Raw genomic sequence first — 288,358 nt, 5'->3', positions numbered from 1 at the left:
GACTATGTTTCCATGGTGTATGACTATGTTTCCATGCTGTATGACTATGTTTCCATGGTGTATGACTGTGTTTCCATGCTGTATGACTGTGTTTCCATGCTGTATGACTGTGTTTCCATGCTGTATGGCTATGTTTCCATGGTGTATGACTATGTTTCCATGGTGTATGACTGTGTTTCCATGCTGTATGACTGTGTTTCCATGCTGTATGACTATGTTTCCATGCTGTATGACTGTGTTTCCATGCTGTATGGCTATGTTTCCATGGTGTATGACTATTTTTCCATGGTGTATGACTATGTTTCCATGCTGTATGACTATGTTTCCATGGTGTATGACTGTGTTTCCATGGTGTACGACTGTGTTTCCATGCTGTACGACTGTGTTTCCATGCTGTATGACTATGTTTCCATGGTGTATGACTATGTTTCCATGCTGTATGACTATGTTTCCATGGTGTATGACTATGTTTCCATGGTGTATGACTATGTTTCCATGGTGTATGACTATGTTTCCATGGTGTATGACTATGTTTCCATGCTGTATGACTATGTTTCCATGCTGTATGACTGTGTTTCCATGGTGTATGACTGTGTTTCCATGCTGTATGACTATGTTTCCATGGTGTATGACTATGTTTCCATGCTGTATGACTATGTTTCCATGGTGTATGACTGTGTTTCCATGCTGTATGACTGTGTTTCCATGCTGTATGACTATGTTTCCATGGTGTATGACTATGTTTCCATGCTGTATGACTATGTTTCCATGGTGTATGACTATGTTTCCATGGTGTATGACTATGTTTCCATGCTGTATGACTATGTTTCCATGCTGTATGACTATGTTTCCATGCTGTATGACTGTGTTTCCATGGTGTATGACTGTGTTTCCATGGAGTATGACTGTGTTTCCATGCTGTATGACTGTGTTTCCATGGTGTATGACTATGTTTCCATGGTGTATGGCTATGTGTCCATGGTGTATGGCTATGTGTCCATGCTGTATGACTATGTTTCCATGCTGTATGACTATATTTCCATGCTGTATGACTATGTTTCCATGCTGTGTGACTATGTTTCCGTGCTCTATGACTATGTTTCCGTTCTGTATGACTATGTTTCCATGCTGTATGACTATGTTTCCATGGTGTATGACTATGTTTCCATGGTGTATGACTATGTTTCCATGGTGTATGACTATGTTTCCATGGTGTATGACTATGTTTCCATGCTGTATACCTATGTTTCCATGCTGTATGACTATGTTTCCATGGTGTATGACTGTGTTTCCATGCTGTATGACTGTGTTTCCATGCTGTATGACTGTGTTTCCATGCTGTATGGCTATGTTTCCATGGTGTATGACTATGTTTCCATGGTGTATGACTATGTTTCCATGCTGTATGACTATGTTTCCATGGTGTATGGCTATGTTTCCATGGTGTATGACTATGTTTCCATGGTGTATGACTGTGTTTCCATGCTGTATGACTATGTTTCCATGCTGTATGACTATGTTTCCATGGTGTATGGCTATGTTTCCATGGTGTATGACTATGTTTCCATGGTGTATGACTATGTTTCCATGCTGTATGACTATGTTTCCATGGTGTATGATTGTGTTTCCATGCTGTATGACTGTGTTTCCATGCTGTATGGCTGTGTTTCCATGGTGTATGACTATGTTTCCATGCTGTATGACTATGTTTCCATGCTGTATGACTATGTTTCCCTGCTGTATACCTATGTTTCCATGCTGTATGACTATGTTTCCATGGTGTATGACTATGTTTCCATGCTGTATGACTATGTTTCCATGCTGTATGACTATGTTTCCATGGTGTATGACTATGTTTCCATGCTGTATGACGATGTTTCCATGGTGTATGACTATGTTTCCATGGTGTATGACTGTGTTTCCATGGTGTATGACTGTGTTTCCATGCTGTATGACTGTGTTTGCATGGTGTATGACTATGTTTCCATGCTGTATGACTGTGTTTCCATGGTGTATGGCTATGTTTCCATGGTGTATGTCTATGTTTCCATGGTGTATGACTATGTTTCCATGCTGTATGACTATGTTTCCATGGTGTATGGCTATGTTTCCATGGTGTATGACTGTGTTTCCATGCTGTATGACTATGTTTCCATGCTGTATGACTATGTTTCCATGGTGTATGGCTATGTTTCCATGGTGTATGACTATGTTTCCATGGTGTATGACTATGTTTCCATGCTGTATGACTATGTTTCCATGGTGTATGACTGTGTTTCCATGCTCTATGACTGTGTTTCCATGCTGTATGACTGTGTTTCCATGCTGTATGGCTATGTTTCCATGGTGTATGACTATGTTTCCATGGTGTATGACTATGTTTCCATGCTGTATGACTATGTTTCCATGCTGTATACCTATGTTTCCATGCTGTATGACTATGTTTCCATGCTGTATGACTATGTTTCCATGGTGTATGACTATGTTTCCATGGTGTATGACTATGTTTCCATGATGTATGACTATGTTTCCGTGCTGTATGACTATGTTTCCATGCTGTATGACTATGTTTCCATGGTGTATGACTATGTTTCCATGCTGTATGACTATGTTTCCATGCTGTATACCTATGTTTCCATGCTGTATGGCTATGTTTCCATGCTGTATGACTATGTTTCCATGGTGTATGACTATGTTTCCATGGTGTATGACTATGTTTCAATGGTGTATGACTATGTTTCCATGGTGTATGACTGTGTTTCCATGGTGTATGACTGTGTTTCCATGCTGTATGACTGTGTTTCCATCGTGTATGACTATGTTTCCATGCTGTATGACTGTGTTTACATGCTGTATGGCTATGTTTCCATGGTGTATGACTATGTTTCCATGGTGTATGACTATGTTTCCATGCTGTATGACTATGTTTCCATGGTGTATGGCTATGTTTCCATGGTGTATGACTCTGTTTCCATGGTGTATGACTGTGTTTCCATGCTGTATGACTATGTTTCCATGCTGTATGACTGTGTTTCCATGGTGTATGGCTATGTTTCCATGGTGTATGACTATGTTTCCATGGTGTATGACTATGTTTCCATGCTGTATGACTATGTTTCCATGCTGTATACCTATGTTTCCATGCTGTATGACTATGTTTCCATGCTGTATGACTATGTTTCCATGGTGTATGACTATGTTTCCATGGTGTATGACTATGTTTCCATGCTGTATGACTATGTTTCCATGCTGTATACCTATGTTTCCATGCTGTATGACTATGTTTCCATGCTGTATGACTATGTTTCCATGGTGTATGACTATGTTTCCATGGTGTATGACTATGTTTCCATGGTGTATGACTGTGTTTCCATGGTGTATGACTGTGTTTCCATGCTGTATGACTGTGTTTCCATGGTGTATGACTATGTTTCCATGGTGTATGACTGTGTTTCCATGGTGTATGACTGTGTTTCCATGCTGTATGACTGTGTTTCCATGCTGTATGACTATGTTTCCATGGTGTATGGCTATGTTTCCATGGTGTATGACTATGTTTCCATGGTGTATGACTATGTTTCCATGCTGTATGACTATGTTTCCATGGTGTATGACTGTGTTTCCATGCTTTACGACTGTGTTTCCATGCTGTATGGCTATGTTTCCATGGTGTATGAAGATGTTTCCATGGTGTATGACTATGTTTCCATGCTGTATGACTATGTTTCCATGCTGTATACCTATGTTTCCATGCTGTATGACTATGTTTCCATGGTGTATGACTATGTTTCAATGGTGTATGACTATGTTTCCATGGTGTATGACTATGTTTCCATGGTGTATGACTGTGTTTCCATGGTGTATGACTGTGTTTCCATGCTGTATGACTGTGTTTCCATGCTGTATGACTATGTTTCCATGGTGTATGACTATGTTTCCATGCTGTATGACTATGTTTCCATGGTGTATGGCTATGTTTCCATGCTGTATGACTATGTTTCCATGCTGTATGACTATGTTTCCATGCTGTGTGACTATGTTTCTGTGCTCTATGACTATGTTTCCGTTCTGTATGACTATGTTTCCATGCTGTATGACTATGTTTCCATGGTGTATGACTATGTTTCCATGGTGTATGACTATGTTTCCATGGTGTATGACTATGTTTCCATGGTGTATGACTATGTTTCCATGCTGTATACCTATGTTTCCATGGTGTATACCTATGTTTCCATGGTGTATGACTATGTTTCCATGGTGTATGACTATGTTTCCATGGTGTATGACTATGTTTCCATGCTGTATGACTATGTTTCCATGCTGTATGACTATGTTTCCGTTCTGTATGACTATGTTTCCATGCTGTATGACTATGTTTCCATGGTGTATGACTATGTTTCCATGGTGTATGACTATGTTTCCGTGCTCTATGACTATGTTTCCGTTCTGTATGACTATGTTTCCATGCTGTATGACTGTGTTTCCATGGTGTATGACTGTGTTTCCATGGTGTATGACTGTGTTTCCATGCTGTATGACTGTTTTTCCATGCTGTATGACTATGTTTCCATGCTGTATGACTGTGTTTCCATGCTGTATGGCTATGTTTCCATGGTGTATGACTATGTTTCCATGGTGTATGACTATGTTTCCAGGCTGTATGACTATGTTTCCATGGTGTATGACTGTGTTTCCATGGTGTATGACTGTGTTTCCATGCTGTATGACTGTGTTTCCATGCTGTATGACTATGTTTCCATGGTGTATGACTATGTTTCCATGCTGTATGACTATGTTTCCATGGTGTACGACTATGTTTCCATGCTGTATGACCGTGTTTCCATGGTGTATGACTATATTTCCATGGTGTGTGACTATGTTTCCATGCTGTATGACTGTGTTTCCATGGTGTATGACTATGTTTCCATGCTGTATGACTGTGTTTCCATGGTGTATGACTATGTTTCCATGCTGTATGACTATGTTTCCATGCTGTATGACTATGTTTCCATGCTGTATGGCTATGTTTCCATGCTGTATGACTATGTTTCCATGGTGTATGACTATGTTTCCATGCTGTATGACTGTGTTTCCATGCTGTATGACTATGTTTCCATGGTGTATGACTATGTTTCCATGCTGTATGACTATGTTTCCATGGTGTATGACTATGTCTCCATGCTGTATGACCGTGTTTCCATGGTGTATGACTGTGTTTCCATGGTGAGTGAGTATGTTTCCATGGTGTATGACTATGTTTCCATGGTGTATGACTATGTTTCCATGCTGTATGACCGTGTTTCCATGGTGAGTGAGTATGTTTCCATGGTGTATGACTATGTTTCCATGGTGTATGACTATGTTTCCATGCTGTATGACCGTGTTTCCATGCTGTATGACTATGTTTCCATGGTGTATGACTATGTTTCCATGCTGTATGACTATGTTTCCATGGTGTATGACTATGTTTCCATGCTGTATGACCGTGTTTCCATGGTGTATGACTGTGTTTCCATGGTGAGTGAGTATGTTTCCATGGTGTATGACTATGTTTCCATGCTGTATGACTATGTTTCCATGGTGTATGACTATGTTTCCATGCTGTATGACTATGTTTCCATGGTGTATGACTATGTTTCCATGCTGTATGACTATGTTTCCATGCTGTATGACTGTGTTTCCATGGTGTATGACTATGTTTCCATGGTGTATGACTGTGTTTCCATGCTGTATGACTATGTTTCCATGCTGTATGACTATGTTTCCATGCTGTATGACTATGTTTCCATGGTGTATGACTGTGTTTCCATGGTGAGTGAGTATGTTTCCATGGTGTATGACTATGTTTCCATGGTGTATGACTATGTTTCCATGGTGTATGACTGTGTTTCCATGCTGTATGACTATGTTTCCATGCTGTATGACTATGTTTCCATGGTGTATGACTATGTTTCCATGGTGTATGACTATGTTTCCATGCTGTATGACTATGTTTCCATGTTGTATGACTATGTTTCCATGTTGTATGACTATGTTTCCATGGTGTATGACTATGTTTCCATGGTGTATGACTATGTTTCCATGCTGTATGACTATGTTTCCATGGTGTACGACTATGTTTCCATGCTGTATGACCGTGTTTCCATGGTGTATGACTATATTTCCATGGTGTATGACTATGTTTCCATGCTGTATGACTGTGTTTCCATGGTGTATGACTATGTTTCCATGCTGTATGACTATGTTTCCATGCTGTATGACTATGTTTCCATGCTGTATGACTATGTTTCAATGGTGTATGACTATGTTTCCATGCTGTATGACCGTGTTTCCATGGTGTATGACTATGTTTCCATGGTGTATGACTATGTTTCCATGCTGTATGACTGTGTTTCCATGCTGTATGACTATGTTTCCATGCTGTATGACTATGTTTCCATGGTGTATGACTATGTTTCCATGGTGTATGACTATGTTTCCATGGTGTATGACTATGTTTCAATGGTGTATGACTATGTTTCCATGGTGTATGACTGTGTTTCCATGGTGTATGACTGTGTTTTCATGCTGTATGACTGTGTTTCCATGGTGTATGACTATGTTTCCATGCTGTATGACTGTGTTTCCATGCTGTATGGCTATGTTTCCATGGTGTATGACTATGTTTCCATGGTGTATGACTATGTTTCCATGCTGTATGACTATGTTTCCATGGTGTATGGCTATGTTTCCATGGTGTATGACTATGTTTCCATGGTGTATGGCTATGTTTCCATGGTGTATGACTATGTTTCCATGGTGTATGACTATGTTTCCATGCTGTATGACTATGTTTCCATGGTGTATGACTGTGTTTCCATGCTGTATGACTGTGTTTCCATGCTGTATGACTGTGTTTCCATGCTGTATGGCTATGTTTCCATGGTGTATGACTATGTTTCCATGGTGTATGACTGTGTTTCCATGCTGTATGACTGTGTTTCCATGCTGTATGACTATGTTTCCATGCTGTATGACTGTGTTTCCATGCTGTATGGCTATGTTTCCATGGTGTATGACTATTTTTCCATGGTGTATGACTATGTTTCCATGCTGTATGACTATGTTTCCATGGTGTATGACTGTGTTTCCATGGTGTACGACTGTGTTTCCATGCTGTACGACTGTGTTTCCATGCTGTATGACTATGTTTCCATGGTGTATGACTATGTTTCCATGCTGTATGACTATGTTTCCATGGTGTATGACTATGTTTCCATGGTGTATGACTATGTTTCCATGGTGTATGACTATGTTTCCATGGTGTATGACTATGTTTCCATGCTGTATGACTATGTTTCCATGCTGTATGACTGTGTTTCCATGGTGTATGACTGTGTTTCCATGCTGTATGACTATGTTTCCATGGTGTATGACTATGTTTCCATGCTGTATGACTATGTTTCCATGGTGTATGACTGTGTTTCCATGCTGTATGACTGTGTTTCCATGCTGTATGACTATGTTTCCATGGTGTATGACTATGTTTCCATGCTGTATGACTATGTTTCCATGGTGTATGACTATGTTTCCATGGTGTATGACTATGTTTCCATGCTGTATGACTATGTTTCCATGCTGTATGACTATGTTTCCATGCTGTATGACTGTGTTTCCATGGTGTATGACTGTGTTTCCATGGAGTATGACTGTGTTTCCATGCTGTATGACTGTGTTTCCATGGTGTATGACTATGTTTCCATGGTGTATGGCTATGTGTCCATGGTGTATGGCTATGTGTCCATGCTGTATGACTATGTTTCCATGCTGTATGACTATATTTCCATGCTGTATGACTATGTTTCCATGCTGTGTGACTATGTTTCCGTGCTCTATGACTATGTTTCCGTTCTGTATGACTATGTTTCCATGCTGTATGACTATGTTTCCATGGTGTATGACTATGTTTCCATGGTGTATGACTATGTTTCCATGGTGTATGACTATGTTTCCATGGTGTATGACTATGTTTCCATGCTGTATACCTATGTTTCCATGCTGTATGACTATGTTTCCATGGTGTATGACTGTGTTTCCATGCTGTATGACTGTGTTTCCATGCTGTATGACTGTGTTTCCATGCTGTATGGCTATGTTTCCATGGTGTATGACTATGTTTCCATGGTGTATGACTATGTTTCCATGCTGTATGACTATGTTTCCATGGTGTATGGCTATGTTTCCATGGTGTATGACTATGTTTCCATGGTGTATGACTGTGTTTCCATGCTGTATGACTATGTTTCCATGCTGTATGACTATGTTTCCATGGTGTATGGCTATGTTTCCATGGTGTATGACTATGTTTCCATGGTGTATGACTATGTTTCCATGCTGTATGACTATGTTTCCATGGTGTATGATTGTGTTTCCATGCTGTATGACTGTGTTTCCATGCTGTATGGCTGTGTTTCCATGGTGTATGACTATGTTTCCATGCTGTATGACTATGTTTCCATGCTGTATGACTATGTTTCCCTGCTGTATACCTATGTTTCCATGCTGTATGACTATGTTTCCATGGTGTATGACTATGTTTCCATGCTGTATGACTATGTTTCCATGCTGTATGACTATGTTTCCATGGTGTATGACTATGTTTCCATGCTGTATGACGATGTTTCCATGGTGTATGACTATGTTTCCATGGTGTATGACTGTGTTTCCATGGTGTATGACTGTGTTTCCATGCTGTATGACTGTGTTTGCATGGTGTATGACTATGTTTCCATGCTGTATGACTGTGTTTCCATGGTGTATGGCTATGTTTCCATGGTGTATGTCTATGTTTCCATGGTGTATGACTATGTTTCCATGCTGTATGACTATGTTTCCATGGTGTATGGCTATGTTTCCATGGTGTATGACTGTGTTTCCATGCTGTATGACTATGTTTCCATGCTGTATGACTATGTTTCCATGGTGTATGGCTATGTTTCCATGGTGTATGACTATGTTTCCATGGTGTATGACTATGTTTCCATGCTGTATGACTATGTTTCCATGGTGTATGACTGTGTTTCCATGCTCTATGACTGTGTTTCCATGCTGTATGACTGTGTTTCCATGCTGTATGGCTATGTTTCCATGGTGTATGACTATGTTTCCATGGTGTATGACTATGTTTCCATGCTGTATGACTATGTTTCCATGCTGTATACCTATGTTTCCATGCTGTATGACTATGTTTCCATGCTGTATGACTATGTTTCCATGGTGTATGACTATGTTTCCATGGTGTATGACTATGTTTCCATGATGTATGACTATGTTTCCGTGCTGTATGACTATGTTTCCATGCTGTATGACTATGTTTCCATGGTGTATGACTATGTTTCCATGCTGTATGACTATGTTTCCATGCTGTATACCTATGTTTCCATGCTGTATGGCTATGTTTCCATGCTGTATGACTATGTTTCCATGGTGTATGACTATGTTTCCATGGTGTATGACTATGTTTCAATGGTGTATGACTATGTTTCCATGGTGTATGACTGTGTTTCCATGGTGTATGACTGTGTTTCCATGCTGTATGACTGTGTTTCCATCGTGTATGACTATGTTTCCATGCTGTATGACTGTGTTTACATGCTGTATGGCTATGTTTCCATGGTGTATGACTATGTTTCCATGGTGTATGACTATGTTTCCATGCTGTATGACTATGTTTCCATGGTGTATGGCTATGTTTCCATGGTGTATGACTCTGTTTCCATGGTGTATGACTGTGTTTCCATGCTGTATGACTATGTTTCCATGCTGTATGACTGTGTTTCCATGGTGTATGGCTATGTTTCCATGGTGTATGACTATGTTTCCATGGTGTATGACTATGTTTCCATGCTGTATGACTATGTTTCCATGCTGTATACCTATGTTTCCATGCTGTATGACTATGTTTCCATGCTGTATGACTATGTTTCCATGGTGTATGACTATGTTTCCATGGTGTATGACTATGTTTCCATGCTGTATGACTATGTTTCCATGCTGTATACCTATGTTTCCATGCTGTATGACTATGTTTCCATGCTGTATGACTATGTTTCCATGGTGTATGACTATGTTTCCATGGTGTATGACTATGTTTCCATGGTGTATGACTGTGTTTCCATGGTGTATGACTGTGTTTCCATGCTGTATGACTGTGTTTCCATGGTGTATGACTATGTTTCCATGGTGTATGACTGTGTTTCCATGGTGTATGACTGTGTTTCCATGCTGTATGACTGTGTTTCCATGCTGTATGACTATGTTTCCATGGTGTATGGCTATGTTTCCATGGTGTATGACTATGTTTCCATGGTGTATGACTATGTTTCCATGCTGTATGACTATGTTTCCATGGTGTATGACTGTGTTTCCATGCTTTACGACTGTGTTTCCATGCTGTATGGCTATGTTTCCATGGTGTATGAAGATGTTTCCATGGTGTATGACTATGTTTCCATGCTGTATGACTATGTTTCCATGCTGTATACCTATGTTTCCATGCTGTATGACTATGTTTCCATGGTGTATGACTATGTTTCAATGGTGTATGACTATGTTTCCATGGTGTATGACTATGTTTCCATGGTGTATGACTGTGTTTCCATGGTGTATGACTGTGTTTCCATGCTGTATGACTGTGTTTCCATGCTGTATGACTATGTTTCCATGGTGTATGACTATGTTTCCATGCTGTATGACTATGTTTCCATGGTGTATGGCTATGTTTCCATGCTGTATGACTATGTTTCCATGCTGTATGACTATGTTTCCATGCTGTGTGACTATGTTTCTGTGCTCTATGACTATGTTTCCGTTCTGTATGACTATGTTTCCATGCTGTATGACTATGTTTCCATGGTGTATGACTATGTTTCCATGGTGTATGACTATGTTTCCATGGTGTATGACTATGTTTCCATGGTGTATGACTATGTTTCCATGCTGTATACCTATGTTTCCATGGTGTATACCTATGTTTCCATGGTGTATGACTATGTTTCCATGGTGTATGACTATGTTTCCATGGTGTATGACTATGTTTCCATGCTGTATGACTATGTTTCCATGCTGTATGACTATGTTTCCGTTCTGTATGACTATGTTTCCATGCTGTATGACTATGTTTCCATGGTGTATGACTATGTTTCCATGGTGTATGACTATGTTTCCGTGCTCTATGACTATGTTTCCGTTCTGTATGACTATGTTTCCATGCTGTATGACTGTGTTTCCATGGTGTATGACTGTGTTTCCATGGTGTATGACTGTGTTTCCATGCTGTATGACTGTTTTTCCATGCTGTATGACTATGTTTCCATGCTGTATGACTGTGTTTCCATGCTGTATGGCTATGTTTCCATGGTGTATGACTATGTTTCCATGGTGTATGACTATGTTTCCAGGCTGTATGACTATGTTTCCATGGTGTATGACTGTGTTTCCATGGTGTATGACTGTGTTTCCATGCTGTATGACTGTGTTTCCATGCTGTATGACTATGTTTCCATGGTGTATGACTATGTTTCCATGCTGTATGACTATGTTTCCATGGTGTACGACTATGTTTCCATGCTGTATGACCGTGTTTCCATGGTGTATGACTATATTTCCATGGTGTGTGACTATGTTTCCATGCTGTATGACTGTGTTTCCATGGTGTATGACTATGTTTCCATGCTGTATGACTATGTTTCCATGCTGTATGACTATGTTTCCATGCTGTATGGCTATGTTTCCATGCTGTATGACTATGTTTCCATGGTGTATGACTATGTTTCCATGCTGTATGACTGTGTTTCCATGCTGTATGACTATGTTTCCATGGTGTATGACTATGTTTCCATGCTGTATGACTATGTTTCCATGCTGTATGACTATGTTTCCATGCTGTATGACCGTGTTTCCATGGTGTATGACTATATTTCCATGGTGTATGACTATGTTTCCATGCTGTATGACTGTGTTTCCATGGTGTATGACTATGTTTCCATGGTGTATGACTATGTTTCCATGCTGTATGACTATGTTTCCATGCTGTATGACTATGTTTCCATGGTGTATGACTATGTTTCCATGCTGTATGACTATGTTTCCATGGTGTATGGCTATGTTTCCATGCTGTATGACTATGTTTCCATGCTGTGTGACTATGTTTCCATGCTGTGTGACTATGTTTCCATGCTGTATGACTGTGTTTCCATGCTGTATGGCTATGTTTCCATGGTGTATGACTATGTTTCCATGGTGTATGACTATGTTTCCATGGTGTATGACGATGTTTCCATGCTGTATACCTATGTTTCCATGGTGTATGACTGTGTTTCCATGCTGTATGACTGTGTTTCCATGCTGTATGACTATGTTTCCATGCTGTATGACTATGTTTCCATGCTGTATGACTATGTTTCCATGGTGTATGACTATGTTTCCATGCTGTATGACCGTGTTTCCATGGTGTATGACTATATTTCCATGGTGTATGACTATGTTTCCATGCTGTATGACTATGTTTCCATGGTGTATGACTATGTTTCCATGGTGTATGACTATGTTTCCATGCTGTATGACTATGTTTCCATGCTGTATGACTATGTTTCCATGGTGTATGACTATGTTTCCATGCTGTATGACTGTGTTTCCATGCTGTATGACTATGTTTCCATGGTGTATGACTATGTTTCCATGCTGTATGACTATGTTTCCATGCTGTATGACCGTGTTTCCATGGTGTATGACTATATTTCCATGGTGTATGACTATGTTTCCATGCTGTATGACTGTGTTTCCATGGTGTATGACTATGTTTCCATGGTGTATGACTATGTTTCCATGCTGTATGACTATGTTTCCATGGTGTATGACTATGTTTCCATGCTGTATGACTATGTTTCCATGGTGTATGGCTATGTTTCCATGCTGTATGACTATGTTTCCATGCTGTATGACTATGTTTCCATGCTGTGTGACTATGTTTCCGTGCTCTATGACTATGTTTCCGTTCTGTATGACTATGTTTCCATGCTGTATGACTATGTTTCCATGGTGTATGACTATGTTTCCATGGTGTATGACTATGTTTCCATGGTGTATGACTATGTTTCCATGTTGTATGACTATGTTTCCATGGTGTATGACGATGTTTCCATGCTGTATACCTATGTTTCCATGCTGTATGACTATGTTTCCATGCTGTATGACTATGTTTCCATGGTGTATGGCTATGTTTCCATGGTGTATGACTATGTTTCCATGGTGTATGACTGTGTTTCCATGCTGTATGACTATGTTTCCATGGTGTATGACTATGTTTCCATGGTGTATGACTGTGTTTCCATGCTGTATGACTATGTTTCCATGCTGTATGACTATGTTTCCATGCTGTATGACTATGTTTCCATGGTGTATGACTGTGTTTCCATGGTGAGTGAGTATGTTTCCATGGTGTATGACTATGTTTCCATGGTGTATGACTATGTTTCCATGGTGTATGACTGTGTTTCCATGCTGTATGACTATGTTTCCATGCTGTATGACTATGTTTCCATGGTGTATGACTATGTTTCCATGGTGTATGACTATGTTTCCATGGTGTATGACTATGTTTCCATGTTGTATGACTATGTTTCCATGTTGTATGACTATGTTTCCATGGTGTATGACTATGTTTCCATGGTGTATGACTATGTTTCCATGCTGTATGACTATGTTTCCATGGTGTACGACTATGTTTCCATGCTGTATGACCGTGTTTCCATGGTGTATGACTATATTTCCATGGTGTATGACTATGTTTCCATGCTGTATGACTGTGTTTCCATGGTGTATGACTATGTTTCCATGCTGTATGACTATGTTTCCATGCTGTATGACTATGTTTCCATGCTGTATGACTATGTTTCCATGCTGTATGACTATGTTTCCATGGTGTATGACTATGTTTCCATGCTGCATGACTGTGTTTCCATGCTGTATGACTATGTTTCCATGGTGTATGACTATGTTTCCATGGTGTATGACTATGTTTCCATGCTGTATGACTATGTTTCCATGCTGTATGACCGTGTTTCCATGGTGTATGACTATATTTCCATGGTGTATGACTATGTTTCCATGCTGTATGACTGTGTTTCCATGGTGTATGACTATGTTTCCATGGTGTATGACTATGTTTCCATGCTGTATGACTATGTTTCCATGCTGTATGACTATGTTTCCATGCTGTATGACTATGTTTCCATGGTGTATGACTATGTTTCCATGCTGTATGACTATGTTTCCATGGTGTATGGCTATGTTTCCATGCTGTATGACTATGTTTCCATGCTGTGTGACTATGTTTCCATGCTGTGTGACTATGTTTCCATGCTGTATGACTGTGTTTCCATGCTGTATGGCTATGTTTCCATGGTGTATGACTATGTTTCCATGGTGTATGACTATGTTTCCATGGTGTATGACGATGTTTCCATGCTGTATACCTATGTTTCCATGGTGTATGACTGTGTTTCCATGCTGTATGACTGTGTTTCCATGCTGTATGACTATGTTTCCATGGTGTATGACTATGTTTCCATGCTGTATGACTATGTTTCCATGGTGTATGACTATGTTTCCATGCTGTATGACCGTGTTTCCATGGTGTATGACTATATTTCCATGGTGTATGACTATGTTTCCATGCTGTATGACTGTGTTTCCATGGTGTATGACTATGTTTCCATGGTGTATGACTATGTTTCCATGCTGTATGACTATGTTTCCATGCTGTATGACTATGTTTCCATGCTGTATGACTATGTTTCCATGCTGTATGACTATGTTTCCATGCTGTATGACTGTGTTTCCATGCTGTATGACAATGTTTCCATGGTGCATGACTATGTTTCCATGCTGTATGACTATGTTTCCATGGTGTATGACTATGTTTCCATGCTGTATGACCGTGTTTCCATGGTGTATGACTATATTTCCATGGTGTATGACTATGTTTCCATGCTGTATGACTATGTTTCCATGGTGTATGACTATGTTTCCATGCTGTATGACTATGTTTCCATGGTGTATGACTATGTTTCCATGCTGTATGACTATGTTTCCATGGTGTATGGCTATGTTTCCATGCTGTATGACTATGTTTCCATGCTGTATGACTATGTTTCCATGCTGTGTGACTATGTTTCCGTGCTCTATGACTATGTTTCCGTTCTGTATGTCTATGTTTCCATGCTGTATGACTATGTTTCCATGGTGTATGACTATGTTTCCATGGTGTATGACTATGTTTCCATGTTGTATGACTATGTTTCCATGGTGTATGACGATGTTTCCATGCTGTATACCTATGTTTCCATGCTGTATGACTATGTTTCCATGCTGTATGACTATGTTTCCATGGTGTATGGCTATGTTTCCATGGTGTATGACTATGTTTCCATGGTGTATGACTGTGTTTCCATGCTGTATGACTATGTTTCCATGGTGTATGACTATGTTTCCATGGTGTATGACTGTGTTTCCATGCTGTATGACTATGTTTCCATGCTGTATGACTATGTTTCCATGGTGTATGACTGTGTTTCCATGGTGTATGACTATGTTTCCATGGTGTATGACTATGTTTCCATGGTGTATGACTGTGTTTCCATGCTGTATGACTATGTTTCCATGCTGTATGACTATGTGTCCATGGTGTATGACTGTGTTTCCATGCTGTATGACTATGTTTCCATGCTGTATGACTATGTTTCCATGCTGTATGACTATGTTTCCATGGTGTATGACTGTGTTTCCATGGTGAGTGAGTATGTTTCCATGGTGTATGACTATGTTTCCATGGTGTATGACTATGTTTCCATGGTGTATGACTGTGTTTCCATGCTGTATGACTATGTTTCCATGCTGTATGACTATGTTTCCATGGTGTATGACTATGTTTCCATGGTGTATGACTATGTTTCCATGTTGTATGACTATGTTTCCATGTTGTATGACTATGTTTCCATGGTGTATGACTATGTTTCCATGGTGTATGACTATGTTTCCATGCTGTATGACTATGTTTCCATGGTGTATGACGATGTTTCCATGCTGTATACCTATGTTTCCATGCTGTATGACTATGTTTCCATGCTGTATGACTATGTTTCCATGGTGTATGGCTATATTTCCATGGTGTATGACTATGTTTCCATTGTGTATGACTGTGTTTCCATGCTGTATGACTATGTTTCCATGCTGTATGACTATGTTTCCATGCTGTATGACTATGTTTCCATGGTGTATGACTATGTTTCCATGGTGTATGACGATGTTTCCATGCTGTATACCTATGTTTCCATGCTGTATGACTCTGTTTCCATGCTGTATGACTATGTTTCCATGGTGTATCGCTATGTTTCCATGGTGTATGACTATGTTTCCATGGTGTATGACTGTGTTTCCATGCTGTATGACTCTGTTTCCGTGCTGTATGACTATGTTTCCATGGTGTATGGCTATGTTTCCATGGTGTATGACTATGTTTCCATGCTGTATGACTATGTTTCCATGGTGTATGGCTATGTTTCCATGGTGTATGGCTGTGTTTCCATGCTGTATGACTGTGTTTCCATGCTGTATGACTATGTTTCCATGGTGTATGACTATGTTTCCATGGTGTATGACTATGTTTCCATGCTGTATACCTATGTTTCCATGCTGTATGACTATGTTTCCATGCTGTATGACTATGTTTCCATGGTGTATGACTATGTTTCCATGGTGTATGGCTATGTTTCCATGCTGTATGACTATGTTTCCATGCTGTATGACTATGTTTCCATGCTGTATGACTATGTGTCCATGGTGTATGACTATGTTTCCATGGTGTATGACTATGTTTCCATGCTGTATGACTGTGTTTCCATGCTGTATGACTATGTGTCCATGGTGTATGACTATGTTTCCATGGTGTATGGCTATGTTTCCATGGTGTATGACTATGTTTCCATGGTGTATGACTGTGTTTCCATGCTGTATGACTATGTTTCCATGGTGTATGACTATGTTTCCATGGTGTATGACTGTGTTTCCATGCTGTATGACTATGTTTCCATGCTGTATGACTATGTTTCCATGGTGTATGACTGTGTTTCCATGGTGTATGACTATGTTTCCATGGTGTATGACTATGTTTCCATGGTGTATGACTGTGTTTCCATGCTGTATGACTATGTTTCCATGCTGTATGACTATGTGTCCATGGTGTATGACTGTGTTTCCATGCTGTATGACTATGTTTCCATGCTGTATGACTATGTTTCCATGCTGTATGACTATGTTTCCATGGTGTATGACTGTGTTTCCATGGTGAGTGAGTATGTTTCCATGGTGTATGACTATGTTTCCATGGTGTATGACTATGTTTCCATGGTGTATGACTGTGTTTCCATGCTGTATGACTATGTTTCCATGCTGTATGACTATGTTTCCATGGTGTATGACTATGTTTCCATGGTGTATGACTATGTTTCCATGTTGTATGACTATGTTTCCATGTTGTATGACTATGTTTCCATGGTGTATGACTATGTTTCCATGGTGTATGACTATGTTTCCATGCTGTATGACTATGTTTCCATGGTGTATGACGATGTTTCCATGCTGTATACCTATGTTTCCATGCTGTATGACTATGTTTCCATGCTGTATGACTATGTTTCCATGGTGTATGGCTATATTTCCATGGTGTATGACTATGTTTCCATTGTGTATGACTGTGTTTCCATGCTGTATGACTATGTTTCCATGCTGTATGACTATGTTTCCATGCTGTATGACTATGTTTCCATGGTGTATGACTATGTTTCCATGGTGTATGACGATGTTTCCATGCTGTATACCTATGTTTCCATGCTGTATGACTCTGTTTCCATGCTGTATGACTATGTTTCCATGGTGTATCGCTATGTTTCCATGGTGTATGACTATGTTTCCATGGTGTATGACTGTGTTTCCATGCTGTATGACTCTGTTTCCGTGCTGTATGACTATGTTTCCATGGTGTATGGCTATGTTTCCATGGTGTATGACTATGTTTCCATGCTGTATGACTATGTTTCCATGGTGTATGGCTATGTTTCCATGGTGTATGGCTGTGTTTCCATGCTGTATGACTGTGTTTCCATGCTGTATGACTATGTTTCCATGGTGTATGACTATGTTTCCATGGTGTATGACTATGTTTCCATGCTGTATACCTATGTTTCCATGCTGTATGACTATGTTTCCATGCTGTATGACTATGTTTCCATGGTGTATGACTATGTTTCCATGGTGTATGGCTATGTTTCCATGCTGTATGACTATGTTTCCATGCTGTATGACTATGTTTCCATGCTGTATGACTATGTGTCCATGGTGTATGACTATGTTTCCATGGTGTATGACTATGTTTCCATGCTGTATGACTGTGTTTCCATGCTGTATGACTATGTGTCCATGGTGTATGACTATGTTTCCATGGTGTATGACTATGTTTCCATGGTGTATGACGATGTTTCCATGCTGTATACCTATGTTTCCATGCTGTATGACTATGTTTCCATGCTGTATGACTATGTTTCCATGGTGTATCGCTATGTTTCCATGGTGTATGACTATGTTTCCATGGTGTATGACTGTGTTTCCATGCTGTATGACTATGTTTCCATGCTGTATGACTATGTTTCCATGGTGTATGGCTATGTTTCCATGGTGTATGACTATGTTTCCATGCTGTATGACTATGTTTCCATGGTGTATGGCTATGTTTCCATGGTGTATGACTGTGTTTCCATTCTGTATGACTGTGTTTCCATGCTGTATGACTATGTTTCCATGGTGTATGACTATGTTTCCATGGTGTATGACTATGTTTCCATGCTGTATACCTATGTTTCCATGCTGTATGACTATGTTTCCATGCTGTATGACTATGTTTCCATGGTGTATGACTATGTTTCCATGGTGTATGGCTATGTTTCCATGGTGTATGACTATGTTTCCATGCTGTATGACTATGTTTCCATGCTGTATGACTATGTGTTCATGGTGTATGACTATGTTTCCATGGTGTATGACTATGTTTCCATGCTGTATGACTGTGTTTCCATGCTGTATGACTATGTGTCCATGGTGTATGACTATGTTTCCATGGTGTATGACTATGTTTCCATGGTGTATGGCTATGTTTCCATGGTGTATGACTATGTTTCCATGCTGTATGACTATGTTTCCATGGTGTATGACTGTGTTTCCATGCTGTATGACTGTGTTTCCATGCTGTATGACTGTGTTTCCATGCTGTATGGCTATGTTTCCATGGTGTATGACTATGTTTCCATGCTGTATGACTATGTTTCCATGGTGTATGACTATGTTTCCATGCTGTATGACTGTGTTTCCATGCTGTATAACTATGTTTCCATGCTGTATGACTATGTTTCCATGGTGTATGACTATGTTTCCATGGTGTATGACTGTGTTTCCATGGTGTATGGCTATGTTTCCATGGAGTATGACTATGTTTCCATGCTGTATGACTATGTTTCCATGGTGTATGACTGCGTTTCCATGGTGTATGACTATGTTTCCATGCTGTGTGACTGTGTTTACATGCTGTATGACTGTGTTTCCATGCTGTATGACTATGTGTCCATGCTGTATGACTATGTTTCCATGGTGTATGACTATATTTCCATGGTGTATGACTGCGTTTCCATGGTGTATGACTATGTTTCCATGCTGTATGACTGTGTTTCCATGGTGTATGACTGTGTTTCCATGCTGTATGACTGTGTTTCCCTGCTGTATGACTATGTTTCCATGCTGTATGACTGTGTTTCCATGCTGTATGGCTATGTTTCCATGGTGTATGACTATGTTTCCATGGTGTATGACTATGTTTCCATGCTGTATGACTATGTTTCCATGGTGTATGACTGTGTTTCCATGGTGTATGACTGTGTTTCCATGCTGTATGACTATGTTTCCATGGTGTATGACTATGTTTCCATGCTGTATGACTATGTTTCCATGCTGTATGACTATGTTTCCATGGTGTATAACTATGTTTCCATGCTGTATGACTATGTTTCCATGCTGTATGACTATGTTTCCATGCTGTATGACTGTGTTTCCATGCTGTATGACTATGTTTCCATGCTGTATAACTATGTTTCCACGGTTTATAACTATGTTTCCATGCTGTATGACTATGTTTCCATGGTGTATGACTATGTTTCCATGGTGTATGACTCTGTTTCCATGCTGTATGACTATGTTTCCATGCTGTATAACTATGTTTCCATGGTTTATAACTATGTTTCCATGCTGTATGACTATGTTTCCATGCTGTATGACTATGTTTCCATGCTGTATGACTATGTTTCCATGGTTTATAACTATGTTTCCATGCTGTATGACTATGTTTCCATGCTGTATGACTATGTTTCCATGCTGTATGACTATGTTTCCATGCTGTATGACTATGTTTCCATGGTTTATAACTATGTTTCCATGGTTTATAACTATGTTTCCATGGTGTATGACTATGTTTCCATGGTGTATGACTATGTTTCCATGCTGTATGACTATGTTTCCATGCTGTATGACTATGTTTCCATGGTGTATGGCTATGTTTCCATGGTGTATGACTATGTTTCCATGCTGTATGACTATGTTTCCATGGTGTATGGCTATGTTTCCATGGTGTATGACTGTGTTTCCATTCTTTATGACTGTGTTTCCATGCTGTATGACTATGTTTCCATGGTGTATGACTATGTTTCCATGGTGTATGACTATGTTTCCATGCTGTATACCTATGTTTCCATGCTGTATGACTATGTTTCCATGCTGTATGACTATGTTTCCATGGTGTATGACTATGTTTCCATGGTGTATGGCTATGTTTCCATGGTGTATGACTATGTTTCCATGCTGTATGACTATGTTTCCATGCTGTATGACTATGTGTTCATGGTGTATGACTATGTTTCCATGGTGTATGACTATGTTTCCATGCTGTATGACTGTGTTTCCATGCTGTATGACTATGTGTCCATGGTGTATGACTATGTTTCCATGGTGTATGACTATGTTTCCATGGTGTATGGCTATGTTTCCATGGTGTATGACTATGTTTCCATGCTGTATGACTATGTTTCCATGGTGTATGACTGTGTTTCCATGCTGTATGACTGTGTTTCCATGCTGTATGACTGTGTTTCCATGCTGTATGGCTATGTTTCCATGGTGTATCACTATGTTTCCATGCTGTATGACTATGTTTCCATGGTGTATGACTATGTTTCCATGCTGTATGACTGTGTTTCCATGCTGTATAACTATGTTTCCATGCTGTATGACTATGTTTCCATGGTGTATGACTATGTTTCCATGGTGTATGACTGTGTTTCCATGGTGTATGGCTATGTTTCCATGGAGTATGACTATGTTTCCATGCTGTATGACTATGTTTCCATGGTGTATGACTGCGTTTCCATGGTGTATGACTATGTTTCCATGCTGTGTGACTGTGTTTACATGCTGTATGACTGTGTTTCCATGCTGTATGACTATGTGTCCATGCTGTATGACTATGTTTCCATGGTGTATGACTATATTTCCATGGTGTATGACTGCGTTTCCATGGTGTATGACTATGTTTCCATGCTGTATGACTGTGTTTCCATGGTGTATGACTGTGTTTCCATGCTGTATGACTGTGTTTCCCTGCTGTATGACTATGTTTCCATGCTGTATGACTGTGTTTCCATGCTGTATGGCTATGTTTCCATGGTGTATGACTATGTTTCCATGGTGTATGACTATGTTTCCATGCTGTATGACTATGTTTCCATGGTGTATGACTGTGTTTCCATGGTGTATGACTGTGTTTCCATGCTTTATGACTGTGTTTCCATGCTGTATGACTATGTTTCCATGGTGTATGACTATGTTTCCATGCTGTATGACTATGTTTCAATGGTGTATGACTATGTTTCCATGGTGTATGACTATGTTTCCATGCTGTATGACCGTGTTTCCATGGTGTATGACTATGTTTCCATGGTGTATGACTATGTTTCCATGGTGTATGACTATGTTTCCATGGTGTATGACTGTGTTTCCATGGTGTATGACTATGTTTCCATGGTGTATGACTATGTTTCCATGCTGTATACCTATGTTTCCTTGGTGTATGACTATGTTTCCATGCTGTATGACTATGTTTCCATGCTGTATGACTATGTTTCCATGCTGTATGACTATGTTTCCATGGTGTATAACTATGTTTCCATGCTGTATGACTATGTTTCCATGCTGTATGACTATGTTTCCATGCTGTATGACTGTGTTTCCATGCTGTATGACTATGTTTCCATGCTGTATAACTATGTTTCCATGGTTTATAACTATGTTTCCATGCTGTATGACTATGTTTCCATGGTGTATGACTATGTTTCCATGGTGTATGACTCTGTTTCCATGCTGTATGACTATGTTTCCATGCTGTATAACTATGTTTCCATGGTTTATAACTATGTTTCCATGCTGTATGTCAATGTTTCCATGCTGTATGACTATGTTTCCATGCTGTATGACTATGTTTCCATGGTTTATAACTATGTTTCCATGCTGTATGACTATGTTTCCATGCTGTATGACTATGTTTCCATGCTGTATGACTATGTTTCCATGCTGTATGACTATGTTTCCATGGTTTATAACTATGTTTCCATGGTTTATAACTATGTTTCCATGGTGTATGACTATGTTTCCATGGTGTATGACTATGTTTCCATGCTGTATGACTATGTTTCCATGCTGTATAACTATGTTTCCATGGTTTATAACTATGTTTCCATGGTGTATGACTATGTTTCCATGGTGTATGACTATGTTTCCATGCTGTATGACTATGTTTCCATGCTGTATGACTATGTTTCCATGGTGTATGACTATGTTTCCATGCTGTATGACTATGTTTCCGTGCTGTATGACTATGTTTCCATGGTGTATAACTATGTTTCCATGGTGTATGACTATGTTTCCGTGCTGTATGACTATGTTTCCATGCTGTATGACTATGTTTCCATGGTGTATAACTATGTAAACTTGTGACACAATAATATGTTCATGCCGGTGATAGTACTTCAGCGAACACCCTTCCCACCCCCTCCACTGGTCGGAGGATGTGTTTACAGCATGATTACTTTACAAAGGCAGTTGTGGAGATATTCAAATAAGAAAGTCGACAGGAAGTGATCAAGACAGCCCTTCCTAAAAAGGGACGTAAGCTCAAAACGTCGATTCTCCTGCTCTTCGGATGCTGCCTGACCTGCTGTGCTTTTCCAGCACCACTCTCTAGAAGCTGTATAATGTATTATACTGAAAAGAAAATGCTGGAAATCCCAGCCAGTTGGGCAGCATTGATGGGCAGAGCAAGCTCCCATTTCGGGTCTTGATGACTCTTCTTCAGAACATCTGCTGTAATTTGATTCTCTATTTAATATGGTCCAGGCATTATGCACAAAACAGAGACAGGATGCTGTCAGTTTTACTTCGCTTAATTTAATTGTATTAAAATCACAGCTTCAAAAAAAATTCAAAAGGCGTAAAGATAGATCAGGATCTGACAGCGCTGGGGGGTCGAGGGGGGAAGACCCAGAGGTTAATCTTGGAAAAATGAAACATCATTAGCCTATCACTTCTCTGATATTGCTTACTCTGAATTGTTCTGCAAGGCTCAGAACATCAGGGCCCCCTTGGCATCACAGGAAGATGGGTGATTGTGACTGAGATGATAGTCTATTCCTTTCGGGCTGATGTAAGACTGTGCTTGAATAAGTAGTTGGACAGTAACGGATCTGACAGGACTCATAGCACCTTAAGAACACAGAGCAATTAGAAGCATCGTAAAATGTTTGGACCACGTTAAACCCCTTCACTAAGGTACTGATATTTCTGAGCTTGATTAGATAAGTATGTGCCCCTCTTGCAAGAAGGACCAGGAGTCATCACACCTTGCATTGCTACATGGTCAGTTAGTCAAGTTCTAACCCCCACCACTTTACAAAGATCAGAATGTTACAGGTTCTTTGTAACCCTCCCTTCCCCATGGAGTTTGGACAACTAGATCCTGTGAGCTCGTTGGCACCCAATGGTCAAGTCTATTCACATTCCACAAAGGTTGCTGCCCTGGAGGAGATGTGGCACCCGTATTTGATCCTCACAAGGACAGTCCTCACAGGGGCAGGATACAGCTGAAGGGAAGATAGGTGAGACAGGCTAGGAACTGGGGTGGGGTTGGGGGGGGTGTGGGTGGAGGCGGAAGGTGAGGAGTTGTTAGGGGCTGGGATGAAGAAAAGATGGGCAGGATATCATAGAATCCCTACAGAGTGGAAGCAGGCAATTTGGCCCATCAAGTCCACCCTGAACCTCCGAAAAGCGTCCCACCCAGCCACACTGTAGCCCCACATTTCTGAGGGCTAACCTTCATATCCCTAGCCACTAGGGGCTGATCCACCCTGACCTGCACATCTTTGTGACTGTGGGTGGAAACTGGAGCACCCGGAGGAAACCCACGCAGACACGGGGAGAACGTACAAACTCCACACAGAGAGTCGCCCGACAGTGGAATTGAACCCGGGTCTCTGGCGCTGTGAGACAGCAGTGCTGACCACTGAGTTATCGATGTGATAAAGCTAGGAGCATGGGTGAGGAGGGGAGGGCAGTAAGAATGCTGTTTGGTTGATTAGAAAAGAAGAAACAAAGGTATAAGTGGGATTGTGGGGGTGGCTTGTTTGAGTTCTGAGGTTTTTCACTGACATTTAATATTGTTGGAAAATAAATCTCCATGTCAGGGACTGATAGCCAGTTTTCAAATGTTGACATATCCAGGACAGCTCCTTTAAAAGGTCTGGATCATGGGATCTCTGGTACTGAGTGGACAATCCTGAAATTAAAAAATCGAAGATGCTGGAAGTGGGCAATAAATTTGACAGCATCCGTGGAGATCGAAATGGAGGTAACATTTCAGATTGTGACCTTTCATCAGCGTTCTGGTGATCTGAAATATTATCTGTGTTTTTCTGTCCACAGATGCAGTGCAATCTGCTGTGTATTTCCTGCACTTTTAGTTTTTATTTCCAAATCTCCAGGATCTGCCGTATTTTGTTTTTGTGTAAAGACTTATCCCGATGCTGTTTCAAGGTGGAAATACTGATAGCCAACAAGAAAGGAAAGCGTCCTTCTACTTTTCCCAGTTCTCAAGGCAGTCTCACCACTCCAAGCTTTTGGGGTTTCCATCCCTCACCCTCAACCAACCCCAAAACAAACAGCCAAATTTGTTTCAGATACCATTCCCCGCATTTTGTTACATAGGCTTTGCATTGAAACATCTCATCACAGACAACTGCGTCCCTTGGTGGAATGAGATGAATTCATAGCTCTTCCCTTCCAGAGAGAATGGCACAAGTTCAGGCCATATAAGACCCATTCTGTTCCTGCAGGACTAAATCCAAGTTAAGGTCACGGTGAAACCAAGCGACCCTTTGCCAGCATGCTCAAAGTCTTCCATTTGGACAAGAGGAGGAGGATTACCAAGACACGCATTATAGACCTGTGAAGTTCACATCAGACTTCCCCTGTAAGGAGGTTGGCTGGCTGACCCCAGTGCTGGTTCTGTGTACATTCGAGCTGATTGCTTGCAGAGGTCCCTCAGTTCCTTAACCTCCTGCAGAACCTGCTTGGCTTGGTTCCAGTTGGACAGAGCCTCAGTGAGTAGCCACTCAGTGTCATTCAGAGTGACCTGCCCCTCGGGGGAGTCTCTGTTCTGCCTTTTCCGGTTCCCATAGCTACCAGCCTCCAGTAACAGCTGCTGGCTTCTCTCCAGTTTCAGTACAATGAGTTCCCTGACCCGGCCTAGTGTCTCCCATTCTATATTGCTCGACTGAGTCACAAAACCTTTCTGGAATGCAGACTTGTTCGTCGATCCCGCTCGTGACAGAATTTCCTCTGATGCACACTTGTTTAGCTCTGCAAAGGGTAGTTGTTTTGGAATGTCCGGTGAGGAGCTCCCCTCCCGATCTAGAGAGGTCGCGGATTCCCTCTGCCAGCTGTCTCCTCTCTTCTGCAATCTGCCCACCCTGGAGGAGCAATCCTTCTCTGTCACCGTGTTTCCCTTCTCTGAGGTTTTAGTGGAGCTTTCATAGTTCAGTTTGTGCTGGCTGGTACCCAGACGGTTGGTACAGAAACCATCTGCACAAGTCCCGCGGTGATCCAGGGCTGGATCCTCCTCCTGAATCAGATCGAGAGTCAGCATGCCATCAGATGTGGAGGTAGAAGCCTGTGGATACCAGACAAACACTTCACAAATCTCGTTTAGGTCAAACACAACATAAATTTTGAATATTCTCTCAATCTCTCAAACTGTCAGTGAAATTGTTCTTGTTGGGGTGCAGATTTCCCCAGAACCTCACCTTAAGTGCCCAGATCATGAATATTTGCAACCACAGAGGGCATTGCTGCTTGATCCTGGCATTGCCAACATGCAAACAAACTGATTAGAAAATGGATACAGGCCGTGCGGCCAGTCAGTCAGTTTTAGTGTTTATCCTTTGCAAATACAGTATCCTAATCCCAGCTGTACCTATTTACCTTTCACTGTACTTCCCACTCTTCTTAGGTGTGGCTGATTTCCACCCGGTTAATGATCATGTGAAAGAACCACAGCTGATCTTTCCAGAGGTCCAGAGTAGGAGAGCTGGGGGGTTAGTAGCAATGTCACTGGCCTGGTATTTCAGAGACCCAGGCTAATGCTGTGGGGATGTAGGTTTGAATCCCACCAGAGTGAATGATGGAATTTAAATTCAGTTAGTAAATGCTGGGATTGAGGACTAACCCCAGTGACAGTGACCATGAAAGTACCATTGAGTATTGTTAAAACCCATCTTGGTTCTCTCGTATCCTTTAAGGAAGGTAAACCACTGACCTTACCTGGTATGCACTACATGTAATTTCAGAACCACTGCCCTGTGAGACAGTCCCAACAAGCCGCCCCGTTCAAGGACATGTCGGAACAATGATGGCCCTAGCTGTCATTCCATATATAAAAAATAAAGAAACGTTACAATGCTCCAGCCATTGGACTGTTAGTGGAAGCAGCTGCTCTGTTCCTCAACCCACTGAACATGGGATAGTTCCCAAATTTACTGTTCTATTCTGTGCCCAACCAATCAATTCCAGTCCCTCTCACAGGCTGTGGAGGCTTTAAAGTGGGAGCTGATGTTGCCTCTTGAGATGGTCACTATTCATTTGCTGTTTCGGGGTGAAACAGATCTCCCTCTTGTGCTAAGATCAGCTCACCATCAGGAACCATCTGTACCTGAGATCAAATTCAGGCAATATTACAGACTGAATGTCACCCTGGACAAGTGTTCCACCCTCTAACTTCTTCAAGGATTGTAGAGATAATGTTGCGGTGCACTTGTTTGTCCAAACATGTGTAACTGAAAGGGAGCCAGTTTATGAAGAAACTGTGTGGGTCTTTCATATTTCTCCACAGCAACAGAGCTCAAAGGGAGTATTGGCCACAACTCACTGAGATTCTAGGATTGAAGTCCTGACCTAATTCCTTTAGCTGTGAAACCTCCCTAGACCTCAAACAATGTTGGAGCCCGCTCGGCTCAAGGCTTACCAGGGTAGAAATCTCCAATATTGTTCCAGCTGTAGACCAACATTGACCTACCCAATAGTTCTGTAACTGCACTCTGATAAGTGGTGGCCTACACTAAGTGTAGGAAAACAATGGAATGTGACTTCTCCCTTCAAGAAAGGCAAAAGACAGGACACAGGAAAAGATCTGCCAGGTAATTTCACATCTTTTAGAGGGAAAAATGCTGGATTTGTTTTCCTCATGGGGATGGGTGCCACTGGCTGGGTCAGCATTTACTTCCTGCTCATAATAACTCTTCAGAAAGTGGGGAGGTGCCTTCTCGAATAGCTGCACTCTATTTACTGTAGGGAAACCTACAATGCCCTTAGGGAGGCAATTCCAGGATTTAACCCAGCAATACTGCAGCAACATCAAGTCAGGATGATGAGTGGCTTGGAGGGGACCTTACAGGCTACCATCTTCTTCAAAATGGAAGTGCTCATGGAATTAGATGCACCGTCTAAGGAGCAGCGGTGAATTGTAAAGTGTACTCACCACTGCTACTGAGCATCCAGTAGAGGAGGGACTGGAGGGTATAGTCCCAATCAAAAGGATTAAGCTTTGTCTGGATGGAAGTTGTGACATGGAGGCCCCAATGTTGCACTGGGATGGACAAAGTCAGAAGTCACATGACACCAGATTGTAGTCCGACAGGTTTATTTGAAGACACAAGTTTTCGGAGCGCTGCTCCTTTGTCAGGTGAAGTGACGTCATTTGACGAAGGCGGTGTGTTCCAAAACCTCGTGCTTTCAGATAAACCTATTGGACTCTAACCAGGTGTCCTGTGACCTCTGACTGAGTGGAAGTGATTGTGGAGTTTGTAAGGCGCTGTCACAGAACCTTTGGTGAAGTGATGCAGTGTGTTTTGCACATGGTACATGTTGCTTGGTCCTGAAGAGTACTGTCGGAGCTGCAGTCATCCAAACATCACACTCTCCATTGGTGTTTTATAGACAGTGGCTGGTGAGTTCTCACTACAAGGTTCCAAGCTACACCCTGCTTTTATAGCCATTGTATTTGTGAGGCTGGCCCAGTTCAGTTTCTTTTCAATGGTAACTCCAGGATGTTCACAATTGGGTGTAGGAGGAGGGCCTCTCAGTGATGATAATGTAGTTATATGTCAAGGAGCCATGACTAGATTTTCAGTTGGAGATGGTTACTGTCTAACACTTGTATGATACAGATGATACTTGTCTCTTGTCAGGAGTATCATAATACAGCATTCCTTCTCTAGTCTGGTTCTACCAATACCAAATCGAATTGCAGAATTTGGAGTAGCAGTAGGCCATCCAGCCCTTTGAGCCCACTCCACCATTCATTATACTCATGGGTGATCATTCAATTCAGTTCCCTGCTCCCAACTTCTCCATTTATACTTGGTCCTTTCAGTCCCAAGAGCTATATCTACACCTTTCTTGGCCTGAATAATTTCCTGTAGCAGAGAATTCCATCGGCTTACCAGTCTCTGCCTGAAGAAATTTATCCTAAAAGGCCGAGCTGTTATCCTTAGTTTATGCCCCTTTTGTTTGGGACTCCCTGGTCATTGAAAACATCCTTCCTGCGTCTACCCTGTCTAATCCGTGAGAATTTCACAGATATCTGTGAGGGCCCCCCACATTTTTCTAAGCTTCAGTGAATATGTGTCTAATAGATCCAGTGTCTCCCCACATGTCAGTTTTGCCAATCCAGCAATCAGTTTAGTAAATCTTTTTTGTACTGCCACAATCACCAAAACATCCCCCTCATATAAGAAGACCTAAACGACACACAATACTCTGGGTGTTGTTGGTTTTATCAATACTGTATACAGTTGAAGCAAGACATTTCAGCTCCTTTACCCCCTAATCCTTTTGCTATGATGGTCAGTAAACCATTTGCCTCTTCACTGCCTGTTGTACCTCAATGTTTATTCTCAGCCACTGGTGCACAAGGACATCCAGAAGGTGTTCGACCACCCTCTTCCCCAATTTATCACCATTCAGATAATAATCTGTCTGCCTGTTTTTTGTCATCAAAATAGATAACCTCACATTTATCCACATTATACTGCACCTTCCACCTATTTCCTCACTGACTAAACATGTCCAAACCGCACTGAAATTTCTCTGCTTTCTTACCACAACATACCCTTCCACCCAGCTTTGTGTCATCTGCAAATTTGGAGATATTACATTTGTTCCCTCATCTAAATCGTTAATATATATTGTGAATATCTGGGGTCAAGGTACTGCAGTACCCCAGTAATCACTCCCTGCAAATCAGAAAAGAGCACGTTTATTCCTAATCCCTATTTTCCTGTTTGCCAACCAGGCTCTATTCCTGATGAAGGGCTTTTGCCTGAAACGTCGATTTTCCTGCTCCTTGGATGCTGCCTGACCAGCACCACTCGAATCCAGACTCGGGTTTCCAGCATCTGCAGTCCTCGTTTTTTTACCTCGCAAATTCCTTCGGTGGGACCTGATCAAAAGCCTTCTGAAACTCCAAGTGAACGACATCTACTGGCTCCCCCTTATCCAGTCTACTGGTTACCTCAAAACCTTCCAGAAGATTAGTCAAGCACAGCTTCTCCTTCCCATTAGTTTCCACAATAACATTTCACGGCTAACTTCTTTCAGTTCCTCCTCCCTGTTAGACACTGTGGTCCCAGACGTGTTTTGCAATGTTGGTTGTGTCCTCCTTTGTGAAGGCAGAACTAAAGTATTTATTTTAATTGCTCATGTTTGAACCGAGGCTGGAATGAGATCAGGAGCTGAGTGGCCCCAGTGGGACCTAAACTGAGCGTCATTGAGCAGGTTGTCGCTCAACAAGTGCTACTTAACAGCACCTATTGATGACACCTTTCATATTCACTTTTACTGATGTTCAAGTGTGGACCAATAGGGTGTTAATTGGCTGAGATGGATTTGTCCTGATGTTTATGCACAGGACATAATCGGGACAATTTTCCACATTGTTGGGTAGATTATTATTAAAGAGGATATAGCAGAGAGCTTAGAAAATATCAATGTAATTGGAAAGAGTCAGCATGGCTCTGTGAAAGGGAAACTGTGCTGATTAATTTGTTCAAGTTCTTTGAGGAAGCAATGAGCAATATGATTTAAGGATCATGTGTGGATGTGTTGTACTTAGATTTCCAGAAGGGATTTGAAAGCTGCCAGAACAAAACTCAGAACTCATGGTAAAGGTTAATGATACACAGGGTAATGTAATAGTGTGGACAAAAAGTCACCAGAGTTTTACCAGACCATAGGGCTGCTCTCTCATTAGAGAGTGGTGGTTTAACCTGAGGGTCACCACACCTCAGGCAAGGTGAAAGGTAGAGAAGTAACCGCAGCTGGTGCAGTTATTGGAGCCATGATGTTGGCATCACTCTGTATCACAAACCAGCCATCCAGCCAACTGAACTAATTAACGGGAAATAGAGTAACGGAATAGAAGAAATAACAGGAATATGGGTCACTTTCAGTTGGGCAATAAGTATCAAATGGTGTGCTTCAGAAATTGGTGCTGGGACCTCAATTATTTACAACTGAGATCAGTTACTCAGAGTCATAGAGATGTACAGTGTGGAAACAGACCCTTCGGTCCAACCCGTCCATGCCGACCAGATATCCCAACCCAATCTAGTCCCACCTGCCAGCACCCAACCCATATCCCTCCAAACCCTTCCTATTCATATACCCATCCAGATGCCTTTTAAATGTTGTAATTGTACCAGCCTCCACCACATCCTCTGGCAGCTCATTCCATACACGTACCACCCTCTGGGTGAAAATGTTGCCCCTTAGGTCTCTTTTATATCTTTCCCCTCTCACTCTAATCCTATGCCCCTCTAGTTCTGGACTCCCCGACCCCAGGGAAAAGACTTTGCCTATTTATCCTATCCGTGCCCTCATAATTTTGTAAACCTCTATAAGCTCACCCCTCAGCCTCCGACACTCCAGGGAAAACAGCCCCAGCCTGTTCAGCCTCTCCCTGTAGCTCAGATCCTCCAACCCTGGCAACATCCTTGTAATTCTTTTCTGAACCCTTTCAAGCTTCACAACATCTTTCCGATAGGAAGGAGACCAGAATTGCAGGCAATATTCCAGCAGTGGCCTAACCAATGTCCTGTACAGCCGCAACATGACCTCCCAATTCCTGTAGTCAGTACTCTAACATTTGCTGATGATGTAATATCAGTTCGGGAAACAAGTTGTAAGGAGAATATAAGGAGTCTGCTAAGAGATATAGACAGGTTGAGGGGGCAAAGAAATTGACAAGCAGAGTATAACGTGGGGAAAAGTGAACATGCCCATTTTGAGAAAAAGAACAGGAAATCAGCAGTTATTTCAATTTGAAGGTAGATGAGGGATCTCGCTGTTCTAGTACATGAATCACAAAGTTAGTTTTCAGGTACAACAAGTGATTGAGAAGGAAATTGGACTGTTGTAGTTTATTGCAAGGGGAATAGAATATAAATATCTTGCTTCAGTTGTACAGGACATTGGTGAAACCACATCTGCTGTGCTGTGTACATTGATGGTCTCCATAATACCATAAGATCAAAGAGCAGAATGAGGTCACTCGGCCTACCGAGACTGCTCTTCTATTTGAATACTTGCCTGATATGTTTCTCAACCCAATACACCAGCCTTATTTAGTAAAGAATATAATGCCATTAGAAGCAGTTCAGAGGGGGTTTCACAAACTGATACTTGAAACGGTGGGTGCGGGCTGTTTCGCCATTGAGGAATGTCTGGGCTGGCTGCACCTTTATCTGTTGGGAGCTGAGGAGAGTGAGAGTTGATCTTATTGAAAACGATGACATTCTGAGGGCGCTTAACAAAGTGTCTGCAGAAGAGGTATGTTCTCCTTACAGAGAGAAGGGAACAAGGGGATACAGTTTAAAAATAAGGGGTGTTCCATTTAAGACAGAGATGAGGGGAATGTTTCTCTCAACATCATGATTTTTTTGGGATCTTTCACTCTCTGTGAATAGTGGGAGGCAGGGTCATTGGATATTTTTAAAGCAGAAATCGGCAGATTCTGACGAACAAGGGTTCTGCTGGGGTCGAGGAGTTGGGGTTATGATCAGATCAGCCATGAACCTAATGAATGATAGAGCAGGCCCAAGAATACCCGACTCCTGCTCCGAAACAGCACGTTTATAAATAATGAGGAACCCACTCACCACTGCCATCAAGTGGCCACGAGTGGGCGGACGGCGAGAGTGCTGTATCTTCACGCGGTCTCTCGTTGGGTGAGCAAGAAAGCTTTCTTCGTCAACGGTGACCTGGAATCAAACACATGACACAGGGATGGAAACGGCACTCTCTGGGAAGCACATCAGCTGGAAGTGCAGGAGTAAACACCCCATCCCCTCAACTCAACCACACTCCACCAGCACCACTCCCTCCGCTCCCAACCCCCCCACCACACCGCCAAATTCATACAAGTGTACTAAGCTCATATACCCTGTCTCCCATCAAACACTCTCAGGACAGGGACAGCACGGGGTTAGATACAGAGTAAAGCTCCCTCTACACTGTCCCCCCCATCAAACACTCCCAAGACAGGGACAGCACGGGGTTAGATACAGAGTAAAGCTCCCTCTACACTGTCCCTCATCAAACACTCCCAGGGACAGGGACAGCACGGGGTTAGATACAGAGTAAAGCTCCCTCTACACTGTCCCCCCATCAAACACTCCCAGGACAGGGACAGCACGGGGTTAGATACAGAGTAAAACTGCCTCTACACTGTCCCCCCCATCAAACACTCCCAGGACAGGGATAGCACGGGGTTAGATACAGAGTAAAGCTCTCTCTACACTGTCCCCCCCCATCAAACACTCTCAGGGCAGGGACAGCACGGGGTTAGATACAGAGTAAACCTCCCCCTACACTGTCTCCCCATCAAACACTCCCAGGGACAGGGACAGCATGGGGTTAGATACAGAGTAAAGCTCCCTCTACACTGTTCCCCATTAAACCCTCCCAGAACAGGGACAGCATGAGGTTAGATATAGAGTAAAGCTTCCTCTACTACATCCGTGCTATGACACTTGAATCCATTGTCTGCTGTATCTTCTTCCTAAAGCAATGATGTGTGTCATTACCTCATCAAGGACCCGATTCTTTGCTTGACTGAGCGCACTGCTCAGAACATTAATCCATGCCTCTTTCTCCTCAGGGCTCACAGCTAGGAAGACCAGGTTTGGGACCTGGAAACAGATACATATGGACATGGTTGACTGGTTAAGAATATAAAGGTGGATAAATCTCCGGGATCTGTTCTAATGTGTCCCAGAACGTTGTGGGAAATAAGGCAGGACATTTTGAAACCCCTTGCAAGCAGAAATATTTGCATCATCTACACCAATGGGTGAGGGAGCTGATGGCGGGAGGGTGGTGAGTGTTGTACCTTTGTTTTAAGAGAGGCTGTAAGGAGAAACCAGGGAACTATAGACGGGCTCTGGTTGTGGGTAAATTATTGGAGGTAATCATTAAAAGAAAGGATTTATGGAAATTTAGAGAGGCAAAAATTGGTTAGGGATAGTCAGTAAGGTAGGAAAATCGTGTCTTACAAACTTGATTGAGTTTTTTTTTGTGGAAGGAACCAAAAATATTGATGATGGCACTACAGTAGATGTTGCTTATTTGTATTTTAGTAAAGCCTTTGACAAGGTTCTGCATGGTAGACTAATTAGTGAAGTTAGGTCACATGGGATTCAGGGTGAGCTTACCAAATGGATACACAATTGGCTTCATGGCAAGAGACATAGACTAATCGTGGAGGGTTCTGGATTAGTGGTGCTGGAAGAGCACAGCAGTTCAGGCAGCATCTGAGTAGCTTCGAAATCGACGTTTCGGGCAAAAGCCCTTCATCAGGAATAAAGGCGGTGAGCCTGAAGCATGGAGAGATAAGCTAGAGGAGGGTGGGGATGGGGAGAAAGTAGCATAGAGTACAATGGGCTTTTGCCCGAAACGTCGATTTCGAAGCTCCTTGGACGCTGCCTGAACTGCTGTGCTCTTCCAGCACCACTGATCCAGAATCTGGTTTCCAGCATCTGCAGTCATTGTTTTTACATCATAGTGGAGGGTTGCTTTTCGGTCTGGAGGCCTATGACCACTGGTGGTCCACAGGGATCGGTTCTGGGGCCTCCTTTGTTTGTCATTTATATAAATGATTTGGATGAGAATTTAGAAGGCATAGTTCGTATGACAAAATTGATGGCCTAGTACACAGTGAAGACTTTTCTAAGATTACAAAGGAATCTTGATCAAGTGGGTCAATGGGCTGAAAAATGGCAAATGGAGTTCAATCGGGATTATTGTGAGGTATTGAATTTTGGTTTAACAAACAAGGTCAGGGTCTTGGGTAGTGTTGGAGAACAGAGGGACCTGGGGGGCAGTACATCATTCTTTGAAGTTTATGTCACATATAGAGAGGGGGGTTACAAAGGCATTTGGCACGTTTGCCTTCATTGCTCAGTCCTTGGAGTAGGGGAGGTCAGGTTGGGGTTGTACAGGACTTTGGTGAGGCCTCTTCTGGAACACTGTGTCCAGTTCTGGTCACCCTGTGACAGGAAGGATATCACTAAGCTGGAGAGGGCTCAGAAGAGATTTACCAGGATGTTGCCGGGTATGGAAGGCTGGATAGGCTGGCACCTTTTTCCATTGGAGCGAAGGAGATTGAGGGGGCGACCTGATAGAAGTTTATAAAATAATGAAAGGTAATGTTAATGGTAGTTGTCGTTTCCCACGGATGGGGGATTTCAAGGCTGGGGGGGGCACATTTTAAGGTAAGGGGAGGGAGATTTAAACATGCCATGAGGGGCAAATGTTTTTACACAGAGGGTGGTCCGTGTGTGGAAGAACTTCCTGAGGAAGGGGTGGGTGTGGGTACAATGTTTAAAAGACACTTGGATAGATACATCGTGTTTAGGAAAGGTTTGGAGGGATATGAAATTGATACCAACATATAACTCCATAATATTCCATAGTTATTTATTCATGATACATTTAAACTGAAATGTAAATGCAGTACTTTGGGAGAAGAAGAATTTATATAGAATCTTCCATAACCTCAGGACATTCCAACAAAATATACAGCCAATGTGAAGTAAATTTAAAATGCAGTCACTGCTGTAGTATATTGTAATTTGTGCACAGCAAGATCTGAAATACAGCCACAGAACAATCACCTGACAATACATTGAATGTCGCCGAAAAAAAGACACATTTTAAAGACAGTTCTCTCGCAGGATAATTTGCAAGTTTACCAATTCAGGGGCTCAACAACATTTATTCTGCATGAGAGTCCAGGTTGGTTAGGAAGTGGATCGGGGAGCAGAGATGTTGCCATGAAGAATGCACCACTTAATGATGAGTGACAGTTAAATCCAGGCTTTATTTAAATCTTAAACCAGGCAGGTTGAGTCTAATTGGTAAGAGCATTAATGAGCCATAAATAACTGCCACCTATCTTGTTGAGTTGAAATAATCCTGGGTGTGCAAAGAATTACACAGACAACCAACTTAAGAATGCCAGTTGGGCTAACAGTGTGGTGCAGTGGCATGTACGGGGAGCTCTGTGGATTAATGAACAACACAGGGTTCTTAACAGACAGAAGGAACATCTCCCTCTTCATAGCCTCAGAGCAGGGGCTGCTGGGAAAGCAGTGGGCTGAGTGGTTTTCGAGGGGAGCAGATCACAAACATCAGACAGCAGTGTATACACAAAGAGAGGCTCACCGTGTTACCGGGCTGTTCACTTCGCAGCAACATGAATTTGCTGTGGTTCTTCTTGCTTCGGCTTTTTGATTTGCGCAATTCTTCACATTTCTCGTAGTCCGTCAAGTCAAACTTATCTAGAACCACCTTCTCGTCTTTAACCTGTGAAGGGTAACAGCCAGGATGGATTGAAGGGATCTGTTGTGAACTAAATCAGGGACATCTCCTGTCTCACCCATCCCTCAGCACTTTCTCACCATCAGACTGAAACCAAAGATACAAAGGTGCTCAGAAGTGGGTGTGAAGCTGCTGTCTCTCCTCAGCCTTGGCCCTGGACACTGATTGTAAGGCTTGCCAATCGGTGGGGGAGGTTAATATTTGGAGACAGCATAAGAAGGCAAGGGTGTAAAGACTGAAAGCAGTACAACAACCATAGGCCATTGTCACCTGGTTCTGACCCTCAAAACCTGCAAGGCTGAACAACCACACAGCACTGGAACATATTCTGAAAATCAGACCCACAAAAAGAGTCAGGTTCTTCATGCTGCTCACACTAGAACATCAAACATTCACTCTCAGGCATTCTTTTCCGTTATTCTGCCTCACTGGGGACCATCTGCGTATCTCGAGTGATCATCCCTGACCTCAAGACAGACGATTTGACTTAAGGAGTAGTCAAAGCAACACACACACACAGACACACACACGCACACAGACACACGCACGCACACAGACACACCCACACACACACACAGACACACACACACAGACACACACACACACACACCCACAGACAGACACACACACACAGACACACACACGCACACAGACACACGCACGCACACAGACACACCCACACACACACACAGACACACACACACAGACACACACACACACCCACAGACAGACACACACACACAGACACACACACACACAGACACACGCACGCACACAGACACACCCACACACACACAGACACACACACACAGACACACACACACACCCACAGACAGACACACGCACACAGACACACACGCACACACACACACACCCACACCCACACACACACACACCCACACAGACACACACACATAGACACAGACACACACACACACCCACAGACAGACACACGCACACAGACACACACACACCCACACACACACACACACACACCCACAGACAGACACACACACACCCACACCCACAGACACACACAGACACACACACACACCCACACAGACACACACACATAGACACAGACACACACACACACAGACACACACACACATAGACAGACACACACACAGACAGACACAGACAGACAGACACACACACACACCACACACACACAGACAGACAGACACACGCACACACACACACACACACACACAGACACACACACACAGACAGACACACACAGACAGACACACACACACACACACACACACACACACAGACACACACACACACACACACACAGAAACTACATACAGGCACAGTCCAAATCGTCACAGTCCAATGATCAGGAATGGAATCTTGATGACTGGTCCTGGTTGAATGCAGCCAATCTGGAGTCAGGACCAAGCTAACGTAAGAATGCCACGTGGTCTGACTGAAGACCTACGTTTATGACACACTGTGGACAGCCACCCGACCTCTCAGAAATGGCAGCAGATTGTGGTGAGTGGTGGAGCTTGTCACTGTGTTTTACCATATTATTCACTGTTAAATACAAGTGACAATAAATAAATAAATAAATCAAGCATTCATTAATTCTGTTTCGCACCAAAATTCAATTATCGGAATTAATAAGGTCAAAGGCTCACACTGCCAGCCGAGTGTGAACATTAGTTCAAACCCCCCAATCCACTCATTATCACAGAGTCTGCCTCGGGAGATAAAACCGTTCTTTTTTTCCAGAACAACATCTGGGGAATTACTCACTTTGAAAACTCAAGCCTGTTCTGGAAATGAATCATTGGGACAATGAAGGGAAACGAGGAGAATTTCTGGGATTCTAGACCATGAAACAGTACAGCGCAGTACAGGCCCTTCGGCCCTCAATGTTGTGCCGACCTTTTATCCTTCTCTAAGATCAAACTAACCTCCATATTCTTCATTGTACTATCTTCTATGTGTCTATCCAAGAGTCACTTAATTGTTCCTAAAGTATCTGACTCTACTGCCATTAGTCTGTGTGTAAAGAACTCTGTTCGTCACACTGCCAAGGTTCCTGCCTTTCACCCTGTATTCTGCATTCAAATTTACCTTCCAAACTGAATCACTTCACACTTTTCCGGGTTGAACTCCATCTGCCACTTCTCAGCCCAGCCCTACATCCTGTCAGTGTCCCATTACAACCTCCACACGAGCCACAGCTCCACCAAACTTGGTGTCATTGACAGACTTGCTATCCCACCCTTCCACTTCCTCATCCATAAAAATCACTAAGAGCAGAGCTCCCAGAGCCGATCCCTGCTGAACACCACTGGTCACCAAGCTCCAGACTGAGTACCTTTCATCTACTACCACCCTCTGTCTTCTATGGGTCAGGCAATTCTGTATCCAGACAGACAGATTTCCCTGTATCCCTTGGCTCCTTACCTTCTGAATGAGACTACCATGGGGAACCTTATCAAATGCCTTACTAAAATCCATGTACACCACATCCACTGCTCTACCTTCATCAATGTATTTTGTCACATTCCCCCAAGAATTCAGTACAGTTTGTGAGGTATGACCTACCCCTCACAAAGCCATGCTGACTACCTCTAATCAAACTATGGTTTTCCAAGTCATCAATTCTCTACCTGGTTAAAGTGACAATCCAGCTTTGTTAGAATTAAGTAAAAAAGAAACACAGGGAATGAATGTGTTTTTAAAAGTTGATGCATTCTGCCAGCTGGTCACTGCCGCATTCCCACATCCAAGTGCTTATATCTGTCAGCTTCCTTGTGTCAAACAAGCAGTGACTCTAAACTCATAAATAAATGTTACATGGGACGGAAATAATGTACATTTGGGGAAATCAATTAACCAATCTCCAGGCAACACCATCGATGGCCTTGAAACAATATCAACGTTGACCATCTGAGAACAGTGAAGTGCCCAAGTCAGGCTTCATGTCCTGGTCACTCTCCACAGTGAATCACTGAATGTGATGGGTTGAATTAGGCTAGAACTGGGGCCTGAGTGAAAAGAACCCCTCCCCCACACCGGTCAACTTAGGAGAGCCAGAAGGGGGCATGAGAAAGCTTTAACGGGAGGGGCAAGGAAAACCCTTACCCTGGGTGAGGAACACGTGGGGGTAGGGGAGGGAACTTGCCCCGGAGTGAGAGGAAGTAGGGGAGAGCCTTAATGCATACTTTGCTTCAGTACTCACTGGTGAGAGGGACTTTGTTTGTGAGGACAGCATGAGACAGGCTGATATACTCAAACAGGTTGATGTTAGGAAGGTGCTGAAAAATTTTGAAAAACATAAGGATAGCTAAATCCCCTGGGCCAGACAGGATATACCCAAGGTTACTGCAGGAAGTGAGGGAAGAGATTGCTGCACTTTTAACAGTGGTTTTTGTGTCCTCATTGTCCAATGGAGTAGTGCTAGATGATTGGAGAGTGTCAAATGTTATACTCTTGTTCAAGAAAGGGAATAGGGATAATCCTGAGAGTTACAGACCAGTCAGTGGTGTGCAAAGTCTTGGAGAGAACTCTGAGAGACAGGATTTATGATTACTTGGAAAACTATAGTTTGATTCAAGATAGTCAGCATGGCTTCATGAGGGGCAGGCCATACCTCACAAACCTTATTGAATTCTTTGAGGATGCGACAAAATATGTTAATCAAGGTAGAGCAGTGGATGTGGTGTACATGGATTTTAGTAAGGCATTTGATAAGGTTCCCCACAGTAGTCGCATTCAGAAAGTAACGAGGCATGGGATACAGGGAAATCTCTCTGTCTGGATACAGAATTGCCTGACCCATAGAAGACAGAGGGTGGTGGTAGTTGGAAGGTATTCAATCTGGAGCTTGGTGACCAGTGGTGTTCAGCAGGGATCGGCTCTGGGAGCTCTGCTCTTTGTGATTTTTGTAAATGACTTGTATGAGAAAATGGAGGGGTGGTCTAGTAAGTTTGCCGATGACATGAAGGTTGGTGGAGTGGTGGATAGTGTGGAGGGCTGTTGGAGGTTGCACTGGGACATTGACAGGATGCAGAACAGGGCTGAGAAGTAGCAGATGGAGTTTAACCTGGAAAAGTGTGAAGTTGTTCACTTTGTAAGGTCGAATTTAAATGCAGGATAGAGGGTTTCAGGCAGCATATCCTGCAGCTCTATACAGTTAGACCACACTTGGAATACGGTGTTAGGTTCTGGTCACCTCCTTATAGGAAGGATGTGGAAGCTTTAGAGAGGGTACAGAGGAGATTTACCAGGATACTGCCTGGATTGGAGGGTGTGTCTTATGAAGAAAGGTTGAGGGAACGAGGGCTTTTCTCATTGGACTGAGGAAAATTAAGAGGTGATTTGATAGAGATGTACAAGATGTTGAGGCAAAGATAGAGTAGATAGAGACTTTTTTCCCAGGGTGGAAAAATCTATCATGAAGGAGCATAATTTTAAGGTAATTGAGGAAGGTTTAGGGAAGATGTCAGAGGTGGGTTCTTTACACAGAGAATGATGGGTGTGTGGAATGCACTGCCAGCAGGGTAATAAAGTCAGATACATTAGGGACATTTAAGCCACTCTTGGATAGGCACTTGGAAGATAGTACAATGATGGGTATGTAGGTTAGTCTGATCTTAGAGTAGGATAGAAGGCTGGCACAACATCAAGGGCCGAAGGGTCTGTACTGTGCTGTACTGTTCTATGTTCTAGCTCTACACTTCTCTTTCTGCTGCTCTGCATCCCCCTCTCTTTACTGACAAGTCCCACCTCTCTACCAACAGATCTCCACCTTTTCCTCCTGGCCAATTCCCCACTGAGAGCTCTCTCTCTCGGTCAATCAGCGATTCTCCACCTCTGTCTGCTGACAGCTCACTCACTCTCTCCCGACAGCTTCCTCGCTCTTGCTCCCTCTGGCCAGCTGTCCCTCTCTCTCTCTCTCTCTCTCTGTGGACAGCGCCATTCTCTCCTGTACACTCTCCCCAATGAGAGCTCTTCCTCAGCTGTATCAAAGCTCACCTCCTCTATACCATTGTCTCTCTACCAACAGCTGTCCCCTTCTCTACTGGCTGTTGTCCCTCTCTCAACTGACAGATGCCCTTCCCTCTCTTCCCCTCAGCTGCTCCCTCACTGCCCTGGTTCTGCATCCTCACTGACAGCTCTCTCTCATTCTAACAGCTCCCTCCTCTTCCAACCACTCCCTCTCTCTGACAGCACTCCCTCCCTAACAACTGCTTCCCCTCTCTATCTAGGTCTCCCCATCTCTCTCCCAATATGACATCCCTGTCCTGATGTCACCACCCTCTTACCCAAACACCAACATTCTTACTACACTGGGTGTGTTTTCAAAATGTCTTTGACAATTGGGAAGACTTTTCTGGGAGTAGAAATTATCACAAGAGATTATTTGAAATCTTTGACTAAAGCTACTCAAGAGTTAGCAGATAAATTTAAGGCACGCAAGATCTTGTAAGGATGAGATATTTAATTATGCAGCATTTAGACTTATAAGCACGGAGACCTCAGATTGAAATGTCGCCATGAGAATTAGCTAGAATTCAGTTGTAAATGAATCAAAAGCTTGAACTTGAGAAGGAAGGGGAACTGGAAATAAGAAAGCTTAAATTGTAAAGTGAGAGAAAGATAAACAAAGAGGAATGTAAAGGGAAATGGTATTAAAGCTTTAATCTCCAAAGGGAGAGAGAAAACATCACAGACTCAGATAACATGCATCTTGGAAGCCAGCGCAGTGGTAGCAAGAAATGTAAGGATGCGGGCCCTAGGCACCCTTACTGCACTGTCAGCTATCAGTAGCAGCAGAATTATCCTCAAACACAACCTGCAATGTTGCAGTCACCAGTCTACCAATGCCATCAAAGCCGGAGAGCAGCTTGGTTCAGTGAGAGGATTCGATTCCCTACAGTGTGGAAACAGGCCCTTCGGCCCAACCAGTCCACATCACACCCATTTCCCCTCTGACTAATGCACCTAACACTGCGGGCAATTTAGCACGGTCAATTCATCTGGCCTGACCATCTTTGGACTGTGGGAGGAAACCGGAGCACCCGGAGGAAACCCACACAGACACGGGGAGAATGTGCAAACTCCACACAGATGGTTGCCCGAGGCAGGAATCGAAACTGGGACCCTGGTGCTGTGAGGCAGCGGTACTAACCACTGAGCCACTGTGATGTGCAGGAGACCATGCTAAGAGCAGCACCAGGCACTCCTAAAAGTGAGGCCAACCTGGTAAAGCTACAAAACAGGACTGCTTTCTTGCCAAACAGCACAAGAAACAAATACAGAGAGGACTAAGTAAGTCCATAACCGATGGATCAGATCTAAGCTCTGCAATCCTACCACATCTAGTCATGAATGGTGAGGGATAATTAAATAACTCCTTGGAGGAGGAGCCTCTACACGTGGAAGCCCAGAATATTAGTGCAAAAGATAAGGTTGAAGCATTTGTCACAGAAGTGCCAAACAGATGATCAATTAGATTACTTACAGTGCGGAAACAGGCCCTTCGGCCCAAGAAGTCCACACTGACCCTCCGAAGGCCAACCCACCCAGACCCAATCCCCTACATTTACCCCCTCACCTAACACTATGGGCAATTTAGCACAGCCAATTCACCTAACCTGCACATCTTTGGACTGTGGGAGGAAACCCACACAGACACGAGGAGAATGTGCAAACTCCACACAGACGCCAAAAGAGAAAATGCTGGAAAATCTCATCAGGTCTGGCAGCATCTGTAAGGAGAGAAAAGAGCGGACGTTTTGAGTCTAACTCACCCTTTGTCAAAGGGTCACACAGTCAGTCACCTGAGGTGGGAATTGAACCCAGGTCTCTGGCACTGTGAGGCATCAGTGCTAACCACTGAGCCACCAGGCTGCCCATTCTGGGATCCTCTGGGAGTCCCCTTGTCTCCTAAACCCGGGTGTCAGTCTTTGGCTAATTTGATTGGATTTGTGATAACAAAAATTAACTGAAGGCACTGGATAGCAAAGGCTATTGGCTGATGCTTCTGTACTAACGGCTCCCTCTCTCGCTAGTAACAGTTCCCCCATCCTACATTCCCTCCATTTCCTGCTACCATTGCGCTGGCCTCCAAGGTCTGCATGTAGCAGTGACATTCTGAAGCTGAGGTCAGTGGTTCTGCACGCTGACTGGAGTGCACCGACCCTCCAAGCGACTGGAGGGAATACTGCCCTCGTCTTTAATGACTCTTCCCCTTCAACAACAACATTTTGGATATACTGACAACAAAATTAAGAAGCTTCAAAAGCAAACCTTCATTTACACTGAGGTTGGCAACAGGTCTGGGGTACTCAGTCACCCTTGCCAAGCTCACCTTCATAACCAAACATAGAACATAGAACATAGAACAATACAGCACAGAACAGGCCCTTCGGCCCACGATGTTGTGCCGAACTTCTATCCTAGATTAAGCACCCATCCATGTACCTATCCAAATGCCGCTTAAAGGTCGCCAATGAATCTGACTCTACCACTCCCACGGGCAGCGCATTCCATGCCCCCACCACTCTCTGGGTAAAGAACCCACCCCTGACATCTCCCCTATACCTTCCACCCTTCACCTTAAATTTATGTCCCCTTGTAACACTCTGTTGTACCCGGGGAAAAAGTTTCTGACTGTCTACTCTATCTATTCCTCTGATCATCTTATAAACCTCTATCAAGTCACCCCTCATCCTTCGCCGTTCCAACGAGAAAAGGCCGAGAACTCTCAACCTATCCTCGTACGACCTACTCTCCATTCCAGGCAACATCCTGGTAAATCTTCTCTGCACCCTCTCCAAAGCTTCCACATCTTTCCTAAAGTGAGGCGACCAGAACTGCACACAGTACTCCAAATGTGGCCTAACCAAAGTCCTGTACAGCTGCAACATCACCTCACGACTCTTGAATTCAATCCCTCTGCTAATGAACGATAATACTCCATAGGCCTTCTTACAAACTCTATCCACCTGAGTGGCAACCTTCAAAGATCTATGTACATAGACCCCAAGATCCCTCTGTTCCTCCACCTGACCAAGAACCCTACCATTAACCCTGTATTCCGCATTCTTATTTGTTCTTCCAAAATGGACAACCTCACACTTGGCAGGGTTGAACTCCATCTGCCACTCCTCAGCCCAGCTCTGCATCATATCGAAGTCCCTCTGCAGCCGACAACAGCCCTCCTCAATTTGCATGTCGAAGGGATGTAGAATACCTCTCGTCTCATCAGGTTTTGGAAAGCCTTTGCAATGTTAGCTCTCTGCCCCTCCTCCATTTAACACGAACTAGCTTACCTTCTGCAATTGCACATATTACAGATTAAAACACCCTTTTATGTTCTTTAGGGAACTGACCACCATTCATGGGCAAGAGCATGAGGTTAAGGACTGACTGTGGAGTGAGATAAGTGATACAAGGACAGGGAAGGGACAGAGACACTGTGGAGCTGAACCACGTCGCTCTCATTTCTCTCGATTGTGGATATAATTAGCTGGGTAATCGCGGTTTTAAATGTGTGAGTTAAACAGTGTCACCAACAAACACTTTTTAAACACAGTTATCAATAACTAATGAGTCACTTTGGTATTTTTAGCTAATTTCCATTTCCAGATTTTATAACTGTTATTTGTTTTTATTTGAACTGATGATATTTGTGACCCACTGTGTGTAATCTGGATGTACGTTCTGTGTTCCTGAGCAGATGCTGTTAGCATGTTGTGTTTCTGGTGTAAGTGTGTTGTGTTTCTGTGCACAAACTGTCCCTGTGCATATGTGTATTTCACTGCATATTCGCAGTGTTACATAATGAAGCTGTGACATCTGACAGTCACTGTCTAATACTCATGTTATAGGGACAGCATTTTGTCGCTTTCATGTTCAGACAGATGGTAAATTGAAACCTCAACTGTATTGTCCTTACTCTGTCCTCACTCAGTGAAACAGGAAGTGTAAAACTGTAAGGTTAGAATGTAACTGTTTTGCTTTCACTCGACTCCTTCTGCCTTTCCACACATTGATTCCCAGATGCCAATGCTGTCTGTGTACAAATGGCCAGAGACTCCCTTGATGTCACAGTAAATGCACCAGTGTCGACAGGGGTAGTGCCAGAAGATTGGAGGGTAACAAACATTGTCCCCTTGTTCAAGGAGGGGAGTACAGACAACCCTGGGAATTATAGAGCAGTGAGCCTTACTTCAGTTGTGGATCAAGTGTTGGAAAAGGTTATAAGAGATAGGATTTATAATCATCTGGAAAGGAATAGGTTGATTAGGGTATAGTCAACATGGCCTTGTGAAGGGTAGGTTGTACCTCAGAAACCTTATTGAGTTCTCTGAGAAGGTGACCATGGGGTGGATGAGGGTAAAGTGGTCGATATAGTGTATATGGATTTCAGTAAGGTATTTGATAAGGTTCCCTGTGGTATGCTGAAAATACGGAGGGTGTTTTGGAGGTTTGGATCAGAAATTGGCTAGCTGAAAGAAGACAGAGGATGGTGGTCGATGGGAAATGTTCATCCTGGAGTTCAGTTGTGAATGGTGTACCGCAAGGATCTGTTTTGGGTCCACTGCTGTTTGTCATGTTTATAAATGACCTGGCTGAAGGCTTAGAAGGATGGGTTAGTAAATTTGCAGATGACACGAAGGTCGGTGGAGTTGTGGATAGTGACGAAGGATGTTGTAGATTACAGAGAGACATAGATAAGCTGCAGAGCTGGGCTGAGAGGTGGCAAATGGAGTTTAATGTGGAAAAGTGTGAGGTGATTCATTTTGGAAGGAGCAACAGGAATACAGAGTACTGGGCTAATGGTAAGATTCTTCGCAGTGTAGGTGATCAGAGAGATCTCAGTGTCCATGTAACAGATCCTTGAAAGTTGCCACCCAGGTTGACAGGGTTGTTAAGAAGGCATCCAGTGTTTTAGCTTTTATTAATAGAGGGATCGAGTTCCTGAACCAGGAGGTTATGCTACAGCTGTACAAAACTCTGGTGCGGCCGCACTGGTGTATTGTGTACAGTTCTGGTCACCACATTATAAGAAGGTTGGGGAAGCTTTGGAAAGGGTGCAGAGGAGATTTACTAAGATGTTGCCTGGTATGGAGGGAAGGTCTTACGATGAAAGGCTGAGGGACTTGAGGCTGTTTTTGTTGGAGAGAAGAAGGTTGAGAGAAGGGTGACTTAATAGAGATGCATAAAATAATCAGAGGATTAGATAGGGTGGACAGGGAGAGCCGTGTTCCTCAGATGGTGAAGGCTAACACAAGGGGACATAGCTTTAAATTGAGGGATGATAGATATAGGACAGATATCAGAGGTAGTTTCTTCACTCAGAGAGTAGTCGGGGCATGGAACACACTGCCTGCAACAGGAGTAGAGTCACCAACTTTAAAGATCAGAGTGGTGCTGGAAAAGCACAGCAGGTCAGGCAGCATCCGAGGAGCAGGAGAATCGATGTTTTGGGCAGGACCCCTTCATCAGGAATGATTTCCCTGCCCCTTTGGATACTGCCTGACCTGCTGTGCTTTTCCAGCACCACTCTCTAATCTTGACTCTAATCTCCAGTGTCTGTAGTCCTCACTTTTGCCTGGCCAACTTTAAAGGTATTTAAATGGTTGTTGGATAAATATAGGGATGAAAATGGAATGGTGTAGGTTAGACGGGCTTCAGATCGGTTTTACAGGTCGGTGTAACACTGAGGGCTGAAGGGCTTGGACTGGGCTGTAATCCTCTATGTTCTACTTGTTGGGATACTGACTCATAAAGACCAGAAGGTGCTAAGATAAACCCCAATTCTGACCTGAGCTGACTCAGGCCATATAGCCCCAACAGCTGGATTCTACAGTTATTCCCAGAATCCCTGGGCTAGGGAGGTGGATAAATCAGACAAGGTCACTACCTCAGAAAGCAACTTCACAGTCCACGACCACTTCCACTGAACAGAACAGGGAGAGTAGATGCCTGGGAACACCACTCCTTCCAAGTCACTCGCCATCCTAACTTGGAAATATATCGTTGTTCATTTCGTGTCACTGGGTCAAAATCCTGGAATTCTGTCCCTAGCAGCGTTGTGGGTGAGCCCACAGCAGGAGGACAGCAGCGGTTCAAGAATGCAGCTCACCTTCCCCCACCCCCCCCCACCATCTCAAAGGCAACTTGGGATGGGTAATAAATGCCGGGCCCAACCAGCAATGCCCACATCCCACAAATGAATTGAAGAAATGATTTGATCCCACTGTTGGATTTATCCCAAGGACCGAATTGTTATACAGCTCAGTTGCTGAAATAATCAGCTTTAAGACAAAGATTTGAGAGATTGCCGTTGTTGCTAATGGGAATGGCTTTCACAGGGAAAAGGTTTCTTTGGGATCAACAGTGGCCACACTATCATTACATAACAATATGTAAAACTCCCAACTGAACCTCAAAGTAATGACACAAAGTTAAATCAAATGCAATCTAAAGTCTTTGCAGAGTAATACTATTCAGTTGTTGGCCTGATTCATAAACTATCCTTAACTTTCAATCATTTTTCATTGTAACCTTGCATCAATTTTATCACACCCTCATTGAAATTTCCCTCCCATTCCTTCAAAACTATGAACACCGCAGACTATCTCAAACCTGTGCAGCTAGTGATCTCTCAACCTTTGGCCACAGCTTCCTCTTCCAATCTATGGGCTATTAAAATTCAAAGCTGCCATAAGCTAACCAATACTGGCACAACCTTGGCATCATTCCATCACTGGGAAATGAAATGCCTGCCCTTTTCAGCTAGGTGTCTTCGGAGGGACAAGGTGTTCATCATTTTTGCTATCCCCAGTCTCACACACACGCACACACACACACACACACAATCTGCCTATCCAGTGAGGAAAGGTCAACAACGATAATACTCCGGGAAATTCAAAACCGTTCCAAACACATCAGTAGTTGAGAGCACAGGAAGAGAGGCTTTAGAGGTGTACCAAGTGATGGGGCATGTAGCTGAAGGTGGAGCAAGTGATGGAAAATTCAGGAGGGCAATAAAACTAATGGCAGAGAGAGTCCAGGTGAGAGGTGGACCCAGACACTGAGAGGAATGAGATAGACCCAGTGTCAGAAAATTGATTGATTTATTGTCACGTGCACCAAAGTACAGTGAAAAGCTTTGTTTATGAGCAGGACAGGCAGATCATACAAAGCAAGGATGTACAGACAAAAAGACTTAGTCAGAGGCAGCCAGGTTCTGGATGTAGGTTTGCTCGCTGAGCTGGAAGGTTCACTTTCAGACGTTTCGTCACCATACTGGGTAACATCTTCAGTGAACCTCTGGATGAAGCACTGCTGATGATTCCTGATTTCTATTTATATGTTTGGGGTTCTTTGGATTGGTGATGTCATTTCCTGTTCTTTTTCTCAGAGGGTAATAAAGGGGGTCCAAGTCAATGTGTTTGCGGATGGTGTTCCGGTTGGAATGCCATGCTTCAAGGAATTCTCATGCATGTCTCTCTTTGGCTTGTCCTAGGATGGATGTGTTGTCCCAGTCAAAGTGGTGTCCTTCCTCATCTATTAGTAAGGATACTAGTGAGGGTGAGTCATGTCTTTTTGTGGCTCGTTGGTGTTCATGTATCCTGGGGGCTAGTTTTCTGCCTGTCTATCCAATGTAGTGTTTGTTACAGTCCTTGCATGGTATTTTGTAAATGACGTTAGTTTTGCTCATTGTCTGTATCGGGCCTTTCAAGTTCATTAGCTGCTGTTTTCGTGTGTTGGTAGGTTTGTGGGCTACCATGATGCTAAGGCGTCTGAGTAGTCTGGCAGCCATTTCTGAGATGTCTTTGATATAGGGGAGAGTGGCTACGGGTTAAAAAACGCTAACCACTGAGCCACCATGTCAACAGTAAGAAAGGATATAGGAGAGAGGTGGGGTCAGTGATGGAGGATGTGGGAGAGAGATGGGGCCAGTGATGGAGGATGGAGGAGAGAGATGGGGCCAGTGATGGAGGATGGAGGAGAGAGATGGGGCCACTGATGGGGGATGGAGGAGAGAGATGGGGCCAGTGATGGAGGATGGAGGAGTGAGATGGGGCCAGTGATGGGGGATGGAGGAGAGAGATGGGGCCAGTGATGGGGGATGGAGGAGAGAGATGGGGTCAGTGATGGAGGATGGAGGAGTGAGATGGGGCCAGTGATGGAGGATGGAGGAGAGAGATGGGGCCAGTGATGGAGGATGGAGGAGAGAGATGGGGCCAGTGATGGGGGATGGAGGAGAGAGATGGGGCCAGTGATGGAGGATGGAGGAGTGAGATGGGGCCAGTGATGGGGGATGGAGGAGTGAGATGGGGCCAGTGATGGGGGATGGAGGAGAGAGATGGGGCCCGTGATGGAGGATGGAGGAGAGAGATGGGGCCAGTGATGGGGGATGGAGGAGTGAGATGGGGCCAGTGATGGGGGATGGAGGAGAGAGATGGGGCCAGTGATGGGGGATGGAGGAGTGAGATGGGGCCAGTGATGGGGGATGGAGGAGAGAGATGGGGCCAGTGATGGGGGATGGAGGAGTGAGATGGGGCCAGTGATGGAGGATGGAGGAGAGAGATGGGGCCAGTGATGGGGGATGGAGGAGGGAGATGGGGCCAGTGATGGAGGATGGAGGAGTGAGATGGGGCCAGTGATGGTGGATGGAGGAGTGAGATGGGGCCCGTGATGGAGGATGGAGGAGAGAGATGGGGCCAGTGATGGGGGATGGGGGAGTGAGATGGGGCCAGTGATGGAGGATGGAGGAGAGCGATGGGGCCAGTGATGGGGGATGGAGGAGTGAGATGGGGCCAGTGATGGAGGATGGAGGAGTGAGATGGGGCCAGTGATGGGGGATGGAGGAGTGAGATGGGGCCAGTGATGGGGGATGGAGGAGTGAGATGGGGCCAGTGATGGGGGATGGAGGAGTGAGATGGGGCCAGTGATGGAGGATGGAGGAGTGAGATGGGGCCAGTGATGGGGGATGGAGGAGTGAGATGGGGCCAGTGATGGGGGATGGAGGAGTGAGATGGGGCCAGTGATGGAGGATGGAGGAGTGAGATGGGGCCAGTGATGGAGGATGGAGGAGTGAGATGGGGCCAGTGATGGAGGATGGAGGAGAGAGATGGGGCCAGTGATGGAGGATGGAGGAGAGAGATGGGGCCAGTGATGGGGGATGGAGGAGAGAGATGGGGCCAGTGATGGGGGATGGAGGAGAGAGATGGGGCCAGTGATGGGGGATGGAGGAGAGAGATGGGGCCAGTGATGGAGGATGGAGGAGTGAGATGGGGCCAGTGATGGGGGATGGAGGAGTGAGATGGGGCCAGTGATGGAGGATGGAGGAGTGAGATGGGGCCAGTGATGGAGGATGGAGGAGTGAGATGGGGCCAGTGATGGAGGATGGAGGAGAGCGATGGGGCCAGTGATGGGGGATGGAGGAGTGAGATGGGGCCAGTGATGGAGGATGGAGGAGTGAGATGGGGCCAGTGATGGGGGATGGAGGAGTGAGATGGGGCCAGTGATGGGGGATGGAGGAGTGAGATGGGGCCAGTGATGGGGGATGGAGGAGTGAGATGGGGCCAGTGATGGAGGATGGAGGAGTGAGATGGGGCCAGTGATGGGGGATGGAGGAGAGAGATGGGGCCAGTGACGGGAGATGGAGGAGTGAGATGGGGCCAGTGATGGAGGATGGAGGAGTGAGATGGGGCCAGTGATGGAGGATGGAGGAGTGAGATGGGGCCAGTGATGGAGGATGGAGGAGAGAGATGGGGCCAGTGATGGGAATGGAGGAGAGAGATGGGGCCAGTGATGGGGGATGGAGGAGAGAGATGGGGCCAGTGATGGGGGATGGAGGAGAGAGATGGGGCCAGTGATGGGGGATGGAGGAGAGAGATGGGGCCAGTGATGGAGGATGGAGGAGTGAGATGGGGCCAGTGATGGGGGATGGAGGAGTGAGATGGGGCCAGTGATGGAGGATGGAGGAGTGAGATGGGGCCAGTGATGGAGGATGGAGGAGTGAGATGGGGCCAGTGATGGAGGATGGAGGAGAGAGATGGGGCCAGTGATGGAGGATGGAGGAGAGAGATGGGGCCAGTGATGGGGGATGGAGGAGAGAGATGGGGCCAGTGATGGGGGATGGAGGAGAGAGATGGGGCCAGTGATGGGGGATGGAGGAGAGAGATGGGGCCAGTGATGGAGGATGGAGGAGTGAGATGGGGCCAGTGATGGGGGATGGAGGAGAGAGATGGGGCCAGTGATGGAGGATGGAGGAGTGAGATGGGGCCAGTGATGGGGGATGGAGGAGTGAGATGGGGCCAGTGATGGAGGATGGAGGAGAGAGATGGGGCCAGTGATGGAGGATGGAGGAGAGAGATGGGGCCAGTGATGGAGGATGGAGGAGTGAGATGGGGCCAGTGATGGAGGAGGGAGATGGGGCCAGTGATGGGGGATGGAGGAGAGAGATGGGGCCAGTGATGGAGAATGTTGGAGAGAGATGGGGCCAGTGATGGAGGATGGAGGAGAGAGATGGGGCCAGTGATGGAGGATGTTGGAGAGAGATGGGGCCAGTGATGGAGGATAGAGGAGTGAGATGGGGTCAGTGATGGAGGATGGAGGAGTGAGATGGGGCCAGTGATGGAGGATGGAGGAGAGAGATGGGGCCAGTGATGGAGGATGGAGGAGAGAGATGGGGCCAGTGATGGGGGATGGAGGAGAGAGATGGGGCCAGTGATGGAGGATGGAGGAGTGAGATGGGGCCAGTGATGGAGGATGGAGGAGTGAGATGGGGCCAGTGATGGAGGATGGAGGAGAGAGATGGGGCCAGTGATGGAGGAGGGAGGAGTGAGATGGGGCCAGTGATGGGGGATGGAGGAGAGAGATTGGGCCAGTGGTGGAGGATGGAGGAGTGAGATGGGGTCAGTGATGGGGGATGGAGGAGTGAGATGGGGTCAGTGATCGAGGATGGAGGAGAGAGATGGGGCCAGTGATGGGGGATGGAGGAGTGAGATGGGGCCAGTGATGGAGGAGGGAGATGGTGCCAGTGATGGAGGATGGAGGAGAGAGATGGGGCCAGTGATGGAGGATGGAGGAGAGAGATGGCGCCAGTGATGGATGATGGAGGAGTGAGATGGGGCCAGTGATGGAGGATGGAGGAGAGAGATGGGGCCAGTGATGGATGATGGAGGAGTGAGATGGGGCCAGTGATGGGGGATGGAGGAGTGAGATGGGGCCAGTGATGGAGGAGTGAGATGGGGCCAGTGATGGGGGATGGAGGAGTGAGATGGGGTCAGTGATGGAGGATGGAGGAGTGAGATGGGGCCAGTGATGGGGGATGGAGGAGAGAGATGGGGCCAGTTATGGGGGATGGAGGAGTGAGATGGGGCCAGTGATGGAGGATGGAGGAGAGCGATGGGGCCAGTGATGGGGAATGGAGGAGAGAGATGGGGCCAGTGATGGGGGATGGAGGAGAGAGATGGGGCCAGTGATGGAGGATGGAGGAGTGAGATGGGGCCAGTGATGGAGGATGGAGGAGTGTGATGGGGCCAGTGATGGGGGATGGAGGAGTGTGATGGGGCCAGTAATGGGGGATGGGGGAGTGAGATGGGGCCAGTGATGGGGGATGGAGGAGTGAGATGGGGCCAGTGATGGGGGATGGAGGAGAGAGATGGGGCCAGTGATGGAGGATGGGGGAGTGAGATGGGGCCAGTGATGGGGGATGGAGGAGTGAGATGGGGCCAGTGATGGGGGATGGAGGAGAGAGATGGGGCCAGTGATGGGGGATGGAGGAGAGAGATGGGGCCAGTGATGGGGGATGGAGGAGAGAGATGGGGCCAGTGATGGAGGATGGAGGAGAGAGATGGGGCCAGTGATGGGGGATGGAGGAGAGAGATGGGGCCAGTGATGGAGGATCGAGGAGTGAGATGGGGCCAGTGATGGAGGATGGAGGAGGGAGATGGGCCAGTGATGGGGGATGGAGGAGATAGATGGGGCCAGTGGTGGAGGATGGAGGAGTGAGATGGGGCCAGTGATGGAGGATGGAGGAGAGAGATGGGGCCAGTGATGGGGGATGGGGGAGTGAGATGGGGCCAGTGATGGAGGATGGAGGAGAGAGATGGGGCCAGTGATGGGGGATGGAGGAGAGAGATGGGGCCAGTGATGGGGGATGGAGGAGAGAGATGGGGCCAGTGATGGAGGATGTTAGAGTGAGATGGGGCCAGTGACGGGAGATGGAGGAGTGAGATGGGGCCAGTGATGGGGGATGGAGGAGTGAGATGGGGCCAGTGATGGGGGATGAAGGAGTGAGATGGGGCCAGTGATGGAGGATGGAGCAGTGAGATGGGGCCAGTGATGGGGGATGGAGGAGTGAGATGGGGCCAGTGATGGAGGATGGAGGAGTGAGATGGGGCCAGTGATGGGGGATGGAGGAGTGAGATGGGGCCAGTGATGGGGGATGGAGGAGTGAGATGGGGCCAGTGATGGAGGATGGAGGAGAGAGATGGGGCCAGTGATGGAGGATCGAGGAGTGAGATGGGGCCAGTGATGGAGGATGGAGGAGTGAGATGGGGCCAGTGATGGGGGATGGAGGAGTGAGATGGGGCCAGTGATGGAGGATGGAGGAGAGAGATGGGGCCAGTGATGGGGGATGGAGGAGTGAGACGGACCCAGTGACATTGTTGTGTCTGAGAGCTTGATGGAATAAATGTTTATAAACACAGAGACTGCTGCGTTGGACACTCGTGGAAATGACACGACCTCTGAATAGAATATGAAGAGGAAGTGAGCTCTCATCACAGGACCGTGCACAGATACACATCCAACAGTTAGCCCTTCCAGATCTGTAACTCGTATCAAACATATGTGTCTTCAATTTGCCGTCCATTTTAGACCCACTGTTGACCGTGTCGTCAATGTCCAATCCGTACTGAGCAAGGGGAACCTGACCTTCGATATAATACCAGTACACGAGGGATCATGGAGGTTACTTGACAATGATCAGGAGCATGAACACTGACATAATTCTCCACCTTCTCAACCACCTTTCAGAGCACCACGTACTGAATGTAACATCAGGTAAACCAGCCGAGCACTGACTGAGATATAAAATATTATTTCTAGTGAATGGTGAGATGCCATGAACCGTCCGCAACTGAAACCTTCTCCCGGTGTCTCAGGACCCTCTCTCCCCGTGTGTCAGGGCCCTCTCTCCCCATGTGTTGGGACCCTCTCTCCCCGTGTGTCAGGACCCTCTCTCCCCGTGTGTCAGGGCCCTCTCTCCCCGTGTGTCAGGACCCTCTCTCCCCGTGTGTCAGGGCCCTCTCTCCCCGTGTGTCAGGGCCCTCTCTCCCCGTGTGTCAGGGCCCTCTCTCCCCGTGTCTCAGGTCCCTCTCTCCCCGTGTCTCAGGGCCCTCTCTCCCCGTGCGTCAGGACCCTCTCTCCCCGTGTCTCAGGGCCCTCTCTCCCCGTGTGTCAGGACCCTCTCTCCCCGTGTCTCAGGGCCCTCTCTCCCCGTGCGTCAGGACCCTCTCTCCCCGTGTCTCAGGGCCCTCTCTCCCCGTGTCTCAGGGCCCTCTCTCCCCGTGTGTCAGGACCCTCTCTCCCCGTGTCTCAGGTCCCTCTCTCCCCGTGTCTCAGGGCCCTCTCTCCCCGTGCGTCAGGACCCTCTCTCCCCGTGTGTCAGGGCCCTCTCTCCCCGTGCGTCAGGACCCTCTCTCCCCATGCGTCAGGGCCCTCTCTCCCCGTGTGTCAGGGTCCTCTCTCCCCGTGTGTCAGGGCCTTCTCTCCCCGTGTGTCAGGGCCCTCCCTCCCCGTGTGTCAGGGCCCTCTCTCCCCGTGTGTCAGGACCCTCTCTCCCCGTGTCTCAGGTCCCTCTCTCCCCGTGCCTCAGGGCCCTCTCTCCCCGTGTGTCAGGGCCCTCTCTCCCCGTGTCTCAGGTCCCTCTCTCCCCGTGCCTCAGGGCCCTCTCTCCCCGTGTGTCAGGGCCCTCTCTCCCCGTGTGTGAAGACCCTCACTCCCCGTGTGTCAGGGCCCTCTCTCCCCGTGTCTCAGGTCCCTCTCTCCCCGTGCCTCAGGGCCCTCTCTCCCCGTGTGTCAGGGCCCTCTCTCCCCGTGTGTGAAGACCCTCACTCCCCGTGTGTCAGGGCCCTCTCTCCCCGTGTGTCAGGACCCTCTCTCCCCGTGTGTCAGGGCCCTCTCTCCCAGTGTGTCAGGACCCACTCTCCCCGTGTCTCAGGTCCCTCTCTCCCCATGTGTCAGGGCTCTCTCTCCCCGTGTGTCAGGGCCCTCTCTCCCCGTGTGTCAGGACCCTCTCTCCCCATGTGTCAGGGCTCTCTCTCCCCATGCGTCAGGACCCTCTCTCCCCGTGTGTCAGGACCCTCTCTCCCCGTGCGTCAGGGCTCTCTCTCCCCGTGCGTCAGGACCCTCTCTCCCCGTGTGTCAGGACCCTCTCTCCCCGTGTCTCAGGGCCCTCTCTCCCCGTGTCTCAGGACCCTCTCTCCCCGTGTCTCAGGGCCCTCTCTCCCCGTGTGTCAGGACCCTCTCTCCCCCTGTCTCTGGACCCTCTCTCCCCGTGCGTCAGGACCCTCTCTCCCCATGCGTCAGGGCCCTCTCTCCCCGTGTGTCAGGGTCCTCTCTCCCCGTGTGTCAGGGCCCTCTCTCCCCGTGTGTCAGGACCCTCTCTCCCCGTGTCTCAGGGCCCTCTCTCCCCGTGTGTCAGGGCCCTCTCTCCCCGTGTCTCAGGACCCTCTCTCCCCGTGTGTCAGGACCCTCTCTCCCCCTGTCTCTGGACCCTCTCTCCCCGTGCGTCAGGACCCTCTCTCCCCATGCGTCAGGGCCCTCTCTCCCCGTGTGTCAGGGTCCTCTCTCCCCGTGCGTCAGGACCCTCTCTCCCCGTGTGTCAGGACCCTCTCTCCCCGTGTCTCAGGGCCCTCTCTCCCCGTGTGTCAGGGCCCTCTCTCCCCGTGTCTCAGGACCCTCTCTCCCCGTGTCTCAGGGCCCTCTCTCCCCGTGCGTCAGGACCCTCTCTCCCCGTGTCTCAGGTCCCTCTCTCCCCGTGTGTCAGGACCCTCTCTCCCCCTGTCTCAGGACCCTCTCTCCCCGTGCGTCAGGGCCATCTCTCCCCATGAGTCAGGGCCCTCTCTCCCCGTGTCTCAGGTCCCTCTCTCCCCGTGCCTCAGGGCCCTCTCTCCCCGTGTGTCAGGGCCCTCTCTCCCCGTGTGTGAGGACCCTCTCTCCCCGTGTGTCAGGGCCCTCTCTCCCCGTGTGTCAGGACCCTCTCTCCCCGTGTGTCAGGGCCCTCTCTCCCCGTGTGTCAGGGCCCTCTCTCCCCGTGTGTCAGTACCCTCTCTCCCCGTGTGTCAGGGCCCTCTCTCCCCGTGTGTGAGGACCCTCTCTCCCTGTGTGTCAGGGCCCTCTCTCCCCGTGTGTCAGGGCTCTCTCTCCCCGTGCGTCAGGACCCTCTCTCCCCGTGTGTCAGGACCCTCTCTTCCCGTGCCTCAGGGCCCTCTCTCCCCGTGTCTCATGACCCTCTCTCCCCGTGTGTCATGGCCCTCTCTCTCCCCGTGCGTCAGGACACTCTCTCCCCGTGTGTCAGGGCTCTCTCTCCCCGTGCGTCAGGACCCTCTCTCCCCGTGTGTCAGGACCCTCTCTCCCCGTGTCTCAGGTCCCTCTCTCCCCGTGTGTCAGGACCCTCTCTCCCCATGCGTCAAGGCCATCTCTCCCCATGTGTCAGGGCCCTCTCTCCCCGTGTGTCAGGACCCTCTCTCCCCCTATCTCAGGTCCCTCTCTCCCCGTGTGTCAGGACCCTCTCTCCCCCTGTCTCAGGTCCCTCTCTCCCCGTGTGTCAGGACCCTCTCTCCCCGTGCGTCAGGGCCCTCTCTCCCCGTGTGTCAGGACCCTCTCTCCCCGTGTCTCAGGGCCCTCTCTCCCCGTGTCTCAGGTCCCTCTCTCCCCCTGTCTCAGGTCCCTCTCTCCCCGTGTGTCAGGGCCCTCTCTCCCCGTGTGTCAGGGCCCTCTCTCCCCGTGTGTCAGGGCCCTCTCTCCCCGTGTGTCACGGCCCTCTCTCCCCGTGCCTCAGGGCCCTCTCTCCCCGTGCGTCAGGGCCCTCTCTCCCTGTGTGTCACTGCCCTTTCTCCCCGTGCCTCAGTGCCCTCTCTCCCCGTGCGTCAGGGCCCTCTCTCCCCGTGCGTCAGGGCCCTCTCTCCCTGTGTGTCACTGCCCTTTCTCCCCGTGTCTCAGGGCCCTCTCTCCCCGTGCGTCAGGGCCCTCTCTCCCCGTGTGTCAGGTCCCTCTCTCCCCCTGGCTCAGGGCCCTCTCTCCCCGTGCCTCAGGGCCCTCTCTCCCCGTGTGTCAGGGCCCTCTCTCCCCGTGTGTCAGGGCCCTCTCTCCCCGTGTATCAGGGTCCTCTCTCCCCGTGTGTCAGGGCCCTCTCTCCCCGTGCCTCAGGGCCCTCTCTCCCCGTGTGTCAGGGCCCTCTCTCCCCGTGTGTCAGGGCCCTCTCTCCCCGTGTGTCAGGGCCCTCTCTCCCCGTGTGTCAGGACCCTCTCTCCCCGTGTGTCAGGGCCCTCTCTCCCCGTGTGTCACGGCCCTCTCTCCCCGTGCCTCAGGGCCCTCTCTCCCCGTGCGTCAGGGCCCTCTCTCCCTGTGTGTCACGGCCCTTTCTCCCCGTGCCTCAGTGCCCTCTCTCCCCGTGCGTCAGGGCCCTTTCTCCCCGTGCCTCAGTGCCCTCTCTCCCCGTGCGTCAGGGCCCTCTCTCCCCGTGCGTCAGGGCCCTCTCTCCCCGTGTGTCAGGACCCTCTCTCCCCGTGTGTCAGGACCCTCTCTCCCCGTGTCTCAGGGCCCTCTCTCCCCGTGTGTCAGGACCCTCTCTCCCCGTGTGTCAGGGCCCTCTCTCCCCGTGTCTCAGGGCCCTCTCTCCCCGTGTGTCAGGGCCCTCTCTCCCCGTGTGTCAGGACCCTCTCTCCCCGTGCCTCAGGACCCTCTCTCCCCGTGTGTCAGGGCCCTCTCTCCCAGTGTCTCAGGGCCCTATCTCCCAGTGTCTCAGGGCCCTCTCTCCCCGTGTGTCAGGGCCCTCTCTCCCCGTGTGTCAGGACCCTCTCTCCCCGTGTGTCGGGACCCTCTCTCCCCGTGTGTCAGGACCCTCTCTCCCCGTGTGTCAGGGCCCTCTCTCCCCGTGTGTCAGGGCCCTCTCTCCCCGTGTGTCAGGGCCCTCTCTCCCCGTGTGTCAGGACCCTCTCTCCCCATGTGTCAGGACCCTCTCTCCCCGTGTGTCAGGACCCTCTCTCCCCGTGTCTCAGGGCCCTATCTCCCAGTGTCTCAGGGCCCTCTCTCCCCGTGTGTCAGGTCCCTCTCTCCCCCTGTCTCAGGGCCCTCTCTCCCCGTGTCTCAGGACCCTCTCTCCCCGTGTGTCAGGGCCCTCTCTCCCCGTGTGTCAGGACCCTCTCTCCCCGTGTGTCAGGACCCTCTCTCCCCGTGTGTCAGGACCCTCTCTCCCCGTGTGTCAGGGCCCTCTCTCCCCGTGTCTCAGGGCCCTCTCTCCCCGTGTGTCAGGACCCTCTCTCCCCGTGTGTCAGGGCCCTCTCTCCCCGTGTGTCAGGACCCTCTCTCCCCGTGTGTCAGGGCCCTCTCTCCCCGTGTGTCAGGACCCTCTCTCCCCGTGTGTCAGGGCTCTCTCTCCCCGTGCGTCAGGACCCTCTCTCCCCGTGTGTCAGGACCCTCTCTCCCCGTGCGTCAGGGCTCTCTCTCCCCGTGCGTCAGGACCCTCTCTCCCCGTGTGTCAGGACCCTCTCTCCCCGTGTCTCAGGGCCCTCTCTCCCCGTGTGTCAGGGCCCTCTCTCCCCGTGTCTCAGGACCCCCTCTCCCCGTGTCTCAGGGCCCTCTCTCCCCGTGCGTCAGGACCCTCTCTCCCCGTGTCTCAGGTCCCTCTCTCCCCGTGTGTCAGGACCCTCTCTCCCCCTGTCTCAGGACCCTCTCTCCCCGTGCGTCAGGGCCATCTCTCCCCATGTGTCAGGGCCCTCTCTCCCCGTGTGTCAGGACCCTCTCTCCCCCTGTCTCAGGTCCCTCTCTCCCCGTGTGTCAGGACCCTCTCTCCCCCTGTCTCAGGTCCCTCTCTCCCCGTGTGTCAGGACCCTCTCTCCACGTGCGTCAGGGCCCTCTCTCCCCGTGTGTCAGGACCCTCTCTCCCCGTGTGTCAGGGCCCTCTCTCCCCGTGTGTCAGGTCCCTCTCTCCCCCTGTCTCAGGTCCCTCTCTCCCCGTGTGTCAGGGCCCTCTCTCCCCGTGTGTCAGGGCCCTCTCTCCCCGTGTGTCACGGCCCTCTCTCCCCGTGCCTCAGGGCCCTCTCTCCCCGTGCGTCAGGGCCCTCTCTCCCTGTGTGTCACGGCCCTCTCTCCCCGTGCCTCAGTGCCCTCTCTCCCCGTGCGTCAGGGCCCTCTCTCCCCGTGTGTCAGGGCCCTCTCTCCCCCTGCCTCAGGGCCCTCTCTCCCCGTGCCTCAGGGCCCTCTCTCCCCGTGTGTCAGGGCCCTCTCTCCCAGTGTCTCAGGGCCCTCTCTCCCCGTGTCTCAGGACCCTCTCTCCTAGTGTCTCAGGGCCCTCTCTCCCCGTGCCTCAGGACCCTCTCTCCCCGTGCCTCAGGGCCCTCTCTCCCCGTGTGTCAGGGCCCTCTCTCCCCCTGTCTCAGGGCCCTCTCTCCCCGTGTCTCAGGGTCCTCTCTCCCCGTGTGTCAGGGCCCTCTCTCCCCGTGCCTCAGGGCCCTCTCTCCCCGTGCCTCAGGACCCTCTCTCCCCGTGCCTCAGGGCCCTCTCTCCCCGTGCCTCAGGGCCCTCTCTCCCCGTGTGTCAGGACCCTCTCTCCCCGTGTGTCAGGGCCCTCTCTCCCCGTGTGTCAGGGCTCTCTCTCCCCGTGTGTCTGGGCCCTCTCTCCCCGTGTGTCAGGGCCCTCTCTCCCAGTGTCTCAGGGCCCTCTCTCCCCCTGTCTCAGGGCCCTCTCTCCCCCTGTCTCAGGGCCCTCTCTCCCCGTGTCTCAGGGTCCTCTCTCCCCGTGTGTCAGGGCCCTCTCTCCCCGTGTGTCAGGGCCCTCTCTCCCAGTGTCTCAGGACCCTCTCTCCCCCTGTCTCAGGACCCTCTCTCCCCGTGCCTCAGGACCCTCAGCCTCCCGACACCTACCTCTTTCTCTGAGATATACAACTGATCTGTCTTTAATATCACATAGCGGTTTTTCCAGATCTCCCGGAATATTCCTCTCCCGCAGTATTTGCGAATCCAGCCAGACTTCTCGGGTTGGCTTGGTGGCTGATTGCCTTCCTGGTTTCCCTGGGGAGTGAACCAAATCCACAACCTCACTGTCTGGGCAGGAACTGCTGTGATCTCTTGCCCATTCACTCCACCCCCCACCTCCAGAGACAAACCTCGGCTTCAGTCTCTCGGATCCTGCACATCTCAATGGGATGGGGCAGAAGGAGGAAGATGAAGCCCAGGCCCCAGGCCCCAGGCCCCAGGCCCCAGGCCCCAGAGCCCAGACCCAGAGCCCAGAGCCCAGACCCCAGACCCCAGACCCCAGAGCCCAGACCCCAGACCCCAGAGCCCAGAGCCCAGACCCCAGGCCCCAGGCCCCAGAGCCCAGACCCAGAGCCCAGAGCCCAGAGCCCAGACCCCAGGCCCCAGGCCCCAGAGCCCAGACCCAGAGCCCAGAGCCCAGAGCCCAGACCCCAGACCCCAGACCCCAGACCCCAGAGCCCAGAGCCCAGACCCCAGAGCCCAGAGCCCAGACCCCAGAGCCCAGACTCCAGACCCCAGACCCCAGAGCCCAGACCCAGACCCCAGACCCCAGACCCAGACCCAGACCCCAGACCCAGACCCCAGACCCCAGACCCCAGACCCAGACCCCAGACCCAGACCCCAGACCCCAGACCCCAGAGCCCAGAGCCCAGAGCCCAGACCCCAGAGCCCAGACCCCAGACCCAGCCCCCAGACCCCAGACCCCAGACCCAGCCCCAGACCCCAGACCCAGACCCCAGACCCAGCCCTAGACCCCAGTTCCCAAATACAGACCCCAGACCCCAGAACAAGCCCCAGATCCCAGACCCCAGGCCCCAGACCCAGACCCCAGTTCCCAGATCCCATACATCGGATCCCAGACCCCAGACCCCAGATCCCAGACATAGACCCCAGATCCCAGACCCCAGATCCCAGATTCCAGGACCCGGATCCCAGACCCCAGACCCCAGATCCCAGATCCCAGACCCAGATCCCAGACCCAGACCCAGACCCAGATCCCAGACCCCAGATTCCAGATCCCAGACCCCAGATCCAAGGCCCCAGACCCAGACCTCAGACCCCAGACACCAGATCCCAGATCCCAGACCCCAGACCCCAGATCCCAGACCCCAGCCCCAGATCCCAGACCCCAGACCTCAGCCCCAGATCCCAGACCCTGACCCCAGACCCAAATTCCAGATCCAGACCCAAATCCCAGACCCCAGATCCCAGGCCCCAGACCCAGACCCAGACCCCAGATCCCAGACACAGATCCCAGATCCCAGACCCCAGGCCCCAGATCCCAGACCCCAGACCAAGATCTCAGACCCCAGATCCCAGATCCCAGATCCCAGACCCTCGACCCTAGATCCCAGATCCCAGATCCAAGGCCCCAGACCCAGACCTCAGACCCCAGACACCAGATCCCAGACCCCAACCCAGATCCCAGACCACCACCCCAGATCCCAGATCCCAGACCCCAGATCCCAGATCCCAGACCCCGACCCCAGACCCCAGATCCCAAACCCCAGACACAGATCCCAGACCCCAGACCCCAGACCCCAGATCCCAGACCCCAGATCCCAGACCTAGATCCCAGATTCCAGACCCAGACCCCAGATCCCAGATCCCAGACCCCGACCCCAGAACCCAAACCCCAGACACAGATCCCAGACCCCAGACCCCAGACACCAGATCCCAGACCCAGACCCCAGACCCCAGACGCCAGATCTGAGACACCAGATCCCAGATTCCAGACTCCACCTCCCAGACCCCAGATCCCAGACACCAGACCCCATCCCCAGATCCCAGACCCCAGACCCCAGACCCAGACCTCAGACCCAAATTCCAGATCCAGACCCAGATCCCAGGCCCCAGATCCCAGGCCCCAGAAACCAGGCCCCAGATCCCAGGCCCCAGACCCCAGACCCGAGACCCCAGATCCCGGACACAGATCCCAGAACCCAGACCCCAAACCCCAGATCCGAGACCCCAGACCTCAGACCCCAGACCCCAGACCCCAGACCCCAGACCCCAGACCCCAGATCCGAGACCCCAGACCCTAGCTCCCGACCCCAGATCCCAGACACCAGACCTCAGACCTCAGACCCCAGACCGAGACCCCAAACCCCAGCCCCCAGCCCCAGACCACAGACCTAGACCCCAGACCAAGCCCCAGATCCCAGACCCTAGACCCCAGGCCCCAGATCCCAGACACTAGACCCCAGACCCCAGATCCCAGACCCTAGACCCCAGGCCCCATATCCCAGACCCCAGACCCCAGACCCTAGACCCCAGACCCCAGATCCCAGACCCTAGACCCCAGACCCCAGATCCCAGACCCCAGATCCCAGACCCTAGACCCCAGGCCCCAGATCCCAGGCCCCAGACCCCAGACCCCAGATCCCAGATCCCAGACCCCAGATCCCAGCCTCAGACCCAGATCCAGATCCCAGCCCTAGACCCCAGACCCCAGACCCCAGACCCCAGACCCATATCCCATATCCCAGACCACACATCCCACACCCCAGACCCCAGCCCCAGATCACAGAATCAGGCCCCAGACCTCAGTCTCAGACCCCACCCCCAGACCCCAGACCCAAATCCCAGGCCCCAGACCCCAGACCCCAGATCCCAGACCCCAGACCCCAGACCCCAGATCCCAGACCCCAGACCCCAGATCCCAGACTCCAGATCCCAGACCCCACATCTGAGACCCCAGACCCCAGACCCAGACCCAGATCCCAGACCCAAGATCCCCGGCTCCAGATCCCAGGCCCCAGACCTAGACCCCAGATCCCAGGCCCCAGATCCCAGATTCCAGACTCCACATCCCAGACCCCAGACCCAGATCCTGGACCCAGATCTAGATCCCAGACCCCAGCCCCAGATCCCAGAGGCTAGACCCCAGACCCAAGGCCCCAGACCCAGACCTCAGACCCCAGACCTCAGACCCCAGACCCCAGACCCCAGACCCAGACCTCAGACCCCAGACCCCAGACCCCAGACCCCAGCCCCAGATCCCAGACCCCAGACCCAAATTCTAGATCCAGACCCAGATCCCAGAACCCAGATCCCAGGCCCCATACCCGAGACCCAGACCCCAGACCCCAGATCCCAAACACCAGACCCAGACCGCAGATCCCAGACCCCAACCCCAGATCCCAGATCGCAGACCCCAGATCCCACGCCCCAGATCCCAGACACAGACCCCAGACCCTAGCCCCAGACCCAGACCACAGACCCAGATCCCAGACCCCTGACCCCAGATATCAGACCCAGATCCCAGACCCCAGATCCCAGACCCCAGCCCCAGATCCCAGACCCAGATCCCAGACCCCAGACCTAGACTCCAGACCCCAGACCCCGACCCCGACCCCAGACCCCAACCCCAGATCCCAGACCCCAGATCCCAGATCCCAAACACCAGACCCCAAATCGCAGACCGAGACCCCAGATCCCAGACCCCAGACACAGATCCAGACCCCAGACCCCAGACCTTGATCCCAGACCACAGATCCCAGACCCCAGACCTAGACTCCAGACCCCAGACCCCGATCCCAAACCCCAACCCCAGAGCCCAGACCCAAGATCCCAGACCCTAGCCCCAGACCCCAGATCCCAAACACCAGACCCCAGACCCCAGATCTAGACTCCAGACCCCAGACCTCGACCCCAGACCCCGACCCAGATCCCAGATCGCAGACCCCAGATTCCAGACCCCAGAGCCCAGACACAGACCCCAGAACCTAGCCCCAGACCCCAGACCCCAGATCCCAGACCCCAGATCCCAGACCCTAGCCCCAGACCCCAGATCCCAGACCCAGACCCCAGTTCCCAGACACAGACCCCAGATCCCAGATCCCAGACCCCAGATCCCAGACCACAAACCCAGACCCCAGACCAAGCCCCAGATCCCAGACCCCTGACCCAGACCCTATCCCCAGACACCAAATCCCAGACCCTAAACCCCAGATCCCAGACCCCAGCCCCAGATCCCAGAACCAGACCCCAGACCCCAGATCCCAAACCCCAGATCCCAGACCCCAGACCCCAGACCCCAGACCTTGATCCCAGACCCTAGATCCCAGACCCCAGACCTAGACTCCAGACCCCAGTCTCCGACCCCAGACCCCAGATCCCAAACCCCAGACCCCAGACCTTGATCCCAGACCCTAGATCCCAGACCCCAGACCTAGACTCCAGACCCCAGTCCCAACCCCAGACCCTGACCCCAGATCCCAGATCCCAGACCCCAGATCCCAGACCCCAGATCCCAGACCCTAGCCCCAGACCCCAGACCCAGACCCAGACCCCAGTTCCCAGATCCCAGACCACAGATCCCAGACCCCAGATCCCAGACCCAGACCCCAGACCCATATCCCAGACCCCTGACCCCAGATCCCAGACCCCAGATCCCAGATCCCAGATCCCAAACACCAGTCCCCAAATCGCAGACTGAGACCCCAGGTCCCAGACCCCAGACACAGACCCCAGACCCCAGGTCCCAGACACAGACCCCAGACCCTAGCCCCAGACCCCAGACCAAGACCCAGCCCCAGAACCCAGTTCCCAGACACAGACCCCAAACCCCAGATCCCAGATCCCAGACCCCAGATCCCAGACCCCAGACCAAGCCCCAGATCCCAGACCACAGACCCAGACCCTATCCCCAGACCCCAAATCCCAGATCCCAGACGCCAGACCCTAGCCCCAGACCCCAGATCCAGATCCCAGGCCCCAGACCCCAGACCCCAGACCCTAGCTCTAGACCCCAGCCCCAGATCCCAGACCTCAGCCCCAGATCCCAGATCCTAGCCCAGATCCTAGGTTCAGGTCCCAGATCCCAGACCCCAGCCCCAGATCGCAGAACCAGACCCCAGCTCCCAAATCCCAGATCCCAGACCCCAGACCCCAGATCTTGATCCCAGACCCCAGATCCCAGACCCCAGACCTAGACACCAGACCCCAGACCCTGATCCCAGATCCCAGATCGCAGACCCCAGATCGCAGACCCCAGATCCCAGACCCCAGATCCCAGATCCCAGACACTAGCCCCAGACCCCAGATCCCAGACCCAGACCCCAGTTCCCAGACACAGACCCCAGACCCCAGATCCCAGACCACAAACCAAGACCCCAGCCCAAGCCCCAGATCCCAGACCCCTGACCCAGACCCTATCCCCAGACCCCAAATCCCAGACCCTAAATCCCAGATCCCAGACCCCAGCCCCAGATCCCAGACCCAGACCCCAGACCCCAGACCCCACACCCAGATCTCAGACCCAGACCCCAGACCCAGATCCCAGACCCCAGACCTAGACTCCAGACCCCAGACCCTGACCCCAGACACCAACCCCAGATCCCAGATCCCAAACACCAGACCCCAAATCCCAGACCCTAGCCCCAGACCCCAGACCCCAGACCCCAGAACCCAGACCCAGATCCCAGACCCTAGCCCCTGACCCCAGATCCCAGATCCCAGATCCCAGACCCAGACCCCAGATCCCAGACCCCAGATCCCAGACCCCAGTCAAAGCCCCAGATCCCAGACCACAGACCCAGACCCTATCCCCAGACCCCAAATCCCAGATCCCAGACCCCAGACCCAGATCCCAGGCTCCAGATCCCAGGCCACAGATCACAGAATCCAGACGCCAGACCCTAGCCCCAGGCTCCAGATCCAGATCCCAGGCCCCAGACCCCAGACCCTAGCTCTAGACCCCAGCCCCAGATCCCAGACCTCAGCCCCAGATCCCAGACCAAGCCCCAGATCCCAGACCCCAGCCCCAGATCCCAGATCCTAGCCCAGATCCCAGGTTCAGGTCCCAGATCCCAGACCCCAGATCCCAGACCAAGCCCCAGATCCCAGACCCCTGACCCAGACCCCATCCCCAAATCCCAGACCCCAGCCCCAGATCGCAGAACCAGACCCCAGACCCCAGATCCCAAATCCCAGATCCCAGACCCCAGACCCCAGATCTTGATCCCAGACCCCAGATCCCAGATCCCAGACCCTAGCCCCAGACCCCAGATCCCAGATCCCAGACCCCAGTTCCCAGACACAGACCCCAGATCCCAGACCCCAGATCCCAGACCACAGACCCAGACCCCAGACCAAGCCCCAGATCCCAGACCCCTGATCCAGACCCTATCCCCAGACCCCAGATCCCAGACCCCAGCCCCAGATCCCAGACCCAGACCCCAGACCCCAGACCCCACACCCAGATCCCAGACCCAGACCCCAGACCCAGATCCCAGACCTAGACTCCAGACCCAGACCCTGACCCCAGACCCCAACCCCAGATCCCAGATCCCAAACACCAGACCCCAAATCCCAGACCCTAGCCCCAGACCCCAGACCCAGACCCCATACGCCAGATCCCAGACCCCAGACCCCAGACCCAGATCCCAGACCCTAGCCCCTGACCCCAGATCCCAGACCCAGACCCCAGATCCCAGACCCCAGATCCCAGACCCCAGCATCCAGATCCCAGACCCCAGTCCCAGATCCCAGACCCCAGATCCCAGAGCCCAGAACCCAGACCCCAGAACCCAGAACCCAGACCCAGATCCCAGACCCTAGCCCCAGACCCCAGACGCCAGATCCCAGACCCCAGATCCCATACCCCAGCATCCAGATCCCAGACCCCAGGCCCAGATCACAGACCCCAGATCCCAGACTCCAGTCCCAGACCCCAGACCCAGATCACAGACCCCAGATCCCAGATCCCAGGCCCCAGAAACCAGGCTCCAGACCCCAGAACCAGACCCCAGACGCCAGATCCCAGACTCCAGATCCCAGACCCCACATCCATGACCCCAGCCCCAGACCCCAGACCCATACCCCACACCCAGATCCCAGATCGCAGACCCCAGATCCCAGATCCCAGACACAGATCCGAGACCCAGACCCCAGACCCAGAGCCCAGAACCCAGACCCCAGAACCCAGAACCCAGACCCAGATCCCAGACCCTAGCCCCAGACCCCAGACGCCAGATCCCAGACCCCAGATCCCAGACCCCAGGCCCAGATCACAGACCCCAGATCCCAGACTCCAGTCCCAGACCCCAGACCCAGATCACAGACCCCAGATCCCAGATCCCAGGCCCCAGAAACCAGGCTCCAGACCCCAGAACCAGACCCCAGACGCCAGATCCCAGACTCCAGATCCCAGACCCCACATCCATGACCCCAGCCCCAGACCCCAGACCCATACCCCACACCCAGATCCCAGATCGCAGACCCCAGATCCCAGATCCCAGACACAGATCCGAGACCCAGACCCCAGACCCAGATCCCAGACCCCTGACCCCAGATCCCAGACCCAGATCCAGACCCCAGACCCCAGACCTTGATCCCAGACTACAGATCCCAGACCCCAGACCTAGACTCCAGACCCCAGACCCTGATCCCAAACCCCAACCTCAGAGCCCAGACCCAAGATCCCAGACCCTAGCCCCAGACCCCAGATCCCAAACACCAGACCCCAGACCCCAGACCTTGATCCCAGACCCCAGATCCCAAACACCAGACCCCAGACCCCAGATCTTGATCCCAGACCCCAGATCCCAGACCCCAGACCTAGACTCCAGACCCCAGACCCCGATCCCAGACCCCGACCCGAGACCCCGACCCCAGTTCCCAGACACAGACCCCAGACCCCAGATCCCAGACACAGACCTAGATCCCAGATCCCAGACCCCAGATCCCAGACCACAAACCCAGACCCTATCCCCAGACCCCAAATCCCAGACCCTAAACCCCAGATCCCAGACCCCAAACCCCAGATCCCAGACCCCAGACCCCAGACCCCAGACCCCACACCCCAGACCTTGATCCCAGACCCTAGATCCCAGACCCCAGACCTAGACTCCAGACCCCAGTCCCCGACCCCAGACCCCGACCCCAGATCCCAGACCCCAGATCCCAGACACAGACCCCAGACCCTAGCCCCAGACCCCAGACCCAGCACCAGACCCCAGTTCCCAGATCCCAGACCACAGATCCCAGACCACAGACCCAGACCCCAGATCCCAAACCCCAGATCCCAGATCCCAGACCCAGACCCCAGACCCCAGACCACAGACCCCAGACCCTAGCCCCAGACCTCAGGCCCAGACCCAGCCCCAGACCCCAGTTCCCAGACACAGACCCCAGACCCCAGATCCCAGATCCCAGACCCCAGATCCCAGACCCGAGACCAAGCCCCAGATCCCAGACCCCAGACCCAGATCCCAGCCTCCAGATCCAAGATCCCAGGCTCCAGATCCCAGGCCCCAGATCACAGAATCCAGACGCCAGACCCTAGCCCCAGACCCCAGCCCCAGATCCCAGACCCCAGCCCCAGATCCCAGATCCTAGCCCAGATCCCAGGTTCAGGTCCCAGATCCCAGACCGCAGATCCCAGACCCTAGCTCTAGACCCCAGCCCCAGATCCCAGACCTCAGCCCCAGATCCCAGATCCTAGCCCAGATCCTAGGTTCAGGTCCCAGATCCCAGACCCCAGTTCCCAGACCAAGCCCCAGATCCCAGACCCCTGACCCAGACCCCATCCCCAAATCCCAGACCCCAGCCCCAGATCGCAGAACCAGACCCCAGACCCCAGATCCCAAATCCCAGATCCCAGACCCCAGACCCCAGATCTTGATCCCAGACCCCAGATCCCAGATCCCAGACCCTAGCCCCAGACCCCAGATCCCAGATCCCAGACCCCAGTTCCCAGACACAGACCCCAGATCCCAGACCCCAGATCCCAGACCACAGACCCAGACCCCAGACCAAGCCCCAGATCCCAGACCCCTGATCCAGACCCTATCCCCAGACCCCAGATCCCAGACCCCAGCCCCAGATCCCAGACCCAGACCCCAGACCCCAGACCCCACACCCAGATCCCAGACCCAGACCCCAGACCCAGATCCCAGACCTAGACTCCAGACCCAGACCCTGACCCCAGACCCCAACCCCAGATCCCAGATCCCAAACACCAGACCCCAAATCCCAGACCCTAGCCCCAGACCCCAGACCCAGACCCCATACGCCAGATCCCAGACCCCAGACCCCAGAACCCAGACCCAGATCCCAGACCCTAGCCCCTGACCCCAGATCCCAGATCCCAGATCCCAGACCCAGACCCCAGATCCCAGACCCCAGATCCCAGACCTCAGCATCCAGATCCCAGACCCCAGTCCCAGATCCCAGACCCCAGATCCCAGAGCCCAGAACCCAGACCCCAGAACCCAGAACCCAGACCCAGATCCCAGACCCTAGCCCCAGACCCCAGACGCCAGATCCCAGACCCCAGATCCCATACCCCAGCATCCAGATCCCAGACCCCAGGCCCAGATCACAGACCCCAGATCCCAGACTCCAGTCCCAGACCCCAGACCCAGATCACAGACCCCAGATCCCAGATCCCAGGCCCCAGAAACCAGGCTCCAGACCCCAGAACCAGACCCCAGACGCCAGATCCCAGACTCCAGATCCCAGACCCCACATCCATGACCCCAGCCCCAGACCCCAGACCCATACCCCACACCCAGATCCCAGATCGCAGACCCCAGATCCCAGATCCCAGACACAGATCCGAGACCCAGACCCCAGACCCAGAGCCCAGAACCCAGACCCCAGAACCCAGAACCCAGACCCAGATCCCAGACCCTAGCCCCAGACCCCAGACGCCAGATCCCAGACCCCAGATCCCAGACCCCAGGCCCAGATCACAGACCCCAGATCCCAGACTCCAGTCCCAGACCCCAGACCCAGATCACAGACCCCAGATCCCAGATCCCAGGCCCCAGAAACCAGGCTCCAGACCCCAGAACCAGACCCCAGACGCCAGATCCCAGACTCCAGATCCCAGACCCCACATCCATGACCCCAGCCCCAGACCCCAGACCCATACCCCACACCCAGATCCCAGATCGCAGACCCCAGATCCCAGATCCCAGACACAGATCCGAGACCCAGACCCCAGACCCAGATCCCAGACCCCTGACCCCAGATCCCAGACCCAGATCCAGACCCCAGACCCCAGACCTTGATCCCAGACTACAGATCCCAGACCCCAGACCTAGACTCCAGACCCCAGACCCTGATCCCAAACCCCAACCTCAGAGCCCAGACCCAAGATCCCAGACCCTAGCCCCAGACCCCAGATCCCAAACACCAGACCCCAGACCCCAGACCTTGATCCCAGACCCCAGATCCCAAACACCAGACCCCAGACCCCAGATCTTGATCCCAGACCCCAGATCCCAGACCCCAGACCTAGACTCCAGACCCCAGACCCCGATCCCAGACCCCGACCCGAGACCCCGACCCCAGTTCCCAGACACAGACCCCAGACCCCAGATCCCAGACACAGACCTAGATCCCAGATCCCAGACCCCAGATCCCAGACCACAAACCCAGACCCTATCCCCAGACCCCAAATCCCAGACCCTAAACCCCAGATCCCAGACCCCAAACCCCAGATCCCAGACCCCAGACCCCAGACCCCACACCCCACACCCCAGACCTTGATCCCAGACCCTAGATCCCAGACCCCAGACCTAGACTCCAGACCCCAGTCCCCGACCCCAGACCCCGACCCCAGATCCCAGACCCCAGATCCCAGACACAGACCCCAGACCCTAGCCCCAGACCCCAGACCCCAGACCCCAGACCCAGCACCAGACCCCAGTTCCCAGATCCCAGACCACAGATCCCAGACCACAGACCCAGACCCCAGATCCCAAATCCCAGATCCCAGATCCCAGACCAAGACCCCAGACCCCAGACCACAGACCCCAGACCCTAGCCCCAGACCTCAGGCCCAGACCCAGCCCCAGACCCCAGTTCCCAGACACAGACCCCAGACCCCAGATCCCAGATCCCAGACCCCAGATCCCAGACCCCAGACCAAGCCCCAGATCCCAGATCCCAGACACAGATCCGAGACCCAGACCCCAGACCCAGATCCCAGACCCCTGACCCCAGATCCCAGACCCAGATCCAGACCCCAGACCCCAGACCTTGATCCCAGACTACAGATCCCAGACCCCAGACCTAGACTCCAGACCCCAGACCCTGATCCCAAACCCCAACCTCAGAGCCCAGACCCAAGATCCCAGACCCTAGCCCCAGACCCCAGATCCCAAACACCAGACCCCAGACCCCAGACCTTGATCCCAGACCCCAGATCCCAAACACCAGACCCCAGACCCCAGATCTTGATCCCAGACCCCAGATCCCAGACCCCAGACCTAGACTCCAGACCCCAGACCCCGATCCCAGACCCCGACCCGAGACCCCGACCCCAGTTCCCAGACACAGACCCCAGACCCCAGATCCCAGACACAGACCTAGATCCCAGATCCCAGACCCCAGATCCCAGACCACAAACCCAGACCCTATCCCCAGACCCCAAATCCCAGACCCTAAACCCCAGATCCCAGACCCCAAACCCCAGATCCCAGACCCCAGACCCCAGACCCCACACCCCACACCCCAGACCTTGATCCCAGACCCTAGATCCCAGACCCCAGACCTAGACTCCAGACCCCAGTCCCCGACCCCAGACCCCGACCCCAGATCCCAGACCCCAGATCCCAGACACAGACCCCAGACCCTAGCCCCAGACCCCAGACCCCAGACCCCAGACCCAGCACCAGACCCCAGTTCCCAGATCCCAGACCACAGACCCAGACCCCAGATCCCAAACCCCAGATCCCAGATCCCAGACCCAGACCCCAGACCCCAGACCACAGACCCCAGACCCTAGCCCCAGACCTCAGGCCCAGACCCAGCCCCAGACCCCAGTTCCCAGACACAGACCCCAGACCCCAGATCCCAGATCCCAGACCCCAGATCCCAGACCCCAGACCAAGCCCCAGATCCCAGACCCCAGACCCAGATCCCAGCCTCCAGATCCAAGATCCCAGGCTCCAGATCCCAGGCCCCAGATCACAGAATCCAGGCGCCAGACCCTAGCCCCAGACCCCAGCCCCAGATCCCAGACCCCAGCCCCAGATCCCAGATCCTAGCCCAGATCCCAGGTTCAGGTCCCAGATCCCAGACCCCAGATCCCAGACCCCTAACCCAGACCCTTTCCCCAGACCCCAAATCCCAGACCCTAAATCCCAGATCCCAGACCCCAGACCCCAGATCCCAAACACCAGATCCCAGACCCCAGACCCCAGACCCAGATCCCAGACCCAGACCCCAGACCCAGATCTCAGACCTCAGACCCAGATCCAGACCCCAGACCTTGATCCCAGACCCCAGATCCCAGACACCAGACCTAGACTCCAGACCCCAGACCCCGACCCCAGACCCCAACCCCAGATCCCAGACCCCAGATCCCAGATCCCAAACACCAAACCCCAAATCCCAGACCCTAGCCCCAGATCCCAGACCCAGACCCAGCCCCAGACCCCAGTTCCCAGACACAGACCCCAGACCCCAGATCCCAGACCAATCCCCAGATCCCAGACCACAGACCCAGACTCTATCCCCAGACCACAAACCCCAGACCCCAGACCCAGATCCCAGACCCCAGATCCCAGACCACAGACCCAGACCCCAGACCAAGCCCCAGATCCCAGACCCCTGATCCAGACCCTATCCCCAGACCCCAGATCCCAGACCCCAGCCCCAGATCCCAGACCCAGACCCCAGACCCCAGACCCCACACCCAGATCCCAGACCCAGACCCCAGACCCAGATCCCAGACCTAGACTCCAGACCCAGACCCTGACCCCAGACCCCAACCCCAGATCCCAGATCCCAAACACCAGACCCCAAATCCCAGACCCTAGCCCCAGACCCCAGACCCAGACCCCATACGCCAGATCCCAGACCCCAGACCCCAGAACCCAGACCCAGATCCCAGACCCTAGCCCCTGACCCCAGATCCCAGATCCCAGATCCCAGACCCAGACCCCAGATCCCAGACCCCAGATCCCAGACCCCAGCATCCAGATCCCAGATCCCAGAGCCCAGAACCCAGACCCCAGAACCCAGAACCCAGACCCAGATCCCAGACCCTAGCCCCAGACCCCAGACGCCAGATCCCAGACCCCAGATCCCATACCCCAGCATCCAGATCCCAGACCCCAGGCCCAGATCACAGACCCCAGATCCCAGACTCCAGTCCCAGACCCCAGACCCAGATCACAGACCCCAGATCCCAGATCCCAGGCCCCAGAAACCAGGCTCCAGACCCCAGAACCAGACCCCAGACGCCAGATCCCAGACTCCAGATCCCAGACCCCACATCCATGACCCCAGCCCCAGACCCCAGACCCATACCCCACACCCAGATCCCAGATCGCAGACCCCAGATCCCAGATCCCAGACACAGATCCGAGACCCAGACCCCAGACCCAGATCCCAGACCCCTGACCCCAGATCCCAGACCCAGATCCAGACCCCAGACCCCAGACCTTGATCCCAGACTACAGATCCCAGACCCCAGACCTAGACTCCAGACCCCAGACCCTGATCCCAAACCCTAACCTCAGAGCCCAGACCCAAGATCCCAGACCCTAGCCCCAGACCCCAGATCCCAAACACCAGACCCCAGACCCCAGACCTTGATCCCAGACCCCAGATCCCAAACACCAGACCCCAGACCCCAGATCTTGATCCCAGACCCCAGATCCCAGACCCCAGACCCCAGATCCCAAACACCAGATCCCAGACCCCAGACCCCAGACCCAGATCCCAGACCCAGACCCCAGACCCAGATCTCAGACCTCAGACCCAGATCCAGACCCCAGACCTTGATCCCAGACCCCAGATCCCAGACCCCAGACCTAGATTCCAGACCCCAGACCCCGACCCCAGACCCCAACCCCAGATCCCAAACACCAAACCCCAAATCCCAGACCCTAGCCCCAGATCCCAGACCCAGACCCAGCCCCAGACCCCAGTTCCCAGACACAGACCCCAGACCCCAGATCCCAGACCAATCCCCAGATCCCAGACCACAGACCCAGACTCTATCCCCAGACCCCAAACCCCAGACCCCAGACCCAGATCCCAGACCCCAGACCCAGATCCCTGATCCTAGATCCCAGGCTCCAGATCCCAGATTCCAGGCTCCAGATCCAGGCCCCAGACCCCAGACCCCAGACCCTAGCCCTAGACCCCAGCCCCAGATCCCAGACCCCAGCCCCAGATCCCAGACCCTAGCCCCAGACCCCAGATCCTAGCCCAGATCCCAGACCCCAGATCCCAGGCCTCAGATCCCAGACCCTAGATCCCAGACCCCAGATCCCAGACCCAGATCCCAGACCCTAGCCCCTGACCCCAGATCCCAGATCCCAGACCCAGACCCCAGATCCCAGACCCCAGAATCCAGATCCCAGACCCCAGTCCCAGAACCCAGACCCCAGAACCCAGAACCCAGACCCAGATCCCAGACCCTAGCCCCAGACCCCAGACTCCAGTCCCAGACACCAGATCCCATACCCCAGCTTCCAGATCCCAGACCCCAGGCCCAGATCCCAGACCCCAGATCCCAGACCCCAGATCCCAGATCCCAGGCCCCAGACACCAGGCCCCAGACACCAGAACCAGACCCCAGAACCAGACCCCAGACGCCAGATCCCAGACTCCAGATCCCAGACCCCACATCCAAGACCCTAGCCCCAGACCCCAGACCCATACCCCAGCCCCAGACCCCAGACCCAGATCCCAGATCGCCGACCCCAGATCCCAGACCCCAGACACAGATCCGAGACCCAGACCCCAGACCCAGATCCCAGATCGCAGACCCCAGCCCCAGACCCCAGACCCAGATCCCTGATCCCAGACACAGATCCGAGACCCAGACCCCAGACCCAGATCCCAGACCCCTGACCCCAGATCCCAGACCCAGATCCAGACCCCAGACCCCAGACCTTGATCCCAGACCACAGATCCCAGACCCCAGACCTAGACTCCAGACCCCAGACCCCGATCCCAAACCCCAACCTCAGAGCCCAGACCCAAGATCCCAGACCCTAGCCCCAGACCCCAAATCCCAAACACCAGACCCCAGACCCCAGATCTTGATCCCAGACCCCAGATCCCAGACCCCAGACCTAGACTCCAGACCCCAGACCCCGATCCCAGATCGCAGACCCCAGATTCCAGACCCCAGATCCCAGACACAGACCCCAGACCCTAGCCCCAGACCCCAGACCCCAGATCCCAGACCCCAGATCCCAGACCCCAGATCCCAGATCCCAGACCCAGACCCCAGTTCCCAGACACAGACCCCACATCCCAGATCCCAGACCTAGACTCCAGACCCCAGACCCCGACCCCAGACCCCAACCCCAGACCCCAGATCCCAGACCCCCGATCCCAGACCCTAGCCCCAGACCCAGACCACAGACCCAGACCCCAGTTCCCAAACCCCAGATCCCAGACCCCAGACCCCAGACCCCAGATCCCAGACCCCAGACCTAGACTCCAGACCCCAGACCTCGACCCCAGACCCCGACCCCAGATCGCAGACCCCAGATTCCAGACCCCAGATCCCAGACACAGACCCCAGATCCCAGACCCCAGCCCCAGATCCCAGATCCTAGCCCAGACCCCAGGTTCAGGTCCCAGATCCCAGACCCCAGATCCCAGACCACAGACCCAGACCCCAGACCAAGCCCCAGATCCCAGATCCCAGACCCCAGCCCCAGATCGCAGAACCAGACCCCAGACCCCAGATCCCAAATCCCAGATCCCAGACCCCAGACCCCAGATCTTGATCCCAGACCCCAGATCCCAGACACCAGACCTAGACTCCAGACCCCAGACCCCGATCCAGGATCCCAGATCGCAGACCCCAGATCCCAGACCCCAGATCCCAGACCCCAGATCCCAGACCCTAGCCCCAGACCCCAGATCCCAGACCCAGACACCTTTTCCCAGACACAGACCCCAGATCCCAGATCCCAGACCCCAGATCCCAGACCACAGACCCAGACCCCAGACCAAGCCCCAGATCCCAGATCCCTGACCCAGACCCTATCCCCAGACCCCAAATCCCAGACCCTAAACCCCAGATCCCAGACCCCAGCCCCAGATCCCAGATCCTAGCCCAGATCCCAGGTTCAGGTCCCAGATCCCAGACCCCAGATCCCAGACCACAGACCCAGAACCCAGACCAAGCCCCAGATCCCAGACCCCATCCCCAGATCCCAGACCCCAGCCCCAGATCGCAGAACCAGACCCCAGACCCCAGATCCCAAATCCCAGATCCCAGACCCCAGACCCCAGATCTTGATCCCAGACTCCAGACCCCAGACCCCGATCCCGGATCACAGATCGCAGACCCCAGATTGCAGACCCCAGATCCCAGACCCCAGACCCCAGACCCCAGATCCCAGATCCCAGACCCTAGCCCCAGACCCCAGATCCCAGACCCAGACCCCAGTTCCCAGACACAGACCCCAGATCCCAGATCCCAGACCCCAGATCCCAGACCACAGACCCAGACCCCAGACCAAGCCCCAGATCCCAGACCCCTGACCCAGACCCTATCCCCAGACCCCAAATCCCAGACCCTAAACACCAGATCCCAGTCCCAGCCCCAGAACCCAGACCCAGACCCCAGACCCCAGATCCCAAACCCCAGATCCCAGACCCCAGACCCCAGACCCCACACCCAGATCCCAGACCCAGACCCCAGACCCAGATCCCAGACCCCTGACCCCAGATCTCAGACCCAGATCCAGACCCCAGACCTTGATCCCAGACCCCAGATCCCAGACCCCAGACCTAGACTCCAGACCCCAGACCCTGACCCCAGACCCCAACCCCAGATCCCAGACCCCAGATCCCAGATCCCAGATCCCAAACACCAGACCCCAAATCCCAGACCTTAGCCCCAGACCCCAGACCCAGACCCCATACCCCAGATCCCAGACCCCAGAACGCAGACCCAGATTCCAGAGCCTAGCCCCTGACCCCAGATCCCAGATCACAGATCCCAGATCCCAGATCCCAGGCCCCAGACACCAGGCCCCAGACCCCAGATCCCAAACCCCAGACGCCAGATCCCAGACTCCAGATCCCAGACACCACATCCAAGACCCTAGCCCCAGACCCCAGACCCATACCCCAGCCCCAGACCCCAGACCCAGATCCCAGATCGCAGACCCCAGCCCCAGACCCCAGACCCAGATCCCAGATCGCAGACCCCAGATCCCAGATCCCAGATCCTCGACACAGATCCGAGACCCAGACCCCAGACCCAGATCCTAGACCCCTGACCCCAGATCCCAGACCCAGATCCAGACCCCAGACCTTGATCCCAGACTACAGATCCCAGACCCCAGACCTAGACACCAGACCCCAGACCCCGATCCCAAACCCCAACCTCAGAGCCCAGACCCAAGATTCCAGACCCTAGCCCCAGACCCCAGATCCCAAACACCAGACCCCCGACCCCAGACGCCCGACCCCAGATCCCAGACCCCAGATCGCAGACCCCAGATTCCAGACCCCAGATCCCAGACACAGACCCCAGACCCTAGCCCCAGACCCCAGACCCCAGATCCCAGACCCAGACCCAGACCCCAGATCCCAGATCCCAGACCCAGACCCCAGTTCCCAGACACAGACCCAGACACCAGACCCCAGACCAAGCCCCAGATCCCAGACCCCAAACCCCAGATCCCAGACCCCAGACCCCAGACCCCAGCCTTGATCCCAGACCCCAGATCCCAGACCCCAGACCTAGACTCCAGACCCCAGACCCCGACCCCAGACCCCAACCCCAGATCCCAGACCCCAGATCCCAGATCCCAGATCCCAAACACCAGACCCCAAATCGCAGTCCGAGACCCCAGATCCCAGACCCCAGACACAGACCCCAGACCCCAAATTCCAGACCCTAGCCCCAGATCCCAGACCCAGACCCAGCCCCAGACCCCAGTTCCCAGAAACAGACCCCAGACCCCAGATCCCAGACCAAGCCCCAGATCCCAGACCACAGACCCAGACTCTATCCCCAGACCCCAAACCCCAGACCCCAGACCCAGATCCCAGACCCCAGACCCAGATCCCTGATCCTAGATCCCAGGCTCCAGATCCCAGATTCCAGGCTCCAGATCACAGGCCCCAGATCACAGACCCCAGATCCAGATCCCAGGCCCCAGACCCCAGACCCCAGACCCTAGCCCTAGACCCCAGCCCCAGATCCCAGAGCCCAGCCCCAGATCCCAGATCCTAGCCCAGATCCCAGGTTCAGGTCCCAGACCCCAGACCCAGACCCAGACCCCAGACCCTAGATCCCAGACCCCAGATCCCAGAACCCTGCCCCAGACCCCAGCCCCAGATCCCAGATCCCAGATCCCAGACCCGGACCCCAGTGCCAGATCCCAGACCCCTGACCTCAGATCCCAGACCTTGATCCCAGACCCCAAATCCCAGACCCCAGAACTAAACCACAGACCCCAGACCCCGACCCCAGACGCCCGACCCCAGATCCCAGACCCCAGACCCCAGATCCCAGGCGCAGACCCAGATCCCAGATCCCAGACCCAAATGCCAGACCCCAGACCCAGCTCCCAGACCCTAGCCCTAGACCCCAGATCCCAGATCCCAGATCCCAAACACCAGACCCCAAATCGCAGTCCGAGACCCCAGATCCCAGACCCCAGACACAGACCCCAGACCCCAAATTCCAGACCCTAGCCCCAGATCCCAGACCCAGACCCAGCCCCAGACCCCAGTTCCCAGAAACAGACCCCAGACCCCAGATCCCAGACCAAGCCCCAGATCCCAGACCACAGACCCAGACTCTATCCCCAGACCCCAAACCCCAGACCCCAGACCCAGATCCCAGACCCCAGACCCAGATCCCTGATCCTAGATCCCAGGCTCCAGATCCCAGATTCCAGGCTCCAGATCACAGGCCCCAGATCACAGACCCCAGATCCAGATCCCAGGCCCCAGACCCCAGACCCCAGACCCTAGCCCTAGACCCCAGCCCCAGATCCCAGAGCCCAGCCCCAGATCCCAGATCCTAGCCCAGATCCCAGGTTCAGGTCCCAGACCCCAGACCCAGACCCAGACCCCAGACCCTAGATCCCAGACCCCAGATCCCAGAACCCTGCCCCAGACCCCAGCCCCAGATCCCAGATCCCAGATCCCAGACCCGGACCCCAGTGCCAGATCCCAGACCCCTGACCTCAGATCCCAGACCTTGATCCCAGACCCCAAATCCCAGACCCCAGAACTAAACCACAGACCCCAGACCCCGACCCCAGACGCCCGACCCCAGATCCCAGACCCCAGACCCCAGATCCCAGGCGCAGACCCAGATCCCAGATCCCAGACCCAAATGCCAGACCCCAGACCCAGCTCCCAGACCCTAGCCCTAGACCCCAGTCCCAGATCCCAGACCCCAGCCCCAGATCCCAGACCCCAGCCCCAGACCCCAGACCCCAGACCTAGACTCCAGACCCCAGACCCCTACCCCGACCCCAGATCTTGATCCCAGATCCCAGACCCTAGCCCCTGACCTCAGATCCCAAACACCAGAACCCAGATCGCAGACCGAGACCCCCAGATCTGAGACCCCAGACCCCAGACCCCAGATCCCAGATCCCAGACCCAGATCCCAGACCCCAGACCAAGATCCCAGACCCCAACCCAGATCCCAGACCCATATTCCAGATCCCAGGCCCCAGACCCCAGACCCCAGATCCCAGGCGCAGACCCAGATCCCAGACCATAGCCCCAGACCCCAGACCCAGCTCCCAGACCCCAGACCCAGATCCCAAGCTCCAGACCCCAGACCCAGTTCCCAGACCCTAGCCCCAGACCCCAGATCCTAGCCCAGATCCCAGACCCCAGATCCCAGGCCTCAGATCCCAGACACCAGATTCCAGAGCCCAGAGCCCAGACCCAAGAGACAGATCCCAGACTCAGATCCCAGATCCCAGCCACAGATCCCAGAACCCAGACCCCAGACCCAGATCCCAGACCTCAGACCTAGACCCCAGACCCAGATCCCAGAACCCAGACCCTAGACCCCAGCCCCTGACCCTAGCTTCAGACCCCAGACCCAGATCCCAGATCCCAGACCTAGACGCCAGACCCTAGCCCCAGACCCCAGACCCAGATCCCAAGCTCCAGACCCCAGACCCTTGCCCTACACCCCAGACCCCAGATCCCAGACTCCAGATCCCAGACCCAAGATCCGAGACCCCAGACCCCAGATCTCAGTCCCCAGATCCCAGCCACAGATGCCAGACCCCAGCCCCAGACCCCAGACCCAGCTCCCAGATCCCAGATCCTTGGCCCCAGATCCCAGACCACAGGCCCCAGATCCCAGACCCCACATCCCAGACCCCACATCCCAGACCCCAACCCAGATCCCAGACCCCACATCCCAGACCCCAGACCCAAGATCCCAGGCTCCAGATCCCAGGCCCCAGACCCCAGTTCCCAGATCCCAGACCCCAGATCCCAGACCCCAGATCCCAGACACAGACCCCAGATCCCAGATCCCAGACCTAGACCCCAGATCCCAGATCCCAGACCCCAGATCCCAGATCCCAGATCCCAGACCCCAGCTCCCCGACCCCAGATCCCAGATCCCAGATCCCAGACCCCAGCCCCAGACCCCAGACCAAGCCCCAGATCTCAGACCCCAGACACAGACCCTATCCTCAGACCCCAGATCCCAGACCCCAAATCCTAGATCCCAGACCTCAGAACCTGATCCCAGACCCAGATCCCTGATCCCAGACCCAGATCCCAGACCCCAGATCCCAGACTCAGATCCCAGACCCAGACCCCAGATCCTAGATCCCAGATCCAGACTCCATACCCCATATCCCAGACCCCAGACCCAGATCCCAGACACAGACCCCAGATCCCAGATCCCAGACCTAGACCCCAGATCCCAGATCCCAGATCCCAGATCCCAGATCCCCGACCCCAGATGCCAGATCCCAGATCCCAGACCCTAGATCCCAGGCGCAGACCCAGATCCCAGACCATAGCCCCAGACCCCAGACCCAGCTCCCAGACCCCAGACCCAGATCCCAGGCTGCAGATACCAGGTCCCAGACCCAGACCCCAGATCCCAGCCCCAGATCCCAGAACCCAGACCCCAGATCCAGATCCCAGTTCTCAGACCCAGACCCCAGACCCAGATCCCAGAACCCAGACCCCAGACCCCAGCCCCTAACCCTAGCTTCAGACCGCAGATCCCAGACCCCAGATCCAGATCCCAGTTCTCAGACCCAGACCCCAGACCCAGATCCCAGACCCCAGATCCCAGACCCCAGCATCCAGATCCCAGACCCCAGTCCCAGATCCCAGACCCCAGATTCAGACCCCAGATCCCAGGCCCAGACCCAGATCCAGCCCCAGACCCCAGACCCTCGCCCCAGGCCCCAGACCCCAGCCCCAGACCCCAGACCCCAGATCCCGGACCCAGACTCCAGCCCCAGAACCACCCCCAGCCCCCAGACCCAGACCTGAGACCCAGATCCCAGACCCCAGATCCCAGACCCCTTATCCCAGACCCCAGACCCAGATCCCAGACCCCACCCCAGACACAGCCCCACACCCCAGACCCAGATCCCAGACCCAGATCCCAGACCCCAGACCCAGATCCCAGACTCAGATCCCAGACCCCAGACCCCAGACCCCACATCCCAGACCCCAGACCCAGATCCCAGATCCCAGATGCCAGGCGCAGACCCAGATCCCAGATCCCAGATCCCAGACCCAGCTCCCAGACCCCAGCCCCAGATCCCAGATCCCAGATGCCAGACACCAGATCTCAGACCCCAGACCCCAGACCCAAGAGACAGATCCCAGATCCCAGACACAGATCCCAGACCCCAGATCCTAAACCCCAGATCCCAGACCCCAGATCCCAGACTCCAGACCCCAGATCCCAGACCCCAGATCCCAGATCCCAGACCCCAGCCCCAGATCCAAGATCCCAGATCCCAGACCCAGATCCCAGACCCCTGACCCCAGATCCCAGACCCAGATCCAGACCCCAGAACTAGACCACAGACCCCAGACATCAGACCCCAGACCCCAAATCCCAGACCCAGACCCCAGATCCCAGACCACAGACCCAGATCCCAGATCCCAGACCCCAGACTCAGACCCCAGACCCAGATCCCAGACCCAGATCCCAGATCCCAGACCCCAGCCCCAGACCCCAGACCAAGCCCCAGATCTCAGACCCCAGACACAGACCCTATCCCCAGACCCCAGATCCCAGACCCCAAATCCTAGATCCCAGACCTCAGAACCTGATCCCAGACCCAGATCCCTGATCCCAGACCCAGACCCCAGATCCCAGACTCAGATCCCAGACCCAGACCCCAGATCCCAGACCCTAGATCCCAGATCCAGACTCCAGACTCCATACCCCATATCCCAGACCTCAGACCCAGATCCCAGAACCCAGACCCAGACCCCAGATCCCAGATCCCAGACCCCAGACCCAGACCCAGACCCCAAATTCCAGGCCCAGATCCAGCCTGAGACCCCAGACCCTCGCACCAGACCCAGATCCCAGACCCCACCCCAGACCCAGCCCCAGACCCTAGCCCCAGACCCAGATCCCAGACCCCAGACTCAGACCCCAGACCCAGATCCCAGACCCAGATCCCAGCCCCAGACCACAGACCCAGACCCCAGACCAAGCCCCAGATCTCAGACCCCAGACACAGACCCTACCCCCAGACCCCAGACCCCAAATCCTAGATCTCAGACCCCTAGACCCAGCTCCCAGACCACAGACCCAGATCCCAGACCCCAGACACAGCCCCACACCCTAGCCCAGATCCAGATCCCAGATCCCAGACCCCAAACCCCAGATCCCAGACCCCAGCCCCAGATCCCAGATCCCAGACCCCAGACCCTAGCACCAGATCCCAGCTCCAGACCCTATCCCCAGACCCCAGACCCCAGACCCCAAACCCCAGACCCCAGCCCCAGATCCCAGACCCTCATCCCAGACCCATATCCCAGCCCTATCCCCAGATCCTAGACCCTAGCCCCAGACCCTAGACACAGACAGACCCAGATCCCAGATCCCAGATCCCAGACCATAGACCCCAGATCTCAGGCCCAGACCCCAAACCTCAGACCCCAGACCCCAGTCCCAGATCCCAGACCCCAGCCCCAGATCCCAGACCCAGACCCCAGACCCAGACTCAGCCCCAGATCCCAGACCCCAGCCCCAGATCCCAGACCCCAGCCCCAGATCCCAGACCCCAGACCCCAGAACCAGACCCCAGATCCCAGGCCCAGATCCAGCCCGAGACCCCAGACCCTCGCCCCAGATCCCAGACCCTAGATCCTAGATCCCAGACCCAGACCCCAGCCCCAGAACCAGACCCAGCCCCCAGACCCAGACCTGAGACCCAGACCCCAGACCCCAGATCCCAGACACAGACCCCAGATCCCAGACCCAGATCCCAGACCCCACCCTAGACCCAGCCCCAGACCCTAGCCCCAGACCCCAGACCCCATACCCTAGCCCCAGACCCAGTTCCCAGACCCCAGTCCCCAGACTCAGACCCCAGACCCAGATCCCAGGACCCAGATCCCAGACCAAGTCCAGGATCCCAGACACCAGTCCCAGATCCCAGACTCCAGACACAGAGCCCAGCCCGAGGCCAGGACTCTCATCCCAGACCCATATCCCAGCCCTATCCCCAGACCCCAGACCCCAGATCCCAGATCCCAGACCCAGATCCCAGCCCTATCCCCAGACCCCAGACCCCAGATCCCAGATCCCAGACCCAGATCCCAGCCCTATCCCCAGACCCAGATCCCAGATCCCAGCCCTATCCCCAGCCCCAGACCCCATATCCCAGCCCTATCCCCAGCCCCAGACCCCATATCCCAGCCCTATCCCCAGCCCCAGACCCATATCCCAGCCCTATCCCCAGATCCCAGACCCCAGATCCCAGACCCATATCCCAGCCCTATCCCCAGACCCCAGACCCCATATCCCAGCCCTATCCCCAGCCCCAAAGCCAGGCTCTCAGAACCAAGCATCTCCTCCACATCTTCCCCCTTCCTCCCCCAGACCCAGACCCAGACTCTGAGCCAGCAACCTCCACACCCCCCCCCTCCCCACTTCCCTCCCTCTGCCAGATTGAGTCCAGCTCTGAGAGGGGGACCCCGGCCCTTGAGCACCACTCACCCTCTTATTCGGCAGTGTCTTCTTCATCCTCCAACAGCCCCAGCGCTGGCTCCCTGCTCCGGCTCAGATGGTTGGGGGTGGCTGGGGGGTGGGGGGGGGGGGGGGTGTTCCTGCTGCTTTCTCAGTCTGTCAGTGTTTCTCTGTCTGTAGCCACCTCACTGCGTTCCACTGATCTTACTCCTTTATCTCTCTCTCTCTCTCTCTCCCCCCGAGTCGCTGTCCCTTTCCTCAATCTTATTTCTCTCGATCCATCTCTGCCTGTCTTTATTCTGTCTGTATCTCACTGATGGTCTCCGTCTGTATCTCACTGAAGGTCTCTATCGCTCTGAGTGGGTCGTACCCCGATGTATTACATTTCTTGTTTTGTCCCATTCACGGTGTCAGTCTGAATGGCTGAGCGGCAGTGTTCCTTGTCTCTAACTCACCCTGTACGAGCCAGTGTGTGGGGGTGGAGTTTTGTTGCTTTGAGAGGAAGTTGACGTTAACCCGTTGAGTGCTGTGAAGTCAGAGCCTGCCTCAGGCTGAAGCTTCTTTCTGGGCTGTTGACCATGGCATGACCAATGTTAAACAAAACATAGAGAATGGAGGCCAGCTGAGCAAGGGGTAGGGGGTCTGGGAATAACAGGCTATAGGCTTCAGCAGCAGCTAGTTTGAGGCAGGGGAAATGTTACGAAGCTGTAAGAAGGCCATCCAGATACAGGATTGAAAACGTAGCAGGGAGTCAAACAGGATATCATCATTTGGAACAGTCTCTTCGATGCTCACAGTGGCCAGGGAGAGGTTTGGTGTCAGTAGTTGGGAAACCGAATGTGCTGTGAGACTAAAGATAAGGGGTCCTTCCGTCCAGTACCTTCCTGAATAAGATTTCAGCTCATTGGTCTTCAATGTTGGACAAGCAATGTGACAAACGCAGAGACCCAGTCTCTGAGTAAGGTGCCTGTCAATTCAAGCTGGGGATGAGGAATGTTCTTCAATCACAGGGGTCATGATTCTAAGGCAGACAGTCATGGATGTGTGGTTCTGGGGTCTGGGGATAGGGCCTGGGGCTGGGGTCTGGGGATAGGGCCTGGGTCTGGGGTCTGGGGATAGGGCCTGGGGCTGGGGTCTGGGGATAGGGCCTGGGGCTAGAGTCTGGGGCTAGGGTCTGGGTCTGGGTCTGGGGCTAGAGTCTGGGTCTGGGGCTAGGGTCTGGGTCTGGGTCTGGGGTCTGGGTCTGGGGATAGGGTCTGGGTCTGGGGTCTGGGGATAGGGCCTGGGGCTAGAGTCTGGGGCTAGGGCCTGGGTCTGGGTCTGGGGTCAGGGTCTGGGATCTGGGGCTAGGGTCTGGGGTCTGGGGCTCGGGTCTGGGATCTGGGGCTAGGGTCTGGGGTCTGGGGCTCGGGTCTGGGGTCAGGGTCTGGGGTCAGGAGTCAGGGTCTGGGTCTGGGGTTAGGGTCCGGGGTCAGGGGTCAGGGTCTGGGAACATAAGACGTAGGAGAAGGAGTAGATACCCCTCATACATACCCCACCAATCAGTATGACCAATACTGATCTCCCTCAAAGTTAAACATCACACAACACCAACAGGTTTATTTGGAAGCACTAGCTTTCAGAGCGCTGCTCCTTCATCAGGTGGTTGTGGGAAGATCTACCTCAATTTCACTTTAACCCTTACTCCCCGCACGCTTTAATTTATAGAGATCCTAAAAATCCGTTTATCTCAACCCTAAACATACTCACTGATGAAACATCCATAAACCTCTGGGATAGAGAGTTGTAAAACTCACAACCTTTTGATTTTTAAAGTTTATCTTCATCTCAGTTCTAAATGATTAACCTGTTATCCTGAGCCTCTGCCCGAGTTCCCCATGCTCTAGGGTGGCAAGGTGGCACAGTGGTTAGCACTGCTGCCTCACCGCGTCAGGGACTCGGGCAACTGACTGTGTGGAGTTTGTACGTTCTCCCCGTGTCTGCGTGGGTTTCCTCTGGGTGCTCCGGTTTCCTCCCACAGTCCAAAGATGTGCTGGTCTGGTGAATTAACCATGTTAAATTGCCCGTAGTGTTAGACGTAGGGGAATGGGTCTGGGTGGGTTGCTGTTTGGAGGGTCGGTGTGGACTTGTTGGGCCGAAGGGCCTGTTTCCAAACTGTAGGGGATCTAATCTAGACTCCCCAGATAGGGGACACTGTCTCCCCTGAGGTCTCACTGTCTCCTGATAGCTTTCAGTGAGACCACTGCTTATTCTTTGAAACCTCAGAGAATACAGACCCAATGTACACGAGCCTGTCATCGTCAGCAAACCCTCTCCTCCCCAACACCAATCCAGATGTAAAACTGAAAGGACTGGGGATGCTGTGAATCAGAAACAGAAATTGCTGGGAAAACTCAGCAGGTCTGGCAACATCTGTGGAGAGAAATCAGAATTAATGTTACAGGTCAAGTGAGGAAAGGTCAGTCGATCCAAAGCGTTAATTCTGATTTCTCTCCACAGATGCTGCCAGACCCGCTGAGCTTTTCCAGCAATTTTCGTCTTTGTCACCAATCTAGACGTATTGATTGTGCACAAAACAAAGGTTAATCAATTTTTGTCTGCTGCTTTGGCTATTATAGAGATAGTCAAAGATAAGCCGTGATTGTATTGAGTGATGGACTGGCTTGAAGGACCAAAGGGCTCATATCTGCTCCTGCTTCTTATGTACTTAGTCCAAAGAAAGTGCCCGAGACATCGATTTTCCTGCTCCTCGGATGCTGCCTGAACTGCTGTGCTTTTCCAGCACCACTCTAATCCAGAATCTGGTGTCCAGCATCTGCAGTCATTGTTTCTTTACCGAGGAATGGAGCTGAAACCATTTCAAGAGGTTCTCTGGCCAAGACCAAAAATGCAGCAGAAATTTATTTTTATCTGCCATGGGAAACAGACTTCCTGTCTTCTGCTTCAAGGTGCAGTCTGAGGAGTTTTACTGGAATCTCGACAGATTACTGACCTTGATCTGTTCTGTGTGTGTGTGTGTGTGTGTGTGTGTGTGTGTGTGATTGTTTCATATTTCAAAATCTCTCCACTACTCCCTCCTTTAAGACCAATCTTAAACCTATTTTCATCTACCATCACTGTGTCCATTTCTCTTTTCATTTGTGAAGATCTTAGAGGTACAGTGTAAACAAAAGTTGTTGTTTGTATGATATTTGGTCAAGGCAGCATAGAGGGAGCTTTACTCTGTATCCATGCTGTACTTACCCTGGGAGGATGTGATGGGACTTGAGCTTTCTTTTTAATCACTCAGGGGATGTGGCTGTTACTGGGGCTGGGTCAGTATTTTTTACTTGGAAGTAAACTCGGAGAAATTGCAAACTGTGAGGAGGAACTCAATGTGGAACATCAAAAGGACATTGACAAGTAGGTGGCAGGTGAGGCTCAATGTGGAGAAGCGTGAGATGATGCACTTTGATTGGAGGAACATTGAAAGGCAATATAGGTAACCCTCGCTATCCGAAAGTAGAACATTCCCAGGAAACCTTTCGGAAGTCGAGAATGGTGTAAAGCGCAGATTTATGTGGAAAAAAGTATCGCCATTTTTCATAAAAGCGAAAATCCTCTTCGGATTCATGAAAACAGGTACTAAATTAGGTCTTCCGTAAACGCGGAATTATGGAAAGCGAACATTTGAAAAGCAGGGGATACCTGTCGAAAATAGTAGGTACCATTACAAGTGCAGGAGCAGAAGGACCCATGTGTACGTCTGCGCAGACCATTGAAGGTGACAGGACCCGAGCAATCGTGGCGAACCCTGCACTGGTTGGACTCATATCTGGCACCCAGGAAGATGGTTGTGGTTGTTGGAGATCTGTCATCTCAGCTCCAGGATATCTCTGCAGGAGTTCCTCAGGGGAGTGCCCTAGGCCCAACCATCTTCAGCTGCTTCCTCAATGACCTTCCCTCCATCATACGGTCTGAAGTGGAGATGTTCACCAATGACTCTACAATGTTCAGAACCATTCGCAACTCCTCAGGAACTGAACAGTCCATGTTGAAATCCAATAAGATTTGGACAATGTCCAGGCTTGAGCTGACAAATTCTGGATTAGTGGTGCTGGAAGAGCACAGCAGTTCAGGCAGCATCCGAGGAGCAGCGAAATCGACATTTCGGGCAAATGCCCTTCATCAGGAATAAAGGCAGTGAGCCTGAAGCGTGGAGAGATAAGCTAGAGGAGGGTAGGGGTGGGGAGAAAGTAGCATAGAGTACAATGGGTGAGTGGGAGAGGGGATGAAGGTGATAGGTCAAGGAGGAGAGGGTGGAGTGGATAGGTGGAAAAGGAGATAGGCAGGTAGGACAAGTCCGGACAAGTCAAGGAGACAGTTACTGAGCTGGAAGTTTGAAACTAGGGTGAGGTGGGGGAAGGGGAAATGAGGAAGCTGTTGAAGTCCACATTGATGCCCTGGGGTTGAAGTGTTCCGAGGCGGAAGATGAGGCGTTCTTCCTCCAGGTGTCTGGTGGTGAGGGAGCGGCGGTGAAGGAGGCTCAGGACCTCCATGTCCTCGGCAGAGTGGGAGGGGGAGTTGAAATGTTGGGCCACGGGGCGGTGTGGTTGATTGGTGCGAATGTCCTGGAGATGTTCCCTAAAGCGCTCTGCTAGGAGTTGCCCAATCTCATCCATCAAAGTTTCACCTGCACATCCACTAATATCATTTATTGTATCCGTTGCTCCCGATGCGGTCTCCTCTACATTACCTCTCCCCACCCTCCTCTAGCTTATCTCTCCACGCTTCAGGCTCTCTGCCTTTATTCCTGATGAAGGGCTTTTGCCCGAAACGTCGATTTCGCTGCTCCTCGGATGCTGCCTGAACTGCTGTGCTCTTCCAGCACCACTAATCCAGAATCTGGTTTCCAGCATCTGCAGTCATTGTTTTTACCTTGTGCTGAGACATGGCAAGTATCAGTCCCACCACACAAATTCCAGGCAATGACTGTCTCCAGTAGAGACAACCCTGATATTCGATGATGTTGCCAGTCCTGAATCCCCAATTATCAACATCCTTGGAGTTCCCATTGACCATAAACACAGCCGGATGCACCATATAAATATAATGGCTACAAGAGCAGGCCAGAGGCTAAGAATGGTGGGCAAGTATCTGACTCCCCCAAGGCTATACACCATCCACAACACACAAATCAGCAGTGTGGTGGAATACTCCCACATTCCAGGATGACTGTAGCTCCAACAACACTCAAGAAACTTGACACCATCCAGGACAAATCAGCCTACTTGATTGACATCATTATAGCCTCAAGCATTGATTCTCTCCACCACTGACGCTCAGTAACAGCAGTGTGTTCTAGTTACAAGGTCCACTGCAGAAATTCACCAAAGATCCTTAGCCACCACCTTCCGAGCCCACAACCACTTCCACCTGAAAGGATAAGGGCAACAGATACTCAGGAACCTTGCGCACCAGCATCCTGACTTGAACATATCTCACCATTCCTTCCCTGTACTGGGTGTAAACCATGGAATTCCCTCCCTCAGAGCATTGTGGTTCGAACGACAGCACATGGTCTACAGCTGTTCATGAAGGGCAACTCGCCACCATCTTCTCAAGGGCAACTAGGGAGCCAATAAATGCTGGTTTGCTGAGATTGCCCACGTCCCACGGGTGAACAAAACAAAGGACAGGTGGACACGGCAATAAATATGGCATATGGTGTTCTCAGTTTTATTAAAAGCAGATAGAGTACAAGAGCAAAGAGGTGACGTGACCTTGTTCATCCTCAGCTGGTGTATTGTGTCGATCATACAGGAAAGATGTAAATCCATTCGAGAGTGTTCAAGATGGTTCCAGGAGTGAGAAACGTCAGTGATGAGGATAAATTGAAGAAGTTTGGACTGTTCTCTTTGGAGAGAAGAAAGCTCAGAAGAGATTTGACGGAGATTTTCCAATCATGAGTGGGTTGGACAGAGTAGATAGTGTGAAGCTGTTCCTGCTCTTTAAAGGATCAAGAACGAGAGGCCATAGGTTTAAGGTACTATGCAAATGAAGTAAGAGTGATCTGAAATTGTCACTAGGTAATCGAAGCAGTTCAGGCCAAGTGGCCTCCTGTACTGTAAGAATTCCACAATTATATTACTCATCCCTAATTGCCCCTGGTAAAGGTGGTAGTCAGCTGCCTTCTTGAGTAACTACAATCCTCATAGTGTAGTGTTAGTGGGTAGCATGGTGGCACAGTGGTTAGCACAGCTGCCTCACAGCGCCAGAGACCCGGGTTCAATTCCCGCCTCAGGCGACTGACTGTGTGGAGTTTGCACATTCTCCCCGTGTCTGTGTGGGTTTCCTCCGGGTGCTCCGGTTTCCTCCCACAGTCCAAAGATGTGCAGGTTAGGTGAACTGGCCATGCTAAATTGCCCGTAGTGTTAGGTAAGGGGTAAATGTAGGGGTATAGTGTGGGGTGCGCTTCGACGGGTCGGTGTGGACTTGTTGGGCCGAAGGGCCTGTTTCCACACTGTAAGTAATCTAAATCTAAATCTAATCTATCTAGACACCCACAGTGCTGTTCAGAAGGGAGTTCTGACTCAGTGGGAAAGGAGGAACAGTGAGATATTCCCAAGTCAGAATGCTGTGTGACTTGGAGAACATGGGTGTTCCCATGTATGTGCTGCCATTGACCTGTCAGACAGTAAGGGTCTCAAGGTGGAAGATGATCTCGAAGGAACACGAGTGAGCTCCGATCTAAATGCATTGGAGGTGGTTCAGAGGAGGTTCTCTAGATTGGTAATTGAATGAGTAGATTGGACAGTCTGAGCTTGTTATTACAAGAGCTTAGAAGGGTGAGAGGTGACTTTCTTGAATTGTATAGGAGCCTGGTCTTGACAAACTGTCAATGGGAAGGATGTTTTCTCTTGTGGGTGAGTCAAGAATTAGGGGGTACTATTTTAAATGTTGGGGCCAAACTTTCAGGACAGAGAGGATAATTGTTTTTCACTCAAATACTAATGTGACTTTGAAATTCTCTGCCGCAGGAGGCAATGCTGACATAGTCATGGAACATCTTTGTAAGATGGAGGGAATAGATTCATGTTAGGCAGGGGAATTGAAAATATTTGGAGGTGGTGTGGTAATATGAACTTTGAAACACAGACAGATCAGACATTGATCGAATTGAATGGTCGAGCAGGCTCGAGGGGCTAAATGGCCTACTCCTGCCCTTATTTTGTGAGAGTGTTTGAGTTTTTGCTGCACCTCTCTTGGATGGTACAGACTGCTGCTGCTGTGCATCAGTGGTGACGGTGTAAGACCATAAGATCAAGGAACAGAATTAGGCCGTTCAGCCCATCAAATCTACTCCACCATTCAATCATGACTCAAATGTTTCTCAATCTCATTCTCCTGCCTTCTCCCCGTAATCCTTGACCCCCTTTCTAATTAAGAACCTCTCTCTCTCTCTCTCTCTCTCTGCCTTAAATACCCGCAATTTCTTGCCCTCCACAGCCCTCTGCAGCAATGTGTTCCACAGATTCCCCATCCCCCTGGCTGAAGAAATTCCTCCTCATCTCTGTTCTAAAGGGTCATCCCTTCACTCTGAGGCTGTGCCCTCAGGTCCTAGTCTCTCCTACTAGTGGGAACATCTTCTCCATGTCCACTCTCTCCAGGCCCCTCAGTATTCCATAAGTTTCAGTAAGATCCTCCCTCAAACCTCTAACCTCCATGGTGTACAGACCCAGAACCCTCATCTGCTTCTCATTTGACAAGTCCTTTATTCTCAAGATTATTGTTGTAAACCCCCTCTGGACCCCCTCCAATGCCAGCACATCCTTCCTTAGATACGGGGCCCAAAACTGCTCACAATATTCCAAATGCAGTCTGACTACAGCCTCTGCTGTACACCCCTGCTCTTGTATTCTAGCCCTCTCGAAATGAATGCTAACATTACATTTGCTTTCTGAACTGCCAACTGAACCTGCCTGTTAACAATAAGAGAATGCTGGATGAGCACTCCCTATTCTTTGTACTTCAACTGTCTGAAGCCTTTCCCCATTTTGAAAACAGGAGTAAATGGTGAAAGTGATGGCTGAGGTGTTAATTAATCAGGGGCTGCTCTGGACTCTCTGTTTCTGACCTGCTTTTGTACCTATTGTGTTTGTAGGGGCTGGTCCAATTCAGGTTCTTGTCAGTATTAACTCCCAGGATGTTGATAGTGGGGGATTCAGTGGGAGCAATGCCACTGAAAATCAAAGGGTAATGGTTGTGTTTTCCTCTCTTCAAGCTGGCTCTTACCTGGCATTTCAAAGGCATGAATATTACTTTCCACATAAGAGATCAACCGTCCCAGAAATTGCTGTATATGACACAGACTGCTTCAGTATCTGTGAATAATGTTGAACAATGCGCAGTCATCAGCAAACATCACCTCTCCTGAACTCATGACAGAGGGAAGGTCATAGAATCATGCAGTACAGGAGAGAGCAGATTATTGATAAAGCAGCTGAAGATAGATAGGCCTAGAATACACCCCCCCCCCCCCCCCCGAGGAACTCCCACATAGAGTTCTGGAGCTGAGCTAGCTGACCTCCAACTACAACTATCTTCCTCATTGCCAAGTATGACTCCAACCAGGGAAAGATTTTCCCTGATTCCGGTTTTACGCGACCTGCTTGGCGCCACACTCAGTCAAATGTGGCCTTGATGTCAAGGCCAGTGGTCTGTTTAATTTGTTTTCTCCGAAGGTGCATACATGGCAGCAACTTCTGGAACTCGGAGTAAACGCTGTGATCCAACTGCTGTGTGTGGAACACCGGAGTAGCTGCATAGGGAAATACTGGTAAGGGGCACTCTCACTTCACCTCAGGAAGTCAGCTCTTGTGTCTCCGTTTGGAGTGAGGCTGCAATGAGGTCAGGAACAAAGTAGACCTGGCACAATCCCGACGGAGTTTCGGTGAGGTTATTTCTTTCCCAGTGACACTGTCAATGATCCCTTCCATCACTTTGCTGATGATCGAGAGGGGATTGAAAGGATGGTAATTGGCTGGGTTGGATCCATCTAACATTTTGTGCAGAATACGTACCTGGACAATTTTCCAAACACTGGGTCAATGCCAGTGTTAACTCTGTATCTGGCCAATGCCCAGTTAGTACATGCATCAAGTCTGGACAGGAGCTGCACCTTCCTTACAATATTGTACATCACCACAGTGGCACATACTTCACTCAACAACACTAGCTGTACCTTTCTCTCATTTATTCACTTGAGGGATTTGATGTCACTTGCAGATGGTGCTGTTCATATTCTTCTAGGTGGATGTGGTCATGGGCTTGGAAGGTGTTGCCTGAGCATTTTTTGGTGAATGTTCTAGATAATACACACTGCTGGTACTGAGCATTGTTGGTGGAGGGAGCGAAAGTTTGTGGATGTGGGGCCAGTTAAGTGAGCGGCTTTGTCCTGGATGCGTTCAACCTTCTTGAATGTTGCTGGAGCTGTCCCCATCCAGACATGTTACTCGCTGCAGTATTCCTAGCCTTTGACCTGCTTTTTGTGACCACTGTGTTTATTTGGCGAGTCCATATACGTTTCTGGTCAATAGTAGCCCCTAGGACGTCGAAAGTGGGAGATTCAGTAATGGCAACACCATGGAATATCAAGGGCTGGTTAGATTGTCTCTTGGTGGAGATGGTTATTGCCCTGGTATTTGTATGGCACAAATGTTACTGGTTAACCCAAGCCTGGATATTGTCCAGATTTTGTTGCATTTGAACATGGACTGCTTCAGGATCTGAGAAGTCACATGTGATGCTGAAAGTTGTACAATCATCAGCAAACATCCCCACTTCTGACCTTATGGTCAAGAGATGGTCTGAGGTTTCTGGGCAAGAGAACTTCAATCACAGAGTATTTTGGTCTGTTGATCAAGATTACAGCATCGATCAACCCTAAAACTGAATCAGACATGGCCTATCAATTCTTACTGAATTTGCATTGGACCCCCAACATTCTACATAATCCAAAACACTTAAACAATTCTAGGATCATCACCTCAGAACTGATTTTTTTGTTTCCTTTTTTCAACCCAGAAGAGCTGTTATATGTAACTGAGTGACCTTCACCAAAAACACCATAAGTTGTTTTCCATTCTTTTTAAACTAATAACCACCACCAATAAAAACAGTAATGTAGCTCATCCAATGTTTACATGTAAAACCTGTTAAGGGCAATGCAATCCATCAGGAATGAGGGAAGGTAAGAAGAGAGCTCGGGACTAAATCAAAATGGAGTGGGAGGGGGAAAGAAAGCACTCTATCCCCGCCCCCCCCCAACAGTACCCACCTCTCTCTGAAGGCATCCAGAGCATTAATGGGCACCATGTGCTCCCTTTCCGAGAATACCCAGACATGAACATGAACGAGATGCAGACAGTCAGCAGAGATGACCCTCCCCTCCACAGCCTGTCTATGGCCTGCTGGCTAGGCCCAGGAGCAGATCCACAAGGGGGCCCTCTGATCTGCCCACACTTCTCCACATTGGGTTCCACAAAGAACAGGAGCGGGCGGGGCTGAAATGCAACCAAAAACACGACAAAACATTTAAAACACTAACTACAAAAGGGGCTGCCATCACTAAACAGTTTGTCACTTCCAAAGTCAGCAGCATCCCTGGAAGATGTCACCAGGTTGGTAACTCGGAGTCTGAAAGCCTGGGACATGAATGTCACCAACATCTTTGAGCACAGGACAACACTGTGGCTTACACTGGCCCTGATGGCAGCTGTTTAAAGCGTCAACAGAAAGCAACTCTGGCTGCTTTGTTTGGCTAACTGTAGCACAGAGGTAATGCAAGCTCGGATTCGGACTCTGACCTCGTTTAAAGATGGGTTGGGTCAGTGAGCTACACAGGACCCTGAAGAAGTTTGCCTTGATGCTCCTTAAACAAGTCTAATGTGTTGGGGTCCATAATGTACAAGATCTATAAGATGGTACATCTGTATAGTTGATGATGAGCTGTATCTGGGATACATCAGGCCTGTAACGTGCTGGGTTTATAACACAGTTACCTGTACGTGCAGGGGCGGTAATGCACAGAACACAGACCAGTAAATACAGTAATATTTTAGTACTGCCAAAGCTTGATATGCTCTGATTTAATAAGCACCTCATTATTGATCTCCAGAACATTAACCAGCATCCGGTGTCTCACGGGGAAAGGGTTTACCAATGTCCTGTTCTACAGCAATACACATTATATTTGTGTTCCTAATTCTTGGAATCGAGACATTCAGTGCTTATGGAAAGCCGAGTGATGAAGCACTCAGTACAATAATGTTCGGGATAATGAGCAGAGACGGAATTCTTCAGCGACAATTGGCAAATTGGTTTATTTTGCTAAGCCTGCAATAACAGCATCATGATCAATTCTTCTGCATGTTGCTCAACCTGGACCACAAGCAGTGAATAACACCCCATAAAGTGGTGAATTAGACAGCCCAGAAGAGCACAGGGTCAATCAAAATGCTGACTCCGCCAGTGCGGCATGGGATACAAACACAGCAAGGTCACTGAGAGACGGGGGGGGGGAGGGTGGAAATCAGCCAGGGTTCCTGCTCCTGGTCACTGCCCACTGACCCCTATATTAGAGAGGGGGGGAAATCAGCCAGGGTTCCTGCTCCTGGTCACTGCCCACTGACCCCTATATTAGAGAGAGAAGGGGAAATCAGCCAGGGTTCCTGCTCCTGGTCACTGCCCACTGACCCCTATATTAGAGAGAGGCGGGGGGAAATCAGCCAGGGTTCCTGCTCCTGGTCACTACCCACTGACCCCTATATTAGAGAGAGGGGGGGGGGAAATCAGCCAGGGTTCCTGCTCCTGGTCACTGCCCACTGACCCCTATATTAGAGAGAGGGGGGAAATCAGCCAGGGTTCCTGCTCCTGGTCACTGCCCACTGACCCCTATATTAGAGAGAGAGGGGGGAAATCAGCCATGGTTCCTGCTCCTGGTCACTGCCCACTGACCCCTATATTAGAGAGAGGGGGGGGGAAATCAGCCATGGTTCCTGCTCCTGGTCACTGCCCACTGACCCCTATATTAGAGAGAGGGGGGGGGAAATCAGCCAGGGTTCCTGCTCCTGGTCACTGCCCACTGACCCCTATATTAGAGGGAGAAGGGGGGGAAATCAGCCAGGGTTCCTGCTCCTGGTCACTGCCCACTGACCCCTATATTAGAGAGGGGGGGGGGGAAATCAGCCAGGGTTCCTGCTCCTGGTCACTGTCCACTGACCCCCTATATTAGAGAGAGGGGGGAAATCAGCCAGGGTTCCTGCTCCTGGTCACTGTCCACTGACCCCCTATATTAGAGAGAGGGGGGAAATCAGCCAGGGTTCCTGCTCCTGGTCACTGCCCACTGACCCCTATATTAGAGAGAGGGGGGAAATCAGCCAGGGTTCCTGCTCCTGGTCACTGTCCACTGACCCCCTATATTAGAGAGAGGGGGGAAATCAGCCAGGGTTCCTGCTCCTGGTCACTGCCCACTGACCCCTATATTAGAGAGGGGGGAAATCAGCCAGGGTTCCTGCTCCTGGTCACTGCCCACTGACCCCTATATTAGAGAGAGGGGGGGGGAAATCAGCCAGGGATCCTGCTCCTGGTCACTGCCCACTGACCCCTATATTAGAGAGGGAGGGGGGGAAATCAGCCAGGGTTCCTGCTCCTGGTCACTGTCCACTGACCCCCTATATTAGAGAGGGAGGGGGGGAAATCAGCCAGGGTTCCTGCTCCTGGTCACTGCCCACTGACCCCTATATTAGAGAGGGAGGGGGGGAAATCAGCCATGGTTCCTGCTCCTGGTCACTGCCCACTGACCTCTATATTAGAGAGGGGGGGGGGGGAAATCAGCCAGGGTTCCTGCTCCTGGTCACTGCCCACTGACCCCTATATTAGAGAGGGAGGGGGGGAAATCAGCCATGGTTCCTGCCCCTGGTCACTGCCCACTGACCCCTATATTAGAGAGGAGGGGAAATCAGACAGGGTTCCTGCTCCTGGTCACTGCCACTGACCCCTACATTAGAGAGGGGGGGGGGGGGGGGAAATCAGCCAGGATTCCTGCTCCTGGTCACTGCCCACTGACCCCTATATTAGAGAGAGGCGGGGGGAAATCAGCCAGGGTTCCTGCTCCTGGTCACTGCCCACTGACCCCTATATTAGCGAGAGGGGGGGGGGGGGGGGGAAATCAGCCATGGTTCCTTCTCCTGGTCACTGCCCACTGACCCCTATATTAGAGAGAGGGGGGGGGAAATCAGCCATGGTTCCTGCTCCTGGTCACTGCCCACTGACCCCTATATTAGAGAGAGGGGGGGGGAAATCAGCCAGGGATCCTGCTCCTGGTCACTGCCCACTGACCCCTATATTAGAGAGAGGGGGGGGGGAAATCAGCCAGGGTTCCTGCTCCTGGTCACTGCCCACTGACCCCTATATTAGAGAGGGGGGGGGGGGAAATCAGCCAGGGTTCCTGCTCCTGGTCACTGTCCACTGACCCCCTATATTAGAGAGAGGGGGGAAATCAGCCAGGGTTCCTGCTCCTGGTCACTGCCCACTGACCCCTATATTAGAGAGGGGGGAAATCAGCCAGGGTTCCTGCTCCTGGTCACTGCCCACTGACCCCTATATTAGAGAGGGGGGGGGGGGAAATCAGCCAGGGTTCCTGCTCCTGGTCACTGCCCACTGACCCCTATATTAGAGGGAGAAGGGGGGAAATCAGCCAGTGTTCCTGCTCCTGGTCACTGCCCACTGACCCCTATATTAGAGAGAGGGGGGGGGGGAGAAAATCAGCCAGGGTTCCTGCTCCTGGTCACTGCCCACTGACCCCTATATTAGAGAGGGAGGGGGGGAAATCAGCCAGGGTTCCTGCTCCTGGTCACTGTCCACTGACCCCCTATATTAGAGAGGGAGGGGGGGAAATCAGCCAGGGTTCCTGCTCCTGGTCACTGCCCACTGACCCCTATATTAGAGAGGGGGGGGGGGGGAAATCAGCCAGGGTTCCTGCTCCTGGTCACTGCCCACTGACCCCTATATTAGAGGGAGAAGGGGGGAAATCAGCCAGTGTTCCTGCTCCTGGTCACTGCCCACTGACCCCTATATTAGAGAGGGAGGGGGGGGAAATCAGCCAGGGTTCCTGCTCCTGGTCACTGTCCACTGACCCCTATATTAGAGAGGGAGGGGGGGAAATCAGCCAGGGTTCCTGCTCCTGGTCACTGCCCACTGACCCCTATATTAGAGAGGGAGGGGGGGAAATCAGCCATGGTTCCTGCTCCTGGTCACTGCCCACTGACCCCTATATTAGAGAAAGAGGGGGAAATCAGCCAGGGTTCCTGCTCCTGGTCACTGCCCACTGACCCCTATATTAGAGAGGGAGGGGGGGAAATCAGCCATGGTTCCTGCCCCTGGTCACTGCCCACTGACCCCTATATTAGAGAGAGAGGGGGGAAATCAGCCAGGGTTCCTGCTCCTGGTCACTGCCCACTGACCCCTACATTAGAGAGGGAGGGGGGGAAATCAGCCAGGGTTCCTGTTCCTGGTCACTGACCACTGACCCCTATATTAGAGAGAGTGGGGGGAAATCAGCCAAGGTTCCTGCTCCTGGTCACTGCCCACTGACCCCTATATTAGAGAGAGGGGGGGGGAAATCAGCCAGGGTTCCTGCTCCTGGTCACTGCCCACTGACTCCTATATTAGAGAGGGGGGAAATCAGCCAGGGTTCCTGCTCCTGGTCACTGCCCACTGACCCCTATATTAGAGAGAGGGGGGGGAAATCAGCCAGGGTTCCTGCTCCTGGTCACTGCCCACTGACCCCTATATTAGAGAGGGGGGGGGGAAATCAGCCAGGGTTCCTGCTCCTGGTCACTGTCCACTGACCCCCTATATTAGAGAGAGGGGGGAAATCAGCCAGGGTTCCTGCTCCTGGTCACTGTCCACTGACCCCCTATATTAGAGAGAGGGGGGAAATCAGCCAGGGTTCCTGCTCCTGGTCACTGCCCACTGACCCCTATATTAGAGAGAGGGGGGAAATCAGCCAGGGTTCCTGCTCCTGGTCACTGTCCACTGACCCCCTATATTAGAGAGAGGGGGGAAATCAGCCAGGGTTCCTGCTCCTGGTCACTGCCCACTGACCCCTATATTAGAGAGGGGGGAAATCAGCCAGGGTTCCTGCTCCTGGTCACTGCCCACTGACCCCTATATTAGAGAGAGGGGGGGGGAAATCAGCCAGGGATCCTGCTCCTGGTCACTGCCCACTGACCCCTATATTAGAGAGGGAGGGGGGGAAATCAGCCAGGGTTCCTGCTCCTGGTCACTGTCCACTGACCCCTATATTAGAGAGGGGGGGGGGAAATCAGCCAGGGTTCCTGCTCCTGGTCACTGTCCACTGACCCCCTATATTAGAGAGAGGGGGGAAATCAGCCAGGGTTCCTGCTCCTGGTCACTGTCCACTGACCCCCTATATTAGAGAGAGGGGGGAAATCAGCCAGGGTTCCTGCTCCTGGTCACTGCCCACTGACCCCTATATTAGAGAGAGGGGGGAAATCAGCCAGGGTTCCTGCTCCTGGTCACTGTCCACTGACCCCCTATATTAGAGAGAGGGGGGAAATCAGCCAGGGTTCCTGCTCCTGGTCACTGCCCACTGACCCCTATATTAGAGAGGGGGGAAATCAGCCAGGGTTCCTGCTCCTGGTCACTGCCCACTGACCCCTATATTAGAGAGAGGGGGGGGGAAATCAGCCAGGGATCCTGCTCCTGGTCACTGCCCACTGACCCCTATATTAGAGAGGGAGGGGGGGAAATCAGCCAGGGTTCCTGCTCCTGGTCACTGTCCACTGACCCCCTATATTAGAGAGGGAGGGGGGGAAATCAGCCAGGGTTCCTGCTCCTGGTCACTGCCCACTGACCCCTATATTAGAGAGGGAGGGGGGGAAATCAGCCATGGTTCCTGCTCCTGGTCACTGCCCACTGACCTCTATATTAGAGAGGGGGGGGGGAAATCAGCCAGGGTTCCTGCTCCTGGTCACTGCCCACTGACCCCTATATTAGAGAGGGAGGGGGGGAAATCAGCCATGGTTCCTGCCCCTGGTCACTGCCCACTGACCCCTATATTAGAGAGGAGGGGAAATCAGACAGGGTTCCTGCTCCTGGTCACTGCCACTGACCCCTACATTAGAGAGGGGGGGGGGGGGGGGGGGGAAATCAGCCAGGATTCCTGCTCCTGGTCACTGCCCACTGACCCCTATATTAGAGAGAGGCGGGGGGAAATCAGCCAGGGTTCCTGCTCCTGGTCACTGCCCACTGACCCCTATATTAGCGAGAGGGGGGGGGGGGGGGAAATCAGCCATGGTTCCTTCTCCTGGTCACTGCCCACTGACCCCTATATTAGAGAGAGGGGGGGGGAAATCAGCCATGGTTCCTGCTCCTGGTCACTGCCCACTGACCCCTATATTAGAGAGAGGGGGGGGGGAAATCAGCCAGGGATCCTGCTCCTGGTCACTGCCCACTGACCCCTATATTAGAGAGAGGGGGGGGGGAAATCAGCCAGGGTTCCTGCTCCTGGTCACTGCCCACTGACCCCTATATTAGAGAGGGGGGGGGGGAAATCAGCCAGGGTTCCTGCTCCTGGTCACTGTCCACTGACCCCCTATATTAGAGAGAGGGGGGAAATCAGCCAGGGTTCCTGCTCCTGGTCACTGCCCACTGACCCCTATATTAGAGAGGGGGGAAATCAGCCAGGGTTCCTGCTCCTGGTCACTGCCCACTGACCCCTATATTAGAGAGGGGGGGGGGGAAATCAGCCAGGGTTCCTGCTCCTGGTCACTGCCCACTGACCCCTATATTAGAGGGAGAAGGGGGGAAATCAGCCAGTGTTCCTGCTCCTGGTCACTGCCCACTGACCCCCTATATTAGAGAGAGGGGGGGGGGGGGGGAGAAAATCAGCCAGGGTTCCTGCTCCTGGTCACTGCCCACTGACCCCTATATTAGAGAGGGAGGGGGGGAAATCAGCCAGGGTTCCTGCTCCTGGTCACTGTCCACTGACCCCCTATATTAGAGAGGGAGGGGGGGAAATCAGCCAGGGTTCCTGCTCCTGGTCACTGCCCACTGACCCCTATATTAGAGAGGGGGGGGGGGAAATCAGCCAGGGTTCCTGCTCCTGGTCACTGCCCACTGACCCCTATATTAGAGGGAGAAGGGGGGAAATCAGCCAGTGTTCCTGCTCCTGGTCACTGCCCACTGACCCCTATATTAGAGAGGGAGGGGGGGGAAATCAGCCAGGGTTCCTGCTCCTGGTCACTGTCCACTGACCCCTATATTAGAGAGGGAGGGGGGGAAATCAGCCAGGGTTCCTGCTCCTGGTCACTGCCCACTGACCCCTATATTAGAGAGGGAGGGGGGGAAATCAGCCATGGTTCCTGCTCCTGGTCACTGCCCACTGATCCCTATATTAGAGAAAGAGGGGGAAATCAGCCAGGGTTCCTGCTCCTGGTCACTGCCCACTGACCCCTATATTAGAGAGGGAGGGGGGGAAATCAGCCATGGTTCCTGCCCCTGGTCACTGCCCACTGACCCCTATATTAGAGAGAGAGGGGGGAAATCAGCCAGGGTTCCTGCTCCTGGTCACTGCCCACTGACCCCTACATTAGAGAGGGAGGGGGGGAAATCAGCCAGGGTTCCTGTTCCTGGTCACTGACCACTGACCCCTATATTAGAGAGAGTGGGGGGAAATCAGCCAAGGTTCCTGCTCCTGGTCACTGCCCACTGACCCCTATATTAGAGAGAGGGGGGGGGAAATCAGCCAGGGTTCCTGCTCCTGGTCACTGCCCACTGACTCCTATATTAGAGAGGGGGGAAATCAGCCAGGGTTCCTGCTCCTGGTCACTGCCCACTGACCCCTATATTAGAGTGGGGGGGAAATCAGCCAGGGTTCCTGCTCCTGGTCACTGCCCACTGACCCTATATTAGAGAGAGGGGGGGAAATCAGCCAGGGATCCTGCTCCTGGTCACTGCCCACTGACCCTATATTAGAGAGAGGGGGGGAAATCAGCCAGGGATCCTGCTCCTGGTCACTGCCCACTGACTCCTATATTAGAGAGGTGGGGAAATCAGCCAGGGTTCCTGCTCCTGGTCACTGCCCACTGACCCCTATATTAGAGAGGGGGGGGGATATCAGCCAGGGTTCCTGCTCCTGGTCACTGCCCACTGACCCCCTATATTAGAGAGGGGGGGGATATCAGCCAGGGTTCCTGCTCCTGGTCACTGCCCACTGACCCCTACATTAGAGAGAGAGGGGGGAAATCAGCCATGGTTCCTGCTCCTGGTCACTGCCCACTGACCCCTATATTAGAGAGAGAGGGGGGAAATCAGCCAGGGTTCCTGCTCCTGGTCACTGTCCACTGATCCCTATATTAGAGAGAGGGGGGAAATCAGCCAGGGTTCCTGCTCCTGGTCACTGCCCACTGACCCCAATATTAGAGAGGGGGGGGGGGGGGAAATCAGCCAGGGTTCCTGCTCCTGGTCACTGCCCACTGACCCCTATATTAGAGAGAGAGGGGGGGGAAATCAGCCAGGTTCCTGTTCCTGGTCACTGCCCACTAACCCCTATATTAGAGAGAGGGGGGATATCAGCCAGGGTTCCTGCTCCTGGTCACTGCCCACTGACCCCTATATTAGAGAGAGAGGGGGGAAATCAGCCAGGGTTCCTGCTCCTGGTCACTGCCCACTGACCCCTATATTGGGGGGGGGTGGGGGGTGGGGGAAAGACAGAGAGAGAGGGAGAGTGTGTGTGTGTGTGTGTGTGTGTGGGGGGTGTGTGGGTGTGTTGAGGGTTTGATATCAGGCAGGTTCCTGTACCTGATCACGCCCCAAGTGACAAGTGCTGGGGAGGATCTGCCCTGTCAGTGTGAAATATCCAGCTGACACTGCCCACCAAAGCACCGAGAATGTAAAAGACAGCTGAAGGCAGGGTCAAAGAGCACCTGATATCCTTAAACTGCCATCCTATCTGGACTCGCTTCCAATGGCACTGTGTAAAATGAGAAAAAAGACGGGGTAATAATGGGGATGGGATTTTACCTGCATCTGTAAGGGCCAGATCTTATATGAGTGAGAAACAAATGGGTATCATACAGACTCAGGTGTCCCACTGCCCATCAAGCATGGGGTAAGTCTTCACGAAAGACAGTTAAATGAAATAAAGAACTGCAGGTACTGAGAGAAAACCAGAAATCGCTGAAGGAATTCAGAGTGTTCTGTTTTTGCTCTGTGAACTACACATTAGGATCGAGGAGACATCATCACGAACTCTGGAATAAAAATATGCCATTAAATAAAAGCTGTCCACACACAATCATATAAAAACAACAGAACGAGCAGGGGTTGAAAGCACCAATTTGTCAGACAGACCCGAGCAATAATGAAGCAACATGTTTCTGATGAAAACATTCCCAAATAGGAGACCATGAGCTAGAATTTGGGTTTGTATTTAATGAAGCCAAGAGAAACAAAACATTTACAACAGCAGGAGCAGTCAGTAGCACAAATCACAGTCCAGATCGTTTAGAAAGATGACAGTTAGGAAAGGCAGAACCAAGGATATCCAAGTCCTTCATCGCCTTGATGAACGGCTCACTCCATGTGGTCTCCCCGAGACATGGCTCGGAATTCCTGAGGCTGCAACTTCTTCTAGAAAACTAGCAAAAAGGAAGAAAAAGATAGACTTGCATTTAAATAGCATCTTTCACATATTCATGACTTTCCAAATTACTTTACAACTCAACGCAGCACCCAATATGCTCAGAGTGACCTCCCATTAATAGGAATAATGACAAAATATTCTGTTTCATTGCTGTTGGTTCAAAGATAAATAGTGGACAAGGACACCAGGGAAAGCACTGTGTTCCTGTTCAAAATACTATGATGGTATCATTCAACACTTGGCACCAGGGACACTCTCAGTTTAATGTCTTGTTAAAAATAAATACAGTAACACCAACTGTACGGTTCTCCCACAGCACTGACCTTTCAACAGGTTAGTGCTCCTTGATGATTGACCCTCTGACAGTGCAACGTTCCCTCAGCACTAACCCCCCCAACAGTGCTGCACTCCCTCAGCACTGACCCCCCGACAGTGCTGCACTCCCTCAGCACTGACCCCCCGACAGTACGGTGCTCCCTCAGTACTAACCCCCCGACAGTACGGCGCTCCCTCAGTACTAACCCTGCCGACAGTGCAACGTTCCCTCAGCACTGACCCTCCGACAGTGCTGCACTCCCTCAGTACTAACCCCCCAACAGTGCGGCGCTCCCTCAGTACTAACCCCCGGACAGTGCGGCGCTCCCTCAGCACTGACCCTCCGACAGGGCCCACTCCCTCAGCACTGACCCTCGGACAGTGCCCACTCCCTCAGCACTGACCCTCTGACAGTGCCCACTCCCTCAGCACTGACACTCCGACAGTGCGGCGCTCCCTCAGCATTGACCCTCCGACAGTGCGGCACTCCCTCAGCACTGACCCTCCGACAGTGCCCAATCCCTCAGCACTGACCCTCCGACAGTGCGGCACTCCCTCAGCACTGACCCTCCGACAGTGCCCACTCCCTCAGCACTGACCCTCCGACAGTGCCCACTCCCTCAGCACTGACACTCCGACAGTGCGGCGCTCCCTCAACACTGACCCTCCGACAGTGCCCACTCCCTCAGCACTGACCCTCCGACAGTGCCCAATCCCTCAGCACTGACCCTCCGACAGTGCCCAATCCCTCAGCACTGACCCTCCGACCGTGCGGCACTCCCTCAGCACTGACACTCCGACAGTGCGGCGCTCCCTCAACACTGACCCTCCGACAGTGCCCACTCCATCAGCACTGACCCTCCGACAGTGCGGCACTCCCTCAGCATTGACCCTCCGACAGTGCGGCACTCCCTCAGCAGTGACCCTCCGACAGTGCCCAATCCCTCAGCACTGACCCTCCGACAGTGCTGCACTCCCTCAATACTAACCCCCCGACAATACGGTGCTCCCTCAGTACTAACCCCCGGACAGTGCGGCACTCCCTCAGCACTGACCCTCCGACAGTGCGGCACTCCCTCAGCACTGACCCTCCGACAGTGCGGCACTCCCTCAGCACTGACCCTCCGACAGTGCGGCACTCCCTCAGCACTGACCCTCCGACAGTGCGGCACTCCCTCAGCACTGACCCTCCGACAGTGCGGCACTCCCTCAGCACTGACCCTCCGACAGTGCGGCACTCCCTCAGCACTGACCCTCTGACAGTGCCCACTCCCTCAGCACTGACCCACCGACAGTGCCCACTCCCTCAGCACTGACCCTCCGACAGTGCTGCGCTTCCTCAGCACTGACCCTCCGACAGTGCTGCACTCCCTCAATACTAACCCCCCAACAGTGCTGCACTCCCTCAATACTAACCCCCCAACAGTGCTGCACTCCCTCAATACTAACCCCCCGACAATACGGTGCTCCCTCAGTACTAACCCCCGGACAGTGCGGCACTCCCTCAGCACTGACCCTCCGACAGTGCCCACTCCATCAGCACTGACCCTCCGACAGTGCGGCACTCCCTCAGCATTGACCCTCCGACAGTGCGGCACTCCCTCAGCAGTGACCCTCCGACAGTGCCCAATCCCTCAGCACTGACCCTCCGACAGTGCCCACTCCATCAGCACTGACCCTCCGACAGTGCGGCACTCCCTCAGCATTGACCCTCCGACAGTGCGGCACTCCCTCAGCAGTGACCCTCCGACAGTGCCCAATCCCTCAGCACTGACCCTCCGACAGTGCTGCACTCCCTCAATACTAACCCCCGGACAGTGCGGCACTCCCTCAGCACTGACCCTCCGACAGTGCGGCACTCCCTCAGCACTGACCCTCCGACAGTGCGGCACTCCCTCAGCACTGACCCTCCGACAGTGCGGCACTCCCTCAGCACTGACCCTCCGACAGTGCGGCACTCCCTCAGCACTGACCCTCCGACAGTGCGGCACTCCCTCAGCACTGACCCTCCGACAGTGCGGCACTCCCTCAGCACTGACCCTCCGACACTCCCTCAGCACTGACCCTCCGACACTCCCTCAGCACTGACCCTCCGACAGTGCGGCACTCCCTCAGCACCGACCCTCCGACACTCCCTCAGCACTGACCCTCCGACACTCCCTCAGCACTGACCCTCCGACAGTGCGGCACTCCCTCAGCACTGACCTTCCGACAGTGCGGCACTCCCTCAGCACTGACCCTCCGACAGTGCGGCACTCCCTCAGCACTGACCCTCCGACAGTGCGGCACTCCCTCAGCACTGACCCTCCGACAGTGCGGCACTCCCTCAGCACTGACCCTCTGACAGTGCCCTCTCCCTCAGCACTGACCCTCCGACAGTGCCCACTCCCTCAGCACTGACCCTCTGAATTTTCCTGCTGAGACTGCAGAAGTGGGATTCACATCCACCACCTTGTAACTCCAAGATGAGATTGTACTCCATCAGTAACAGCTGGTGTGAAAGCAAACTGACCTCCATGGAAAAGGTCCTGCCTTACTGAACATTGGAGCTGATACTCCAGGGGCTAGAGACTGCAAGTCACAAATCTCAGGAACACATCAAGAGTCCTGGATCCCAAGGCCTACAACAACTGGAGGCACTGAAATATTATGTCCTGTGTGGACACATTGGAGCAGTTACTTCCTAGCATTTATATTTGGACTGCCCAACGTTCATAGTACAACTGAGGACCTCAGTTCCAGTTAAAGGACTGTGGCTCAGGCTGGGAAAAATCGCAGAAGGAAATGACAATCCTAAAGGCCAACTGGTCAAAGGAATAGGAATTGAAGACAGGGTGAGAGAGACACCAAAACAGGGAAGACTGGAGAAAGATCTGATACAGATACTCTGATTCTGAAGGATTTTCTTAATGCAAGTGGAGGAACATCATATACAGTGTCATACAGCACCGAAACAGACCCTTTGGTCCAACCAGACCATGCGATTAAAAAGAAAATGGATCATCCCGATAACATTGAGAGAGCAATTAGGAACATATTAAGGATACAGAATGTCCACCCAGAAATACCAGTGAAAATAGGATCCAGAATAGTTGTTAGGGACAACAACATGGAGAAATATTTTCTCAATTTTCAAATGTTACAGTAAATGTGTAGAGTATTGGTTCTAATGTGCAGATTCTCCAAAGAGCTAGCACAGACATGATGGACCATCAGAGGTTCAATTCCCCTCTCATCTGTTTCCCCAACTCTCTGTCCACTGACTATAAGATAAAGGAGTAGAAATAGGTCACTTGACCCAATGAGCCTATTCCATCTTTCGATGATCATCGCTGATAAAGCCTTTGATAAAGTCCCACATAGGAGGCTAGTGAGCAAAATTAGGGCACATGGTATTGGGAGCAAAGTACTGACTTGGATGGAAAGTTGGTTGGCTGACAGGAAACAAAGAGTAATGATAAACGGCTCCATTTCGGAATGGCAGGCGGTGACTAGTGGGGTACCGCAGGGATCAGTGCTGGGACTGCAGCTTTTTACAATATATGTTAATGATATAGAAGATGGTATTAGTAATAACATTAGCAAATTTGCTGATGATACTAAGCTGGGTGGTAGGGTGAAATGTGAGGAGGATGTTAGGAGATTGCAGGGTGACCTGGACAGGTTTGGTGAGTGGTCAGATGCATGGCAGATGCAGTTTAATGTGGATAAATGTATGGTTATCCACTTTGGTGGCAAGAACAGGAAGGCAGATTACTACCTCAATGGAGTCAGGTTAGGTAAAGGGGCAGTACAAAGAGATCTGGATGTTCTTGTCCACCAGTCAATGAAGGTAAGCATGCAGGTACAGCAGGTCGTGAAGAAGGCTAATAGTATGCTGGCCTTCATAACAAGAGGGATTGAGTATAGAAGCAAAGAGGTTCTTCTGCAGCTGTACAGGGCCCTGGTGAGACCACACCTGGAACATTGTGGGCAGTTCTGGTCTCCAGTCAAGGGAAACACAATTAGATTCCCTACAGTATTGAAACAGGCCCTTCGGCCCAACAAGTCCACACCTACCCTCCGAAGAGTAACCCACCATGATGCATTCCCCTACCCTATATTTGCCCCTGACTAATGCACCTAACACTGTGGGCAATTCAGCTTGGCCAATTCACCTGAGCTGTGTGTCTTTGGATTCTGGGATGAAAGTGTAGCACCTGGAGGAACCCTGAGCAGACACAGGGGAGAATGTGCAAACTCCCCACTGATGGTCACCCGAGGGTGGAATCAAACCTGGGTCCCTGGTGCTGTGAGGCAGCAGTGCTAACCACTGAGCCACTGTGCCACCCATGTTCTCAGCCTGCACAACCATTTCAGAAATGAGATCATCACTCATTCCACTAACCTTCAGGGAATAGACCGATCATACTCAACATCTCTCCATCCTGAGTGAGCTGGCTCCCTGTCTTCCACAGCTGCCTCTCCTCACCCTCCCCTAACTTACTCCCCCTTAACCAGTGGCCTGGCCTCTGCCTTGTTCCAGTCATTGCCCCTACTCAGTCATCCTGCACCCTCCCTACACCCAGAACAAATATTAGTGAAGTAATGTGACATTTCCATCTATTGTCATCAGTCATCTTTGGTGAAAACCAACCTGCTTTAAATTATTGAGAGGCACTATCAGCTGAGCTGGGTGTAACATAGGAGAATACGATAAAGTTACTGACGAGCAAGGTCTGGGAAAGGTTCTGACACCACCAATCAACTGGCTCACAATGACTCAGGGACTTTTATTACCAAATACCGATTTCAGTTCTTCAATCTCAACGAGACAGAATCAAGAAACCAAAACATTTTCCAATTGTATCTCTCTGACACATTAAAATGGAGCAGATGAAAATCTAAACAAAACTTAACACTTGTCATTAAAGCCCACAGCCATATATGAAATAGTGCAATAATTCGCACACTAGTTTCCAATCAAACTTTTCAGTTCTTTCTTCAAGAGGGGGTGCTCCGAGCAGCTGCTCGCGTAGGGAGAGGTAATAGTGACTAGCACCTGTCACTGTTTGAGAAGCTTCATGTTACTAACCATAAGGGGCAGGGGACAGAGGGAGGGCAGGTGCTGTAATAGACCGACTCAATGGATGAGGAAGGGGGATTGTGCTGAGGGCATGCCATTGCAAGGAAAGTGTCCGCTAGAGATGTTTCAGTCTCCAGGAGCAGTGATAAATCCTACACTGGCTGTGAACACAAAGGAAGTTTGACTAAGAGCAGAATACTTGCCAGCTGTAGTAACTGGGCTTTGGGCTGGAGTAGGCATTAGTATTCAGACCTCGAGTGGGGAGGGATGTATACCTCACCATGCTGATTTCTGCAGACACTAATATTGTACAGTTTATGTCTCTAAATAGTAATGAATATTGAGACTGAGGAAAGTGCTATCAAGTCAGGAAGGAATGACATCAAACTGCAAAGAAATGGGACTTAGACCCAAGGTCAGTTCTGACCTGTCGCACTTTATAATCAGACTTCTGCATCTCTAACGTTTGTGTTTGAAAGTCTGGTCCACAGACTCTTTAAGGGCCTTGCATACAGTCCAAGTAGCAGATGTCTCAGTTGTACATGAGCACCATATGGTGGAACTGAAATTGTTTAAAAACCCAAACTATACAATATACAAAGGCAGATGAGCTATTACAGGCCACTGATGTAACGGAGACCTTGCTGTGTGCACCACACATCAACACAAACTGTGGTTGAAAGGCATTTACTTCCACTGGATTCCCTTTTGGGAAATGAACAAGTTGTCCTTCACAGGAATATCCAAAAATGCAGACCACAACCACGCAAATATTGTCAATGCATCAAATCCTTTTGCATTTACCTCTAATAAACTGAATTATACGTATAATAACGCATCCTTTGGCAGCCCAGCATTGCAGTCAGCCCAGCCCAGCCTGGTTCTCACTAACTGTCCCATGATACACACACAAGATCAGGTATAAGATCTATAGTTCCTATGTGAGACGCCTCCAGTCCTCGAACCTTACTATTTTCATCAGAATGCTGTTGAGAACAGCACAAGCTCGGCTAGAAGGCACTCTGACCATGCCTGAGGTGTGTCATACTGTGGGAATCTGCTCTCATCAGCTGGCCAGGATTACAAAGTCCATTCCCAGGGCCCCTGACTCGCCCTTACCTCTTGGTGTTGTGAATGGTTGTCCCACCCAACACAATCCTGACTCCTGGACTGGTACGGTTCAGATTGTAGACAGTCTGTGCCTCCTCATAGGTCGCTCCTCCAATGATAAACACAATGATATCTTGTGGACTGTAAGAAAGGGTGAGGGGTTAGTATCATCAAGGAGTTACTTAGCCGAGCGTAACATTACTGAGCAATCTGTACTGCTGCCAATTGGAAGGAGGTACCTAATTTAATAAATGGATATTACTCCAACATAGACCCACTGTATATCCAAATCCAGAACCACAGCTCAGAGTGGGAGCTACCATTGGTCTCGGTGCCTCTGTTATTGATGGTCATCTTCCATCAACTTAGAACTGATTATGACATGGTTTGTGGTCTAGTCCCTGACTGATATCATGTCCCAGGTGAATATTGTGGAGCTAAACTCTATGAAAAACACACAGAAAACTCTTCAAATCAGAAAGAAGCCAAGTTACTTGGGCACTTGGACAGAAAATCAACTTGTATTTACCTTGTACCTTGAATGTAATAAAATATTTGATGGTTCTTTACTGAGAATAATTGAATAAGGAGACAGAGATGGAAGGATCAGGGCTGGTGACTAAATGCCTGGTGAAAGAGGTCAGTTTTCTAGCATGGCATAATGGAGGGCATAGAACAAGAGAGGCAGAGAGGAAATTCCACACCGAGGGCCCCGGGACTGGAAGGTACAGCCACCATCGGTGAAAACTGGGGGATGAGCAAGAATCCAGAACACAAAGAACACGAGGGTTGCAGGGACTGGAGGAGCTATCAGAGATGGAGGGGTGTGTACGGGCTGCAGGAGGTTACAGAAATAGGGAGGGCTGTAGGGACTGGAGGAGTTAACCTATTGGGGGAGGGGGGGGGGGGTAGAGGGACTGGAGCTGACAGAAAAAGGGAGGTGTACAGCAGCTGGAGGAAGTGAAAGAGATAGGGAGAGCTGTAGGGACTGGAGGAGGTTACACAGTTAGGAAAGGGTGTAGGGACTGGAGGAGGTTACACAGTTAGGAAAGGGTGTAGGGACTGGAGGAGGGTACACAGTTAGGAAAGGGTGTAGGGACTGGAGGAGGGTACACAGTTAGGAAAGGGTGTAGGGACTGGAGGAGGTTACACAGTTAGGAAAGGGTGTAGGGACTGGAGGAGGTTACACAGTTAGGAAAGGGTGTAGGGACTGGAGGAGGTTACACAGTTAGGAAAGGGTGTAGGGACTGGAGGAGGTGACACAGTTAGGAAAGGGTGTAGGGACTGGAGGAGGGTACACAGTTAGGAAAGGGTGTAGGGACTGGAGGAGGTGACACAGTTAGGAAAGGGTGTAGGGACTGGAGGAGGTTACACAGTTAGGAAAGGGTGTAGGGACTGGAGGAGGGTACACAGTTAGGAAAGGGTGTAGGGACTGGAGGAGGGTACACAGTTAGGAAAGGGTGTAGGGACTGGAGGAGGTGACACAGTTAGGAAAGGGTGTAGGGATTGGAGAAGGTTACACAGTTAGGAAAGGGTGTAGGGACTGGAGGAGATTACACAGTTAGGAAAGGGTGTAGGGACTGGAGGAGGGTACACAGTTAGGGAAGGGTACAGGGACTGGAGGAGGTTACACAGTTAGGAAAGGGTGTAGGGACTGGAGGAGGTTACACAGTTAGGAAAGGGTGTAGGGACTGGAGGAGGGTACACAGTTAGGAAAGGGTGTAGGGACTGGAGGAGGTTACACAGTTAGGAAAGGGTGTAGGGACTGGAGGAGGTGACACAGTTAGGAAAGGGTGTAGGGACTGGAGGAGGTGACACAGTTAGGAAAGGGTGTAGGGACTGGAGGAGGTTACACAGTTAGGAAAGGGTGTAGGGACTGGAGGAGGGTACACAGTTAGGAAAGGGTGTAGGGACTGGAGGAGGGTACACAGTTAGGAAAGGGTACAGGGACTGGAGAAGGTTACACAGTTAGGAAAGGGTGTAGGGACTGGAGAAGGTTACACAGTTAGGAAAGGGTGTAGGGACTGGAGGAGGTGACACAGTTAGGAAAGGGTGTAGGGACTGGAGGAGATTACACAGTTAGGAAAGGGTGTAGGGACTGGAGGAGGGTACACAGTTAGGAAAGGGTGTAGGGACTGGAGGAGGTTACACAGTTAGGAAAGGGTGTAGGGACTGGAGGAGGTGACACAGTTAGGAAAGGGTGTAGGGATTGGAGAAGGTTACACAGTTAGGAAAGGGTGTAGGGACTGGAGGAGATTACACAGTTAGGAAAGGGTGTAGGGACTGGAGGAGGGTACACAGTTAGGAAAAGGTGTAGGGACTGGAGAAGGTTACACAGTTAGGAAAGGGTGTAGGGACTGGAGGAGGTTACACAGTTAGGAAAGGGTGTAGGGACTGGAGGAGGGTACACAGTTAGGAAAGGGTGTAGGGACTGGAGGAGGTTACACAGTTAGGAAAGGGTGTAGGGACTGGAGGAGGGTACACAGTTAGGAAAGGGTGTAGGGACTGGAGGAGGTGACACAGTTAGGAAAGGGTGTAGGGACTGGAGGAGGTGACACAGTTAGGAAAGGGTGTAGGGACTGGAGGAGGTGACACAGTTAGGAAAGGGTGTAGGGACTGGAGGAGGTGACACAGTTAGGAAAGGGTGTAGGGACTGGAGGAGGTTACACAGTTAGGAAAGGGTGTAGGGACTGGAGGAGGTTACACAGTTAGGAAAGGGTGTAGGGACTGGAGGAGGGTACACAGTTAGGAAAGGGTGTAGGGACTGGAGGAGGGTACACAGTTAGGAAAGGGTACAGGGACTGGAGAAGGTTACACAGTTAGGAAAGGGTGTAGGGACTGGAGGAGGTGACACAGTTAGGAAAGGGTGTAGGGACTGGAGGAGGTTACACAGTTAGGAAAGGGTGTAGGGACTGGAGGAGGTGACACAGTTAGGAAAGGGTGTAGGGACTGGAGGAGGTTACACAGTTAGGAAAGGGTGTAGGGACTGGAGGAGGTGACACAGTTAGGAAAGGGTGTAGGGACTGGAGAAGGTTACACAGTTAGGAAAGGGTGTAGGGACTGGAGGAGGTTACACAGTTAGGGAAGGGTACAGGGACTGGAGGAGGTTACACAGTTAGGGAAGGGTGTAGGGATTGGAGGAGGGTACACAGTTAGGAAAGGGTGTAGGGACTGGAGGAGATTACACAGTTAGGAAAGGGTGTAGGGACTGGAGGAGATTACACAGTTAGGAAAGGGTGTAGGGACTGGAGGAGGTGACACAGTTAGGAAAGGGTGTAGGGACTGGAGGAGGTGACACAGTTAGGAAAGGGTGTAGGGATTGGAGGAGATTACACAGTTAGGAAAGGGTGTAGGGACTGGAGGAGGTTACACAGTTAGGAAAGGGTGTAGGGACTGGAGGAGGGTACACAGTTAGGAAAGGGTGTAGGGACTGGAGAAGGTTACACAGTTAGGAAAGGGTGTAGGGACTGGAGGAGGTGACACAGTTAGGAAAGGGTGTAGGGATTGGAGGAGATTACACAGTTAGGAAAGGGTGTAGGGACTGGAGGAGGTTACACAGTTAGGAAAGGGTGTAGGGACTGGAGGAGGGTACACAGTTAGGAAAGGGTGTAGGGACTGGAGGAGGGTACACAGTTAGGAAAGGGTGTAGGGACTGGAGGAGATTACACAGTTAGGAAAGGGTGTAGGGACTGGAGGAGGGTACACAGTTAGGAAAGGGTGTAGGGACTGGAGGAGGTTACACAGTTAGGGAAGGGTACAGGGACTGGAGGAGGGTACACAGTTAGGAAAGGGTGTAGGGACTGGAGGAGGGTACACAGTTAGGAAACGGTGTAGGGACTGGAGGAGATTACACAGTTAGGAAAGGGTGTAGGGACTGGAGGAGGGTACACAGTTAGGAAAGGGTGTAGGGACTGGAGGAGGTTACACAGTTAGGAAAGGGTGTAGGGACTGGAGGAGGGTACACAGTTAGGAAAGGGTGTAGGGACTGGAGGAGGTTACACAGTTAGGAAAGGGTGTAGGGACTGGAGGAGGTTACACAGTTAGGAAAGGGTGTAGGGACTGGAGGAGATTACACAGTTAGGAAAGGGTACAGGGGCTGGAGGAGGTTACACAGTTAGGAAAGGGTGTAGGGACTGGAGGAGGTTACACAGTTAGGAAAGGGTGTAGGGACTGGAGGAGGTGACACAGTTAGGAAAGGGTGTAGGGACTGGAGGAGATTACACAGTTAGGAAAGGGTGTAGGGACTGGAGGAGGTTACACAGTTCGGAAAGGGTGTAGGGACTGGAGGAGATTACACAGTTAGGAAAGGGTGTAGGGACTGGAGGAGATTACACAGTTAGGAAAGGGTGTAGGGACTGGAGGAGATTACACAGTTAGGGAAGGGTACAGGGGCTGGAGGAGGTTACACAGTTAGGAAAGGGTGTAGGGACTGGAGGAGGTTACACAGTTAGGAAAGGGTGTAGGGACTGGAGGAGGTGACACAGTTAGGAAAGGGTGTAGGGACTGGAGGAGATTACACAGTTAGGAAAGGGTGTAGGGACTGGAGGAGGTTACACAGTTAGGAAAGGGTGTAGGGACTGGAGGAGGGTACACAGTTAGGAAAGGGTGTAGGGACTGGAGGAGATTACACAGTTAGGAAAGGGTGTAGGGACTGGAGGAGGTGACACAGTTAGGAAAGGGTGTAGGGACTGGAGGAGATTACACAGTTAGGAAAGGGTGTAGGGACTGGAGAAGGTGACACAGTTAGGAAAGGGTGTAGGGACTGGAGGAGGGTACACAGTTAGGGAAGGGTACAGGGACTGGAGGAGGGTACACAGTTAGGAAAGGGTGTAGGGACTGGAGGAGGGTACACAGTTAGGGAAGGGTGTAGGGACTGGAGGAGGTTACACAGTTAGGAAAGGGTGTAGGGACTGGAGGAGGGTACACAGTTAGGAAAGGGTGTAGGGACTGGAGAAGGGTACACAGTTAGGAAAGGGTGTAGGGACTGGAGAAGGTTACACAGTTAGGAAAGGGTGCAGGGACTGGAGGAGATTACACAGTTAGGAAAGGTTGTAGGGACTGGAGGAGGTTACACAGTTAGGAAAGGGTGTAGGGACTGGAGGAGGTGACACAGTTAGGAAAGGGTGTAGGGACTGGAGAAGGTTACACAGTTAGGAAAGGGTGTAGGGACTGGAGGAGATTACACAGTTAGGAAAGGTTGTAGGGACTGGAGGAGGGTAAACAGTTAGGAAAGGGTGTAGGGACTGGAGGAGGTTACACAGTTAGGAAAGGGTGTAGGGACTGGAGGAGGGTACACAGTTAGGGAAGGGTGTAGGGACTGGAGGAGGGTACACAGTTAGGGAAGGGTACAGGGACTGGAGGAGGTTACACAGTTAGGAAAGGGTGTAGGGACTGGAGAAGGTTACACAGTTAGGAAAGGGTGTAGGGACTGGAGGAGGATACACAGTTAGGAAAGGGTGTAGGGACTGGTGGAGGTTACACAGTTAGGAAAGGGTGTAGGGACTGGAGGAGATTACACAGTTAGGAAAGGGTGTAGGGATTGGAGGAGGATACACAGTTAGGAAAGGGTGTAGGGACTGGAGGAGGTTACACAGTTAGGAAAGGGTGTAGGGACTGGAGGAGATTACACAGTTAGGAAAGGGTGTAGGGATTGGAGGAGGTGACACAGTTAGGAAAGGGTGTAGGGACTGGAGGAGGGTACACAGTTAGGAAAGGGTACAGGGACTGGAGGAGGTTACACAGTTAGGAAAGGGTGTAGGGACTGGAGGAGGGTACACAGTTAGGAAAGGGTGTAGGGACTGGAGAAGGTTACACAGTTAGGAAAGGGTGTAGGGACTGGAGGAGGGTACACAGTTAGGAAAGGGTGTAGGGACTGGAGGAGGTTACACAGTTAGGAAAGGGTGTAGGGACTGGAGGAGGGTACACAGTTAGGAAAGGGTGTAGGGACTGGAGAAGGGTACACAGTTAGGAAAGGGTGTAGGGACTGGAGAAGGTTACACAGTTAGGAAAGGGTGTAGGGACTGGAGGAGGGTACACAGTTAGGAAAGGGTGTAGGGACTGGAGGAGATTACACAGTTAGGAAAGGGTGTAGGGACTGGAGAAGGTTACACAGTTAGGAAAGGGTGTAGGGACTGGAGGAGGTGACACAGTTAGGAAAGGGTGTAGGGACTGGAGGAGGGTACACAGTTAGGAAAGGGTGTAGGGACTGGAGGAGGTGACACAGTTAGGAAAGGGTGTAGGGACTGGAGGAGATTACACAGTTAGGAAAGGGTGTAGGGACTGGAGGAGATTACACAGTTAGGAAAGGGTGTAGGGACTGGAGGAGGGTACACAGTTAGGAAAGGGTGTAGGGACTGGAGGAGGTTACACAGTTAGGGAAGGGTACAGGGACTGGAGGAGGGTACACAGTTAGGAAAGGGTGTAGGGACTGGAGGAGGGTACACAGTTAGGAAAGGGTGTAGGGACTGGAGGAGGGTACACAGTTAGGAAAGGGTGTAGGGACTGGAGGAGGGTACACAGTTAGGGAAGGGTACAGGGACTGGAGGAGGGTACACAGTTAGGAAAGGGTGTAGGGACTGGAGGAGATTACACAGTTAGGAAAGGGTGTAGGGACTGGAGGAGATTACACAGTTAGGAAAGGGTGTAGGGACTGGAGGAGGGTACACAGTTAGGAAAGGGTGTAGGGATTGGAGGAGATTACACAGTTAGGAAAGGGTGTAGGGACTGGAGGAGGGTACACAGTTAGGAAAGGGTGTAGGGACTGGAGGAGGATACACAGTTAGGAAAGGGTGTAGGGACTGGAGGAGGGTACACAGTTAGGAAAGGGTGTAGGGACTGGAGGAGGTGACACAGTTAGGAAAGGGTGTAGGGACTGGAGGAGGTTACACAGTTAGGAAAGGGTGTAGGGATTGGAGGAGGTTACACAGTTAGGAAAGGGTGTAGGGATTGGAGGAGGTGACACAGTTAGGAAAGGGTGTAGGGACTGGAGGAGGGTACACAGTTAGGAAAGGGTGTAGGGACTGGAGGAGGGTACACAGTTAGGAAAGGATGTAGGGACTGGAGGAGGTTACACAGTTAGGAAAGGGTGTAGGGACTGGAGGAGGGTACACAGTTAAGAAAGGGTGTAGGGACTGGAGGAGGGTACACAGTTAGGAAAGGGTGTAGGGACTGGAGGAGGGTACACAGTTAGGAAAGGGTGTAGGGACTGGAGGAGGTTACACAGTTAGGAAAGGGTGTCGGGACTGGAGGAGGGTACACAGTTAGGAAAGGGTGTAGGGACTGGAGGAGGGTACACAGTTAGGGAAGGGTACAGGGACTGGAGGAGGGTACACAGTTAGGAAAGGGTGTAGGGACTGGAGGAGGTGACACAGTTAGGAAAGGGTGTAGGGACTGGAGGAGGGTACACAGTTAGGAAAGGGTGTAGGGACTGGAGGAGGGTACACAGTTAGGAAAGGGTGTAGGGACTGGAGGAGGGTACACAGTTAGGAAAGGGTGTAGGGACTGGAGAAGGTTACACAGTTAGGAAAGGGTGTAGGGACTGGAGGAGGTGACACAGTTAGGAAAGGGTGTAGGGACTGGAGGAGGTGACACAGTTAGGAAAGGGTGTAGGGACTGGAGGAGATTACACAGTTAGGAAAGGATGTAGGGACTGGAGGAGGTTACACAGTTAGGAAAGGGTGTAGGGATTGGAGAAGGTTACACAGTTAGGAAAGGGTGTAGGGACTGGAGGAGGGTACACAGTTAGGAAAGGGTGTAGGGACTGGAGAAGGTTACACAGTTAGGAAAGGGTGTAGGGACTGGAGGAGGGTACACAGTTAGGAAAGGGTGTAGGGACTGGAGAAGGTTACACAGTTAGGAAAGGGTGTAGGGACTGGAGAAGGTTACACAGTTAGGAAAGGGTGTAGGGACTGGAGGAGGTTACACAGTTAGGAAAAGGTGTAGGGACTGGAGAAGGTTACACAGTTAGGAAAGGGTGTAGGGACTGGAGGAGGTTACACAGTTAGGAAAGGGTGTAGGGATTGGAGAAGGTTACACAGTTAGGAAAGGGTGTAGGGACTGGAGGAGGTTACACAGTTAGGAAAGGGTGTAGGGACTGGAGGAGGTTACAGCACGGTGACTCAGTGGTTAGCACTGCTGCCTATGGAACCAGGTTCGACTCCAGCCTTGGCCGATTGTCTGTGTGGAGTTTGCACATTCTCCCCGTGTCTGCATGGGATTCCTCTTGATGCTCCACATTCCTCTAACAGTCCAAAGATGTGCAGGTTAGGGTGGGTTACCCATGGGACATTGTACACCGTGTTCAGGGATGTGCAGGTTAGGGTGGGTTACCCATGGGACATTGTACACCGTGTTCAGGGATGTGCAGGTTAGGGTGGGTTACCCATGGGACATTGTACACCGTGTTCAGGGATGTGCAGGTTAGGGTGGGTTACCCATGGGACATTGTACACCCTGTTCAGGGATGTGCAGGTTAGGGTGGGTTACCCATGGGACATTGTACACCCTGTTCAGGGATGTGCAGGTTAGGGTGGGTTACCCATGGGACATTGTACACCGTGTTCAGGGATGTGCAGGTTAGGGTGGGTTACCCATGGGACATTGTACACCGTGTTCAGGGATGTGCAGGTTAGGGTGGGTTACCCATGGGACATTGTACACCGTGTTCAGGGATGTGCAGGTTAGGGTGGGTTACCCATGGGACATTGTACACCGTGTTCAGGGATGTGCAGGTTAGGGTGGGTTGGCCATGGGACATTGCACACCGTGTTCAGGGATGTGCAGGTTAGGGTGGGTTACCCATGGGACATTGTACACCGTGTTCAGGGATGTGCAGGTTAGGGTGGGTTACCCATGGGACATTGTACACCCTGTTCAGGGATGTGCAGGTTAGGGTGGGTTGGCCATGGGACATTGTACACCGTGTTCAGGGATGTGCAGGTTAGGGTGGGTTACCCATGGGACATTGTACACCCTGTTCAGGGATGTGCAGGTTAGGGTGGGTTACCCATGGGACATTGTACACCGTGTTCAGGGATGTGCAGGTTAGGGTGGGTTACCCATGGGACATTGTACACCGTGTTCAGGGATGTGCAGGTTAGGGTGGGTTACCCATGGGACATTGTACACCCTGTTCAGGGATGTGCAGGTTAGGGTGGGTTACCCATGGGACATTGTACACCGTGTTCAGGGATGTGCAGGTTAGGGTGGGTTAGCCATGGGACATTGTACACCGTGTTCAGGGATGTGCAGGTTAGGGTGGGTTACCCATGGGACATTGTACACCGTGTTCAGGGATGTGCAGGTTAGGGTGGGTTACCCATGGGACATTGTACACCGTGTTCAGGGATGTGCAGGTTAGGGTGGGTTACCCATGGGACATTGTACACCATGTTCAGTGATGTGCAGGTTAGGGTGGGTTACCCATGGGACATTGTACACCGTGTTCAGGGATGTGCAGGTTAGGGTGGGTTAGCCATGGGACATTGTACACCGTGTTCAGGGATGTGCAGGTTAGGGTGGGTTACCCATGGGACATTGTACACCGTGTTCAGGGATGTGCAGGTTAGGGTGGGTTGGCCGTGGGAAATATGGGGTCGGGCATGGTGCTGGGTTGGCTTCTCTTCAGAATGTCAGTGTGGACCAGTTGGGCTGAATGGTCTGTTTCCACACTCTTGGGATTCTATGAGCTAGGGACTGATACTGGGACTGGAGGAGGTTACAGTGATCAGGATGGAGAAGGTCAGGCTGAGGCCATTGCTCCAGGGCTACTGGAAGCTGCTTCGCTGGAACGTCCTGGAATTTTTCAGTGAACCAGTCCATTTAAATAAAGGTCACTGTGCTTTCCATCAGAGCTAATGGAAATTTCAAAACTAACAGGGATGGGAGAGGTCACAAACCTGCACCCAGTCCCAGCACTTTACAAGATTATACATCGGAATCTGATTCACAAGTAAGGCCAACTGGATGGGATCAGTGGGGAGAGTTCAAAAGCTGATTGTCCTGTAAAACGTCCTGGGCTCTGTTAACGTACTGATGTGTGTGTGTCTGTGTGTGACGGGGGGTGTGTGTGTGTGTGTGAGAGAGAGAGAGTGGTGTGAGAGAGTGAGTGTGGGTGTGAGAGAGAGAGTGTGGGTGTGTGTCTATGTGTGTGTGTGTGAGTGTGTGTGTCTGTGTGATAGTGTGTGTGTGTGTGTATGTGAGTGTGTACGTGTGACAGTGTGAGAGTGTGTGTGTGGGTGTGTGAGAGAGTGTGTGTTTGTTGGTGTGTGTGTGTGAGAGTGTGTTTGTGTGAGAGTGTGTGTGTGTGTGTGACAGTGTGAGAGTGTGAGTGTGTGAGAGAGTGTGTGTGTGAGAGTGTGTGTGCGTGTGAGAGTGTGTGTGTGAGTATGTGTGACAGTGTGAGAGTGTGTGTGTGTGAGTGTGTGTGGGTGTGTGTGTGAGAGAGTGTTTGTGTGGGTATGTGTGACAGTGTGAGAGAGTGTGTGTGTGTGAGTGAGTGTGTGTTGGTGTGTGTGTGTGAGAGCGTGTGTCTGTGTGAGAGAGTGTGTGTGTGTGTGTGTATGTGTGACAGTGTGAGAGTGTGTGTGAGTGAATTAGTGACTGAGTGGGGGGGGTGTGAGAGGGTGTGTGTGAGAGAGTGTGTTTGTGTGGGTGTGTGTGTGTGAGAGCGCGCGCGTGTGTGTGTGTGTGTGTGTGTGTGTGTGTATGTGTGAGTGAGAGTGAGTGTGAGTGGGTGAGTGCGTGTGTGTGTGTGAGGGGCGGTGTGTGTGAGCGAGTTAGTGTGTGTGTGAGGGTGTGTGTGTGTGTGTGAGTGAGTGCGTGTGTGAGGGGGGGTGTGTGTGATGGAAATGACAATATTTCTGTTGAATAAAGGGAACTATGCAGCTATGAGGGAGGAGCTGGCCAAAGTTCAATGGTGCAATACCTTGGCAGGGATGGCAGTGGAGGAACAATGGCAGATATTTCTGTGTATAATGCAGAAGATGCAGGATCAGTTCATTCCAAAAAGGAAGAAAGATCCTATGAGGAAGCAGGGGTGACTGTGGCTGACGAGGGAAGTTAAGAAACGTATAAAGTCAAAAGAGCAAGAGTATAACATAGCAAAGATCAGTGGGAAAGCAGAGGACTGGGAAGCTTTTAAAGAACAACAGAGGATTACGAAGAAGGAAATACGCAGAGAAAAAATGAGGTATGAAGGTAAACTGGCTAAAAGTATAAAGGAGGATAGTAAAAGCTTTTTTCGGTATATGAAAGGCAAAAAAATGGTTAAGACTAAAATTGGGCCCTTGAAGACAGAAACAGGGGAATATATTACGGGGAACAAAGAAATGGCAGAAGAATTGAATTGGTACTTCAGATCTGTGTTCACTGGGGAACACACAAGCAATCTCCCTGAGGTAACAGTGGCTGAAGGACCTGAACTGAAGGGAATTTATATTTGCCAGGAATTGGTGTTGGAGAGACTGTTAGGTCTGAAGGTTGATAAGTCCCCGGGGCCTGATGGTCTACATCCCAGGGTACTGTAGGAGGTGGCTCTCGAAATCGTGGATGCGTTAGTGATTATTTTCCAGAGTTCGATAGATTCGGGATCAGTTCCTGCGGATTGGAGGGTGGCTAATGTTGAACCACCTTTTAAGAAAGATGGGAGAGAGAAAGCAGGAAATTATAGACCAGTTAGTCTGACCTCAGTGGTGGGAAAGATGCTGGAGTCTATTATAAAGGATGAAATTATGACACACCTGGATAGTAGTAACAGGATAGGTCAGAGTCAGCATGGATTTATGAAGGGGAAATCATGCTTGACTAATCTTCTGGAATTTTTTGAGGATGTAACTCTGAAGATGGACGTGGGAGATCCAGTAGATGTAGTGTACCTGGACTTTCAGAAAGCCTTTGATAAAGTCCCACATAGGAGGTTAGTGAGCAAAGTTAGGGCACATGGTATTGAGGGCAAAGTACTAACTTGGATGGAAAGTTGGTTGGCTGATAGGAAACAAAGAGTAATGATAAACGGCTCCATTTCGGAATGGCAGGCGGTGACCAGTGGGGGTTCCGCAGGGATCAGTGCTGGGACCGCAGCTTTTTACAATATATGTTAATGATATAGAAGATGGTATTAGTAATAACATTAGCAAATTTGCTGATGATACTAAGCTGGGTGGCAGGAGGATGTTAGGAGATTACAGGGTGACCTGGACAGGTTAGGTGAGTGGTCAGATGCATGGCAGATGCAGTTTAATGTGGATAAACGTATGGTTATCCACTTTGGTGGCAAGAACAGGAAGGCAGATTACTATCTAAATGGAGTCAGGTTAGATAAAGGGGCAGTACAAAGAGATCTGGGTGTTCTTGTACACCAGTCAATGAAGGTAAGCACGCAGGTACAGCAGGTAGGGAAGAAGGCTAATAGCATGCTGGCCTTCATAACAAGAGTATAGAAGCGAAGAGGTTCTTCTGCAGCTGTACAGGGCCCTGGTGAGACCACACCTGGAATACTGTGTACAGTTCTGGTCTCCAAATTTGAGGAAAGACATTCTGGCTATTGAGGGAGTGCAGCGTAGGTTCACGAGGTCAATTCCTGGAATGGCGGGACTACCTTATGTTGAAAGACTGGAGTGACTGGGCTTGTATACCCTTGAGTTTAGAAGACTGAGAGGGGGTCTGATTGAGACATATAAGATTATTAAAGGATTGGACACTCTGGAGGCAGGAAACATGTTTCCGCTGATGGGTTGAGTGCCGAACCAGAGGACACAGCTTAAAAATACGGGGTAGACCATTTAGGACAGAGATGAGAAACTTCTTCACCCAGAGAGTGGTGGCTGTGTGGAATGCTCTGCCCCAGAGGGCAGTGGAGGCCCAGTCTCTGGACTCATTTAAGAAAGAGTTGGATAGAGCTCTTAAGGATAGTGGAATCAAGGGTTATGGAGATAAGGCTGGAACAGGATACTGATTGAGGATGATCAGCCATGATCATATTGAATGGTGGTGCAGTCTCGAAGGGCAGAATGGCCTACTCCTGCACCTATTGTATATTGTGTGTGTGTGTGTGTGTGTGTGTGTGTGTGTGTGTGTGTGTGCGTGTGTGCGCGCGCGCGTGAGAGTGTGTGTTTATGAGGGTGTGTTTGTGTGTGTGGGGTGTATGTGCGTGAGGGTGTGTGTATGTGAGTGTGTGTGTGTGAGAGAGTGTGTGTGTGTGGGTGTGTGTGTGCGAGGGTGTGTGCGCGCGCGTGTGTGTGTGTGAGAGAGTATGAGTGAGTGAGTGTGTGTGTGAGTGAGTGTGTGTGGGGCGTGTGAGGTGTGTGGGGCGTGTGTGGTGTGTGGGGCATGTGAGGTGTGTGTGAGGGTGTGTGAAGGTATGAGGGTGTGTGTATGAGAGTGTGAGTGTGTGAGTGTGAGGGGGTGTGTGTGGGGGGGTGTGTGTGGGGGGGTGTGTGTGTAGGGGGGGTGTGTGTGGGGGGGTGTGTGTGGGGGGGTGTGTGTGGGGGGGTGTGTGTGGGGGGGTGTGTGTGGGGGGGTGTGTGTGGGGGGGTGTGTGTGGGGGGGTGTGTGTGGGGGGGGTGTGTGTGCGAGGGTGTGTGTGCGAGGGTGTGTGTGCGAGGGTGTGTGTGCGAGGGTGTGTGTGTGTGGGATTGTGTGTGTGTGAGAGAGTATGTGCGTGAGAGTGTCTGTGTGTGAGGGTGTCTGTGTGTGTGTGTGTGTGAGGGCGTGTGTGTGTGAGGGCGTGTGTGTGTGAGGGCGTGTGTGTGTGAGGGCGTGTGTGTGTGAGACAGTATGTGTGTGGGGGTGTGTGTGTGTGGGGTGTGGGGTGTGGGGTCTGTGTGTGTGTGAGTGAGAGTGTGGTGATCTGTGGGGAGTGGGGATGGTGATCGATGTGCCCTTTGTTGACAGTGAGCAGTACATCTGTGTGAGTGTGAGAGAGTGTGTGTGTGGGGGGGGGTGTGTGAGGGAGGGTGTGTGTGTGTGTGGGAGGGTGTGTGTGTGTGTGTGGGGTGTATGTGTGGGGTGTGTGAGAGTATGTGTGTGTGTGGGGTGTGTGCGCATGTGTGAGAGGGTGTGTGTGTGAGAGAGAGGGTGTGTGTGTATGTGTAGGTGTGTGTGTGAGTGTGTGGTGATCTATGGGGAGTGGGGATTGTGATCATTGTGCCCTTTGTTGATAGTGAGCAGTGTATCTGTGTGAGTGTGAGAGAGTACGTGTGTGGGGGGTGTGAGGGAGGGTGTGTGTGTGTGTGGGAGGGTGTGTGTGTGTGTGTGTGTGTGTGAGAGAGTGTGTGTGTGAGGGTGTGTGTGTGTGTGTGAGGGTGTGTGTGTGTGTGTGAGGGAGGGTGTGTGTGTGAGGGAGGGTGTGTGTGGGGTCTGTGTGTGTGTGTGTGTGTGTGTGTGTGTGTGTAAGGGTGTGTATGTGGGGTGTGTGTGTGTGAGGGTGTGTATGTGTGGGGTGTGTGTGTATGTGTGGGTGTGTGAGGGTATGTGTGTAGGGTGTGTGTGTGTGTGTGTGTGTGTGTGTGTGTGAGAGAGAGAGTGTGTGTGTATAAGGGTGTGTGTGCGCGTGTGTGAGGGTGTGTGTGTATGTGTAGGTGTGTGTGGGGTGTATGTGTGGGGTGTGTGAGGGTATGTGTGTAGGGGGTGTGTGTGTGTGAGAGAGAGTGTGTGTGTATAAGGGTGTGTGTGCGTGTGTGAGGGTGTGTGTGTGTATGTGTAGGTGTGTGTGGGAGAGTATGTGTGTGTGTGGGGTGTATGTGTGGGGTGTGTGAGGGTGTGTGTGTGTGAGTGTGAGTGTGGCATGGGGGCCAGTGTTAACCCCTTCACAGGGCAGGGGGGCCGGTGTTAACCCCTTCACGGGGCAGGGGGGCCGGTGTTAACACCTTCACAGGGGGCTGGTGTTAACCCTTTCACAGGGCATGGAGGCTGGTGTTAACCCCTTCACAGGGCATGGGGGGGGGGCCGGTGTTAACCCCTTCACAGGGCATGGGGGCCAGTGTTAACCCTTTCACAGGGCAGGTGGGGGGGGCCGGTGTTAACCCCTTCACAGGGCATGGGGGCCAGTGTTAACCCTTTCACAGGGCAGGGGGGCCAGTGTTAACCCCTTCACGGGGCAGGGGGGCCAGTGTTAACACCTTCACAGGGGGCTGGTGTTAACCCTTTCACAGGGCATGGAGGCTGGTGTTAACCCCTTCACAGGGCATGGGGGGGGGGCGGTGTTAACCCCTTCACAGGGCACGGGGGGGGGGCGGTGTTAACCCCTTCACAGGTAACGGGGGGGGCCGGCGTTAACCCCTTCACAGGGCAGGGGGGGGGCCGGTGTTAACCCCTTCACAGGGCAGGGGGGGGGCCGGTGTTAACCCCTTCACAGGGCATGGGGGGGGCCGGTGTTAACCCCTTCACAGGGCGGGGGGGGGGGGCCGGTGTTAACCCCTTCACAGGGCAGGGGGGCCAGTGTTAACCCCTTCACAGGGCACGGGGGCCAGTGTTAACCCCTTCACAGGGCATGGGGGGGGGCCAGTGTTAACCCCTTCACAGGGTACGGGGGGAGCCGGTGTTAACCCCTTCACAGGGCACGGGGGCCAGTGTTAACCCCTTCACAGGGCACGGGGGCCAGTGTTAACCCCTTCACAGGGCATGGGGGGGGCCGGTGTTAACCCCTTCACAGGGCAGGGGGGCCAGTGTTAACCCCTTCACAGGGTACGGGGGGGGGGGGGGGGGGGGGGGGCGGTGTTAACCCCTTCACAGGGCACGGGGGCCAGTGTTAACCCCTTCACGGGGCAGGGGGGCCGGTGTTAACCCCTTCACAGGGCACGGGGGCCAGTGTTAACCCCTTCACAGGGCATGGGGGGGGGCCAGTGTTAACCACTTCACAGGGTACGGGGGGAGCCGGTGTTAACCCCTTAACGGGGCAGGGGGGCCGGTGTTAACCCCTTCACAGGGCAGGGGGGCGGTGTTAACCCCTTCACAGGCAGGGGGGCCGGTGTTAACCCGTTCACGGGGCAGGGGGGCCGGTGTTAACCCCTTCACGGGGCAGGGGGGCTGGTGTTAACCCCTTCCGGGGCATGGGGGGGGGCTGGTGTTAACCCCTTCACAGGGCATGGGGGGGGCCGGTGTTAACCCCTTCACAGGGCAGGGGTGGGGCCGGTGTTAACCCCTTCACAGGGCACAGGGGCCGGTGTTAACCCCTTCACAGGGCAGGGGGCCCTTGTTAACCCCTTCACGGGGCATGGGGGGGGCCGGTGTTAACCCCTTCACAGGGCGGGGGGGGGGCCGGTGTTAACCCCTTCACAGGGCAGGGGGCCAGTGTTAACCCCTTCACAGGGCACGGGGGGGGCTGGTGTTAACCCCTTCACAGGGCACGGGGGGGGCCGGTGTTAACCCCTTCACAGGGCACGGGGGGGGCCGGTGTTAACCCCTTCACGGGGCATGGGGGGGGCCGGTGTTAACCCCTTCACGGGGCATGGGGGGGGCCGGTGTTAACCCCTTCACAGGGTACGGGGGCCGGTGTTAACCCCTTCACAGGGCACGGGGGGCTGGTGTTAACCCCTTCACAGGGCAGGGGGGCCGGTGTTAACCCCTTCACGGGGCAGGGGGGCTGGTGTTAACCCCTTCACGGGGCAGGGGGGCTGGTGTTAACCCCTTCACGGGGCACGGGGGGGCCGGTGTTAACCCTTCACAGGGCACGGGGCCCGGTGTTAACCCCTTCACAGGGCAGGGGGGGCCGGTGTTAACCCCTTCACGGGGCAGGGGGGCCGGTGTTAACACCTTCACAGGGGGCTGGTGTTAACCCTTTCACAGGGCATGGAGGCTGGTGTTAACCCCTTCACAGGGCATGGGGGGGGCCGGTGTTAACCCCTTCACAGGGCATGCGGGCCAGTGTTAACCCTTTCACAGGGCAGGGGGGGGGGGGGCCGGTGTTAACCCCTTCACAGGGCATGGGGGCCAGTGTTAACCCTTTCACAGGGCAGGGGGGCCAGTGTTAACCCCTTCACGGGGCAGGGGGGCCGGTGTTAACACCTTCACAGGGGGCTGGTGTTAACCCTTTCACAGGGCATGGAGGCTGGTGTTAACCCCTTCACAGGGCATGGGGGGGGGCGGTGTTAACCCCTTCACAGGGCACGGGGGGGGGCGGTGTTAACCCCTTCACAGGTAACGGGGGGGGCCGGCGTTAACCCCTTCACAGGGCAGGGGGGGGGGCCGGTGTTAACCCCTTCACAGGGCAGGGGGGGGGCCGGAGTTAACCCCTTCACAAGGGCAGGGGGGGGGGGCGGTGTTAACCCCTTCACAGGGCAGGGGGGCCAGTGTTAACCCCTTCACAGGGCACGGGGGCCAGTGTTAACCCCTTCACAGGGCATGGGGGGGGGCCAGTGTTAACCCCTTCACAGGGTACGGGGGGAGCCGGTGTTAACCCCTTCACAGGGCACGGGGGCCAGTGTTAACCCCTTCACAGGGCACGGGGGCCAGTGTTAACCCCTTCACAGGGCATGGGGGGGGCCGGTGTTAACCCCTTCACAGGGCAGGGGGGCCAGTGTTAACCCCTTCACAGGGTACGGGGGGGGGGGGGCGGTGTTAACCCCTTCACAGGGCACGGGGGCCAGTGTTAACCCCTTCACGGGGCAGGGGGGCCGGTGTTAACCCCTTCACGGGGCACGGGGGCCAGTGTTAACCCCTTCACAGGGCACGGGGGCCAGTGTTAACCCCTTCACAGGGCATGGGCGGGGGCCAGTGTTAACCCCTTCACAGGGTACGGGGGGAGCCGGTGTTAACCCCTTCACGGGGCAGGGGGGCCGGTGTTAACCCCTTCACAGGGCAGGGGGGCGGTGTTAACCCCTTCACAGGGCAGGGGGGGCCGGGTGTTAACCCCTTCACGGGGCAGGGGGGCCGGTGTTAACCCCTTCACAGGGCAGGGGGGCTGGTGTTAACCCCTTCACGGGGCATGGGGGGGGCTGGTGTTAACCCTTTCACAGGGCATGGGGGGGGCCGGTGTTAACCCTTCACAGGGCAGGGGTGGGGCCGGTGTTAACCCCTTCACAGGGCACAGGGGCCGGTGTTAACCCTTCACAGGGCAGGGGGCCCTTGTTAACCCCTTCACGGGGCATGGGGGGGGCCGGTGTTTAACCCCTTCACAGGGCGGGGGGGGGGCCGGTGTTAACCCCTTCACAGGGCAGGGGGGCCAGTGTTAACCCCTTCACAGGGCACGGGGGGGGGGGGGCCGGTGTTAACCCCTTCACAGGGCACGGGGGGGGGGCCGGTGTTAACCCCTTCACGGGGCATGGGGGGGGCCGGTGTTTAACCCCTTCACGGGGCATGGGGGGGGCCGGTGTTAACCCCTTCACAGGGTACGGGGGCCGGTGTTAACCCCTTCACAGGGCACGGGGGGCTGGTGTTAACCCCTTCACAGGGCAGGGGGGGCCGGTGTTAACCCCTTCACAGGGCACAGGGGCCGGTGTTAACCCCCTTCACAGGGCAGGGGGCCCTTGTTAACCCCTTCACGGGGCATGGGGGGGGCCGGTGTTAACCCCTTCACAGGGCGGGGGGGGGGCCGGTGTTAACCCCTTCACAGGGCAGGGGGCCAGTGTTAACCCCTTCACAGGGCACGGGGGGGGCTGGTGTTAACCCCTTCACAGGGCACGGGGGGGGGGCCGGTGTTAACCCCTTCACAGGGCACGGGGGGGGCCGGTGTTAACCCCTTCACGGGGCATGGGGGGGGCCGGTGTTAACCCTTCACGGGGCATGGGGGGGGCCGGTGTTAACCCCTTCACAGGGTACGGGGGCCGGTGTTAACCCCTTCACAGGGCACGGGGGGCTGGTGTTAACCCCTTCACAGGGCAGGGGGGCCGGTGTTAACCCCTTCACGGGGCAGGGGGGCTGGTGTTAACCCCTTCACAGGGGCAGGGGGGCTGGTGTTAACCCCTTCACGGGGCACGGGGGGCCGGTGTTAACCCCTTCACGGGGCACGGGGCCCGGTGTTAACCCCTTCACAGGGCACGGGGGGCCGGTGTTAAACCCTTCATGGGGTACGGGGGGGGGGGGGGCGGTGTTAACCCCTTCACAGGGCGCGGGGGGGGGTCGGTGTTAACCCCTTCACAGGGCAGGGGGGGGGGGGTCGGTGTTAACCCCTTCACAGGGCAGGGGGGGGGGTCGGTGTTAACCCCTTCACAGGGCAGGGGGGGGGGCCGGTGTTAACCCCTTCACAGGGCACGGGGGGGGGCCGTGTTAACCCCTTCACAGGGCAGGGGGGGGGCCGGTGTTAACCCCTTCACAGGGGCACGGGGGGGGGGCCGGTGTTAACCCCTTCACAGGGCACGGGGGGGGGCCGGTGTTAACCCCTTCACAGGGCGCGGGGGGGGTCGGTGTTAACCCCTTCACGGGGCACGGGGGGGGGCCGGTGTTAACCCCTTCACGGGGCAGGGCGGCTGGTGTTAACCCCTTCACGGGGCAGGGGGGGCCGGTGTTAACCCCTTCACGGGGCGACGGGGCCCGGTGTTAACCCCTTCACAGGGCGCGGGGGGGGTCGGTGTTAACCCCTTCACAGGGCATGGGGGGGGTCAGTGTTAACCCCTTCACAGGGTACGGGGGGGGGGTCGGTGTTAACCCCTTCACGGGGCGGGGGGGGGGTCGGTGTTAACCCCTTCATGGGGCAGGGGGCCCTTGTTAACCCCTTCACAGGGCAGGGGGGGGCCAGTGTTAACCCCTTCACAGGGCACGGGGGGGGGCCGGTGTTAACCCCTTCACAGGGCAGGGGGCACTTGTTAACCCCTTCACGGGGCAGGGGGGGGGGGCGGTGTTAACCCCTTCACAGGGCAGGGGGGGGGGTCAGTGTTAACCCCTTCACAGGGCACAGGGGGGGCCGGTGTTAACCCCTTCACAGGGCATGGGGGGGGTCGGTGTTAACCCCTTCACAGGGCACAGGGGGGGGCGGTGTTAACCCCTTCACAGGGCACGGGGGGGGCCGGCGTTAACCCCTTCACAGGGGGGGGGCGAGGGGGGGGGGGGGGGGGGGGGGGGGGGGCCGGTGTTAACCCCTTCACAGGGCAGGGGGGGGGGCCGGTGTTAACCCCTTCACAAGGCAGGGGGGGGGGGCCGGTGTTAACCCCTTCACAGGGCAGGGGGGCCAGTGTTAACCCCTTCACAGGGCACGGGGGCCAGTGTTAACCCCTTCACAGGGCATGGGGGGGGGCCAGTGTTAACCCCTTCACAGGGTACGGGGGGAGCCGGTGTTAACCCCTTCACAGGGCACGGGGGCCAGTGTTAACCCCTTCACAGGGCACGGGGGCCAGTGTTAACCCCTTCACAGGGCATGGGGGGGGCCGGTGTTAACCCCTTCACAGGGCAGGGGGGCCAGTGTTAACCCCTTCACAGGGTACGGGGGGGGGGGCGGTGTTAACCCCTTCACAGGGCACGGGGGCCAGTGTTAACCCCTTCACGGGGCAGGGGGGGCCGGTGTTAACCCCTTCACGGGGCACGGGGGCCAGTGTTAACCCCTTCACAGGGCACGGGGGCCAGTGTTAACCCCTTCACAGGGCATGGGGGGGGGCCAGTGTTAACCCCTTCACAGGGTACGGGGGGAGCCGGTGTTAACCCCTTCACGGGGCAGGGGGGCCGGTGTTAACCCCTTCACAGGGCAGGGGGGCGGTGTTAACCCCTTCACAGGGCAGGGGGGCCGGTGTTAACCCCTTCACGGGGCAGGGGGGCCGGTGTTAACCCCTTCACAGGGCAGGGGGGCTGGTGTTAACCCCTTCACGGGGCAGGGGGGGGCTGGTGTTAACCCTTTCACAGGGCATGGGGGGGGCCGGTGTTAACCCCTTCACAGGGCAGGGGTGGGGCCGGTGTTAACCCCTTCACAGGGCACAGGGGCCGGTGTTAACCCCTTCACAGGGCAGGGGGGGGGGGGCCGGTGTTAACCCTTTCACAGGGCATGGAGGCTGGTGTTAACCCCTTCACAGGGCATGGGGGGGGCCGGTGTTAACCCCTTCACAGGGCATGGGGGTCGGTGTTAACCCTTTCACAGGGCAGGGGGGGGGGGGCCGGTGTTAACCCCTTCACAGGGCATGGGGGCCAGTGTTAACCCTTTCACAGGGCAGGGGGGCCAGTGTTAACCCCTTCACGGGGCAGGGTGGCCGGTGTTAACACCTTCACAGGGGGCTGGTGTTAACCCTTTCACAGGGCATGGAGGCTGGTGTTAACACCTTCACAGGGCATGGGGGGGGGGCGGTGTTAACCCCTTCACAGGGCACGGGGGGGGGGCGGTGTTAACCCCTTCACAGGGCACGGGGGGGGCCGGCGTTAACCCCTTCACAGGGCAGGGGGGGGGGCCGGTGTTAACCCCTTCACAGGGCAGGGGGGGGGGCCGGTGTTAACCCCTTCACAGGGCAGGGGGGGGGGCCGGTGTTAACCCCTTCACAGGGCAGGGGGGGCCAGTGTTAACCCCTTCACAGGGCACGGGGGCCAGTGTTAACCCCTTCACAGGGCATGGGGGGGGGCCAGTGTTAACCCCTTCACAGGGTACGGGGGGAGCCGGTGTTAACCCCTTCACAGGGCACGGGGGCCAGTGTTAACCCCTTCACAGGGCACGGGGGCCAGTGTTAACCCCTTCACAGGGCATGGGGGGGGCCGGTGTTAACCCCTTCACAGGGCAGGGGGGCCAGTGTTAACCCCTTCACAGGGTACGGGGGGGGGGGGCGGTGTTAACCCCTTCACAGGGCACGGGGGCCAGTGTTAACCCCTTCACGGGGCAGGGGGGCCGGTGTTAACCCCTTCACGGGGCACGGGGGCCAGTGTTAACCCCTTCACAGGGCACGGGGGCCAGTGTTAACCCCTTCACAGGGCATGGGGGGGGGCCAGTGTTAACCCCTTCACAGGGTACGGGGGGAGCCGGTGTTAACCCCTTCACGGGGCAGGGGGGCCGGTGTTAACCCCTTCACAGGGCAGGGGGGCGGTGTTAACCCCTTCACAGGGCAGGGGGGCCGGTGTTAACCCCTTCACGGGGCAGGGGGGCCGGTGTTAACCCCTTCACAGGGCAGGGGGGCTGGTGTTAACCCCTTCACGGGGCATGGGGGGGGCTGGTGTTAACCCTTTCACAGGGCATGGGGGGGGCCGGTGTTAACCCCTTCACAGGGCAGGGGTGGGGCCGGTGTTAACCCCTTCACAGGGCACAGGGGCCGGTGTTAACCCCTTCACAGGGCAGGGGGGGGGGGCCGGTGTTAACCCTTTCACAGGGCATGGAGGCTGGTGTTAACCCCTTCACAGGGCATGGGGGGGGCCGGTGTTAACCCCTTCACAGGGCATGGGGGTCGGTGTTAACCCTTTCACAGGGCAGGGGGGGGGGGGGCGGTGTTAACCCCTTCACAGGGCATGGGGGCCAGTGTTAACCCTTTCACAGGGCAGGGGGGCCAGTGTTAACCCCTTCACGGGGCAGGGTGGCCGGTGTTAACACCTTCACAGGGGGCTGGTGTTAACCCTTTCACAGGGCATGGAGGCTGGTGTTAACACCTTCACAGGGCATGGGGGGGGGGCGGTGTTAACCCCTTCACAGGGCACGGGGGGGGGCGGTGTTAACCCCTTCACAGGGCACGGGGGGGGGCCGGCGTTAACCCCTTCACAGGGCAGGGGGGGGGCCGGTGTTAACCCCTTCACAGGGCAGGGGGGGGGCCGGTGTTAACCCCTTCACAGGGCAGGGGGGGGGGGCCGGTGTTAACCCCCGTCACAGGGCAGGGGGGCCAGTGTTAACCCCTTCACAGGGCACGGGGGCCAGTGTTAACCCCTTCACAGGGCATGGGGGGGGGCCAGTGTTAACCCCTTCACAGGGTACGGGGGGAGCCGGTGTTAACCCCTTCACAGGGCACGGGGGCCAGTGTTAACCCCTTCACAGGGCACGGGGGCCAGTGTTAACCCCTTCACAGGGCATGGGGGGGGCCGGTGTTAACCCCTTCACAGGGCAGGGGGGCCAGTGTTAACCCCCTTCACAGGGTACGGGGGGGGGGCGGTGTTAACCCCTTCACAGGGCACGGGGGCCAGTGTTAACCCCTTCACGGGGCAGGGGGGCCGGTGTTAACCCCTTCACGGGGCACGGGGGCCAGTGTTAACCCCTTCACGGGGCACGGGGGCCAGTGTTAACCCCTTCACAGGGCATGGGGGGGGGCCAGTGTTAACCCCTTCACAGGGTACGGGGGGAGCCGGTGTTAACCCCTTCACGGGGCAGGGGGGCCGGTGTTAACCCCTTCACAGGGCAGGGGGGCGGTGTTAACCCCTTCACAGGGCAGGTGGGCCGGTGTTAACCCCTTCACGGGGCAGGGGGGCCGGTGTTAACCCCTTCACAGGGCAGGGGGGCTGGTGTTAACCCCTTCACGGGGCATGGGGGGGGCTGGTGTTAACCCTTTCACAGGGCATGGGGGGGGCCGGTGTTAACCCCTTCACAGGGCAGGGGTGGGGCCGGTGTTAACCCCTTCACAGGGCACAGGGGCCGGTGTTAACCCCTTCACAGGGCAGGGGGCCCTTGTTAACCCCTTCACGGGGCATGGGGGGGGGCCGGTGTTAACCCCTTCACAGGGCGGGGGGGGGCCGGTGTTAACCCCTTCACAGGGCAGGGGGCCAGTGTTAACCCCTTCACAGGGCACGGGGGGGGCTGGTGTTAACCCCTTCACAGGTCACGGGGGGGGCCGGTGTTAACCCCTTCACAGGGCACGGGGGGGGCCGGTGTTAACCCCTTCACGGGGCATGGGGGGGGGCCGGTGTTAACCCCTTCACGGGGCATGGGGGGGGGCCGGTGTTAACCCCTTCACAGGGTACGGGGGCCGGTGTTAACCCCTTCACAGGGCACGGGGGGCTGGTGTTAACCCCTTCACAGGGCAGGGGGGCCGGTGTTAACCCCTTCACGGGGCAGGGGGGCTGGTGTTAACCCCTTCACGGGGCAGGGGGGCTGGTGTTAACCCCTTCACGGGGCACGGGGGGCCGGTGTTAACCCTTCACAGGGCACGGGGCCCGGTGTTAACCCCTTCACAGGGCACGGGGGGCCGGTGTTAAACCCTTCATGGGGTACGGGGGGGGGGCCGGTGTTAACCCCTTCACAGGGCGCGGGGGGGGTCGGTGTTAACCCCTTCACAGGGCGCGGGGGGGGTCGGTGTTAACCCCTTCACGGGGCACGGGGGGGGGGCCGGTGTTAACCCCTTCACGGGGCAGGGGGGCTGGTGTTAACCCCTTCACGGGGCAGGGGGGCCGGTGTTAACCCCTTCACGGGGCACGGGGCCCGGTGTTAACCCCTTCACAGGGCGCGGGGGGGGTCGGTGTTAACCCCTTCACAGGGCATGGGGGGGGTCAGTGTTAACCCCTTCACAGGGTACGGGGGGGGGGGGTCGGTGTTAACCCCTTCACGGGGCGGGGGGGGGGGTCGGTGTTAACCCCTTCACGGGGCATGGGGGGGCCAGTGTTAACCCCTTCACAGGGCACGGGGGGGGCCGGTGTTAACCCCTTCACAGGGCAGGGGGCCCTTGTTAACCCCTTCACGGGGCAGGGGGGGGGGGGCGGTGTTAACCCCTTCACAGGGCAGGGGGGGGGTCAGTGTTAACCCCTTCACAGGGCACAGGGGGGCCGGTGTTAACCCCTTCACAGGGCATGGGGGGGGGGCCGGTGTTAACCCGTTCACAGGGCACGGGGGGGGGCCGGTGTTAACCCCTTCACAGGGCACGGGGGGCCGGTGTTAACCCCTTCACAGGGCATGGGGGGGGGGCCGGTGTTAACCCGTTCACAGGGCATGGGGGGGGGGGGCCGGTGTTAACCCCTTCACAGGGCATGGGGGGGGGGGCCGGTGTTAACCCGTTCACAGGGCATGGGGGCAGGTGTTAACCCCTTCACAGGGCAGGGGGGGGGGGCCGGTGTTAACCCCTTCACAGGGCATGGGGGGGGGGGCGGTGTTAACCCCTTCACAGGGCATGGGGGGGGGGCGGGCGGTGTTAACCCCTTCACAGGGCACGGGGGGGGGCGGGCGGTGTTAACCCCTTCACAGGGCATGGGGGGGGGCGGGCGGTGTTAACCCCTTCACAGGGCATGGGGGCAGGTGTTAACCCCTTCACAGGGCAGGGGGGGGGCCAGTGTTAACCCCTTCACAGGGCAGGGGGCCCTTGTTAACCCCTTCACAGGGCAGGGGGGCCAGTGTTAACCCCTTCACAGGGAATGGGGGGGGGGGGGTCAGTGTTAACCCCTTCACAGGGCAGGGGGCCCTTGTTAACCCCTTCACAGGGCAGGGGGGGGGGGCGGTGTTAACCCCTTCACAGGGCAGGGGGGGGGCCGGTGTTAACCCCTTCACAGGGCAGGGGGGGGGCCGGTGTTAACCCCTTCACAGAGCAGGGGGGGGGGGCCGGTGTTAACCCCTTCACAGGGCAGGGGGCCCTTGTTAACGCCTTCACAGGGCAGGGGGGCCGGTGTTAACCCCTTCACAGGGCAGGGGGGCCGGTGTTAACCCTTTCACACGGCAGGGGGCCCTTGTTAACCCCTTCACAGGGCAGGGGGCCCTTGTTAACGCCTTCACAGGGCAGGGGGGGCCGGTGTTAACCCCTTCACAGGGCAGGGGGGCCGGTGTTAACCCCTTCACAGGGCAGGGGGGGCTGGTGTTAACCCCTTCACAGGGCAGGGGGGCCGGTGTTAACCCCTTCACAGGGCAGGGGGGCCGGTGTTAACCCCTTCACAGGGCAGGGGGGGGGGCCGGTGTTAACCCCCTCACAGGGCAGGGGGGGGGCCGGTGTTAACCCCTTCACAGGGCAGGGGGCCCTTGTTAACCCCTTCACAGGGCAGGGGGGGCCGGTGTTAACCCCTTCACAGGGCAGGCGGCCCTTGTTAACCCCTTCACAGGGCAGGGGGGCCGGTGTTAACCCCTTCACAGGGCAGGGGGCCCTTGTTAACCCCTTCACAGGGCAGGGGGGCCGGTGTTAACCCCTTCACAGGGCAGGGGGGGCTGGTGTTAACCCCTTCACAGGGCGGGGGGGGGCCCGGTGTTAACCCCTTCACAGGGCACGGGGGGCCGGTGTTAAACCCTTCATGGGGTACGGGGGGGGGGGGGGCCGGTGTTAACCCCTTCACAGGGCGCGGGGGGGGTCGGTGTTAACCCCTTCACAGGGCAGGGGGGGGGGGGGTCGGTGTTAACCCCTTCACAGGGCAGGGGGGGGGGTCGGTGTTAACCCCTTCACAGGGCAGGGGGGGGGCCGGTGTTAACCCCTTCACGGGGCACGGGGGGGGCCGGTGTTAACCCCTTCACAGGGCACGGGGGGGGCGGTGTTAACCCCTTCACAGGGCGCGGGGGGGGCCGGTGTTAACCCCTTCACAGGGCACGGGGGGGGGCCAGTGTTAACCCCTTCACAGGGCGCGGGGGGGGGCCGGTGTTAACCCCTTCACAGGGCACGGGGGGGGGCCGGTGTTAACCCCTTCACGGGGCGCGGGGGGGGTCGGTGTTAACCCCTTCACGGGGCACGGGGGGGGGCCGGTGTTAACCCCTTCATGGGGCAGGGGGGCTGGTGTTAACCCCTTCACGGGGCAGGGGGGCCGGTGTTAACCCCTTCACGGGGCACGGGGCCCGGTGTTAACCCCTTCACAGGGCGCGGGGGGGGTCGGTGTTAACCCCTTCACAGGGCATGGGGGGGGTCAGTGTTAACCCCTTCACAGGGTACGGGGGCGGGTCGGTGTTAACCCCTTCACGGGGCATGGGGGGGGCCAGTGTTAACCCCTTCACAGGGCACGGGGGGGGCCGGTGTTAACCACTTCACAGGGCAGGGGGCCCTTGTTAACCCCTTCACGGGGCAGGGGGGGGCGGTGTTAACCCCTTCACAGGGCAGGGGGGGGGTCAGTGTTAACCCCTTCACAGGGCACAGGGGGGCCGGTGTTAACCCCTTCACAGGGCATGGGGGGGGGGCCGGTGTTAACCCGTTCACAGGGCACGGGGGGGGGGGCCGGTGTTAACCCCTTCACAGGGCACGGGGGGCCGGTGTTAACCCCTTCACAGGGCATGGGGGGGGGGGCCGGTGTTAACCCCTTCACAGGGCAGGGGGGGGGGGGGCCGGTGTTAACCCCTTCACAGGGCATGGGGGGGGGGGCCGGTGTTAACCCGTTCACAGGGCATGGGGGGGGGCGGGCGGTGTTAACCCCTTCACAGGGCACGGGGGGGGGGGGCCGGTGTTAACCCGTTCACAGGGCATGGGGGCAGGTGTTAACCCCTTCACAGGGCACGGGGGGGGGGGGGGCCGGTGTTAACCCTTTCACAGGGCATGGGGGCCCTTGTTAACCCCTTCACAGGGCAGGGGGGGCCGGTGTTAACCCCTTCACAGGGCAGGGGGCCCTTGTTAACCCCTTCACGGGGCAGGGGGGCCGGTGTTAACCCCTTCACAGGGCAGGGGGGGGGCCAGTGTTAACCCCTTCACAGGGCAGGGGGCCCTTGTTAACCCCTTCACAGGGCAGGGGGGCCAGTGTTAACCCCTTCACAGGGAATGGGGGGGGGGTCAGTGTTAACCCCTTCACAGGGCAGGGGGGGGGGGGCGGTGTTAACCCCTTCACAGGGCAGGGGGCCCTTGTTAACCCCTTCACAGGGCAGGGGGGGGGGGGGCGGTGTTAACCCCTTCACAGGGCAGGGGGGGGGGGGCGGTGTTAACCCCTTCACAGGGCAGGGGGGGGGGCCGGTGTTAACCCCTTCACAGGGCAGGGGGGGGGCAGGTGTTAACCCCTTCACAGGGCAGGGGGGGGGCCGGTGTTAACCCCTTCACAGGGCAGGGGGGGGGCCGGTGTTAACCCCTTCACAGGGCAGGGGGGGGCAGGTGTTAACCCCTTCACAGGGCAGGGGGGGGGCCGGTGTTAACCCCTTCACAGGGCAGGGGGGGGGGCCGGTGTTAACCCCTTCACAGGGCAGGGGGGGGGGCCGGTGTTAACCCCTTCACAGGGCAGGGGGCCCTTGTTAACCCCTTCACAGGGCAGGGGGGCCGGTGTTAACCCCTTCACAGGGCAGGGGGGGCTGGTGTTAACCCCTTCACAGGGCAGGGGGGCCGGTGTTAACCCCTTCACAGGGCAGGGGGGCCGGTGTTAACCCCTTCACAGGGCAGGGGGGGGGGCCGGTGTTAACCCCTTCACAGGGCAGGGGGGGGGGCCGGTGTTAACCCCTTCACAGGGCAGGGGGCCCTTGTTAACCCCTTCACAGGGCAGGGGGGGGCCGGTGTTAACCCCTTCACAGGGCAGGGGGCCCTTGTTAACCCCTTCACAGGGCAGGGGGGCCGGTGTTAACCCCTTCACAGGGCAGGGGGCCCTTGTTAACCCCTTCACAGGGCAGGGGGGCCGGTGTTAACCCCTTCACAGGGCAGGGGGGGCTGGTGTTAACCCCTTCACAGGGCAGGGGGGGGGGCCGGTGTTAACCCCTTCACAGGGCAGGGGGGGCTGGTGTTAACCCCTTCACAGGGCAGGGGGGCCAGTGTTAACCCCTTCACAGGGCAGGGGGGTGGCCGGTGTTAACCCCTTCACAGGGCAGGGGGGGCTGGTGTTAACCCCTTCACAGGGCAGGGGGGGGGCCGGTGTTAACCCCTTCACAGGGCAGGGGGGCCCTTGTTAACCCCTTCACAGGGCAGGGGGGCCGGTGTTAACCCCTTCACAGGCAGGGGGGGCCGGTGTTAACCCCTTCACAGGCAGGGGGGGCCGGTGTTAACCCCTTCACAGGGCTGGGGGTCAGTGTTAACCCCTTCACAGGGCACACAGCTAGCGGTAGCACAGGCACATAGCTTGCACAAGGCGCACCGCCCTCATTAACCTATTCATACCAGACCCAATTCACGTTAACCTCTTCAGGGAGCACATGGCAACATTCATCCCTTCACAGGACCTGCATTAACTCCTTCACAAGATACACAGACCTTGTTAACCCCTTCAGGGGATATGCAGCTCATGTTAACCCCTTCACATGGTCCAAAGCTGGCATTATACCGTTCAAAGACACAGGAGCACCATTAGCCCGTTTGCACCAGGTAGAGAGCCCAGCTATCTCCCTGCACCAAGAAAGCTGATCCCCAACCAGTACTCAGAGAAAGCTCAGTGTTGGTGGTTTTTGACCTTCCCTTCCCTCCCTCCTTTGGGATTGCGCTAACATTCATTTGGCTTTTCACTCGAGTTTACATTTCACGAAAGACAGAATGTTGCTGGACCACTCCCTTTCCAACAACAGTGCTGCCTGATTTGTTCTTCCGCTCCCTCTCCCCTCCGAAAGGGGATCTCTGGAGAGAAATCAGGGCAGCCTGACCCAAGCCAAACAAACATGAGGCCAGATGTGGTGCACAGGAGAGACGGGTTGGACCTTCTGTACAGTCTTCGGGGGATGGAGTTAGGACCTGCCCAGACACAGGGGTCGAGCCATGTTGTAAAATGCCCCAGTCAGACAGGACCGAGGGATGAATATTTAAACACAGACAGCAGCTTCTAGGGTTACCAATGCACAGGAACAGACACGTCTCATCATAACACCGGCTTCCCAAACCAACACTTTAAGGTGAAGTGTGTGGGAGAGAGAGAAACCGAGACAGGGGAAGGAAGAAAGACATCAGGAGTGAGGGAGACGTAAGGAATGAACTCATTCCAGTTTCACACACGGAGCCAATAGAGAGAGATACTCAGTCCTCAGCAGGATTTCCACACAGAAGGAGCACAGTTCCTGGATACTGTTTTCGTGTGGGACTCAGACAGACGATGCTATGTTGAAGCAGAGTCTGGTCCCATGGGTCGGCTCAGGGACAGCTGAAGGGATTGGGTTACTGACAATGTGGGACAGCAGCAAAGGCATGGAGCCCATTGCAGCTGATTGGCTAAACGACAGAAAGGTCAGAGGTCAGCATCTTCACGACAATGAGCCCTGACTGTTTGTAGTTGACAGGTGCACAGAGATATTCCACTGAGCTTCGAGTGCAAGGCACAGGAATGTGTTATCAATCTGCATTATCAGTACAAACACTTCGTGTGGGAGAGACACCGGAGTGGGGGTCACTGTGGGAGAGACACAGGGAGCAGGGGACAGTGTGGGAGAGACACAAGGAGCAGGGGTCAGTGTGGGAGAGACACAGGGAGCGGGGGTCAGTGTGGGAGGGATACAGGGAACAGGGGTCAGTGTGGGAGAGACACAGGGAGTGGGGGTCAGTGTGGGAGAGACACAGGGAGTGGGGGGTCAGTGTGGGAGAGACACAGGGAGCAGGGGTCAGTCTGGGAGAGACACAGGGAGCGGGGGTCAGTGTGGGAGAGACACAGGGAGCGGGGGTCAGTGTGGGAGGGATAAAGGGAACAGGGGTCAGTGTGGGAGAGACACAGGGAGTGGGGGGTCAGTGTGGGAGAGACACAGGGAACAGGGGTCAGTGTGAGAGAGACACAGGGAACAGGGGTCAGTGTGAGAGAGACACAGGGAACAGGGGTCAGTGTGGGAGAGACACAGGGAGCAGGGGTCAGTGTGGGAGAGACACAGGGAGCAGGGGTCAGTGTGGGAGAGACACGGAGCAGGGGTCAGTGTGGGAGAGACACAGGGAGCAGGGGTCAGTGTGGGAGAGACACAGGGAGCAGGGGTCAGTGTGGGAGAGACACAGGGAGCAGGGGTCAGTGTGGGAGAGACACAGGGAGCAGGGGTCAGTGTTGAGAGACACAGGGAGCAGGGGTCAGTGTGGGAGAAACACAGGGAGCAGGGGTCAGTGTGGGAGAGATACAGGGAACAGGGGTCAGTGTGGGAGAGACACAGGGAGCAGGGGTCAGTGTGGGAGAGACACAGGGAGCAGGGGTCAGCGTGGGAGAGACACAGGGAGCGGGGGTCAGCATGGGAGAGACACAGGGAGCGGGGGTCAGCGTGGGAGAGACACAGGGAGCGGGGGTCAGTGTGGAGAGACACAGGGAGCAGGGGTCAGTCTGGGAGAGACACAGGGAGCAGGGGTCAGTGTGGGAGAGACACAGGGAGCAGGGGTCAGTGTGGGAGAGATACAGGGAGCAGGGGTCAGTGTGGGAGAGACACAGGGAGCAGGGGTCAGTGTGGGAGAGACACAGGGAGCAGGGGTCAGTGTGGGAGAGACACAGGGAGCAGGGGTCAGTGTTGAGAGACACAGGGAGCAGGGGTCAGTGTGGGAGAGACACAGGGAGCGGGGGTCAGTGTGGGAGAGACACAGGGAGCAGGGGTCAGTGTGGAGAGACACAGGGAGCAGGGGTCAGTGTGGGAGAGACACAGGGAGCAGGGGTCAGTGTGGGAGAGACACAAGGAGCAGGGGTCAGTCTGGGAGAGACACAGGGAGCAGGGGTCAGTGTGGGAGAGACACAGGGAGCAGGGGTCAGTGTGGGAGTGACACAGGGAGCAGGGGTCAGTGTGGGAGAAACACAGGGAGCAGGGGTCAGTGTGGGAGAGATACAGGGGTCAGTGTGGGAGAGACACAGGGAGCGGGGGTCAGCAGGGGAGAGACACAGGGAGCGGGGGTCAGCGTGGGAGAGACACAGGGAGCGGGGGTCAGTGTGGAGAGACACAGGGAGCAGGGGTCAGTCTGGGAGAGACACAGGGAGCAGGGGTCAGTGTGGGAGAGACACAACGAGCAGGGGTCAGTGTGGGAGAGATACAGGGAGTGGGGGTCAGTGTGGGAGAGACACAGGGAGCAGGGGTCAGTCTGGGAGAGACACAGGGAGCGGGGGTCAGTCTGGGAGAGACACAGGGAGCAGGGATCAGTCTGGGAGAGACACAGGGAGCAGGGGTCAGTCTGGGAGAGACACAGGGAGCAGGGGTCAGTGTGGGAGAGACACAAGGAGCAGGAGTCAATGTGGGAGAGATACAGGGAACAGGGTTCAGTCTGGGAGAGACACAGGGAGCAGGGGTCAGTGTGGGAGAGACACAGGGAGCAGGGGTCAGTGTGGGAGAGACACAGGGAGCAGGGGTCAGTGTGGGAGAGACACAAGGAGCAGGGGTCAGTGTGGGAGAGACACAAGGAGCAGGGGTCAGTGTGGGAGAGACACAGGGAGCAGGGGTCAGTGTGGGAGAGACACAGGGAGCGGGGGTCAGTGTTGAGAGACACAGGGAGCAGGGATCAGTGTGGGAGAAACACAGGGAGCAGGGGTCAGTGTGGGAGAGACACAGGGAGCAGGGGTCAGTGTGGGAGAGATACAGGGGTCAGTGTGGGAGAGACACAGGGAGCAGGGGTCAGTGTGGGAGAAACACAGGGAGCAGGGGTCAGTGTGGGAGAGATACAGGGGTCAGTGTGGGAGAGACACAGGCAGCGGGGGTCAGCGTGGGAGAGACACACGGAGCGGGGGTCAGCGTGGGAGAGACACAGGGAGCGGGGGTCAGTGTGGAGAGACACAGGGAGCAGGGGTCAGTGTTGAGAGACACAGGGAGCAGGGGTCAGTGTGGGAGAAACACAGGGAGCAGGGGTTAGTGTGGGAGAGATACAGGGGTCAGTGTGGGAGAGACACAGGGAGCGGGGGTCAGCGTGGGAGAGACACAGGGAGCGGGGGTCAGCGTGGGAGAGACACAGGGAGCGGGGGTCAGTGTGGAGAGACACAGGGAGCAGGGGTCAGTGTGGGAGAGATACAGGGAGCGGGGGTCAGTGTGGGAGAGACACAGGGAGCGGGGGACAGTCTGGGAGAGACACAGGGAGCAGGGGTCAGTCTGGGAGAGACACAGGGAGCAGGGGTCAGTGTGGGAGAGACACAAGGAGCAGGGGTCAGTGTGGGAGAGATACAGGGAGCAGGGGTCAGTGTGGGAGGGATAAAGGGAACAGGGGTCAGTGTGGGAGAGACACAGGGAGCAGGGGTCAGTCTGGGAGAGACACAGGGAGCGGGGGTCAGTGTGGAGAGACACAGGGAGCAGGGGTCAGTGTGGGAGAGACACAGGGAGCAGGGGTCAGTGTGGGAGAGACACAGGGAGCAGGGGTCAGTGTGGAGAGACACAGGGAGCAGGGGTCAGTGTGGGAGAGACACAGGGAGCAGGGGTCAGTGTGGGAGAGACACAAGGAGCAGGGGTCAGTCTGGGAGAGACACAGGGAGCAGGGGTCAGTGTGGGAGAGACACAGGGAGCAGGGGTCAGTGTTGAGAGACACAGGGAGCAGGGGTCAGTGTGGGAGAAACACAGGGAGCAGGGGTCAGTGTGGGAGAGATACAGGGGTCAGTGTGGGAGAGACACAGGGAGCGGGGGTCAGCGTGGGAGAGACACAGGGAGCGGGGGTCAGCGTGGGAGAGACACAGGGAGCAGGGGTCAGTCTGGGAGAGACACAGGGAGCAGGGGTCAGTCTGGGAGAGACACAGGGAGCAGGGGTCAGTGTGGGAGAGACACAAGGAGCAGGGGTCAGTGTGGGAGAGACACAGGGAGCAGGGGTCAGTGTGGGAGAGACACAGGGAGCAGGGGTCAGTGTGGGAGAGACACAGGGAGCAGGGGTCAGTGTGGGAGAGACACAGGGAGCAGGGGTCAGTGTGGGAGAGACACAAGGAGCAGGGGTCAGTGTGGGAGAGACACAAGGAGCAGGGGTCAGTGTGGGAGAGACACAGGGAGCAGGGGTCAGTGTGGGAGAGACACAGGGAGCGGGGGTCAGTGTTGAGAGACACAGGGAGCAGGGGTCAGTGTGGGAGAAACACAGGGAGCAGGGGTCAGTGTGGGAGAGACACAGGGAGCAGGGGTCAGTGTGGGAGAGATACAGGGGTCAGTGTGGGAGAGACACAGGGAGCAGGGGTCAGTGTGGGAGAAACACAGGGAGCAGGGGTCAGTGTGGGAGAGATACAGGGGTCAGTGTGGGAGAGACACAGGCAGCGGGGGTCAGCATGGGAGAGACACAGGGAGCGGGGGTCAGCGTGGGAGAGACACAGGGAGCGGGGGTCAGTGTGGAGAGACACAGGGAGCAGGGGTCAGTGTTGAGAGACACAGGGAGCAGGGGTCAGTGTGGGAGAAACACAGGGAGCAGGGGTCAGTGTGGGAGAGATACAGGGGTCAGTGTGGGAGAGACACAGGGAGCGGGGGTCAGCGTGGGAGAGACACAGGGAGCGGGGGTCAGCGTGGGAGAGACACAGGGAGCGGGGGTCAGTGTGGAGAGACACAGGGAGCAGGGGTCAGTGTGGGAGAGATACAGGGAGCGGGGGTCAGTGTGGGAGAGACACAGGGAGCGGGGGTCAGTCTGGGAGAGACACAGGGAGCAGGGGTCAGTCTGGGAGAGACACAGGGAGCAGGGGTCAGTGTGGGAGAGACACAAGGAGCAGGGGTCAGTGTGGGAGAGATACAGGGAGCAGGGGTCAGTCTGGGAGAGACACAGGGAGCAGGGGTCAGTCTGGGAGAGACACAGGGAGCAGGGGTCAGTGTGGGAGAGACACAGGGAGCAGGGGTCAGTGTGGGAGAGACACAGGGAGCAGGGGTCAGTGTGGGAGAGACACAGGGAGCAGGGGTCAGTGTGGGAGAGACACAGGGAGCGGGGGTCAGTGTGGGAGAGACACAGGGAGCAGGGGTCAGTGTGGGAGAGACACAGGGAGCAGGGGTCAGTGTCGGAGAGACACAGGGAGTGGGGGTCAGTGTGGGAGAGACACAGGGAGCAGGGGTCAGTGTGGGAGAGACACAGGGAGCAGGGGTCAGTGTGGGAGAGACACAGGGAGCGGGGTCAGTCTGGGAGAGACACAGGGAGCAGGGGTCAGTGTGGGAGAGACACAGGGAGCAGGGGTCAGTGTCGGAGAGACACAGGGAGTGGGGGTCAGTGTGGGAGAGACACAGGGAGCAGGGGTCAGTGTGGGAGAGACACAGGGAGCAGGGGTCAGTGTGGGAGAGACACAGGGAGCAGGGGTCAGCATGTGAATGTCACATTAAAGAGCCTGTACCCAAAGAGACAGAGGGAATCCAAAATACCGTGAAAGGTATATAGGGATAAATGATTGAACAGGATATCCAGTGATAACAAAACGATGAAAATTATTGTGGAATCTTGCCAAAACAGCTATGAGACTCTCCTGACATTCCTGCTTTTTTGGTTAATTGACAGTTATTCATACAGATCTCTAAGAATGACTTGGAACTTTTACCATTTTCAGTATTTTTAAAGAATTGTACAAACACCAAGACTGGCTGAAATAAACCAAGACCTGCAGAAGCTGCAAATATGGAACCAAACTGAAACTTCCACGAGAATCCGAGGAGGTCTGGCTGTATCCTTCAAGGGAGGGTAATACCAAGCCCTTCTTCAGAACACCTTACAGGACCTGAAACATCCACTGTGCTTTCACTGCAAAGCTGCGGACAGACCCGCTGAGCTTCACCAACAAGTTTGTTTTTGGCTATTTTTTCACAATTTGATATCCCATTCCTCCTCTCTCTCTGGGGTACAGGGTCTCCCTCCCTCTCCTGAAGGGGCTGACTCTCTCTCACTGGGGTACAGGGTCCCCCTCCCTCTCCTGAAGGGGCTGACTCTCTCTCTCTGGGGTACAGGGTCTCCCTCCCTGTCCTGAAGGGGCTGACTCTCTCTCACTGGGGTACGGGGTCTCCCTCTCCCTCCTGAAGGGGCTGACTCTCTCTCTCACTGGGGTACAGGGTCTCCCTCCTTCTCCTGAAGGGGCTGACTCTCTCTCTCTCTGGGGTACGGGGTCTCCCTCCCCCTCCTGAAGGGGCTGACTCTCTCTCTCTCTGGGGTACGGGGTCTCCCTCCCTCTCCTGAAGGGGCTGACTCTCTCTCTCTCTCACTGGGGTACGGGGTCTCCCTCCCTCTCCTGAAGGGGCTGACTCTCTCTCACTCACTGGGGTACAGGGTCTCCCTCCCTCTCCTGAAGGGGCTGACTCTCTCTCTCTCACTGGGGTACAGGGTCTCCCTCCCTCTCCTGAAGGGGCTGACTCTCTCTCTCTCACTGGGGTACAGGGTCTCCCTCCCTCTCCTGAAGGGGCTGACTCTCTCTCACTCACTGGGGTACAGGGTCTCCCTCCCTCTCCTGAAGGGGCTGACTCTCTCTCTCTCTCTGGGGTACGGGGTCTCCCTCCCTCTCCTGAAGGGGCTGACTCTCTCTCTCACTGGGGTACAGGGTCCCCCTCCCTCTCCTGAAGGGGCTGACTCTCTCTCACTGGGGTACGGGGTCTCCCTCCCTCTCCTGAAGGGGCTGACTCTCTCTCTCTCTCTCACTGGGGTACAGGGTCCCCCTCCCCCTCCTGAAGGGGCTGACTCTCTCTCACTGGGGTACGGGGTCTCCCTCCCTCTCCTGAAGGGGCTGACTCTCTCTCTCTCTCACTGGGGTACAGGGTCCCCCTCCCCCTCCTGAAGGGGCTGACTCTCTCTCTCTGGGGTACGGGGTCTTCCTCCCTGTCCTGAAGGGGCTGACTCTCTCTCACTGGGGTACAGGGTCCCCCTCCCCCTCCTGAAGGGGCTGACTCTCTCTCTCTCTCTCTGGGGTACGGGGTCTTCCTCCCTGTCCTGAAGGGGCTGACTCTCTCTCACTGGGGTATGGGGTTCCCCTCCCCCTCCTGAAGGGGCTGACTCTCACTCTCTCTCTCTCTGGGGTACGGGGTCTCCCTCCCCCTCCTGAAGGGGCTGACTCTCTCTCTCTCTGTGGTACGGGGTCCCCCTCCCTCTCCTGAAGGGGCTGACTCTCTCTCTCTCTCTCTCTCTCTGGGGTACGGGGTCTCCCTCCCCCTCCTGAAGGGGCTGACTCTCTCTCTCTCTCTGGGTTACAGGGTCTCCCTCCCCCTCCTGAAGGGGCTGACTCTCTCTCTCTCTCTCTCTGGGGTACAGGGTCTCCCTCCCTCTCCTGAAGGGGCTGACTCTCTCTCTCTCTCTCTCTCTCTGGGGTACAGGGTCTCCCTCCCTCTCCTGAAGGGGCTGACTCTCTCTCACTGGGGTACAGGGTCCCCCTCCCTCTCCTGAAGGGGCTGACTCTCTCTCTCTCTCTCTCTGGGGTACAGGGTCCCCCTCCCTCTCCTGAAGGGGCTGACTCTCTCTCTCTCTCTCTCTGGGGTACAGGGTCTCCCTCCCTCTCCTGAAGGGGCTGACTCTCTCTCACTGGGGTACAGGGTCTCCCTCCCTCTCCTGAAGGGGCTGACTCTCTCTCACTGGGGTACAGGGTCTCCCTCCCTCTCCTGAAGGGGCTGACTCTCTCTCACTGGGGTACAGGGTCTCCCTCCCTCTCCTGAAGGGGCTGACCCTCTCTCACTGGGGTACAGGGTCTCCCTCTCCCTCCTGAAGGGGCTGACTCTCTCTCTCTCTCTCTGGGGTACAGGGTCTCCCTCCTTCTCCTGAAGGGGCTGACTCTCTCTCTCTCTCTCTGGGGTACAGGGTCTCCCTCCCTGTCCTGAAGGGGCTGACTCTCTCTCTCTCTGGGGTACGGGGTCTCCCTCCCCCTCCTGAAGGGGCTGACTCTCTCTCTCTCTGGGGTACGGGGTCTCCCTCCCTCTCCTGAAGGGGCTGACTCTCTCTCTCTCTCACTGGGGTACGGGGTCTCCCTCCCTCTCCTGAAGGGGCTGCCTCTCTCTCACTCACTGGGGTACAGGGTCTCCCTCCCTCTCCTGAAGGGGCTGACTCTCTCTCTCTCACTGGGGTACAGGGTCTCCCTCCCTCTCCTGAAGGGGCTGACTCTCTCTCTCTCACTGGGGTACAGGGTCTCCCTCCCTCTCCTGAAGGGGCTGACTCTCTCTCACTCACTGGGGTACAGGGTCTCCCTCCCTCTCCTGAAGGGGCTGACTCTCTCTCTCTCTCTGGGGTACGGGGTCTCCCTCCCTCTCCTGAAGGGGCTGACTCTCTCTCACTGGGGTACAGGGTCTCCCTCCCTCTCCTGAAGGGGCTGACTCTCTCTCACTGGGGTACAGGGTCTCCCTCCCTCTCCTGAAGGGGCTGACTCTCTCTCACTGGGGTACAGGGTCTCCCTCCCTCTCCTGAAGGGGCTGACCCTCTCTCACTGGGGTACAGGGTCTCCCTCTCCCTCCTGAAGGGGCTGACTCTCTCTCTCTGGGGTACAGGGTCTCCCTCCCTGTCCTGAAGGGGCTGACTCTCTCTCACTGGGGTACGGGGTCTCCCTCTCCCTCCTGAAGGGGCTGACTCTCTCTCACTGGGGTACAGGGTCCCCCTCCCTCTCCTGAAGGGGCTGACTCTCTCTCTCACTGGGGTACAGGGTCTCCCTCCCTCTCCTGAAGGGGCTGACTCTCTCTCTCTCTCTCTGGGGTACAGGGTCTCCCTCCTTCTCCTGAAGGGGCTGACTCTCTCTCTCTCTCTCTGGGGTACAGGGTCTCCCTCCCTGTCCTGAAGGGGCTGACTCTCTCTCTCTCTGGGGTACGGGGTCTCCCTCCCCCTCCTGAAGGGGCTGACTCTCTCTCTCTCTGGGGTACGGGGTCTCCCTCCCTCTCCTGAAGGGGCTGACTCTCTCTCTCTCTCACTGGGGTACGGGGTCTCCCTCCCTCTCCTGAAGGGGCTGCCTCTCTCTCACTCACTGGGGTACAGGGTCTCCCTCCCTCTCCTGAAGGGGCTGACTCTCTCTCTCTCACTGGGGTACAGGGTCTCCCTCCCTCTCCTGAAGGGGCTGACTCTCTCTCTCTCACTGGGGTACAGGGTCTCCCTCCCTCTCCTGAAGGGGCTGACTCTCTCTCACTCACTGGGGTACAGGGTCTCCCTCCCTCTCCTGAAGGGGCTGACTCTCTCTCTCTCTCTGGGGTACGGGGTCTCCCTCCCTCTCCTGAAGGGGCTGACTCTCTCTCTCACTGGGGTACAGGGTCCCCCTCCCTCTCCTGAAGGGGCTGACTCTCTCTCTCTGGGGTATGGGGTCTCCCTCCCCCTCCTGAAGGGGCTGACTCTCTCTCTCTCACTGGGGTACAGGGTCCCCCTCCCTCTCCTGAAGGGGCTGACTCTCTCTCTCTCTGGGGTACGGGGTCTCCCTCCCCCTCCTGAAGGGGCTGACTCTCTCTCACTCACTGGGGTACAGGGTCTCCCTCCCTCTCCTGAAGGGGCTGACTCTCTCTCTCTCACTGGGGTACAGGGTCTCCCTCCCTCTCCTGAAGGGGCTGACTCTCTCTCACTCACTGGGGTACAGGGTCTCCCTCCCTCTCCTGAAGGGGCTGACTCTCTCTCTCTCTCTGGGGTACGGGGTCTCCCTCCCTCTCCTGAAGGGGCTGACTCTCTCTCTCTCTCTGGGGTACGGGGTCTCCCTCCCTCTCCTGAAGGGGCTGACTCTCTCTCTCACTGGGGTACAGGGTCCCCCTCCTCTCCTGAAGGGGCTGACTCTCTCTCTCTCTCACTGGGGTACAGGGTCCCCCTCCCCCTCCTGAAGGGGCTGACTCTCTCTCTCTCTCACTGGGGTACAGGGTCTCCCTCCCCCTCCTGAAGGGGCTGACTCTCTCTCTCTCTGTGGTACGGGGTCCCCCTCCCTCTCCTGAAGGGGCTGACTCTCTCTCTCTCTCTCTCTCTCTGGGGTACGGGGTCTCCCTCCCCCTCCTGAAGGGGCTGACTCTCTCTCTCTCTCTCACTGGGGTACAGGGTCTCCCTCCCCCTCCTGAAGGGGCTGACTCTCTCTCTCTCTCTCTGGGGTACGGGGTCTCCCTCCCTCTCCTGAAGGGGCTGACTCTCTCTCTCTCTCACTGGGGTACGGGGTCTCCCTCCCCCTCCTGAAGGGGCTGACTCTCTCTCTCTGTGGTACAGGGTCTCCCTCCCCCTCCTGAAGGGGCTGATCCTCTCTCTCTGGGGTATGGGGTCTCCCTCCCTCTCCTGAAGGGGCTGACTCTCTCTCTCTCACTGGGGTACAGGGTCCCCCTCCCCCTCCTGAAGGGGCTGACTCTCTCTCTCTCTGGGGTACAGGGTCTCCCTCCCCCTCCTGAAGGGGCTGACTCTCTCTCTCTGGGGTACGGGGTCTCCCTCCCCCTCCTGAAGGGGCTGACTCTCTCTCTCTCTCTCTGTGGTACGGGGTCTCCCTCCCCCTCCTGAAGGGGCTGACTCTCTCTCTCTCTCTGGGGTACAGGGTCTCCCTCCCCCTCCTGAAGGGGCTGACTCTCTCTCTCTCTCTCTCTGTGGTACAGGGTCTCCCTCCCCCTCCTGAAGGGGCTGACTCTCTCTCACTGGGGTATGGGGTCTCCCTCCCCCTCCTGAAGGGGCTGACTCTCTCTCTCTGGGGTACGGGGTCTCCCTCCCCCTCCTGAAGGGGCTGACCCTCTCTCACTGGGGTACAGGGTCTCCCTCCCTCTCCTGAAGGGGCTGACTCTCTCTCTCTCTCTGGGGTACAGGGTCTCCCTCCCCCTCCTGAAGGGGCTGACTCTCTCTCTCTCTCTGGGGTACAGGGTCTCCCTCCCCCTCCTGAAGGGGCTGACTCTCTCTCTCTCTCTCTGGGGTAAGGGGTCTCCCTCCCCCTCCTGAAGGGGCTGACTCTCTCTCTCTCTCTGGGGTACGGGGTCTCCCTCCCCCTCCTGAAGGGGCTGACCCTCTCTCACTGGGGTACAGGGTCTCCCTCCCCCTCCTGAAGGGGCTGACTCTCTCTCTCTCTCTCTGGGGTATGGGGTCCCCCTCCCCCTCCTGAAGGGGCTGACTCTCTCTCACTGGGGTACGGGGTCCCCCTCCCCCTCCTGAAGGGGCTGACTCTCTCTCTCTCTCTGGGGTACAGGGTCCCCCTCCCCCTCCTGAAGGGGCTGACTCTCTCTCTCTCTCTGGGGTACAGGGTCCCCCTCCCCCTCCTGAAGGGGCTGACTCTCTCTCACTGGGGTACGGGGTCCCCCTCCCCCTCCTGAAGGGGCTGACTCTCTCTCTCTCTCTCTCTCTGGGGTACAGGGTCCCCCTCCCCCTCCTGAAGGGGCTGACTCTCTCTCACTGGGGTATGGGGTCTCCCTCCCCCTCCTGAAGGGGCTGACTCTCTCTCACTGGGGTACAGGGTCTCCCTCCCTCTCCTGAAGGGGCTGACTCTCTCTCACTGGGGTATGGGGTTCCCCTCCCCCTCCTGAAGGGGCTGACTCTCTCTCTCTCTCTGTGGTACAGGGTCTCCCTCCCCCTCCTGAAGGGGCTGACTCTCTCTCACTGGGGTACGGGGTCCCCCTCCCCCTCCTGAAGGGGCTGACTCTCTCTCACTGGGGTACGGGGTTCCCCTCCCCCTCCTGAAGGGGCTGACTCTCTCTCACTGTGGTACAGGGTCTCCCTCCCCCTCCTGAAGGGGCTGACCCTCTATCACTGTGGTACAGGGTCTCCCTCCCTCTCCTGAAGGGGCTGACCCTCTCTCACTGGGGTACAGGGTCTCCCTCCCCCTCCTGAAGGGGCTGACTCTCTCTCACTGTGGTACAGGGTCTCCCTCCCCCTCCTGAAGGGGCTGACTCTCTCTCACTGGGGAACAGGGTCTCCCTCCCCCTCCTGAAGGGGCTGACTCTCTCTCACTGGGGAACAGGGTCTCCCTCCCCCTCCTGAAGGGGCTGACCCTCTCTCACTGGGGTACAGGGTCTCCCTCCCTCTCCTGAAGGGGCTGACTCTCTCTCTCTCTCTCTCACTGGGGTACGGGGTCTCCCTCCCCCTCCTGAAGGGGCTGACTCTCTCTCTCACTGGGGTACAGGGTCCCCCTCCCCCTCCTGAAGGGGCTGACTCTCTCTCTCTCTCACTGGGGTACAGGGTCCCCCTCCCCCTCCTGAAGGGGCTGACTCTCTCTCTCTCTCACTGGGGTACGGGGTCTCCCTCTCCCTCCTGAAGGGGCTGACTCTCTCTCACTGGGGTACAGGGTCCCCCTCCCTCTCCTGAAGGGGCTGACTCTCTCTCTCACTGGGGTACAGGGTCTCCCTCCCTCTCCTGAAGGGGCTGACTCTCTCTCTCTCTCTCTGGGGTACAGGGTCTCCCTCCTTCTCCTGAAGGGGCTGACTCTCTCTCTCTCTCTCTGGGGTACAGGGTCTCCCTCCCTGTCCTGAAGGGGCTGACTCTCTCTCTCTCTGGGGTACGGGGTCTCCCTCCCCCTCCTGAAGGGGCTGACTCTCTCTCTCTCTGGGGTACGGGGTCTCCCTCCCTCTCCTGAAGGGGCTGACTCTCTCTCTCTCTCACTGGGGTACGGGGTCTCCCTCCCTCTCCTGAAGGGGCTGCCTCTCTCTCACTCACTGGGGTACAGGGTCTCCCTCCCTCTCCTGAAGGGGCTGACTCTCTCTCTCTCACTGGGGTACAGGGTCTCCCTCCCTCTCCTGAAGGGGCTGACTCTCTCTCTCTCACTGGGGTACAGGGTCTCCCTCCCTCTCCTGAAGGGGCTGACTCTCTCTCTCTCTCTGGGGTACAGGGTCTCCCTCCCTCTCCTGAAGGGGCTGACTCTCTCTCTCTCACTGGGGTACAGGGTCTCCCTCCCTCTCCTGAAGGGGCTGACTCTCTCTCACTCACTGGGGTACAGGGTCTCCCTCCCTCTCCTGAAGGGGCTGACTCTCTCTCTCTCTCTGGGGTACGGGGTCTCCCTCCCTCTCCTGAAGGGGCTGACTCTCTCTCTCACTGGGGTACAGGGTCCCCCTCCCTCTCCTGAAGGGGCTGACTCTCTCTCTCTGGGGTATGGGGTCTCCCTCCCCCTCCTGAAGGGGCTGACTCTCTCTCTCTCACTGGGGTACAGGGTCCCCCTCCCTCTCCTGAAGGGGCTGACTCTCTCTCTCTCTGGGGTACGGGGTCTCCCTCCCCCTCCTGAAGGGGCTGACTCTCTCTCACTCACTGGGGTACAGGGTCTCCCTCCCTCTCCTGAAGGGGCTGACTCTCTCTCTCTCACTGGGGTACAGGGTCTCCCTCCCTCTCCTGAAGGGGCTGACTCTCTCTCACTCACTGGGGTACAGGGTCTCCCTCCCTCTCCTGAAGGGGCTGACTCTCTCTCTCTCTCTGGGGTACGGGGTCTCCCTCCCTCTCCTGAAGGGGCTGACTCTCTCTCTCTCTCTGGGGTACGGGGTCTCCCTCCCTCTCCTGAAGGGGCTGACTCTCTCTCTCACTGGGGTACAGGGTCCCCCTCCTCTCCTGAAGGGGCTGACTCTCTCTCTCTCTCACTGGGGTACAGGGTCCCCCTCCCCCTCCTGAAGGGGCTGACTCTCTCTCTCTCTCACTGGGGTACAGGGTCTCCCTCCCCCTCCTGAAGGGGCTGACTCTCTCTCTCTCTGTGGTACGGGGTCCCCCTCCCTCTCCTGAAGGGGCTGACTCTCTCTCTCTCTCTCTCTCTCTGGGGTACGGGGTCTCCCTCCCCCTCCTGAAGGGGCTGACTCTCTCTCTCTCTCTCACTGGGGTACAGGGTCTCCCTCCCCCTCCTGAAGGGGCTGACTCTCTCTCTCTCTCTCTGGGGTACGGGGTCTCCCTCCCTCTCCTGAAGGGGCTGACTCTCTCTCTCTCTCACTGGGGTACGGGGTCTCCCTCCCCCTCCTGAAGGGGCTGACTCTCTCTCTCTGTGGTACAGGGTCTCCCTCCCCCTCCTGAAGGGGCTGATCCTCTCTCTCTGGGGTATGGGGTCTCCCTCCCTCTCCTGAAGGGGCTGACTCTCTCTCTCTCACTGGGGTACAGGGTCCCCCTCCCCCTCCTGAAGGGGCTGACTCTCTCTCTCTCTGGGGTACAGGGTCTCCCTCCCCCTCCTGAAGGGGCTGACTCTCTCTCTCTGGGGTACGGGGTCTCCCTCCCCCTCCTGAAGGGGCTGACTCTCTCTCTCTCTCTCTGTGGTACGGGGTCTCCCTCCCCCTCCTGAAGGGGCTGACTCTCTCTCTCTCTCTGGGGTACAGGGTCTCCCTCCCCCTCCTGAAGGGGCTGACTCTCTCTCTCTCTCTCTCTGTGGTACAGGGTCTCCCTCCCCCTCCTGAAGGGGCTGACTCTCTCTCACTGGGGTATGGGGTCTCCCTCCCCCTCCTGAAGGGGCTGACTCTCTCTCTCTGGGGTACGGGGTCTCCCTCCCCCTCCTGAAGGGGCTGACCCTCTCTCACTGGGGTACAGGGTCTCCCTCCCTCTCCTGAAGGGGCTGACTCTCTCTCTCTCTCTGGGGTACAGGGTCTCCCTCCCCCTCCTGAAGGGGCTGACTCTCTCTCACTGGGATACGGGGTCCCCCTCCCTCTCCTGAAGGGGCTGACTCTCTCTCTCTCTCTGGGGTAAGGGGTCTCCCTCCCCCTCCTGAAGGGGCTGACTCTCTCTCTCTCTCTGGGGTACAGGGTCTCCCTCCCCCTCCTGAAGGGGCTGACTCTCTCTCTCTCTCTCTGGGGTAAGGGGTCTCCCTCCCCCTCCTGAAGGGGCTGACTCTCTCTCTCTCTCTGGGGTACGGGGTCTCCCTCCCCCTCCTGAAGGGGCTGACCCTCTCTCACTGGGGTACAGGGTCTCCCTCCCCCTCCTGAAGGGGCTGACTCTCTCTCTCTCTCTCTGGGGTATGGGGTCCCCCTCCCCCTCCTGAAGGGGCTGACTCTCTCTCACTGGGGTACGGGGTCCCCCTCCCCCTCCTGAAGGGGCTGACTCTCTCTCTCTCTCTGGGGTACAGGGTCCCCCTCCCCCTCCTGAAGGGGCTGACTCTCTCTCTCTCTCTGGGGTACAGGGTCCCCCTCCCCCTCCTGAAGGGGCTGACTCTCTCTCACTGGGGTACGGGGTCCCCCTCCCCCTCCTGAAGGGGCTGACTCTCTCTCTCTCTCTCTCTCTGGGGTACAGGGTCCCCCTCCCCCTCCTGAAGGGGCTGACTCTCTCTCACTGGGGTATGGGGTCTCCCTCCCCCTCCTGAAGGGGCTGACTCTCTCTCACTGGGGTACAGGGTCTCCCTCCCTCTCCTGAAGGGGCTGACTCTCTCTCACTGGGGTATGGGGTTCCCCTCCCCCTCCTGAAGGGGCTGACTCTCTCTCTCTCTCTGTGGTACAGGGTCTCCCTCCCCCTCCTGAAGGGGCTGACTCTCTCTCACTGGGGTACGGGGTCCCCCTCCCCCTCCTGAAGGGGCTGACTCTCTCTCACTGGGGTACGGGGTTCCCCTCCCCCTCCTGAAGGGGCTGACTCTCTCTCACTGTGGTACAGGGTCTCCCTCCCCCTCCTGAAGGGGCTGACCCTCTATCACTGTGGTACAGGGTCTCCCTCCCTCTCCTGAAGGGGCTGACCCTCTCTCACTGGGGTACAGGGTCTCCCTCCCCCTCCTGAAGGGGCTGACTCTCTCTCACTGTGGTACAGGGTCTCCCTCCCCCTCCTGAAGGGGCTGACTCTCTCTCACTGGGGAACAGGGTCTCCCTCCCCCTCCTGAAGGGGCTGACTCTCTCTCACTGGGGAACAGGGTCTCCCTCCCCCTCCTGAAGGGGCTGACCCTCTCTCACTGGGGTACAGGGTCTCCCTCCCTCTCCTGAAGGGGCTGACTCTCTCTCTCTCTCTCTCACTGGGGTACGGGGTCTCCCTCCCCCTCCTGAAGGGGCTGACTCTCTCTCTCACTGGGGTACAGGGTCCCCCTCCCCCTCCTGAAGGGGCTGACTCTCTCTCTCTCTCACTGGGGTACAGGGTCCCCCTCCCCCTCCTGAAGGGGCTGACTCTCTCTCTCTCTCACTGGGGTACAGGGTCTCCCTCCCCCTCCTGAAGGGGCTGACTCTCTCTCTCTGGGGTACGGGGTCCCCCTCCCTCTCCTGAAGGGGCTGACTCTCTCTCTCTCTCTCTCTGGGGTACGGGGTCTCCCTCCCTCTCCTGAAGGGGCTGACCCTCTCTCACTGGGGTACAGGGTCTCCCTCCCTCTCCTGGAGGGGCTGACCCTCTCTCTCTCTCTGGGGTACAGGGTCTCCCTCCCCCCCCTGAAGGGGCTGACTCTCTCATTCTCTCTCTCTGTGGTACAGGGTCCCCCTCCCTCTCCTGAAGGGGCTGACTCTCTCTCTCTCTCTCACTGGGGTACGGGGTCTCCCTCCCCCCCCTGAAGGGGCTGACTCTCTCTCTCTGGGGTATGGGGTCTCCCTCCCTCTCCTGAAGGGGCTGACTCTCTCTCTCTCTCACTGGGGTATGGGGTCTCCCTCCCTCTCCTGAAGGGGCTGACTCTCTCTCTCTCTCACTGGGGTATGGGGTCTCCCTCCCTCTCCTGAAGGGGCTGACCCTCTCTCTCTGGGGTACGGGGTCCCCCTCCTCTCCTGAAGGGGCTGACTCTCTCTCTCTGGGGTACGGGGTCTCCCTCCCTCTCCTGAAGGGGCTGACTCTCTCTCACTGGGGTATGGGGTTCCCCTCCCCCTCCTGAAGGGGCTGACCCTCTCTCACTGGGGTACAGGGTTCCCCTCCCCCTCCTGAAGGGGCTGACTCTCTCTCACTGGGGTACAGGGTCCCCCTCCCTCTCCTGAAGGGGCTGACTCTCTCTCTCTCTCTCTGGGGTACGGGGTCCCCTTCCCCCTCCTGAAGGGGCTGACTCTCTCTCACTGGGGTATGGGGTCCCCCTCCCCCTCCTGAAGGGGCTGACTCTCTCTCACTGGGGTACAGGGTCCCCCTCCCCCTCCTGAAGGGGCTGACTCTCTCTCACTGGGGTACAGGGTCCCCCTCCCTCTCCTGAAGGGGCTGACTCTCTCTCTCTCTCACTGGGGTACGGGGTCCCCCTCCCTCTCCTGAAGGGGCTGACTCTCTCTCTCTCTCTCTGGGGTACGGGGTCTCCCTCCCTCTCCTGAAGGGGCTGACTCTCTCTCTCTGGGGTACAGGGTCCCCCTCCCTCTCCTGAAGGGGCTGACTCTCTCTCTCTCTCTCTCTGGGGTACGGGGTCCCCTTCCCCCTCCTGAAGGGGCTGACTCTCTCTCTCTCTCTCTGGGGTACGGGGTCCCCTTCCCCCTCCTGAAGGGGCGGACCCTCTCTCTCTCTCTGTGGTACAGGGTCTCCCTCCCTCTCCTGAAGGGGCTGACTCTCTCTCTCTCTCTCTCTGGGGTACGGGGTCTCCCTCCCTCTCCTGAAGGGGCTGACTCTCTCTCACTGGGGTACGGGGTCTCCCTCCCCCTCCTGAAGGGGCTGACTCTCTCTCTCTCTCTCTCTCTGGGGTATGGGGTCTCCCTCCCCCTCCTGAAGGGGCTGACTCTCTCTCTCTCTCTGTGGTACAGGGTCTCCCTCCCCCTCCTGAAGGGGCTGACTCTCTCTCTCTGGGGTACGGGGTCTCCCTCCCCCTCCTGAAGGGGCTGACCCTCTCTCACTGGGGTACGGGGTCCCCCTCCCCCTCCTGAAGGGGCTGACTCTCTCTCTCTCTCACTGGGGTACAGGGTCTCCCTCCCCCTCCTGAAGGGGCTGACTCTCTCTCACTGGGGTACGGGGTCTCCCTCCATCTCCTGAAGGGGCTGACCCTCTCTCACTGGGGTACGCGGTCTCCCTCCCTCTCCTGAAGGGGCTGACTCTCTCTCACTGGGGTACAGGGTCTCCCTCCCCCTCCTGAAGGGGCTGACCCTCTCTCACTGGGGTACAGGGTCTCCCTCCCTCTCCTGAAGGGGCTGACCCTCTCTCACTGGGGTACGCGGTCTCCCTCCCTCTCCTGAAGGGGCTGACTCTCTCTCTCTGGGGTACAGGGTCTCCCTCCCCCTCCTGAAGGGGCTGACTCTCTCTCACTGGGGTACAGGGTCTCCCTCCCTCTCCTGAAGGGGCTGACTCTCTCTCACTGGGGTACAGGGTCTCCCTCCCTCTCCTGAAGGGGCTGACCCTCTCTCACTGGGGTACGGGGTCCCCCTCCCCCTCCTGAAGGGGCTGACTCTCTCTCTCTCTCTCTCTCTGGGGTACAGGGTCCCCCTCCCCCTCCTGAAGGGGCTGACTCTCTCTCACTGGGGTATGGGGTCTCCCTCCCCCTCCTGAAGGGGCTGACTCTCTCTCACTGGGGTACAGGGTCTCCCTCCCTCTCCTGAAGGGGCTGACTCTCTCTCACTGGGGTATGGGGTTCCCCTCCCCCTCCTGAAGGGGCTGACTCTCTCTCTCTCTCTGTGGTACAGGGTCTCCCTCCCCCTCCTGAAGGGGCTGACTCTCTCTCACTGGGGTACGGGGTCCCCCTCCCCCTCCTGAAGGGGCTGACTCTCTCTCACTGGGGTACAGGGTCTCCCTCCCCCTCCTGAAGGGGCTGACTCTCTCTCACTGGGGTACGGGGTCCCCCTCCCCCTCCTGAAGGGGCTGACTCTCTCTCACTGGGGTACGGGGTCTCCCTCCCCCTCCTGAAGGGGCTGACTCTCTCTCTCTCTCTCACTGGGGTACAGGGTCTCCCTCCCCCTCCTGAAGGGGCTGACCCTCTCTCACTGGGGTACAGGGTCTCCCTCCCTCTCCTGAAGGGGCTGACCCTCTCTCACTGGGGTACGCGGTCTCCCTCCCTCTCCTGAAGGGGCTGACTCTCTCTCTCTGGGGTACAGGGTCTCCCTCCCCCTCCTGAAGGGGCTGACTCTCTCTCACTGGGGTACAGGGTCTCCCTCCCTCTCCTGAAGGGGCTGACTCTCTCTCACTGGGGTACAGGGTCTCCCTCCCTCTCCTGAAGGGGCTGACCCTCTCTCACTGGGGTACGGGGTCCCCCTCCCCCTCCTGAAGGGGCTGACTCTCTCTCACTGGGGTATGGGGTCTCCCTCCCTCTCCTGAAGGGGCTGACCCTCTCTCACTGGGGTACGCGGTCTCCCTCCCTCTCCTGAAGGGGCTGACTCTCTCTCTCTGGGGTACAGGGTCTCCCTCCCCCTCCTGAAGGGGCTGACTCTCTCTCACTGTGGTACAGGGTCTCCCTCCCTCTCCTGAAGGGGCTGACTCTCTCTCTCTCACTGGGGTACAGGGTCTCCCTCCCCCTCCTGAAGGGGCTGACCCTCTCTCACTGTGGTACAGGGTCTCCCTCCCTCTCCTGAAGGGGCTGACTCTCTCTCTCTCTCACTGGGGTACAGGGTCTCCCTCCCCCCCCTGAAGGGGCTGACTCTCTCTCTCTGTGGTACAGGGTCTCCCTCCCCCTCCTGAAGGGGCTGACTCTCTCTCTCACTGGGGTACAGGGTCCCCCTCCCTCTCCTGAAGGGGCTGACTCTCTCTCTCTCTCTCACTGGGGTACGGGGTCTCCCTCCCCCCCCTGAAGGGGCTGACTCTCTCTCTCTGTGGTACAGGGTCTCCCTCCCCCTCCTGAAGGGGCTGACTCTCTCTCTCACTGGGGTACGGGGTCTCCCTCCCTCTCCTGAAGGGGCTGACTCTCTCTCTCTCTCTCACTGGGGTACGGGGTCTCCCTCCCCCTCCTGAAGGGGCTGACTCTCTCTCTCTCTCACTGGGGTACGGGGTCTCCCTCCCCCCCCTGAAGGGGCTGACTCTCTCTCTCTGGGGTATGGGGTCTCCCTCCCTCTCCTAAAGGGGCTGACTCTCTCTCACTGGGGTACGGGGTCTCCCTCCCTCTCCTGAAGGGGCTGACTCTCTCTCACTGGGGTACGGGGTTCCCCTCCCTCTCCTGAAGGGGCTGACTCTCTCTCTCACAGGGGTATGGGGTTCCCCTCCCCCTCCTGAAGGGGCTGACCCTCTCTCACTGGGGTACAGGGTCCCCCTCCCCCTCCTGAAGGGGCTGACTCTCTCTCACTGGGGTATGGGGTTCCCCTCCCCCTCCTGAAGGGGCTGACTCTCTCTCACTGGGGTACAGGGTCTCCCTCCCCCTCCTGAAGGGGCGGACCCTCTCTCACTGGGGTACGGGGTCTCCCTCCCCCTCCTGAAGGGGCTGACTCTCTCTCTCTCTCTCTCTCTGGGGTACAGGGTCTCCCTCCCCCTCCTGAAGGGGCTGACTCTCTCTCTCTCTCTCTCTGGGGTACGGGGTCTCCCTCCCCCTCCTGAAGGGGCTGACTCTCTCTCTCTCTGTGGTACGGGGTTCCCCTCCCCCTCCTGAAGGGGCTGACTCTCTCTCTCTCTCTGTGGTACGGGGTCTCCCTCCCCCTCCTGAAGGGGCTGACTCTCTCTCTCTGGGGTATGGGGTTCCCCTCCCCCTCCTGAAGGGGCTGACTCTCTCTCTCTGGGGTATGGGGTTCCCCTCCCCCTCCTGAAGGGGCTGACCCTCTCTCACTGGGGTACAGGGTCTCTCTCCCCCTCCTGAAGGGGCTGACTCTCTCTCTCTGGGGCACAGGGTCTCCCTCCCCCTCCTGAAGGGGCTGACTCTCTCTCTCTCTCTGGGGTATGGGGTCTCCCTCCCCCTCCTGAAGGGGCTGACTCTCTCTCTCTCTCTGGGGTATGGGGTCTCCCTCCCTCTCCTGAAGGGGCTGACTCTCTCTCTCTCTCTGGGGTACAGGGTCTCCCTCCCCCTCCTGAAGGGGCTGACTCTCTCTCTCTCTCTCACTGGGGTATGGGGTTCCCCTCCCCCTCCTGAAGGGGCTGACTCTCTCTCTCTGGGGCACAGGGTCTCCCTCCCCCTCCTGAAGGGGCTGACTCTCTCTCTCTCTGGGGTATGGGGTCCCCCTCCCCCTCCTGAAGGGGCTGACTCTCTCTCTCTCTGGGGTATGGGGTCCCCCTCCCCCTCCTGAAGGGGCTGACTCTCTCTCTCTCTGGGGTATGGGGTCCCCCTCCCCCTCCTGAAGGGGCTGACTCTCTCTCACTCGGGTACAGGGTCTCCCTCCCTCTCCTGAAGGGGCTGACCCTCTCTCACTGGGGTACAGGGTCTCCCTCCCTCTCCTGAAGGGGCTGACCCTCTCTCACTGGGGTACAGGGTCTCCCTCCCTCTCCTGAAGGGGCTGACCCTCTCTCACTGGGGTACAGGGTCTCCCTCCCCCTCCTGAAGGGGCTGACTCTCTCTCTCTCTCACTGGGGTACAGGGTCTCCCTCCCCCTCCTGAAGGGGCTGACTCTCTCTCTCTCTCTCTCTGGGGTACAGGGTCTCCCTCCCTCTCCTGAAGGGGCTGACCCTCTCTCACTGGGGTACGGGGTCTCCCTCCCCCTCCTGAAGGGGCTGACTCTCTCTCTCTCTCTCTCTGGGGTAGAGGGTCTCCCTCCCCCTCCTGAAGGGGCTGACTCTCTCTCTCTCTCTCTCTGGGGTACAGGGTCTCCCTCCCCCTCCTGAAGGGGCTGACTCTCTCTCTCTCTCTCTGGGGTACAGGGTCTCCCTCCCCCTCCTGAAGGGGCTGACCCTCTCTCACTGGGGTACAGGGTCTCCCTCCCCCTCCTGAAGGGGCTGACTCTCTCTCTCTGGGGTACAGGGTCCCCCTCCCTCTCCTGAAGGGGCTGACTCTCTCTCTCTCTCTCTCTGGGGTACGGGGTCTCCCTCCCCCTCCTGAAGGGGCTGACTCTCTCTCTCTCTCTCTCTGGGGTACGGGGTCTCCCTCCCCCTCCTGAAGGGGCTGACTCTCTCTCTCTCTCTCTCTGGGGTACGGGGTCTCCCTCCCCCTCCTGAAGGGGCTGACTCTCTCTCTCTCTCTCACTGTGGTACAGGGTCTCCCTCCCCCTCCTGAAGGGGCTGACTCTCTCTCTCTCTCTCTCTGGGGTACGGGGTCTCCCTCCCCCTCCTGAAGGGGCTGACTCTCTCTCTCTCTCTCTCTGGGGTACAGGGTCCCCCTCCCTCTCCTGAAGGGGCTGACTCTCTCTCTCTCTCTGGGGTACGGGGTCTCCCTCCCCCTCCTGAAGGGGCTGACTCTCTCTCTCTCTCTGGGGTACGGGGTCTCCCTCCCCCTCCTGAAGGGGCTGACTCTCTCTCTCTCTCTGGGGTACGGGGTCTCCCTCCCCCTCCTGAAGGGGCTGACTCTCTCTCTCTCTCTCTCTGGAGTACGGGGTCTCCCTCCCCCTCCTGAAGGGGCTGACTCTCTCTCTCTCTCTCACTGGGGTACGGGGTCTCCCTCCCCCTCCTGAAGGGGCTGACTCTCTCTCTCTCTCTCTCACTGGGGTACAGGGTCCCCCTCCCCCTCCTGAAGGGGCTGACTCTCTCTCACTGGGGTACGGGGTCTCCCTCCCCCTCCTGAAGGGGCTGACTCTCTCTCTCTCTCTCTCTGGGGTACGGGGTCTCCCTCCCCCTCCTGAAGGGGCTGACTCTCTCTCTCTCTCTCACTGGGGTACAGGGTCCCCCTCCCCCTCCTGAAGGGGCTGACTCTCTCTCTCTGGGGTACAGGGTTCCCCTCCCCCTCCTGAAGGGGCTGACTCTCTCTCTCTCTCTCTCTGGGGTACGGGGTCTCCCTCCCCCTCCTGAAGGGGCTGACTCTCTCTCTCTGGGGTACAGGGTCTCCCTCCCCCTCCTGAAGGGGCTGAATCTCTCTCACTGGGGTACGGGGTCCCCCTCCCCCTCCTGAAGGGGCTGACTCTCTCTCACTGGGGTACGGGGTCTCCCTCCCCCTCCTGAAGGGGCTGACTCTCTCTCTCTCTCTCACTGGGGTACAGGGTCTCCCTCCCCCTCCTGAAGGGGCTGACCCTCTCTCACTGGGGTACAGGGTCTCCCTCCCTCTCCTGAAGGGGCTGACCCTCTCTCACTGGGGTACGCGGTCTCCCTCCCTCTCCTGAAGGGGCTGACTCTCTCTCTCTGGGGTACAGGGTCTCCCTCCCCCTCCTGAAGGGGCTGACTCTCTCTCACTGGGGTACAGGGTCTCCCTCCCTCTCCTGAAGGGGCTGACTCTCTCTCACTGGGGTACAGGGTCTCCCTCCCTCTCCTGAAGGGGCTGACCCTCTCTCACTGGGGTACGGGGTCCCCCTCCCCCTCCTGAAGGGGCTGACTCTCTCTCTCTCTCTCTCTCTGGGGTACAGGGTCCCCCTCCCCCTCCTGAAGGGGCTGACTCTCTCTCACTGGGGTATGGGGTCTCCCTCCCTCTCCTGAAGGGGCTGACTCTCTCTCACTGGGGTATGGGGTCTCCCTCCCCCTCCTGAAGGGGCTGACTCTCTCTCACTGGGGTATGGGGTCTCCCTCCCTCTCCTGAAGGGGCTGACTCTCTCTCTCTGGGGTACAGGGTCTCCCTCCCCCTCCTGAAGGGGCTGACTCTCTCTCACTGTGGTACAGGGTCTCCCTCCCTCTCCTGAAGGGGCTGACTCTCTCTCTCTCACTGGGGTACAGGGTCTCCCTCCCCCTCCTGAAGGGGCTGACCCTCTCTCACTGTGGTACAGGGTCTCCCTCCCTCTCCTGAAGGGGCTGACTCTCTCTCTCTCTCACTGGGGTACAGGGTCTCCCTCCCCCCCCTGAAGGGGCTGACTCTCTCTCTCTGTGGTACAGGGTCTCCCTCCCCCTCCTGAAGGGGCTGACTCTCTCTCTCTGGGGTACGGGGTCTCCCTCCCCCTCCTGAAGGGGCTGACTCTCTCTCTCTCTCTCTGTGGTACGGGGTCTCCCTCCCCCTCCTGAAGGGGCTGACTCTCTCTCTCTCTCTGGGGTACAGGGTCTCCCTCCCCCTCCTGAAGGGGCTGACTCTCTCTCTCTCTCTCTCTGTGGTACAGGGTCTCCCTCCCCCTCCTGAAGGGGCTGACTCTCTCTCACTGGGGTATGGGGTCTCCCTCCCCCTCCTGAAGGGGCTGACTCTCTCTCTCTGGGGTACGGGGTCTCCCTCCCCCTCCTGAAGGGGCTGACCCTCTCTCACTGGGGTACAGGGTCTCCCTCCCTCTCCTGAAGGGGCTGACTCTCTCTCTCTCTCTGGGGTACAGGGTCTCCCTCCCCCTCCTGAAGGGGCTGACTCTCTCTCACTGGGATACGGGGTCCCCCTCCCTCTCCTGAAGGGGCTGACTCTCTCTCTCTCTCTGGGGTAAGGGGTCTCCCTCCCCCTCCTGAAGGGGCTGACTCTCTCTCTCTCTCTGGGGTACAGGGTTCCCCTCCCCCTCCTGAAGGGGCTGACTCTCTCTCTCTCTCTCTCTGGGGTACGGGGTCTCCCTCCCCCTCCTGAAGGGGCTGACTCTCTCTCTCTGGGGTACAGGGTTCCCCTCCCCCTCCTGAAGGGGCTGACCCTCTCTCTCTGGGGTACAGGGTTCCCCTCCCCCTCCTGAAGGGGCTGACTCTCTCTCTCTCTCTCTCTGGGGTACGGGGTCTCCCTCCCTCTCCTGAAGGGGCTGACTCTCTCTCTCTCTCTCTCTGTGGTACAGGGTCTCCCTCCCTCTCCTGAAGGGGCTGACCCTCTCTCTCTCTCTCTCTCTCTGGGGTACAGGGTCTCCCTCCCTCTCCTGAAGGGGCTGACCCTCTCTCTCTCTCTCTCTCTGGGGTATGGGGTTCCCCTCCCCCTCCTGAAGGGGCTGACCCTCTCTCTCTCTCTCTCTCTGGGGTATGGGGTTCCCCTCCCTGTCCAGTCAGTGTGGAGAGCGATGAGCGATGTGCAGGCCTGTTCCCAGTGTGGTGTTTCCCCCCCCACCCACCCCCCACCCCCAGCAGCCTCCCTTTACCGGTCTCGCAGTGTACTCGGTCCAAGGTATGGGTACTGACTGTCCCTCAGCTTCCCTTTAATGAGCTGGTCCAGGCTGTCCTGCAGCAGGGGCTGGTGTTGGGTGTAGACATTTTCAATTCCCTGTACACAGAAGGCACCAGGTTACTGTCCTCCCCTTGGTCAATCCTACAGCATCTCCTCAGGGGTCAGTCACACCGAGGGTCAGGGGTCAGTCACACCAAGGGTCAGGGGTCAGTCACACCAAGGGTCAGGGGTCAGTCACTCCGTGGGTGAGGGTCCCTGTCACACCGAGGGGGAGGGTCCCTGTCACACCGAGGGTCGGGGTCAGTCACACCAATGGTCAGGGGTCAGTCACACCCAGGGTCGGGGTACGTCACACCCAGGGTCAGGGGTCAGTCACACCCAGGGTCAGGGGTCAGTCACACCGAGGGGGAGGGGTCAGTCACACCGAGGGGGAGGGGTCAGTCACACCGAGGGGGAGGGAGCAGTCACACCGAGGGGGAGGGAGCAGTCACACCGAGGGGGAGGGGTCAGTCACACCGAGAGGGAGGGTCCCTGTCATACCGAGGGGGAGGGACCCTGTCATACCGAGGGGGAGGGACCCTGTCACACCGAGGGGGAGGGACCCTGTCACACCGAGGGGGAGGGACCCTGTCACACCGTGGGTCAGGGGTCAGTCACATCGAGGGGGAGGGTCCCTGTCACACCGAGGGGGAGGGTCCCTGTCACACCGAGGGGGAGGGGTCAGTCACACCGAGGGGGAGGGTCCCTGTCACACCGAGGGGGAGGGACCCTGTCACACCGAGGGGGAGGGTCCCTGTCACACCGAGGGGGAGGGTCCCTGTCACACCGAGGGTCAGGGGTCAGTCACAACGAGGGGGAGGGTCCCTGTCACACCGAGGGTCAGGGGTCAGTCACACCGAGGGTCAGGGTTCCTGTCACACCGAGGGTGAGTGACCCTGTCACACCGAGGGTGAGTGTCCCTGTCACACCGAGTGTCAGGGGTCAGTCACACCGAGGGTCAGGGTTCCTGTCACACCGAGGGGGAGGGTCCCTGTCACACCGAGGGTCAGGGGTCAATCACACCGAGGGTCAGGGTTCCTGTCACACCGAGGGGGAGGGTCCCTGTCACACCGAGGGTCAGGGGTCAGTCACACCGAGGGTGAGGGTCCCTGTCACACCGAGGGTGAGGGTCCCTGTCACACCGAGGGGGAGGGTCCCTGTCACACCGAGGGGGAGGGTCCCTGTCACACCGAGGGGGAGGGTCCCTGTCACACCGAGGGGGGGGGGGGTCTATCACATCGAGGGGGAGGGTCCCTGTCACACCGAGGGTCAGGGGTCAGTCACACCGAGGGGGAGGGGTCAGTCACACCGAGGGGGAGGGTCCCTGTCACACCGAGGGTGAGGGGTCTATCACATCGAGGGGGAGGGTCCCTGTCACACCGAGGGTGAGGGTCCCTGTCACACCGAGGGTGAGGGGTCTATCACATCGAGGGGGAGGGTCCCTGTCACACCGAGGGTGAGGGTCCCTGTCACACCGAGGGGGAGGGTCCCTGTCACACCGAGGGTCAGGGGTCAGTCACACCGAGGGGGAGGGTCCCTGTCACACCGAGGGTGAGGGTCCCTGTCACACCGAGGGAGCGGGGTTCCTGTCACACCGAGGGGGAGGGTCCCTGTCACACCGAGGGGGGGGGTCTATCACATCGAGGGGGAGGGTCCCTGTCACACCGAGGGGGGGGGGGGTCTATCACATCGAGGGGGAGGGTCCCTGTCACACCGAGGGGGCGGGGTTCCTGTCACACCGAGGGTGAGGGTCCCTGTCACACCGAGGGGGGGGGTCTATCACATCGAGGGGGAGGGTCCCTGTCACACCGAGGGGGGGAGGTCTATCACATCGAGGGGGAGGGTCCCTGTCACACCGAGGGTGAGGGTCCCTGTCACACCGAGGGGGGGGGGGTCTATCACATCGAGGGGGAGGGTCCCTGTCACACCGAGGGGGGGGGGGGGCCATCACATCGAGGGGAAGGGTCCCTGTCACACCGAGGGTGAGGGTCCCTGTCACACCGAGGGTCAGGGGTCAGTCACATCGAGGGGGAGGGTCCCTGTCACACCGAGGGGGAGGGTCCGTGTCACACCGAGGGGGCGGGGTTCCTGTCACACCGAGGGGGAGGGTCCCTGTCACACTGAGGGGGAGGGTCCCTGTCACACCGAGGGTCAGGGGTCAGTCACACCGAGGGGGAGGGTCCCTGTCACACCGAGGGGGAGGGTTCCTGTCACACCGAGGGTCAGGGGTCTATCACATCGAGGGGGAGGGTCCCTGTCACACCGAGGGTCAGGGGTCAGTCACACCGAGGGGGAGGGTCCCTGTCACACCGAAGGGGAGGGTCCCAGTCACACCCGGGGGGGGGTCTGTCACACCGAGGGGGAGGGTCCCTGTCACACCGAGGGTCAGGGGTCAGTCACACCGAGGGGGAGGGTCCCTGTCACACCCGGGGGGGGGGGGGTCTGTCACACCGAGGGGGAGGGTCCCTGTCACACCGAGGGGGAGGGTCCCTGTCACACCGAAGGGGAGGGTCCCAGTCACACCCGGGGGGGGGGGGGGTCTGTCACACCGAGGGGGAGGGTCCCTGTCACACCGAGGGTCAGGGGTCAGTCACACCGAGGGGGAGGGTCCCTGTCACACCCGGGGGGGGGGTCTGTCACACCGAGGGGGAGGGTCCCTGTCACACCGAGGGGGAGGGTCCCTGTCACACCGAGGGGGAGGGTCCCTGTCACACCGAGAGTGAGGGTCCCTGTCACACCGAGAGTGAGGGTCCCTGTCACACCGAGAGTGAGGGGCCAGTCACACCGAGGGTCAGGGGCCAGTCACACCGAGAGTGAGGGTCCCTGTCACACCGAGGGTCAGGGGCCAGTCACACCGAGGGTGAGGGGTCCGTGTCACACTGAGGGGGCGGGTCCCTGTCACACCGAGGGGGAGGGTCCCTGTCACACCGAGGGTCAGGGGCCAGTCACACCGAGGGGGAGGGTCCCTGTCACACCGAGGGGGAGGGTCCCTGTCACACTGAGGGTGAGGGGTCAGTCACACCGAGGGTCAGGGTTCCTGTCACACCGAGGGGGAGGGTCCCTGTCACACCGAGGGGGAGGGTCCCTGTCACACCGAGGGTCAGGGGCCAGTCACACTGAGGGTGAGGGGTCAGTCACACCGAGGGGGAGGGTCCCTGACACACCGAGGGTCAGGGGCCAGTCACACCGAGGGGGAGGGTCCCTGTCACACCGAGAGTGAGGGTCCCTGTCACACCGAGGGGGAGGGTCCCTGTCACACCGAGGGTCAGGGGCCAGTCACACTGAGGGTGAGGGGTCAGTCACACCGAGGGGGAGGGTCCCTGTCACACCGAGGGTCAGGGGCCAGTCACACCGAGGGGGAGGGTCCCTGTCACACCGAGAGTGAGGGTCCCTGTCACACCGAGGGGGAGGGTCCCTGTCACACCGAGGGGGAGGGTCCCTGTCACACCGAGGGTCAGGGGCCAGTCACACTGAGGGTGAGGGGTCAGTTACACCGAGAGTGAGGGTCCCTGTCACACCGAGGGTCAGGGGCCAGTCACACTGAGGGTGAGGGGTCAGTCACACCGAGGGGGAGGGTCCCTGTCACACCGAGGGTCAGGGGCCAGTCACACTGAGGGTGAGGGGTCAGTCACACCGAGGGTGAGTGACCCTGTCACACCGAGGGTCAGGGGCCAGTCACACCGAGGGGGAGGGTCCCTGTCACACCGAGGGGGGGGGTCCGTGTCACACCGAGGGGGAGGGTCCCTGTCACACCGAGGGTCAGGGGTTAGTCACACCGAGGGTGAGTGTCCCTGTCACACCGAGGGGGAGGGTCCCTGTCACACCGAGGGGGAGGGTCCCTGTCACACCGAGGGTGAGTGTCCCTGTCACACCGAGGGTCAGGGGTCAGTCACACCGAGGGTGAGTGTCCCTGTCACACCGAGGGTCAGGGGCCAGTCACACTGAGGGGGAGGGGCCAGTCACACCGAGGGGCAGGGTCCCTGTCACACCGAGGGGGAGGGGCCAGTCACACCGAGGGTGAGGGTCCGTGTCACACCGAGGGGGAGGGGTCAGTCACACCGAGGGGGAGGGGTCAGTCACACCGAGGGGGAGGGTCCTTGTCACACCGAGGGGGAGGGTCCCTGTCACACCGAGGGGGAGGGTCCGTGTCACACCGAGGGGGAGGGGTCAGTCACACCGAGGGGGAGGGTCCCTGTCACACCGAGGGGGAGGGTCCCTGTCACACCGAGGGGGAGGGTCCCTGTCACACCGAGGGTCAGGGGTCAGTCACACCGAGGGGGAGGGTCCCTGTCACACCGAGGGGGAGGGTCCCTGTCACACCGAGGGTGAGGGGTCCCTGTCACACCGAGGGTGAGGGGTCCCTGTCACACCGAGGGTCAGGGGCCAGTCACACCGAGGGGGAGGGTCCCTGTCACACCGAGGGGGAGGGTCCCTGTCACACCGAGAGGGAGGGTCCCTGTCACACCGAGGGGGAGGGTCCCTGTCACACCGAGGGTCAGGGGTCAGTCACACCGAGAGTGAGGGTCCCTGTCACACCGAGGGGGAGGGTCCCTGTCACACCGAGGGGGCGGGGGTCAGTCACACCGAGGGGGAGGGTCCCTGTCACACCGAGAGGGAGGGTCCCTGTCACACCGAGGGGGAGGGTCCCTGTCACACCGAGGGGGAGGGTCCCTGTCACACCCGGGGGGGGGGGTCTGTCACACCGAGGGGGAGGGTCCCTGTCACACCGAGGGTCAGGGGTCAGTCACACCGAGGGGGAGGGTCCCTGTCACACCCGGGGGGGGGGGTCTGTCACACCGAGGGGGAGGGTCCCTGTCACACCGAGGGGGAGGGTCCCTGTCACACCGAGAGTGAGGGTCCCTGTCACACCGAGAGTGAGGGTCCCTGTCACACCGAGAGTGAGGGGCCAGTCACACCGAGGGTCAGGGGCCAGTCACACCGAGAGTGAGGGTCCCTGTCACACCGAGGGTCAGGGGCCAGTCACACCGAGGGTGAGGGGTCCGTGTCACACTGAGGGGGCGGGTCCCTGTCACACCGAGGGGGAGGGTCCCTGTCACACCGAGGGTCAGGGGCCAGTCACACCGAGGGGGAGGGTCCCTGTCACACCGAGGGGGAGGGTCCCTGTCACACCGAGGGGGAGGGGTCAGTCACACCGAGGGTCAGGGTTCCTGTCACACCGAGGGGGAGGGTCCCTGTCACACCGAGGGGGAGGGTCCCTGTCACACCGAGGGGGAGGGTCCCTGTCACACTGAGGGTGAGGGGTCAGTCACACCGAGGGGGAGGGTCCCTGTCACACCGAGGGTCAGGGGCCAGTCACACCGAGGGGGAGGGTCCCTGTCACACCGAGAGTGAGGGTCCCTGTCACACCGAGGGGGAGGGTCCCTGTCACACCGAGGGTCAGGGGCCAGTCACACTGAGGGTGAGGGGTCAGTCACACCGAGGGGGAGGGTCCCTGTCACACCGAGGGTCAGGGGCCAGTCACACCGAGGGGGAGGGTCCCTGTCACACCGAGAGTGAGGGTCCCTGTCACACCGAGGGGGAGGGTCCCTGTCACACCGAGGGTCAGGGGCCAGTCACACTGAGGGTGAGGGGTCAGTTACACCGAGAGTGAGGGTCCCTGTCACACCGAGGGTCAGGGGCCAGTCACACTGAGGGTGAGGGGTCAGTCACACCGAGGGGGAGGGTCCCTGTCACACCGAGGGTCAGGGGCCAGTCACACTGAGGGTGAGGGGTCAGTCACACCGAGGGTGAGTGACCCTGTCACACCGAGGGTCAGGGGCCAGTCACACCGAGGGGGAGGGTCCCTGTCACACCGAGGGGGGGGTCCGTGTCACACCGAGGGGGAGGGTCCCTGTCACACCGAGGGTCAGGGGTTAGTCACACCGAGGGTGAGTGTCCCTGTCACACCGAGGGGGAGGGTCCCTGTCACACCGAGGGGGAGGGTCCCTGTCACACCGAGGGTGAGTGTCCCTGTCACACCGAGGGTCAGGGGTCAGTCACACCGAGGGTGAGTGTCCCTGTCACACCGAGGGTCAGGGGCCAGTCACACTGAGGGGGAGGGGCCAGTCACACCGAGGGGGAGGGTCCCTGTCACACCGAGGGGGAGGGTCCCTGTCACACCGAGGGTGAGGGTCCGTGTCACACCGAGGGGGAGGGGTCAGTCACACCGAGGGGGAGGGGTCAGTCACACCGAGGGGGATGGTCCTTGTCACACCGAGGGGGAGGGTCCCTGTCACACCGAGGGGGAGGGTCCGTGTCACACCGAGGGGGAGGGGTCAGTCACACCGAGGGGGAGGGTCCCTGTCACACCGAGGGGGAGGGTCCCTGTCACACCGAGGGGGAGGGTCCCTGTCACACCGAGGGTCAGGGGTCAGTCACACCGAGGGGGAGGGTCCCTGTCACACCGAGGGGGAGGGTCCCTGTCACACCGAGGGTGAGGGGTCCCTGTCACACCGAGGGTCAGGGGCCAGTCACACCGAGGGGGAGGGTCCCTGTCACACCGAGGGGGAGGGTCCCTGTCACACCGAGGGGGAGGGTCCCTGTTACACCGAGGGGGAGGGTCCCTGTCACACCGAGGGTCAGGGGTCAGTCACACCGAGAGTGAGGGTCCCTGTCACACCGAGGGGGAGGGTCCCTGTCACACCGAGGGGGCGGGGGTCAGTCACACCGAGGGGGAGGGTCCCTGTCACACCGAGAGGGAGGGTCCCTGTCACACCGAGGGGGAGGGTCCCTGTCACACCGAGGGTCAGGGGTCAGTCACACCGAGAGTGAGGGTCCCTGTCACACCGAGGGGGAGGGTCCCTGTCACACCGAGGGGGAGGGTCCCTGTCACACCGAGGGGGCGGGGGTCAGTCACACCGAGGGGGAGGGTCCCTGTCACACTTGTACCTTCAATCCTTTGAAGAACTGCTTGGTGATAGCAACAGCATCCTTTGTGGTGACAAGGTCACTTCCCCGGCTTCGTTTCCCACCGTATTCCACAACGGCCGACACTAACTGGAACACAATTATTGGGACAGAGAGAGGAACTTACACTTTCAGGTGTTCAACACTGATAGGCCGAACCCTACCTCTACTATCCCATAGACCTGTCTACACTGTAATACAGGGACAGACCAAACCCCACCAGTACTGTTCCCCAGGGTTATACAGGGACAGACCAAGCCCCACCAGTACTGTACCCCAGTGTTATACAGACCTGTCCCCACCAGTACTGTACCCCAGTGTTATACAGCGACAGACCTGTCCCCACCAGTACTGTACCCCAGTGTTATACAGTGACAGACCTGTCCCCACCAGTACTGTACCCCAGTGTTATACAGTGACAGACCTGTCCCCACCAGTACTGTACCCCAGTGTTATACAGGGACAGACCTGTCCCCACCAGTACCGTACCCCAGTGTTATACAGTGACAGACCTGTCCCCACCAGTACCGTACCCCAGTGTTATACAGGGACAGACCAAACCCCACCAGTACTGTACCCCAGGGTTATACAGGGACAGACCTGTCCCCACCAGTACTGTACCCCAGTGTTATACAGCGACAGACCCGTCCCCACCAGTACCGTACCCCAGTGTTATACAGTGACAGACCTGTCCCCACCAGTACTGTACCCCAGTGTTATACAGTGACAGACCTGTCCCCACCAGTACTGTACCCCAGGGTTATACAGGGACAGACCTGTCCCCACCAGGACTGTACCCCAGGGTTATACACTGACAGACCTGTCCCCACCAGTACTGTACCCCAGGGTTATACAGGGACAAACCAAACCCCATCAGTACTGTACCCCAGTGTTATACAGAGACAGACCTGTCCCCACCAGTACTGTACCCCAGGGTTATACAGGGACAAACCAAACCCCATCAGTACTGTACCCCAGTGTTATACAGTGACAGACCTGCCCCCACCAGTACTGTACCCCAGTGTTATACAGGGACAGACCTGTCCCCACCCAGTACTGTACCCCAGTGTTATACAGTGACAGACCTGTCCCCACCCAGTACTGTACCCCAGTGTTATACAGGGACAGACCTGTCCCCACCAGTACTGTACCCCAGTGTTATACAGGGACAGACCTGTCCCCACCAGTACTGTACCCCAGTGTTATACAGGGACAGACCTGTCCCCACCAGTACTGTACCCCAGTGTTATACAGTGACAGACCTGTCCCCACCCAGTACTGTACCCCAGTGTTATACAGGGACAGACCTGTCCCCACCAGTACTGTACCCCAGGGTTATACAGTGACAGACCGGTCCCCACCAGTACTGTACCCCAGTGTTATACAGGGACAGACCTGTCCCCACCAGTACCGTACCCCAGTGATATACAGGGACAGACCTGTCCCCACCAGTACTGTACCCCAGTGTTATACAGGGACAGACCTGTCCCCACCAGTACTGTACCCCAGTGTTATACAGGGACAGACCAAACCCCACCAGTACTGTACCCCAGTGTTATACAGGGACAGACCTGTCCCCACCAGTACCGTACCCCAGTGATATACAGGGACAGACCTGTCCCCACCAGTACTGTACCCCAGTGTTATACAGGGACAGACCTGTCCCCACCAGTACTGTACCCCAGTGTTATACAGGGACAGACCAAACCCCACCAGTACTGTACCCCAGTGTTATACAGTGACAGACCTGTCCCCACCCAGTACTGTACCCCAGTGTTATACAGGGACAGACCTGTCCCCACCAGTACTGTACCCCAGGATTATACAGTGACAGACCGGTCCCCACCAGTACTGTACCCCAGTGTTATACAGGGACAGACCTGTCCCCACCAGTACCGTACCCCAGTGATATACAGGGACAGACCTGTCCCCACCAGTACTGTACCCCAGTGTTATACAGGGACAGACCTGTCCCCACCAGTACTGTACCCCAGTGTTATACAGGGACAGACCAAACCCCACCAGTACTGTACCCCAGTGTTATGCAGGGACAGACCTGTCCCCACCCAGTACTGTACCCCAGTGTTATACAGTGACAGACCTGTCCCCACCAGTACTGTACCCCAGTGTTATACAGCGACAGACCTGTCCCCACCAGTACTGTACCCCAGTGTTATACAGGGACAGACCTGTCCCCACCAGTACTGTAGCCCAGTATTATACAGGGACAGACCAAACCCCACCAGTACTGTACCCCAGTGTTATACAGGGACAGACCTGTCCCCACCCAGTACTGTACCCCAGTGTTATACAGGGACAGACCTGTCCCCACCAGTACTGTACCCCAGTGTTATACAGTGACAGACCTGTCCCCACCAATACTGTACCCCAGTGTTATGCAGGGACAGACCTGTCCCCACCAGTACTGTACCCCAGTGTTATACAGTGACAGACCTGGCCCCACCAGTACTGTACCCCAGTGTTACACAGGGACAGACCTGTCCCCACCAGTACTGCACCCCAGTGTTATACAGACCTGTCCCCACCAGTAGTGTACCCCAGTGTTATACAGGGACAGACCTGTCCCCACCAGTACTGTACCCCAGTGTTATACAGACCTGTCCCCACCAGTACTGTACCCCAGTGTTATACAGACCTGTCCCCACCAGTACTGTACCCCAGTGTTATACAGACCTGTCCCCACCAGTACTGTACCCCAGTGTTATACAGACCTTTCCCCACCAGTACTGTACCCCAGTGTAGTACAGGGACAGACCTGTCCCCACCAGTACTGTACTCCAGTGTTATACAGGGACAGACCTGTCCCCACCAGTACTGTACCCCAGTGTTATACAGGGACAGACCTGTCCCCACCAGTACTGTACCCCAGTGTTACACAGTGACTGACCTGTCCCCACCAGTACTGTACCCCAGTGTTATACAGGGACAGACCTGTCCCCACCAGTACTATACCCCAGTGTTAAACAGACCTGTCCCCACCAGTACTGTACCCCAGTGTTATACAGGGACAGACCTGTCCCCACCGGTACCGTACCCCAGTATTATACAGTGACAGACCTGTCCCCACCAGTACTGTACCCCAGTGTTATACAGTGACAGACCTGTCCCCACCGGTACCGTACCCCAGTGTTATACAGTGACAGACCTGTCCCCACCAGTGCTGTACCCAAGTGTTATACAGGGACCGACCTGTCCCCACCAGTACCGTACCCCAGTGTTATACAGTGACAGACCTGTCCCCACCAGTACTGTACCCCAGTGTTATACAGGGACAGACCTGTCCCCACCAGTACTGTACCCCAGTGTTATACAGTGACAGACCTGTCCCCACCAGTACTGTACCCCAGTGTTATACACTGACAGACCTGTCCCCACCCCAGTATTGTACCCCAGTGTTATACAGTGACAGACCTGTCCCCAGCAGTACTGTACCCCAGTGTTATACACTGACAGACCTGTCCCCACCCCAGTACTGTAACCCAGTGTTATACAGTGACAGACCTGTAGGCACGAGTACTGTACCCCAGTGTTATACAGACCTGTCCCCACCAGTACTGTACCCCAGTGTTATGCAGACCTGTCCCCACCAGTACTGTACCCCAGTGTTATACAGTGACAGACCTGTCCCCACCAGTACCGTACCCCATTGTTATACAGGGACAGACCTGTCCCCACCGGTACCGTACCCCAGGGTTATACAGGGACAGACCTGTCCCCACCAGTACTGTACCCCAGTGTTATACAGTGACAGACCTGTCCCCACTGGTACCCTACCCCAGTGTTATACAGTGACAGACCTGTCCCCACCAGTACTGTACCCCAGTGTTATACAGGGACCGACCTGTCCCCACCAGTACCGTACCCCAGTGTTATACAGTGACAGACCTGTCCCCACCAGTACTGTACCCCAGTGTTATACAGGGACAGACCTGTCCCCACCAGTACTGTACCCCAGTGTTATACAGTGACAGACCTGTCCCCAGCAGTACTGTACCCAGTGTTATACACTGACAGACCTGTCCCCACCCCAGTACTGTACCCCAGTGTTATACAGGGACAGACCTGTCCCCACCAGTAGTATACCCCAGTGTTATACAGTGACAGACCTATCCCCACCAGTACTGTACCCCAGTGTTATACAGGGACAGACCTGTCCCCACCAGTACCGTACCCCAGTGTTATACAGTGACAGACCTGTCCCCACCCCAGTACTGTACCCCAGTGTTATACAGGGACAGACCTGTCCCCACCAGTACTATACCCCAGTGTTATACAGGGACAGACCTGTCCCCACCAGTACTATACCCCAGTGTTATACAGGGACAGACCTGTCCCCACCAGTACCGTACCCCAGTGTTATACAGTGACAGACCTGTCCCCACCCCAGTACTGTACCCCAGTGTTATACAGGGACAGACCTGTCCCCACCAGTACTGTACCCCAGTGTTATACAGGGACAGACCTGTCCCCACCAGTACTGTACCCCAGTGTTATACAGTGACAGACCTGTCCCCAGCAGTACTGTACCCCAGTGTTATACACTGACAGACCTGTCCCCACCCCAGTACTGTACCCCAGTGTTATACAGGGACAGACCTGTCCCCACCAGTAGTATACCCCAGTGTTATACAGTGACAGACCTGTCCCCACCAGTACTGTATCCCAGTGTTATACAGGGACAGACCTGCCCCCACCAGTACTGTACCCCAGTGTTATACAGGGACAGACCTGTCCCCACCAGTACCGTACCCCAGTGTTATACAGTGACAGACCTGTCCCCACCCCAGTACTGTACCCCAGTGTTATACAGGGACAGACCTGTCCCCACCTGTACTGTACCCCAGTGTTATACAGGGACAGACCTGTCCCCACCAGTACTATACAGTGACAGACCTGTCCCCACCAGTACTGTACCCCAGTGTTATACAGGGACCGACCTGTCCACACTTATACAGTACCAAAAACAAACATTTCTGGGAGAACTCAGCTCTCAGTTTGGAAGCAATGTTCTTGGACCCAAATCATTTCCTGTGCTTTTTCTGCACAGATGCTGCCCGGACCTGCTGTAGTTTCCCACCAGTTCCTGTTTTACTTTCTAATTTTCAGCATAGACAGTTCTTTGGTGTAATCCATTCCCCTGGTGTTATACCATGACAAACCTCACCCAACCAATAACCTACCCTCGCGCTAAACTTTGGCAGTCTGTCTCATCACCAAACTTTGCTCCAACTAGCCACTCTTGATGACTCGTGCTGTCCTTATGTATCAGCTTTTTGTGCAGTGCTCAGGATCCCTGGCTGATTTCCCCTTTTTAGAATTAATGAATAGATTGTAAGTGTTGCTGGCTGACCACCGTTTGTTACCCATCCCGAAGTGCCGTTGAGAAGGTGTGGTTAGCTGCTTCTTGTACAGTGACCTCCTGTGCTGCAGGGAGGCTGACGATGCTATTCAAGAGGGGCTTCCAGGATTTTCACCCAGTGACACGGAAGGAACAGCATTGTCTTTCCAGGTCAGGATGGGAAGTGGCTCGGTGGGGGATTTGCAGATCGTGGTGTTACGTATATGTGCTGTCCTTAGCCTTCCAGGTTGTAGTGGACATGTGTTTGGAAAGTTCTCTATAAAGAGCACTGGTGAATTTCTGCAGTGCATCTTGTAGATCATACACACTGCTGCAACTGAACAGCAGTGATAGAAGGAGTGTTTACTCGTGGATGTAATACCAATCAAACGGGTTGTTTTGTCCTGGATGGTAGGAGAAAGTGAGGACTGCAGATGCTGGAGATCAGAGCTGAAAAATGTGTTGCTGGAAAAGTGCAGGCAGCATCAAAGAAGCAGTGAAGAAGGGCTTATGCCCGAAACGTCGATTCTCCTGCTCCTTTGATGCTGCCTGACCTGCTGTGCTTTTCCAGCAACACATTTTTCAATTTTGTCCTGGATGGTGTCAAACCTCTTAGTCATAATCATACAGCATGGAAACAGACCATTCGGTTCAACCAGTCCATGCCAAACATAATCCCAAACTAAACGAGTCCCTCCTGCCTGCATTTGGCCAATATCCTTCCAATCTTTTCCTGTTCAGGGACTTATGCGTTTCTGTAGCTGTGATGCACTCTTTGATGAACAATGCTACACCCCCTCCTCTTTTTGCGTTCTCCCTGTTCTTTTTAAAGGTCCTAAACCCTGCAACATCAAGCAACCGTTCCTGCCCCCGTGACACCCACGTATCCGTTCCAGCCACAACATCAAGTACTGATCCATGCTCTAAGTTCATCGCTCTTATTTCACACACACCTTGCGTTAGATCAGACACACTTTAACCCATCCCTTTGGTTCAGTGAAAACCTTCCTGATAGATTCACTACATCCTGTCACTGTCCCATCAACGACTACCCCCCCCCCTCTCAGATACGTAGCTCTGGCTCCCAAACCCTTGTCAAACTAGTTTAAACCCTCCCGAACCACACAAACAAATCTCCCACCCAAACTAGGTGCAAACTTGATGCAAACTTCAAAGAATTCTGTACCTGAACCCCTCGGTCTGTCAGTTCCACAACACTGCCCAAGGCCCTCCGGTTAATTGTGTCTGTCTTGTCTTTGTTCATGGTACCTTCATATTGTTGGAGCTGCACTCATCCAGACAGAGAGGTGCAGCCTAACCCAAGGGGAGTGTTCAGGAGCAGGAACCCTAGCTGATTTCACCTCTCGCTAACCTAGAGGTCAGTGGTTAGTGATCAGGAGCAGGAACCCTAGCTGATTTCACCTCTCGCTAACCTAGAGGTCAGTGGTTAGTGATCAGGAGCAGGAACCCTAGCTGATTTCACCTCTCGCTAACCTAGAGGTCAGTGGTTAGTGATCAGGAGCAGGAACCCTGGTTGATCTCCCCTCTCGCTAACCTAGAGGTCAGTGGTTAGTGATCAGGAGCAGGAACCCTGGTTGATCTCCCCTCTCTCTAACTCCGGGGTCAGTGGTTAGTGATCAGGGGCAGGAACCCTGGATGATCTCCCCTCTCTCTAACTCAGGGGTCAGTGGTTAGTGATCAGGAGCAGGAACCCTGGATGATCTCCCCTCTCTGTAACTCCGGGGTCAGTGGTTAGTGATCAGGAGCAGGAACCCTGGTTGATCTCCTCTCTCTGTAACTCAGGGGTCAGTGGTTAGTGATCAGGAGCAGGAACCCTGGATGATCTCCCCTCTCTGTAACTCCGGGGTCAGTGGTTAGTGATCAGGAGCAGGAACCCTGGTTGGTCTCCCCTCTCTCTAACTCCGGGGTCAGTGGTCAGTGATCAGGAGCAGGAACCCTGGTTGGTCTCCCCTCTCTGTAACTCGGGGTCAGTGGTTAGTGATCAGGAGCAGGAACCCTGGTTGATCTCCCCTCTCTGTAACTCCGGGGTCAGTGGTTAGTGATCAGGAGCAGGAACCCTGGATGATCTCCCCTCTCTCTAACTCCGGGGTCAGTGGTTAGTGATCAGGAGCAGGAACCCTGGATGATCTCCCCTCTCTGTAACTCAGGGGTCAGTGGTTAGTGATCAGGAGCAGGAACCCTGGATGATCTCCCCTCTCTCTAACTCCGGGGTCAGTGGTTAGTGATCAGGAGCAGGAACCCTGGATGATCTCCCCTCTCTCTAACTCCGGGGTCAGTGGTTAGTGATCAGGAGCAGGAACCCTGGTTGATCTCCCCTCTCTGTAACTCAGGGGGCAGTGGTTAGTGATCAGGAGCAGGAACCCTGGATGATCTCCCCTCTCTCTAACTCCGGGGTCAGTGGTTAGTGATCAGGAGCAGGAACCCTGGATGATCTCCCCTCTCTCTAACTCCGGGGTCAGTGGTTAGTGATCAGGAGCAGGAACCCTGGTTGATCTCCCCTCTCTCTAACTCAGGGGGCAGTGGTTAGTGATCAGGAGCAGGAACCCTGGATGATCTCCCCTCTCTGTAACTCAGGGGGCAGTGGTTAGTGATCAGGAGAAGGAACCCTGGTTGATCTCCCCTCTCTCTAACTCAGGGGGCAGTGGTTAGTGATCAGGAGCAGGAACCCTGGATGATCTCCCCTCTCTGTAACTCCGGGGTCAGTGGTTAGTGATCAGGAGCAGGAACCCTGGATGATCTCCCCTCTCTGTAACTCCGGGGTCAGTGGTTAGTGATCAGGAGCAGGAACCCTGGATGATCTCCCCTCTCTGTAACTCAGGGGGCAGTGGTTAGTGATCAGGAGAAGGAACCCTGGTTGATCTCCCCTCTCTCTAACTCAGGGGGCAGTGGTTAGTGATCAGGAGAAGGAACCCTGGTTGATCTCCCCTCTCTCTAACTCCGGGGTCAGTGGTTAGTGATCAGGAGCAGGAACCCTGGATGATCTCCCCTCTCTGTATCTCAGGGGGCAGTGGTTACTGATCAGGAGCAGGAACCCTGGATGATCTCCCCTCTCTGTAACTCCGGGGTCAGTGGTTAGTGATCAGGAGCAGGAACCCTGGATGATCTCCCCTCTCTCTAACTCCGGGGTCAGTGGTTAGTGATCAGGAGCAGGAACCCTGGATGAGCTCCCCTCTCTGTAACTCAGGGGTCAGTGGTTAGTGATCAGGAGCAGGAACCCTGGATGATCTCCCCTCTCTCTAACTCCGGGGTCAGTGGTTAGTGATCAGGAGCAGGAACCCTGGATGATCTCCCCTCTCTCTAACTCCGGGGTCAGTGGTTAGTGATCAGGAGCAGGAACCCTGGTTGATCTCCCCTCTCTCTAACTCCGGGGTCAGTGGTTAGTGATCAGGAGAAGGAACCCTGGTTGATCTCCCCTCTCTCTAACTCAGGGGGCAGTGGTTAGTGATCAGGAGAAGGAACCCTGGTTGATCTCCCCTCTCTCTAACTCCGGGGTCAGTGGTTAGTGATCAGGAGCAGGAACCCTGGTTGGTCTCCCCTCTCTCTAACTCAGGGGGCAGTGGTTAGTGATCAGGGGCAGGAACCCTGGTTGATCTCCCCTCTCTGTAACTCAGGGGGCAGTGGTTAGTGATCAGGAGCAGGAACCCTGGATGATCTCCCCTCTCTCTAACTCCGGGGGCAGTGGTTAGTGATCAGGAGCAGGAACCCTGGATGATCTCCCCTCTCTCTAACTCCGGGGGCAGTGGTTAGTGATCAGGAGCAGGAACCCTGGATGATCTCCCCTCTCTCTAACTCCGGGGGCAGTGGTTAGTGATCAGGAGCAGGAACCCTGGTTGATCTCCCCTCTCTGTAACTCAGGGGTCAGTGGTTAGTGATCAGGAGCAGGAACCCTGGTTGATCTCCCCTCTCTCTAACTCCGGGGTCAGTGGTTAGTGATCAGGAGCAGGAACCCTGGTTGGTCTCCCCTCTCTCTAACTCAGGGGGCAGTGGTTAGTGATCAGGAGCAGGAACCCTGGTTGGTCTCCCCTCTCTGTAACTCAGGGGTCAGTGGTTAGTGATCAGGAGCAGGAACCCTGGATGATCTCCCCTCTCTCTAACTCCGGGGTCAGTGGTTAGTGATCAGGAGCAGGAACCCTGGATGATCTCCCCTCTCTCTAACTCCGGGGTCAGTGGTTAGTGATCAGGAGCAGGAACCCTGGTTGATCTCCCCTCTCTCTAACTCCGGGGTCAGTGGTTAGTGATCAGGAGCAGGAACCCTGGATGATCTCCCCTCTCTGTAACTCAGGGGTCAGTGGTTAGTGATCAGGAGCAGGAACCCTGGATGATCTCCCCTCTCTCTAACTCCGGGGTCAGTGGTTAGTGATCAGGAGCAGGAACCCTGGTTGATCTCCCCTCTCTCTAACTCAGGGGGCAGTGGTTAGTGATCAGGAGCAGGAACCCTGGATGATCTCCCCTCTCTCTAACTCCGGGGTCAGTGGTTAGTGATCAGGAGCAGGAACCCTGGTTGATCTCCCCTCTCTGTAACTCCGGGGTCAGTGGTTAGTGATCAGGAGAAGGAACCCTGGTTGATCTCCCCTCTCTCTAACTCAGGGGGCAGTGGTTAGTGATCAGGAGCAGGAACCCTGGATGATCTCCCCTCTCTGTAACTCCGGGGTCAGTGGTTAGTGATCAGGAGCAGGAACCCTGGATGATCTCCCCTCTCTGTATCTCAGGGGTCAGTGGTTAGTGATCAGGAGCAGGAACCCTGGATGATCTCCCCTCTCTCTAACTCCGGGGGCAGTGGTTAGTGATCAGGAGCAGGAACCCTGGATGATCTCCCCTCTCTCTAACTCCGGGGGCAGTGGTTAGTGATCAGGAGCAGGAACCCTGGATGATCTCCCCTCTCTCTAACTCCGGGGTCAGTGGTTAGTGATCAGGAGCAGGAACCCTGGTTGATCTCCCCTCTCTCTAACTCCGGGGTCAGTGGTTAGTGATCAGGAGCAGGAACCCTGGATGATCTCCCCTCTCTCTAACTCCGGGGTCAGTGGTTAGTGATCAGGAGCAGGAACCCTGGTTGGTCTCCCCTCTCTGTAACTCGGGGTCAGTGGTTAGTGATCAGGAGCAGGAACCCTGGATGATCTCCCCTCTCTGTATCTCAGGGGTCAGTGGTTAGTGATCAGGAGCAGGAACCCTGGTTGATCTCCCCTCTCTCTAACTCCGGGGTCAGTGGTTAGTGATCAGGAGCAGGAACCCTGGATGATCTCCCCTCTCTCTAACTCCGGGGGCAGTGGTTAGTGATCAGGAGCAGGAACCCTGGATGATCTCCCCTCTCTCTAACTCCGGGGTCAGTGGTTAGTGATCAGGAGCAGGAACCCTGGTTGATCTCCCCTCTCTGTAACTCCGGGGTCAGTGGTTAGTGATCAGGAGCAGGAACCCTGGATGATCTCCCCTCTCTCTAACTCCGGGGTCAGTGGTTAGTGATCAGGAGCAGGAACCCTGGTTGGTCTCCCCTCTCTGTAACTCGGGGTCAGTGGTTAGTGATCAGGAGCAGGAACCCTGGATGATCTCCCCTCTCTGTAACTCAGGGGGCAGTGGTTAGTGATCAGGGGCAGGAACCCTGGTTGGTCTCCCCTCTCTGTAACTCGGGGTCAGTGGTTAGTGATCAGGAGCAGGAACCCTGGTTGGTCTCCCCTCTCTCTAACTCAGGGGGCAGTGGTTAGTGATCAGGAGCAGGAACCCTGGTTGATCTCCCCTCTCTCTAACTCCGGGGTCAGTGGTTAGTGATCAGGAGCAGGAACCCTGGTTGATCTCCCCTCTCTCTAACTCCGGGGTCAGTGGTTAGTGATCAGGAGCAGGAACCCTGGATGATCTCCCCTCTCTGTAAATCAGGGGGCAGTGGTTAGTGATCAGGGGCAGGAACCCTGGATGATCTCCCCTCTCTGTAACTCAGGGGTCAGTGGTTAGTGATCAGGAGCAGGAACCCTGGATGATCTCCCCTCTCTCTAACTCAGGGGGCAGTGGTTAGTGATCAGGAGCAGGAACCCTGGATGGTCTCCCCTCTCTGTAAATCAGGGGGCAGTGGTTAGTGATCAGGGGCAGGAACCCTGGATGATCTCCCCTCTCTGTAACTCAGGGGTCAGTGGTTAGTGATCAGGAGCAGGAACCCTGGATGATCTCCCCTCTCTCTAACTCCGGGGTCAGTGGTTAGTGATCCGGAGCAGGAACCCTGGATGATCTCCCCTCTCTGTAACTCCGGGGGCAGTGGTTCGTGATCAGGAGCAGGAACCCTGGATGATCTCCCCTCTCTGTAACTCCGGGGTCAGTGGTTAGTGATCAGGAGCAGGAACCCTGGTTGATCTCCCCTCTCTCTAACTCCGGGGTCAGTGGTTACTGATCAGGAGCAGGAACCCTGGATGATCTCCCCTCTCTCTAACTCCGGGGTCAGTGGTTAGTGATCAGGAGCAGGAACCCTGGTTGATCTCCCCTCTCTCTAACTCCGGGGGCAGTGGTTAGTGATCAGGAGCAGGAACCCTGGTTGATCTCCCCTCTCTCTAACTCAGGGGGCAGTGGTTAGTGATCAGGAGCAGGAACCCTGGTTGATCTCCCCTCTCTCTAACTCCGGGGTCAGTGGTTAGTGATCAGGAGCAGGAACCCTGGATGATCTCCCCTCTCTGTATCTCAGGGGTCAGTGGTTAGTGATCAGGAGCAGGAACCCTGGATGATCTCCCCTCTCTGTAACTCCGGGGTCAGTGGTTAGTGATCAGGAGCAGGAACCCTGGATGATCTCCCCTCTCTCTAACTCCGGGGTCAGTGGTTACTGATCAGGAGCAGGAACCCTGGATGATCTCCCCTCTCTCTAACTCCGGGGTCAGTGGTTAGTGATCAGGAGCAGGAACCCTGGATGATCTCCCCTCTCTCTAACTCAGGGGTCAGTGGTTAGTGATCAGGAGCAGGAACCCTGGTTGATCTCCCCTCTCTCTAACTCCGGGGTCAGTGGTTAGTGATCAGGAGCAGGAACCCTGGTTGGTCTCCCCTCTCTGTAACTCAGGGGGCAGTGGTTAGTGATCAGGAGCAGGAACCCTGGTTGATCTCCCCTCTCTGTAACTCAGGGGTCAGTGGTTAGTGATCAGGAGCAGGAACCCTGGATGATCTCCCCTCTCTCTAACTCCGGGGTCAGTGGTTAGTGATCAGGAGCAGGAACCCTGGATGATCTCCCCTCTCTCTAACTCCGGGGTCAGTGGTTAGTGATCAGGAGCAGGAACCCTGGATGATCTCCCCTCTCTCTAACTCCGGGGTCAGTGGTTAGTGATCAGGAGCAGGAACCCTGGATGATCTCCCCTCTCTCTAACTCCGGGGTCAGTGGTTAGTGATCAGGAGCAGGAACCCTGGTTGGTCTCCCCTCTCTGTAACTCAGGGGTCAGTGGTTAGTGATCAGGAGCAGGAACCCTGGATGATCTCCCCTCTCTCTAACTCAGGGGGCAGTGGTTAGTGATCAGGGGCAGGAACCCTGGATGATCTCCCCTCTCTGTAACTCCGGGGGCAGTGGTTAGTGATCAGGAGCAGGAACCCTGGATGATCTCCCCTCTCTGTAACTCCGGGGTCAGTGGTTAGTGATCAGGAGCAGGAACCCTGGTTGATCTCCCCTCTCTGTAACTCCGGGGTCAGTGGTTAGTGATCAGGGGCAGGAACCCTGGTAGGTCTCCCCTCTCTGTATCTCAGGGGGCAGTGGTTACTGATCAGGAGCAGGAACCCTGGTTGGTCTCCCCTCTCTGTAACTCAGGGGGCAGTGGTTAGTGATCAGGAGCAGGAACCCTGGTTGATCTCCCCTCTCTGTAACTCAGGGGGCAGTGGTTAGTGATCAGGAGCAGGAACCCTGGATGATCTCCCCTCTCTGTAACTCAGGGGTCAGTGGTTAGTGATCAGGAGCAGGAACCCTGGTTGGTCTCCCCTCTCTCTAACTCCGGGGTCAGTGGTTAGTGATCAGGAGCAGGAACCCTGGATGATCTCCCCTCTCTGTAACTCCGGGGTCAGTGGTTAGTGATCAGGAGCAGGAACCCTGGTTGATCTCCCCTCTCTGTAACTCAGGGGTCAGTGGTTAGTGATCAGGAGCAGGAACCCTGGTTGATCTCCCCTCTCTGTAACTCCGGGGTCAGTGGTTAGTGATCAGGAGCAGGAACCCTGGTTGGTCTCCCCTCTCTGTAACTCAGGGGGCAGTGGTTAGTGATCAGGAGCAGGAACCCTGGATGATCTCCCCTCTCTGTAACTCCGGGGTCAGTGGTTAGTGATCAGGAGCAGGAACCCTGGTTGGTCTCCCCTCTCTGTAACTCGGGGTCAGTGGTTAGTGATCAGGAGCAGGAACCCTGGTTGGTCTCCCCTCTCTGTAACTCAGGGGGCAGTGGTTAGTGATCAGGAGCAGGAACCCTGGATGATCTCCCCTCTCTGTATCTCAGGGGTCAGTGGTTAGTGATCAGGGGCAGGAACCCTGGTTGGTCTCCCCTCTCTGTAACTCCGGGGTCAGTGGTTAGTGATCAGGAGCAGGAACCCTGGTTGATCTCCCCTCTCTCTAACTCCGGGGTCAGTGGTTAGTCATCAGGAGCAGGAACCCTGGATGATCTCCCCTCTCTCTAACTCCGGGGTCAGTGGTTAGTGATCAGGAGCAGGAACCCTGGATGATCTCCCCTCTCTGTAACTCAGGGGTCAGTGGTTAGTGATCAGGAGCAGGAACCCTCGTTGGTCTCCCCTCTCTGTAACTCAGGGGGCAGTGGTTAGTGATCAGGGGCAGGAACCCTGGATGATCTCCCCTCTCTCTAACTCCGGGGTCAGTGGTTACTGATCAGGAGCAGGAACCCTGGTTGGTCTCCCCTCTCTCTAACTCCGGGGTCAGTGGTTAGTGATCAGGAGCAGGAACCCTGGTTGATCTCCCCTCTCTCTAACTCAGGGGGCAGTGGTTAGTGATCAGGAGCAGGAACCCTGGATGATCTCCCCTCTCTGTATCTCAGGGGTCAGTGGTTAGTGATCAGGAGCAGGAACCCTGGATGATCTCCCCTCTCTCTAACTCCGGGGTCAGTGGTTAGTGATCAGGAGCAGGAACCCTGGTTGATCTCCCCTCTCTGTAACTCAGGGGGCAGTGGTTAGTGATCAGGAGCAGGAACCCTGGTTGATCTCCCCTCTCTCTAACTCCGGGGTCAGTGGTTAGTGATCAGGAGAAGGAACCCTGGATGATCTCCCCTCTCTCTAACTCCGGGGTCAGTGGTTAGTGATCAGGAGCAGGAACCCTGGATGATCTCCCCTCTCTCTAACTCAGGGGGCAGTGGTTAGTGATCAGGAGCAGGAACCCTGGATGATCTCCCCTCTCTGTAACTCAGGGGGCAGTGGTTAGTGATCAGGAGCAGGAACCCTGGATGATCTCCCCTCTCTCTAACTCCGGGGTCAGTGGTTAGTGATCAGGAGCAGGAACCCTGGATGATCTCCCCTCTCTGTATCTCAGGGGGCAGTGGTTAGTGATCAGGAGCAGGAACCCTGGATGATCTCCCCTCTCTCTAACTCCGGGGTCAGTGGTTAGTGATCAGGAGCAGGAACCCTCGTTGGTCTCCCCTCTCTGTAACTCAGGGGTCAGTGGTTAGTGATCAGGAGCAGGAACCCTGGATGATCTCCCCTCTCTGTAACTCAGGGGGCAGTGGTTAGTGATCAGGAGCAGGAACCCTGGTTGATCTCCCCTCTCTCTAACTCCGGGGTCAGTGGTTAGTGATCAGGAGCAGGAACCCTGGTTGGTCTCCCCTCTCTGTAACTCCGGGGTCAGTGGTTAGTGATCAGGAGCAGGAACCCTGGATGATCTCCCCTCTCTCTAACTCCGGGGTCAGTGGTTAGTGATCAGGAGCAGGAACCCTGGTTGATCTCCCCTCTCTCTAACTCCGGGGTCAGTGGTTAGTGATCAGGAGCAGGAACCCTGGATGATCTCCCCTCTCTCTAACTCAGGGGTCAGTGGTTAGTGATCAGGAGCAGGAACCCTGGATGATCTCCCCTCTCTCTAACTCCGGGGTCAGTGGTTAGTGATCAGGAGCAGGAACCCTGGTTGATCTCCCCTCTCTCTAACTCCGGGGTCAGTGGTTAGTGATCAGGAGCAGGAACCCTGGATGATCTCCCCTCTCTCTAACTCAGGGGTCAGTGGTTAGTGATCAGGAGCAGGAACCCTGGATGATCTCCCCTCTCTGTAACTCCGGGGTCAGTGGTTAGTGATCAGGAGCAGGAACCCTGGATGATCTCCCCTCTCTGTAACTCCAGGGGCAGTGGTTAGTGATCAGGAGCAGGAACCCTGGATGATCTCCCCTCTCTCTAACTCCGGGGTCAGTGGTTAGTGATCAGGAGCAGGAACCCTGGATGATCTCCCCTCTCTGTAACTCCGGGGTCAGTGGTTAGTGATCAGGAGCAGGAACCCTGGTTGATCTCCCCTCTCTGTAACTCCGGGGGCAGTGGTTAGTGATCAGGAGCAGGAACCCTGGATGATCTCCCCTCTCTCTAACTCCGGGGTCAGTGGTTAGTGATCAGGAGCAGGAACCCTGGATGATCTCCCCTCTCTCTAACTCCGGGGTCAGTGGTTAGTGATCAGGAGCAGGAACCCTGGATGATCTCCCCTCTCTGTAACTCAGGGGGCAGTGGTTAGTGATCAGGAGCAGGGACCCTGGATGATCTCCCCTCTCTCTAACTCCGGGGTCAGTGGTTAGTGATCAGGAGCAGGAACCCTGGATGATCTCCCCTCTCTCTAACTCAGGGGTCAGTGGTTAGTGATCAGGAGCAGGAACCCTGGTTGGTCTCCCCTCTCTGTAACTCAGGGGGCAGTGGTTAGTGATCAGGAGCAGGGACCCTGGTTGGTCTCCCCTCTCTCTAACTCCGGGGTCAGTGGTTAGTGATCAGGAGCAGGAACCCTGGATGATCTCCCCTCTCTCTAACTCCGGGGTCAGTGGTTAGTGATCAGGAGCAGGAACCCTGGTTGATCTCCCCTCTCTCTAACTCAGGGGGCAGTGGTTAGTGATCAGGAGCAGGAACCCTGGATGATCTCCCCTCTCTGTAAATCAGGGGGCAGTGGTTAGTCATCAGGAGCAGGAACCCTGGTTGATCTCCCCTCTCTCTAACTCCGGGGGCAGTGGTTAGTGATCAGGAGCAGGAACCCTGGTTGATCTCCCCTCTCTGTAACTCAGGGGGCAGTGGTTAGTGATCAGGAGCAGGAACCCTGGATGATCTCCCCTCTCTGTAACTCAGGGGGCAGTGGTTAGTGATCAGGAGCAGGAACCCTGGTTGATCTCCCCTCTCTGTAACTCAGGGGGCAGTGGTTAGTGATCAGGAGCAGGAACCCTGGATGATCTCCCCTCTCTGTAACTCCGGGGTCAGTGGTTAGTGATCAGGGGCAGGAAAAAGGGAAGCCTTCAGAAATGAGATAATGAGAATCCAGAGAAAGGATATTCCTGTCAGGGTGAAAGGGAGGGCTGGTAAGTATAGGGAATGCTGGATGACTAAAGAAATTGATGGTTTGATTATGAAAAAGAAGGAAGCATATGTAAGGTATCGACAGGTTAGATCGAGGGAATCCTTTGAAGTCTGAATGACGTGTGTGGAAGTCCAGGTGAAACTCTGATGGATGTGGAAGGCTCCATTTGTAGGTGGCGGTATTGTTGGCGGAGTTTGGTGGGGTGGAAGGTAAGAACTAGGGGAGGGTTCAGGGTTCGAGGGTGGAGGTGCGGAAAGTGGATAAGATGTGCTGGAGGGCATCGTCAACCACATGGGAGGAGAAATTGCGGTCTTTAAAGGAGGAGGCCACCTGGTGTGTTCTGTGGTGGAACTGGTCCTCCTGGGAGCAGATACGGCGGAGGCGGAGGAATTGGGAATACGGGATGGCATTTTTACAGGAGGCAGGGTGGGAAGAGGTGTAATCCAGGTAGCTGTGGGAGTCGGTGGGTTTGCAGGAAATGTCAGTATTGACTCGGTCACTGTTGATGGAGATGGAGAGGTCCAGGAAGGGGAGAGAGGTGTCTGAGATGATCCAGGTGAATTTAAGGTCGGGGTAGAATGTGTTGAAGTTGATGAACTGTTCAACCTCCTCGCGGGAGCACAAAATGGCACCGATGCAGTCATCAATGTAACCGCAGAAGATAGATTCACCTGGACCATCTCAGACACCTCCCTCCCCTTCCTGGACCTCTCCATCTCCATCAACAGTGACCGAGTCAATACTGACATTTTCTACAAACCCACCGACTCTCACAGTGACCTGGATTACACCCTCCAACTGCAACAAGGACAAAACGCTCCTGATCCTCACCTTCCATCTCACCAACCTTTGTAAACATCGCATCATCCGCCGACATTTCTGCCCCCTCCAAATGGACCCCACCACCAGGGATATATTTCCCTCCCCACCCCTTTCCGCTTTCCACAAAGACCGTTCCCTCCGTGACTACCTGGTCAGGTCCACACCCCCCAACAACCCACCCTCCCCTCCTGGCACCTTCCCCTGGCACCGCAAGAATTGCAAAACTTCCTCCCTCACCTCTATCCAAGGCCCCAAAGGAGCCTTCCACATCCATCAACGTTTCACCTGCACATCCACCAATATCATTTATTGTATCCGTTGCTCCCGATGTGGTCTCTTCTACGTTGGGGAGACTGAACGCCTTCTCGCAGAGCACTTTAGGGAACATCTCCGGGACACCCGCACCAATCAACCACACTGCCCCGTGGCCCAACATTTCAATTCCCCCTCCCACTCTGCCGAGGACACGGAGGTCCTGGGCCTCCTTCACCGCTGCTCCCTCACCACCCGTCACCTGGAGGAAGAACGCCTCATCTTCCGCCTCGGAACACTTCAACTCCAGGGCATCAATGTGGACTTCACCAGTTTCCTCATCTCCCCTCCCCCCACCTTACCCCAGCTCCAACCTGCCAGCTCAGCACTGTCCTCATGACCTGTCCTACCTGCCAACCTCCCTTCCCACCTATCCGCTCCACCCTCCTCTCTGACCTATCACCTCCATCCCCACCCCCATTCACCTATTGTACTCTCAGCTACTTTCTCCCCAGCCCCACCCCCCCTCCCATTTATCTCTCCACCCCCAAGGCTCCCAGTCTCATTCCAGGTGAAGGGCTTTTGGCCAAAACGCCAATTTTCCTGCTGCTCGGATGCTGCCTGACCTGTTGTGCTTTTCCAGCACCACACTCTTGACTCTAATCTCCAGCATCTGCAGTCCTCACTTTCACCCCTTCAAAGATCAGCAAGGCGGCCTTTGTGTGGAGCCGCAGATGGGGGAGATACTAAACCTGTATTTTGCATCAGTATTTCCTGTGAAGAAGGACATGGATGACATAGAATGTAGGGAAATAGATGGTGACATCTTTAAAAATGAATAAAAATGGATAAATCCCCAGGACCTGATCAGGTGTACCCGAGAACTCTATGGGAAGCTAGAGAAGTGATTGCTGGGCCTCTTGCTGAGATATTTGTATCACCGATAGTCACAGGTGAGGTGCCAGAAGACTGGAGGTTGGCAAACGTGGTGCCACTGTTTAAGAAGGGCAGTAAAGACAAACCAGGGAACTATAGACCAGTGAACCTGACATCGGTGGTGGGCAAGTTGTTGGAGGGAATCCTGAGGGACAGGATGTACATGTATTTGGAAAGGCAAGGACTGATTAGGGATAGTCAACATGGCTTTGTGCCTGGGAAATCATGTCTCACAAACTTGACTGAGTTTTTCGAAGAAGTCACAAAGAGGATTGATGAGGGCAGAGTGATAGATCTGATCCATATGGACTTCAGGAAGGTGTTTGACAAATTTCCCCATGGGAGACTGATGAGCAAGGTTAGATCTCATGGAATACAGGGAGAACTAGCCATTTGGATACAGAACTGGCTCAAAGGTAGAAGACAGAGGGTGGTGGTGGAGGGTTGTTTTTCAGACTGGAGGCCTGTGACCAGTGGAGTGCCACAAGGATCGGTGCTGGGTCCTCTACTTTTTGTCATTTATATAAATGATTTGGATGTGAGCATAAGAGGTACAGTTAGTAAGTTTGCAGATGACACCAAAATTGGAGGTGTAGTGGACAGCGAAGAGGGTTACCTCAGATTACAACAGGATCTGGACCAGATGGGCCAATGGGCTGAGAAGTGGCAGATGGAGTTTAATTCAGATAAATGCGAGGTGCTGCATTTTGGGAAAGCAAATCTTAGCAGGACTTATACACTTAATGGTAAGGTCCTAGGGAGTGTTGCTGAACAAAGAGACCTTGGAGTGCAAGTTCATAGGTCCTTGAAAGTGGTGTCGCAGGTAGATAGGATAGGGAAGAAGGCATTTGGTATGCTTTCCTTTATCGGTCAGAGTGTTGAGTACAGGAGTTGGGAGGTCATGTTGCAGCTGTACAGGACATTGGTTCGGCCACTTTTGAAATACTACGTGCAATTCTAGTCTCCTTCCTATCAGAAAGATGTTGTGAAACTTGAAAGGGTTCAGAAAAGATTTACAAGGATGTTGCCAGGGTTGGAGGATCTGAGCTACAGGGAGAGGCTGAACAGGCTGGGGCTATTTTCCCTGGAGCGTCGGAGGCTGTAAACCTTATAGAGGTTTACAAAATTACGAGGGGCATGGATAGGGTGAATAGGCAAAGTCTTTTCCCTGGGGAGGGGAGTCCAGAACTAGAGGGCATAGGTTTAGGGTGAGAGGGGAATGATATAAAAGAGACCGAAGGGGCAACTTTTTCAAGCAGAGGGTGGTACCTGTATGGAATGAGCTGCCAGAGGAAGTGGTGGAAGCTGGTTCAATTACAACATTTAAGAGGCACCTGGATGGGTATATGAAAAGGAGAAAGTGAGGACTGCAGATGCTGGAGATCAGAGCTGAAAAATGTGTTGCTGGAAAAGCGCAGCAGGTCAGGCAGCATCAAAGGAGGAGAATCGATGTTTCGGGCATCAGCCCTTCCTCAGGAATGAGGAAGGTGTGCCAAGCAGGCTAAGATAAAAGGTAGGGAGGAGGGACTTGGGGGAGGGGCGTTGGGAATGCGATAGGTGGAAGGAGGTTGAGGTGAGGGTGATCGGCCGGGAGAGGGGGTGGGGGGGCGGAGAGGTCGGGAAGAAGATTCGAGTGAAGAAGGCCGTTTGCCTTCAGCAGTCAGAGCACTGAGTCCAGGAGTTGAGACATCGTGTTGGTAAGGGTACGTTTACAATACTGTGTACAATTCTGGTCACCCTGCTTTCTGAAGGATGTTATTAAACTGGAAAGGGTGCAATGGGGATTTCCAAGGATGTTACCGAGACTGGAGGGTTTGAGCAATAAGGACAGGCTGGATGACTGGGACTTCTTTCCCTGGTGTGTAGGAGGCTGAGGGGGTTTATAAAGTCATGAGGGGTATAGAGAAAAGGTGAAGAGCAAAAGTCTTTTCTCCAGGGTAGGGGAGTTCAAAACTAGAAGGCAAAGGTTTAAGGTTGGGGAGGGACCTGAGGGGCAATGTTTTCACACATACGGTGGTGCATGTATGAAATGAGCTGTCAGGGGAAGTGATGCAGGCGGGTACAAGTCCACCATTAAGAAGGTCTTTGGATTGGTACATGGATAGGAAGGGTTTCGAGGGATATGGGTCAAACACAGGCAAATGGGACTCGTTCAGTTGAGGAAACCTGGTCGGCAGGGTTCGGCTGAAAGGTCTATTTTTTGTGTAATATGACTCTATGATTTCCTCTCTCTCTCAATCAGGGCTCAGTGGACAGAGATCAGGAGCAGAAACCTTGGCTGACTGCCCTTCTCTATAACTTGGGGTGCCAATGTCAGTTGTAGAATGGCTAGAATCAACCAACTTATGTTTGGTGTACATGACTGGAATGGCCTGGTCTTGTTCAAGGTTTTGTGATTGAGCAACTAACTGGAAGAGGCAGTCAGCAGATTCCAGTCCTGTGTGAAAATGGCGGGGATGATTGTACATGGATAAATGATTAAAGTGAACAATACCACCGACAGAATAATGCAGGATTCTCACTTTGACCGTGCACGAGGCCAACACTCACCAGCTTGTACTTGTCTGGTACTCCCTTACGGGTCAGAGCCTCCATCAGTGAGGCCAGGTTACTGTTGCTGTGAGATTTGTAACGCAGGGCGTAGAGCATCACCAGCCTCACTGCATCCAAGTCCGACACTTTGGGATTCTGCAGCAGCTTCCTCACATTCTGCAAACCATCGAGAGAGAGAGAAAGTTACTTCAGCAATAATCCCAGTCCCACCTCCAAACACAAACACCATGGCTAGATCCAAATCTGACTCACCGAATGACAGAGGTGTTACGATGCAGAACAAGGCCTTTTGGGCCATCACGACACCCTGAACATTTTGACTTTGTGCCATCGCCTGCCGATTATTCCTTATGAATGTCCTCTGGAACGCCTCAAGTGAACCTTGCCCCACCACACCTCCAAGCATTGCATTCCAGACCCTAGCTACATGCTGCTTGAGAAAATGGTTTCCCCCCTTCCTTAACCTACAGCAAATAGTGCCTGTGGCTGTCACTACCTCAATGGTAGGCACAACATATCTAATACTAGAGGGCATGAATTTAAAGTGAGAGGGGGAAAGTTCAAAGGAGATGTGAGCGACAGGTTTTGTTTTTACACAGAGTCTGCAACACACTGCTGGGGTTGGTGCTGCAGAGAGATATGACAGGCCTTATGGATAAGCACATCAATAAGCGAGGAATGGGGGAGATATGGACAATGGGCAGGCAGAAGGGATTCGTTTAACTTGGCTTCATGGTCAGTGCAACATTGGGGTGGAAAGGTCTGTTCCTGTGCTGTTCTATGGTTTAACATGAAGACCTTCCTCCACCACCCAGCCCAACTCCTGCACCTCTTCATGTGACAGAATCTCTACTTTCAGTTCGTGATTAATAATCCACCAATTTTTCCGAACTTCGAGAAAAACACTACCCATCAATAAGAGGCGGCTGAAATGGAGGGCTGCTGACTTGAAGCAAGAGCTTGTAGAAGGTGGGACGAGATTGGGTTGGGATATCTGGGTCAGCATGGAGGGGTTGGACCGAAGGGTCTGTTTCCGTGCTGTACATCTCTCTGACCCAATGTGTGGCGGGTGTTGACGTGGCTACTGGTTCCCCAGAGCTGCCAACATGCAGTTGTGCAGGGAGTAGTGAGAGACAATGTGAGTGAAATGTTATCCTCCAGATCTGGAAGTGAGGAGCAAGGAAACTGCACGTGGCCTTTGAAGAGACAGAATGTCAGAGAGGAGACAAATATCAAGCAGCAGGAGAGTGAGGGGCCAGCTGCGAGTCTGTTGGCGACAGGCTATGCACTCAAATTGTTCGTCATAGGTCAGAGGTCATAGACTGAGGCTCTACGACTCTGTGGGTCACAGCCAAACAGAGCCCACTCTGTCTTTTTCATTGCCTCACACTGTCAAATCTTGGTATCCTTCTGCAAAAATACAAAGGGCCTTCTCACCACCATAATTAAGGAATTAAAATGCAGAAGGATGTTTAAAAGTTGTGGTCAGAGGGGTTTTGAGCAAAATGGTAAAAATTCAAGAGCAGAGAAACAGTCTAATGTCTGAAGACAATGACATAACGGCCAACAGCTAACTCTTTCTGGGTTTGGACTTTCATCTTCAACAGTAAAGGGTTAGTTGGCCTTATTTCTCATAAAATCTCAAAGAACCAAATGATAGGGAAAGTTCACATGATCTCATTGTCACAATCTCCAAATAACCAGAAAGAGTCAATCCTGTCACTCCTGTAAAACCTCCTCTCCCCTCTCAAACAGCTCAAACACCAATGAATTGGAATTACCAAGAATAACCTGCTCTGCTGCACTGTGTCAGGTGAAGTGTAAGTAGTGCCACAGAAATGAAGGAAGAGGGCACAAAGATTGTGTATACAGTGATGGTGACGGAAGCATATGGAACCGATTTGAGGGAGAGACTGGTCAGCAGGTCATCTGGTGTTAGGGACCAGGGAACCTCGGAGGGAAAATCAAATCACAGCATGGCCCGGGCAGTGGCATCACCATGTTTAGTCTGGGAATATTTTTATGTCAAAGATAGCAACTGATGAAACACTTGGTGGATAAACAAAAGTACAGCACATTCGGGGCACAGGGAGCAGAGAATCATAGAATACCTACAGTGTGGAAGCAGGCTATTCGGTGCATCGAGTCCACACTGACCCTCCGAAGAGCATCCCACCCAGACCCACCCTGTAACCCTGCACTTCCCATGGCTAATCTCCCTAGCCTGGCCACTGTGGGCAATTGATCATAGCCAATCCACCTAACCTGCATATCTTTGGACTGTGGGAGGAAACCGGAGCACGCGGAGGGGACCCACACACACACAGGGAGAATGTACAAACTCCATATCGTCACCCGAGGTCCCTGATACAGTGAGACAGCAGTGCTAACCACTCTGCTACCTGAGCATACACTCAGCACGGATTGAAAACCAACTGAAAGCTGCAAGGATCACTGCTTGGGAACATGCTAAACACTATCGATATCAATGCTTTGGAAGCAAGAACTTCAGTTACTGGACCCAAAACACAAACCTGGCCTTCTCTTCACAGATGCTGCCAGCCCTGCTGAGTTTTTCCAGCAATATCTGTTTACACTTCTGATTTCTTTTTCTGAAGATGGACTATGGTTTTGATAAGTGTGAGGCTACCCACTTTAGTAAGAGGATTGGAAGTGTAGGCTATTTCTAAAACAGTGAGATTGGTACAATTGATGTCCCAAGGAATCTGGGTGACCACGTTCCTGAGTCACTGAAAGCGACGATGCAGGTGCAGCAAGTCACCAGGAGGTTGGCCTTTATTGTAAGAGACTTTGAGTACAGGAATAAAACATCTTGCTGCCGTTGTACTGAGCGATGGTGGTCTCCTAATCACAAGGATACACTCACAATGGCGTAAATGCAGCAAAGAGGTTATCAGATGGATCCTGAGGCTGGTGGGATTGCTCTAGGAGGTGAAACCAAGAAGACTGGGCCTATATAAGTCTACGGACCAAGTGCTGGAAAATGGGATTAGAACAGTTAAGTGGTTGCTTTTGACTGGCACAGACTCAATGGGCTGAAGGGCCTTTATTCTGTGCTCGAAACCTCTGAATCTAAACTACCCTCTGAAACTACCTTGAACTTAATGGCTTGTAAGATCATCAGGTATGGATTTGTACAAATGCTGACCTTTCCAGCAATAACCACTCCCCAAGAAAGAATGAAGAGAACAATCCTATCAATCCCTTTATCCTGAGATGCCCACTGCCCACTCGGGTAAAAATTCCAATCGGCTTTTCAGGCTGACCAAGAGCATGGAACCTGGTTTAGGCAATGGCCTAGTGGTATTATCACTAGAGTATTAGTTCCAGAAACTCAGCAAGTGTTCTGGGGATGCAGGTTCAAATCCCACCTCAGCAGATGGCAGAATTTGAATTCAATAAAAATTTGATCTATTGTGAACTATGATTTGTTGGGGGTTGAAACCCATCGAGCTCACTAATGTTCTTCGGGGAAGGAATAAAAACCGGTCATTCCCCACCTGGTCTGGCCCACAGCAATGTGGCATTTTTTTTCTAATTCATTCACAACACGATGGCATTGCTGGCTAGGCCAGTATTTATTACCTCCCACATGGTCACTCAGGCCAAGGGCAACTGGGGACAGCCAATAAGTCAGCAACGCCCACACATTCCACAAGTGACTTTAACAAAAAATACCCACAAGTGGTGGACGTCAATGAAGCTTCCAGAATTCTTCCAGGACTCAGCAGGGTAGATGCTGAAAAGATGTTATTCCTGACTGGGGAGATGCTTGTCTCAAACCAGAGGACAAAGTCTCAGAATAATTTACAGCTCAGAAAAACGTAGAGAAGTGGGGCAGCAGGAGGCCGTTCAACTCTTGCAGCCTGCAGTGCCAATCAATATGATCATGACTGATCATCCGACTCAATCCCCCGTTCCCACTTCCTCCCCATTCCCTTTGATCCCATCAGCCCTAAGAATGATATTGCATTCATTCTTAAATGGCCTGTTTCTCTGCTGCAAATTCAAAGCAGTGTGCAAAACACCAACATGTTCACACAGATTGAGAAACATTTTCGTTCCTCTCACGGTGAGTCAGGCCAATTTGTATGGTCTGTACTGAGAAAACTATTAGAAGGTCATACCATAAAGGGTTAAGTGGTGAATGTCTGGATAGATCTGGATCACCTGCAGGAGACAGAGATGGAGCAAGAACTTGCTCTCCCTAAGTGTTGGTGTTTTATGTTAATTTTCTGTTATTAACAATGACATGGCTGCAAGCAGGGAGACGAGGTGGTGTCTGCTCGGAATAGTGCTCCAGTGTAGATTGAAAAGATCAACTGGCTGTTAGCTGCCCCTCATTCTTAATTGTTTGCATCTAAATAGATAATAATACTGATGGTGCTCAGATAATACTGTACCATGAAACAGATTATCATTAGCCCAGCTTAACGCTGTCCCAGAATTCACCACAGAACACATTAATCCATATGCAAATATAAACTCAGTACTGCCATAACCATGTTCCATTTAAAGTAGCAATTCTGAAGATGATTTATTTCGGACCCAAGATGTTACACAGAATGGAATCATAGAATCCCTGCAGTGCAGACAGAGTCCATTTGGCCCATCTAGTCTATATCGACACTCCGGAGAGCAGCCCACCCAGACTCAGCTCCCCACACTATCCCCCCGTAACCCTGCGTTTTCCATGGCTAACCCCTCGAACCCGCACATCCCTGAACACATGGTCAAACCAACTAAGCTGCACATCTTTGGACTGTGGGAAGAAACCAGTACACCAGGAGAAACCTCTCACAGACATGGGGAGAATGTGCAATCGAACACGGGTCCCTGGTGTCGTGAGGCAGCAGTGCTAACCACAGAGGGACTGGACCACCCTAGCACTTTCACTTTCTATTTCTGACCTCTTGTATCCCCCGTAGTTTGCTTCATTTTTAATATAGTGTTTGGGTCTGAAAGAAATTCTAACTTGGATACTCAGCAGGAGAACTCTTTACTCTCCTTCAGCTGGAGCTCGGAGGCCTTCATCATTCACCGTGAGTATTAGATGCAGACAGGTTCTGGGGAAAGATGGCATTAATGGCAGTGTAGCATTCCCTCACTGTCCTGTCCATCTTGTCAGTCTGGGTTACAGTCAGGCCCAAACCCTCACACTCTGATCCACAAGTCTTCGGCCCAACACTTCCACACCGACCCTCCGAAGAGTAACCCACAAGTGGGGTGACGCGGCTGACTGTCTGTGCGGGGTTTGCACATTCTCCTCGTGTCTGCGTGGGTTTCCTCCCACAATCTAAAGATGTGTAGGTCAGGGTGGATTGGCCATGCTACATTGCCCAGAGTGTTCAGGGATGTGTAGGTTAGGGTGGATTGGCCTTACTACATTGCCCACAGTGTTCAGGGATGTGTAGGTCAGGGTGGATTGGCCTTACTACATTGCCCAGAGTGTTCAGGGATGTGTAAGTTAGGGTGGATTGGCCTTACTACATTGCCCAGAGTGTTCAGGGATGTGTTGGTTAGGGTGGATTGGCCTTACTACATTGCCCAGAGTGTTCAGGGATGTGTTGGTTAGGGTGGATTGGCCATGCTACATTGCGCAGAGTGTTCAGGGATGTGTAGGTTAGGGTGGATTGGCCTTACTACATTGCCCAGAGTGTTCAGGGATGTGTAGGTTAGGGTGGATTAGTCAGGGGTAAATGTAGAGTAATAGGGGAGGAGAATGGGTCTGGGTCGGTAACTCTTCGGAGGGTCAGTATGGACTTGTTGGGCCGAAGGGCCTGTTTCCACACTGTCGGGATTCTATGATTCCTGTTATGAAATGCAGCCACTTGATCCCTGCAGAGAATTCGAGGGGATATTTCCCATGGAAAACAGCACTGACGAAACTTCCCTCCATACACTGCAAGGTGCAGACAGCATGAATTCACTTCAGCTACACTATAAAACACAAGCAGTGTTCATTCAGAGCTTCTGCTTTTCTCCAGCTCATTGAGGAAGTTTTACAAACCAGCAGACCACAAGCAACCAGTCTGCGAGTAAATCCAACAGCAATACTGCCATGTGATACACTGACACAATCACAGCACCTCCACAATAACAGGATTTAGTGAAAGTAAGAACACTGCCACAGATTGAGAGTAAAGATCCCTCCTTCTACTATTTGAAACCAAGTCAAACTCCCTTTCGACCAACCCCATCAAACACACAAAGGGCAGGTACAGCACAGATTAAATACAGAGTAATGACCCTCTGTATGCTCAAACCTCTTGTAGATTATGTTCTGAACAGACTGGAAGAAAAAGGTTATTTAACTGTAAGGGATATTCATGTCTAGTTCCAGTCTGGCAGCATCAGGTCTGTCCAGGAAACAAAATGAACTAATTGCAGAGAGTGCTGAACTCAAATCAGAAATAACAAGGCTCTTTGGACACAGTGGGGGGTGGGGATAACATATTTATACGAGGAGGTGGGGTGGATGGGTTGTAGAGAGGAGCTCAGTGGTCAGAACAGATCGCATAACAGGATGTCAACAATGTTTCCTACTCTTAATGCAAACTGGCCGGAAACATGTTGCAGAGATGGGCTGAAGGTCACTCGCATTGGCTTGTGGCCAGAGTGTAACAGAAGATGTACAGTGTGGGGTAACCTAGCGCACTGTGAAACAACATCTCCATAAATGTCAGCTTCTGAGGATAGATACACAGCAGCAATGAGAAAGGAAGTAAGCAAAAGAGTTAAAGCAAGTGCAACAGCCCAGGGCACATCAACGACTTAGCTGTCAGAGACTCTCGTTCTCATGTCACACCAGCAGCCAGAGCTGACAGCTCGATACAGACTGATGACAGCAGCAGAAGGAGCAGGCAGAGGTGACCCACACTCTAATCTAGAGTGCTACTGGACAAGCATAGCAGTTTCCAGCACCACTCTCATCTAGAATCTGGTTTCCAGCATCTGCAATCCTTGTTTTTACACGGGTGACCCAAACTGCAGCTTTGGTACAGACTGGGAAGGATGGGAACAAGGTGAACAAAAGCCTAGTTCCTCTCCTCCCCTAGAGAACAGCTGTGGGACAAAAGTCTGAAACTTTGCTGAGAGGAGTTTCAAAGGAGGAAGCAGCAAATTTCCTGAAGCAGACACAGAGGTAGCAAACTGTTTGGCCAATGGGCGAGAGGTGACATACCACAGACAAAACAACACTGTCCATTTCACCAACGTGCAGAGAATCCCTACAGGGTAAAAACAGGCCGTTTGGCCCATCAAGTCCACACTGAAGAACACTGCACCCTGATCCGCACCCCCCCCACCCTCTCCCTATAACCCCTAGTCCTAATCCCAGGATGAATCCATCGAAGTTGCACATCCCAAGACACGATGGGGCAATTTAGCATGGCCAATCCACCCTAACCTGCACAGCTTTGGACTGTGGGAGGAAACCGGAGCACCCGGAGGAAACCCACGCAGACACGGGGAGAATGTGCAAACTCCACACAGTCAGTTGCCTGAGGCGGGAATTGAACCCGGATCTCTGGCGCTGTGAGGCAGCAGTGCTAACCACTGGAGCCACCCCTAATCAATGAGGCTCCTGCTGGGCCCAGTGATCAAGAGAAGGCAGGCAATGTGATAAATCTCTCTGTACAAAAAGGGGACGAGATGACACGGTCAGGTGGCCCAAACTAATCCATAGTCAATAGTTTGGTTTTGAAATACAGACATTGTTGCCATGTAGAAATTGCAGCAATCATTATACAGGCCGAACCCAGTCCTAGTCATCTGACAATGGCCAGATAACCTGTCATACATGACAGTGCAGCACCCCCTCAGTGCTCACCCTCCGACAGTGCAGCACCCCCTCAGTGCTCACCCTCCGACAGTGCAGCACCCCCTCAGTGCTCACCCTCCGACAGTGCAGCACCCCCTCAGTGCTCACCCTCCGACAGTGCAGCACTCCCTCAGTGCTCACCATCCGACAGTGCAGCTCTCCCTCAGCACTGACCCTCTGACAGTGCAGCACCCCCTCAGTGCTCACCCTCCGACAGTGCAGCACCCCCTCAGTGCTCACCCTCCGACAATGCAGCACCCCCTCAGTGCTCACCCTCCGACAGTGCAGCACCCCCTCAGTGCTCACCCTCCGACAGTGCAGCACCCCCTCAGTGCTCACCCTCCGACAGTGCAGCTCTCCCTCAGCACTGACCCTCTGACAATGCAACACTCCCTCAGCACTGACCCTCTGACAATGCAACACTCCCTCAGCACTGGCCCTCCGACAGTGAGGCACTCCCTCAGCACTGACCCTCCGACAGTGCAGCACTCCCTCAGCACTGACCCTCTGGCAATGCAACACTCCCTCAGCACTGACCCTCCGACAGTGAGGCACTCCCTCAGCACTGACCCTCCGACAGTGTGGCACTCCCTCAGCACTGACCCTCCGACAGTGAGGCACTCCCTCAGCACTGACCCTCCGACAGTGTGGCACTCCCTCAGCACTGACCCTCCGACAGTGAGGCACTCCCTCAGCACTGACCCTCCGACAGTGCGGCACTCCCTCAGCACTGACCCTCCGACAGTGCGGCACTCCCTCAGCACTGACCCTCTGACAGTGCAGCACTCCCTCAGCACTGACCCTCTGACAGTGCAGCACTCCCTCAGCACTGACCCTCCGACAGTGCGGCGCTCCCTCAGCACTGACCCTCCAACAGTGCAGTACTCCCTCAACACTGATCCTCCGACAGTGCAGTACTCCCTCAACACTGACGCTCCGACAGTGCGGCATTCCCTCAGCACCAACCCTCCAACAGTGCCCACTCCCTCAGCACTGACCCTCCGACAGTGCAGCACTCCCTCAGCACTGACCCTCCGACAGTGCGGCACTCCCTCAGCACTGACCCTTCGACAGTGCCCACTCCCTCAGCACTGACCCTCCGACAGTGCAACACTCCCTCAGCACTGACCCTCTGACAGTGCGGCACTCCCTCAGCACTGACCCTCCGACAGTGCCCACTCCCTCAGCACTAACCCTTCGACAGTGCCCACTCCCTCAGCACTGACCCTCCGACAGTGCCCACTTCCTCAGCACTAACCCTCCGACAGTGCCCACTCCCTCAGCACTGACCCTCCGACAGTGCGACGCTCCCTCAGCACTGACCCTCCGACAGTGCCCACTCCCTCAGCACTGACCCTCCGACAGTGCCCACTTCCTCAGCACTGACCCTCCGACAGTGCCCACTTCCTCAGCACTGACCCTCCGACAGTGCCCACTTCCTCAGCACTAACCCTCTGACAGTGCCCACTCCCTCAGCACTGACCCTCCGACAGTGCCCACTTCCTCAGCACTAACCCTCTGACAGTGCCCACTCCCTCAGCACTGACCCTCCGACAGTGCCCACTTCCTCAGCACTAACCCTCTGACAGTGCCCACTCCCTCAGCACTGACCCTCCGACAGTGCCCACTTCCTCAGCACTAACCCTCTGACAGTGCCCACTCCCTCAGCACTAACCCTTCAACAGTGCCCACTCCCTCAGCACTGTCGCTCTGACAGTGCCCACTCCCTCAGCACTAACCCTCTGACAGTGCCCTCTCCCTCAGCACTGACCCTCCGACAGTGCCCACTCCCTCAGCACTGACCCTCCGACAGTGCCCACTCCCTCAGCACTGACCCTTCCGACAGTGCCCACTCCCTCAGCACTGACCTTCCGACAGTGCCCACTCCCTCAGCACTGACCCTCCGACAGTGCCCACTTCCTCAGCACTAACCCTCTGACAGTGCCCACTCCCTCAGCACTGTCGCTCTGACAATGCAGTGACTGCTGTTGAAAGTGCTCAATACCGACCCCCGGGATTGTAGTGTGCCTTGAGCACTGGTCCCTGGTATTGTTGGAACGCTCCCTGTCCAATGTTGCAGTGTGTCTTCACTACTGCACGATCTTGTTTGCGTATATGAAGTGTTCAAATCCCTGAAGTAAACTAACCAACAATTCAATTACAAGAATGGTGGGACTCAGACAGACCATTGCCATCCTGTGATCTGTTGAGTATCAGTTGTGATAGCTTCCTGCTTTCAGCAGGAGAAGCTCTGTCTAACTGAGACTGGTTTCAGCTCTCAGGGAGATGGGGTTAAGTTTTGGAACTCCTGGGCTATGCCGAGTTCGCTGCTCACAGGCCAGTTGCAGTCGAGAGCAGTGCAATGTGTGGGAGGCTGCCTGAGCCGTATCAATGCAAGACAATCAGCGTACAGATTAGACAGCACGAAGGAAGAGTGTGTCTCAATGTATCAATGTGGGCTCTTGCAAGGTCTCTCCTGGATCTGATAAGCACACTCCCTGTCGCTGCCCTTCAGGCAGTGAAACAATTTCACATCTTGTTGTGTGCAGGACTCCCCCTCACTGAGTCCTGCAGCATCAGCACTACATCTGAACGTGCACTTGGGCACATGGCTGATTCACTGGTCCTGATAGACTCTGCCTGTTCGGAAACATTCTCCGGATGCCCTTGGCAGCACACCAAGGCTCCAAATACCTTGCTGTCTCCACTAATAGGCAGGCCTGCTAATAAACAGGTCCTTCACCTCCAACCTTCTTGCCCAGCACCAAGACTGGAAACAACAGCTTTCACCATCAGTCCCCCGACTTGAACCCCGATTATCACCACCCTCTGGGTCCTCTGCTGCTGCTCAGGCTTGATCTTAGACACAGCCAAACCCTCAACACACACACACACACACACACACAGACACACACACACACACAGAGACATATGCGTATACCCCACACACACATACACAGACACATACCCCACACACACACAGAGACACACGCACACACACAGAGACACTCGCACAGACACAGAGACACACGCACATACCCCACACACACACGCATGTGCACGTACACATACACACAGAGACACATACGCACATACCCCCCACTCACACACACACGCATGCACACACGCACAGACACATACGCCACGCACAGACACATGCACGCATGTACACATACACACACAGACACATACCCCACACACACAGACACATGCACGCATGTACACATACACACAGACACATACCCCACACACACAGACACATGCATGCATGTACACATACACACAGACACAGACACATACCCCACACACACAGACACATGCACGCATGTACACATACACACAGACACAGACACATACCCCACATGCACAGACACATGCACGCATGTACACATACACACAGACACAGACACATACCCCACATGCACAGACACATGCACGCATGTACACATACACACAGACACAGACACATACCCCACACGCACAGACACATGCACGCATGTACACATACACACAGACACAGACACATACCCCACATGCACAGACACATGCATGCATGTACACATACACACAGACACAGACACATACCCCACACACACAGACACATGCACGCATGCACGCATGTACACATACACAGACACATACCCCACACGCACAGACACATGCACGCATGTACACATACACACAGACACAGACACATACCCCACACGCACAGACACATGCACGCATGTACACATACACACAGACACAGACACATACCCCACACACACAGACACATGCACGCATGTACACATACACACAGACACAGACGCATACCCCACACGCACAGACACATGCACGCATGTACACATACACACAGACACAGACACATACCCCACACGCACAGACACATGCACGCATGTACACATACACACAGACACAGACACATACCCCACATGCACAGACACATGCACGCATGTACACATACACACAGACACAGACACGTACCCCACACACACACACAGACACATGCACACATGTACACATACACACAGAGACACACATGCACATACCCCACACACACACACACACACACACGCATGCACACGCATGCACACAGACACACACACAGACACACGCACTTTGTGAAGTACAGATGCATAACAAGTATATAAAGTGTATGAGCCATCGGACTTGATGACAATACTGTTAATGCCATGCATGGTACAAAGCTAAATGGAACAGGAGCCTGGCCCAGGGAAATCCCATAGGATGGACAGACATTGGGAATCAGGCAGCCCTCTCTCTTGGCCCCTCTCAGACTTGCCTACAGCAAGTGATGAAACAAGGTGCTGCAGTGTGAAGATAATACAGCCCTGCCCTCTCCTTCTCCCACCTCCAACCATTTACTTTGCACACCCACTCTGCTCCCCTCCCACTCCTGAGCAGCAGTGGAGTGGGATTTCGGAATATTCCTCTCTGTCCTGCCTCCCTCCCTCCCTCCAGACCACAGACTCCAATTGGCCCACTTTTTGCCCTATCCCCTGTCTCACCTGCAAGGCACTGGAGTGGTCATTCTGACAAGCCAACTCCTGCTCCACCTCTGACACCTCCATCAGCTGGTGCTCACTCACCAATCGCGAGAGCTCTCCCACCACTGTTACATGTTTGGACACAGTCCCTGACATCTTCTTAAACTGCGGGTAGTTCTCCACAAAGGCCTGTGGGAAAGGAAGAGTGAACCAAAAACACACAGTAGTGACAGGAGGTGGAAGCTCAGAGCTGTTCCCTAGCACACTTGCTTGTGAATGGGAAAGCTTCATTGAAACTGGATCCAGTCATTACTGACAGACAGGGATAATCCCGGATACCTAGACTCAATGGAAAACTTCAGCTTCCCACCAGTGTGCTCCGTGCTCCACCTGGTGCAATGAAACAGTACAGCACCACAGCACCACATTACTGGGGAGTTACGCTGTCCAGCAACATGGGCAGCACACCACTGCCATGTTCCCTGGCCTTCATGAACCCCGCCCCATTAACCATCCTCCTATTTCCCCGTCCCCGTTAACCACGCTCCTATTCCCCGTCCCCGTTAACCACCCTCCTATTCCCCGCCCCCGATAACCACGCTCCTATTCCCCGCCCCCGATAACCACCCTCCTATTCCCCGTCCCCGTTAACCACCCTCCTATTCCCCCTCCCCATTTCCCACCCTCCCTTAACCCTCTCCCCATTTCCCACCCTCCCTTAACCCTCTCCCTATTTCCCACCCTCCCTTAACCCCCTCCCCATTTCCCACCCTCCCTGAACCCCCTCCCCATTTCCCACCCTCCCTTAACCCCGTCCCCATTTCCCACCCTCCCTTAACCCTCTCCCCATTTCCCACCCTCCCTTAACCCCCTCCCCATTTCCCACCCTCCCTGAACCCCCTCCCCATTTCCCACCCTCCCTTAACCCCCTCCCCATTTCCCACCCTCCCTGAACCCCCTCCCCATTTCCCACCCTCCCTTAACCCCCTCCCCATTTCCCACCCTCCCTTAACCCCCTCCCCATTACCCACCCTCCCTTAACCCCGTCCCCATTTCCCACCCTCCCTTAACCCCGTCCCCATTTCCCACCCTCCCTTAACCCTCTCCCCATTTCCCACCCTCCCTTAACCCTGTCCCATTCTCCTCTCACTGTTGAAGTATCTGTCTCCCACTTACCTTCATGTCAGCGATGGACTCCAGTTTCTGCTGGCCCTTTGGTTTCTTCTTCTGAAAATCCTCCATCAAGTTCCGAATGTTTGTGCCGATCTCACCGAAGTTCAGGTACATGTTCTGTCGGACAGGAGGGGGTATAAGTGTGAGGGGAACACAAACTCCCTTCGGAGAGAATACAAAACCTTTCGGCCCAGTCTTACATTAGCATAGAATTGGTCATTCTCAGCGGAGAGCACCACTTCCTTCAGCTCGCGGCTGATTCCAGGCACACGGGAAAGATCGATTCGATTGTTGTTGATTCCCAGCAGCTCATGAACCATGGCCTGGTACGTCCACTGCAAAACAAGACAGCACTCAGCATAGCATTTGGCACTGGGGTCTGCAGCAACATGTTCACATTGGTGTGTACTCCTTGGGAATGCATCACTATTAAAGCGTGGTCTCTAGGGAACAGGTCGGTGTTGAAATGGTGACCCCGGGAACCTGTCGGTATTGAAATGGTGACCCCTGAACCTGTCGGTATTGAAATGGTGACCCCTGAACCTGTCGGTGTTGAAATGGTGACCCCTGAACCTGTCGGTGTTGAAATGGTGACCCTGAACCTGTCGGTATTGAAATGGTGACCCCGGGAACCTGTCGGTGTTGAAATGGTGACCCCTGAACCTGTCGGTATTGAAATGGTGACCCCTGAACCTGTCGGTGTTGAGATGGCGACCCCTGAACCTGTCGCTGTTGAAATGGCGACCCCTGAACCTGTCGGTATTGAAATGGTGACCCCTAAACCTGTCGGGAATGAAATGGTGACCCCTGAACCAGTCGGTGTTGAAATGGTGACCTCTGAACCTGTCGGTAATGAAATGGTGACCCCGGGAACCTGTCGGTATTGAAATGGTGACCCCTGAACCTGTCGGTGTTGAAATGGTGACCCTGAACCTGTCGGTATTGAGATGGTGACCCCTGAACCTGTCGGTGTTGAGATGGCGACCCCTGAACCTGTCGGTATTGAAATGGTGACCCCTGAACCTGTCGGGAATGAAATGGTGACCCCTGAACCTGTCGGTGTTGAAATGGTGACCCCTGAACCTGTCGGTAATGAAATGGTGACCCCGGGAACCTGTCGGTATTGAAATGGCGACCCCTGAACCTGTCGGTATTGAGATGGTGACCCCTGAACCTGTCGGTGTTGAAATGGTGACCCCTGAACCTGTCGGTGTTGAAATGGTGACCCCTGAACCTGTCGGTATTGAAATGGTGACCCCGGGAACCTGTCGGTATTGAAATGGCGACCCTTGAACCTGTCGGTAATGAAATGGTGACCCCTGAACCTGTCGGTGTTGAAATGGTGACCCCTGAACCTGTCGGTATTGAAATGGTGACCCCTGAACCTGTCGGTGTTGAAATGGTGACCCCTGAACCTGTCGGTATTGAAATGGTGACCCCGGGAACCTGTCGGTGTTGAAATGGTGACCCCTGAACCTGTCTGTATTGAAATGGTGACCCCTGAACCTGTCGGTGTTGAAATGGTGACCCCTGAACCTGTCGGTATTGAAATGGTGACCCTGGGAACCTGTCGGTGTTGAAATGGTGACCCCTGAACCTGTCGGTATTGGAATGGTGACCCCTGAACCTGTCGGTATTGAAATGGTGAACCCTGAACCTGTGGGGATTGAAATGGTGACCCCGGGAACCTGTTGGTATTGAAATGGTGACCCCGGGAACCTGTCGGGATTGAAATGGTGACCCCTGAACCTGTCAGTGTTGAAATGGTGACCCCTGAACCTGTCGGTATTGAAATGGTGACCCCGGGAACCTGTCGGTATTGAAATGGTGACCCCTGAACCTGTCGGTATTGAAATGGTGACCCCTGAACCTGTCTGTATTGAAATGGTGACCCCTGAACCTGTCGGTAATGAAATGGTGACCCCGGGAACCTGTCGGTATTGAAATGGCGACCCCTGAACCTGTCGGTATTGAAATGGTGACCCCGGGAACCTGTCGGTATTGAAATGGTGACCCCTGAACCTGTCGGTATTGAAATGGTGACCCTGAACCTGTCGGTGTTGAAATGGTGACCCTGAACCTGTCGGTGTTGAAATGGTGACCCCTGAACCTGTCGGTATTGAAATGGTGACCCCTTAACCTATCGGTGTTGAAATGGTGACCCTGAACCTGTCGGTGTTGAAATGGTGACCCCTGAACCTGTCGGTATTGAATTGGTGACCCCTGAACCTGTCTGTATTGAAATGGTGACCCCTGAACCTGTCGATATTGAAATGGTGACCCCTGAACCTGTCGGTATTGAAATGGCGACCCCTGAACCTGTCGGTATTGAAATGGTGACCCCGGGAACCTGTCGGTATTGAAATGGTGACCCCTGAACCTGTCGGTATTGAAATGGTGACCCTGAACCTGTCGGTGTTGAAATGGTGACCCTGAACCTGTCGGTGTTGAAATGGTGACCCCTGAACCTGTCGGTATTGAAATGGTGACCCCTTAACCTATCGGTGTTGAAATGGTGACCCTGAACCTGTCGGTGTTGAAATGGTGACCCCTGAACCTGTCGGTATTGAATTGGTGACCCCTGAACCTGTCTGTATTGAAATGGTGACCCCTGAACCTGTCGATATTGAAATGGTGACCCCTGAACCTGTCGGTATTGAAATGGTGACCCCTGAACCTGTCGGTATTGAAATGGTGACCCCGGGAACCTGTCGGTATTGAAATGGTGACCCCGGGAACCTGTCGGTGTTGAAATGGTGACCCCTGAACCTTTCGGTATTGAAATGGTGACCCCTGAACCTGTCGGTATTGAAATGGTGACCCTGAACCTGTCGGTATTGAATTGGTGACCCCTGAACCTGTCGGTATTGAAATGGTGACCCCTGAACCTGTCGGTATTGAAATGGTGACCCCGGGAACCTGTCGGTATTGAAATGGTGACCCCTGAACCTGTCGGTATTGAAATGGTGACCCTGAACCTGTCGGTTTTGAATTGGAGACCACGGGAACATGTTGGTATCAACAATGGATCCCGGTCTCGTTCAGCATTAACCATGTTTCAGTTTTAACAAAGAGCACTGCGTCTGTCTCGAAATTTTGTGATTGAATCTGTGCACACAAGTCAGAGAAGTTTTATTCCATCACTTCGAGTTCATCCCTTTCTGACTCAAAGGTACAAAGTGTATTGTTTCACCCACATCGCACTCTTTGGACCTCACTTCCACAGACAACCATTTACGCGTGCGCACGACAGCACTTTTACAGTCTCTGCAAAACTCCAATGACAGCTGATTGTGGGAAAGATATTACCATGACATTGCAGATTTCATAAACATGCAGCTCACTTTGGGTACTGAACTTCCAGCTTTACCTCCTCTCATATAGGGAAGACAGTTAGTGTCTCTTGATACCATACCCTGGGATCACCGTTAAAAATCACACAACACCAGGTTAGAGTAGATTCCCTACAGTGTGGAAACAGGCCCTTCAGCCTATCCAATCCACATCGACCCTCCCAAGAGTCACCCACCTGACTTATGCATCTTCATTCCCCTCTGACTTATATACCTAACACTGCGGGCAATTTAGCATGGCCAATTCACCTGACCTGCACATCTTTGGACTGTGGGAGGAACCGGGAGCACCCAGAGGAAACCCATGCAGACACGGGGAGAATGTGCAAACTCCACACACACAGTCACCCGAGGCTGGAACCAAACCCGAGTCCCTGGTGCTGTGAGGGAGCAGTGCTAGCCACTGTGTCATCGTGGTTGCGCGGCGCTCCAAAAGCGAGTGCTTCCAAATAAACCTGCTAGACTCTTAACCTGGTGGTGTGGGATTGTTAACTTGGCCCAGCCCAGCCCCAACATCAGGAGTATGTTCGTCAGCTCCCTCCAGTGTTCAAGAGCCATCACTGCAATGTTCACCAAGCCAGACAATCAGGAGGCAGACAGCAGTGGGGGTTCAAGGCTCACCTGGTTTAGAAGTGGAGTGATAGCATCATCACTACGATCCAGGATGAGAAGCAGGGGTGGCACCTCAGTCCGACGGAAGTCAAACAGTTCATACTCTTTGGTGATGATTTGCTGCCATGAGAACAAATGAAATGTCAGCAATGGTAAAGTTGCCATCGTCCCAGAGGTATTTAGGGAGGTCATTTCTGGGAATACACCCAGGGAAGTTATTTGGGTGGAACTGAGAAATAAGGAAGGGATGGTCACCTGATTGGGATTGTATTATAGACCCCCTGGAAATCGAGAAACACACTTGTAAGGAGATCTCAAGTTATCTGTGAAAATAATGGGGTGGTTATGGCAGGGGATTTTAACTTTCCAAATATAGACTGGGACTGCCGTAGTGTTAAAGGTTTAGATGGAGAGGAATTTCTTAAGTGTGTACAAGACAATTTTCTGATTCAGTATGTGGATGTACCTCCTAGAGAAGGTGCAAAACTTGACCTACTCTTGGGAAATAAGGCAGGGCAGGTGACTGAGGTGTCAGTGGGGGAGCAATTTGGGGCCAGCAACCATAATTCTATTACATTTAAAATAGTGATGGAAAAGGATAGACCAGATCTAAATTGGAGAAAGGCCAATTTTGATGGTATTAGGCAAGAACTTTCGAAAGCTGATTGGGGGCAGATGTTCGCAGGTAAAGGAACAGCTGGAAAATGGGAAGTCTTCAGGAATGAGATAACAAGTATCCAGAGAAAGTATATTCCTGTCAAGGTGAAAGGGAAGACTGAGAGGTGTAGGGAATTCTGGATGACTAAAGAAATTGAAGGTATGGTTTAGAAAAAGAAGGAATCATATGTAAGGTATAGTCAGGATAGATCGAGTGAATCCTGAGAAGAGTATAAAGGCAGTAGGAGAATATTTAAGAGGGAAATCAGGAGGGCAAAAAGGGGCACAAGATAGCTTTGGCAAATAGAGCTAAGGAGAATCCAAAGGGTTTTTACAAATATATTAAGGACAAAAGGGTAACTAGGGAGAGAATAGGGCCCCTTAAAGATCAGCAAGGCGGCCTTTGTGTGGAGCCGCAGAAAATGGGGGAAATACTAAATGAGTATTTTGCATCAGTATTTACTGTGGAAAAGGATATGGAAGATACAGACTGTAGGGAAATAGATGGTGACACCTTGAAAAATGTCCAGATTACAGAGAAGGAAGTGCTGGATGTCTTGAAACGGTTAAAAGTGGATAAATCTCCAGGACCTGATCAGGTGTACCCTAGAACTCTGTGGGAAGCTAGAGAAGTGATTGCTGGGCCTCTTGCTGAGATATTTGTATCATCGATAGTCACAGGTGAGGTGCCTGAAGACTGGAGGTTGACAAACGTGGTGCCACTGTTTAAGAAGGGCGGTAAAGACAAACCAGGGAACGACAGACCGGTGAGCCTGACGTCGGTGGTGGGCATGTTGTTGGAGGGAATCCTGAGGGACAGGATGTACATGTATTTGGAAAGGCAAAGACTGATTAGGGATAGTCAACATGGCTTTGTGCCTGGGAAATCATGTCTCACAAACTTGATTGAGTTTTTTGAAGAAGTAACAAAGAAGATTGATGAGGGCAGAGCAGTAGATGTGATCTATATGCACTTCAGTAAGGCGTTCGACAAGGTTCCTCATGGGAGACTGGTTAACAAGGTTAGATCTCATGGAATACAGGGAGTACTAGCCATTTGGATACAGAACTGGCTCAAAGGTAGAAGACAGAGGGTGGTGGTGGAGGGTTGTTTTTCAGACTGGAGGCCTGTGACCAGTGGAGTGCTACATGGATCGGTGCTAGGTCCTCTACTTTTCACATTTATATGAATGATTTGGATGTGAGCATAAGAGGTACAGTTAGTAAATTTGGAGATGACACCAAAATTGGAGGTGTCATCTACAAATGGGCTGAGAAGTGGCAGATAGAGTTTAATTTAGATAAATGTGAGGCGCTGCTTTTTGGAAAGGCAAATCAGAGCAGGACTTATACACTTAATGGTAAGGTCCTGGGGAGTGATGCTGAATAAAGAGACCTTGGAGTGCAGGTTCATAGCTCCTTGAAAGTGGAGACACAGGTAGATAGGATAGTGAAGGCGATGGTTTCCTTTATTGGTCAGAGTATTGAGTACAGGAGTTGGGAGGTCATGTTGCGGCTGTACAGGACATTGGTTAGGCCACTGTTGGAATATTGCATGCAATTCTGGTCTCCTTCCTATCGGAAAGATGTTGTGAAACTTGAAAGGGGACAGAAAAGATTTACAAGGATGTTGCCAGGGTTGGAGGGTTTGGGCTACAGGGAGAGGCTGAACAGGCTGGGTCTGTTTTCCCTGGAGCGTCGGAGGTGAGGGGTGACCTTATAGAGATTTATAAAATTATGAGGGGCATGGATAGGGTAAATAGGCAAAGTCTTTTCCCTGGGGAGGAGAGTCCAAAACTAGAGGGGCATAGGTTTAGGGTGAGAGGGGAAAGATATAAAAGAGACCTAAGGGGCAACTTTGTCACACAGAGGGTGGTACGTTTATGGAATGAGCTGCCAGAGGATGTGGTGGAGGCTGGTACAATTACAACATTTAAGAGGCATCTGGATGTGTATATGAATAGGAAGAGTTTGGAGGGATATGGGTCAGGCGCTGGCAGGTGGGACTAGATTGGGTTGGGATATCTGGTCAGCATGGACGGGTTAGAATGAAGGGTGCCTTTGTGTGTTGTATATCTCTGTGAATCTCTGACCACAGGGCTATACTCTCATTGAAAAGACAACAGCTGCTGGTTTAACTCGAGGGTCCCCAGGTCTCAGGCAAGAGGTGAGGTTGAGAAGATAACCACAATTGGCTGGACGGCTGGTGCAGAGCAATGCCAGCAGGAATACTTTTAATAGGCACATAATCAACTCAACAACCATTCTTCAACCGTTCACAATCATGTTAACACACAACCTTCTGTAATGCAGACTCTTTATTGTGTAGAAACATCAGTGTTTTCTGAAGTAGGGACATGGGTGGGAAACAATCGCTCATTACTGGTATCAAATCATCTCAGGCAAAAGCCAGCATGGTTAAATACAGAGCAAAACAACCATTACCCTACACTAGAAATTGCTTGAGCTGCTGAAGATTTATGGGCGGTACGGTGGCTCAGTGGTTAGCCCTGCTGCCTCACATCGCCAAGGACTTGGGTTCAATCCCAGCCCCGGGGGATTGTCTGTGTGGACTTGGCACATTCTCTCCGTGTCTGCGTGGGTTTCCTCTGGGAATGCCAGTTACCTCCCACAATCCAAAGGTGTGTGCAGGTGAGGGAAGATTGGCCATGCTAAATTGCCCATAGTGTCAGCGATGTGCAGGCTTGGTGGGTTAAGCCATGGAAAATGCAGGGTTGGGGGGGGGGGGGGATCTCAGTCGGATGCTCTTTAGAGAATCAGTGTGAACCTGATGGGCCGAATGGCTTGCTTCCCACACTCTTAACGATTCTATGATTCTACAAATTGTGACAGCAAGTGATTTTTATATCGCAAGTGATATATTCGTTCACAATATCTGACACGTGGATCTCAGCTGGGCAGAATTAGGGTCTGAGTGGAACCATCAGTGGTCAATGCCAAATCAGTGTATGTGACTGCTTATAATGCAGAAAAGGACCATTTTCAATGTTCCAATCAATGAAGTGAACAAGTGGGACTTGCTGAATCCAGTATGTACATCAGGGTACTCAAAAGCTGGGCTCAGGACCCCAAGCAAGACGGTGAGCTGACATTTTGGGGCCTTTATGTTCCGAGACAGTAAACGTGCTCTGTGGAACACTGCTCCAAACCCATTCTGGACAACAGCCTCTTCCTGGTCTCACATGCCTTCTCCCCAATGCCCACCCACACCTCGCTCACAAAATTCTCTCTGAGGAGGTAGGTCACAGTCATTGTCAGGCCTTGAAAAGGGGTCATGGTGGCAAACAGTTTTCAAAGCTCGGTTGTACGGACCACAGACGCTCAACTGTTTTCACCATCACTTCCGCTTTAATCCGCATAGCACGGTCTCTTTCCCCACGCAACCAGCTACAACACACACACACCCACACACACACACACACCCACACACCCCCCCCCCCCCCCCCCCACACACACACACACACACACACACACACACACACACACACACACACCCCACCCCACACACACACCCCCACACCCACCCCCCTCACACACACACACCCACACACACACACACCCACACACACACCCACACCCACACCCACACCCACACCCACACCCACACCCACACACAGCTCTCCATGGTACTGCAGCACCTTCACACTCTCTGCTAGCCTCTTCGCCATATCAGATGACAGCTGATAACGAATCATAGGGCATTTCTTCAGTGACAGGAGGACTGCGGTCAGCCCTTGGGTGCTTCGTGCCAGATGTGCAGAGTTCCAGTTCCTGCTCTGTTCAGAAAGACAGATAGCATTAACCCCTATCAGACACAAAGACAGCTCACCAGTCTCCCGATGATTTCATTTCCAGGACAGGGACAGCACGCAGTCAGATACAGGTACACAATCTGAAATCCTCGGGGGCCGGTTGCTTTTTGGATTTTGGAATTTTTCAGATTTCAGAATAAGTGACATTTTCACACTGAGATTTTTTAAATCTTCCCAAACAGCAGACCCACGTGTCACTGGTCCAAGCGCTGAGACACAACTGCCAGCTGCCAGTGATGGGCCATGGCGCCACATCACATCAGAGTCATGTGGGTCGAGTGGGTGTGGAGCTGGGTGACCCGTTCACACGCCAAATAACCTTGTCATAACAGAAAAGAACTTCCCGAGAAAAGCTTGGGATTTCGGAACAAGGATTGTGTACCTGTACAGAGTAAACCTCTGTAATATGACTGAGGTTGGAGCTGTTATCCATCACTTCATTCACCCAGGTGACCAAATAAACACGATCAGATTTCAAACAAAAAGATCCATCAACCAGGCTTCTGAGGACATACAATTATGGGTTGACCAACAAAGCAAACTGAATCAATAAAGATCCAGTAATTGGTTAACATTCACAGTTAGTAATCGAGGAGGAGAAATGCTTATTCCTCTAAATAAACTCCAAACGCACAGAATCTTACTCACACGTTTCTCAGGAAAAGAGAAAAGACCGATTTCTCAGAAGGGAAGTTTGCCCTTTCTCTTGGATTATCCTTGGAAGTGGAATGACAACGTGGAGGAAGATCCAGAGTCTGAGGCTCAGATATTGTGGTACATGTGCTGATACCATTAAACATACATGGGGGTTTCTGCAGCTCGGCTCAGCACATACAACCCTGAAGTGGACTTTCAATCATTTTTCTCAAAAGCACAAACCAGAATCTCCCTGAACTGATACAGAGGGTCTCTTTGTCAGAAATAGGAGAGATCAGCTGGATAAGCTTGTTCACAGTAAGCTTTCCACCAATTCAAACTCAAACTCAATTTATAATTCACATTCCAAACGCACAATATTAAATATAAAGCATCTTCATTAAAACCTCCCAAGGCAGGTACTGCACAGGTCATACACAACAATACACCTCCAGTACACTCAAAACCACAGACCTTATTATTGGAATAACTATGGCACACAGTCACATCAACACAGTTCATCCTAAGCCCAAACCCACCGTTACACATTGCTGCGACCTGTCTTGAGGGAAGACTAATGTGCATGGGGTCAGCACACAGGCCCCACACTCTCAGTCTCAGCATTTAACCGATGAGACGACCACTCAGAGCTAACTTGGACTGAAATTGGCAGCAGCAGAATCTTCATCCCAAAGAGCTCAGGGCACATGTCATTTCGTACCAATATCATACACAGCACTGTCCAAATAAAGGACAATTCCAAGGCAGAGATACACCCACTGATCATTAATCCAACAAGGGGGAATCTCACTCATTCACGGTCCAGATCTAGAATAACTCCAGGAGGGGGGAATCTCACTCATTCACGGTCCAGATCTAGAATAACTCCAGGAGGGGGGAATCTCACTCATTCACGGTCCAGATCTAGAATAACTCCAGGAGGGGGGGAATATCACTCTCACACTGTCTAAATCTAGATTAACTCAGACAAAAGGAATCTCACTCCCACATTGTCCACATCTAAAATAACTCTAGCAAAGGGAATCTCACTCCCACATTGTCCACATCTAGAATAACTCCAGCAAAGGGAATCTCACTCCCACATTGTCCAGATCTAGAATAACCCCAGCAAAGGGAATCTCACTCCCACATTGTCCACATCTAGAATAACTCCAGCAAAGGGAATCTCACTCCCACATTGTCCAGATCTAGAATAACTCTAGCAAAGGGAATCTCACTCCCACATTGTCCACATCTAGAATAACTCCAGCAAAGGGAATCTCACTCCCACATTGTCCAGATCTAGAATAACTCCAGCAAAGGGAATCTCACTCCCACATTGTCCACATCTAGAATAACTCCAGCAAAGGGAATCTCACTCCCACATTGTCCACATCTAGAATAACCCCAGCAAAGGGAATCTCACTCCCACATTGTCCAGATCTAGAATAACTCCAGCAAAGGGAATCTCACTCCCACATTGTCCACATCTAGAATAACTCCAGCAAAGGGAATCTCACTCCCACATTGTCCAGATCTAGAATAACTCCAGCAAAAGGAATCTCACTCCCACATTGTCCAGATCTAGAGTAACCCCAGCAAAGGGAATCTCTCTCACTCCCACATTGTCCACATCTAGAATAACCCCAGCAAAGGGAATCTCCTCCCACATTGTCCACATCTAGAATAACACCAGCAAAGGGAATCTCACTCCCACATTGTCCACATCTAAAATAACACCAGCAAAGGGAATCTCACTCCCACACTGTCCAGATCTAGAATAACTCCAGCAAAGGGAATCTCACTCCCACATTGTCCACATCTAGAATAACTCCAGCAAAGGGAATCTCACTCCCACATTGTCCAGATCTGGAATAATACCAGCAAAGGGAATCTCACTCCCACACTGTCCACATCTAGAATAACTCCGGCAAAGGGAATCTCACTCCCACATTGTCCACATCTAGAATAACACCAGCAAAGGGTATCTCACTCCCACATTGTCCACATCTAGAATATCTCCACCAAAGGGAATCTCACTCCCACACTGTCCACATCTAGAATAACACCAGCAAATGGAATCTCACTCCCACATTGTCCACATCTAGAATAACTCCAGCAAAGGGAATCTCACTCCCACATTGTCCAGATCTGGAATAACTCCAGCAAAGGGAATATCACTCCCACACTGTCCACATCTAGAATAACTCCAGCAAAGGGAATCTCACTCCCACATTGTCCAGATCTAGAATAACTCCAGCAAAGGGAATCTCACTCCCACACTGTCCACATCTAGAATAACTCCAGCAAAGGGAATCTCACTCCCACACTGTCCACATCTAGAATAACACCAGCAAAGGGAATCTCACTCCCACATTGTCCAGATCTAGAATAACTCCAGCAAAGGGAATCTCACTCCCACACTGTCCACATCTAGAATAACTCCAGCAAAGGGAATCTCACTCCCACACTGTCCACATCTAGAATAACACCAGCAAAGGGAATCTCACTCTCACAATGTCCACATCTAGAATAACCCCAGCAAAGGGAATCTCACTCCCACATTGTCCACGTCTAGAATAACCCCAGCAAAGGGAATCTCACTCCCACATTGTCCACGTCTAGAATAACACCAGCAAAGGGAATCTCACTCCCACACTGTCCACATCTAGAATAACACCAGCAAAGGGAATCTCACTCCCACACTGTCCACATCTAGAATAACTCCAGCAAAGGGAATCTCACTCCCACATTGTCCACATCTAGAATAACACCAGCAAAGGGAATCTCACTCCCACACTGTCCAGATCTAGAATAACTCCAGCAAAGGGAATCTCACTCTCACATTGTCCAGATCTAGAATAACCCCAGCAAAGGGAATCTCACTCCCACATTGTCCACATCTAAAATAACACCAGCAAAGGGAATCTCACTCCCACATTGTCCACGTCTAGAATAACACCAGCAAAGGGAATCTCACTCCCACATTGTCCACATCTAGAATAACTCCAGCAAAGGGAATCTCACTCCCACATCGTCCAGATCTGGAATAACTCCAGCAAAGGGAATCTCACTCCCACATTGTCCAGATCTAGAATAACTCCAGCAAAGGGAATCTCACTCTCACACTGTCCACATCTAGAATAACTCCAGCAAAGGAAATCTCACTCCCACAGGGTCCACATCTAGAATAACTCCAGCAAAGGGAATCTCACTCCCACATTGTCCAGATCTAGAATAACTCCAGCAAAGGGAATCTCACTCCCACATTGTCCAGATTTGGAATAACTCCAGCAAAGGGAATCTCACTCCCACACTGTCCACATCTAGAATAACACCAGCAAAGGGAATCTCACTCCCACATTGTCCACATCTAGAATAACACCAGCAAAGGGAATCTCACTCCCACATTGTCCAGATCTGGAATAACTCCAGCAAAGGGAATCTCACTCCCACACTGTCCACATCTAGAATAACACCAGCAAAGGGAATCTCACTCCCACATTGTCCACATCTAGAATAACATCAGCAAAGGGAATCTCACTCCCACACTGTCCAGATCTGGAATAACTCCAGCAAAGGGAATCTCACTCCCACACTGTCCACATCTAGAATAACACCAGCAAAGGGAATCTCACTCCCACACTGTCCAGATCTGGAATAACTCCAGCAAAGGGAATCTCACTCCAACACTGTCCACATCTAGAATAACTCCAGCAAAGGGAATCTCACTCCCACATTGTCCAGATCTGGAATAACTCCAGCAAAGGGAATCTCACTCCCACACTGTCCACATCTCGAATAACACCAGCAAAGGGAATCTCACTCCCACACTGTCCAGATCTGGAATAACTCCAGCAAAGGGAATCTCACTCCCACATTGTCCACATCTGGAATAACTCCAGCAAAGGGAATCTCACTCCCACATTGTCCAGATCTGGAATAACTCCAGCAAAGGGAATCTCACTCCCACATTGTCCACATCTAGAATAACACCAGCAAAGGGAATCTCACTCCCACATTGTCCACATCTAGAATAACCCCAGCAAAGGGAATCTCACTCCCACATTGTCCAGATCTGGAATAACTCCAGCAAAGGGAATCTCACTCCCACATTGTCCAGATCTAGAATAACTCCAGCAAAGGGAATCTCACTCCCACATTGTCCAGGTCTGGAATAACTCCAGCAAAGGGAATCTCACTCCCACACTGTCCACATCTAGAATAACTCCAGCAAAGGGAATCTCCTCCCACACTGTCCACATCTAGAATAACGCCAGCAAAGGGAATCTCACTCCCACATTGTCCACATCTAGAATAACTCCAGCAAAGGGAATCTCACTCCCACATTGTCCACGTCTAGAATAACACCAGCAAAGGGAATCTCACTACCACATTGTCCAGATCTGGAATAACTCCAGCAAGGGGGAATATCACTCTCACATTGTCCAGATCTAGAATAACTCCAGCAAGGGGGAATATCACTCTCACATTGTCCAGATCTAGAATAACTCCAGCAAAGGGAATCTCACTCCCACATTGTCCAGATCTGGAATAACTCCAGCAAGGGGGAATATCACTCTCACATTGTCCAGATCTGGAATAACTCCAGCAAAGGGAATCTCACTCCCACATTGTCCAGATCTAGAATAACACCAGCAAAGGGAATCTCACTCCCACACTGTCTAAATCTAGAATAACTCCAGCAAAGGGAATCTCACTCCCACATTGTCCAGATCTAGAATAACTCCAGCAAAGGGAATATCACTCCCACACTGTCCAGATCTGGAATAACTCCAGCAAAGGGAATCTCACTCCCACATTGTCCACGTCTAGAATAACACCAGCAAAGGGAATCTCACTCCCACATTGTCCAGATCTAGAATAACTCCAGCAAAGGGAATCTCACTCTCACATTGTCCACATCTAGAATAACTCCAACAAAGGGAATCTCACTCCCACATTGTCCACATCTAGAATAACCCCAGCAAAGGGAATCTCACTCCCACATTGTCCACATCTAGAATAACCCCAGCAAAGGGAATCTCACTCCCACATTGTCCACATCTAGAATAACCCCAGCAAAGGGAATCTCACTCCCACATTATCCACATCTAGAATAACACCAGCAAAGGGAATCTCACTCCCACATTGTCCAGATCTGGAATAACTCCAGCAAAGGGAATCTCACTCCCACATTGTCCACGTCTAGAATAACACCAGCAAAGGGAATCTCACTCCCACATTGTCCACATCTAGAATAACCCCAGCAAAGGGAATCTCACTCCCACATTGTCCACATCTAGAATAACACCAGCAAAGGGAATATCACTCCCACATTGTCCAGATCTGGAATAACTCCAGCAAAGGGAATCTCACTCCCACACTGTCCACATCTAGAATAACTCCAGCAAAGGGAATCTCACTCCCACATTGTCCACGTCTAGAATAACACCAGCAAAGGGAATCTCACTCCCACATTGTCCACATCTAGAATAACACCAGCAAGGGGGAATATCACTCCCACATTGTCCACGTCTAGAATAACTCCAGCAAAGGGAATATCACTCCCACATTGTCCACATCTAGAATAACTCCAGCAAAGGGAATCTCACTCCCACATTGTCCACATCTAGAATAACTCCAGCAAAGGGAATCTCACTCTCACACTGTCCACATCTAGAATAACTCCAGCAAAGGGAATCTCACTCCCACATTGTCCACGTCTAGAATAACTCCAGCAAAGGGAATCTCACTCTCACACTGTCCACATCTAGAATAACTCCAGCAAAGGGAATCTCACTCCCACATTGTCCACGTCTAGAATAACTCCAGCAAAGGGATTCTCACTCCCACACTGTCCACGTCTAGAATAACTCCAGCAAAGGGAATCTCACTCCCACACTGTCCACGTCTAGAATAACTCCAGCAAAGGGAATCTCACTCTCACATTGTCCACATCTAGAATAACTCCAGCAAAGGGAATCTCACTCCCACACTGTCCACGTCTAGAATAACTCCAGCAAAGGGAATCTCACTCCCACACTGTCCAGATCTAGAATAACTCCAACAAAGGGAATCTCACTCCCACATTGTCCAGATCTGGAATAACTCCTGCAAAGGGAATCTCACTCCCACATTGTCTGCCCACATCTGGAACAGCTTCAGAGATGGCATTCTCACTTGCAGTCATTGCTCACATATATAACACGTGGAAGTTGTATAAGAGTCACAGTCTCCTCACCTGAGCACAACCAGTGAGATTGAGGGAAAACACATGTGGACTCACAGCAATAAAATCTCCATAAAATTCCTAAAACAGAATCAGAGCAAAGTGAATGACAGAGAGAAATCAGACTTCTCCATTGTTTAAATTATCTGCATCAGATAAGCACTGTAGTGTAGATGGTGGAGGGAGTCACGGTGCTCAACACGAACAGTGCTCCACTCGGAGAAATGCAGCCCGAGCCCGCTGAGTGTTTCCAACACCTTGTTTTCTCCCACAAATCCACAAAACTGTGCCACCCACTGACTGGAATAGAGAAAAACCCTGGTCCAGCATGAGGAAGAGCGATATAGCAAACCCAGACCCAGGTATTTAAACAGAGCAGGGACCCAATTACAGAAAGCTCTAAAGCCACCCCAGATGCCAAGTTCACCGAAATAATGAACGGGGAAATTGTCCAATTGCGGGTGGGGTGGGGATCCTTTAACCCTGGAGACCGAACTAACAGCTGCTCACCTGAACTTCAGAAACAACTTCTTGCTCATCAGCCTCTGCCAGGCTCTTGATGTCACTCTTACTAATCACGTTGCTGAAATCTGCAGAGAGTTAGAGACACAGGAAGGTAAACTCGGAGCCAGCTACTGAGATTCAGGAGACAGGAGCTGCAGCATGAAGCCTTCCCTGGGATCCCACACAGACCAATCTCTCACTCAGCAGCAAGGGGCCTGGGATCTACTCCCCAATCTGTGCCCAGACAGAGGTCACCAGGATCCTTTATGATCTCAGGGTACTTAGACCAACTGTAACTTCCAGCTCACAACAGCAGTCCTGCACACTGAACTTATTTCTACGCTGCTGTGTGTGGCCAAGCCACTCAAATCCCTTTATACATTGAGCTACTGGGATAGCAGCTTCAATCTCAGAACTCAAATCAGCAGTGTGACAGTCAAGTACTCACAAACAAAAAACAGGCCATACTTGGGTCTGCGCAGCTCCTGGATCAGAAATTCAACGTTCTCCTAGAACACAGAAATGGACAATTACAGAAGGAAATCTGAGAGTTTGAACTCCCCTGTCACCCTGTTGCCATTTACTTCATTGCAAAATCCATCCTTCACCAGTTGGCACTCTGACACAACCAAGCGACTCTATCGCCAAGTCTATCACATACCCCGCTCGATCATTCCACCCGAACAGTTCACTCGCTTTCCACTATCCCACACAGCTTTCCATTAAGGAATATGCTGAAGCCACAACAGACCTCTGCTTCTGGGTGGCACGGTGGCACAGTGGGTAGCACTGCTGCCTCACAGCGCCAGAGACCCTGGTTCAATTCCCGCCTCAGGCGACCGACTGTGTGGAGTTTGCACATTCTCCCCGTGTCTGCGTGGGTTTCCTCCGGGTGCTCCGGTTTCCTCCCACAGTCCAAAGATGTGCAGGTCAGGTGAATTGGCCATGCTAAATCGCCCATAGTGTTAGGTAAGGGGTAAATGTAGGGGTATGGGTGGGTTGCGCTTCGGCGGGTCAGTGTGGACTTGTTGTGCCGAAGGGCCTGTTTCCACACTAAGTAATCTAATCTAATCTAATCTAATCTTCTCCAGCATTCCCCATCTGAGATGAATGTCAGGTGTGCACACAGGCCCACAACGGGCCAAGGCAGATGGGCAGATAGGAGGTGGGTGGCACTTACCTTGGTAGGCCGCAAAAAGCAGATGGCTTTTAGGTGTTTCATGGTCTCACGGTTCGTGGACTCGATACGCTCAAATAGATAAACTTCCTTCTGCAGGATCTCAGACTGTGTGTATACCATACTAATGATGCTGGTCTGTGAAAGCAAGTACATATTTCAGACAGACCACCCAACGGCACAGGGAAAGTCAACGTCCTGTCAGCACAAGGTTACCCACAAAGAAACACTCTCCACTGTATCAAACTAAAGTTCGCTTTACACTGGCCCCATCAAACACTCCGAGGACAGAGAAAGTATGGGGTTAGGTACACAATAAAGCCCCTTCAACAATCTCCCCAGGTACAGTGCGGGGTTAGATGGACAGTGAGTGATGGTCACTCTCCCCTGGTACAGTATGGGGTTAGATGGACAGTGACTGATGGTCACTCTCCCCGGGTACAGTGTGGGGTTAGACGGACAGTGAGTGATGGTCACTCTCCCCTGGTACAGTGTGGGGTTAGATGGACAGTGAGTGAGGGTCACTCTCCCCAGGTACAGTGTGGGGTTAGATGGACAGTGAGTGATGGTCACTCTCCCCGGGTACAGTGTGGGGTTAGACGGACAGTGAGTGATGGTCACTCTCCCCTGGTACAGTGTGGGGTTAGATGGACAGTGAGTGAGGGTCACTCTCCCCAGGTACAGTGTGGGGTTAGATGGACAGTGAGTGAGGGTCACTCTCCCCTGGTACAGTATGGTGTTAGATGGACAGTGAGCAATGGTCACTCTCCCCTGGTACAGTGTGGTGTTAGATGGACAGTGAGTGATGGTCACTCTCCCCTGGTACAGTATGGGGTTAGATGGTCAGTGAGTGATGGTCACTCTCCCCTGGTACAGTGTGGGGTTAGATGGACAGTGAGTGAGGGTCACTCTCCCCAGGTACAGTGTGGGGTTAGATGGACAGTGAGTGATGGTCACTCTCCCCTGGTACAGTGTGGGGTTAGATGGTCAGTGAGTGATGGTCACTCTCCCCTGGTACAGTGTGGGGTTAGATGGACAGTGAGTGAGGGTCACTCTCCCCAGGTACAGTGTGGGGTTAGATGGACAGTGAGTGATGGTCACTCTCCCCAGGTACAGTGTGGGGTTAGATGGACAGTGAGTGATGGTCACTCTCCCCTGGTACAGTATGGGGTTAGATGGACAGTGAGTGATGGACACTCTCCCCAGGTACAGTGTGGGGTTAGATGGACAGTGAGCGATGGTCACTCTCCCCTGGTACAGTGTGGGGTTAGATGGTCAGTGAGTGATGGTCACTCTCCCCTGGTACAGTGTGGGGTTAGATGGACAGTGAGTGAGGGTCACTCTCCCCAGGTACAGTGTGGGGTTAGATGGACAGTGAGTGATGGTCACTCTCCCCAGGTACAGTGTGGGGTTAGATGGACAGTGAGTTATGGTCACTCTCCCCTGGTACAGTATGGGGTTAGATGGACAGTGAGTGATGGTCACTCTCCCCAGGTACAGTATGGGGTTAGATGGACAGTGAGTGATGGTCACTCTCCCCTGGTACAGTATGGGGTTAGATGGACAGTGAGTGATGGTCACTCTCCCCAGGTACAGTATGGGGTTAGATGGACAGTGAGCGATGGTCACTCTCCCCTGGTACACTATGGGGTTAGATGGACAGTGAGTGATGGTCACTCTCCCCTGGTACAGTGTGGGGTTAGATGGACAGTGAGTGATGGTCGCTCTCCCCAGGTACAGTATGGGGTTAGATGGACAGTGAGTGATGGTCACTCTCCCCTGGTACAGAGTGGGGTTAGATGGAAAGTGAGTGGTGGTCAGTCTCCCCAGGTACAGTATGGGGTTAGATGGACAGTGAGTGATGGTCACTCTCCCCAGGTACAGTGTGGGGTTAGATGGACAGTGAGTGATGGTCACTCTCCCCAGGTACAGTGTGGGGTTAGATGGACAGTGAGTGATGGTCACTCTCCCCTGGTACAGAGTGGGGTTAGATGGACAGTGAGTGAGGGTCACTCTCCCCTGGTACAGTATGGGGTTAGATGGAAAGTGAGTGATGGTCAGTCTCCCCTGGTACAGTGTGGGGTTAGATGGACAGTGAGTGATGGTCACTCTCCCCGGTACAGTGTGGGGTTAGATGGACAGTGAGTGATGGTCACTCTCCCCAGGTACAGTGTGGTGTTAGATGGACAGTGAGTGATGGTCACTCTCCCCAGGTACAGTGTGGGGTTAGATGGACAGTGAGTGATGGTCACTCTCCCCTGGTACAGTGTGGGGTTAGATGGACAGTGAGTGATGGTCACTCTCCCCTGGTACAGTATGGGGTTAGATGGACAGTGAGTGATGGTCACTCTCCCCTGGTACAGTATGGGGTTAGATGGACAGTGAGTGATGGTCACTCTCCCCGCGTACAGTGTGGGGTTAGATGGACAGTGAGTGATGGTCACTCTCCCCTGGTACAGTGTGGGGTTAGATGGACAGTGAGTGATGGTCACTCTCCCCAGGTACAGTGTGGGGTTAGATGGACAGTGAGTGATGGTCACTCTCCCCTGGTACAGTGTGGGGTTAGATGGACAGTGAGTGATGGTCACTCTCCGCAGGTACAGTGTGGGGTTAGATGGACAGTGAGTGATGGTCACTCTCCCCAGGTACAGTGTGGGGTTAGATGGACAGTGAGCGATGGTCACTCTCCCCAGGCACAGTGTGGGGTTAGATGGACAGTGAGCGATGGTCACTCTCCCCTGGTACAGTGTGGGGTTAGATGGACAGTGAATGTGGGTCACTCTCCCCTGGTACAGTGTGGGGTTAGATGGACAGTGAGTGATGGTCACTCTCCCCAGGTACAGTATGGTGTTAGATGGACAGTGAGTGATGGTCACTCTCCCCAGGTACAGTGTGGGGTTAGATGGACAGTGAGTGATGGTCACTCTCCCCAGGTACAGTGTTGGGTTAGATGGACAGTGAGTGATGGTCACTCTCCCCTGGTACAGTGTGGTGTTAGATGGACAGTGAGTGATGGTCACTCTCCCCTGGTACAGTGTGGGGGCAGATGGACAGTGAGTGATGGTCACTCTCCCCAGGTACAGTGTGGGGTTAGATGGACAGTCAGTGATGGTCACTCTCCCCTGGTACAGTGTGGTGTTAGATGGACAGTGAGTGATGGTCACTCTCCCCAGGTACAGTGTGGGGTTAGATGGACAGTGAGTGATGGTCACTCTCCCCTGGTACAGTATGGGGTTAGATGGACAGTGAGTGATGGTCACTCTCCCCAGGTACAGTCTGGGGTTAGATGGACAGTGAGTGATGGTCACTCTCCCCTGGTACAGTGTGGTGTTAGATGGAGAGTGAGTGATGGTCACTCTCCCCAGGTACAGTGTGGTGTTAGATGGTCAGTGAGTGATGGTCACTCTCCCCTGGTACAGTGTGGGGTTAGATGGACAGTGAGTGATGGTCACTCTCCCCTGGTACAGTATGGGGTTAGATGGACAGTGAGTGATGGTCACTCTCCCCAGGTACAGTGTGGGGTTAGATGGACAGTGAGTGAGGGTCACTCTCCCCTGGTACAGTATGGTGTTAGATGGACAGTGAGTGATGGTCACTCTCCCCAGGTACAGTATGGGGTTAGATGGACAGTGAGTGATGGTCACTCTCCCCAGGTACAGTGTGGGGTTAGATGGACAGTGAGTGATGGTCACTCTCCCCAGGTACAGTATGGGGTTAGATGGACAGTGAGTGATGGTCACTCTCCCCTGGTACAGTTTGGGGTTAGATGGACAGTGAGTGATGGTCACTCTCCCCTGGTACAGTGTGGGGTTAGATGGACAGTGAGGGATGGTCACTCTCCCCTGGTACAGTGTGGGGTTAGATGGACAGTGAGTGATGGTCACTCTCCCCTGGTACAGTGTGGGGTTAGATGGACAGTGAGTGATGGTCACTCTCCACTGGTACAGTATGGGGTTAGATGGACAGTGAGTGATGGTCACTCTCCCCTGGTACAGTATGGGGTTAGATGGACAGTGAGTGATGGTCACTCTCCCCGGGTACAGTGTGGAGTTAGATGGACAGTGAGTGATGGTCACTCTCCCCTGGTACAGTGTGGGGTTAGATGGACAGTGAGTGATGGTCACTCTCCCCTGGTACAGTATGGGGTTAGATGGACAGTGAGTGATGGTCACTCTCCCCTGGTACAGTATGGGGTTAGGTGGACAGTGAGTGATGGTCACTCTCCCCTGGTACAGTATGGGGTTAGATGGACAGTGAGTGATGGTCACTCTCCCCTGGTACAGTATGGGGTTAGATGGACAGTGAGTGATGATCACTCTCCCCTGGTACAGTATGGGGTTAGATGGACAGTGAGTGATGGTCACTCTCCCCTGGTACAGTATGGGATTAGATGGACAGTGAGTGATGGTCACTCTCCCCTGGTACAGTATGGGGTTAGATGGACAGTGAGTGATGGTCACTCTCCTCTGGTACAGTATGGGATTAGATGGACAGTGAGTGATGGTCACTCTCCCCTGGTACAGTATGGGGTTAGATGGACAGTGAGTGATGGTCACTCTCCCCAGGTACAGTGTGGGGTTAGATGGACAGTGAGTGACGGTCACTCTCCCCTGGTACAGTATGGGGTGAGATGGACAGTGAGTGATGGTCACTCTCCCCAGGTACAGTGTGGGGTTAGATGGACAGTGAGTGAGGGTCACTCTCCCCTGGTACAGTATGGGTTTAGATGGACAGTGAGTGATGGTCACTCTCCCCTGGTACAGTGTGGGGTTAGATGGACAGTGAGTGATGGTCACTCTCCCCTGGTACAGAGTGGGGTTAGATGGACAGTGAGTGATGGTCACTCTCCCCTGGTACAGTATGGGTTTAGATGGACAGTGAGTGATGGTCACTCTCCCCTGGTACAGTATGGGTTTAGATGGACAGTGAGTGATGGTCACTCTCCCCTGGTACAGAGTGGGGTTAGATGGACAGTGAGTGATGGTCACTCTCCCCTGGTACAGTATGGGTTTAGATGGACAGTGAGTGATGGTCACTCTTCCCTGGTACAGAGTGGGGTTAGATGGACAGTGAGTGATGGTCACTCTCCCCTGGTACAGTATGGGTTTAGATGGACAGTGAGTGATGGTCACTCTCCCCTGGTACAGTATGGGTTTAGATGGACAGTGAGTGATGGTCACTCTCCCCTGGTACAGTGTGGGGTTAGATGGACAGTGAGTGAGGGTCACTCTCCCCAGGTACAGTATGGGGTTAGATGGACAGTGAGTGATGGTCACTCTCCCCAGGTACAGTGTGGGGTTAGATGGACAGTGAGTGATGGTCACTCTCCCCTGGTACAGTATGGGGTTAGATGGACAGTGAGTGATGGTCACTCTCCCCTGGTACAGTATGGGGTTAGATGGACAGTGAGTGATGGTCACTCTCCCCAGGTACAGTGTGGGGTTAGATGGACAGTGAGTGATGGTCACTCTCCCCTGGTACAGTATGGGTTTAGATGGACAGTGAGTGATGGTCACTCTCCCCTGGTACAGTGTGGGGTTAGATGGACAGTGAGTGATGGTCACTCTCCCCTGGTACAGAGTGGGGTTAGATGGTCAGTGAGTGATGGTCACTCTCCCCTGGTACAGTGTGGGGTTAGATGGACAGTGAGTGATGGTCACTCTCCCCTGGTACAGTGTGGGGTTAGATGGACAGTGAGTGATGGTCACTCTCCCCTGGTACAGTATGGGTTTAGATGGACAGTGAGTGATGGTCACTCTCCCCTGGTACAGTGTGGGGTTAGATGGACAGTGAGCGATGGTCACTCTCCCCAGGTACAGTGTGGGGTTAGATGGACAGTGAGTGATGGTCACTCTCCCCTGGTACAGAGTGGGGTTAGATGGTCAGTGAGTGATGGTCACTCTCCCCAGGTACAGTGTGGGGTTAGATGGACAGTGAGTGATGGTCACTCTCCCCTGGTACAGTGTGGGGTTAGATGGACAGTGAGTGATGGTCACTCTCCCCTGGTACAGTATGGGGTTAGATGGACAGTGAGTGATGGTCAGTCTCCCCAGGTACAGTATGGTGTTAGATGGACAGTGAGTGATGGTCACTCTCCCCGCGTACAGTGTGGGGTTAGATGGACAGTGAGTGATGGTCACTCTCCCCTGGTACAGTGTGGGGTTAGATGGACAGTGAGTGATGGTCACTCTCCCCAGGTACAGTGTGGGGTTAGATGGACAGTGAGTGATGGTCACTCTCCCCTGGTACAGTGTGGGGTTAGATGGACAGTGAGTGATGGTCACTCTCCCCAGGTACAGTGTGGGGTTAGATGGACAGTGAGTGATGGTCACTCTCCCCAGGTACAGTGTGGGGTTAGATGGACAGTGAGTGATGGTCACTCTCCCCAGGTACAGTGTGGGGTTAGATGGACAGTGAGCGATGGTCACTCTCCCCTGGTACAGTGTGGTGTTAGATGGACAGTGAGTGTGGGACACTCTCCCCTGGTACAGTGTGGGGTTAGATGGACAGTGAGTGATGGTCACTCTCCCCAGGTACAGTATGGTGTTAGATGGACAGTGAGTGATGGTCACTCTCCCCAGGTACAGTGTGGGGTTAGATGGACAGTGAGTGATGGTCACTCTCCCCAGGTACAGTGTGGGGTGAGATGGACAGTGAGTGATGGTCACTCTCCCCTGGTACAGTGTGGTGTTAGATGGACAGTGAGTGATGGTCACTCTCCCCTGGTACAGTGTGGGGGTAGATGGACAGTGAGTGATGGTCACTCTTCCCAGGTACAGTGTGGGGTTAGATGGACAGTGAGTGATGGTCACTCTCCCCTGGTACAGTGTGGTGTTAGATGGACAGTGAGTGATGGTCACTCTCCCCAGGTACAGTGTGGGGTTAGATGGACAGTGAGTGATGGTCACTCTCCCCTGGTACAGTATGGGGTTAGATGGACAGTGAGTGATGGTCACTCTCCCCAGGTACAGTATGGGGTTAGATGGACAGTGAGTGATGGTCACTCTCCCCTGGTACAGTGTGGTGTTAGATGGACAGTGAGTGATGGTCACTCTCCCCAGGTACAGTGTGGTGTTAGATGGTCAGTGAGTGTTGGTCACTCTCCCCTGGTACAGTGTGGGGTTAGATGGACAGTGAGTGATGGTCACTCTCCCCTGGTACAGTATGGGGTTAGATGGACAGTGAGTGATGGTCACTCTCCCCAGGTACAGTGTGGGGTTAGATGGACAGTGAGTGAGGGTCACTCTCCCCTGGTACAGTATGGTGTTAGATGGACAGTGAGTGATGGTCACTCTCCCCAGGTACAGTATGGGGTTAGATGGACAGTGAGTGATGGTCACTCTCCCCAGGTACAGTGTGGGGTTAGATGGACAGTGAGTGATGGTCACTCTCCCCAGGTACAGTATGGGGTTAGATGGACAGTGAGTGATGGTCACTCTCCCCTGGTACAGTATGGGGTTAGATGGACAGTGAGTGATGGTCACTCTCCCCTGGTACAGTGTGGGGTTAGATGGACAGTGAGGGATGGTCACTCTCCCCTGGTACAGTGTGGGGTTAGATGGACAGTGAGTGATGGTCACTCTCCCCTGGTACAGTGTGGGGTTAGATGGACAGTGAGTGATGGTCACTCTCCCCTGGTACAGTATGGGGTTAGATGGACAGTGAGTGATGGTCAATCTCCCCTGGTACAGTATGGGGTTAGATGGACAGTGAGTGATGGTCACTCTCCCCGGGTACAGTGTGGGGTTAGATGGACAGTGAGTGATGGTCACTCTCCCCTGGTACAGTGTGGGGTTAGATGGACAGTGAGTGATGGTCACTCTCCCCTGGTACAGTATGGGGTTAGATGGACAGTGAGTGATGGTCACTCTCCCCTGGTACAGTATGGGGTTCGGTGGACAGTGAGTGATGGTCACTCTCCCCTGGTACAGTATGGGGTTAGATGGACAGTGAGTGATGGTCACTCTCCCCTGGTACAGTATGGGGTTAGATGGACAGTGAGTGATGGTCACTCTCCCCTGGTACAGTATGGGGTTAGATGGACAGTGAGTGATGGTCACTCTCCCCTGGTACAGTATGGGATTAGATGGACAGTGAGTGATGGTCACTCTCCCCTGGTACAGTATGGGGTTAGATGGACAGTGAGTGATGGTCACTCTCCCCGGGTACAGTGTGGGGTGAGATGGACAGTGAGTGATGGTCACTCTCCCCTGGTACAGTGTGGGGTTAGATGGACAGTGAGTGATGGTCACTCTCCGCAGGTACAGTGTGGGGTTAGATGGACAGTGAGTGATGGTCACTCTCCCCAGGTACAGTGTGGGGTTAGATGGACAGTGAGCGATGGTCACTCTCCCCAGGCACAGTGTGGGGTTAGATGGACAGTGAGCGATGGTCACTCTCCCCTGGTACAGTGTGGGGTTAGATGGACAGTGAATGTGGGTCACTCTCCCCTGGTACAGTGTGGGGTTAGATGGACAGTGAGTGATGGTCACTCTCCCCAGGTACAGTATGGTGTTAGATGGACAGTGAGTGATGGTCACTCTCCCCAGGTACAGTGTGGGGTTAGATGGACAGTGAGTGATGGTCACTCTCCCCAGGTACAGTGTTGGGTTAGATGGACAGTGAGTGATGGTCACTCTCCCCTGGTACAGTGTGGTGTTAGATGGACAGTGAGTGATGGTCACTCTCCCCTGGTACAGTGTGGGGGCAGATGGACAGTGAGTGATGGTCACTCTCCCCAGGTACAGTGTGGGGTTAGATGGACAGTCAGTGATGGTCACTCTCCCCTGGTACAGTGTGGTGTTAGATGGACAGTGAGTGATGGTCACTCTCCCCTGGTACAGTGTGGGGTTAGATGGACAGTGAGTGATGGTCACTCTCCCCTGGTACAGTATGGGGTTAGATGGACAGTGAGTGATGGTCACTCTCCCCAGGTACAGTCTGGGGTTAGATGGACAGTGAGTGATGGTCACTCTCCCCTGGTACAGTGTGGTGTTAGATGGAGAGTGAGTGATGGTCACTCTCCCCAGGTACAGTGTGGTGTTAGATGGTCAGTGAGTGATGGTCACTCTCCCCTGGTACAGTGTGGGGTTAGATGGACAGTGAGTGATGGTCACTCTCCCCTGGTACAGTATGGGGTTAGATGGACAGTGAGTGATGGTCACTCTCCCCAGGTACAGTGTGGGGTTAGATGGACAGTGAGTGAGGGTCACTCTCCCCTGGTACAGTATGGTGTTAGATGGACAGTGAGTGATGGTCACTCTCCCCAGGTACAGTATGGGGTTAGATGGACAGTGAGTGATGGTCACTCTCCCCAGGTACAGTGTGGGGTTAGATGGACAGTGAGTGATGGTCACTCTCCCCAGGTACAGTATGGGGTTAGATGGACAGTGAGTGATGGTCACTCTCCCCTGGTACAGTTTGGGGTTAGATGGACAGTGAGTGATGGTCACTCTCCCCTGGTACAGTGTGGGGTTAGATGGACAGTGAGGGATGGTCACTCTCCCCTGGTACAGTGTGGGGTTAGATGGACAGTGAGTGATGGTCACTCTCCCCTGGTACAGTGTGGGGTTAGATGGACAGTGAGTGATGGTCACTCTCCACTGGTACAGTATGGGGTTAGATGGACAGTGAGTGATGGTCACTCTCCCCTGGTACAGTATGGGGTTAGATGGACAGTGAGTGATGGTCACTCTCCCCGGGTACAGTGTGGAGTTAGATGGACAGTGAGTGATGGTCACTCTCCCCTGGTACAGTGTGGGGTTAGATGGACAGTGAGTGATGGTCACTCTCCCCTGGTACAGTATGGGGTTAGATGGACAGTGAGTGATGGTCACTCTCCCCTGGTACAGTATGGGGTTAGGTGGACAGTGAGTGATGGTCACTCTCCCCTGGTACAGTATGGGGTTAGATGGACAGTGAGTGATGGTCACTCTCCCCTGGTACAGTATGGGGTTAGATGGACAGTGAGTGATGATCACTCTCCCCTGGTACAGTATGGGGTTAGATGGACAGTGAGTGATGGTCACTCTCCCCTGGTACAGTATGGGATTAGATGGACAGTGAGTGATGGTCACTCTCCCCTGGTACAGTATGGGGTTAGATGGACAGTGAGTGATGGTCACTCTCCCCTGGTACAGTATGGGATTAGATGGACAGTGAGTGATGGTCACTCTCCCCTGGTACAGTATGGGGTTAGATGGACAGTGAGTGATGGTCACTCTCCCCAGGTACAGTATGGGGTTAGATGGACAGTGAGTGACGGTCACTCTCCCCTGGTACAGTATGGGGTGAGATGGACAGTGAGTGATGGTCACTCTCCCCAGGTACAGTGTGGGGTTAGATGGACAGTGAGTGAGGGTCACTCTCCCCTGGTACAGTATGGGTTTAGATGGACAGTGAGTGATGGTCACTCTCCCCTGGTACAGTGTGGGGTTAGATGGACAGTGAGTGATGGTCACTCTCCCCTGGTACAGAGTGGGGTTAGATGGACAGTGAGTGATGGTCACTCTCCCCTGGTACAGTATGGGTTTAGATGGACAGTGAGTGATGGTCACTCTCCCCTGGTACAGTATGGGTTTAGATGGACAGTGAGTGATGGTCACTCTCCCCTGGTACAGAGTGGGGTTAGATGGACAGTGAGTGATGGTCACTCTCCCCTGGTACAGTATGGGTTTAGATGGACAGTGAGTGATGGTCACTCTTCCCTGGTACAGAGTGGGGTTAGATGGACAGTGAGTGATGGTCACTCTCCCCTGGTACAGTATGGGTTTAGATGGACAGTGAGTGATGGTCACTCTCCCCTGGTACAGTATGGGTTTAGATGGACAGTGAGTGATGGTCACTCTCCCCTGGTACAGTGTGGGGTTAGATGGACAGTGAGTGAGGGTCACTCTCCCCAGGTACAGTATGGGGTTAGATGGACAGTGAGTGATGGTCACTCTCCCCAGGTACAGTGTGGGGTTAGATGGACAGTGAGTGATGGTCACTCTCCCCTGGTACAGTATGGGGTTAGATGGACAGTGAGTGATGGTCACTCTCCCCTGGTACAGTATGGGGTTAGATGGACAGTGAGTGATGGTCACTCTCCCCAGGTACAGTGTGGGGTTAGATGGACAGTGAGTGATGGTCACTCTCCCCTGGTACAGAGTGGGTTTAGATGGACAGTGAGTGATGGTCACTCTCCCCTGGTACAGTGTGGGGTTAGATGGACAGTGAGTGATGGTCACTCTCCCCTGGTACAGTGTGGGGTTAGATGGACAGTGAGTGATGGTCACTCTCCCCTGGTACAGAGTGGGGTTAGATGGAAAGTGAGTGGTGGTCAGTCTCCCCAGGTACAGTATGGGGTTAGATGGACAGTGAGTGATGGTCACTCTCCCCAGGTACAGTGTGGGGTTAGATGGACAGTGAGTGATGGTCACTCTCCCCAGGTACAGTGTGGGGTTAGATGGACAGTGAGTGATGGTCACTCTCCCCTGGTACAGAGTGGGGTTAGATGGACAGTGAGTGAGGGTCACTCTCCCCTGGTACAGTATGGGGTTAGATGGAAAGTGAGTGATGGTCAGTCTCCCCTGGTACAGTGTGGGGTTAGATGGACAGTGAGTGATGGTCACTCTCCCCGGTACAGTGTGGGGTTAGATGGACAGTGAGTGATGGTCACTCTCCCCAGGTACAGTGTGGTGTTAGATGGACAGTGAGTGATGGTCACTCTCCCCAGGTACAGTGTGGGGTTAGATGGACAGTGAGTGATGGTCACTCTCCCCTGGTACAGTGTGGGGTTAGATGGACAGTGAGTGATGGTCACTCTCCCCTGGTACAGTATGGGGTTAGATGGACAGTGAGTGATGGTCACTCTCCCCTGGTACAGTATGGGGTTAGATGGACAGTGAGTGATGGTCACTCTCCCCGCGTACAGTGTGGGGTTAGATGGACAGTGAGTGATGGTCACTCTCCCCTGGTACAGTGTGGGGTTAGATGGACAGTGAGTGATGGTCACTCTCCCCAGGTACAGTGTGGGGTTAGATGGACAGTGAGTGATGGTCACTCTCCCCTGGTACAGTGTGGGGTTAGATGGACAGTGAGTGATGGTCACTCTCCGCAGGTACAGTGTGGGGTTAGATGGACAGTGAGTGATGGTCACTCTCCCCAGGTACAGTGTGGGGTTAGATGGACAGTGAGCGATGGTCACTCTCCCCAGGCACAGTGTGGGGTTAGATGGACAGTGAGCGATGGTCACTCTCCCCTGGTACAGTGTGGGGTTAGATGGACAGTGAATGTGGGTCACTCTCCCCTGGTACAGTGTGGGGTTAGATGGACAGTGAGTGATGGTCACTCTCCCCAGGTACAGTATGGTGTTAGATGGACAGTGAGTGATGGTCACTCTCCCCAGGTACAGTGTGGGGTTAGATGGACAGTGAGTGATGGTCACTCTCCCCAGGTACAGTGTTGGGTTAGATGGACAGTGAGTGATGGTCACTCTCCCCTGGTACAGTGTGGTGTTAGATGGACAGTGAGTGATGGTCACTCTCCCCTGGTACAGTGTGGGGGCAGATGGACAGTGAGTGATGGTCACTCTCCCCAGGTACAGTGTGGGGTTAGATGGACAGTCAGTGATGGTCACTCTCCCCTGGTACAGTGTGGTGTTAGATGGACAGTGAGTGATGGTCACTCTCCCCTGGTACAGTGTGGGGTTAGATGGACAGTGAGTGATGGTCACTCTCCCCTGGTACAGTATGGGGTTAGATGGACAGTGAGTGATGGTCACTCTCCCCAGGTACAGTCTGGGGTTAGATGGACAGTGAGTGATGGTCACTCTCCCCTGGTACAGTGTGGTGTTAGATGGAGAGTGAGTGATGGTCACTCTCCCCAGGTACAGTGTGGTGTTAGATGGTCAGTGAGTGATGGTCACTCTCCCCTGGTACAGTGTGGGGTTAGATGGACAGTGAGTGATGGTCACTCTCCCCTGGTACAGTATGGGGTTAGATGGACAGTGAGTGATGGTCACTCTCCCCAGGTACAGTGTGGGGTTAGATGGACAGTGAGTGAGGGTCACTCTCCCCTGGTACAGTATGGTGTTAGATGGACAGTGAGTGATGGTCACTCTCCCCAGGTACAGTATGGGGTTAGATGGACAGTGAGTGATGGTCACTCTCCCCAGGTACAGTGTGGGGTTAGATGGACAGTGAGTGATGGTCACTCTCCCCAGGTACAGTATGGGGTTAGATGGACAGTGAGTGATGGTCACTCTCCCCTGGTACAGTTTGGGGTTAGATGGACAGTGAGTGATGGTCACTCTCCCCTGGTACAGTGTGGGGTTAGATGGACAGTGAGGGATGGTCACTCTCCCCTGGTACAGTGTGGGGTTAGATGGACAGTGAGTGATGGTCACTCTCCCCTGGTACAGTGTGGGGTTAGATGGACAGTGAGTGATGGTCACTCTCCACTGGTACAGTATGGGGTTAGATGGACAGTGAGTGATGGTCACTCTCCCCTGGTACAGTATGGGGTTAGATGGACAGTGAGTGATGGTCACTCTCCCCGGGTACAGTGTGGAGTTAGATGGACAGTGAGTGATGGTCACTCTCCCCTGGTACAGTGTGGGGTTAGATGGACAGTGAGTGATGGTCACTCTCCCCTGGTACAGTATGGGGTTAGATGGACAGTGAGTGATGGTCACTCTCCCCTGGTACAGTATGGGGTTAGGTGGACAGTGAGTGATGGTCACTCTCCCCTGGTACAGTATGGGGTTAGATGGACAGTGAGTGATGGTCACTCTCCCCTGGTACAGTATGGGGTTAGATGGACAGTGAGTGATGATCACTCTCCCCTGGTACAGTATGGGGTTAGATGGACAGTGAGTGATGGTCACTCTCCCCTGGTACAGTATGGGATTAGATGGACAGTGAGTGATGGTCACTCTCCCCTGGTACAGTATGGGGTTAGATGGACAGTGAGTGATGGTCACTCTCCTCTGGTACAGTATGGGATTAGATGGACAGTGAGTGATGGTCACTCTCCCCTGGTACAGTATGGGGTTAGATGGACAGTGAGTGATGGTCACTCTCCCCAGGTACAGTGTGGGGTTAGATGGACAGTGAGTGACGGTCACTCTCCCCTGGTACAGTATGGGGTGAGATGGACAGTGAGTGATGGTCACTCTCCCCAGGTACAGTGTGGGGTTAGATGGACAGTGAGTGAGGGTCACTCTCCCCTGGTACAGTATGGGTTTAGATGGACAGTGAGTGATGGTCACTCTCCCCTGGTACAGTGTGGGGTTAGATGGACAGTGAGTGATGGTCACTCTCCCCTGGTACAGAGTGGGGTTAGATGGACAGTGAGTGATGGTCACTCTCCCCTGGTACAGTATGGGTTTAGATGGACAGTGAGTGATGGTCACTCTCCCCTGGTACAGTATGGGTTTAGATGGACAGTGAGTGATGGTCACTCTCCCCTGGTACAGAGTGGGGTTAGATGGACAGTGAGTGATGGTCACTCTCCCCTGGTACAGTATGGGTTTAGATGGACAGTGAGTGATGGTCACTCTTCCCTGGTACAGAGTGGGGTTAGATGGACAGTGAGTGATGGTCACTCTCCCCTGGTACAGTATGGGTTTAGATGGACAGTGAGTGATGGTCACTCTCCCCTGGTACAGTATGGGTTTAGATGGACAGTGAGTGATGGTCACTCTCCCCTGGTACAGTGTGGGGTTAGATGGACAGTGAGTGAGGGTCACTCTCCCCAGGTACAGTATGGGGTTAGATGGACAGTGAGTGATGGTCACTCTCCCCAGGTACAGTGTGGGGTTAGATGGACAGTGAGTGATGGTCACTCTCCCCTGGTACAGTATGGGGTTAGATGGACAGTGAGTGATGGTCACTCTCCCCTGGTACAGTATGGGGTTAGATGGACAGTGAGTGATGGTCACTCTCCCCAGGTACAGTGTGGGGTTAGATGGACAGTGAGTGATGGTCACTCTCCCCTGGTACAGTATGGGTTTAGATGGACAGTGAGTGATGGTCACTCTCCCCTGGTACAGTGTGGGGTTAGATGGACAGTGAGTGATGGTCACTCTCCCCTGGTACAGAGTGGGGTTAGATGGTCAGTGAGTGATGGTCACTCTCCCCTGGTACAGTGTGGGGTTAGATGGACAGTGAGTGATGGTCACTCTCCCCTGGTACAGTGTGGGGTTAGATGGACAGTGAGTGATGGTCACTCTCCCCTGGTACAGTATGGGTTTAGATGGACAGTGAGTGATGGTCACTCTCCCCTGGTACAGTGTGGGGTTAGATGGACAGTGAGCGATGGTCACTCTCCCCAGGTACAGTGTGGGGTTAGATGGACAGTGAGTGATAGTCACTCTCCCCTGGTACAGAGTGGGGTTAGATGGTCAGTGAGTGATGGTCACTCTCCCCAGGTACAGTGTGGGGTTAGATGGACAGTGAGTGATGGTCACTCTCCCCTGGTACAGTGTGGGGTTAGATGGACAGTGAGTGATGGTCACTCTCCCCTGGTACAGTATGGGGTTAGATGGACAGTGAGTGATGGTCAGTCTCCCCAGGTACAGTATGGTGTTAGATGGACAGTGAGTGATGGTCACTCTCCCCGCGTACAGTGTGGGGTTAGATGGACAGTGAGTGATGGTCACTCTCCCCTGGTACAGTGTGGGGTTAGATGGACAGTGAGTGATGGTCACTCTCCCCAGGTACAGTGTGGGGTTAGATGGACAGTGAGTGATGGTCACTCTCCCCTGGTACAGTGTGGGGTTAGATGGACAGTGAGTGATGGTCACTCTCCCCAGGTACAGTGTGGGGTTAGATGGACAGTGAGTGATGGTCACTCTCCCCAGGTACAGTGTGGGGTTAGATGGACAGTGAGTGATGGTCACTCTCCCCAGGTACAGTGTGGGGTTAGATGGACAGTGAGCGATGGTCACTCTCCCCTGGTACAGTGTGGTGTTAGATGGACAGTGAGTGTGGGACACTCTCCCCTGGTACAGTGTGGGGTTAGATGGACAGTGAGTGATGGTCACTCTCCCCAGGTACAGTATGGTGTTAGATGGACAGTGAGTGATGGTCACTCTCCCCAGGTACAGTGTGGGGTTAGATGGACAGTGAGTGATGGTCACTCTCCCCAGGTACAGTGTGGGGTGAGATGGACAGTGAGTGATGGTCACTCTCCCCTGGTACAGTGTGGTGTTAGATGGACAGTGAGTGATGGTCACTCTCCCCTGGTACAGTGTGGGGGTAGATGGACAGTGAGTGATGGTCACTCTTCCCAGGTACAGTGTGGGGTTAGATGGACAGTGAGTGATGGTCACTCTCCCCTGGTACAGTGTGGTGTTAGATGGACAGTGAGTGATGGTCACTCTCCCCAGGTACAGTGTGGGGTTAGATGGACAGTGAGTGATGGTCACTCTCCCCTGGTACAGTATGGGGTTAGATGGACAGTGAGTGATGGTCACTCTCCCCAGGTACAGTATGGGGTTAGATGGACAGTGAGTGATGGTCACTCTCCCCTGGTACAGTGTGGTGTTAGATGGACAGTGAGTGATGGTCACTCTCCCCAGGTACAGTGTGGTGTTAGATGGTCAGTGAGTGTTGGTCACTCTCCCCTGGTACAGTGTGGGGTTAGATGGACAGTGAGTGATGGTCACTCTCCCCTGGTACAGTATGGGGTTAGATGGACAGTGAGTGATGGTCACTCTCCCCAGGTACAGTGTGGGGTTAGATGGACAGTGAGTGAGGGTCACTCTCCCCTGGTACAGTATGGTGTTAGATGGACAGTGAGTGATGGTCACTCTCCCCAGGTACAGTATGGGGTTAGATGGACAGTGAGTGATGGTCACTCTCCCCAGGTACAGTGTGGGGTTAGATGGACAGTGAGTGATGGTCACTCTCCCCAGGTACAGTATGGGGTTAGATGGACAGTGAGTGATGGTCACTCTCCCCTGGTACAGTATGGGGTTAGATGGACAGTGAGTGATGGTCACTCTCCCCTGGTACAGTGTGGGGTTAGATGGACAGTGAGGGATGGTCACTCTCCCCTGGTACAGTGTGGGGTTAGATGGACAGTGAGTGATGGTCACTCTCCCCTGGTACAGTGTGGGGTTAGATGGACAGTGAGTGATGGTCACTCTCCCCTGGTACAGTATGGGGTTAGATGGACAGTGAGTGATGGTCAATCTCCCCTGGTACAGTATGGGGTTAGATGGACAGTGAGTGATGGTCACTCTCCCCGGGTACAGTGTGGGGTTAGATGGACAGTGAGTGATGGTCACTCTCCCCTGGTACAGTGTGGGGTTAGATGGACAGTGAGTGATGGTCACTCTCCCCTGGTACAGTATGGGGTTAGATGGACAGTGAGTGATGGTCACTCTCCCCTGGTACAGTATGGGGTTCGGTGGACAGTGAGTGATGGTCACTCTCCCCTGGTACAGTATGGGGTTAGATGGACAGTGAGTGATGGTCACTCTCCCCTGGTACAGTATGGGGTTAGATGGACAGTGAGTGATGGTCACTCTCCCCTGGTACAGTATGGGGTTAGATGGACAGTGAGTGATGGTCACTCTCCCCTGGTACAGTATGGGATTAGATGGACAGTGAGTGATGGTCACTCTCCCCTGGTACAGTATGGGGTTAGATGGACAGTGAGTGATGGTCACTCTCCCCGGGTACAGTGTGGGGTGAGATGGACAGTGAGTGATGGTCACTCTCCCCTGGTACAGTGTGGGGTTAGATGGACAGTGAGTGATGGTCACTCTCCGCAGGTACAGTGTGGGGTTAGATGGACAGTGAGTGATGGTCACTCTCCCCAGGTACAGTGTGGGGTTAGATGGACAGTGAGCGATGGTCACTCTCCCCAGGCACAGTGTGGGGTTAGATGGACAGTGAGCGATGGTCACTCTCCCCTGGTACAGTGTGGGGTTAGATGGACAGTGAATGTGGGTCACTCTCCCCTGGTACAGTGTGGGGTTAGATGGACAGTGAGTGATGGTCACTCTCCCCAGGTACAGTATGGTGTTAGATGGACAGTGAGTGATGGTCACTCTCCCCAGGTACAGTGTGGGGTTAGATGGACAGTGAGTGATGGTCACTCTCCCCAGGTACAGTGTTGGGTTAGATGGACAGTGAGTGATGGTCACTCTCCCCTGGTACAGTGTGGTGTTAGATGGACAGTGAGTGATGGTCACTCTCCCCTGGTACAGTGTGGGGGCAGATGGACAGTGAGTGATGGTCACTCTCCCCAGGTACAGTGTGGGGTTAGATGGACAGTCAGTGATGGTCACTCTCCCCTGGTACAGTGTGGTGTTAGATGGACAGTGAGTGATGGTCACTCTCCCCTGGTACAGTGTGGGGTTAGATGGACAGTGAGTGATGGTCACTCTCCCCTGGTACAGTATGGGGTTAGATGGACAGTGAGTGATGGTCACTCTCCCCAGGTACAGTCTGGGGTTAGATGGACAGTGAGTGATGGTCACTCTCCCCTGGTACAGTGTGGTGTTAGATGGAGAGTGAGTGATGGTCACTCTCCCCAGGTACAGTGTGGTGTTAGATGGTCAGTGAGTGATGGTCACTCTCCCCTGGTACAGTGTGGGGTTAGATGGACAGTGAGTGATGGTCACTCTCCCCTGGTACAGTATGGGGTTAGATGGACAGTGAGTGATGGTCACTCTCCCCAGGTACAGTGTGGGGTTAGATGGACAGTGAGTGAGGGTCACTCTCCCCTGGTACAGTATGGTGTTAGATGGACAGTGAGTGATGGTCACTCTCCCCAGGTACAGTATGGGGTTAGATGGACAGTGAGTGATGGTCACTCTCCCCAGGTACAGTGTGGGGTTAGATGGACAGTGAGTGATGGTCACTCTCCCCAGGTACAGTATGGGGTTAGATGGACAGTGAGTGATGGTCACTCTCCCCTGGTACAGTTTGGGGTTAGATGGACAGTGAGTGATGGTCACTCTCCCCTGGTACAGTGTGGGGTTAGATGGACAGTGAGGGATGGTCACTCTCCCCTGGTACAGTGTGGGGTTAGATGGACAGTGAGTGATGGTCACTCTCCCCTGGTACAGTGTGGGGTTAGATGGACAGTGAGTGATGGTCACTCTCCACTGGTACAGTATGGGGTTAGATGGACAGTGAGTGATGGTCACTCTCCCCTGGTACAGTATGGGGTTAGATGGACAGTGAGTGATGGTCACTCTCCCCGGGTACAGTGTGGAGTTAGATGGACAGTGAGTGATGGTCACTCTCCCCTGGTACAGTGTGGGGTTAGATGGACAGTGAGTGATGGTCACTCTCCCCTGGTACAGTATGGGGTTAGATGGACAGTGAGTGATGGTCACTCTCCCCTGGTACAGTATGGGGTTAGGTGGACAGTGAGTGATGGTCACTCTCCCCTGGTACAGTATGGGGTTAGATGGACAGTGAGTGATGGTCACTCTCCCCTGGTACAGTATGGGGTTAGATGGACAGTGAGTGATGATCACTCTCCCCTGGTACAGTATGGGGTTAGATGGACAGTGAGTGATGGTCACTCTCCCCTGGTACAGTATGGGATTAGATGGACAGTGAGTGATGGTCACTCTCCCCTGGTACAGTATGGGGTTAGATGGACAGTGAGTGATGGTCACTCTCCCCTGGTACAGTATGGGATTAGATGGACAGTGAGTGATGGTCACTCTCCCCTGGTACAGTATGGGGTTAGATGGACAGTGAGTGATGGTCACTCTCCCCAGGTACAGTATGGGGTTAGATGGACAGTGAGTGACGGTCACTCTCCCCTGGTACAGTATGGGGTGAGATGGACAGTGAGTGATGGTCACTCTCCCCAGGTACAGTGTGGGGTTAGATGGACAGTGAGTGAGGGTCACTCTCCCCTGGTACAGTATGGGTTTAGATGGACAGTGAGTGATGGTCACTCTCCCCTGGTACAGTGTGGGGTTAGATGGACAGTGAGTGATGGTCACTCTCCCCTGGTACAGAGTGGGGTTAGATGGACAGTGAGTGATGGTCACTCTCCCCTGGTACAGTATGGGTTTAGATGGACAGTGAGTGATGGTCACTCTCCCCTGGTACAGTATGGGTTTAGATGGACAGTGAGTGATGGTCACTCTCCCCTGGTACAGAGTGGGGTTAGATGGACAGTGAGTGATGGTCACTCTCCCCTGGTACAGTATGGGTTTAGATGGACAGTGAGTGATGGTCACTCTTCCCTGGTACAGAGTGGGGTTAGATGGACAGTGAGTGATGGTCACTCTCCCCTGGTACAGTATGGGTTTAGATGGACAGTGAGTGATGGTCACTCTCCCCTGGTACAGTATGGGTTTAGATGGACAGTGAGTGATGGTCACTCTCCCCTGGTACAGTGTGGGGTTAGATGGACAGTGAGTGAGGGTCACTCTCCCCAGGTACAGTATGGGGTTAGATGGACAGTGAGTGATGGTCACTCTCCCCAGGTACAGTGTGGGGTTAGATGGACAGTGAGTGATGGTCACTCTCCCCTGGTACAGTATGGGGTTAGATGGACAGTGAGTGATGGTCACTCTCCCCTGGTACAGTATGGGGTTAGATGGACAGTGAGTGATGGTCACTCTCCCCAGGTACAGTGTGGGGTTAGATGGACAGTGAGTGATGGTCACTCTCCCCTGGTACAGAGTGGGTTTAGATGGACAGTGAGTGATGGTCACTCTCCCCTGGTACAGTGTGGGGTTAGATGGACAGTGAGTGATGGTCACTCTCCCCTGGTACAGTGTGGGGTTAGATGGACAGTGAGTGATGGTCACTCTCCCCTGGTACAGTATGGGTTTAGATGGACAGTGAGTGATGGTCACTCTCCCCTGGTACAGTGTGGGGTTAGATGGACAGTGAGCGATGGTCACTCTCCCCAGGTACAGTGTGGGGTTAGATGGACAGTGAGTGATGGTCACTCTCCCCTGGTACAGAGTGGGGTTAGATGGTCAGTGAGTGATGGTCACTCTCCCCAGGTACAGTGTGGGGTTAGATGGACAGTGAGTGATGGTCACTCTCCCCTGGTACAGTGTGGGGTTAGATGGACAGTGAGTGATGGTCACTCTCCCCTGGTACAGTATGGGGTTAGATGGACAGTGAGTGATGGTCAGTCTCCCCAGGTACAGTATGGTGTTAGATGGACAGTGAGTGATGGTCACTCTCCCCGCGTACAGTGTGGGGTTAGATGGACAGTGAGTGATGGTCACTCTCCCCTGGTACAGTGTGGGGTTAGATGGACAGTGAGTGATGGTCACTCTCCCCAGGTACAGTGTGGGGTTAGATGGACAGTGAGTGATGGTCACTCTCCCCTGGTACAGTGTGGGGTTAGATGGACAGTGAGTGATGGTCACTCTCCCCAGGTACAGTGTGGGGTTAGATGGACAGTGAGTGATGGTCACTCTCCCCAGGTACAGTGTGGGGTTAGATGGACAGTGAGTGATGGTCACTCTCCCCAGGTACAGTGTGGGGTTAGATGGACAGTGAGCGATGGTCACTCTCCCCTGGTACAGTGTGGTGTTAGATGGACAGTGAGTGTGGGACACTCTCCCCTGGTACAGTGTGGGGTTAGATGGACAGTGAGTGATGGTCACTCTCCCCAGGTACAGTATGGTGTTAGATGGACAGTGAGTGATGGTCACTCTCCCCAGGTACAGTGTGGGGTTAGATGGACAGTGAGTGATGGTCACTCTCCCCAGGTACAGTGTGGGGTGAGATGGACAGTGAGTGATGGTCACTCTCCCCTGGTACAGTGTGGTGTTAGATGGACAGTGAGTGATGGTCACTCTCCCCTGGTACAGTGTGGGGGTAGATGGACAGTGAGTGATGGTCACTCTTCCCAGGTACAGTGTGGGGTTAGATGGACAGTGAGTGATGGTCACTCTCCCCTGGTACAGTGTGGTGTTAGATGGACAGTGAGTGATGGTCACTCTCCCCAGGTACAGTGTGGGGTTAGATGGACAGTGAGTGATGGTCACTCTCCCCTGGTACAGTATGGGGTTAGATGGACAGTGAGTGATGGTCACTCTCCCCAGGTACAGTATGGGGTTAGATGGACAGTGAGTGATGGTCACTCTCCCCTGGTACAGTGTGGTGTTAGATGGACAGTGAGTGATGGTCACTCTCCCCAGGTACAGTGTGGTGTTAGATGGTCAGTGAGTGATGGTCACTCTCCCCTGGTACAGTGTGGGGTTAGATGGACAGTGAGTGATGGTCACTCTCCCCTGGTACAGTATGGGGTTAGATGGACAGTGAGTGATGGTCACTCTCCCCAGGTACAGTGTGGGGTTAGATGGACAGTGAGTGAGGGTCACTCTCCCCTGGTACAGTATGGTGTTAGATGGACAGTGAGTGATGGTCACTCTCCCCAGGTACAGTATGGGGTTAGATGGACAGTGAGTGATGGTCACTCTCCCCAGGTACAGTGTGGGGTTAGATGGACAGTGAGTGATGGTCACTCTCCCCAGGTACAGTATGGGGTTAGATGGACAGTGAGTGATGGTCACTCTCCCCTGGTACAGTATGGGGTTAGATGGACAGTGAGTGATGGTCACTCTCCCCTGGTACAGTGTGGGGTTAGATGGACAGTGAGGGATGGTCACTCTCCCCTGGTACAGTGTGGGGTTAGATGGACAGTGAGTGATGGTCACTCTCCCCTGGTACAGTATGGGGTTAGATGGACAGTGAGTGATGGTCACTCTCCCCTGGTACAGTATGGGGTTAGATGGACAGTGAGTGATGGTCAATCTCCCCTGGTACAGTATGGGGTTAGATGGACAGTGAGTGATGGTCACTCTCCCCGGGTACAGTGTGGGGTTAGATGGACAGTGAGTGATGGTCACTCTCCCCTGGTACAGTGTGGGGTTAGATGGACAGTGAGTGATGGTCACTCTCCCCTGGTACAGTATGGGGTTAGATGGACAGTGAGTGATGGTCACTCTCCCCTGGTACAGTATGGGGTTCGGTGGACAGTGAGTGATGGTCACTCTCCCCTGGTACAGTATGGGGTTAGATGGACAGTGAGTGATGGTCACTCTCCCCTGGTACAGTATGGGGTTAGATGGACAGTGAGTGATGGTCACTCTCCCCTGGTACAGTATGGGGTTAGATGGACAGTGAGTGATGGTCACTCTCCCCTGGTACAGTATGGGATTAGATGGACAGTGAGTGATGGTCACTCTCCCCTGGTACAGTATGGGGTTAGATGGACAGTGAGTGATGGTCACTCTCCCCGGGTACAGTGTGGGGTGAGATGGACAGTGAGTGATGGTCACTCTCCCCTGGTACAGTATGGGATTAGATGGACAGTGAGTGATGGTCACTCTCCCCTGGTACAGTATGGGGTTAGATGGACAGTGAGTGATGGTCACTCTCCCCAGGTACAGTGTGGGGTTAGATGGACAGTGAGTGATGGTCACTCTCCCCTGGTACAGTCTGGGTTTAGATGGACAGTGAGTGATGGTCACTCTCCCCTGGTACAGTGTGGGGTTAGATGGACAGTGAGTGATGGTCACTCTCCCCTGGTACAGAGTGGGGTTAGATGGTCAGTGAGTGATGGTCACTCTCCCCTGGTACAGTGTGGGGTTAGATGGACAGTGAGTGATGGTCACTCTCCCCTGGTACAGTGTGGGGTTAGATGGACAGTGAGTGATGGTCACTCTCCCCTGGTACAGTATGGGTTTAGATGGACAGTGAGTGATGGTCACTCTCCCCTGGTACAGTGTGGGGTTAGATGGACAGTGAGCGATGGTCACCCTCCCCAGGTACAGTGTGGGGTTAGATGGACAGTGAGTGATGGTCACTCTCCCCTGGTACAGAGTGGGGTTAGATGGTCAGTGAGTGATGGTCACTCTCCCCAGGTACAGTGTGGGGTTAGATGGACAGTGAGTGATGGTCACTCTCCCCTGGTACAGGGTGGGGTTAGATGGACAGTGAGTGATGGTCACTCTCCCCTGGTACAGTATGGGGTTAGATGGACAGTGAGTGATGGTCAGTCTCCCCAGGTACAGTATGGTGTTAGATGGACAGTGAGTGATGGTCACTCTCCCCGCGTACAGTGTGGGGTTAGATGGACAGTGAGTGATGGTCACTCTCCCCTGGTACAGTGTGGGGTTAGATGGACAGTGAGTGATGGTCACTCTCCCCAGGTACAGTGTGGGGTTAGATGGACAGTGAGTGATGGTCACTCTCCCCTGGTACAGTGTGGGGTTAGATGGACAGTGAGTGATGGTCACTCTCCCCAGGTACAGTGTGGGGTTAGATGGACAGTGAGTGATGGTCACTCTCCCCAGGTACAGTGTGGGGTTAGATGGACAGTGAGTGATGGTCACTCTCCCCAGGTACAGTGTGGGGTTAGATGGACAGTGAGCGATGGTCACTCTCCCCTGGTACAGTGTGGTGTTAGATGGACAGTGAGTGTGGGACACTCTCCCCTGGTACAGTGTGGGGTTAGATGGAAAGTGAGTGATGGTCACTCTCCCCAGGTACAGTATGGTGTTAGATGGACAGTGAGTGATGGTCACTCTCCCCAGGTACAGTGTGGGGTTAGATGGACAGTGATTGATGGTCACTCTCCCCAGGTACAGTGTGGGGTGAGATGGACAGTGAGTGATGGTCACTCTCCCCAGGTACAGTGTGGGGTTAGATGGACAGTGAGTGATGGTCACTCTCCCCTGGTACAGTATGGGGTTAGATGGACAGTGAGCGATGGTCACTCTCCCCAGGTACAGTATGGGGTTAGATGGACAGTGAGTGATGGTCACTCTCCCCTGGTACAGTGTGGTGTTAGATGGACAGTGAGTGATGGTCACTCTCCCCAGGTACAGTGTGGTGTTAGATGGTCAGTGAGTGATGGTCACTCTCCCCTGGTACAGTGTGGGGTTAGATGGACAGTGAGTGATGGTCACTCTCCCCTGGTACAGTATGGGGTTAGATGGACAGTGAGTGATGGTCACTCTCCCCAGGTACAGTGTGGGGTTAGATGGACAGTGAGTGAGGGTCACTCTCCCCTGGTACAGTATGGTGTTAGATGGACAGTGAGTGATGGTCACTCTCCCCAGGTACAGTATGGGGTTAGATGGACAGTGAGTGAGGGTCACTCTCCCCTGGTACAGTATGGTGTTAGATGGACAGTGAGTGATGGTCACTCTCCCCAGGTACAGTATGGGGTTAGATGGACAGTGAGTGATGGTCACTCTCCCCAGGTACAGTGTGGGGTTAGATGGACAGTGAGTGATGGTCACTCTCCCCAGGTACAGTATGGGGTTAGATGGACAGTGAGTGATGGTCACTCTCCCCTGGTACAGTATGGGGTTAGATGGACAGTGAGTGATGGTCACTCTCCCCTGGTACAGTGTGGGGTTAGATGGACAGTGAGGGATGGTCACTCTCCCCTGGTACAGTGTGGGGTTAGATGGACAGTGAGTGATGGTCACTCTCCCCTGGTACAGTGTGGGGTTAGATGGACAGTGAGTGATGGTCACTCTCCCCTGGTACAGTATGGGGTTAGATGGACAGTGAGTGATGGTCAATCTCCCCTGGTACAGTATGGGGTTAGATGGACAGTGAGTGATGGTCACTCTCCCCGGGTACAGTGTGGGGTTACATGGACAGTGAGTGATGGTCACTCTCCCCTGGTACAGTGTGGGGTTAGATGGACAGTGAGTGATGGTCACTCTCCCCTGGTACAGTATGGGGTTAGATGGACAGTGAGTGATGGTCACTCTCCCCTGGTACAGTATGGGGTTCGGTGGACAGTGAGTGATGGTCACTCTCCCCTGGTAAAGTATGGGGTTAGATGGACAGTGAGTGATGGTCACTCTCCCCTGGTACAGTGTGGGGTTAGATGGACAGTGAGTGATGGTCACTCTCCCCTGGTACAGTATGGGGTTAGATGGACAGTGAGTGATGGTCACTCTCCCCTGGTACAGTATGGGATTAGATGGACAGTGAGTGATGGTCACTCTCCCCTGGTACAGTATGGGGTTAGATGGACAGTGAGTGATGGTCACTCTCCCCGGGTACAGTGTGGGGTGAGATGGACAGTGAGTGATGGTCACTCTCCCCTGGTACAGTATGGGATTAGATGGACAGTGAGTGATGGTCACTCTCCCCTGGTACAGTATGGGGTTAGATGGACAGTGAGTGATGGTCACTCTCCCCTGGTACAGTGTGGGGTTAGATGGACAGTGAGTGATGGTCACTCTCTCCTGGTACAGTGTGGGGTTAGATGGACAGTGAGTGATGGTCACTCTCCCCTGGTACAGTATGGGGTTAGATGGACAGTGAGCGATGGTCACTCTCCCCTGGTACAGTGTGGGGTTAGATGGACAGTGAGTGATGGTCACTCTCCCCTGGTACAGAGTGGGGTTAGATGGACAGTGAGTGATGGTCACTCTCCCCTGGTACAGTGTGGGGTTAGATGGACAGTGAGTGATGGTCACTCTCCCCTGGTACAGTGTGGGGTTAGATGGACAGTGAGTGATGGTCACTCTCCCCTGGTACAGTGTGGGGTTAGATGGACAGTGAGTGATGGTCACTCTCCCCTGGTACAGTGTGGGGTTAGATGGACAGTGAGTGATGGTCACTCTCCCCTGGTACAGAGTGGGGTTAGATGGACAGTGAGTGATGGTCACTCTCCCCTGGTACAGTGTGGGGTTAGATGGACAGTGAGTGATGGTCACTCTCCCCAGGTACAGTGTGGGGTTAGATGGACAGTGAGTGATGGTCACTCTCCCCTGGTACAGTATGGGGTTAGATGGTCAGTGAGTGATGGTCACTCTCCCCTGGTACAGTGTGGGGTTAGATGGACAGTCAGTGATGGTCACTCTCCCCTGGTACAGTGTGGGGTTAGATGGACAGTGAGTGATGGTCACTCTCCCCAGGTACAGTGTGGGGTTAGATGGACAGTGAGTGATGGTCACTCTCCCCTGGTACAGTGTGGGGTTAGATGGACAGTGAGTGATGGTCACTCTCCCCAGGTACAGTGTGGGGTTAGATGGACAGTGAGTGATGGTCACTCTCCCCTGGTACAGTGTGGTGTTAGATGGACAGTGAGTGATGGTCACTCTCCCCTGGTACAGTGTGGGGTTAGATGGACAGTGAGTGATGGTCACTCTCCCCTGGTACAGAGTGGGGATAGATGGACAGTGAGTGAGGGTCACTCTCCCCTGGTACAGTGTGGGGTTAGATGGACAGTGAGTGATGGTCACTCTCCCCTGGTACAGTGTGGGGTTAGATGGACAGTGAGTGATGGTCACTCTCCCCTGGTACAGTATGGTGTTAGATGGACAGTGAGTGATGGTCACTCTCCCCAGGCACAGTGTGGGGTTAGATGGACAGTGAGTGATGGTCACTCTCCCCTGGTACAGTATGGGGTTAGATGGACAGTGAGCGATGGTCACTCTCCCCTGGTACAGTGTGGGGTTAGATGGACAGTGAGTGATGGTCACTCTCCCCTGGTACAGAGTGGGGTTAGATGGACAGTGAGTGATGGTCACTCTCCCCTGGTACAGTGTGGGGTTAGATGGACAGTGAGTGATGGTCACTCTCCCCAGGTACAGTGTGGGGTTAGATGGACAGTGAGTGATGGTCACTCTCCCCTGGTACAGTGTGGTGTTAGATGGACAGTGAGTGATGGTCACTCTCCCCTGGTACAGTGTGGGGTTAGATGGACAGTGAGTGATGGTCACTCTCCCCTGGTACAGAGTGGGGATAGATGGACAGTGAGTGAGGGTCACTCTCCCCTGGTACAGTGTGGGGTTAGATGGACAGTGAGTGATGGTCACTCTCCCCTGGTACAGTGTGGGGTTAGATGGACAGTGAGTGATGGTCACTCTCCCCTGGTACAGTGTGGGGTTAGATGGACAGTGAGTGATGGTCACTCTCCCCTGGTACAGTGTGGGGTTAGATGGACAGTGAGTGATGGTCACTCTCCCCTGGTACAGTGTGGGGTTAGATGGACAGTGAGTGATGGTCACTCTCCCCTGGTACAGTGTGGGGTTAGATGGACAGTGCGTGATGGTCACTCTCCCCTGGTACAGAGTGGGGTTAGATGGACAGTGAGTGATGGTCACTCTCCCCTGGTACAGAGTGGGGATAGATGGACAGTGAGTGATGGTCACTCTCCCCTGGTACAGTGTGGGGTTAGATGGACAGTGAGTGATGGTCACTCTCCCCTGGTACAGTGTGGGGTTAGATGGACAGTGAGTGATGGTCACTCTCCCCTGGTACAGTGTGGGGTTAGATGGACAGTGAGTGATGGTCACTCTCCCCTGGTACAGTGTGGGGTTAGATGGACAGTGAGTGATGGTCACTCTCCCCTGGTACAGAGTGGGGATAGATGGACAGTGAGTGAGGGTCACTCTCCCCTGGTACAGTATGGGGTTAGATGGACAGTGAGTGATGGTCACTCTCCCCTGGTACAGTATGGGTTTAGATGGACAGTGAGTGATGGTCACTCTCCCCTGGTACAGTATGGGGTTAGATGGACAGTGAGTGATGGTCACTCTCCCCGGGTACAGTGTGGGGTTAGATGGACAGTGAGTGATGGTCACTCTCCCCGGGTACAGTGTGGGGTTAGACGGACAGTGAGTGATGGTCACTCTCCCCTGGTACAGTGTGGGGTTAGATGGACAGTGAGTGATGGTCACTCTCCCCGGGTACAGTGTGGGGTTAGATGGACAGTGAGTGATGGTCACTCTCCCCTGGTACAGTGTGGGGTTAGATGGACAGTGAGTGATGGTCACTCTCCCCTGGTACAGAGTGGGGTTAGATGGACAGTGAGTGATGGTCACTCTCCCCTGGTACAGTGTGGGGTTAGATGGACAGTGAGTGATGGTCACTCTCCCCTGGTACAGTGTGGGGTTAGATGGACAGTGAGTGAGGGTCACTCTCCCCTGGTACAGTGTGGGGTTAGATGGACAGTGAGTGATGGTCACTCTCCCCTGGTACAGTGTGGGGTTAGATGGACAGTGAGTGAGGGTCACTCTCCCCTGGTACAGTATGAGTTTAGATGGACAGTGAGTGATGGTCACTCTCCCCAGGTACAGTGTGGGGTTAGATGGACAGTGAGTGATGGTCACTCTCCCCTGGTACAGTGTGGGGTTAGATGGACAGAATGGTCTCCCGTGGTTCTCACCGTCTCCTTGTCCATCAGCAGCACCTTCATGCCGGGCCCACTCTCCTCGATCATCTTGGAGACATACTGTTTGACGGCCAGGACAACATTCATGGCTGCGGCCTTCCTTCGACCAACCCCTCCCCAGCCCGGCGCTGACTGCAGACACCCGCCGCGGGGGTTGCTGGGAACCGTAGTCCCCAATCCCCACCAATAGCTGCGGTCCTCTGTCCCCGCGAACTACAACTCCCGGCGTGCCCCGCCGCCAGACGCCGACTTCTCTTTGGTTTGTCAACGTTGGGTTTATTGGTTGACGTTGCTCACTCCTCCCTCATACACCCAGTCGGCTGAATACTCAGCACTGATCTGGCTTCCCTCACACAGCCAGCTCTCAGAGTAAACAGAACCCCAGACCCTCCTGTTTATTTTTTTTCCCACACTACCAACTGTGGTAGTGCTTATTTATTCCCCGCACCCATGTTGTGTGTGTGTGTAGATGTGAGACACAGTGAAAGACACGAGGCATACAAATCTTTATTTTTTTATTAACTTTTTTTATATATTACCCCCACACTACCACCTAACTGCGGTAAAAGTTATTTATTCCCCTGCACCCATATTGTGTGCGTAAATGTGAGACATAGTGAAAGACACTAGGTGTACAAATTGTTTTTTTTTATAAACTTTTTTTTATATATTACCCCCACACTACCACCTAACTGCGGTAAAAGTTATTTATTCCCCTGCACCCATATTGTGTGCGTAAATGTGAGACATAGTGAAAGACACTAGGTGTACAAATTGTTTTTTTTTATAAACTTTTTTTTATATATTACCCCCACACTACCACCTAACTGCCGTAGTACTTATTTTTCCCAGCAACCATGTTGTGTGTGTGTGTATGTGTGTGCAGATGTGAGACACAGTGGAAGACACAAGGTGTACAAATCTTTTATTTTAATATTCTTTTCTCTATATTACCCCCACACTACCTCCTAACTGCTTATTTATTCCTCCGCACCCATGTTGTGTGTGTGCAGATGTGAGACACAGTGAAGGACACAAGGTGTACAAATCTTTATTCAATTTCCACCACCCAGGAAGAAAAAGAAACACCCAAGTGGCTGGTGACAAGCAGTGCCCTTCACATCAAAGGGTAATGTTGTGTGATCAAACAGTGAAGGGGGAGTTTTTCATTTTATGCTTAAAAGGATACAATAAAGTGAATGCCCGACTAAAATCAACACAAGAATACAAACATTTTTGGAGTGTTTGCAGAAGCTGGAAATCTGACCAGGTGGTAGTTTGCATTAAATTTGCTGCATAATAAAAGGCTAATCAGGTGAGCGTCAATACTTGAGTTGCACTGAAACCTCTTCCTAGCCCATTAACCAAACCTTTTATTCCATTCTCCCTGATGTGTTCATCCCACTTCCACAGATGTTGCAACATCTCACTGTTGTCTAGATGAAAACCTCTTTTCTTTAATTTCCTCTTTAATTATCTCATTATCCCCTCGAGGCTGATTCCTAAACTTAGTGATCTTGGACTAAGCCCCACTCTCTGCAACTGGATCCTCAGTTTCCTGACCCATAGGCCTTTTATTATGCAGCAAATTTAATGCAAACTACCACCTGGTCAGATTTCCAGCTTCTGCAAACACTCCAAAAATGTTTGTATTCTTGTTTTGATTTTAGTCGGGCATTCACTTTATTGTATCCTTTTAAGCATTGGGGACAATATTTCATTGTCGCTAACCCTCAACACTGGAGCACCCCAGGGGTACGTACTCAGCCCCCTACTGTACTCACTGTATACCCATGACTGCGTCGCCAAATATCAGACTAATGCCATTTACAGATTCACTGATGACACCACCATTGTCGGTCAAATCTCAGATGGCGACGAAACAGACTACACACGGAAGGTGGTGCGCTGAGAACAACCTAGCTCTGAATGCCGGCAAAACCAAGGAACTCATTATTGACTTTCAGCGGGATGTTACTCATGCCCCCCTACACATTAACAGCACAGAGGTGGAACGAGTGGAGAGTGTCAAGCTCCTGAGAATGGTCATCCACAACAAGCTTTCTTGGACTCTTCATGAGGACGCACTGGTTACAAAGGCCCAACAATGTCTCTTCTTCCTCAGGCAGCTGAGGAAATTTGGCATAATGGCAAATATCCTTGCCAACTTTTATAGGTATGCCATCGAGAGCATTCTGTCTGAATGTATCACTACCTGGTATGGCAACTGTACCATTCAAGATCGGAGATGTTTACAGAGAGTGGTGAACTCGGCCCGGACAATCACAAAGGTCAACCTCCCATCTATAGAATCCATCTATCAGGCCCCGCTGTCAAGGAAAGGCCGCCAGCATTCTCAAAGATCCATCCCACCCTGTAATGTTTTTCTACAACCTCTACCATCGGGGAGAAGGTACAGAAGCCTGAACACACGCATCAGCCAGTTTCGTAACAGTTTCTACCCTACTGTTGTTAGAATACTGAACGGACTCACAAACTCTTAGCATTCGCCTGTCCCTGTGTTTTTGTTTTTGCCGCTGTTTCCCTATTATTTGCTTTTCTATGCTACTTAACTCTGGGATCTGCTTGGATTGCTTGCAAGACTGTGACAATAAATTCAATTCAATTTATTGCGGTGACTGGGCCTGTAGAAAAGTGCACTGTCTCTCTAGTCCCATTATTTGATGAGTCACACATAAAATAAATATACTCTTTCCAGTTACCAAAGTCACCAACCTAATCAAAGTGAAATACTGCAGATGATGAAAATCTAAAATAAAAACAGAAATTGCTGGAGAAACTCAGCAGATCTGGAAGCGGCTATTGGAGACAAAAGCAGACTATATAAAGCATCTTATCTGGATGCATCAGACATGGTCTGGCAACTGCTCCGACGAGACCACAAGAAACTACAGAGTCGTGAACACGGCGCGGTCGATCCATTGACTTCATCTATACTTCTCGCTTCCTCAGGAAAACAACCAACATCATCAAAGACCCCTTCCACTCCAGTTATACTCTCTTTCACCTCTTCCATTGGGCAGAAGATATAAGAGTTTGAAAAGACATACTAACAGATTCAAGAACCGCTTCTTCCCCACTGTTATCAGTGGTTGGATTGGATATCTCAAATGTTAATTCTGATCTCTCTCTCTCTCTCTCTCTCTCTCTGTGCATCTTTTCTGCAGCTGTAACACTCTAATCTGCATTGTATTGTCCTCCCTGATGCACTTTGTATGGTATGATCTGCCTGTACGACACACAAAACAACACTTTTCACTTCAAAGTTTGTGAGAAGACTTGTAGCTCGGGTGCTCGTTGTTGTGGTTCTGTTCGCCGAGCTGGGAATTTGTCTTGCAAACATTTCGTCCCCTGTCTAGGTGACATCCTCAGTGCTTGGGAGCCTCCTGTGAAGCGCTTCTGTGATCTTTCCTCCGGCATTTGTAGTGGCCTGTCTCTGCCGCTTCCAATTGTCAGTTCCAGCTGTCCGTTGTAGTGGCCGGTATATTGGGTCCAGGTCGATGTGCTTGTTGATAGAATCTGTGGATGAGTGCCATGCCTCTAGGAATCCCCTGCCTGTTCTCTGTTGGCTTGCCCTATAATAGTAGTGTTGTCCCTACATAGGACAAACAGGAAGACAGCTGACGATCCACATCCATGAACACCAACTAGCCACAAAACGACACAACCAGCTATCCTTCGTAGCCACACACACAGACAACAAGCAACATGAATTAGATTGGGACAATCTAATTCCCAATCTAACTACTATTATAGGACAAGCCAAACAGAGAACAGCCAGGGAATTCCTAGAGGCCTGGCACTCATCCACAGATTCAATCAATAAGCACATCGACCTGGACCCAATATACCGACCACTGCAACGGACAGCTGGAACTAACAACCAGAAGCGGCAGATTCAAACCACTATAAATGCCGGAGGAAAGATCACAGAAGTGCTTCAAAGGAGGCTCCCAAGCACTGAGGATGTCACCTAGACAGGGAATGAAATGTCTGCAACACAAATTCCCAGCTCAGCGAACAGAACCACAACAACACTTTTCACTGTATATCAGTACATGTGACAACAATAAATCAATCAATCAAATCAAAAGACTTATCATCTGATATGATTCTTCTTCAGTGTTCTAACCCTCATTATTCTGAAAAAGAGTCATGTTCAAATCAAAACATTAACTTTGTCCCTCCACAGACACTACCAGACCTGCTGAGTTTCTGCAACAACTACTGTTTTTCTTTCACTAATTAAATACTTTATCCATATCAACTTTTAAACAACAGGATTTACCAAATAGGGTTTTTTTTAACATGTACAACTATAGGTTTATCACCAAAACAAAACTTAATCAATATGTTAAGAACAAAGGTTTAAATTTCCCCAAAATACACACAAACACTATTTAAAAAAGAAAAACAAACTTTGCCTTCTGGAAGAAAAGGAACTACTTTGACCAAGAGGTTATTCATGTTGTTGGGACCTGGAGGAATTCAACTCGGATGAGAGACACATTAAGCTGAGGTTGTTTTGCATAGCGCAGACTGAGTGGGGGGGGAAACGGTCTGATTGCAGTGTACAAAGTTATGAGTGGCATACACAAGGTAAATATTGAGAAACTTTTCCCCTTACTAAATCGATTAATAACTATGAGACTAAGTTTTAAGATAACGTTTTGGAAGTTTAGAGGGGATTTGAGGAAAATTATTTTCACCCAGAGTGTGCTTACCTTAAAACTGTGGCCCCTGATAGATTGCTTTGAATTTTACTAAGGGGAAATTTTCTCCCAGTCTATGTTGTGTATGCCCTTCATTACTTTGTACACTTTAATCAGAGGGTAGCAGGTCTCTTGAACTGATCGCCGAAAGGATAATAAAGGCAAGTACCCTCAAGACATTTAAGAAGAATTCAACTGAGCACTTGATATAACACAGCTTACAGGCTGGAAAAATGGGGTTAGAATAGATGGGTACTTGATGACTGGCATGGAAACTGAGGGCCTCTTTCTATGTTGTAATATTCAATGATTAGAAATGATAAAGTGTAAGATAATCTGGGGTCTGTTGCTCTGATGTTCTAGCACATATGGTCAAGTCACTAACCATACCCAAGTGTCTCTGAAGTCTTGCTTGCTCAGGAAACACAACCTTGAGATGTTCCTTCAATCAATCTACCAAAAGAACAAACAGGTTTCCCCCTGAAATGATATAGATTGCTTTCCTTTGAGAATTGAGAATGCACTTTGGCAGGAAGAATAGAGGAGCTGAATATTATTTAAATTGAAAAGGACTGTAAAGAACTACATCACAGACAGAATTAGAAAACCACATGCATAAATCTCAAAGATTCTGCATATGAGAAGGAAGATAAATGGAATGTTAGTCTTTATTTCAAAGGGAGTTGAGTATAAATGTAGAGAAGTCTAGTCAGGTTTTTGCTAAAAATGTACAAGGCACCAGTTAGACCACGATGAACAGTTTTGGGTCCGTCTCTGTGGAAATGAAAATGACATTGAAGATAGTACATAGAAGGTTTTTGAGGCTGACCTCAGATATGGAGGGACTGACTTATGAGGTGGCATCGAGTAGATTAGATTCCCTCCACTGCAGAAACGGGCCCTTCAGCCCAACCAGACTACACCAACCCTCCGAAGAGTAACCCACCCAGACCCATTTCCTTCTGACTAATGGACCTAACACTATGGGCAATTTGGCATGGCAATTCACCTAACCCGCGCATCTTTGGACTGTGGGAGGAAACCGGAGCAAACCCATGCAGACGTGGGGAGAATGTGCAAACTCCACACAGACAGTCGCCCGAGGCTGGTAATTGAACCTGGGACCCTGGTGCTGCGAGGCAGCAGTGCTAACCGCTGAGCCACCATGCCACCCAGGTTGGGTCTGTCCTCATTGGAGTTTAGAAGAATTGGAAGCCACCTTATTGAAACATAAAAGTCTTTAGGGGACACAACAGTTAGATGCAAAGAGATTGTTTCCCCTTGTGGGAAAATCCATGATCATGCAGCATAATCTCAGAATAAGGGGTCACCCTTTTAAGGCAGAGATGAAGAAGAATTTCTTCTCTCGGTGAATTTGTATAATTCTTTATCACAAAAGGTTGTCAAGGCTGGATGGTTAAGTATATTCAAGATTGAGATAGACAGATTTTTAATCAGTAAGGGAATAAAGGGTTATAGAGGAAAAGGCAGGAAAATGGAGTTGGGGATGATCAGCTCTGCCATAATCTCATTGAGTGGCAGACCAAACAAAATGGGCTGAATGGCCTACTCCTGCTGTTCTGTTTATGTGGTCTTTCGGAGAGATCAACTGGGCAGCCTCTTCTTTAGCAAGCTTTCACCAATTCAGCTTCCCCTGTATCTTAACCAGATAAAACAAGATACTCCTACACACGCACACGCTCACACACACACAGGCACTCCTGTACACACATACACATGGATACACACACACACACACACACACACACAGACACGCACACAAACGTGCACACAGACACCCACACACACTCCCACACTCACACATGCACCCCCTCACAGACTTAAGACACTCTGCACTCACTACACACACACATACACTTTCTCACACTCGCAACCCCCAATCCAGACAGACACACACACAGAGACAGACAAAGACCCACATGCGCACATATATTTTGTGGGGTGAATTTGTACTTGCAGAGTTACATTGTACTTTGCTCAAAAACTGCATGAATTTATGTAAAACTCCGTTATCTCACTTTTTAGATTAGAATCAATTTAAACATCAGGTCATAGACAGAGAACACAGGGGGCCAACACCTTCAACATATTGTCTAGCTATCACCATTGTTAACAGCTAACCCGAGAATGCAGTTTTTTTTAAAAAAAGGTTTTGTGATTTACACATGAAAGAAGTGAAACTATCACTGTATTCTAACAGATGAAAGGCTTAACAGACAATCAATGTTTCAATGTATAATGTCAGTTACATCACACTGTAAATTTTTGCTATAAATTCTGTGTGTTAGGATTGAGCCCTCCACTACCACCTGATGAAGGAGCGTCGCTCCGAAAGCTAGTGTGCTTCCAATTAAACCTGTTGGACTATAACCTGGTGTTGTGTGATTTTTAACTCTGATCCTTGGATGCTGCCTGACCAGCTGTGCTCTTTCAGCACCACACTTTTCGACTGATCTCCAGCATCTGCAGTCCTCACTTTCTCCGACTTGCGTCATTACTTTAATTGTTTACGGATCTGGCTTTTTTGCTGTAATTTCTGAATCATTCAGTTGTGGGTTCAAGCCCCATTCCAGAATTTCAGTTTATGACCCAGACTGACAAATTCATTGCCTGTCAAGTGGCGTGAAGGGTCCATCACTTAATTTGAAGAAAAACAGAAAGCTTTCTTTTGGAGTTTTCTCGCGGAACAAACAGCAGCCAAACTGTTTAAGTATGCAGTTAACTCCCTAATGATTGCAACAATTTGCTCGAGGTGAATTGACTAATATATTCATTTACACAGCAGCTTGTTAAGGACAATTTATTGACTGTGAAGCACTTTGGAACTGGAAACACAATTCATCAAATAAAAGTTTATTCTTCACCATTACAAAACAGTGTTCTGATAGTTTTATTGCTGGCGGAATAACACAGAGGCTGTCAGCCCCATTGGGGCCATGTAAAACATAGAAAGATGAAAAGCCTCTAGATTAATTAAACAGCCCAAATACTTTGTTAATCTTCTCTCAGAAAGGGAAACTGCCACCATCCCACTGATTATTTATGTCAACCTAAAACGAAAGGTTTATGGTAAGAGAGGAGAAATACATTTGGGTCCAGAGGGGCGACTCGTTTTCACACAGAGGGTGGAGAGTGTCTGGGACGGGCTCCCAGAGTTAGTGGTGGAAACAGGTATAATTTTGTCATTTAAGAAACATTTAGACAGATACATGGATAGGATAGGTATGGAGGCACATGGACCAAAGCACAGGCAAGTAGGATTTAGTTTAATTGTAAAAACTGGGTATCATGGACAGGTTTGGCTGAAGGATCTGTTTCCATGCTATAGATCTCTACAGCTCTATGACTAACTTCTGGGGGGTTTTTTCACCTTAAACTACTCCTAGCTTGCTGTGTGCTTTTAATATTTTCTGAATCTATTCCACACCCTGTGGTTACGTTTAGAGTGATCAAGGTTGAGCAATAAAATAGTCTTGTCACTACTGCTCAGCACAGTCAGTTGTTTCAATGCGCACCACCCCTAAATTAAATTCTAGCAGCAATACAAGTGCTAAACAAGGCCCGTGCTATACAGTCCAGGCTGTTAAGTGGACAATTCAACACGAAACTCAGGCCTTACCATTGTTATTCGCATTCTGAGCAGCGGGTTGGTGGGTTGCACCTGAACCAGAAGGGCACCAATATCCTGGGAGGTAGGTTTGCTAGCACTCTTCGGGGGGGGGCGGGGTTTAAACTAATTTGGCAGGGGGATGGGATCCAGACTTGTAGTCCAGCAAGTAGGTTAGCTGTTTTTCAGGATGTCCAAGAAGGTAGGGAGGCTGTGGAGAAGGTAGCACTGACAGGGAATACTTGCGGACACAGAGATGGGCTCAAGTGTGTGTACTTCAACGCAAGGAGTATCAGAAATAAGGTGGGTGAACTTAAGGCATGGATCGGTACCTGGGACTACGATGTTGTGGCCATCACGGAAATGTGGATAGATGAGGGACAGGAATGGTTGTTGGAGGTTCCTGGTAACAGATGTTTCAGTGAGATTAGGGAGGGTGGTAAAAAAGGAGGGGGGGGGGTGATGTTGCTAATTAGAAATGGTATAATGGCTGCAGAAAGGCAGTTCGAGGGGGATCTGCCTTTGGAGGTAGTATGGGCTGAAGTCAGAAATAGGAAAGGAGCAGTCACCTTGTTGGGTGTTTACTATAGGCCCCCCCAATAGCAGCAGAGATGTGGAGAAACAGATTGGGAAACAGATTTTGGAAAGGTGCAGAAGCCACAGGGTAGTAGTCATGGGTGATTTCAACTTCCCAAATATTGATTGGAAGCTCTTTAGATCAAGTAGATTGAACGGGGCGATGTTTGTGCAGTGTGTCCAGGAAGCTTTTCTAACTCAGTATGTAGATTGTTCGATTAGAGGGGAGGCCATATTGGATTTGGTAACGAACAAGGAAAAGTGATGGGCTTGTTAGTGGGTGAGCATTTTGGTGATGGTGACCACAATTCTGTGACTTTCACCTTGGTTATGGAGAGAGATACGTGCGTGCAACAGGGCAGGTTTTACAATTGGGGGAAGGGTAAATACAATGCTGCAAGACAGGATCTGAGGAGCATAAATTGGGAGCACAGGCTGTCAGGGAAGGATGTCGTTGAAAAAGTTCCACATTTCAAGGAACAGATACGACGTGTCCTTGATATGTATGTACCTGTCAGGCAGAAAAGAGATGGTTGTGTGAGGGAACATTGATTGATGAGGGAGGTTGAATGTCTTGTAAGGAGGAAGAAGGAGGCTTACATAAGGTTGAGGAAACAAGGTTCAGACAGAGCATTGGAGGGATACAGGATAGCCAGGAGGGAGCTGAAGAAAGGGATTAGGAGAGCTAAGAGAGGGCATGAAAAATCTTTGGCGGGTAGGATCAAGTATAACCCCAAGGCCTTTTATGCGTATGTGAGAAACATGAGAATGACAAGAATGAAGGTAGGTCTGATCAAGGACAGTAGTGGGACAGTGTATTGAGTCAGACGAGATAGAAGTCTTGAATGAATACTTTACTTCAGTATTTACAGATGAGAGGGACCGTATTGTTGAAGAGGAGAGTATGAAACGGACTGGTAAGCTAGAGGAGATACTTGTTAGGAAGGAAGATGTGTTGGACATTTTGAAAAACTTGAGGATAGACAAATCCCCCGGGCCTGACGGGATATATCCTAGGATTATGTGGGAAGCAAGAGAGGAAATTGCAGAACCGTTGGCAATGATCTTTTCGTCTTCACTGTCAATGGGGGTGGTGCCAGGGGACAGGAGAGTGGTGAATGTTGTGCCCCTGTTCAAAAAAGGGAATAGGGATAACCCCGGGAATTACAGGCCAGTTAGTCTTACTTCGGTGGTAGGCAAAGTAATGGAAAGGGTACTGAGGGATAGTATTTATGAGTATCTGGAAAGACACTGCTTAATTAGGGACAGCCAACACGGATTTGTGAGGGGTAGGTCTTGCCTTACAAGTCTTATTGAATTCTTTGAGGAGGTGACCAAGCATGTGGATGAGGGTAGAGCAGTGGATGTAGTGTACATCGATTTTAGTAAGGCATTTGATAAGGTTCCCCATGGTAGGCTTATGCGGAAAGTCAGGAGGCATGGGATAGAGGGAAATTTGGCCAATTGGATAGAAAACTGGCTAACCGGTCGAAGTCAGAGAGTGGTGGTAGATGGTAAATATTCAGCCTGGAGCCCAGTTACAAGTGGAGTTCCGCAGGGATCAGTTCTGGGTCCTCTGCTGTTTGTAATTTTTATTAATGACTTGGAAGAGGGAGTCGAAGGGTGGGTCAGTAAATTTGCAGACGATACGAAGATAGGTGGAGTTGTGGATAGTGAGGAGGGCTGTTGTCGGCTGCAAAGGGACTTAGATATGATGCAGAGCTGGGCTGAGGAGTGGCAGATGGAGTTCAACCCTGTCAAGTGTGAGCTTGTCCATTTTGGAAGGACAAATAAGAATGCGGAATACAGGGTTTACGGTAGGGTTCTTAGTAAGGTGGAGGAGCAGAGGGATCTTGGGGTCTATGTTTATAGATCTTTGAAAGTTGCCACTCAGGTGGATAGAGCTTGTAAGAAGGCCTATGGTGTATTAGCGTTCATTAGCAGAGGGATTGAATTCAAGAGTCGTGAGGTGATGTTGCAGCTGTATAGGACCTTGGTAAGGCCACATTTGGAGTACTGTGTGCAGTTCTGGTTGCCTCACTTTAGGAAAGATGTGGAAGCTTTGGAGAGGGTACAGAGGAGATTTACCAGGCTGTTGCCTGGAATGGAGAATAGGTCGTACGAGGATAGGTTGAGAGTGTTAGGCCTTTTCTCATTGGAACGGCGAAGGATGAGGGGTGACTTGATAGAGGTTTATAAGATGATCAGGGGAATAGATAGAGTAGACAGTCAGAGACTTTTTCCCCGGGTACAACAGAGTGTTACAAGGGGACATAATTTAAGGTGAAGGGTGGAAGGTATAGGGGGGATGTCAGGGGTAGGTTCTTTACCCAGAGAGTGGTGGGGCCATGGAATGCGCTGCCTGTGGGATTGGCAGAGTCAGAATCACTGGTGACCTTTAAATGGCAATTGGATAGGTACATGGATAGGTGCTTAAGCTAAGACAAATGTTCGGCACAAAATCGTGGGCCGAAAGGCCTGTTCTATGCTGTATTGTTCTATGTTCTATGTTCTAAGAACAAACTTAATAAAGAATTAGCTTAAAACCTGAGAGGAAACAAGAAGTGATTATTTTTTACCAAACAATATATGATCTGCAGTATGCTGCCGAAAGGAGTGTTGGGAGAAAGTTCAACAGTAACATTTAGAAGAGAATTGGATAAATGCATAAACAGGAAAAAAACTGCAGTGACACAGAGAAAAGCCACTGGGGATATAGAGTTGAGCTATGAGTAGCTCACCAGCTTCTGAGCTGTAAGGCCCTGAGTTCAAATCCCACGCCTGGACCTGTTGATCATAACACAGTTTCAGGTGCAGGAGAGTCAGCACTTTTCAGTGCCAGGGCAAGAGTTGTTGGCGGGACCGGTGGCTGGAAACGAATGCATCCACTTGACATAGAGCTGATTAACCTGCTTTGTGGTGACCCCGTATAATCCGAGAGAAGCTGGAAGAGGACAAAAAATGAAACAGGGATCAATGAACAGGAGTGGGGTTAGTTGTCAAGGAGCCAGCAGAGGCAAAATGAGTGTTCTGTGCTGCGAGGCAGATTGAAAATTGCAGGAATTAAACATAAAAGTTAGGTTTATGTGCTCCAGTTATTATTGATGGGTATAGGTGAGACCACACCTCGAATACTGGGTGAAGTTTTGGTTTCCTTATCTAAAGAGTGATGTTGGGGGTAGATGATAGGTTGGATAGAAGTGGCTGGTTACCACTTTGGTTTGAAGAGTGAGTGGGGGAGTTGACTGAAGTGTTGGATGATGAATGATGTTGGGAAAAGTGGATGGAGGGTTCAGAACACACAAGTCTTGATGATCTCCTTGAGTCTAGCCTGGGGCTGGAGGGGCCGAATCGCCGTCGAACCCGTCCTGGCCGGCGTTGCGTCACGCGGGGAGTTGGCGCGGTGACGTCAGCCGCGCGGAGCGCAACCGAACCCGGCGCGTGCTCCCCGCCCTCTCCGTCGCCCCGCGCCACCCTATTGGTCAGAGCGCCCCGCACACCGGGTAACCAGGGCAACGCGGCAGCTGATTGGCCGAGCGGCCCGCCCATCAGCGCGGCACCTCGCGTTAGGCAGGTTTGGTTGTCGCTGGGCGGAGATAGGACTCACCGACATCAGCCGCACCGTGAGGGGAGTGAGGACACAGACTAACTACCCCCCCCCCCCCCCCCACCCCCCCGGTCACCGATCACTTATACCCCCCACCCACCGCCGGTATGTCGCTCTGTCCCCGGACTCCGCGCTAACGGCCCGCCGCAGGTAAGGCTCCGCTTCTCCTTCCACAGGCGCCTGGATCGACTAGGCCCCGGACTCGCTCCACAGTGAGAGGGCGAGCGGGTAACCCGCGGGCCCGGGACTGACGGGACACTCCCCTCCCCCACACCCCCCACACTCCCCTCCCCCCCCCCCCACACTCCCCCCCCCCCCCCACACTCCCCTCCCCACACCCCCCACACTCCCCTCCCCCACACCCCCCACACTCCCCTCCCCACACCCCCCACACTCCCCTCCCCACACCCCCCACACTCCCCTCCCCACACCCCCCACACTCCCCTCCCCCCCCCCCACACTCCCCTCCCCACACCCCCCACACTCCCCTCCCCCACACCCCCCACACTCCCCTCCCCCACACCCCCCACACTCCCCTCCCCCCCCCCACACTCCCCCCCCCCCCCACACTCCCCTCCCCACACCCCCCACACTCCCCTCCCCCACACCCCCCACACTCCCCTCCCCACACCCCCCACACTCCCCTCCCCACACCCCCCACACTCCCCTCCCCCACACCCCCCACACTCCCCTCCCCACACCCCCCACACTCCCCTCCCCCACACCCCCACACCCGACCCACACTCCCCTCCCCACACCCCCCACACTCCCCTCCCCCACACCCCCACACCCGACCCCTCCCACACCCCCCCCACACACTCCCCTCCCCCCCCACACACTCCCCTCCCCCACACCCCCCCACACACTCCCCTCCCCCACACCCCCCCACACACTCCCCTCCCCCACACCCCCCACACTCCCCTCCCCCACACCCCCCACACTCCCCTCCCCCACACCCCCCACACTCCCCTCCCCCACACCCCCCACACTCCCCTCCCCCACACCCCCACACCCGACCCCTCCCACACCCCCCCCACACACTCCCCTCCCCCACACCCCCCCCCACACTCCCCACCCCCTCTCCCCCCCAACACACTCCCCTCCCCCACACCCGACCCACACCCCGTCCCCCTCCCCACACCCCCCCCACCTCCCCACACACACTCCCCTCCCCCGACCCACACACACTCCCCTCCCCACACACACCCTCCCCCTCCCCCACACCCCCACACCCGACCCACACCCCGTCCCCCTCCCCACACCCTCCCCCTCCCCACACACACTCCCCTCCCCACACCCCCTCCCCCTCCCCCACACCCTCCCCCTCCCCACACACACTCCCCTCCCCACACACACTCCCCTCCCCACACACACTCCCCCCCAACACCCCCTCCCCCCCCCAACACCCCCTCCCCCCCCCAACACCCCCTCCCCCCCCCAACACCCCCTCCCCCCCGCAACACCCCCTCCCCCCGCAACACCCCCTCCCCCCCCGCAACACCCCCTCCCCCCCGCAACACCCCCTCCCCCTCCCAACACCCCCTCCCCCTCCCAACACCCCCTCCCCCTCCCAACACCCCCTCCCCCTCCCAACACCCCCTCCCCCTCCCAACACCCCCTCCCCCTCCCAACACCCCCTCCCCCTCCCAACACCCCCTCCCCCTCCCAACACCCCCTCCCCCTCCCAACACCCCCTCCCCCTCCCAACACCCCCTCCCCCTCCCAACACCCCCTCCCCCTCCCAACACCCCCTCCCCCTCCCAACACCCCCTCCCCCTCCCAACACCCCCTCCCCCTCCCAACACCCCCTCTTCCCCCCTCCCCCACTCTCCCTGATCCCCCTTCCCCCACTCTCCCTGATCCCCCCCTCCCCCACTCTCCCTGATTCCCCTCCACTTCCCCACTCCCCTCTCCATGATCTCCCCCTCCCCCCCCCCCCCCCCCCCCCCCCGTGTTTCTGAATGCCGTCTTCCCCTGCAGTCTCCCGGATCGCATCCCTCCGTAACCCCAATCCCTGATTCCCCCTCCCCCTGATTTCCCACCCCCATCTCCCTGACCACCCTGCACCCAACTCCAATCCCTGATCGACACCACCACCCCCCCGCAATCTACCCAGTCTCCTGATCACACCATATGGTACAGAACTGGTGGGGACAGGTCTGTCACTGGATAATACTGGGGTACAGTACTGGTGGGGACAGGTCTGTCCCTGTATAACACTGGGGTACAGTACTGGTGGGGACAGGTCTGTCACTGTATAACACGGGTACAGTACTGGTAGGGGCAGGTCTGTCACTGTATAACACTGGGGGTACAGTACTGGTGGGGACAGGTCTGTCACTGTATAACACGGGTACAGTACTGGTAGGGGCAGGTCTGTCACTGTATAACACTGGGGGTACAGTACTGGTGGGGACAGGTCTGTCCCTGTATAACACTGGAGTACAGTACTGGTGGGGACAGGTCTGTCACTGTATAACACTGGGGTACAGTTCTGGTGGGGACAGGTCTGTTACTGGATAACACTGGGGTACAGCACTGGTGGGGGCAGGTCTGTCACTGTATAACACTGGGGGTACAGTACTGGTGGGGACAGGTCTGTCACTGGATAACACTGGGGTATGGTACTGGTGGGAACAGGTCAGTCACTGTATAACACTGGGGGTACAGTACTGGTGGGGACAGGTCTGTCACTGGATAACACTGGGGTATGGTACTGGTGGGGACAGGTCTGTCACTGTATAACACTGGGGTACAGTACTGGTAGGGGCATGTCTGTCACTGTATTTCACTCAGGTACAGTACTGGTAGGGGCAGGTCTGTCACTGTATAACACTGGGGTACAGCACTGGTGGGGACAGGTCTGTCACTGTATAACACTGGGGGTACAGTACTGGTGGGGACAGGTCTGTCACTGTATAACACTGGGGTACAGTACTGGTGGGGACAGGTCAGTCCCTGTATAACACTGGGGTACAGTACTGGTAGGGGCAGGTCTGTCGCTGTATTTCACTCAGGTACAGTACTGATAGGGGCAGGTCTGTCACTGTATTTCACTCAGGTACAGTAGTGGTAGGGGACAGGTCTGTCACTATTTCACTCAGGTACAGTACTGGTAGGGGCAGGTCTGTCACTGTATAACACTGCGGTACGGTACTGGTGGGGACAGGTCTGTCACTCTATAACACTGGGGTACAGTACTGGTGGCGTAAAAACAATGGCTGCAGATGTTAGAAACCAGATTCTGGATTAGTGGTGCTGGAAGAGCACAGCAGTTCAGGCAGCATCCAAGTAGCTTTGAAATCGACATTTCAGGCAAAAGCCCTTCATCAGGAAACACTGGGGTGTACGGTACTGGTGGGGACAGGTCTGTGACTGGGAATTTGATTAATTTTTTGTTGAGAGTTGAGTTTTGTATCAGATTCATATTGTTTGTAATGATACTTCAGTCATTTACAGTATACTGGTCTAACTGCTGCCTTGTGAAATGGTTGTGTGATTATAGCTGGGCGTCAGTCAGTCATCGTGGTGAATGAATCAGTGTTGTGAATTCGTAGTCACTGCATCCACTCAACGCATCCACATGCTAAATTCGCTTGTTCTTGCTGTCTTTCTTCGAAGTCACTGCCTGGTGCAGATTAGTATTTTAATGTCCAGGGAAGATATGGATTGAATGTGATCTGGGGTGAGGTGCCGACCCACATGGCTGCACCCCCAATACAGAGAGCCAAATCACCAGAGACTCTGTCTGTGCAACATTACACTTGCTTGCTCAGCTTGTTATTGCTTTGGTGTGAACCCTGTGTCCTCTCGTCAAGTTCTCTGGAAGGGAGAAATGTTTTTATTCTCAAATGCTGTGCATGTGGCTGACAGGTCAAGTTCTGAAGAACTCATTATTCATCAGTGGATACCAGTCTGAAAGGCAAGTCTAATCATGAACAGGACACTAGTTGGGGACTGAATAAATTTCTCTGCTCTGCCATCACTCATACCTCACCTATGCCTTTTGCCGTGTTAAGGTTTGTGTGATGGGGCAGTTTTTGTTTTGTTGAGGTGTCATTTTCCCCCAGGAGTCACCCAGCAGTTACTTCGTCACCTAAATCTTGTAATTAGGAGTATTGTGACTTCAGAATCTGACCAGTTTTTTTCTGCATTTCCCAATAAGGATAGCAAGGAATGTGGAGTGAGATCAGGGGCCTGTGGACCAGTGCAGTTGCTGTGGTGCTCAGATCGGAAGTCTTTTCCCAAGTATGGGTGTGTAGCATGAGATAGACCATGCTGCCTGAACTGCTGTGCTCTTCCAGCACCACTAATCCAGAATGAGATAGACCAGCACAGGCCGCCATGCTGAACCTGCCCTGACTCTGTCCAGAATGCTAGTCTTGCAGTTAACCTACTCCATCAATTCCCTACTGCTGCCTCACTTTTATCATTTCAATCTATGCAGGAAAAACAAGTTTGAAAGGAATTGAATGTTTACTTTTACTGAACGTGGTTATTAACTGCATCAGAGCAGAGCCAGAAGATTAACTCCTCAGCAGCCCAAAGTTCATCAAAGTAAGAACACTTAAACATCTACAACTTACACCTTGGATTTGGTCCTGAATTAGTGTGTGACAAAAGCAACTTGGTGTTAAATTCTGCTCATTTAAAACAATGCCACAGTTCAATCTGTTCAAACAGGTGGTTGTCCAGCCTGATTAAGGAGCAGTGCTCCAAAAGCTAGTGCTTCCAATTAAACCTGTTGGACTATAACCTGATGTTGTGTGATTTTTAACTTGGTACGTGGACGCACCCCTCCTGCAAATTCCCCTCCAAGCCATTCACCAACCTGATTGGAAATATATCATCATTCCTTCAGGATTTCCAGATCTAAATCCTGGAACCCTCTCCCTAGCCTCATTATGGGTGTAAAAAATGCATTGCGACAGTGCAAGAGATCGCTTGCCACCTTCAAAAGAGCAAGTAAATTGGGCAATAAATACAAATCAGCCAGTAATGTCCACATCCTTCAAAAGACTCAAATGGAAACTCCACAGAGATGGACAATTCAGATACAATTACTGGGCAGTTTGTGGAGAATTGGTCCACGATAACACTGGGGTACAGTATGGTGGGACTAGTCTGACCCCTATATAACACTGGGGTAGAGTACTGTTGGGGAAAGGTCTGTCACTGTATAACATTAGGGTACAGTACTGGTGGGGACAGGTCTGTCCCTGTATAACACTGGGGTACGGTACTGGTGGGGACAGGTCTGTCACTGTATAACACTGGGGTACAGTCCTGGTGGGGGCAGGTCTGTCACTGTATAACACTGGGGTACAGTCCTGGTGGGGGCAGGTCTGTCACTGTATAACACTGGGGTACAGTCCTGGTGGGGGCAGGTCTGTCACTGTATAACACTGGGGTACAGTCCTGGTGGGGGCAGGTCTGTCACTGTATAACACTGGGGTACAGTCCTGGTGGGGGCAGGTCTGTCACTGTATAACACTGGGGTACAGTCCTGGTGGGGGCAGGTCTGTCACTGTATAACACTGGGGTACAGTCCTGGTGGGGGCAGGTCTGTCACTGTATAACACTGGGGTACAGTCCTGGTGGGGGCAGTACTGGTGGGGAAAGGTATGACCCCTGTATAACACTGGGGTACGGTACTGGTGGTGACAGGTCTGTCAGTGTATAACACTGGGGTACAGTACTGGTGGGGACGGGTCTGTCGCTGTATAACACTGGGGTACAGTACTGGTGGGGACGGGTCTGTCGCTGTATAACACTGGGGTACTGTACTGGTGGGGACGGGTCTGTCGCTGTATAACACTGGGGTACTGGACTGGTGGGGACGGGTCTGTCGCTGTATAACACTGGGGTACAGTACTGGTGGGGACGGGTCTGTCCCTGTATAACACTGGTGGGGACAGGTCTGTCACTGTATAACACTGGGCTACTGTACTGGTGGGGACAGGTCTGTCCCTGTATAACACTGGGGTACAGTACTGGTGGGGACAGGTCTGTCCCTGTATAACACTGGTGGGGACAGGTCTGTCACTGTATAACGCTGGGCTACTGTACTGGTGGGGACAGGTCTGTCCCTGTATAACACTGGGGTACAGTACTGGTGGGGACAGGTCTGTCGCTGTATAACACTGGGGTACAGTACTGGTGGGGACAGGTCTGTCAGTGTATAACACTGGGGTACAGTACTGGTGGGGACAGGTCTGTCCCTGTATAACACTGGTGGGGACAGGTCTGTCACTGTATAACACTGGGCTACTGTACTGGTGGGGACAGGTCTGTCCCTGTATAACACTGGGGTACAGTACTGGTGAGGACAGGTCTGCCCCGAATAACACTGGGGTACTGTACTGGTGGGGACGGGTCTGTCCCTGTATAACACTGGAGTACAGTACTGGTGGGGACAGGTCTGACATTGTATAACACTGGGGTACAGTACTGGTGGGGACAGGTCTGTCCCTGTATAACACTGGGGTACAGTACTGGTGGGGACGGGTCTGTCCCTGTATAACACTGGGGTACAGTACTGGTGGGGACGGGTCTGTCGCTGTATAACACTGGGGTACTGTACTGGTGGGGACGGGTCTGTCGCTGTATAACACTGGGGTACAGTACTGGGTGGGGACAGGTCTGTCGCTGTATAACACTGGGGTACAGTACTGGTGGGGACCGGTCTGTCCCTGTATAACACTGGTGGGGACAGGTCTGTCACTGTATAACACTGGGCTAATGTACTGGTGGGGACAGGTCTGTCCCTGTATAACACTGGGGTACAGTACTGGTGGGGACAGGTCTGTCCCTGTATAACACTGGGGTACAGTACTGGTGGGGACAGGTCTGTCGCTGTATAACACTGGGGTACGGTACTGGTGGGGACAGGTCTGTCGCTGTATAACACTGGGGTACGGTACTGGTGGGGACAGGTCTGTCACTGTATAACACTGGGGTACAGTACTGGTGGGGACAGGTCAGTCACTGTGTAACACTGGGGTACAGTACTGGTGGGAACTGGGCTGTCAGTGTAAAACTCTGGTGGACTACTGATGGGCCAGGTCTGTCACTGTATGAGACTGGGGTACAGTACGAGTGGGGACTGACCTGTCACTGTATAACACTGGGATACAGTACTGGTGGGGACAGGTCTGTCCCTGTATAACACTGGGGTACAGTACTGGTGGGGACTGGTCTGCCCCCTGTATAACACTGGGATACAGTACTGGTGGGGACAGGTCTGTCACTGTGTAACACTGGGGTACAGTACTGGTGGGGAAAGGTATGACCCCTGTATAACACTGGGGTACAGTACTGGTGGGGACAGGTCTGACATTGTATAACACTGCGGTACAGTACTGGTGGGGACAGGTCTGTCCCTGTATAACACTGGGGTACAGTACTGGTGGGGACGGGTCTGTCGCTGTATAACACTGGGGTACTGTACTGGTGGGGACGGGTCTGTCGCTGTATAACACTGGGGTACAGTACTGGGTGGGGACAGGTCTGTCGCTGTATAACACTGGGGTACAGTACTGGTGGGGACCGGTCTGTCCCTGTGTAACACTGGGGTACAGTACTGGTGGGGACAGGTCTGTCCCTGTATAACACTGGTGGGGACAGGTCTGTCACTGTATAACACTGGGCTAATGTACTGGTGGGGACATGTCTGTCCCTGTATAACACTGGGGTACAGTACTGGTGGGGACAGGTCTGTCGCTGTATAACACTGGGGTACGGTACTGGTGGGGACAGGTCTGTCGCTGTATAACACTGGGGTACAGTACTGGTGGGGACGGGTCTGTCCCTGTATAACACTGGGGTACAGTACTGGTGGGGACGGGTCTGTCCCTGTATAACACTGGTGGGGACAGGTCTGTCACTGTATAACACTGGGCTACTGTACTGGTGGGGACAGGTCTGTCACTGTATAACACTGGGGTACAGTACTGGTGGGGACAGGTCTGTCCCTGTATAACACTGGTGGGGACAGGTCTGTCACTGTATAACACTGGGCTACTGTACTGGTGGGGACAGGTCTGTCGCTGTATAACACTGGGGTACAGTACTGGGTGGGGACAGGTCTGTCGCTGTATAACACTGGGGTACAGTACTGGTGGGGACCGGTCTGTCCCTGTATAACACTGGTGGGGACAGGTCTGTCACTGTATAACACTGGGCTACTGTACTGGTGGGGACAGGTCTGTCCCTGTATAACACTGGGGTACAGTACTGGTGGGGACAGGTCTGTCCCTGTATAACACTGGGGTACAGTACTGGTGGGGACAGGTCTGTCGCTGTATAACACTGGGGTACAGTACTGGTGGGGACAGGTCTGTCGCTGTATAACACTGGGGTACGGTACTGGTGGGGACAGGTCTGTCACTGTATAACACTGGGGTACAGTACTGGTGGGGACAGGTCAGTCACTGTGTAACACTGGGGTACAGTACTGGTGGGAACTGGGCTGTCAGTGTAAAACTCTGGTGGACTACTGATGGGCCAGGTCTGTCACTGTATGAGACTGGGGTACAGTACGAGTGGGGACTGACCTGTCACTGTATAACACTGGGATACAGTACTGGTGGGGACAGGTCTGTCCCTGTATAACACTGGGGTACAGTACTGGTGGGGACAGGTCTGTCCCTGTATAACACTGGGATACAGTACTGGTGGGGACAGGTCTGTCCCTGTATAACACTGGATACAGTACTGGTGGGGACCGGTCTGTCACTGTGTAACACTGGGGTACAGTACTGGTGGGGAAAGGTATGACCCCTGTATAACACTGGGGTACAGTACTGGTGGGGACAGGTCTGTCGCTGTATAACACTGGGGTACGGTACTGGTGGGGACAGGTCTGTCGCTGTATAACACTGGGGTACGGTACTGGTGGGGACAGGTCTGTCGCTGTATAACACTGGGGTACAGTACTGGTGGGGACAGGTCTGTCGCTGTATAACACTGGGGTACGGTACTGGTGGGGACAGGTCTGTCCCCTGTATAACACTGGGGTACGGTACTGGTGGGGACAGGTCTGTCCCCTGTATAACACTGGGGTACGGTACTGGTGGGGACAGGTCTGTCGCTGTATAACACTGGGGTACAGTACTGGTGGGGACGGGTCTGTCGCTGTATAACACTGGGGTACTGTACTGGTGGGGACGGGTCTGTCCCTGTATAACACTGGGGTACAGTACTGGGTGGGGACAGGTCTGTCGCTGTATAACACTGGGGTACTGTACTGGTGGGGACGGGTCTGTCGCTGTATAACACTGGGGTACAGTACTGGATGGGGACAGGTCTGTCGCTGTATAACACTGGGGTACAGTACTGGTGGGGACAGGTCTGTCCCTGTATAACACTGGTGGGGACAGGTCTGTCACTGTATAACACTGGGCTAATGTACTGGTGGGGACAGGTCTGTCACTGTATAACACTGGGGTACTGTACTGGTGGGGACGGGTCTGTCGCTGTATAACACTGGGGTACAGTACTGGGCGGGGACAGGTCTGTCACTGTATAACACTGGGGTACTGTACTGGTGGGGACGGGTCTGTCGCTGTATAACACTGGGGTACAGTACTGGGCGGGGACAGGTCTGTCGCTGTATAACACTGGGGTACTGTACTGGTGGGGACGGGTCTGTCGCTGTATAACACTGGGGTACAGTACTGGGTGGGGACAGGTCTGTCGCTGTATAACACTGGGGTACAGTACTGGTGGGGACAGGTCTGTCCCTGTATAACACTGGTGGGGACAGGTCTGTCACTGTATAACACTGGGCTAATGTACTGGTGGGGACAGGTCTGTCACTGTATAACACTGGGGTACAGTACTGGTGGGGACAGGTCTGTCCCTGTATAACACTGGGGTACAGTACTGGTGGGGACAGGTCTGTCGCTGTATAACACTGGGGTACGGTACTGGTGGGGACAGGTCTGTCGCTGTATAACACTGGGGTACGGTACTGGTGGGGACAGGTCTGTCCCCTGTATAACACTGGGGTACGGTACTGGTGGGGACAGGTCTGTCCCCTGTATAACACTGGGGTACGGTACTGGTGGGGACAGGTTTGTCCCTGTATAACACTGGGGTACAGTACTGGTGGGGACAGGTCTGTAGCTGTTTTACACTGGGGTACAGTCCTGGTGTGGACAGGTCTGTCCCTGTTTTACACTGGGGTACGGTACTGGTGGGGACAGGTCTGTCCCTGTTTTACACTGGGGTACGGTACTGGTGGGGACAGGTCTGTCCCTGTTTTACACTGGAGTACGGTACTGGTGGGGACAGGTCTGTCCCTGCATAACACTGGGGTACAGTACTGGTGGGGACAGGTCTGTCGCTGTATAACACTGGGGTACGGTACTGGTGGGGACAGGTCTGTCCCTGTTTTACACTGGGGTACGGTACTGGTGGGGACAGGTCTGTCACTGTGTTTGATGATGGGCTGGTGTATCTTGATGTGTGGAGCCAATTTTCAGGCCCATGGCTCCAAGGTCACTTTGGAATGGCACTATGGGGTACCTGTGTTTGTTTGCTGGAAACCTGTGTTTGAATGTTGGTGGTTCATGCTCTTGTCGGTTAGATGAAAGAAGTTTTAGCTTGTGTTGTTTTAACATCTAAGTTTTGAATGAGTTGATTGTGGGCTGTTTTAGTCTCATGCCTTCTTTCGGGAGGGTCTGTTTTGACTGGTCTGGTTTAGTGTTAGTGAGCATGTCTATACAAACTGCAGAAGCACTCATACTCTGCTGATGCTGGCTGTATGGCTTCGTATTTTCCATTCCTCCTTGCCATCCCTGTCAGAATTGGAAAGGAGATTCCCTCGTCCTGTGAATGGGCTCCATGTCACTGGTTTCAGGACATTGCTGAACAGAACAAGAACACATCCCACCTGTGTTCCATCAACCAACAGCCCCAGTGACCCTACTGTGAATTCATGTTTAGATTACTTAGTGTGTAAACAGGCCCTTCGGCCCAACAAGTCCACACCGACCCTCTGAAGCGCACCCCACCCAGACCCATTCCCCAGCACTTACCCCTTCACCTAACACTATGGGAAATTTAGCATGGCTAATTCACTTAACCTTCACGTTTTGTGAACAGTGGGAGGAAACCGGAGCACCCGGAGGAAACTCATGCAGAAACTGGGAGAATGTGCAAACTCCACAAAGTCAGTCACCTGATGTGGGAATTGAACCCGGGTCTCTGGCACTGTGAGGCAGCAGTGCTAACCACTGTGCCACCATGCTGCCCATCTCAGTGTTTGTGAGACTGTGATGGGGAATGCTACAGTGGCTACAGAATCATAGTATCCCTACAGTGCCGATAGAGGCCATTCAGACCATCCAATCTACACTGACCCTCTAAAGAGTATCTCACCCCCCCCCCCCCCCCTCCCCATAACCTCCCATTTGCCATGGTTAACGCTAGTCCACCTAAGTATAATTAGCGTGGCCAATCCACTTAACCTGCACATCTTTGGTCTGTGTGAAGAAACTGGAGCACCCAACAAAAGTTCCCACAGACATGGGGGAAACATGCAAACTCAGCCCAAACAGTCACCCAAGGTTAGAATTGAGCCCAGGTCCTTGGCATTGTGAGGTAGCAGTACCAACCATTGTGCCACCGTACCACCCCACACTTTCATACATACAAATTCTGTTCCAATACTCTTATATACTATTTGAGGAAAGTCCATGCTGAACTACTGACAACGTAGCCTGCCCAGCCGGGACAAGTTTTAGATTGTGAATGTTTGACACAGGACTTTGCAAAGTGTCACACTTTGGGTCTTTTGATGCTCTGGGTGTCATGATCTCACACATATTTGCTCTCCTACACATTATCCCTGAGCCAATCCCCTGCGAGACTTGACCCTCAACCTCCATCATACTCGACGCTCAGAGCTGTGTTGGACTGAGGTATTGTCTCGTGTCAGCACTGTGTGTAGGAGGTTGATTTTTATCTTGAATACCTGACTAACAGACATGGTGTTACTTTGCACTGGATTTCCTGCCTTTCCTTCCGGACCTTTCAGCTGTTTCACTTTCTGTGTGGGTCTGTGTCTGTCTGTGTGTGTGTGTGTCTGTCTGTCTGTGTCTGTGTCTGTGTGTACACACGCAGGCTGGGCGAAGGCTCAGACAGCTTACCTCTGACTCATTGCTGCTACAAATATGCTCAATACTTTGAATCTGCTGCCTTGGTCAGTATGGTTAGTGGTAAGTCTACCCAGTGACACTGGGAACACTTGTCTGGCAGCTTACAGCGGGGGAAGGCGGGGGTGGGGGTGGGGGGTGGGTTACAGTATTTCACGGTAAAGCAGCCACCTGTATTGAAAGAGGGATTCTGTCATGTCAGGGCACATTTGATCTGATTGCATCTCCCTCAGTGTTGGAGCAGTGAGTTGGCCATTCTCTCTGGCTTCTTTGGAGAATTCTTGCTCCATGGAAAATAAAATAAATACACATCCCTTTTTACCCCTCACCTGTCCTCTTTCACACCCTTGCTGCCAAACCTGCCACCCCCTTCCCCCACCACCAGGAAGGCCAGGGCAACTGACCAAAGGGCAGGCAGGTTACCCCCTTTTTTTCTGTGAGTTTGGCTAATTGTTGGCAGAGACTGTCTGTGTTCTGTAGTGAGGTGACAACCACTTGTGCTCCACCTGCAGGTTCCCCTCCAAGCTGCTCATCTTCCTGACTCTCATCCTATCACCATTTCTTCATGCCCTGGCGTTACCTCTCTTACAACATTGTAGATGTACCTATTCTGCACAGACTGCAGGGATCACAAAGGCATCACTTGGGCTGGACAACAAATATTGGTGATGCCAGTAACACTGACATCCTATGAATAAATGCAAAGCAACACTGACCAGTGTTGAAGGCATTCATTGAAAGAAGTTAATTTCTTTGACCCTCTGGTCTCTCTGTCAGACCCAGAGCCTATGCTCACTGTCCTTCATTGTTCCCAGAGAGAGAGAGAGAGCGACTGACTCCACTGAGAGCACTGGGTACTAAAAGAACAAACCAGTTCAAACTGCTCCTTTCCCTTTGACACTTAATGAGTACAAGTGTCCACATTCCAACATGTTCATGGTAGTGACCAGAACAGAAATAGTGTAGTTTTGGCAGTACAGACTTGATCAGCCAAAGGACCTATTCAGTATTCTGATTCGCTGCAACAGAGAGATTTACTTCTGGATTGTAACTTTGCAAAAGATCTTTGTGTCTGTGGGGTGAGATCAGAGACTGCTGAACCTGAACTCTGCTTCCTCTAGCTCTCGATCCAAAGGGATACTGACATTTTGACAGCTGGTTTGCATGATCGGCAGTAACAAAAGACCAGGAGAAAGCCATGCAGCCCCTCAGGTCTGATCCATCAACCATCAAGATTCTGGGTGATCTATCACTGAACTCTTTGCCTTTGCTGCCCCTTCCTTGGGTAAACAAAGAGCAGTTGGTCTCTAATTTAAAAGTTGCCTGCATCTGAGCGTCAGCTTCTATTTGTGGAAGAGGGTTCTAAGCTTCTCCCATTCTTTGTGGAAAAGGTTTCTTAATTTCACTCCTCCAAAGAACTGATTCAAATGCTCCCCAGTCATAGACTCCCCAACCAACAAAAACAGTTTCTCTGATCCCCTTAATATTTTAAACTCCGAACAGGTCACCCCATAACCTTCTAAATAGCAGCAAAGAGCCTGGTTTCTGTCAACTGCCCCTGCTATATTAACCCTTGGAGCATAAGCGTTGTTCTGGTAAATCTGTGCTGCACTTCTCCCTAAAATGGGACCAATTTTAACCTAGTCTGCTTTGAAATGGTTCCCTCTACCAGTGTCAGAATTGTATCCAGGGCCTCTCACTAGTTACAGCAGCTGAGTGGTTTAAGAGGTCAAAAGGATTGTTAAGACAGACAGAGAGAAGAACCATTTCCTCTAGTTAGGGGAGAGAGCCTAGAGCCAAGATTCAAACAAGGCTGTTTAGGGTTGATGTCAGGGAGAGATACTTCACAGTGAGGGCAGTCGCAATCTGGAACAGTCTCTCACAAAGCCAGTAGTTCAGGTCATCTGCAATCAAACTGAACGACAGAACAGGCTCAAGCTGCTAAATGGCATCTGTTCCTTCAGACTTAAGCAGGCTGCGCTGTTGTACATTCCAGGCCGTCAAATCTCACTCTCTGCACTGAAGAGTGGCCTCTTCAGGAATGCTTGTACTGCTGAAGGCTATGGACAGGAATCGGTGTCCAGAGGGAAGCTGTAGACTGAGTCCGAATCTGTACCCCTTTGTCTGGTGTTTTGGTATTGTGGACACACGTGGTGAACATTAAATATTTAACAAGCAACAGTAGACACTGATGAAAAACTGGATGGAGGGAAAACTACCAGGGCAAGAAACCCGACACCACCGCAATAAACACACACAGGATGCAGGGGAAAAGAAGGAATCTGGAACTGAATGATACAACGTCGTACAGATCGCTTAGGCAATGTGTCTGCTGCCTGCTCTGGGCAGTCTGTGAGGCTGCTCTGATAGTTGGTGTGCAGAAACTGGTTTGTGGTCTGCGAATGGAGGCAGGAGTGAGTGGGAGGTGGAAGTGTGCAGGGCCACAACACAGGAATTTGGGTGTATACAGTGCATTAACAGTAGTACGGTGGATGGAGACAGAGCAGTCAATAAAGCATAATGTCCTAGGTAGAGGCTGCACTAAGTGAGGGATTCAATTGAAGGGAAATTCTTTAAAAAATCCAAAAGAAATGAGAGCGTGAAATACAGGATAGTGAGAGGGGGAGCAATAATCAAAGTGGGACAGCAAGGGGCAGAAAATATCCACAGAACGTGTGCAGCAGAAATTACAACCAGAGTTAAGTAATAAAGGGAACAAGTCACAGTTAACGCTCTGTATTTGAATGTATGCAGCATTTATAATGAGATAGATGAGTCAAAGACACAAGTAGAATAAATGAATATAACTTGATATCTGTTATGGAGACAGGCTGACCAGGACTGTTCCATCTTGACCCCCACTCGCAGACAGAGGATAGTGGTTAAAAGCTGTTTGCATATCTGGGTGGTGGTGTCCAGTGGTACACCACAGGGATCAGTGCTGGGTCCCTTATGTCTCATGAACAATAATGAGGTGAGGATGTGGGGGGGGGAGATGAAGAGTACGTTTGCGGATAACACAAAGATTGGCTGGATTGTTGACAGTGAGGAAGAAGGTTGCAAGATGATATAGACCTGGGCAGACCAGAGGCAGATAGAACTAACCTTGATAAATGTGAGCACGTCGGAGAGAAGTTGAGCACGTTGAAGGTAAGAGAGTATTCAATGAATGGCAGGACACTAGGAAGTTCAGAGGGACAGAGGATGCTTGGAGTGCTTGACCACAGATCCCTGAAGGCAGCAGGACAGCTTAACAGAGTACGACAGAAGGCAGATGGGACACTTGCCTTTATCAGTTGTGGTGTAGGGAGTTCATGTTGGAGTTGTACACAGCTTTCGTTAGGTCCCAGCTGGAGTGTTGTGTGTAATTCTGGTCGTCATATTATAGGAAGGATTTGACTGCATTGGAGTGGGGTGCAGAGATGATTTGCCAGGATGTTGCCTGAGATGGAGAATTTTGGCTATGAAAGGAGGCTGGCTAAGCTCGGGTGGTTCTGTTTGGAATAGAGAAGGCTGAAAGGGGACCTGACTGAGGTGTATAAGATTGAGGGACATAGACCGAAAAGCAGCTGTTCCTTTAAGTAAATAGATGAGCGAGGAAGGGGACATTATTTGGGGGGAGGTTTAAAGGGGAGTTGATGAAAATTGTTTGAGGTGGTGAGGTTGTGGAAATCACTGCCTTGGGAGGGTTGTCTATTCTGGAAACCCCCTCAAGCTTTAAAAAGGACATGGATGAGCACTTGAAATGTCATAGCATTCAAGGCTATGGGGCAAGTGCTGGAAAATGGGATTAGTGTTGGTAAGTCGACGCAGGCGTGAATGGGTTGTATAACTCCTTGACTGTAATACTGGGATCTCTCTATATTCAAGAAAATCTGAGGCTCCAGAAGAATAGGCAACAAGGTGGGGTAGCTTTGTTAATGAAGGAGGGATTAGTGACTGAAATGGAATAGATTGTGATTTGGGTGCAAATGTGGAATGGGAAGGGGAGCAAGTGAAAGGTGAAAGCTGTCTCTCAGCTCTGAAGAGTTTCCTCCCTAGGATAGAGTAGAAATCAGGAATTAATGGAAGTATGAGAGAAAGGGAATGCAATTGTCATGGCTGATTTTAATCAGATGGGGAGAGGTGACATAGAAAATGAATTGGTACTGTGCAGTATGTTGTAAGATTGATCCTTAGCGCAGTACTTTGTTGCACCTACCTGGGAATATGCTGTTATCAATCTAGTGATGTGTAATAATGTTGAATTAATAAAGATCTAGTAGCTAAGGTTACTCTGGGGATAGTGATCATTACTTGGTAGAATTTGAAATATGGTTTAATGGAGAGCAACTCCAGTTTCAAACCTGATCCTCAAATAAGGGCAGTGACAAAGATAGGAACAGAGAGCTGGGAAAACAGACTAAGAGGAAGAGCCGTCAATGAAGCAGATACTTATACCAGTCAAAAAGGTGGACTCGGTGAGAAGGATGAAGAACTCGTGCTTAACACAGGCAAAGGTGAAGAGCATCCAATCAAAAACTAAATCATACAAAGCAGTGAAAGGGCTGTTATGACAACGTGGTAGTGTCCCTGTCTCAAGAGGCACAGCTTCAAGTTTCACTTGTTGCAGTGGAGTATTCAAATGTCACTGAAGAGTTTGATTTGTAAATATTTTCCAAAACAGTTGAAACTGGTAATAGGGCAGAAGATTGGGAATTCTTTAGAATACCAGCAGCAGGTGATGAAAAGCTAACCAAGGGGGAGGAAAATGATTATGGAAGTAAATTGGCAAGAAACATAAAAACAACTGACAAGAACTTCTAGGGATACATGAGATAATAGCTAAACTGAGTGTGGGAGCCTTGGATTCAATTGGGAAATTGATAATGGAGACCAGGGAATGGACAGATATTTGAAGCCAATATTTTGCATTAGCCTTCATGGTGGAGGATAGTGCAAATATTCCAAACATATCAGATAGACACCGTTCCAATAGGAGGCAAGGACTGTATCACAAAAGACAAACTCATGGGATTGAAGGCAGATCAGTCAGCAGGATACAATGACCTGCATCCAAGGCCTTTACTTGGCTGTAGAGAGTGCTACGAGTGGGTGTGGGGGTTTGTGGAGTGGGAGTGCTGACATCCAACAGAAAGGGGGTGATGTTGTACCTCCCAGCTGGCATTTGGTGAAGGGGCAGTCTCCCTGCCTCAGGTACACTTGTTCAAGTCAGTGTCTTTATAAAGCAGGTTGATATTTACTACACTGTTTTTATTTCAAACAGGAAGTGATGTGTATGTTTCCTGGACAGAGCTGTGATGACATCGCCCTAGTGTGTGAGGGAGACTGCACAAATCAGTCACGTGGATTCACCTCTCACATTATCATGGTAGGTGCTCACTGGTGTAAGTGATTGTTCCTTCAAGAGTGAACAAGGACTTGTTTCCAAGATTATGAAGAACAACTGATTCCCATTGGAGCATGTATCAAAGGGGCGGGTTCCCTGACCATGGCTTGTGGTTCAGGTGGGGAAGGAGAGTAGGCTGGAGTATCTATTGGACAATGTACTCCAAGTAAACTGTTGGGCAAGACAGACTAACTTCTGCTTCCTGTTCCATCAAATGGAATGGGACCTTATCATTTATTTTTCCAGTGGTAATGTGGTGGTAGGAGTTGGGGAGGGGGACAGTGGGAGTCTTCTAGGATTGGGAGAGCTGGGAGGGAACCTACACACATTTTGTTCCCTGCACAGTGTTAAGGTCATAGAGAGCAGGCAAAGCAGCAATCGAATAGCAATAACCTATTTCCTACTCCCACGAACCCAACTCTGCCCTTTTCCATGTTCTATCCCCCACTCCCCAAAACCCCTCACCCACCCCTCCTCGCTCCCACCCTGCCCCTCTTGTTAATCTGCCCTCTGCTGTCTAATCAATGTTTTCTTCTGGTTTTGTACTGAATTCCTGATTTTGAACATGACGCTCTGCTTCCTGCTTCAGGATCCTGAAATGTTTTGTCCTTTTCCCTGGTGCTGTGCTGTGTCTTTGAGGGCAGACCCAAACTGCTCTAGCCTCCTGCTCATTGATGGACAATTCAATTGCACAGAGCATCTCACAGTCCAAGAAGGCTGAGTGGGTGTGAGCCAGAACCTTGGCTGGTTGAAACTCTCACCAGAAATTGTTGTGTATAGTGATTGTGGGACAGCTATCTGCCCGTTGAATCATGCCAGCTGCTGTTTAAGCCCAAGAACATTGGATATTCTTGCTTGTGTTACTTTTGAATATAATGGTACAACTCAGGAGTTTCTCCGTTCTCACTGCTCAGAAATATGAGGAGATATCTAGCAGGTAATCCTGGCTGCATCCTCGGCTCAGTCTTATTGACAATCTTTCTGTCTGCTTTGCAGTGATCCAAAGCCTGGACAAGCTCATGGGTTGTCCTTGTGTGTCAGCTGTACATGTCGGATTGACCATTGACCTGTCCACATGGGTAGCTGGCAAATGAGCAAAGGGACTTCATGATTACATGACTCTCGACATGGATACTGTCCTGTCAGACTTTGTTCGCTCGACAGGGGCAGAGCCTGGGCTGGCACGGGACCTGCTCGAAGGTGAGAACCCCCAGAATAGGGAAGGGCCAACAGCAGGCAGAGTGTGAGGCTGGACTACAGTATACTAGACCAGTTCCAAAACTAATCCCATTGCCACACACTCTCTTGTAACAATCCTAAACCAATTCCATCTCCGTAGCCCCAATCTATTCCCACTGCCTGTTCTGTCCCCACAGCCTGTATCAATCTCCAAACTAATCCCATTGCCTGCTCTCCCCATTGCCCTGTATAAATCCCACTGTTCCACACACTACCCATAACCCTGCACCAATTGTAAGCTAATTTCATTGCCCTACTTTCTCCCCATAGCCATATACCAATCCTAAACTAATGCTATTCCTCAGCCCTATACTAATCCTACTGTCCCACTCTCTTGAACTCTGTCAATCCCAATTAGATCCCACTGCTCTTCCTTCTCCCCAAGCCATGAATCAATCCATCTCTGCATTCCAATGCAGTCTCTTTCTTACATTCCCTCAAGTCCTGTCTCAGTCTGTTGCTCACAGCCCCTTGCTTCTCCCAGCGAGGTCTCACTTTCCTCCTCCCCCACTACAAGTGCTGAGAGTGTTGAAAACACTGGCCTGTCTTGCAGGGAAAAACTGGGACATCACTGCAGCTCTCAGCGATTTTGAACAACTCCGCCAGGTGAATGCTGGGAATTTACCGTACTCTTTTAATGAAGGGCGAGGGGTCAAAATGCAGGAGAAGGAACCATCAAGAGTTGTGCGAGCTGTACTGCAGCGTCAGGATGATCCAGTACCAGGTGAGCTTTGATCTCTGCGTGCAGAAGATCCACACCTCATAAGAAAAGCTCATCCATTCAGGCTGAGTAAAGGCAAGACTTCTTCACGCGAATGGTTGTGACTTTTTAGAACCCTCCACCCTCGAGGGCCGTGAATTGTTGTCTGTTTAAGGTTGACATTAACTTATTTTAGGGTTTCTTGGAATTGAGGATCACAGGGATCAGGTAGGCAAGTTGGGGTTGGGCTTGAGGTTGTGGCAGAATTGAGCAGGCTGGGTTGGCCGATGGTCTGTTGCATCTTTTCCTTCTATTTTGGTGAACCTCAAATGCTGCATGCAGGCATTGGATGGGACAGCAACACCTGTGTAGGAGGAGGGAAGAGAGAGGGCATCGTGTCCTCCTGAAGCCGGGGGGGGGGTCCCTGAGTGGGAGGGGGAAGGGGAGGGATATCCCTTCGTGCGAGGGGAGGGCCATTTGTCCCTGCGTGTGTTTGGGCAGAAGGGGAGGGCTGTCCCTGAGTGGGAGGGGGAAGGGGAGGGCCCTGTGTGTGTTGAGGTGGAAGGGGAGGGCCCTGTGTTCCTGTGTGTTGTGGCGGACAGGGAGGGGTGTCCCTGAGGGGCAAGGGGAGGGTCCGGTCTTCCTGTGTGTGTTTGGGGGGGGAAGGGAGGGGTGTCCCTATGTGTTCTGGGGTGGAAGGGGAGGGGTGTCCCGGAGGAGGAAGGGGAGGGCCCTGTCTCCGTGTGTGTGTGGAAGGGTGATTGGGTGTGGGTGGGTTGGTGGGTGTGTGGGGGGGGGGGGAAGGGTGGTTGGGGGTGAGTGGGCCGGTGGTGGGGGGGGGGGGGAAGGGTGGTTGGGGGTGAGTGGGCGGGTGGGGGCGGAAGGGGTGGTTGGGTGCGGGTGGGCGGGTAGTTGGGTGGAAGGGGTGGTTGGGTGCGGGTGGTTGGGTGGAAGGGGTGGTTGGGTGCGGGTGGAAGGGGTGGTTGGGTGGAAGGGGTGGTTGGGTGTGGGTGGAAGGGGTAGTTGGGTGCGGGTGGTTGGGTGGAAGGAGTTGTTGGGTGCGGGTGGAAGGGGTAGTTGGGTGCGGGTGGTTGGGTGGAAGGGGTGGTTGGGTGCGGGTGGTTGGGTAGAAGGGGTGGTTGGGTGGAAGGGGTGGTTGGGTGCGGGTGGGCGGGTGGTTGGGTGCGGGTGGGCGGGTGGTTGGGTGGAAGGGGTGGTTGGGTGCGGGTGGAAGGGGTGGTTGGGTGCGGGTGGAAGGGGTGGGTGGAAGGGGTGGGTGGGAAGGGTGGTTGGGTGCGGGTGGGTGGGAAGGGTGGTTGGGTGCGGGTGGTTGGGTGCGGGTGGGTGGGAGGGGTGGTTGGGTGCGGGTGGGTGGGAGGGGTGGTTGGGTGCGGGTGGGAGGGGTGGTTGGGTGCGGGTGGTGGTAGGGTGGAGGCGGAAGGGGTGGTTGGGTGGGGGCGGAAGGGGTGGTTGGGTGGGGGCGGAAGGGGTGGTTGGGTGGGGGCGGAAGGGGTGGTTGGGTGCGGGTGGTGGTAGGGTGGGGGCGGAAGGGGTGGGTGGTTGGGTGCGGGTGGGGGCGGAAGGGGTGGTTGGGTGCGGGTGGGGGCGGAAGGGGTGGTTGGGTGCGGGTGGGGGCGGAAGGGGTGGTTGGGTGCGGGTGGGGGCGGAAGGGGTGGTTGGGTGCGGGTGGTGGTAGGGTGGGGGCGGAAGGGGTGGTTGGGTGCGGGTGGTGGTAGGGTGGGGGCGGAAGGGGTGGTTGGGTGTGGGTGTGGGTGGAAGGGTGGTTGGGTGCGGGTGGTTGGGGTGGTTGGGTGCGGGTGGAAGGGGTGGTTGGGTGCGGGTGGGTGGAAGGGGTGGGTGGAAGGGGTGGTTGGGTGCGGGTGGGAGGGGTGGTTGGGTGCGGGTGGAAGGGGTGGTTGGGTGCAGGTGGGTGGAAGGGGTGGTTGGGTGCGGGTGGGTGGAAGGGGTGGTTGGCTGCGGGTGGGCGGAAGGGGTGGTTGGGTGCGGGCGGGCGGAAGGGGTGGTTGGGTGCGGGTGGTGGTAGGGTGGGGGCGGAAGGGGTGGTAGGGTGGGGACGGAAGGGGTGGTTGGGTGCGGGTGGGCGGAAGGGGTGGTTGGGTGCGGGTGGGCGGAAGGGGTGGTTGGGTGCGGGTGGGCGGAAGGGGTAGTTGGGTGAGGGTGGGCGGAAGGGGTGGTTGGGTGCAGGTGGTGGTTGGGTGCGGGTGTGGGTGGAAGGGTGATTGGGTGCGGGTGGGTGGAAGGGTGGTTGGGGGTGAGTGGGTGGAAGGGTGGTTGGGGGTGAGTGGGTGGAAGGGTGGTTGGGGGTGAGTGGGGGTGTGGATGGGTGGTTGGGTGCGGGTGGGTGGAAGGGTGGTTGGGGGTGAGTGGGGGTGTGGATGGGTGGGTGGAAGGGTGGTTGGGGGCGGGTGTGTGGTTGGGTGCGGGTGGGTGGAAGGGGTAGTTGGGTGAGGGTGGGCGGAAGGGGTGGTTGGGTGCGGGTGGTGGTAGGGTGGGGGCGGAAGGGGTGGTTGGGTGTGGGTGTGGGTGGAAGGGTGGTTGGGGGTGAGTGGGGGTGTGGATGGGTGGTTGGGGGTGGGTGTATGGTTGGGTGCGGGTGGGTGGAAGGGTGGTTGGGGGTGGGTGGGTGGTTGGGTGGTTGGGTGGTTGGGTGCGGGTGGGTGGAAGGGTGGTTGGGGGTGGGTGGGGGTGTGGATGGGTGGTTGGGGGTGGGTGTATGGTTGGGTGCGGGTGGGTGGAAGGGTGGTTGGGGGTGGGTGTGTGGTTGGGTGCGGGTGGGTGGAAGGGTGGTTGGGGGTGAGTGGGGGTGTGGATGGGTGGTTGGGGGTGGGTGTATGGTTGGGTGCGGGTGGGTGGAAGGGTGGTTGGGGGTGGGTGGGGGTGTGGATGGGTGGTTGGGGGTGGGTGTATGGTTGGGTGCGGGTGGGTGGAAGGGGT

At 53.4% G+C, this 288,358-nt stretch overlaps 3 protein-coding genes across 5 annotated transcripts in view; 1 reads left to right on the top strand and 2 right to left on the bottom strand.

Annotated features, from left to right (window-relative positions):
* Positions 1 to 23,611: 23,611 nt before the first annotated feature.
* LOC140453969 (pleckstrin homology domain-containing family O member 1-like) lies at positions 23,612 to 85,526 on the bottom strand. 2 transcript variants are annotated; one of them, XM_072548856.1, is made up of 6 exons: positions 85,076 to 85,526; positions 60,817 to 60,963; positions 36,514 to 36,654; positions 33,876 to 33,980; positions 32,949 to 33,050; positions 23,612 to 26,407 (listed from the first exon to the last, which is right to left on the bottom strand). In XM_072548856.1, exons 1-6 carry the CDS (start codon positions 85,100 to 85,102, stop codon positions 25,691 to 25,693), a joined length of 1,239 nt encoding a protein of 412 aa, XP_072404957.1. In that variant the 5' UTR covers positions 85,103 to 85,526; the 3' UTR covers positions 23,612 to 25,690. The 2 variants fall into 2 exon arrangements, with proteins under 2 accessions (XP_072404957.1, XP_072404958.1); XM_072548857.1 differs by lacking the exons at positions 60,817 to 60,963; positions 85,076 to 85,526 and adding an exon at positions 36,750 to 37,983.
* Positions 85,527 to 104,487: 18,961 nt separating this feature from the next.
* Positions 104,488 to 253,512, bottom strand: vps45 (vacuolar protein sorting 45 homolog). Of its 2 annotated transcripts, none has more exons than XM_072548854.1 (15): positions 253,365 to 253,512; positions 224,229 to 224,363; positions 223,497 to 223,557; positions 223,055 to 223,134; positions 222,557 to 222,625; positions 215,503 to 215,640; positions 211,196 to 211,306; positions 207,422 to 207,556; positions 207,225 to 207,338; positions 206,070 to 206,237; positions 193,695 to 193,853; positions 172,279 to 172,386; positions 165,326 to 165,447; positions 111,256 to 111,387; positions 104,488 to 104,751 (listed from the first exon to the last, which is right to left on the bottom strand). In XM_072548854.1, exons 1-15 carry the CDS (start codon positions 253,455 to 253,457, stop codon positions 104,667 to 104,669), a joined length of 1,710 nt encoding a protein of 569 aa, XP_072404955.1. In that variant the 5' UTR covers positions 253,458 to 253,512; the 3' UTR covers positions 104,488 to 104,666. The 2 variants fall into 2 exon arrangements, with proteins under 2 accessions (XP_072404955.1, XP_072404956.1); XM_072548855.1 differs by having other exon boundaries at positions 206,151 to 206,237.
* A 26,964-nt stretch (positions 253,513 to 280,476) lies between these two features.
* Positions 280,477 to 288,358, top strand: part of LOC140453967 (OTU domain-containing protein 7B-like) — a 22,760-nt gene continuing 14,878 nt past the window's right edge. The window contains 4 exon segments of the mRNA XM_072548853.1: positions 280,477 to 282,574; positions 283,342 to 283,446; positions 284,461 to 284,664; positions 285,257 to 285,427. Coding sequence (XP_072404954.1) covers positions 284,580 to 284,664; positions 285,257 to 285,427 — 256 coding nt within the window. The 5' untranslated portion in view covers positions 280,477 to 282,574; positions 283,342 to 283,446; positions 284,461 to 284,579.

Source organism: Chiloscyllium punctatum, chromosome 28 (assembly GCF_047496795.1).
Source record: "Chiloscyllium punctatum isolate Juve2018m chromosome 28, sChiPun1.3, whole genome shotgun sequence".
In the NCBI taxonomy this organism is placed as follows: domain Eukaryota; kingdom Metazoa; phylum Chordata; class Chondrichthyes; order Orectolobiformes; family Hemiscylliidae; genus Chiloscyllium; species Chiloscyllium punctatum.
This window is presented reverse-complemented; position numbering and strand designations above follow the sequence as displayed.

Excerpts from the sequence above, each read along its gene's own strand:
- LOC140453969 (XM_072548856.1), bottom strand. The coding sequence starts at position 85,102 with ATGAAGAAGACACTGCCGAATAAGAGG. Across the intron at positions 36,655-60,816 it reads TGTATATCTCAGAGAAAGAG|GTTAAAGACGAGAAGGTGGT; the intron begins GTAGGTGTCGGG and ends TACCCTTCACAG. Across the intron at positions 33,051-33,875 it reads AGAATCGGGTCCTTGATGAG|GTCACCGTTGACGAAGAAAG; the intron begins GTAATGACACAC and ends GTTTGATTCCAG.
- vps45 (XM_072548854.1), bottom strand. The coding sequence starts at position 253,457 with ATGAATGTTGTCCTGGCCGTCAAACAGTATGTCTCCAAGATGATCGAG. Across the intron at positions 206,238-207,224 it reads AGTCCATCGCTGACATGAAG|GCCTTTGTGGAGAACTACCC; the intron begins GTAAGTGGGAGA and ends CCTTTCCCACAG. Across the intron at positions 111,388-165,325 it reads CCGAGTACACTGCGAGACCG|TCCACAAGATATCATTGTGT; the intron begins GTAAAGGGAGGC and ends CCTTTCTTACAG.